Source organism: Mastigoproctus giganteus, chromosome 10 (assembly GCF_048544385.1).
Source record: "Mastigoproctus giganteus isolate SK-2022 chromosome 10, ASM4854438v1, whole genome shotgun sequence".
NCBI lineage: Eukaryota > Metazoa > Arthropoda > Arachnida > Uropygi > Thelyphonidae > Mastigoproctus > Mastigoproctus giganteus.
In genome coordinates, this window is record NC_143584.1 from 22012343 (window position 1) to 22300700 (window position 288358).

A 288358-nucleotide genomic window follows, 5' to 3' on the forward strand; every position below is an offset into this window, starting at 1 on the left:
AAGTGCCTATTTACAGAAGAGATTAACTGTAGCTGCTTCAGGTGTTTTTCTCTCTCATTTTCAATACTACTTTGCTGAAATAAGTTTAAAAAAAACAAACAAAAGATATATTTACAACTGTGATCAAATGTATATTTTTCCAGCTGTACCCACAGTAAGCATCTTCTCCCTTCAGCTGTTTTAAAGTAACAGTAAACGTGGTCACTGGTTTATGTAGTTCAATTTAAAGTTACAGTTTGGTGAATAAGTAACCACTAAAAGAGAGAAATGCCACCATTTTTCTTTCATGGATTTCAAGAATTAAACAGCAAATATTATCTCAAAATATGAATACTCTCTTTAGCAGGTATATACAATTATACATAATAAACAAAATAGTTTTCTTTTAATGCATGCAGAAAAAAAGCAAATCTTAGATCTTTATTATTACGTGCAAGGAACTGATTGAATTTCTCCACACCACAATTGTTGTCTTTTTCACAGTGGCTAAATTTATTACAATTCAGAAACATCTACAACAATGAAGGTAAAAGATTCAAAACATTTTAGATGAAAGAACTGCAAAATTTTTAAACAATATAATTAAGAGAACCTGATTAAAAATTTCACTGATTAATACTGAAATGTATTTAGCTTGTTTAAAATCAAAATGAGCATATTTTGGTCCCTTGAACTTCAATTTATGAGGATATACTGTAGTTGCTAAATTGCAGTTAAGTGGTACTCCTTAAACAACAAACGAGGCCAGGTCACTATTGAATTATTGTTACTATTTGGCTTGGAAACTTTCCTATAACACAGGAAAGATTTTAGACCAATTAGTAACAATTATACATAAAGCTTATGAATGCAGGAGTAAGTTCACAGAAATGAGGCAAATGTGTTAAGAATCGTGGCTGTAAGGATGCTTTCTGCAGCAATAGTCTTTTTTTGGAAGCCAAAACTTGAGTTAAACTCAAAAAAATATCTTATAATATCTACATACAGGAAAACTTCAAACATCACAATATTTAAAAAATATAAAATGCAAGTAAAACAAGTTTAATCCTGTTAAAAGTAAACAAGTACTTTAACGAACTTTTAAAAAATTTATCCAAGAAATCTGACATATCCTAAATGCAATATCAGTAAACAGCACTTATTCCTACAGACTGAAATGTGCTGTATCTGAAGGAAAATTAAGTTAAAAAAATAATAAAAAACATTAACATATCTGGCTTTAATTTGAATTAATCTATCCAAAACATGCATTCCAAAGCATATTGTAGAGGGTTTAATAGTAATGTAAGTTACAATGCTTACAATAAAAATTTAATTAAAATTAATTACAAAGAAAGAAAGAGAAAATTTAATAATCACTATTTATGCATATTCTTTATCATTTTATTGAACAGATGCAAAAACAATGAAGCTTCTTAAATGTAAAAAGCAAAGAAAAATATTAGAGGCATGGTGGCTCATTATGTTAATTATTATGGTGATTCTTTATTAGTGGGAGAAGTGGTAAAAATTTTTGAATCAAATAATAGAATGCAGAGTTTGCAATCACATTTAGAATATAAAAACAAGTTTTTTTAAGGACTGGTCTCAAATCAGTAAAGGTGCATTGGACTGTGTACACAACAAGTATGCATAATTAAAACCATGAACTAATTTAAATCATTTTTCAATGGGTTTTTAAAAGCAATCAGCATCATACTAATTACAGTACATTTTTTCAATGAATAAACACAGAAGTCATGAACAATTTAAAAACATTGTATATAAAATCAATCCTTGTAAAAATTATTCATACAGATAGTTAAGAACATGCTAGCCTATTTTTAAGATTTGTTTAACAAAACCAATGTGGTCACTTATTTTTTTGCATTTCAAATTCCACCACCTGAAATAAAAAGGAAAGTTTAATATTTGATGAATTATGAAAAATATATTCATGCATATACATATATTAAGGTGTAGCTAAAAAGTTTCAAGAATGACTTTACAATAAGTTAAAATTGAACTTACCAATTACTTGCTTTTGTTCCTTTCAAAGTAGTTCCTTTGGTAGCTCTACACACTTCTGCTATGTACAGAAGAATTTCTAGAACTCTTTTACTGATATTGATTTTAGTACCTCTCTGCATACACTACTGGACTTCCCTCAAAGATCTATATTGTGTTTGTTTCAGCAAAGTTTTGATATTTGGGAACAGAAAATAGTCAGATGGTGCTAAAATGGAGGACTATGGAAGATTTTCCATTAGGTGTAACTAGAAAGCATTGCTTCACTGATAATTCAGTGTGAGTCGAGTCAGTGCATCGTCATTACGGAACACCCAGTTGTCTGGCCACAAATGTGCCTTTTACATAAAAAATTTTCCCTTTCCCTCAAATGCTTCAGAACTTAAAGGCAAAATGTCTGACAATTTGTTCTTTCAGATGTTCTTGAATTTAGATTTTGTCATCCTTGTTTTTTTTTTTGCCTTCAGAAAACTCAGTCTTTCACTGGTCCCTCTACCTTTTCATCTTGGGGTCATACTCAAATATCCAAAAGAAAGAGACCTGATCTATTTGCAAGGAAAATTTGAAAATTACTCCAGGACTATGACAATGCTCCTGCTTATTGTGTGACAATAATTTTCTAAACACATCTCCAAAAAACACCATGCAATATCTTACTGCATGACTGCACAATGATTTTCATTTTTTCCCTCAAACTAAAGAACTCGTTAAACCTTTCAAAAGTGAATTTACAAAGGTGAGGGCTTGGGACAGTAAGTTTTCTGTGAGAGATTAGCCCTGTGGAGTGAGTTAATTTGTAGCATTTTGAAATTAAAAATGAAAACTTTGTACATAAATGTTTCCAAATATTAATTTGTTCTTATTTTAACTTGATTGCCTAATATTAGAGAAATTATTGTCAAAGATAAATCAGAATAAAAAATAATGTTACTTTTTTTTGGTATTATATACCCATACATCTATTTATCACTTGATTTAATTTCATCAACTTTTGGCACTCAATTTCAGAGAATTTCTGCTGTTTCTGACAAAAAAAAAAAAACAAAACAAAAAAAAAAAAAAAAACTCACTGGACTTGGGAAATCTTTGAATAGTTATATTATGTAGAGTTATATATGGAATTTTACTATATCTTTTACTTTTTTCTTTAAGTCAAGGGCAGCCACAAAGTTTACTTCATATGCATATTCAAGAACTATATCAATGTTTTAATCAAATTGTAAGGAGGAGATTTCATACTTCTTTATTCTGATCCAAACTTTGGGAGTCTCTCACTGAATTCTTCATTTAGAGAGCATAATTCACCAATATATGATTGTAGAATTACTTCAGTGATTTGTCAATATACAGGAAAGTAAAACCTAATTAAACTCGAGAAAAACATTTGGAGTATTACTAAACAAGATTTAAAATAAGACACTTTTTTACGTGACGTATTTTTTTAGTAAGTTTATTGGTTTGCAAATGACAATTGGTACAATCAGACTTCAAACAAACCCAACAACTAAATAAAATTGATTATATTTTGGATTTCAATATCAAAATCCAAAATGTAGCCACTTTTATTTACTTGTTTGGATTGTCTGGGGATCTAACTGTACCATCTTTGTATACCAATAAACTTTCCATATGAAGTGTTTTAATAAATACTTCATGTGGAAAAGTGTCTTATTTTAAATCTTGCTTAAAGTAACATCTGTTGTAGTTTTTAAGTTGTTATAAATTTTCTTTTGGAACGTATTAATGTAACTGTACAATTGATGAACCAACTTACTTTCCCTTACCTTTTAATTTTAAGCTTAGTTGATGGGTAGTTTACCACAGAAGTCATATACCCAAATTATCATTTGGCACTGGTATTAATTTGCCTTACTTTCTCTCAATTTCCATAAATGTGAAAATTTTTTTTCTTAAATCATATGCTCAGCTTGACCAACACACTTGAATAAAATCCAGATTCTCACTTTCAGTCCCTCAATATTTTCAAAAAATTCCATAAGATATTAGGGAAAATACCAAAAAACTCAATAAAATACAAAAAAAAAAAAAAATAAATAAAATAAATAACAAATAAAATAATAAATAAAATAAAAAATATTAGTTAAATTTAAAAGGTGTGGCAATAAAGTTCCCAGACTGGTGCCACTGTGGCTATGTTTGATGAGTTTGAAGTTAAATGGAAGTGGTATGTTGTAGTTAAAACTTCCTCCAACAGATGGTGGTAGAGAGATTGTACAGAAAGCTGACAGGTTGCAAATAACAACTGGTTGTTAGTAGTGTTAATGTTCTATGCCACAATTTTGCAATGGAGTAACAAATGAATATCAAATTTTGCTTCAAACTGGAAAAATCTGCAGAAACAGAAACATATGCAATGTTAAAAACTGTTTTTTGGCGATGAAATGTCAAGTTGTACAAAGGAAAATGCAAGGATATTCATAATGACCCAAAAATTGGGTGTCCATCATCAACCTTGTGAAATGAGGACACAGTTTAAAAAGTTCAGGAAATTGTGGAAAGAGATTGTCATTTGATCCTCAGAATGATGGCTGATGAGTTGGATATGAATAAGAAGACAATTCACCAGATTCTGCATGAAGGTTTAAGGAAAAGAAAGGTCTGTGCAAAATTTGTGCTGGACAGCCTCATGAATGAGCAGAAGAAACAAAGGGTGTCACATCATGCAAAGACTTCATCCAGACTCATCAAGGCAATCCTAATTTCCTTGACTGTATTGTCAATGGAGATGAGTGTTGGGTGTTTCAATATGACCCAGAGACAAAAAAACATCAGATTATGCAGTGAACTTCAAAATCGTCACCAAGGCCCAAAATATTTTGTTTACAGAAGCCCAGGATCGAGATGATATCAATCATGCTTTTCAACAAACAGGGTGTGATTCACAAGGAATTTGTACCACAAGGGAAGAGAGTCAATGCTACGCTCTATATACAGATGCTTCAAAGACTATTTGAAGTTTATTTTCTGGGTGAGGCTGCAATTTCGAGAGAAAGGGCAGCTGGTTCTTGTTGCAACAATGCCCTGCCCATTCTGCACATGTTGTGAAGACATTTTTGATGAAACATGGTAGTATTTTACAGATCAACCATCCATCTTACTCTTCTGAGCTAACACCAGTTGACTTTCTTTTCTCTTTCCCAAGGTGAAAACTGCCCTCAAAGGAAAGAGATTTCAAAGTGTTGAAGATATAAAGAAAAACATAACCTTTGAACTGAACATCATCTCTTTGGATGCCTTTGCTGACTCTTTTCAGAAACTTTTAGAATGGTGCAATAACTGCATTCAACCAAGTGGTGATTACTTGGAATAAAAATAGAACCATTTTTGAGCTCTTTCACTTTGTGTTCTTTTTATTGCACCAGTCTGGAAACTTTATTGCCATACTGCCTATATTTTCATATGAAGTAATTTCAAGTAAAAGTTATATAAGTTCATATTTCAGAATGAATTGCTCCCTCCTCTTACAGACCCAGCCACTGGCACTAATGACACTATTCACTTGCTGCTGCTGGATGGATCAGAACCAGCATCCAGAAGCAGCAGTAATGCACAACACCACTCTGCAATACAACACTCCTATCCCAACAACTTCAGGATCATATGGAACCATCTAATCAGTGTAAATCAAAATGGGTGATATGAGTAGACAGGATACATTAATCTGTCCATGCAATACAGTCCTTCATTCACAAGGGTAACTACAAGGGTTTGTAGTTATCCTTGTTAATGAAGGGTTTTTAAAGATCCCATCCTTTATACAATCACCCCTCTGTTTTATAAACTGGTAGTGAAACTGTAGTGAAGCTATCTTTTATTGTATAACCATATAAATTAATCTTTCAGTTTTTGATTAAAATTAATTATTTATTCTATTTAAATTCAATTGTTATATAAAGGAGCCTATCTAACCAAAATTTAATGTTCAAACAATATATTCCTTATTAAAATCAACTTTTCCAATGCACAGAAGTGTTCTTTTCATAGAAAATTCTTTCTTATTCTCATAGACAAGAAAGTAATATATACACTATTTGTATATTACCTTTGTGGGCCAGATAAAAAGTTCTCATAAAAGTTCCTGATCTGGACTATGGGTCCAGGGTTGTTTTTGCTTGCTATCAAAAGCAAAATGAATGCTGAAATTTACCTCATCACCTCTGCTAGCTAAGTGCATCCAGCAAGAGTTCATTACTAACTTGATGACACTGGGCATTGTTAAGATGACAGTGCAGCACCCATACATTGATGAAGATTGCTGAAAATTTCAAATGGCTAACCCAATTTCTGGATCTCGAGACAGATGGGCATTTGCAATTAAAATCAAATGTACCTTTTCCAGCAAAAGCTATTCATTGATAAAACCTTGGAAAATTTTCATGTTCTTCAAAATATCCATCACTGAATGAAGCTCAAGATCCACATTTTATGCTGTTTATTATTTATGCACAGGCTTATGGTGAATGAGGCATAAAATACATGTTTCTCTCTAGCAGCATGTTCAAACATGCATAACGCCATAAAACTGTGGTCCATTGTTACCATGTAGCCGTTGCAATAATGAAGTTAACACTCATAAGTCTATATGCTATCCAGAATACAAACCAACTTTTTCTTTTTTTAATAAGATTTTATTTCTCATATTGTGTTACTTTACCTGTCTGGCATGAGCTTCGGCAATTTTTTTCATTTGAGCTCTGGTACTTCCTTTACCAATGACATCCTAAAATTAAACCAAAAATATTTAGCAAAGCATAAAAAGAAGTGCTAAAAATATGATAAAAAATTATTTAATACATCAGATGTACAGATATAAACAGGTTTTATTAGCACTGATTTGTAAAGACTTATACAAAACTTCTTTGAGATGTGTTAAAAAGGTCAATCCTACCCCATCTCTTCCATCATGCAGTATGATTGATGTCCTTTGAGGTTATAATAAACACCATGGCGAGATCCAAACTTCCTTACATTTTGAGGGTACAGCTCTAAAATGGTGTTCGCAGGTTGGCCGCTAGTTAGTACACTGGACCAAACTGAACCTACTAGTAACTCTCTAGGAGGCTTTCAGATCAGCTAGCGTATAATCTTGCTGCCTTACTCTGCCAGATAGTGACTGGAAGGAGTCCAGGTAGTATGTATGCAGGGGGGGGGGGTTATTGAGGCCACATTATGTTAAGGATCTGAGTATATTCTTACCATGTGTTCACAATATCTCAAAATTTCATTACCTCATACAGCATGTCCCTTCCCCCATTTTTTCTTACTACTGAATACACCATGAACTGTCAAATTAATAGAGCAAACTTATCTGTGAAAAGATCTAAAATTCCTAAACACTCCTTAGTCCATTTCACAAACATATGTGGTCTCAGTTCTAACCTCAGTGATGTCCATTTCCACTTGCAGTCTGCCAAACCATATGTACGTTTTCTACCAGAATCTCAGTTATCAGTTGATTCAACCAGTGCTCATCTCAGTTGCCCAAATTATTCGCTGTATGATTCCTTTTGCCTCAAAGGTAGTACTTGTGCATATATCCATTCTGATATTCCCTGTCAGAGACTGGGTAACTTGGAATCTCCTCTTTTTGATCTTCTCTGGCTTAAAGTCTCTCTACTTCATTCTGTCAAATGCATCTATTGTCACTACTGTTCTCCCAACTTCACTAATCACTTGGAACTCTTTGACTTCCTCTCTTTGCAAATTGACTTTCTCCAGTCCAACTTTCCTAACAGTGAGGTAATTTTCCTTGGGTGATTTTAATTTTCACAACTCCAGCTGGCTTCTATTTTCTAGTCACACAGACCCAGCTGGTTGTGATCCTGAGGCTTTTGAAATTACTTAATGAACAACCTTGCACAGATTGTTCATTTACCTACCAGAATACTGGACAAACCTAACCACACAGCCAACACCCTTGATCTTTTTCTCACAAACAATCCTTTTAAGTACATGGTCAAAGTGAGTGTTCCTTTAGGCACCCCCAGATCACAACTTGGTGATTGTCTCTTCTCCAATGGAGCCTTTATCTCATGGCTATTTCCAACCTCATGTTGTTTGGCATTATAAGAATGCAGAATGGGATTACCTGAGAGATTTCCTTTCTTCTTTTCCTTGGTCGGATTACTGTTTCAAAACTCCTGATGTCAAAGTTTGCTCAGATCGTGTCAGTGAAATTATTCTTGCAAGAATGGAATCCTTAATTCCAACATTCCACCTAAAAATCTCGTCCTTTATCTAAACCTTGGTTTTCCAATAAATGTGCTAAGGCTGTTCAAGAGAAGAATGTTGCATATCGTAATTGGCTTGTTTCTAATTCTTCAGTTTCATTTTCTGCCTACACCAAAGCTCGCAACAATTGTAAAGCAGTTATTAACCAGTCCAAACTAGAGTTTGAACAGTCTAAGAGTAGAAAACTTGCTTCTTGCCCTAATGGTAGCCAAGCATTCTGTTCGCTTGCCAAAGCTATTGGCTGCAACTTTTGCCCCAACTTTTGCCCATCTCTGCTCCCACCTCTGTCCAAACCAGATGTTTCTGTTGTCACTTTAGCTAAGGATAAAGCTGACCTGCTAGCATCCCATTTTTCTTTCAACTCATGCATTAACAATCTTGGTAAAACACCTCCCACTATTCCCAACACGCTCCATTCAATGCCTCCTGTGGTCTTCCATCAAAAGGATGTCAGAAGGATTTTGACTAATCTTGATGCTAAGAAAGCTCCAGGTCCCGATGGTATTTCTCCACTTGTTCTCAAAACCTGTGCTCCTGAACTTACTCCTATTCTTTTCCGCCTTTTTTCACTTTCTTATTCCAAAGGTGTTTTTCCTTCTACTTGGAAATTTGCTCATATCCAGCCAGTTCCTAAAAAGGGTGACAGGTCCCTCCCATCCAATTAGCGTCCCATTGCAATTACTTCTATTCTTTCTAAAGTAAAGGAGAAATCAATTAACCGCCAAATTTTAAACTACCTAGAAACCTTCCGCCTGATCAACGATCGCCAGTATGAATTCTGTCAGTGTTGATCCACTGGTGATATTCTGGCTTTTGTCACCCATTTATGGACTAATTCAATGGAAAGGTTTGGTGAAACACAAGTAGTTGCTCTTGACATCTCAAAGGCTTTCGATCGTGTTTGGCATAAAGGTCTTCTAAACAAGCTTCCATCTTATGGTTTGGCAACTGTTTTTAGTAATTGGTTATCCAGTTTTCTCTCTGATCGCTCACTTAGGGTGATGATAGATGGCTCTCTGTCTTCTAACTTCTCCACTAATGCCGGTTTCCCCCAAGGTTCAGTTCTTTCCCCCACTCTTTTCCTCTTGTATATTAATGACCTTCTTCCATTGACTGGAAATCTTATCCATAGTTTTGCCGATGATAGCATATTGCATTCCACTTTCCATTTTGAGAAACCTTGTCCTGCTCAATCAGCTTCAATTTCTCGAAAATCTGTCAATGTTTGCTCAGATCGTGTCAGTGAAATTATTCTTGCAAGAATGGAATCCTTAATCCCAACATTCCACCTAAAAATCTCGTCCTTTATCTAAACCTTGGTTTTCCAATAAATGTACTAAAGCTGTTCAAGAAAAGAATGTTGCATATCGTAATTGGCTTGTTTCCAATTCTTCAGTTTCATTTTCTGCCTACACCAGAGCTCGCAACAATTGTAAAGCAGTTATTAACCAGTCCAAACTAGATTTTGAACAGGCTAAGAGTAGAAAACTTGCTTCTTGCCCTAATGGTAGCCGAGCATTCTGGTCTCTTGCCAAAGCTATTGGCCATCGCTGCACCCACCTCTATCAAAACCAGATGGTTCTGTTGTCACTTCAGCCAAGGATAAAGCTGACCTGCTAGCATCTCATTTTTCTTCCAACTCATGTATTAAGGATCTTGGTAAAACACCTCCCACCATGCTCCATTCAATGCCTCCTGTGGTCTTCTGTCAAAAGGTTGTCAGAAGGATTTTGACCAATCTTGATGCTAAGAAAGCTTCAAGTCCTGATGGTATTTCTCCACTTGTTATCAAAACCTGAGCTAATTCCTCTTCTTTGCCGCCTTTTTTCACTTTCTAATTCCAAATGTGTTTTTCCTTCTGCTTAGAAATTTGCTCATATCTAGCCAGTTCCCTAAAAGGGTGACAAATCCCTTCCATCCAGTTATTGTCCCATTGCAATTACTTCCACTTTTTCTAAAGTAATCAATTAACCGCCAACTCTTAAACTATCTAGAAACCTTCCGTCTGATCAATGATCGCCAGTATGGATTCCGTCAGTGTAGATCCACTGGTGATATTCTAGCTTATGTTACCCATTTGTGGACAAATTCAATGGAAAAGTTCGGTGAAACACAAGCAGTTGCTCTTGACATCTCAAAGGCTTTCGATCATGTTTGGTATAAAGGTCTTTTAAACAAGCTTCCATCTTATGGGTTGCCAACTGTTTTTTGTAATTGGATATCCAGTTTTCTCTCTGACTGCTCACTGCGGGCAATGGTAGATGGCTCTATCTTATAACTTCTCCATAATGCTTGTGTCTCCCAAGGTTCAGTTCTTTCCCCCACTCTTTTCCTCTTGTATATTAACAACCTTCTTCCATTGATCGGAAATCCTATCTATAGTTTTGCTGATGATAGCATATTGCATTCCACTTTCCATTTTGGGTGGGAAACCTTGCCCTGCTCAATCAGCTTCAACCTCTAGAATATCCGCTACCAATTCCTTAAATGCCGATCTCCAGTGGGGCAAAGACAACTTAGTTTATTTCAATCCTTCTAAAAAACTCAGTCTTGTCTTATATCTCGCAAAAAGGATTCTTCTGCTCCTATGCTTATCTTTGGTGACACTCCAATTTCTAGGCAAAATGATATATCTCTTTTGGGATTACCCTGACTTCTAATCTCTCTTGGCACAAGCATATTACAAATATTGCTTCCTCTGTGGCGCCTCCATAGCCATGTGGGCAGGAGCAGCAGTGCGTAGCACATGCTTCTTGATTAGACCGGGATTCGAGCCCGTGCCCACCAAATACAAGGATGCAGAAAGGTCAGGGAATGACCACCGCATATCCCCGGAGCAATATGGCCTTAGCTGCTAATGCTCCGAAAAATCAAATAACAAACAAACAAGCTTCCTCTGCATCTAAAAAACTTTGTTTTCTCTTTCGCTCTCGCCATTACTTTTCTTCCAAGCACCTGTACACTGTACAAATCGCAAATCCGCCCTACCATGGAATATTGTTTCCATATCTGGGTTAGTGCCCCCAAAACCTCTCTAAGGCTTCTAGATTCTATTCAGAAGAGGGCAATTAGGTTAATTAATGACTCCTCTTTAGCAGAGTCTCTTCACTTGCTGTCTCATAGACGTACTGTTTCTGCTGGATGCCTTTTCTACAGATACTTCCACAGGCACTGTTCTGAATTGGCTTCTATAATTCCCACCCTCTCTTTCAAAACAGTCCGAACATGTGCTGCCACCAGCCAACATCCATTTTCTGTCCAACTTCAAACTCACAGAACCAACTTTTCATCTTCCTCATTTATTCATTCAACTGCTGTTTTCTGGAACAACCTTCCTTCATACATATTTCCTGAAAATTGGTCTACAGAAGTTCAAGTCTAATGTCAACAAATATCTTCTTTCTTCTTCTCAACCTCCAACTCAAGCATGGTACTAAGTACTATAGGTTCTAATACTTCTTGTGTTTGGTGTTTTCATGAAGGAAAAAAAAAGTCCACTAAGTAAAGGATTTTTAAATTCTAGTTTAATTTTTTTTTTTTTTTGATAGTTGTTAGCGCATTGGCTTCTGTGGCTATAATACACCTCCCAAGGTTTTTTGCAGTACTTTGACCCAAGCTCGAGGCGGGATTCGAACCCGCGACCTTTGGGTTGACAGGCAGGCACTTTACCCACCCGGCTAGCCCGGTCGGCTCTAGTTTAGTATGGTATCAATCCTACCCAGGTTAAAAATGTCTGTGTTACTTTTATCATTAAACTATGGAAACCTTAAACAAAACCAAAACATTTAAAAATCAAGAAAAATCAGTAGTAACTGTATAAACATTATATGTGGAATAAACAGTAAACCCTTGCTTAATGGGCCTCAATTTAATGAACTTTGGAAATAACAGGCAGTGTCCACCAAACCAAGCTCTTTGCCCATACAAGACTTGGTAATGTAACTGCCTCAGTCTGATGGTATTTGCCATCAATTTAAATATTTTCACAATAAAGTAGATTGCCAAGGAGCTAGGATTTTCACACTATCACCTACCAGTATGGAATAATCTGAATCTCTGGTAAGGGTACTCAATCTCCAGTCAGAGTTTCCACTGTCAATATATAACAGAGGAAAACTTCAAGCTCTTCTACTCCATGTAACAAGTGCAATAAAGTACAGTATTATAAAATTTAAAGTTTTTTATTTTATAGTACAACAGTTTTTCATGGCATTTTGGTAACTACATTTATTTTTTTCTAATTTAACAGTCAAATTTAACCCATTGGTGGTTACCCTAGTGTATTTTTGTACACCAAAAATAGAAAAATTTAAATATCTATTAGAATTACATTAGTGTAAATTTTAATACTCCTCCAATATGATATTCACTTTCAATCTCCATCATTAATCATTTACTAACTAAAAAAGTTTAGCCGTAATAAAACTTTTTATGCAAAAAAATAGTGCATGTAGAAATGTATGCTACAGCATGTTCATTTTCATGTAACAGTCAGGACAGATTCCATAAAAGCTATAAATTATCAAATACTTACTCCATTTTCAAACTTATCTTTATCAATACATAATTAAACTACAATTAGTAAATAACCTTTTAAAATTCAAAGGCCGATCAGGCTAGCCAGGTGGGTAAAGTGCCTGCCTGGCAACCCAAATTTTGCGGGTTCGAATCCCGCCTCGGGCTTGGATCAGAGTAAAATGCAAAAAAAACTTTGGGAGGTGCATTATGGTCACAGAAGCCAATGTGCCAACAACTAAAAAAAAAAAAAAACTCAAAGATCATTAAATAAAAGTTTATTTAATAAGACATACATGAGCAATACTGTTTCATTTTTGATGACTAATTTTTCATTTGTAGGTGGGGCCTTCTTCCAGTACCGGATGGTATTTTAAAGAATAAATGTAGGTCAGTTGTCTGATGCTTGCTATTTTTATTTCCTCTTCTAAATAAATCTCTAACCACTCATCAGATTGTCCAGTTTTCTCCTGAACATGCAGTTTCTTCCAGTGTCAAAATCCATGTTGCAAACTATGTTTGCTAAAACAATAAAATATCCATTTTTATTTCAATATTTAATGCCTCCTGTTGTTTTTGAAACACTGTCATCTATTTTTTGCACTCAATGTTTACAGTACAGACAGTAAGAATATGTATACACCACCCTACCATTAATAGCTGATCATGTACTACCCAAGCACTATGTCTCAGACAACTATAAATATGCTTGTAGTTCTTCCAGGAGCCTGTTATACAATTGTGAATGAAAGATGCTACAATCAACACAAACAGGTTTCCAGGACGGAATGATAATAGGGTGCCACATAAGCATTTGGTATGTATGTGACATTTCAATGGCACTGAAAATCTCTAGATCTATGGTTGGTAATGTGAACTGCAAACGGAAGAGGATTGGTGCTGAAAACTTCATAAAAAGACTCTGAAAATCTCCTAAGCTCACAGAATGTGACAGAAGAACCCTGCAAAGAATCATTTGTTTGGAATATAGTTTGATATTGTTGCAGGCCCTCAGTGAGATAATTGAGGCATGTGTCAGTACAGTGTAAAGGGCACTGCATAATATGGGTTATGCAGTGCCCTTTGCCCATGGCTGCATGACCAGGTTACCATAATCATGCAGCCATGCACAAGCCACTAATCATCCCCGACTAATGTCAAATGTCATCTAGCTTGGTTTAGGCTAGCCGTTCTTGGGGAGTGATGAGTCATGGTACATGGTCTACCAGCCTGACAAATGTGCCTAGGCTTGGCAATGACTGGAGAAAATTACCTGCCAGATTGTATCCCCCCCAACAGTGAAGTTTGGCAGAGGCAGTGTGATGGTCTGGGATTGTTTTCTAAAAAATTGTTTCCTGAACAGTAATAAGTTACCCATGTTGGGGCAGTACATTGGGAAAGGCTTATATATGCAGGATCCATGTCATACTGCTTGAATTGCAATGGATTGGTTTGAGGATATGAGTGTGAAAAAGTTGGACTGATCAGCCCAGGGCCCTGACCTCAATCCTACAGAGAACCTCTAGGACAGTGCTTCTGAAACGCTCTGTGGTAAAGGACCAGTTTCTTTTATTTCCAATCCATTGCAGACTGGTACTTTTGTAAAATACAAATCTTGCGGACTGGTAACGGACAAATCTTCGGGGACCGGTAAGAAACAGTTTGCGGACCACACTTTTGAGTAGCACTGTTCTATGATGAATTAGATTGTAGGGTGTGCGTGAAGAGAGACTGTCCTAAAAACAGATATGAACTGGTTGCTGCTCTGAAGGCTAAATGGTGGAAAATATTGGAGGACATTAAAAAAAAAAAGAAAAAAAAGAAGAAGGGCGGAGAATGTCCACAGAGACTAGTGGTTGTAACAAAGGCTAAAGGTTTCAGCACAGGTTGTTAGTTTTCTTGTGAATAAATGTTATTTGTAGATATGCAAATGTCTGGATATTAATGGTAGGGCAGTGTCTATAGCAGTGGTCTCAAACTGGCAGCCCACGGGCAGCATCCGGCCCCCGAAGTAATTTTACATGGCCCGCGAATACATTTCAATTATGTATTTGTTGTAAATACGGTGCTTATAGTTTTAGAGACATAGAGATATAGACTGAGCTTATGTGTGCGACTGCCATTGAAGGAAAAGAGATAGAATGAATAGGTTGGGGCTTTGTCTTTGTCACTGTATGCTTGTGAACAGTTTTTTTCGTAGTTGAAAATTAATGTCTAAGAAAAGAACCTAACTGACCGATGAGCATCTACAATCCGTGATGAAGGTAGTTTCTAGTAATTTTTCTCCAAGGCTACAAACTTTATCAGAATCGAAACGCCATCAAGTGTCAAGTTTTAGTAAGAAATAAATAAGTATGTATTTTTTCTGTATGTGTTGAAGAAAAATTTAATAAATAAAAGAAAGAGAATAGGTGGTCATTATTTATTCAAGTTTTGTCCCACTTGGAAAGTTTTCATAATTTGTTTATTTTTAGTTTAAGTTAAAAGTAAGTTATTTAGTGGTTAATTCAACATATTAGAATTATTTGAAATAAATGTCAGTCTGAAAATCTAATATTTAGCTGTCAATACATTTGAATTACAAAGTGTAACCAACAGAAATTTCTTGCAGGTACCAACCTTTAGATTTCAGATAGAAAATAAATATAAATTTGAATTTTTTCCTTTGCGTTATTATTATTATTATTGTTTATGTATGTTTTGATAAATATTTAGTAAGTGATTGGGCATCTAAAGAAAATAGAAAAGAAAATTTAACCGAAAGGAAGAGTCTCATAATTTTAGCCAGGGAGAGAAGGAGAAAAATATAAGTTTGAGAAATAAAATGTAAGTATAGAGAAAAACATTGTAGAAAATACAATTGAACATTATTGAAATAAATTTTCAATTAAACTATGTTCGAAGCAAATTAAATTTTAAAAGTAAAATTTCCAAACTTATTATAAACTTACACGCAACACACCACACACACACGCGTAACACCAGGTTATAAAGGAGTGGTATCCATACATTATGGGTAAGTACGGTGCAATATATATATATATATATTCATTCTCATTTTGTTAAAAAAAAATTCCGGCCCGTCAGCTGCTTTCAGATCATGCATTCGGCCCGCATGCAATTTGAGTTTGAGACCACTGGTCTATAGGATTTGTATGTTATTTTTTATACACAAAATATATAGCAAATCAAAATATGCAACACACACTGAAGCACAGACACAAACTGAAATGAACTGATGTTAGCAAAAACGAGTAACATGTCAATGTAGGGGCTTTGTGAATGTATCTTCAAATTGACTTAACTGATTTTAATTTATTATTACTGTATTCATGTGAACTAAATCCTTTGTGATGTTTACTTCCTATATTTTATCAGTGGAAGGATGGATGAAAATCAGTTTATTCTTACTTTTCCCATCAAGCATTTATATTACACCTAAATCAAAACTGTTATAGAAAAAATTTCTTACTTTAACAAAGGTTTTACACACTGCAAAGAGCTTTCTTCCACATGCTTTAAATGATGGGTGGTCTAATGTGATGCCATATTGTTCTAGGGCTCCAGCAACTGCTTCCCTAAGTTTCTTAAATTAAATGAAATGAATCAGTCATATATTTATATAAATAAAAGAAACAAAAAAGATTTTTATAATAAAATTATATATAATATGAACAATTATTTATGATTTCTAATCAATCATATATTTATATAAATAAGAGAAACAAAAAAGATTTTTATAATAAAATTATATATAATATGAACAATTATTTATGATTTCTAAACAAAAATCACTTTTTGCTTTGAAAAAAAAAAAAAAAAAAAAAAAAAAGACTACTAAATTGGCACCCAGGGCCATGGAAAATGCATTTTGCCAATGTAGCTTTTCTTGTAGCCATTTATCACTGCTGATGTGTGGCACCACACTCAAGGTAGGGGAGAAAATAAGGACCTAGGAGTAATTGCAGTCTGACATGAAACTTTCTCTTAGCAGTGCAGACAGGCTGCTAGGACAGCTCATGGGGTTCTGTCAACAATATACAGGTAACCCTCATATAACACAATAGTTAGGTTCCTATAAAATCTTGTGTAGTGCGAAACTGTGTTATACGGGACTAAGAACCAATGCAAAATCGGGGATTACGTTCCAAAAGCTAACAAAAATACATCATTTTTTTTATAACTATTGGAAACTCACTATTTTTAATAAAAATTAATAACTGAACAAACATCTTACAAACTGTGATATGCAATATGTCAGTTAATATACATTCATTTCATTTTCTTCCTCTTCATTGCTGCTAAGCACAACTGAACGAGAATGTTTTCTCAGTTGCAGAATATCTTCACCTTCTGAACTTTCCTCTACAGCATCTAGATTTCATGTATCTTCTGCTCTCTTTAAAATATCAGTATTCCGGGATTATTTGCTTTTGCTTGATAGATCTTTGTAAATTGCATGGCATGGAGTAAGCATTTCTGAAGCTCCCTTTTGATTTGTGTGTTCCTTTCATTCGAAGGATCTGCATTTAAAAAAATAAGATTCTAATTGCTTAGCTAAGTTTATGCCTTGCCATATGCATTTTGGTGTAAAATTTGGAACTTCAAAATATTCATCTGCATTATCATCCTCTGAATTGATTTGGTTTACCTCCAATGACCAAATCCGCTTTGCCAGCCTCTTTTTCTACCAGTAATTCATGAACATCTTCAGTAGTCATATCATCAAAACTTTCCCCTCCTACTGACTTAGCAAGTTTTATAATTGCACTGATTCTGTTTTCTGCTGGTTGGACCATATTTCCTAAATGAACTGACTCTGGCCATACATTTTTCCAACACGCATGTGTTGACAGTTTTACTTCTTTGAGCGATAAAGCTATGATTCCCATACAGTCCACAACTGAAAAATGTTTCCATGCCTCTATCACTTCAATAGATTCGGAATCAATTTTTTCCAAAATGTATTGTAACGATTTTCTGATGTAATGAGTTTTAAAGGTAGAATAATGCCTTGATCTAATGGCAGAATTAAAGAAGTTGTATTAGGTGGTAGGAACATTACTTCAACATTTTGGATAACTTAAATGTTTTGGATGGCCTGGCATGTTAACCAATAGTAATAAAACTTTGAAATCTAAATTTTTTCGCTTTAAATAGTTTTCCACAGCTGGAACAACAATTTAGAATCCATTCTTTAAATAAATCGGTAGTTACCCAAATTATGCCTAATTTCCTTAGCTATAATTTAGGGCTGGAATTTAATTCACAACAAAGAAATTATTCCAATATGCTTCTTAAGAACAAAGTTTAGTAATACATACCCGGAAAAATTTATAAACGACCAAATAAAAACCAAAATAACCTTACAAAATCCTTAAAAGTTATGAACTGCACGCTTCGAAGTCACAAATTTTTATGGTCTCAAACAAGAAGCAGAAGTTCAATAGCACAGAATGTAACACAGGGATTTCTCAACAAAATAAAATGCAAGGATTTCCCAATAATTTTTTTTTTGCATAAAGACTAGCGAGTTAACAGTGAGAATTCACAAAAAAGAATGCAAATGTTGAAAAATTACATATTCAACAGAATAGCAGGTTTTTCCTCCACACAAAAGCTCAAAAATGCCGTGTTATATGCAGTTTGTAGCACCCCTACTCAATCTACTCAATTTTCTGTCTGTTTGATCCAATTCTTCCTCTGTATATATATTGGAGGACATAAAAAAAAAAAAAAAAAAGAAGGGCGGAGAATGTCCACAGAAACTAGTGGTTGTAACAAAGGCTAAAGGTTATATATATATATATATATATAATGTGTGGTAGAATAAATAAAGTGTCTGTGAAAATGGAAATGAAATGTACACAAGGTGCCTGAACTAAGAGAAGTTTAAGGGATAGCAGAAAGTGGAAGTGAAGTAGTGGTTAAACAGGTGAAAGAATTTGAAAAACCTAGTGCAAAAATGAACTGGGACTGAGGAGAAAAAAAAAAAAGAAAAAGGAATATATAAGTAAATAAATAAACAACACTATATTCAGATGATTGTTGTTGTTGTTGTTATTTGGTTTTTAGGTGCATTAGCAACTAAGGCCATATTGCTCCGAGGATATGCGGTGGTCAATCCCTGACCTTCCCGCATCCTCCATATTTGGTTTGAACCCCGGTCTAATCAAGAAGCGTGTGCTATGCACTTTTTCTCCTTCCCACCTGGCTATGGAGGCGCCCTTCAGATATGAGATATGTATCATATTTTCATTTTCATCTACTATATTCAGATTTTGCATATTTGCCATCCCCTGATTTGACCTCTTGCTAAAATTGCCCTCCCATATCTGAATATAGTGTTATTTATTTATTTACTTATATATTCCTTTTTGCAATAGGTTTTTCAAATTCTTTCACCTGTTTAACCACTACTTCACTTCCACTTTCTACTTTCCCTTAAACTTCTCTTGTACGTTTCATTTCCATTTTCACAGACACTTTATTTATTCTACAAACCACACATTATTTATATCCTTTTGCTTCCTCTACTGCTGCACTACACATTTTGGAGCATTAGACATACTATAACTTTTGTTATTTTCCTTTTTCTGCTTATTTTTCTTCTTAACTGTTATATATATATATATATATATATAATATTAAAACATATATACCGTATTTTCCCATGTATAAGACGCACCTTAATTTTGGGGCCCAAAATTTGAAAAAAAAAAAAAAAAAATGTATTACATAAAGTTATTGAACTCAAGTTTTATTCATCATAAAATTCATAGAACTCCTCATCACTGTCAAAACTCCCATCCATTAGCTTGTCCTCATCTGTGTCTGATGACAAATTAGTCTTCATATATTGCCTTGTCCTCAGTTACATCTATGGCATTTGAAATGCCACACTTCTTAAATGACTTGACAATGATCTCAATCTTGATATTATCCCAGGATCTTTTCACCCAGGTACAAACTTCTCCTATAGTTGGTTTCTTCACTCTTCCTGCTGGTGTCAAATTGTCCCCAGAAGACTTCATCCATTGGTTCCAATTGTCTCTCATGACAGCTTTGAAGGGTTTGTTAATGCTGACATCAAGTGGTTGGAGCTGAGATGTCAAGCCTCCAGGTATGACGGCAAGTTTTGTTTTTTGCTCTGCAGCAATTTTCTTTGTGTTTTTTGTTATGTGTGCCCTGAACTGATCAAGCACCAGTAGGGCAGGTTTGCGTAAGAGCCCACCTGGTCTCCTGCTCCAAACTTTCTCAAACCAGTTCTTCATCCCATCCTGATCCATCCAACCCTTGTCATGAATGTGGACAATCACTCCTTGAGGAATGTCTTCTTTTGGCATTGTTTTGCGTTTGAAAATCAGCATAGGAGGCAGCTTGGTTCCGTCGGCACAACAAGCTAGAACAACTGTATAACGGCTCTTTTCATGTCCACTTGTCTTCACAGTTACAGTTTTCACCCCCTTCTTATCAACAGTTCTGTTACTTGGGACATCAAATTGAAGGGAGGGGACTTCGTCCATATTTGCAATCTGTCCCAACTCAAACTGATATGTCTTCCGACATTGAATGACAAAATGATGAAATTCAAGGACCTTATGCTCATAGCTTTCAGGCATCTTTTGGGCAAGTCTGGTGCATGTACGCATGCTTAGTCCATTCCGTTTCATGAACCTGAAGCACAAATTGTGTCCTCCTTTGAAATCAGTAACTTCGTTTTCATCAGAAATTCTTCTTGCCTCATGCTGAACCATCTTTGTGGACTTAGGAATTCCAACTGCCCTTTGCTCTTCAATCCATATCTTCAATTCCCTCTCTAAATCAGGCCATTTTGCTCACTTGCCTCTCATGGCCTTCTTCTGCCATGGCATTTTCAGTAGGATTTCTTCTTTCCGTAGCCAGTCTCGGATCATTTTCTCAGTTGGAGGAGGACCAAACTTACGTTCAGCAGCACAATTTCCATTCACTTTTGCAAACTGGATCACTTTTAACTTGAATTCAGCACTGTACGAAAATCTTTTCTGAGCCATTTCTGGGCAGAACGTGGCAAAACGTACCCTAATATACCAGTAACAAGTGTGAAACAATGAGCGCAAAGACAACAAGTGCAAAAAAGCGGGAAATGCAAGTAAAAAAATCTACAACCACTGTATAAGACTCACCCAGTTTTTAGACCCCAAATTTTTCGAAAAAGGGTGCGTCTTATACATGGGGAAATACGGTATGTTATATGATAGTTATTACAATAATATAATTATAAAAATTACATTTCATAATACAAATTATATACATACAGTATATAATAATTTTATTCTTTATATAGAGGTACTAAGTAAACACCAATTATAGATCACCACAAAATTAAAAAGATACTGTACACCTTTTTATAATGAAATAAACATATAAATTAAAAAAAGAATAATAAGTTTAAGTAACTTAAACCGAAATTAAGTGGCACCCCTGGAATACTGTTGCGGCACCCTAAGGTGGCACGACACCCTGGCTGAAAACCACTGATTTAGTGTGTCGTGTTGATTGTTGTGTTTTGCACTGCAAAAGGACAAATTTTGTTTCGTTATTTATGTCAGGGATGTCAATTTTTTTTTTTTTTTTTTGTTTAGAAATCACGAAAATGATGGGCAAACGCAAGAGTTGTGCTTTCAAATTAAACAAAAACTTGAAATTATTCAAAAGTTCCATACATGACATTGTAAAAAATAAAGGAAAACATTGTATTGGACACGCGAGTAGTATGTGTTAAGTTTTTTTAGTTTTTTTTCCCATGGTCAACTGCGGGTAACTGAATAAGTGGATACTGAATCAGGGGATATGAGGGCACAACTGTATAATGTTTTTCTGTTGCACGAATGACTGTCCCACAAAAATAGAAAACAACACTATTTTGTGAAACCTCCCTGTAGATCGGTGAGTAATACAATTGGCTCAAGATCACCACAGACATTCCAAGCAGTCTTGGTACTTTACTGCATTCTGGATCTTGGATGTACCTCCATATATATATTTTTTTTTCAACCTACACAGCACAAAGCATGAGAACTGATGGGACTGCATTTCCGTTGTGCAGCAAAACTGCTTTAAACTTAATTCTGAGGCATCAATAAATATATGCCATTCATAGGATTGTGTTCAAGTCCTAGTTTGTTCACAAGACCATTAATATTGTTACAGAAACACATACTGTCTTTCATAATGAAATATTTTGACAATACTTTGTGAAGTTTTTCCTGATTCAAGTAACCTTCACTATTTTAACATAGAAGCAAAAGTTCTGCTTGTTCTTTAGATAAGTTAGAATCAATAATTAAGTCATTCAACTCTTTTTGCTTAATTGTGGTACATTATAATTTTCTGGTTAACAATCCAAATCTGTTGAAGTGGACAGCCTGGCAAAGTCTGTAATGCAAGAAATCCTTGCTATATTCACCACTGCTTCTTTTATCTTATGGTTTTGGGGGTCTAGTATCATTATGTGGAACAGGTGAGGATATTAGCATTAGTAGAGGCATATGATGTCTCTTCAAGACGCCTGGTCAGCGTGAAGAGGAAAAGACCAAACCCTCCAGCAATATGAAAGCACGACGAAACAAATGGCCCTCAGTCCCCAGCAGCTTTCACTCTCCCTCTTACGGCAGCGAGAGGATTAGAGTGGAAGCAGAGGGTGCTAAGAATCTCTGGGTACGACCAGGCTGCCATGCACGGAAACTGAACTTGGCCTGTTATAACGTAAGAACACTCATCGATGAAGACAGGATATTAGAACTGGAAAAGGAATTAGAAAATGTGAATTGGAATATCATCGGTTTGGCTGAAACAAGAAGAAGAAATGAATCACTTATAAGTTTATCAAGTGGAAATCTGCTGTACACCAATGGAAACATTGAAAGGAGTGAAGGTGGAGTTGGGTTTCTGGTCCATAAAGATCTTAAAAACAACATTTTGGAATTCAAAAGTACATCACCAAGGGTGTCAAGACTAATACTCAAGATTTCTAAGAGGTACAAGCTAAAGATTATAATGATTTATGCACCAACATCGAGCCATGATGATGAAGAGGTTGAAGAAATGTACACTGAAATTGAGAGTCTTCTAGATGAGCAGAAAACCCACTACACTATTATTATGGGGGACTTCAATGCTAAGGTTGGAAAAAGACAAAACAGCGCAGAAAGGGGAACTATAGGAAATTTTGGAATTGGTGAAAGAAATGAAAGAGGTGAAAGACTTGTGGAATTTGCAGAATCTCAAGGACTGTCAGTAATGAACACTTTTTTCAAGAAAAGGGTGAACAGAAAGTGGACATGGAAGAGTCCAAATGGATTAACTACTAATGAAATCGACTTCATCCTCACTAACAGAAGATATATTGTGAATGATGTTACCGTCCTGAATAAGGTAAATGTTGGAAGTGATCACAGAATGGTAAGATGTACACTTGATATAGATGTAGGAAAGGAAAGGAAAAAACTGACTCGAGTAAATAATACAAAGGTCTTTGAGATAACAGAAGAGGAGGAAAAAGCAGTATGTACTGGAACTTAAGAACAAGTATGAGCTTCTGCAGACTGCTGAGGACCAAGATATCGACGAGGAATATTACAACTTTTTGAAAGTGATAAAGCCCAAGAAACCTATAGGGAAAAAGAAATCCAAAGAAGAAAAAATTAGTCAAGAAACACTTGTCATGATGAACCAAAGACGACAAATGAAAAGCAAGAAAAACACTGACAGGGAGAAAATTGAGTATACTGAGTTATGCAAAGCCATTAGAAAGAGACTCAGAGAGGACATAAGAAGATTTAACACAAGAAAAGTAGAACAAGCATTAAGGGAAAACAAAGGATTTAAATTAGCAGCCATGAGCAGTAATACAGAAAGACAAATGATACTGAAACTGAAGAATAGCGATGGTGTACTTATAAACAGCAGAGAAGGCATAATTCAAATAGCAGAAGACTACTATAGAGAATTATACAAGGAGCAGGGGAATGATGCCAGCAGTGGGGAAGATGGATTGCAAAGTAGCAACACATACGACATACCCAATATTCTTCCTGATGAGGTAGAACATGCATTGAAGAAAATGAAGAATCAGAAAGCCCCGGGGGAAGATGAAGTTACTGTAGAGTTGTTAAAATTGGGAGGAAGAGACATAACACAAAAACTGGCAAGGCTCTTCACAAAGTGCATTAGAAAAGGTGTGATGCCTAAGCAGTGGAATAATGCAATCATAGTTTTGCTGCATAAGAAAGGAGATAAACCAGAAATCGGAAATTATAGACCAATTAGCTTGTTATCCCACATCTACAAGTTGTTCACAAGGGTCATTACTAACAGATTAGAAAGAATACTTGATGAGAATCAACCGAAAGAGCAAGCTGGCTTTAGGACAGGATTCTCAACTATGGATCACCTTCACGTAATATCACAGCTAATGGAGAAAGCAAATGAATATAAAACACCATTATGCCTGGCATTTGTGGATTATGAAAAGGCATTAAACTTGATATCCCATCATCAATATCATTCATAAACACCGCAAACAACAACGGACCCAACACTGAACCCTGAGGAACTCCACTAATAACATTAGTCCACGTTGAACAGTGTCCATTGATTACCAGTCTCTGTCTTCTGCCACTCAACCATCCTCTTATCCATAGCAGCAATTTGCCTCCAATGCCACACTGCTCCAATTTGTGCAGCAATCTTCCATGTGCAACAGTATCAAAAGCCTTTCTAAGATCCAAATATATAATATCAAAGTTATTCCCTGCATCCAGTTCTTTTGTGACTACATCATAGTATCCAATCAAATTGGTCAGGCAAGACCTGCCCTTAACAAAACCATGCTGCGTCTGAGCTATAACTGAATTCTTGTCTAGATGATCCTGCAGTGCTTCTTTAACCAGTGCATCCATTAATTTACCTGGAACAGAAGTTAAACTAACAGGTCTATAATTACTTGTGTCAGCCTTTGATCCTCCTTTGTGAATTGGGGTTACATTTGCACATCTCCAGTCTATGGGTACCTCCCCTGAGTCCAAAGAAGCTCTCATAATTATGGCTAGGGGTTTGCTTACTTCCTTTGCTGCCTCCTTTAATATAACTGGATAGATCCCATCCACCCCAGGTGCCTTTTTTATGTTTATCCTCAACAATCTCTCCTCCACTTTCCTCTCAGTTATTACAAAATCATCCAGCTCACTGCCAATGTTTACTTTACCTACATCATTCTCCTTCCTGAATAACTCCTCATGCGTGAATGTAGATGCAAAATACTCGTTTAGATTGTTAGCCACCTGAGCAGGATCCTCAACTGTTGAACCATCAATATCCAGTGGACCAATCTGATTCATCCCTTTCCTTCTTGAGTTTAAATAGGTAAAGAACTCTTTTCTGTTTTTCTTTGCATCCTTTGCCAAGGATTTTTCGTAGTCTGCCTTTGCCTGCCTAATCTCCTTTGTGACTTGGTTACAGACCAACTTATATCTATCATAGGCTTCCATGTCACCCATTAATTTGTATGTATTCCATGCATTTTTCTTCTCTGCCACATGTCTCATTAGTTCATCTGACAACCATTTAGGCCTAAACCTTGAAACAATATTTCTTAGTTGGTATGTAAAGCCTGGTAGCCTCCAAGATTAGTTCCTTGAATGCTTCCCATTTTGAGTTTGCTGTTGGTAACATCATCAGTTGGTTCCACTGTATAGAATTTAAATACTGTCTCAGACCATCATAGTCGCCTTTACGAAAACAAAAACCCTTCCCTTTACCTCTGATGGTAGTTACCTCCTTGAGTAAATCCCACTTCAACACACTGTGATCACTGCCACCTAGTGGTTCATTTATCTGCAGATTCTTAATGCATGAAGAATCACTACTGATAATCAGATCAAGAGTATTGCTCCCTCTTGTTGCCTCACGAACATGCTGAGGTAGAAAACAATCATCCAATAAATCCACAAAAGCCTTGCTAGTGTGCGAGTGACCAATCCACAAATTCCAGTCAATATCTGGGAAATTAAAATCCCCCATTATAAGACTCTCTGATATGCTAAGAGGAGATTTGATGCTATGCTTGCTTTTGCTGGATGTCCCTGATACTTTTGTCACAGAAATAGCAATTATCAATGTGGCTGCCTGGTTCTTGACACACTATAAGTAACTGCATAAGTCATACTTTTAATTTTTCCAGTTAGCCACATCCTCAGATTTGTGGTGTGTGTAATATGGAGCACAAGTTTTGTTCTGATCACCAATCTTATAATTAAAGCACAAAGAATATGTATGTTTAATAACACAGATTTTCTTCCTCTGAGTTTTCATTGTATACCACCCAAACACAAGTAGCAGAAATCGTTAGTGTGATTCAGACACATCCTTTGCTTCTGCTTAAATATTTTAACAATATTTAACAATACTTACAGAAAATATGAAATAGATAAGCATACTCTACACATCCTCAAACTATGACTGTTTTTCTGTTATTGAGAAAGGTGGGAAGCAGACAGACAAGGCTGAACATGCTAATCCTCACCAACATTACTGCCATGTATAAGCACATGCAAACATTATCTTTTGGAGGTAACACAACAAATTAGTATCACTAAATTGTAGTAAGGTACACATATTATGGATAAAAGAAAAATCTGTACATGTATAAACTGTGATGTGATATGAAATTTTAAGAATTATTTTCAAAATCTAAACACAAAATTTGAATGCTAACAGCTGATATATTTATGCTTTCCCATGCTGCAATTCATAAACTTGTTTTTATAACATTGACAAACAAAAACTAACAGAATCTGCCAAGTAGCATTAGCAATGCTTAAAATTAAACAATGGGCCCATATTTGCAACATGCACATGAAAAATTACATTACTGCTGTACTTTAAAGCACTCGTTATTGTGAAAAGTTTTATAATAATATAATATTTTACATTATCAGAGAGTTTCCCTACATACAATGTTATTAAACTAACAATAACTAAACATAACAGGTTAGTTAAGTGCATAAGCATGTATTTGGACATAGTGAATTACCAAAAATGGTAAATTGGCATCATTCTTATTATATCTCATTATATCTAACAATACAGTAAAAATGATTAGATTAGCAAAGGCACATGATGCAAGAAAGCAAGCTTATATAACATCAGCCAAAAATAAACCCCTTATTTCACCCATCCACTTGCTCCAAATGTTTGTCAAGTTCTGCCTTGAATCTATTTAAGCTATCAACTTCTACAAGGACAGATGGAAATTTGTTCCAGCAATCAACCACCCGCTGGCTAAAGGCAAATTTCCGCACATCTGTCCTACCAACCGTCTTTCCTCAATTTGAATTTATGCCCTCTCAGGCAATTATTTTGAGAAAGAGGAAGAATCCCATCAGCATTGAACATGCTCAAACCATTCAAGGCTTTGTACACCTCAATCAGATCACCTCGCAGGTGCCTAGTCTCCAGACACTAATTTGCAAAACTTAAGCCTTTGTTCCATTCACTAATCTTGTTGCCCTTCTCTGCACTCATTCCAACAGCTCTACATCCCTCTTAAAATGAGGCCTCCAGACCTGTATACAGTACTCAAGGTGTAGCCTGACCATTGCCTTATACAAGAGGATAATCACCTCCTCCTTATCCTTGCTAGAAAAATTCCTGTACATCATTGACAAGACACCATGAGCTACTCTTGCAGACCGTCTACACTGCTCAGAAAACTTCATATCTGCCTGCACAAAATTATTGTTATAGAGACATCTTATTGTTAATTATATTTATAATAATAGACCTTTGCTGTATTCAGATTTCTTCATGCAAGAATAGTAACCCTGCATAACAGTAGTATGGTTAAAATAAGAAACATGGTTTATGTCTATTTCACGTAAGGTTTCCAAGTAGAAAATTTCAATACTTATGAAAATGCAAGAATATTTAAACCAGAACTACTCGGACTTAAATTTAAACCATAACTACTTTGTCCAAAATGAGTGATTAAATCTGTGAGTATTTTAAACCAGCATTTCTTTTATGAAGAAAATTAGCTTAACCTCAGTGTCTGTACTGTGAAATATCTTTTAAGTTGAGGGACAGGAGTTATAAAATGAAAGTACCCATGATCTGAAATGGTAAAACACCAAGATGCAGAAGCAACTACGTATTTTAAAATTGCCATATAGTGTTTACTGTACCCACCTCTAGTTAAGTGTGTGGTTAGAGCCACATCAAGATCAAGTTTGGCCCACCACTGATTTTGAATTTTAGATTTGAAATAACTCATGAGAAGTGGAAAAAAAAATCTACTCAGGATTGAAATTCATCCCATTAATGTACTGTACTTTGCAAAGCAAGAGATTTTTGTATATAGTGTTTATGTAACAAACAGCATGTAAAAAAATTCCCTGGAATGTGCAAATTGAGTGGTATTCATTTCTGTCTTACTTTTTATGGTTTTTATTTTTTTTATAAAAAGAAAAATTCATTAACAGGACTAGGTATTGACAATTATTAACTACCAGTAATCATATATTTCATGGCAGAAAAATGTAGAGTAATTATTTTTTCTTTTTTTCTGTGTTACTTACCATTTTGTGGGTTTCCGATAATTCATCAAATTTTAAAACTGCTTTTGCCTTTTCAATTTCCTTCACACCACCACTTCTATTAAAAAGAAAGAATAAGAGGATACATTTAATGTGAATTTATATCAGCTGAATGATGGAAACCAGTGTGTACAAACACAATAAGCTAAAATGTTGAAATAATTAAATAAATTGAGATATATATTTCCTCTACAAATGGAGTGGTTTCCATTTAATATTCTTTCACTGAAGTCAAGAAGACAGTAATGTAATGTGTGTCCTCTTGACTTTAGTGAAAGAGTATTAGTAGACATCCTCAAAAAAGTGAATAATTTCATCAAAAAACTCAAGGCGTTCAAAGTTTGACTGTATTTTATTTAGTATTATCTTTTTGGCAACTTGAAAAGTGTTTTTTAATAGAATCTGTGACGTTTTAATAGCTTGTAAAAGTTCTCTCAGGACTACCTCTTTTCTTTTATTTTAGATCATGATTAACATGGACTTTCTTCTCTAAAATGGTGGTGACATATTTAACAAATTTACAAGCAATTTTTCCCAACTTTAATGAGGCAGTTGGAAAAGGTAATTTAACATAAGATGAAGTATATTTCTTTTCTACATTAGAACATTATGACCATTTAATTTTTCTACTTTTGAATACAGATACTTTCCCCCCCCTTTTTTGACAAGTCACTGTTAATTGGTACCACATAGTACTGTCTGTGAATGAAAGTACTATGTGGTACCACATAGTACTTTCATTCACAGACACTTATTTTGTTGTCAATTAAATTTCAGCTAAATCTACAACTTCATCATCCAAAACAAATATAAATTTTTTCAGAAACAGTACATTAAAAATATAAAAAAATTCAGCCCTTTTGTGAGTATGCATATATATGCTTATCATGTGTGGGCTACCTGCAATACAAACTTCTATGTACATTTTGAAGTTTGTTTCAAAGAATGTGTCCATTTATGCACGAGATTAGAAATATCCAAGTAGGCGCTGCTTTATCTTATTGGTGTTTCCAAATAACGTAGACATGGTTTCTAATAGATGGCGATCAAAAAATAGCTTTGAAAGCTGAAGAAATGCATTTATTAAGTTCTATTATCCAATTTCGACTTAAAAGCCAACACTGAATAAATTCTTTGGATATGCACCTGATTCAATTTCATCAACTTCCAGATCAGCATTTCACAAACTTTTTTTAGTCACAAAACACTTTTTCATCTCAAAATATATTTACGGAACACTTACGAAACAGAAGTTTAGCAGGAGCCAAAGAACTGTTTGCTAATATTTTATTGCATATGACACACTGTGCATCAGGAGCATCTTTATTTCCAACACATGTAAAGCCAAAATTCAAATAACTGCCACCATACTTTCATTTTGGTCTTTTATTAGTTGGTTCCTGTTTTTTCACTTCGGATTTTTGGGGAACAAAAGGCTGCGATTATTCATCCTAACTTTGAAGTGTGACAATACTGTGTTCGTTTTCATCGACCACAGTTGAAATACTAGAAGTACTTGCTTCTCATTTTAAAGTTCCCTTTTTCATTCACAAATCCATGGTCATTAATAATAATATTTCGAAATACTGATAATTATCAAAAAAGATTTATACAAGGAAGTTTTTTTTTTTTTAGGAGCATTAGCAACTAAGGCCATATTGCTCCGGGGATATGCGGTGGTCATTCCCTGACCTTTCTGCATCCTCCGTATTTGGTAGGCATGGGCTCGAACCCCGGTCTAATCAAGAAGCGTGTGCTACGCACTACTGCTCCTGCCCACCTGGCTACGGAGGCACCATACAAGGAAGTGAGTTTAGTTATGATATCGGTTCGCTTCCCCCCTCTCCTTCAACCTGTGTACTCCAGGCTAAATCGCATATGAATGGCATATTAGATCACTACATTGCTACTTTTTCGTAGATGTCATTACCTCTATGCATACTTCTCTATGAAAAGCTGGCCAAAATAAAGTGTTCCATGGTGTATTTGATTATTAGCCTTTTGATTATTATTAATAACTGAAAAAAAAAAAAAAAAAAAAAATTAAAAATTATGATACGAAAGTGGTGCACGCTACATATATGCAAAATTTATTTTATTATTATTTTTTTAAAATTATTAATTACGATTTTTCACAGAACACAGTTTGGGAAATGCTGTTCTCGATTTCTGATCTAGAAGTTGATGAAATTCAATCAGGTGCTATGTAAACAGAGATAAATGATATTATCACATGAAAAAAAGTAACAATGAGTTTTTTTTCATGACCATTTTGCAATTTTTAAAAAAAATTCTTTGATTTTTGAAATTTGTAGAAAGTAAGAGAAATTTACCTCAATATGCTACGTTGAACACCTCCATATTAGCATTAGCAAGGGCACATGCTGCAAGAAGGCAAGCTTATATAGCATCAGACAAAAAAAAAAAAAAAAAACCCACACACCCCCCTTCTCATTTCACTCATCCACCCGCTCCAAATGTTTGTCTAGTCCTACCTCGAATCTGTTTAAGCTATCAACTTCTACAACGACAGATGGAAGTTTGTTCCAGCAATCAACCACCCGCTGGCTAAAGGCAAACTTCTGCACATCTATCCTACAACTGTCTTTCCTCAATTTGAATTTATGCCCTCTCAGGTGATTATTCTGAGCAAGAGAAAGAATGCCATCAGCACCGAGCATGCTCAAACCATTCAAGGCATTATACACCTCAATCAGATCACCTCGCAAGTGCCTAGTCTCCAGACACTAATTTGCAAAACTTAAGCCTTTCTTCGTAAGAACAACCCTTTGTTCCATTCACTAATCTTGTTGCCCTTCTCTGTATTCATTTCCAACAGCTCTACATCCCTCTTAAAATGAGGCCTCCAAACTGTATACAGTACTCAAGGTGTGGCCTGACCTTTGCCTTATACAAGGGGATAATCACCGCCTTATCCCTGCTAGAAAAATTCGTGCATATCACTGACAAGACACCATGAGCTACTCTTGCAGACTGTCTGCACTGCTCAGAAAACTTCATATCTGCCTGCACAATTACCCTCAGGTCCTTTTCCCTCTCTACCACTGTCAGTGTAGTATCACACAGTTGATATGTTAAACTTCAATTGCCACCTCTCAGCCCTAGCTCTCACTTTTCTAGATCCTGTTGCAGCAGCGTACTGTCATTAGTCTCATTAACAACCCTGTCAACCTCTGTATTGTCTTCGACTGCTATTTTATGCTATGCTATACTATAAATTAAAACGAATATAAGATTAATGCAAAACTTTAAATGGCCCCACTAGATTTCTTCTTTTGGGGCCATTTAAAGTCATTGGTGTATTCGACTCCGGTAGCTGATGTGGAAACTCTCCGCAATCGAATTGTGGCAGGTTGTGAGACAATACAAAACATGCCAGGAATTTGGCTTTACGAGTCCATGAGACGTCGATGTGAGGTCTGTATTCAGGCAGAAGGTGTACATTTTGAACAATTACTATAAGGTGATGTGAACAGTTAAATGTCATAGACAGATTCAAAACTCGGAAACCAAGCATTTTCGGAACTATGTTGATACAAAATATTTTTATTGTCTACATATGAGGAACTCATTCCTGAAGTTATGCCGAGTATTTTTGTGAAACCCTGTATAAGTGATATAGGGAGGTAAGGTCTGCTACCCAAGTCAGAACAGAAAGCTCTAATATGTTTTAGCTATTAGAGACAAGTAATATGTATAAATTTAATGTGCTATTTAACTTACCGTCAAGGATTAATCCTAAAAATCTGATGTTATTGATGATTGGCATGGTATGATTAAAGATCCAAAGTTCAGGATCTGTGTGAAATTACATTGTCTGAAAAAGTGAATTGGAACTGTTTTCTGTTGTGAAAGACAATAACCATTGGGCACTGCCCAGTTTTGTATTTTATTTAGGTATATCTATAAGTAACATTGAATAGATCTCATATCCTGAGAAGGAAACAGTATTATTAGTTTTAGTAGTGGCAAATGATGTGAAAAAGCAAGCTTATACAGCATCCATCCATCTGCACTAATAACACCAATCTGCATGGTTTTTGACATTTGTAAGTTAATAGCTGTTTTTAACTCAGTTTTTTATGTTGATTTCAGAAATGTTATTCGTTTTTTTTCTAGTACATACCATTTTTTCACAAATCACTTAAGTTGATATCATAAGTTGTATTACTTAATGTATTAAGTTAGGGGTAAATGCTAAACCTTCATATGTTGGCAATACTTGCCTTCAGTTATTTGTTTCTTGACCTTGAGAGCTTCATGCAGCAATGTTTATCAGTGTGAGCTCAGTTTATTTTTGAGGTTATCATGTCAAACTTGTGCTGAAAAGTAAGTAAATGCCTTCATGTAAGTGTTTGAACAATCCAAACTTATTTTGTTATATTTGTGGAAATTATGTAGTCCTCAAGCAAAAACAGGATATTACAGAATTTGTAAAAAATGTGTATTGTGCTTATTTTGGAGGAAACTTGGTGAGCAAGATAAACAATGGGCTCTATATAAAGTTTGCCGAACCAATGTTGAAGCATCGAGATTGGTAATTGGGAAAAATGGTAAAAAGAAGGCTATGCCATTTGCAATTCCCATGATTTGGCGGATGCCTACAAACCACTGTGATGTTACTTTTGCTTACTTAACGTAGAGGGATACAATGCAAAGAATAAGAATATCAAGGTACATTTTTTACACTCCCACATTGACCACTCCCCAGAAAATCTAGAAAGTATTAGTGAATAACAGGGTGTAATGTCTCACCAAGACAATAATGAAATGGAGATAAGGGGAGGTGGAAGGTCAACATGATGGCTGACTATTGCTGGATGCTGAAGAGGGACTGTAATTTGATTTTCTTGCAAATTGCAAGAAAATCAAATAAACAAAAATTTTACCCATCATAGATCAGTTTTTAAAATGAGAGGTGAGTGTTTTGTGAACTTTTTATCACACTGCCCTTTTTAATAGTATTTTCAACATGTATTTAAACATAAAAGTCTGATAAAAGTAGCATTTTGTTATAATTTCAGTGCACAAATTCTGCAAAATTTAATAAAAATTTGTGAAAAATCAAATTTTCTTTCATGATTTTTGAAGAAATCTGATCTGATGGAAACAAATGGAAGTCATTTTTGAAATCAGCATTAGAATAAATGACTCTAATAGAAGAAATTCTAATGAATAATAGAAGAAACACCCTTTTCTGAGAAAACAGTGAATTTTTTTCAAAACAGAGTAGTGTAATCTGTCTATCCCTTAATTTATTCATACCACCCATTTCACATTTATTCATACAATCTATTTCACAATTTATTCACACTAGCCATTTCACAATTTATTCACACCATCCATTTCACAAAACTAGATGGAAGTTTTTTCAGAGAGTAACAATCAATTACTCTCTGGCTGAAAGCAAAATTTTCACTATCCTGCAACCATCTTCTTTCAATTTAATTTATGTCCCCTATGTGTGTCTTCTGAGCAAGAGTTATGATGCCACCGGCATTTAATTTACTCGATCCATTCAAGTCTCCTCACAGGTGCCTAGTTTCCAGATGCTGCAATTTTCAGAACCAAAGTCTTTTTTTTTTTTGGTAAGGTACCCTTTGTGTCCCTGACCAACCACGCTGCTCTTCTCTGCACCCATTCTAATAGATCTACATCCTTCCTAAAATGAGGGTTCCACGCCTGTATGCAGTACTAACAGTTCTAATCACTGCTTCATACAATGGGATAATTGCCTCCTTGATCCTGCCGGCAAAATTCCTGTATATCATTGACAGGAATTAAGCTGTCCTAGCAGCTTATCTGTACTGAAATAGAAAAATCATTAGCATATAGGTAAGAGTCAACAATATTTGGGAGTTCCTTTGTAATAGAATCTATTACAAGTACAAAAAGTTTGGTACTCCTTGTAGTACTACTTCTTCCCAAAAGAAAATCGTAGAGAGAGAGTTTTGATGTCAAACTTGAAAAGAATGATGCAGGAGAAAATTCTTAACGAATGTACATAGGTTACTGTAACATCTTATGCTAAAATCCTTCAAAAGTTGCAGTCTAGCGCTACCCAATTTCACTATGAGATGTGAAATTATTCACATGTTGCCAATCTTGAATTACCTAATTTCACTAAATGAGATGTTCTAGTAATGATGCCTTTGAGCCCTACCCAATATGTATTAGTAAATTCCCAGAGTCAGAGGCCTAAAAAGGCCATAAATGCATCATGCTAAATTTGAAAACCTTGTGGCATCTCTCATATTGTGAAAATCCTGAAACAGTGTTGTCTGTGTGGTGGCACCAAACTGAGAATATGTAACAACAGTCTTCTCTATCAGGGAAGTGTTACTTATTTGGTAGACTAGGCAACTCGTGAAGGATTTCACAATATGAGATATTACAGTAATGATGCAGTATTGCAAACTTGGTTTGCCCTCTTAATGAGATTACTGTGCATTAAAATGATGCCTTTAAGCATTCCCCAATATGTATGATTAAATTCCTGCAGTCAGAGGCCTAAAAAGGCCATAAGTGCATTACATTAAATTTGAAAACTAATGCAATTTAGTAATTTATACATTAATTTCTGTCCATCAGTGTACATCAGTGAAGAAGCTAAATTTTTGTGTGCCAAAAATTTTTTTACTGTATATGTAAAACATTTATAATGAAAGGTGTAAACTCTTCTGAACAAAACTAGTGGCAGTACTGAATATAAAGAGACATTTATTTATTAGTGATCATTAGCAAATGATGTCAAAATTTTTTTATTTATATTTTGAAATAAATGTAAAATAAAAAAAACCGTGTTATTTTTTCAACCCACCCAGGATTACTATCTGATTAAGATAATAGAAAAACACCAGAAGACAATCTAGTGTTTTTCTGTCATGTGATTTCTAAATTAAAAAAAATAATAAAAATTTTTTTAAAATTATTATTTAGAAATCAAAATCAATGCTACAAATTATGAAGTGCTGTACAGGTAACCCTCGTATAACATGATACAGTAGACTTTCAGAATAACGGCACCTTCGGGGGTTCAAGGTGCTGTTATTTTGATTTTTCTGTTATTTAGAAAGTTTTATTTTTAATATATTTAATGCAGAAATAATGAGGCTAAATAAGAAATAGAGAGATTAAGAACGCAATTTTATTAACTGCACATAAAAAACATACACATGTTGACAATCTAATGTTATATTCTACGATTAATATAATGTTATATTCTACTTATACCCCATTCTATTTTCTTTATTATATCAAGTTTAGTCTGCATGGGTAGCACAGTGGTATTGTTACCTCCTCCCCGCACCAAGTAGAAAAAAGGCCCGGGTTCCAATCCTGTTGATGATGCAAGGAAGTTTTATGGGCTTTTTTCACTCCGTGGCTGAGTTAGTCTGTCTCAAGTAGATAGTAAGGCTTTTCCCTCAGAAACTGGGGGTTTTCATCCAGCAAAACAGGCAAATCGAGCAGAGAACACAGGCAATTTACATGGGTCACAATATATATAGGTAGATGAATTAACTTTCCAGGTGAACCTAATGTAATAGTTTTGATTATATCAAGTTTGTCACTAAGCTTTAGTGTTGTTCTTCTTTTCTTCTCTGTATGAGGTTTATTAATTTTAGCAGCCATAGCGAGCGGTTTTTAATTTAAAATAAATGTAAAACAGTGGCATAATACGTAATATCAGTACAGAATTCACTCTCAAAATGGAGAACATAAATAAATACAATAATCACGTGACTTTACAACTGCACTGTATCTGATCTCAATGTGCCATTACATCTTACATACAATGCTTACATCTGTACATCTGATCTCAATGTGCCATTAACTAGAATGTTCCATTATTTTGACAGTGTACTGTAGTTAGGTTCTTATAAAATCTCATGTTGTGCGAAACCGTGTTATATGGGACTAAGAATCAATACAAAAAGAGGGGGATTTACGTTCCAAAAGCTAACAAAAATACACCAATTTTTTTATACCTATCGGAAACTTAATTTTTATTAAAAATAGTAATAACTAGAATTTAAATCACAACAAAGAAATTATTCCAATGTGGTTGTTAAGAACAAAGTTTAGTGATACATAACTGGAAAAATTTATAAACAATCAAATAAAAACTAAAATAATCTTAAAAGTCACAAACTGCATGCTTTTAAGTCAATTTTTATGGTCTCAAACAAGCACAAGTTCAATAGCACAGAACCTAACACGAGGATTTCCCAATAATTTTTTTTTTTTGCATAATGACTAGCGAGTTAACAGCAGGGATTCACAAAAAAGAATGGAAATGTTGAAAAATTACGTCCAACATAATAGCAGGGTTTCCCTGCACAAAAATACCATGCTATGCAAGGTTTGTCGCAGTTCTCTAACTGTGTTAGAGCGAAACCATTTTGAAGAAGTACTGTCTTATACGGGGTTTGCTTGTATTTGTATAATTTCCTGATCATATGGCTGTAACATGTTAATAGGGAAAACATAACTTACCGAATATGAGAGAAGGCATACTGTAAACTAGATTTATGTTTTCTGGGGCTTCTTCTTACAGGTTGAGAAGGAGGTAAACTTGATGGATGTTTTCTAGGACTTCTCCTTAATACCAAGAGAGGAATCCTTTTGTTGTCCGTGCGTTTTTCTTCACAAATATTATTATCAAATAGCCTCCTTGCAAGCTTTCGTGGACTCCTGCGTAGTATTTGTTGTGATAATTCATTATGTTTTCTCTTATTATTTGCTTGGTTTCTGCACAAATTTGGTTTGTTTAATTTAGATGAATCTTGAGGCACAGTTATCACAACATCTTGGGATACTTGCTGATGAATGTTGCATGTAGATGCAGTTGGACAAGTTAGACATCGCTCTTTTATTCTGTTGCATAGCATTTCCAAAGTTTCACTTTTGGTGCCCAAATTAACACTAAAAAAAAAAAAAAAATGCATCTAAAGAAAGGTGAATGCACATTAATAACATGCAATTTTTCTGTGTTTCTACAGAAGGCATTTAAAAAAAAAAAAAAACAACCTACTACTTAAATGTTTAATGGTAATTTTTTTAAAAATCTGCTTGCTTACTATTAATGTTGGCATAGCAGGAGACATGGGGAACTTGAATTGAATAGGTATGGCACTGAAAAACTATTAACATAAGATAGCATATAAATCCAACTTAATATGAAATGAGATAGTGGCATTAAGGAATTTAAAATAATAAAAATATTACTATAATGAAAGTAGACAAAGGATATTTGACAATCATATTAAATAATACAGATTATAGAATTTAATGTACAAAGAAATTCAGTTAGATCTGACTGCTACAATCAGATCTAAGTTCTTGCAGTATTGTTGCAGTCATATGACAAATGCTTGTATTGTTTGTTGCATTCATACTCTTCAACAAATGGCTACAATTAAATGGGTAATCAGGCTATTGGACTGGGGTGCCTCCATAGCCAGGTGGGCAGAAGCAGTAGTGCGTAGTACACGCTTCTTGATTAGACCGGGGTTCGAGCCCGTGACCCACCAAATACGGAGGATGTGGAAAGGTCAGGGAATGACCACTGCATATCCCCGGAGCAATATGGCCTTAGTTGCTAATGCTCCTAAAAACCAAATAACAACTATTGGACTGGATCTTGTGCCTCTGGCGGAAGGCGCGGATGACGTCACTTCAGTGATGCATTTTTCGTGACCGATCAGATTTACTCAGTTGTAGGTAACTCCCAAGGATGTTTCACATCAAAAATAATGAAAAAGCTAACAGGATTAATTAATACAGGTATAATTTCAACAGACTGATGAAAAGCAAAGCACCGTTTCAATTCAGCAGTATAAAATTTTACACGAAAGGCCAGATATATAACAATACTATATCTTAGTGCACTTTGAAACAAAATTAATAAATGTTAAAATTAATAAACTTCACTGGTTAACTCCTTGTAGTCCAGAATTATTTTTACTGTCTTCCCCAAACAGTCCAGCTCTAAAATCCCCCAAAAAATTATTTGTTTATTATTTATGGCAAAATATTTTATAAACTCTTTAGATACGTTAATTATTTATAATGATTTTACTGAACAAGCAACTTCTTTTGAAACTGCTTAACTGCTTTTGATTAAAGTTGTTTTGTGATGGATCTGCCACCTTCATCAAGATGAAACTATTTGCAATTCAGACTTCTGAAAGCCAGAAAAACAACTTCCACCACCTCCATTTGGTTGATATTCAACTGAATGAATAACTACAAGCGCTATGGTAAGCTCCATCTATAATACCTATATTTCTTGTGTATTCACAAATAGTGACTGACTTTCCAATTTGAAAGTTCCCCCCCCCCAACTTTCCCTATCATTACTTCAGTTTTGGTATTATACACAGCAGTAAACATAAGTAGTTCTTTTGTCTTTTCAGCTAACACCTTATCCTCTTTGAAAACTAAAAATCCTCTGCTGTTCAGCTTTCTTCATGATCTTTTGAGGGCAATCTCTTCATATACACCTAAAAGGCACTGTATATTTAATTTTTGAAGTTCTGCTGGTTGGATACTAGTATAAAATCAGTCAGTTAAATAAAATGAAATCCACTACCCTCCATACTGTGAAGCAATTCACAGTATTGTGAAGATGAAGGATCCTTGAGGGGGAAGTCATGTGTCAAGTCTAGTGTTATCAAGTTGTCATTGGTAGGCATTCCAAAATATGGCATAAGAGCTGACATTTAACTTGTTTCTAGTTGGCTAAAAAAATACAAAGGCCCACTTTGTTGGCTTTTGAGGGTTTGAATGAAATTCTACCTACCAAAAGCCAAGAGTAGTCTCATCTAATTCAATAATTCTTCCTAGAACAAAATATTTATGAAAATTTTCATTCAGATCACCAAAAATCTTTTTTATTTTAGATTCCCTATTTTGAATTACTTTTTTTTTTTTTTTGTGGGGAGGGCGGTTACAGAGATGCAAAATATCTACAGAAATCTCTTCCTGCTAATGACAATCTTGAAGCATGATGGAATTCTGTCTATCCATTCTTCAGACCAGTGTTCCTTTATATTACGGTTTTTTTTTTTTTTTTTATTTAGTCCCATGTTAATATCAAAAAATGCCATTAGTTCATTCAAATTATGAATCAGAAAGTTCTGATTATTTCACTTCTGACAAAGAGTATAAGATAATTGGTGACTTTCCAAAATGAAGAAAAACAATTGCTGCCTGCTATTAAAAATTGAATATACACTCAGTGATCACTGATTTATGATCACCTGCTTAATACAAAGGTTGTACTGAGAAGTTAACATTCATTAATCAAGTAACTGAAATCCAATAAAAACAGGTTAGTTAATGTTTGCAGTTACATTTCAGACGTTCAATCATATCCAAATTTTGTCCACCCCATCAATTATGGATGGGGTGGTCTCAATTCAGTGATCACTAAGTGTAAACATTGCTATAGTTTTTCATACTGTTTATATGAAATATAAATACACTCGTGTGCAAAACTTAAGGACCAACACTGTTTCTAAAGGTTACAACCACAAGATCTTTACCGATGAGAGTAGATTCAGTCTGGCGCCTCCGTAGCCAGGTGGGAAGGAGCAGCAGTGCATAGCACACGCTTCTTGGTTAGACCGGGGTTCGAGCCCATCACCACCAAATACGGAAAGGTCAGGGAATGACAACTGCATATCCCGGAGCAATATGGCCTTAGTTGCTAATGCTCCTAAAAAAAAAAAAACCCAAATAGATTCAGTCTCAGCAGCAATTCTGGACATCAGCTGATTTGGCGAGAGGTTGGCACACAGTATCACCCCGCAAACATCACAGAAAGGGATCGATATGGTGGTCGAGGTGTTCTCGTCTGGGGAAGCGTTATCTTGGATGGATGTACACAACTTCAGATACTGGAAGGTAGTAGTGTAACCGGTACATGCTACTATACTGAGGTAATCTTTCCCCATGTGCATCTGTTCCGAGGTGCCACTGGCCCCGAGTTTGTGTTTATGGTTGATAACACCACACCCCATCGCACTGCAGCTGTTGATATGCTTTTGGAAAGTTGTTCATTGGAGGACATTGTTTGTATGGATTGGCCTGCCCGTTCCCGTGATCTAAATCCCATCGAACACATATGGGATGCTCTGGGGATACGCCTAGTGGCACATCCACACCCACCAGAAAATGTTCACCAGCTGAAGATGGCGCTGACAGAGGAATGGATGATGTTACCACAAGAAGTTATCAACAACATTGTTCTAAGTATGGACAGGTGGTGCAAAGCCTGCATCGACATTAGGGGTGGCCATATCTCCTACTGAGGACCACCCTTCCTTTTGTTCCACCTTTGGCAGTGATGCATCTGTATCATGGCAGCCAGTGCTATGTTGCCATTTTTTAATAAAGTCTCTCTGTACTGTTTTGTTTCCATTGTTATGTCGGTGTTGTTTCCTTCATCATTTCTGTACTTCACAAGGTTCCTTTGGTATGCTTTTCCCATATTCAGGCCACTCCTATGAGAAGCTATAGGTGAAAACCTGACTGGTCCTTAAATTTTGCACACCAGTGTAAATGGCAGTACAGTAATTATGCAAGCACAGCTGGAAAACAAATTTTATAATTAAAAGAACAGACTACTGCAGCCACTGTGACATTGGACTGGAAAGGGTTAACTCTCAAAAGGGTGGAAAAATCTCTGTGTATATTAGTGGAATAATTAAATGGTCATAAAATTTGCAAGTAGAATGTGCTATCACCGAAAGTTCAATTGCACAGAACCTAACGGATATTTCCCAATATATATATATATATTTTGAATAATGACTAGTGAGTCAACAGCAGAGATTCACATGTGGATTCACAGTGGGGATAAAAGTGAAAATGTAGTTCCTATAAGCAAGCAATGTTGGTTATTATGCATTGAAAATAGATCTGAAAACAGTTTGAAAATTCAACATTTTCAATGATTATAAAAAATCACAAAAACTACTTTTCTCATTTGAGACTAGAGCGTATGAAGCAGAACAGAAGCAGCTACATACAGCAAAGCACAAAAATTTAGACTATAGCACTGCTCATTTGGTTTAAGCAAGAGGGTTCAGAATGCTCCAATTTCTGGTTGTTTTGATTCTTAAGGTAGATACATTATCAGCAGAGCTGATAGTGATGTTCACCCCAATCACTGCAGATAAACTTGGAATGCAGAAAATATGAATGAAATGGTGGAAGACTTGGAATAGTTTGTGGCAAGAAACTGTTTTTAACAATCTCACTGATATAGAAAGAAAATCTAATTTAAATTTTATGGTAAATAAATTTATGATCTTTATTTAATTGATGTAATCATTCATTTCTAAAATTATATCCCATTATTTACAGGTATTATGAATTTTGTTATATTTTGTTATTCCATAATGTGAAATTGGTTAACATGAACAATTGTTCTGCTTCCCAGCATTTCATGTTAACTGGGTTCTAATGTATATTGCTAAAATAAAAGCAATTATAAATGAAAGCAACATTTTAATGTTATTTACTATTTTAACAATTCCCAATAGTGGGAGATTTTTTATGGATACACATCTCCATTTCTAACACAATCAATGAGGCAGATTAAAAGTTGTAACTACACTGAAGGCATATTAAAATTCACATTGATGTCACTATTTTAATTTTTAAGCTTCATGGTGTTTTTTTTTTTTTTTTTTTGGCATACTATATACTACAGAATGCATACTCCAGGGGTGAATAATTAGGATTTTTCAAAGTTATAAATTATGAAGTTACTTACTAAAGGTCATGATATGTACAATTTAAGATATCTGGCCATGGAGTATTTAGAACTTCTTCAATTGTGGAGTGAGGTCTTTCTATATAATCTCTCTTGCCCTATTTATTAAAGAAATAAATTGCATAATAAAAATACATATATATTTATGAAAAATTAGACATTTTTTTTCACAAATAATTAAAATATAAAACAACAGAGCTACTGAAAATTATGTGAGCTGCTTTATTTTCAATAGCCCTTTTGATACTATAATCAGCTCAAATGGCAAGAATGAACAAATGAAGTGGTATAATTTTTTTTCTGCTGGTGCTCTACAAGCTTTGCTCCTTTGTATCACATTACCAATAAAAAATGCACCACACTGAAAGAAGAATGCAGAAATGCAGTGATGAATAAAGTTGTCATCCAGTGAGCTTTAAGTCTAAAAAGCAGAAATTCTCTAGAACTTAAATCCAGCAATTGATGAAATCTAAAATTTTATAGTTTTGGGAAATGACAGGAAATCCTGAAAGTGAAGTGACCAACCTGAACTTATATTTAACCTGCCAGCAGGTACATGGGAGAGATGTCCTCTCCATAAAAATAGCAGAGCCATCTGTATCGCTACATGTGACCATGTAGTCACATGTAGTAATACAGTACTTTCTCACTGAACATTAGCATTAGTAGAGGCATTTGATGCAAGAAAGCAAGCTTATGCAGCATCAGCAAAAAAAAAAAAAAAAAAAAAACCACTTCCACTTCACCCCTCTGTTCGTTCAAAATACCTGTCCAGCTGAGCATTAAACTTATTTAGGCTATCAACTTCCACGACAAGGGATGGAAGTCTATTCCACCAACCAACCACCCGCTGGCTAAAGGCAAATTTCCGCACGTCTATCCTACATCTGTCTTTCCTCAATTTGAATTTATGCCCTCTCAGGTGATTATTCTGAGCGAGAGGAAGAATCCCATCAGCATTGAGCATGCTCAAACCATTCAAGGCTTTATACACCTCTATCAGATCACCTCGCTGGTGCCTAGACTCCAGACACTGTAATTTGCAAAACTTAAGCCTTTCTTTGTAAGAGCACCCCCTTTGTTCCATTCACTAATCTTGTTGCCCTTCTCTCTACTCGTTCCAGCAGCTCTACATCCTTCTTGAAATGAGGCCTCCAGACCTGTATACAGTATTCTAGGTGTGGCCTGACCATTGCCTTATACAAGGGAATAATCACCTCCTTATCCCTGCTAGAAAAATTCCTTTAGTAAATTAATAAGAGGAGTTTACCTCAATATAGTACGTGGAACACTTCCGTATGATACCCTCCAGAAATTAAAACGGAAAAAACGAAAAAATCGACAACTTACCGGTACATTAAAGTAAAATATGAATCAGAGCTGTAATACTCAATATGTTCTACGTTGATAATAATATTAGTAAATTAATAAGAGGAGTTTACCTCAATATAGTACGTGGAACACTTCCGTATGATACGGAAGTGTTCCACGTACTATACTGAGGTAAACTCCTCTTATTAATTTACTAATATTATTATCAACGTAGAACATATTGAGTATTACAGCTCTGATTCATACTATCTAAGAAAAATTCCTATATATCATTGACAATACACCATGAGCTACCCTTGCAGCTCGTCTGTACTGCTCAGAGAACTTCATATCTGCCTGCACAACCACACCCAGGTCCCTTTCATTCAAAACAAAAGAACAGAATCTTCTATTCTTGTAGTAGTAGTAAATGATGCAAGGAAGCAAGCTTATATAGCATTTCCAAAAAAAAAAAAAAAAAGCACACTCCACCCACCCATACCCTCCAAGAATTTGTCTAGTTCTTCCATGAATTTATTCAACCCTTCCACTTCCACAACAACAGACAGAAGGCTGTTCCAACAATTAACCATCCACTGGCTGAAGGCAAACTTCCACACTTCTATCCTGCAACCATCCTTCCTCAACTTGAATTTATATCCCCTCATGCATATAGTCTCAGCAAGTGAAAGAATGCCATTAAAATTCAGCTTACTCAATCCATTCAAGGCTTTAAACACCTCCACATGGAAGACTGCTGCACAAATTGGAGCAGTGTGGCATTGGAGACAAATTGCTACTATGGATAAAGGGATGGTTGAGTGGGAGAAGACAGAGTGGTAATCAATGACACTGCTCTTCGTGGACTAATGTTATTAGTGGAATCCCTCAGGGTTCAGTGTTGGGTCCATTGTTGTTTTCTGTATTTATAAATGATATTCATGATGATATATCAGGCTTACTGTCCAAGTTTACAAACGATACGAAAGTTAGCCGGGTTGTTAATGACACTAATGACAGTACACTGCTGCAACAGGATCTAGAAAAGTTGAGCAGATGGGCTGAGAGGTGGCAAATTAAGTTTAACATTGACAAATGTAAAGTACTACATATGGGAAGCAGTAATCCCAGAGTAACGTATCAACTCTGTGGTACCACACTGACAGTGGTAGAGAATGAAAAGGATCTTGGGGTAATTGTGCAGGCAGATATGAAGTTTTCTGAATAGTGCATATGGTCTGCAAGTAGCTCATGGTGTCTTGTCAATGATATACAGGAATTTTTCTAGCAGGGATAAGGAGGTGATTATTCTCTTGTATAAGGCAATGGTCAGGCCACACCTTGAGCACTGTATACAGGTCTGGAGGCCTCATTTTAAGAAGGATGTAGAGCTGTTGGAACGAGTACAGAGAAGGGCAACAAGATTAGTGAAAAGAACAAAGGGTTGCTCTTACGAAGAAAGGCTTAAGTTTTGCAAATTACAGTGCCTGGAGACCAGGCACCTGCGAGGTGATCTGACTGAGGTGTATAAAGCCTTGAATGGTTTGAGCATGCTGAATGCTGATGGGATTCTTCCTCTTGCTCAGAATAATCACCTGAGAGGGCATAAATTCAAACTGAGGAAAGACGGTTGTAAAATACATGTGCGAAAGTTTGCCGTTAGCCAGCTGGTGGTTAATTGCTGGAACAAACTTCCATCTGTCGTAGAAGTTGATAGCTTAAATAGATTCAAGGTAGAACTTGAAAAACATTTGGAGCAAGTGGATGGATGAAATAAGTTTCTTTTATTTTTTTTTTTGGCTGATGCTATATAAGCTTGCTTTCTTGCATCGTGTTCCTTTGCTAATGCTAATAAGATCTCCCTGCAGGTGCCTAGTCTCCAGACACTGCAATTTGCAGAACTGAAGCCTTTCTAGATAAGAGTACCCTTTGTTCGCTTCACCAGTCTGGTTGCCCTTCTCTGCACCCATCCCAGCAGTTCTACATTCTTTCTAAAGTGATGCCTCCAGACCTGTATACAGTACTCAAGATGCGGCCTAACCATGGCCTTATACAAAGGGATAATCACTGCCTTATCCCTGCTAGCAAAGTTTCTGTATATCATTGACAAAACTCCATGAGTTGTCCTGGTAGCCTGTCTGCACTGCTCAGAGAATTTCATGTCTGACTGCACAAATACCCTCAGGTCTTTTTCATTCTCCACTACCCTGAGTATACTACCACACAATTGATAAGTTACTCTGGGGTTACTGCTCGTATGCAGTACCTTTCATTTGTAAGTGTTAAACTTCAGCTACCATTTCACAACCCGTTGCCCCAACTGACCCAAACAAAATCAATGCTGCTGAAAAGAAAATTAGATATCAGAAAACCACTGCAAATAAAGATTTCAGGAAAAACAATAGCCCTGGCAACTGAATGAAAATACCTAAGTGTCATGTTTGACACAAAACAACAACTAACAACTAATATACTGATTAGCTTAATAAACTATATTATTTATTTCACGTGATATATAAGTGGTATTAATTATAGTATTAATCTTATATGCAGAAACTTAAAAAAGGAAGTGCTTTGACCTGTTAAGGGGTGGAGAGGCCATTCCCATTACATTACAGTGAATATGGAATAAAACTAGTAAATGATGTAATTATCATAATGAAAATGAAATGCACTAAATAAGGCAATTTATATTCATTTTTGCTAAAAATTAATTATGTATTATATACTAAACGTTAATTAATTGAAATAATATTCAATAAAAATTCTGAATATGCAACCAATTAATATAGTGATTTTAATTTTTCCAAATGGACACTGGCTACAATGACCTCTGCAAAGCAGAAACCTTTACACAGTGGACACTTTCCTCTGTCCCAATGATGTCTGCTTTAGAATACAGCTGTAATACATTTTTTTCAAAAAAAAAAATTAAAATAAATAAATAAAATAAATCAGAGGTGTCACTATACTTTTGTTTCTTATATGACATTGTATATGAAGTAGCTATAAAATTTTCATGTTAAATCTTGACTTTATAAACCAAGCCTACCCATCTTTCACGACCACGTACTAATAAGGAACCCTAAGGATAATGAACGAACGGTAAAACATTATGCAGCAAAGAAAATTTTAAATGAAAAATAAATAGCACTTTATTCACATATTAAAAGTGAAGAATGTTTTTTATTCCTGAGTAAATGAGTGAAAAATCACATAGAACATCATGTGCTCCTGTGGAACAAGTGAATACACATAGCCATCTGATGTTGACTTTTAAGCACACATCATTAAATTTGGTAGGTCTGTAAATGAAAAAATAATATACTTGCATATTTGAAAAATAACAGAAACTTGATTCTTAACTGGGGTGTTGAGTGCTACACTGATATGGTAGCAATTACCAAAATGGCTGGCTAGGGGAAGGGCACTACAGCATAAGCAAATAAGTAGCACAGAGGCAACTTATGACATTGCATCATAATTTTAGAGGTCAAAACCACGTAAAAGGATACTTGTCTTTTTTTAGCAAACAAAGTTTGTTTTTGCTAATTTTCCCAAAGTATATGCAAGTATTACCAACTTTTTAAGTACAGGTCGACCATCACTAATCTGGCCACTGGTAATCCGGTTCCACTGCTAATTTGGACATAATTTCAAATTTCCCCAGTCAGTGCACCGACCTGCCACTACTGTTTTGGTGGCGTTGGTTGCAGCATCAGCTGTTGGCGTGAACTTGTAAATGCTGGCAAGCCATTCCCACTTGTTTTTCTGCATTTATTATTATAACCTGCTCAACATTTAGCCCCAGCCACGGTTCCAATGCATAAAGGAAGTGCCTCTCGTGGTGTAAAGCGTAAACACCATACATTGTCCATAACAGACAAAGTTGAACTTCTGAAAAAACTCAACAGCGGTGTGTCTGTGAGAAGTTTAACTCTGCTTAATTGTAAATTCCAGCAATTTCTCTCAGTTCCTCTTATTTTAGTAATTTTCTTTTAGCCATTCCTTTTTAGATTTTTTTTTTTTTTTTACAACACACTTGTACAAACCTGCAGAAAAACACAACACAATGTGATGGATAATACAGCACGCTGATAAACTTGTTTTCACAAAATCTCTAAAAATACTGTCAAACTTATTGCGACATTTGAGAGTTTATTTTATTGCAGTGCTCGCCGCTCGTGCAACAAACTAATCACAAATGACCTTCATATGTATGCCGTAATAGCGTCACACGTATATGGCTGACACGGCTTCTCAAGATTTAACCTACTGTCGCATATATGTGGCCACGCTGGCCAACATATATGCGACATAAAAAAAGACTTTTTTTTTTGATATTTTAAGCAAATAAACGACAACACTGACATTACAATATTTATTTTAGAATTACAAATCAAATTATTTGCTAAATATCTTTTGGCCCCTGGGGAATTTTTTTCTTATAAACTAGCTTGGCAGTCAACGTGTTAAAGGTAGGATGAGGTGGTTAACTGTTGGGTAAACTGTATGTGCTGAAATAACCACCGGTGATCCAGCAAACCCACTAATCCGGCACCCCACATGCCCCAACGCTGCTGGATTAGTGACGGTCGACCTGTAACACCAAATTATAAAATCTGAAACATTATAGAATTAAAATAATATTAAGCATTTTAAGAATTAAGAATTTTAAGCATTTGCTATTTTATTATTAATAAATCATACTTACAGGAATTCTTGACCGGACAGTACTCAGTTTGACTATATTAGACTTTCCTTCTCCATTCTGATCAAAATATTTTGAAAAATCCTTTGCTTTTAGAGTGACTGCTGTAAGCATAGAAAGAAGCATCAAACAATAATGTATAGTAAATTTTTATGAAAAATGAGGTTATTTACTAAAATATTAGTCACTGTTCATATTAACTTTTCTGCAATAGATGTCAATTTTCTTTCTACAATTACTATGACGAATTTTTCTAAAACGAAAAACCTAAAATGAAAAACATTACTTATATCTGTGTGACGTGGTGTCACACAGATATAAGTAATGCGGAACTGGAATTTGGGGAATACAATGTGTATAGAATGGATAGACAGGACAGGAGGGGAGGAGGGGTTATGCTATTAGTTAAGAAACACATAAAGTCCAAGGAAGTGAAGCCAGTCGACATCGATGGATAGGGCAGTGTCGAGTCAGTTTGGTGTGACATAAGCATAGGGAAATCAAAATTGAGAGTAGGAGTGTGCTATAGGCCTAATGACTCTGATGAGTATAATAAGATATTGTACAGGGAAATAGAGTGGGCCAGTAAATCAGAGAGTCTTATAATGGGGGATTTTAATTTCCCAGATATTGACTGGAATTTGTGGGTTGGTCACTCGCACACTAGCAAGGCTTTTGTGGATTTATTGGATGATTGTTTTCTACATCAGCATGTTCGTGAGGCAACAAGAGGGAGCAATACTCTTGATCTGATTATCAGTAGTGATTCTTCATGCATTAAGAATCTGCAGATAAATGAACCACTAGGTGGCAGTGATCACAGTGTGTTGAAGTGGGATTTACTCAAGGAGGTAACTACCATCAGAGGTAAAGGGAAGGGTTTTTGTTTTCGTAAAGGCGACTATGATGGTCTGAGACAGTATTTAAATTCTATACAGTGGGAACAACTGATGATGTTACCAACAGCAAACTCAAAATGGGAAGCATTCAAGGAACTAATCTTGGAGGCTACCAGGCTTTACATACCAACTAAGAAATATTGTTCAAGGTTTAGGCCTAAATGGTTGTCAGATAAACTAATGAGACATGTGGCAGAGAAGAAAAATGCATGGGATACATACAAATTAATGGGTGACATGGAAGCCTATGATAGATATAAGTTGGTCTGTAACCAAGTCACAAAGGAGATTAGGCAGGCAAAGGCAGACTACGAAAAATGCTTGGCAAAGGATGCAAAAAAAAACAGAAAAGAGTTCTTTACATATTTAAACTCAAGAAGGAAAGGGATGAATCAGATTGGTCCACTGGATATTGATGGTTCAACAGTTGAGGATCCTGCTCAGGTGGCTAACAATCTAAACGAGTACTTTGCATCTACATTCACGCACGAGGAGTTATTCAGGAAGGAGAATGATGTAGGTAAAGTAAACATTAGCAGTGAGCTGGATGATTTTGTAATAACTGAGAGGAAAGTGGAGGAGAGATTGTTGAGGATAAACATAAAAAAGGCACCTGGGGTGGATGGGATCTATCCAGTTATATTAAAGGAGGCAGCAAAGGAAGTAAGCAAACCCCTAGCCATAATTATGAGAGCTTCTTTGGACTCAGGAGAGGTACCCATAGACTGGAGATGTGCAAATGTAACCCCAATTCACAAAGGAGGATCAAAGGCTGACACAAGTAATTATAGACCTGTTAGTTTAACTTCTGTTCCAGGTAAATTAATGGAGGCACTGGTTAAAGAAGCACTGCAGGATCATCTAGACAAGAATTCAGTTATAGCTCAGACGCAGCATGGTTTTGTTAAGGGCAGGTCTTGCCTGACCAATTTGATTGGATACTATGATGTAGTCACAAAAGAACTGGATGCAGGGAATAACTTTGATATTATATATTTGGATCTTAGAAAGGCTTTTGATACTGTTGCACATGGAAGACCGCTGCACAAATTGGAGCAGTGTGGCATTGGAGGCAAATTGCTGCTATGGATAAGGGGATGGTTGAGTGGCAGAAGACAGAGAGTGGTAATCAATGGACACTGCTCAACGTGGACTAATGTTATTAGTGGAGTTCCTCAGGGTTCAGTGTTGGGTCCGTTGTTGTTTTCGATGTTTATGAATGATATTGATGATGGGATATCAAGTTTAATGTCCAAGTTTGCAGATGATACAAAGGTTGGCAGGGTTGTTAAGGACACTACTGACGCTATGCTGCTGCAACAGGATCTGGAAAGGTTGAACAGATGGGCTGAGAGGTGGCAAATGAAGTTTAACATTGACAAATGTAAAGTACTACATATGGGAAACAGTAACCCCAGAGCAACATATCAACTCTGCGGTACTACACTGACAGTGGTGGAGAATGAAAAGGACCTGGGGGTAATTGTGCAGGCAGATATGAAGTTCTCTGAGCAGTGCAGACGAGCTGCAAGAGTAGCTCATGGTGTCTTGTCAATGATATACAGGAATTTTTCTAGCAGGGATAAGGAGGTGATTATTCCCTTGTATAAGGCAATGGTTAGGCCACATCTTGAGTACTGTATACAGGTCTGGAGGCCTCATTTCAAGAAGGATGTAGAGTTGCTGGAACGGGTACAGAGAAGGGCAACAAGATTAGTGAATGGAACAAAGGGTTGCTCTTACGAAGAAAGGCTTAAGTTTTGCAAATTACAGAGTCTGGAGACTAGGCACCGGCGAGGTGATCTGATAGAGGTGTATAAGGCTTTGAATGGTTTGAGCATGCTCAATGCCAATGGGATTCTTCATCTTGCTCAGAATAATCACCTCAGAGAGCATAAATTCAAACTGAGAAAGGACGGATGTCGGATAGATGTGCGGAAATTTGCCTTTGGCCAGCGGGTGGTTGGTTGGTTGGTGGAACCGACTTCCATCACTTGTTGTTGAAGTTGATAGCCTAAACAAATTTAAAGCTCAATTGGACAGGTATTTCGAACGAACGGAGGGGTGAAATGGGAGTGGTGTGTGTTTTTTTTTTTTGGCTGATGCTGAATAAGCTTGCTTTCTTGCATCATATGCCTCTACTAATGCTAATGCAAAACATAACCAAAGAAATTTTGAATATGAGCAGTATTATTAACTGGATACTCGCATTTTTGAATGAATAGCATACTTATATACTTGAATATTATTTTTTTTTTTTTTCAAGTTTAGGGCTAACTCACCAAGGTACACTTAATACTATTAATACTAATAATAATATATGCAATTTTAATCTGGTTATACACATTTTTCATAGAAATGCATGAAATTTATCAAATAATCTGAATTAGCTGTATTAATAATTTTGTTTTCTACTTAGATTCCTTGGACCTAAGTTATGCAATAATTTACCCAGTTGCCTTAAAATATTTCCCCCTATCATACTCTTTCATGTCCCGGAGGATCGGATTGAAAAGATATGTTTCAGCTGAAGATATGTCCCATAATCATCATTATCAATAATATTAAAAAATATATATGCACCTGAAGTCTCCTCCTCACCTACTAGCATTAGTTTGTGCCTGTCTTAAAATATTTTTTCATCCTTATGAAATGTACGAGGGCTGCTCAATAAAGAATGAGCATAATTTTTTTTCACAATATACCTTTATTAATCATCTATATCTTGATGGTCCCTTTAACAGTAGTCCCATTGATGAAATGCACTTACTCCAATCCAATGTTTCTGCCATTCTTCAAGAACATAGTGGAAGACATTTTTTGACATGCATTTCAGAATTGCCTCTGATGTCTTTACAACTTCTTCTGATGAATGGAAATGTTTTCCTCGCAACTCCTACTTTAACTTTGGAAATTAAAAAAAAAAAAAAAACATATGCAGGGTGCAAGGCAAGGGCTGTAAGGTGAATGAGAAACACATCTGACATTAATGCTGGCTAAGTACTTGATGACAGTATGAGCAATGTGAGGTCTCGCATTGTCGCTATGCAGCATCCACCCACCTGTGTGCAGTTGTAGTTGTTTGTGAAAATGTGATCTTGCAAAGTGTGCAGTACAGTTCAAGATCCCGTAACAGATGTATGACATGGCACAGCACAACATGCTGTTAAACTATTCCTTGACTGTCAAAAAAAAAAAACACACACACCAGATAACTATAACATTTCCTGCAGAAGCCACAATTTTTTCTTTTTTCAGTGTTGGCAATGCCGTAAACTTCCCAACAGAGCTTTGTTGCTTACTCTCCGGGTTAAAATGATGAAGCCACATCTTATCCATCAACATCACCAAGTGCAGAACCACACCATCTTCAGTAACCATCCATCAAAGCTCCTAACAAACCTCCATGCGAACTTGCTGTTACTCAGGTGTGAGTAATCATGAAACCCAGTGTGTACAAACACATCATATGCAAATGATCATGAAGAATACCGTGTGCTTTCGACTAATATTCTTAACATCTCTCTCTCTCTCTCTGCTAATTGCCTTACTGTTATATGATGATCTCACACAATTACAGAAGCAGTGGTTATGGTTTCTGTGGTGACAGCAGTGGTTGGAGCTCCAGGACCACCAATTTTTGTGATTGAATCATGTCAACCTTTAAAACTCTAAACCACCTATGAGCTGAAACACTTCTTTTAACATTTCATGCACTTCAGGTGATCTTTTCTTTTTCTTGAGACAGAAACAAAATTTGAGAGCAGCATACTGTTCCTCGCATGTCACATCGATTGTTAAACAGGCAAAACTGAACTGACATAAATTTAGCAAACTGCCAAGGTCATACTGTGCACCAAGTCAACTGTGCAGTTGCTTTATGATGCTGCTTGGTTTGTACAGTTGTCCATGATAAACTATGACCATCCTTTATTGAACAGCCTTTGTACATTTCTCTTCATATATGTATTACAGTTCACCTAATCATTTTAGAGTTTACTAATTATCTGTATTTCCTAATCAACCTGTCCATGAGTAGTGGCTCATGGTTTGTTTTTTTGTTTGTTATTTGGTTTTTAGGAGCATTAGCAACTAAGGCCATATTGCTCTGGGATATGCGGTGGTCATTCCCTGACCTTTCCGCATCCTCGGTATTTGGTGGTGACGGGCTCGAACCCCGGTCTAATCAAGAAGCGTGTGCTACGCACTGCTGCTCCTTCCCACCTGGCTACGGCAGTGCCACGAGTGGCTCATGGACAGGTTGAAGGTTTACAGTTAGCAGCAATGAGCATTGATATTAGACAGTACTCAGTTTAACTAAAACTCAGTTTGACGTTTATGTTCAATGGTATTTTCTTGTGTACATGCAGGATTTCATGCATAGATGTCATCATCACTATAGGGCTTGGATGGGTTGGGTTGAGTTGAGTTGAGTTGCAGAACAGTTACATTTCTGAGTAGCTCAGTGGTTTAGACACTTGGTGTTTTGCTGTACCTTCACATGGTTCAGATATGTGTACTGAATATATTTATAGTTTAGCTATAAATTTAAAACCATTCTTGTAATAACAATAATAAGTAATGATTTTTGAAATTAGAAAGTTTCAAAAATTAAAATGCAAGTTTCAATCACCACTATTCTTTATACCACATGTTGCCACTGCTTAATATTAAGGATTAAAGTCTTCTCTAATGAATGCAATTTGTGAGATTAGTTAACTATATTCCAAAAATATCTTCCATAAACACTTCCAACAGATTGGCAAGCATCTTCAGAATGGTACAGTTAAATTTGTGCTGTTATTGTTATTGTAATTGTTTATATAACAAAGTTCAGTACAACATACAAATAGAACTCCACCTTATAAATAATTACAGCACAAATATTAACTTAGTTTGATCACTATATCTAGTGTAACCTGAATTTGAACAGTTCTAATATTATGTAAATGTCAATATTGATAAACACTAAGTAGTTCACTCTGAAAACATTATTTAGTCTCAGCTATGTTACAAGTGATCTTTCATATTTTAATGCCTAGCTACTTTGACATGGAATGGCAACAACACACAGCCAAACTAATAATATTTTAGAACAGTACTTCCCAACCTTATCTGGCAGATCCCCCCCCCCTCCATGTTTGTGCAGATTTTCAAGCACCTCACAGCATGGATTAGTTCATCAGATAACTGCAACACAAATATTTAGACATCATTACACCACACTGCTGGTGCAATATAGATGAAGCAGTTTTTGCACCAAAACTACAAACAACAACAACACATTACTGTATTGTTAATTTTTCAAAAAAAGTTAAAATATAAATTATATTAATATTAAATTAGTATAACTTTATAACCTATTTTAAAAAAATAGTTATACTATATATATTATACATTATCTACAGAATATATGAGAAAGATGTGGTCCTCTCTCAATTTGATAATGACTTTGCTGATATTTTGCAATTTGGGGACATTAACGAACTTATTAATTAAAGAAATATCAGTGGTGAGATCAGATCAAAAATGCACTAAGTACAAATCCCAAAATAATAATCACATCTATCTGCATATAAGTACTGAATGTTCGGAAGTCTCATTTTAGGAAGGATATTGATCTGTTGATATGGGTGCAGAAAATACCAAGATTAGCAAGGGGAACAAAAGAGTACTCTTAAAAAGACTTCAGTTCTGCAAATTGCAGTGTCTGAAACTATCAGATCTTCGCCTGCGTGAAGATCTGATTGTTTAAAGCTCTGAATGGATTGGGCAAGAAAGTTGATGCCATCCTTACCCTAGCTCAGATAACACATAAGAGGGCACAAATTTAAACTGAGTGCAGGATTTATGTGCAGAAATTTGCTTTCAACCAGAGGGTAGTTGACTGTTGGAAGAAACTTCAATTTGGTGTTGTGAAAGTGAGTAGTCTGAATAAATTTAGGGAACATTAGAGAAATTATTAGAGGGGATGGACAGGTTCTGGGGGAACGTTTTTATTGGCTGATGTTGTATAAGCTTGCTTGCTTACTTACTTGCATTATTTGCTAAACTAATTAAAATTCCAAATTCAAAAGCCTGGAGACAGCAAAGTGTCCTTTTTTTCTACAAGAGGGGTTACTGTAAAGAATTTTTATCTTGCGCAAATTTGCACTTTTTTTTTATTTATGAAAACCCCAAATCCCGGTCTAATCAAGAAGCGTGAGCTACACACTGCTGCTCCTGCCCACATGGCTATGGAGGCACCACAGAGGAAGCAATATTTGTAATATGCTTGTGCCAAGAGAGATTAGAAGTCAGGGTAATCCCCAAAAGAGATATATCATTTTGCCTAGAAATTGGAGTGTCACCAAAGATAAGCATAGGAGCAGAAGAATCCTTTTTGCGAGATATAAGACAAGACTGAGTTTTAGAAGGATTGAAATAAACTAAGTTGTCTTTGCCCCAAAGCGGGTAAAGACATCGGCATTTAAGGAATTGGTAGCGGATATTCTAGAGGTTGAAGCTGATTGAGCAGGGCAAGGTTTCCCACCCAAAATGGAAAGTGGAATGCAATATGCTATCATCAGCAAAACTATAGATAGGATTTCCGATCAATGGAAGAAGGTCGTTAATATACAAGAGGAAAAGAGTGGGGGAAAGAACTGAACCTTGGGAGACACAAGCATTATGGAGAAGTTATAAGATAGAGAGCCATCTACCATTGCCCTCAGTGAGCGGTCAGAGAGAAAACTGGATATCCAATTACAAAAAACAGTTGGCAACCCATAAGATGGAAGCTTGTTTAAAAGACCTTTATGAAAAACACGATCGAAAGCCTTTGAGGTGTCAAGAGCAACTGCTTGTGTTTCACCGAACTTTTCCATTGAATTTGTCCACAAATAGGTAACATAAGCTAGAATATCACCAGTGGATCTACACTGACGGAATCCATACTGGCGATCATTGATCAGACGGAAGGTTTCTAGATAGTTTAAGAGTTGGCAGTTAATTGATTACTTTAAAAAAAGTAGAAGTAATTGCACTGGGACAATAACTGGATGGAAGGGATTTGTCACCCTTTAGGGAACTGGCTGGATATGAGCAAATTTCTAAGCAGAAGGAAAAACACCTTTGGAATTAGAAAGTGAAAAAAGGCGGCAAAGAAGAGGAGTTAGCTCAGGTTTTGATAACAAGTGGAGAAATACCATCAGGACTTGGAGCTTTCTTAGCATCAAGATTGGTCAAAATCCTTCTGACAACCTTTTGACAGAAGACCACAGGAGGCATTGAATGGAGCATGCTGGGAATGGTGGGAGGTGTTTTACCAAGATCCTTAATACATGAGTTGGAAGAAAAATGAGATGCTATCAGGTCAGCTTTATCCTTGGCTGAAGTGACAACAGAACCATCTGGTTTTGATAGAGGTGGGTGCAGCGATGGCCAATAGCTTTGGCAAGAGACCAGAATGCTCGGCTACCATTAGGGCAAGAAGCAAGTTTTCTACTCTTAACTTGTTCAAAATCTAGTTTGGACTGGTTAATAACTGCTTTACAATTGTTGCGAGCTCTGGTGTAGGCAGAAAATGAAACTGAAGAATTGGAAACAAGCCAATTACGATATGCAACATTCTTTTCTTGAACAGCTTTAGTACATTTATTGGAAAACCAAGGTTTAGATAAAGGACGAGATTTTTAGGTGGAATGTTGGAATTAAGGATTCCATTCTTGCAAGAATAATTTCACTGACACGATCTGAGCAAACATTGACAGATTTTCGAGAAATTGAAGCTGATTGAGCAGGACAAGGTTTCTCAAAATGGAAAGTTGAATGCAATGTGCTATCATCGGCAAAACTATGGATAAGATTTCCAGTCAATTGAAGAAGGTCATTAATATACAAGAGGAAAAGAGTGGGGGAAAGAACTGAACCTTGGGGGATACCGGCATTAGTGGAGAAGTTAGAAGACAGAGAGCCATCTATCATCACCCTAAGTGAGCGATCAGAGAGAAAACTGGATAACCAATTACTAAAAACAGTTGCCAAACCATAAGATGGAAGCTTGTTTAGAAGACCTTTATGCCAAACACGATCGAAAGCCTTTGAGATGTCAAGAGCAACTACTTGTGTTTCACCAAACCTTTCCATTGAATTAGTCCATAAATGGGTGACATAAGCCAGAATATCACCAGTGGATCAACACTGACGGAATTCATACTGGTGATCGTTGATCAGGCGGAAGGTTTCTAGGTAGTTTAAAATTTGGCGGTTAATTGATTTCTCCATTACTTTAGAAAGAATAGAAGTAATTGCAATGGGACGCTAATTGGATGGGAGTGACCTGTCACCCTTTTTAGGAACTGGCTGGATATGAGCAAATTTCCAAGTAGAAGGAAAAACACCTTTGGAATAAGAAAGTGAAAAAAGGCGGCAAAGAATAGGAGTAAGTTCAGGAGCACAGGTTTTGAGAACAAGTGGAGAAATACCATCGGGACCTGGAGATTTCTTAGCATCAAGATTAGTCAAAATCCTTCTGACATCCTTTTGACGGAAGACCACAGGAGGCATTGAATGGAGCGTGTTGGGAATAGTGGGAGGTGTTTTACCAAGATTGTTAATGCATGAGTCGAAAGAAAAATGGGATGCTAGCAGGTCAGCTTTATCCTTGGCTAAAGTGACAACAGAAACATCTGGTTTGGACAGAGGTAGGAGCAGAGATGGGCAAAAGTTGCGGCCAATAGCTTTGGCAAGAGAACAGAATGCTTGGCTACCATTAGGGCAAGAAGCAAGTTTTCTACTCTTAGACTGTTCAAACTCTAGTTTGGACTGGTTAATAACTGCTTTACAATTGTTGCGAGCTTTGGTGTAGGCAGAAAATGAAACTGAAGAATTAGAAACAAGCCAATTACGATATGCAACATTCTTCTCTTGAACAGCCTTAGCACATTTATTGGAAAACCAAGGTTTAGATAAAGGACGAGATTTTAAAGTGGAGTGTGGGATAAAGGATTCCATTCCTGCAAGAATAATTTCACTGACACGATCTGAGCAAATGTTGACATCAGAACTTTTGAAACAGTAATTCGTCCAAGGAAAAGAAGAAAAGAAGTCTCGCAGGTCATCCCATTTTGCATTCTTGTAATGCCAAACAACACAAGGTTGGGGAATAGCCATGAGATAAAGGTTCCATTGGAGAAGAGACAATCACCAAGTTGTGATCTGAAGTGCCTAAAGGACCTCTCACTTCGACTGTGTACTTAGAAGGGTTGTTTGTGAGAAAAAGATCAAGCGTATTGGCTGTATGGTTAGGTTTGTCCAGTATTCTGGTAGGTAAATGAACAATCTGTGCAAGGTTGTTCATTAAGTAATTTCAAAAGCCTCAGGATCACAACCAGCTGGGTCTGTGTGACTAGAAAATAGAAGCCAGCTGGAGTTGTGAAAATTAAAATCACCCAAGGAAAATTACCTCACTGTTAGGAAAGTTGGACTGGAGAAAGTCAATTTGCAAAGAGAGGAAGTCAAAGAGTTCCAAGTGATTAGTGAAGTTGGGAGAACAGTAGTGACAATAGATGCATTTGACAGAATGAAGTTGTTGTTGTTTGGTTTTTAGGAGCATTAGACAGAATGAAGTAGAGAGACTTTAAGCCAGAGAAGATCAAAAAGAGGAGATTCCAAGTTACCCAGTCTCTGACAGGGAATATCAGAATGGATATATGCACAAGTACTATCTTTGAGGTGAAAAGATTCATACAGCGAATAATTTGGGCATCTGAGATGAGCAGTAGTTGAATCAACCAGTAACTGAGATTCAGTCAGAAAAAGCACATAGTGTTTGGCAGACTGCAAGTGGAAACGGACATCGTTGAGATTAGAATTGAGACCACGTATATTTGTGAAATGAATTAGGAAGTGCTTGGGAGGTTTAGATCTTTTCGCAGATAAGCTTTCTCTATTAGTTTGACAATTCATGGTGTATTCAATAGTAAGAAAAAGTGGGTGGGACATGCTGTATGAAGTAATGAAATTTTTGGATATGGCGTACACATGGTAAGAATATACCCAGATCCTTGATATAACGTGGCCTCGACAATGCTCCCCGCATACACACTACTCGGACTCACTCCAGTCACCATCTGGCAGAGTAGAGGTAGCAAGATCATACACTAGCTGATCCGGAAGCCTCCTAGAGAGTTATCAATAGGTTCGGTCCGGTGTACTAACTAGTGGCCGGCCTGCGAACACCGTTTTAGAGCTGTACCCTCGAAATGTAAGGAATATTGGATCTCACCACGATGTTCATCATAACCTCAAAAGTCATCAATCATACTGCATGATGGAAGAGATGGGGAAGGGTTGACCGGAACTTAGCTCTAGAGACTAAACATGGATTCCACCACTTCAAGCCTCCAATAAGCAGAGTGGTGGTATCTAGAGCAGCAGAAACAGAATGACTATGAGTCAGAGAGTGGAGAGACTCTGTTAGATATGAATTATTAATTAACCTAACTGCCCTCTTCTGAGTGGAATTTAGACATGTGAAAGAGGTTTTGGGGGCACCGCCCCCAGATGTGGGATTTGTGATTTGTACAGCTGTTTGGAAGAAAAGTAATTCTGAGAGCAAAAGAGGAAACCCAGTTTTTCAGATGCAGAGGAAGCAATATTTGTAATGTGATTATGCCAAGGGAGATTAGAAGTCAGGGTAATCCCAATAGAGATATATGATCTTACCTACAAATCGGAGTGTCATCGAAGATAAGATCAGATGGAATGTTTCTTAGATAGTTTAAGAGTTGGGGGTTAATCGATTTCTCCATTACTTTAGAAAGAGTAGAAGTCAGTGCAATGGGACGATAATTGGATGGGAGGGATTTGTCACCCTTTTTTAAATGTGGAAGGAGAAAATTTGATTCTGTGAGTATGTAGATGGACAGTAAAAGGAATTTCCAAAGGATTGGAGCAGAAGAATCCTTTTTTACAAGGATTGCAATCAACTAAGTTATCTTTGCCCCACTGTAGAATTACCTGGTGATCAGCATTCAAGGAATTTGTAGTGATTATTCGAGAAGTTAGAGTTGTTTGTGCAAGGCAAGGTTTCTCAAACTGGAAGGTGGAATGCAATGTGCTATCATCAGCAAAACTATGGATAGAATTTCCGGTCAATGTAAGAAGGTCATAACCAGTGGGAGAAAGAACTGAATCTTGGGGAACACCAGCATTAGTGGAGAAGTTAAAAGACAAAGAGCCATCTACCATCACTTGCAGTGAGTGGTCAGAGAAAAAACTAGATACCCAATTAAAAAAACAGTTCGCAAACCATAAGATGGAAGCTTATTTAGAAGACCTTTATGCCAAACATGATCAAAGCCTTTCAAATGTCAAGAGCATCTGCTTGAGTTTCACCAAAATTTTCCATTGATTTTGTCAATAGATGAGTAACATAAGAGAGAATATCACCAGTGGATCGACACTGACAGAATCCATACTGGCGATTGTTGATCAGATGGAACGTTTCTTAGATAGTTTAAGAGTTGGCGGTTAATCGATTTCTTCATTACTTTAGAAAGAGTAGAAGTCAGTGCAATGGGACGATAATTGGATGGGAGGGATTTGTCACCCTTTTTTAAATGAGGAAGGAGAAAAGTTGGTTCTGTGAGTATGTAGATGGACAGTAAAAGGATTTTCCAAGCAGAAGGAAAAACATTTTTTGCTTAAAAATTTGCTGGAGCTTTCTTAGCATCAATCTTGATGTTAAGAAAGCTTCAGCAAAATCTGCTGACATCCTTTTGATGGAAGATCACAAGAGACATTGAATGGAGTGTACTGGGAATGGTTTTCCATGATCATCAATACATGAGTTGGAAGAAAATTAGGATGATAGCAGGTCAGTTTATCATTGGCTGAAGTTGCAATAGATGAGTAGAAGTGGCAAATGATGAGTTGAAAGAAAAGTAAGATTGCTAACAGGTCAGCTTTATCTTTAGCTAAAGTGGCAATAGAATCATCTGGTTTTGACAGAGGCGGGAACAGAGATGGGCAAAAGTTTCAGCCAATAGCTTTGGCAAGAAATCAGAATGCTCGGCTACCATTTGGACAAGCACATTTTCTACTCTTAGCCTGTTCAAAATTTAGTTTAGACTGATTAATAAGTCTTTACAATTGTTGCAAGCTATGGTGTAGGCAGAAAATGAACCTGGAGATTTGGATACATGCTAATTGTGATATGTAACTTATCTTGAACAGCCTTAGCACATTTACTGGAAAAAACAAGGTTTAGATAGAGAATGAGATTTTAAGGTGGAGTGTGGAATAAAGGATTTCATCCTTACAAGAATAATTTCACTGACATGACCTCAGCAAATGCTGACATCAGAAGATCTGAAACAGTAATCTGACCAAGGAAAAGAAGAGAAGAAATCTTGCAGATCATCCCATTTTACCTTGTAATGCCAAACAACATGGGGTTGACAATGGCCACGAGAGAAAGGCTCCATTAAAGAAGAGACCATAATCAAGTTGTGCTCTGAGGTGCTTAGAGGATCATTCACCTCGACTGTGTACTTAGAAGGGTTGTTTGTGAGAAAAAGATCAAGCGTATTGGCTGCGTAGTTAGGATTACCTGGTTTTTTTGGTAAGTAAATGAACAATGTGTAAGGTCATTAGTAACTGCAAAAGCCTCGGCATCTCGACAAGCTGGGTCCATGTGACTAGAAAACGGAAGCCAGCTGGAGTTGTGAACATTAAAATCACCTCACTGTTAAGAAATTGGACTGGAAAAAATTAAGTTTCAAAGAGAGGACGTCAAAGAGTTCCAAGTGATTAATGGATTTAGAAGAACAATAGAGGCAACAGATGAATTTCACAGAGAGATTTTAAGTCAAAGAAGATTGAAAAGAGGAGATTGCAAATTACTAAGTACATTCTGACAGGGAATATCAGAATGGACATATGCACAAGTACCACCTTTGAAGCGAAAGGAGTCATACAGCAAATAATTCAGACAACTGAGATGAGCAGTGGTGAAACCGACTGATAATTGGGATTGTGTCAGAAAAAGTACATGAGGTTTGGCAGCCTGTAAGTGGAAATGGATATCATTGGGATTAGAACTGAGACCACATATATTTGTGAAATGAATGAATGAGGAAGTGTTTGGGAAGTTTAGATCTTTTTGCAGATAAGTTTGTTCTATTAGTTTGACAATTCATGGTGTATTTAGACGTAAGAAAAGGTGGCGATGACATGTACGAAGTAATGAAATTTCAGGGAATATATCCATCTCCTTGACATAACGTGGCCTCAACAATGCCCCCCCCCACATACACAGTACTCGGACTCCCTCCAGTCACTATCTGGAAGATTAGAGGTAGCGAGATTATACACTAGCTGATCCGGAAGCCTCCTAGAGAGTTACCAACAGCTTCGGTCTTGTGGACCATCTAGCAGCTGGCCTACGAACACCATTTTAGAGCTGTATGCTTGAAATGTAAGGAAGATTGGATCTCACCATGATGTCCATCATAACGTCAAAAGACATCAATCATACTGCATGATGGAAAAGATGGTGAGATTGTTGGGGAGAGTTTCTGATGATATTTCATTTTTGCTAGTCATTTATATTCAGGCATCAATCATATTACCTGATGGAAGAGATGGAGTTGTTGAGGGGGGGGGGAGTTCCCGATGATATTGTTTTTGCTAGTCATAATTTATATTAGAGTATGTTCAGTTCTTATTGACCTTTCGGGATTGTTCGCAAGGCTGAATTGAGAAGAAAATGTTCTAATTTAATATTTTTGCATACCATTCCAAAGGATCTCGTGTATTCCCAGGTTATGCATGCCAATAATTGAATATGATCAATCTAAACAGCTAGCATTAGGGTAATTGCATAAATATAAACGGAACATCATACAGTAATTAAATACAGTGTTGGCTATCATATCTTAGCTGCTATTATTACTTTTAAAGAACAACGAAGAGTCATTATTTCCCTCCATGGAATTTCTCTTCAAGTATTTGGGATTCGCTTATTCTGGATGGTAAGGAAGTTCAAATTATCAATTCATTTTTCTCTCCTAGCATGCAGTAGTTTAATTGAAATTGGAATTTGCTTACTGGGACAGTTAAAAAGATATGGATCCATTGGAAAGAGTGCAGAGAAGGGCAAGAAGATTAGTCAGGGGCATAAAAGGATACTCTTACCAAAACTTCGGTTCTGCAAATTGCAGTGTATATGGAAAACAGATACCTGTGAGGAGACCTGATTGAAGTGTCTAAACAGTTTTAATAAACTAAATGCTGATGGAATCCTTACTCTTTCTTGGGTGACACACACAGGGGACATAAATTTAAATTGGAAAAAGATAGTTACTGGATATGTGTGTAAAAATTTCCTTTTGGCCAAAGAGTACTGATTGTTGAAATAAACTTCCATATCCATGTTGTATAAGTGAGTAGTGAATAACTTTATAAGGATTAGATAAACTCTTAGAGGATATAAACAGATGAGGCAGAGTATCTATTTTTGGCTGTTGCTGTATCAGCTTGCTCCTTTGCTTCCTTTTGCCACTACTAATCTAGACGTAAATAATAATTAGATGAGTAATTCGTTAGAACAGTGGTTCCAACCTTTTCATTACCAAGGACCCTTTTATTATTGAAATTTCTCCGCAGACACCATTTTATTTAAGATTCTGTCCAACAGACTGTTTTTATTAACTAATTATTAACATTCTTTCCTATTTTTCACTATAAAAGTTCTGAATTTCATCAAGTAACAAAAATTAAAAGAAAACTAAATTTAAAAATCATGCATCAAAAAATCTGCAAACCATATAATTTACCAAAATGAAAATAGTTCCTGAGTACTAACTTCATTTCTCCCCACAAAATTCCAGACACAACAGGTTGTGAATTTCTGTTCTAGAATAATCTTTTGGAGATATTATCTACTCACTAATAGGTATACTTACTGCTATTAGAAGATGGAGTAAAGCTAGCAAAGATTTCTGATGAGGGTTTTTTCAATTTTTCTGCTTGCAATTCTCTGTGAATCATTGCAATTCTCTCAGGCCATTCAGATGGATTCATCTTGCTTTCTACAGAAAAATAATTATGTTATAAATCATTAGAAAAAAGAAATATAGATACAAACTAGAAATCAAGAAATTACAATACTTCAGTGGTATGGTGCATTAGGTAATATAAACTTGTCAGAATCAAGAAAAAAGCACTTCAGCCTACTTTAGAATATCTGTTTATTTCCAGTTGTAAATTATATACATACATAATCACTTGTGATTTATTTAATTTCCAAATGGAAATAAACAGATACTCTAACATGGATTTATGTGCTTTATTCATCTTTTGGTCAAGAAATTATTTTTAACACAATTCTAGTTTAATCTTCATTCTAAAAATCTTCATGAAAGATTTCTTCTAAGATGCCGAACATGATTACCCCATTTCATTCTGAACAAGTCTCTTACTGATTAATAATCAATTAATCAATAAAGAATTTATTGTATACTTATGAATAGCCAATTTGTTTAAAAAAAATTAAGTATGGTGATGAGTATGTTACCACTCTTAATAAGTATGCTCTCACATTGAGTGGTGACACTTTATTTTATTTTTCTTTTTTAAAATTTTTTGTGCAATGTGTAAAAATAAATATATAAAAAAAAAAAAAAAAAGAGGAATTAGTCTATAGTGTTTAGTATGTATATTTTTCAGCATTAACATACCTATGAATCACCCATATTATATTATACATACTCAGGGATCACTGAACTGTAAAGACCCCATCCATAACGAACTATGCCACATAGCTCGCAGTATAAAAAGCCGAGCAGCTACCTACACTAGAGCAGTAGTAATTTTCATTTGGTCATGCAAGTCAAAGTGATAAAGTAGCAGTTATGGGACATAATAAGATATCATGGAGTTCCAAAAGGGTATGATTGTGGGAACTCGTGTGTTGAGTGCTTCCATATCAGAAATGGTACATCTTGTTGGTTGCTAACAGCCCATTGTGGTTAAGGAGTGCAAAGAATAGTGTTGAACATGTCAAACCATCTCCCACTGACAGAACCGTAAAGGATTATGCAAAGTGGATTTTCGTGGGGGGCAAGGGGTGCAGCACGTTGTATGGGCTCAAAGGCAGGTCACTGTGTGATAGTTAATATCACAATACAATATGGGAAATAAAAGAACAATACCCAAAATGATGATGCACCGCACACTCAGACATATGGGTTCCACAGTAGATGATCCAAGAGATACCCCTCTCCTTCACTGCTGATCATCATTGACGACGAATGCTGTTATGTCAATAACATGGTGGTTGGACACTGGAAACAAGGGTGCTCCGTCAGATGAGTCTAAATACCTGGTGCAGCATGCTGATGGATGCCTTCGTGTCTGGTGCAAGTAGCTTGAGTCCAGGAAGGTGGCGGTAGTTGCTTAATATGGGTCATGTTTTGCTGACAAGAACTAGAACCCCTGGTGTGTGTGTGTGTGTGTGTGTGATTGTTTCACTGGAGAGATCTACCAGCAGCTTTTAGGAGACCATGTACACTCTGCCATGTTGCATTTCTTCCCAGACAGGACCGGGATTTTCTAAGACAATAATGCACCATGTGATCGGGCACATGCCATGCATGGGTGATTCGAAGAACACAGTGAAGATATTGCCCATCTTGATTGGCCTCCAAATTCAACTGATGTAAATCCAACTGAACACCTGTGGAATGTTTTGGAATGGAAAGTGAGGTGAATAGACATGCAACTGTGATCTATTCTGACTCTGCGGAAAGCCCTGCAGGCAGCATCATTGCAGATCCCCACAAATGTCTTCAGACATCTAGTGGAATCAATGACTAGACAAATAGCAGTCATACATGCCCAACATGGTCATAATTCAGCGATCACTGTGTGTGTGTGTGTGTGTGTGTGTGTGTGTGTGTGTGTGTGTGTGTGTGTGTGTGTGTGTGTGTGTGTGCATATACATATATATAGTGAAATGAAATATAGTAGACCCTTTAAAATACAGCACCCTATGGGATTGAAAAGTACTGGATTTTAAAATTTTCCCGATTTTTAAGAGGGGTATGCTTAGCGGTTGGGCAGTTTTGGAGAAGCATATTTCAATGAATATTAATCCCTAACAACTGAGCATATCTGTAAACATTTATAGTGGTTAAAAAGTAGTGCTAGTGGTTACAAATGTAAACTAATAGCAATAAACAGTCACAGCAAATGTTGTCATGTATATACTGTAATGCCAATTTTAAATGCATGCCTAGGACACTATAAGAGAGAATATCAATTTTTATAATGTATTTTTTTAGAAAGTTTTATTTTTAAAATTTTGAACTAAAATCAGATCCCTATTAATTTATTTCTTTTGCATAAAGGTGAAAGGAAAGGAAAAGGGGAAGCATTTTTTCTCTTTTTCTTTTTTAAATTTAAGATGTGAATGTTTATTCTTGCATCATTTTACCACTTATAAGCAAGTTTTAAAATTTTTTGTTGCATTATCTCAATCTCTTTAATATTCTATGTTGTTTGTCATGGAATAAGTAAAATACACAGGCTGAGTTAGGGTAACTAAGAGTAAGAATATGTGCATGTATACTTGCAAGTACACTAATGCTAGGAGCATTGTAAATAAATTTGATGAATTTGAAGTATCGATTAAGTCATCATAGGCAGACATTGTAGGGATAACGGAGACATGGTGTCACTCAGACATGAGCGATTCTGAATTGAATATGGGGAGTACAATGTATATAGGAAGGACGGAGATGACAGGAGGGGTGGAAGGTTATGCTCTTAGATGTGGGTGACCACTGAAATGTTGAGTCCGTCTGCTGTGAAAACAAAATTGAGAGTAGAAGTGTATCACAGGCCTAATGATTCTGATGAGTACACCAAACAGCTATACAGAGAAATAGAGTGGGCCAGTAAATCAGATGGCGCCTCCGTAGCCAGGTGGGAAGGAGCAGCAGTGCGTAGCACACGCTTCTTGATTAGACCGGGGTTCGAGCCCGTCACCACCAAATTCGGAGGATGCGGAAAGGTCAGGGGATGACCACTGCATATCCCGGAGCAATATGGCCTTAGTTGCTAATGCTCCTAAAAACCAAATAGCAAATAGCAAGTAAATCAGAATTTCTTATACTGGGGGGATTTTAAATTTCCAGATGTTAACTGGAATTTGTGGATTGGTCACTCACAATACTAGCAAGACTTTTGTAGATTTTTCGAAGACTGTTCTCTACAGCAGCATGTTAGACAAGTAATAATAGGAAGCAATACTCTTGAACTGGTTATCAGCAGTGATTCTTCATGCATAAGAATCTGCAAGTGAAAGACCCACTGGGTGACAGCAATCAGTCTACTGATGTGGGATTTACTCAAAGATGTAACTACCATCAGGGGTAAAGGGAAAGGTTTTTTGCTTTCATAAAGGTGACTATAGTGGTCTCAGACAGTTTTTAAATTCTATGCAGTAGAACCAACTGATGTGTTACCAACAGCAAATTCTAAATGGGAAGCATTCAGAGAAGTAATCATAGATGCTACTAGGTTTTTCATACCAACAAAAAATACCGTTCAGGGGTTAGATCTAAGAAATGGATGCCAGATGAACTACTGAGACTTGTGGCAGAGAAGAAAAATGCAAGGGACGCATATAAATTAGTCTGTAATCAAGTCACAAAGGAGGTTTGGCAAGCTAAGGCAGATTTCTGGAAAAGAAAACCAGGAAAGACTTCTACTATGCTTATATTAACAGTAGAAGGAAGGCACTGAATCACATTGGGCCACTCGATGTTAATAGGTTAACTATTGATGACCCTGCTCAGGTGGACAAACTGAATAGATATTTTGCATCTACATCCACATGAGGAATTCTTTAGGAGAGGGATGCCAGAAGTTTATCAAAGTGCTAAATGACTTTGTGATAACTGAAAGGAAAGTGGAAGAGAAATTGTTGAAGCTGAACATAAAAAAAGTTGCCTGGGATGGATGGAATCTATCCAATTGTATTATGGGAGGTCCCTATGTACTGGAGATGTGCGAATGTATCCTAAATTCATAAAGGGGGATCAAAAGGTGATGTAATTACAGACCTGTTAGCTTAATGTCTGTTCCAGGGAAAATAATGGAGTCACTGGTTAAAGAAGTAATGCAAGCCCATCTGGACAGGAATACAATTATACTGCAGTCGCAGCACGGATTTGTTAAGGAATGGTCTTGTCTAACCAATTTGACAGGTTATCATGATGCAGTGACCAAGGAACTGGATGCAAAGAAGAATTTTGATATCATACACTTGGATTTCAGGAAGGCTTTTGATACTGTCACACATAAAAGACTTCTGTACAAACTGGAGCAATGTTGTATCAATTGCAAGTTACTGCTAAGGATAAAGGGATGGTTAAGTGGAAGAAGAAAGAGAGTGGTTATCAGTGGGCACTGCCCTTCGTGGACTAGTGTTATTAGTGGAATCCCCCTGGGTTCAGTACTGGGCCCACTGTTGTTTTCAATATTTATTAATGATATTGATGAAGGTATATCAGGCTTAAAGTCTAAGTGTGCAGATGATACAAAGGTTGGTGGGGTAGTTAACGACAGTAATGACGGTATACTACTTCAACAAGACCTAAAAAAATTAGGTTGACTAGCTGAGAAATGGCAGTTGAAGTTTAACATTGACAAATGCAAGGCACTGCATAAGGGTAGCAGTAGAAAATGAAAAAGACCTGGAGGTAATTGTGCAGTCAGATATAAAATTCTCTGATCAGTGTAGACACACTGCCAGCATAGTTCAGGGGTTTTGTCAATAATATACAGAAACTTTGCTTGCAGGGATAAGGAGGTGATTTCTTTGTATGAGGCCATAGTTAGGCCGCATCTTGAGTACCGTATACAGGTCTGGAGGCCTCACTTTAGGGAGGATGTAGATCTACTAGAAATGGTTGTAGAGAGCGGCAGCCAGAATGGTGAAATGAACAAAAGGGTGTTCTTACCTAGATAGGCTTCAGTTCTCCAAATATTAGAACTTTAGGGACTTCAGGAATTTGCAGAACTTTACAGATGCACTTGCAAGGAGATCTGATCGAGGTGTTTAAGGCCTTGAATGGACTGAGTAAGCTGATTGTTAATGGCATTCTTTCTCTTGCTGAGACCTCACACACAAGGGGACATAAATTCTAGTTGAGGAAGGATGGTTGCAGGATAGATGTGCAGAAGTTTGCCTTCAGCCAGCGGGCGGTTGATTGTTGGAACAGGCTTCCATCTGTTGTGGAAGTGGATGGGTTGAATAAATTTAAGGAAGAACTAAACAAATTCTTGGAGGGTATGGATGGGTGACGTGTGTTTTTTTTGGCTGATGCTACATAACCTTGCTTTCTTGCAGCACTTGCCACCACCACCATTATTACTACTAGTAATTAATTTTGAAAGCTTATGTGTCCTGTTTTGTTTTAACAAAACACTTAAGGTGTCATATACAAATATAATTGGTGCTCCAACCCTGTCTTTATACAGGGTGTCTCAAAAATACACGGCATAACTTCAGGAATGAGTTCCTCATATGTAGACAATAAAAATATCAACCTAGGTCAGGAAGTGCTTGGTTTCCGAGTTTTGAAGGTCTGTCTATGACATTTAACTGTTCACATCACCTTGTAGTAATTGTTCAAATTGTCCACCTTATGCCTGAATACAGGCCTCACATCGATGTCTCATGGACTCGTCAAGACGATTCCAAATTCCTGGCATGTTTCGTATTGTCTCATAACCTGCCACAATTCGATTGTGGGGAGTTTCCACATCAGCTACTGGAGTCGAAACACTAATGACTTTAAATGGCCCCACAAGAAGAAATCTAGTGGGTTTAAATAAAGTGAGCGTGGAGGCCAGGCAGTTGGTCCACCTCTACCTATCCACCAACCAGGAAACCTTCGATTCAGGTAATTGCGGACTAGGTGGCTGAAATGTGCAGGAGCGCCATTGTGCATGAAGTGTGCTTGTTGACGAATGATCAGTGGCATGTCGTCCAAGAAATCAGGCATGTTGTTTTCCAGAAAGTTTCTGTGCGCCTGCCCCGTGAGTTTGTTTGGAAGTACATGGGGCCCAAATAACTTATCACCAAAAACACCCACCCTGATGTTGAGGCCGAACCGCTGTTGGTGATGTGATGGAAGAACTGCATGTGGGTTTTCCTTAGCCCATACATGCTGATTGTGAGAGTTTTGAATTCCGTCTCGTGTGAACTGTGCTTCATCTGTGAATATCACTAAGGCAGGAAAGTGAGGAGTTGTACCACTGCTACAAGAACCACTGGCAGAATATTACTCGCGCAGGGTAATCTGCTGGTGACAAGGCCTGTACCCATTGCAGATGGTAAGGATACAGTTGGTGTTCTCGCAACACTCTCCAAATAGTCGAACGTTGAACAGCCAGTTGCATTGCTATTCAGTGTGTGCTGATTCCAGGAGTGGCATGCACAATATCCAAAATCTCCCCCTCTACTTCACAGAAGTCATATATCTTGGTCATCCTCTGTCAGAAGCACAAGGTGTAAAGGTCCTATGTTCACAAAAGCGATGATGGATACCTTCAAACGTTTTCTTGTCTGAACATCTTCGTTCTGGGAACCTTTCATGGTACAAATGACGAGCCTCCAGAGCATTGCCATCCGCCAAACCATACATAAAGTGCATATCCGCTTGCTCCTGATTTGAGTACATGGTTGGAATGGAAAACCACCAGATTCTGTCAGTACCTTGTGATGAAGGAAATCAACTCCAGGATATTAAGATATTCCGGTTAATAACTCGGGAACCAAGCATTTCCGGAACTATGTTGATATAAAATATTTTTATTGTCTACATATGAGGAACTCATTCCTGAAGTTATGCCGTGTATTTTTTAAGACACCCTGTATATATATATATATATATATATATATAAACTTGTCATGGAGCTGAGCTGCATAACATAAAAGTTTATTTATACTCCATTATAATTATAATCGTAGAAAAAACCTTGGTTTTGTGGAAAATTAAATCTATCTTATGTCTACATCAGTAAGTGATTGTTTATGGAAGAGATTAACCATAGATTCCAAGAAGTATGCATTTCTACAGCTGTCCCGATACTAAGCATTTTCTATCTCTCTGTTCACTCTCATTTGTTCTAAAATGATGTCGATCAGGTCACCAAGTCACACAAGTAGTGTATGACCAGCCAACACACAGTTGTAATTTGCAAAAATTGGTTCACACACTAAGTTATGAATTTTGGATACAGCTAGCACTAGAAGAGAGAAATGTCACCCTCTTTTTTGGATGGATTCTTAAAGGAATGCACTTGTTGATATGAGTGCCAGATTTTATAGTTTTCTGTGTTTATAAAATATGATAACAGGAAGTAGGAAATAACATGAACAGGTGAGATAAAATGAAAACAGAAGAGTGAAGGGAACCACAGAGCACATAAAAAATTATGTAATAGGCTCAAAACAGCCCAAATTACTATAATGCCAAAAAAAAAAAAAAAAAAAAAAAAAAAAAAAAAAATCAATTTATATACAATAAAAAAGGCTAAATGTAAGTGGTATAGGGTAAAGTTATACATTAACTGTTTCTCCACTAACCAAGATATCGACAAGAAGTATCTTGCTGATGCCAAAAGACAGTTCCCATAATTTTCCTGACTGATATGGTTATCTTGAATTTCTTGGGCAGTGGTGGTGAAGTTGCATGTTTCCATGTTGTGGAATCACTCATTGATTCTGGAGTCATGCAGTGCATCTCCATATCTCATCTCTAGTGAAGATAATGTCCAGAAAGTTTGCTCCACTTCCTGATTGCAATGCTACAGAGACACTTTGGAACTTTGATGATTTGTGACTTTTGAAAAAATAACAGCATTTTTGAAACCTACATTTCTGTAGCTCAGTTTTTCCAGCACAGTTCTGTTAACTTAGGGATGTTTAAAATCACAGTAATGGTTTGAATTTTTATATCTGTCTCAGGGATGGGTTGATTTTTAGCCTCAATATCCTTGGGTATGTATGTGGTGATGAGTTGAGCAGAGCAGGGCATATCAGGTTTGTTGCCAACTCTTTGCACCAGAAACACATTTTCTTTTTGATTTTTGCATTAGAGCTGCACACCTCTCCAATCTGACAATGAATTTTAGGTTATATGGGTTTCAGAAAATATTTGCCTGTTTTCACAGATGAGTTGATTTTCAAGCTCAGGTCTACCACAATGGAACACATCAAATATGTTGCTTTGCCCATGTATGAACTCCTTTCACTAGAAATGCACTTGCTTACTTCTTGATTACTGCATTAGGTCCATACACTTTTGTAAGCTGACAATGAATTTCAGTTGTAAGTATTTTACATTCAAAAACAAATAACAGAATGGAGCTCCTGCTTTGCCCATGTCCAAGCAGTAGCCATGTTTCACTAAACAGTGCATCCTTATTCTTATCTACAGCCTATCATGATTTATGTGAACAGGCATCATTCATGCCTGCTCACATGCTTTTGACTTACTTTGTACTTAGGGATTTCAGTACTGTGAACTATTATAGTAATTCAAGTGCAGGAGTTTTCTATTTCTGTTCTAAATTCTTTCTGCTTTAATTTTAACAGAATGTTAGATACAAACCCATGAACCCACTGCAAATGAAAATTAATAGATGAAAGAAATATAATAATTATATTCAAATGTGATATTCTATCTTTGCCACACTGTGCAAGGATGGGCATTATGATACACAGTACATTTAGGGCTAGCCATGGACAGGTGCTAAGTATATGCAATCACAAGGAAGTTGTGGGTTTGTCTGTATTCTGACAAGAAAAATGCACAGCCCATTGCAAACTGTGGTGATGAAAATATGTCTGCTGCTGTTAATAATTAATTCGGTATGTCTGCAGTTACAATAAATACTAAGCTCTTCTGGCCTCAGCTGTACTGAGAATAAATGGAAATTTATTTATTTACAATACAATTCAAAAATAGTATGTACTATCTAGTTAATTTCAGATTATTAAATTAACATATTGTAATCAATATTAACAAACAGTGGTATTACAGATGTCTGTAAGTCCTTAATTTTATTTATATCCTTATTTTCATTTATTTACTTTTTTTTTGCAAGCATAGTTGAGTTACTTGCTCTGAGGTGGAACGTTATAGAGCTTTTTCACCCAAGAACTCATTTTAGTCATAGCATGAGAATTCAAGCTTGTAAAAATTGCATGCATCATGGACAGTCCATTTAGTGTCCTTTAATTTATTTATTAAAATTTAATACTGTGTTAGCAATTAGTGTTTACTACCAATATTTAGAGTCTTGAGAGACTATTGGATTTTTATCAGTCAGTACTATTAAATATTAAAATCATACAATGTCAGAGAGGTTGTAATACCCATAGCTGTCACTATTTTTGGAAAGTATTAAAGGACAACTGTGTAAATTTTATAGGTTGAACTATAACAAGGTAGGTTCCTCAAAAAGAGGATGGTTATGCTGGAGAGTCAAGTTGAGTGAGTGCAAGAGAAAATGTCCACTGTACCTTTATATGTTAGGGCAACCAACTCAAAAATCAGAAGCCCAAGTAAGTATGGCTGTCTCAATGTCACACAGAAAGCCATAAAATATAAACTGGAAGTGGGGGGGGGGGGCTTGTTTTTGTTTTAGTAGACTATCATGATGTATTGTAACCTGGTTTATATTTTGTAGTCATATAGAGAAGCATGATTTTATCATTTATTATTCTTATATTGTGAACAACAAAGGGTAAAATTTATTGTGACAATAATGCGGCAGTTATACAAATTTTTTTTGTATTATTTTTATTTCATCAGATTGGCTTTTTTAATTTAAAAAAAGATAGGCTGATAAGCTCTTACGGACATAACGTAGGAAATGGATTTGGTTTTTTTTTGGTTTTTTTTTTAGGAGCATTAGCAGCTAAGGCCATATTGCTCTGGGGATATGCGGTGGTCATTTCTTGACCTTTCCGCATCCTCCGTATTTGGTGGTGACGGGCTCGAACCCCGGTCTAATCAAGAAGCGTGTGCTATGCACTGCTGCTCCTTCCCACCTGGCTACGGTGGCGCCGTAGGAAATGGAGTGTTCGATATTACCATGACAGACAGTATAATTTATATAAATGATTGAATGCATTTACATTTCAAGAATCAGATATTAATCCCTATAAAGAAATATGTAAGATACCTGCTTTTCTAGAATAGTTTGCAATTTTTAAAGTGTTATCTTCAAATCACATGCCAGAAGAAATAACAATGACTACATGAAAACCTACTAAAATTGTACTACAATTCCTGTCAACTAACCTCTCGCTCTGTGTGTGGGGGAGAGAGAATTACAGTACAATATCGGAAGGACAAACTGCTCTTTGTATTTACCATCAATTGGCTATGAATACTTTCTGGATTAATTTTCACCTACGCTCACTCTCAACTGCACTGCAGTTGTGTTCTTTTCTCTCCATAATTGCATCTAGTTATCATTTAGCAATGTAAAATTTTTAGCTGTTTTCCAAAAAAAAATTAATCAGATTAATGATTAATAATCCACATTAATTAATAATTAAAATTAAGTTAATATCAAGTTAGACAATATTTTATAAATCTATAAGTAATAAGTTACAAAATACAATGACCATCTATTAGCTCAGGCATTTTCCATTCTTTGTGGATTACAGTTGGTTTATCTCCATTTTCTAGTTCAGATAAAATTGCATTTTCAACCATGACTGATATATCATATAAGTCTATTTCAGTGAAAGCTGGATTTTCTGTCTGTCCTGTTTTCTGTGAATAGCCTGGAAGAAAATAATTTACACAGTCAGTATATAATACATATAATTAACTAAAACCACTGTTAAAAAAATAAAAAATAAATAACTAATCAGTAGAGAAAAATTTGCTATAATATTTTGTATTTTAACATATATTTATAAGTATACAAATATTATCCTAAAATTAATATATTTATAAAACAGCAAGACAGTGTTATTCTACATAAGTAGTTCCCATTTAATCTTTAATTTTCCTGATGATGTTCTACTTTCAGAACTCAATCTCACACACACACACACACACACACACACACACACAGTTTCATAACATGTGGGTCACACAGTCAAGTTTGAATCAGGACCTGAAAATAATGAAAAAAGTTTACATAAACATTTCTTTTTCTAAAAAGTTATGAAGCTATGGCTGTTTGAATTAAAAAAAAAAAAAAAAAAAAAAAAATCCATAGATTTTGAATGGTAAAAAATAATAAAATAATAAATAAGAAAAAGCAGGAACATACCTGGTAAAATGTTTATTCACGCTGGGCATGTGTTTGTTTATTCCTATTTGTTTTTTGCCACGGAGAGCACCATGGCCATTGAAAATTCAAACAGCTATAGCTTGTAACCATTCAGAATCAGATACATGTTTATAAGCACTTCTTTCAATGTTTTCAGATCCTAAAAGTACCCATTGATTTTGACCTCCACAAGAATGGGCATTAGTCAATTACTTTCTGGCTAAAAATAAATTTTCAATTATTCTGTAGTTATCCCCTCTAAATTTAAAATTGATTCCTGTGTATGTCACAAAACTAAGTTTAAAAATGCCCTCAGCAATTAGCCTACTTAGAGTTTACTTTTAAAGCCTTAAAAACACCTCAATCATCTCAATGCCACAGATATCCTGGCTTACAAATATTAAGTTACAGAACTCAAATATTTCCTGATAAGAATTTTGCACATAACCAATCTTGTTACTCTTCCCTGTAATCCTCTCCAACAGGTCTAAATTTTTCCTAAAATAGGGTTTCCAAGCCTGTATGCAATATTTAAAATGAGGTCTGTCCACTATATGTCAAAAACAACTGGACACCTAACTGCTTGTTAAAATACCTTTATTTTTTATAATATTTAATAACTTGTTGTCACACTTCTGGCCTTAATTACACATTATATCCTCATTAGCAGACTCCAAACTAATTTTTGATACATAGGAAGGGATATTTTGGTCCATTTGAACTGGTTACTAGGCCAACATATTCACAATAGCTGAACTGACCACTGTGTGGTCAATTCAGCTACTAATTGTGGATATGTTGGTCTGGCCTGAAGCTGAAGTTCCAGTTCATCCCAAAGCCATTCAACAGGGTAAAAGTTGGGGCTCTGGATAGTCTAATGATGCTTTTGCATGCCCATGTCTTCAGAAAGTCAGTGTAGCCTGTAGAATCGTCCAGAATGCTAACGTACCACATAACATTTGCTACTACAATAAAAATCAATAGTTCAAGTCCAAACTATGAGTGTGTTACCTAAACTCTCCAACTCGTAAATGATGTTCTCCGGGCATCTGCCAGACCCAAACATGGCCACCAGATTGGGAAACTGTGTATCATTTGTTGCTCAATTACACAAATTTCCAATGTATGTTATTGACTGAGATGAATACAGAGATCAAATTTTATGCACTTTTAAAGTGTGGCAATAAAGTTACCGGACTAGTGTAATAAAAAGAACACAAAGTGGAGCCCAAAAATGATTTTATTTTTATTCAAAGTAGTCATGACCGGACTGAATACACTTATTACACCATTCTAAAAATTTCTGAAAAGAGTCAGTGAAGGCATACAAAGAGATAATGTTCAGTTCAGTGCTTATGTTTTTCTTTATGATTTAAATATCTTGAAATCTCTTTCCTTTGAGGGCAATTTCCACCTTGGGAAATAGGAAGAAAGTCAACTGGTGTTAAATTGGAAGAGTAAAGTGAATGGTTGATCTGTACGATACTACCATGTTTAATCAGAAATGTCTTCTTCACAAGTGCAGAATTGGCTGGGGCATTGTGCAACAAGAACTAGCTGCCTTTCTCTTGGAATTGCAGCCTCACCCGAAAAATGTGAAGCTTTTTTGGACTTTGGTGATGATTTTGAAGTACACTGCATGCTCTGACACTTAGTATCTGGGTCATACTGATATACCCAATGCTCATCTACAGTGACAATACAGTTGAGGAAATTAGGATTGTTTTAACAAGTTTGGATGGAGTCTTTACTTGTAACCTGTTAGCCTACTGGACAATCTCTGTACCACCATCTGTTGGAGGAAGTTTGAACTACGCATACCACTTTCATTTATTTTCAAACTCATCAAACATGACTGCAACAGCACCAGTCTGGGAACTTTACTGCCATACCTTGTATGTATAGTATTTCTATAGCACTTCTTTTAGAGTTAAAAATTGGTTCATGCTCATATCTTCATGTGGTTGTTTGCATGCCCACTTTAAGCACATGATTCAAGACAAGCTATGTGCTTCTGGCTGGAAGGGTTAGAGGAGAAACATACTGGAGAAGTGTATAAAACTATATAGAAAGCAGAAATTCCATCACAGAGAAAGGCATTATAGAGAAAGAACATTTTTCAGGGTTGACTGTATCGATATGAAAATCAAATGAATTTCAGTAGTTCCTTATTCAGTCTCAATGTGATATTTAAATGTTAATTTGGGATTGAACAGTACCCAAAAAAATTTTAATGATGTATATGGTGGGTCATTTATTCTGAAACACATGGATATACTGGAGCCTCCGTAGCCAGGTGGGCAGGAGCAGCAATGCGTAGCACATGCTTCTTGATTAGATCGGGGTTCAAGCCAGTGACCACCAAATACGGAGGATGCGGAAAGGTCAGGGAATGTCCACTGCATATCCCCGGAGCAATATGGCCTTAGTTGCTAATGCTCCTAAAAACCAAATAGCAACAACATGGATATACTCTGGTAAATGATGCTCTCTGGGTATCTTCCAGACCCAAATATGTACACCAAACTGAAAAACTATATACTATGATTTGTTACTCCATAACACAGCTTTCCAATACATACCATTAACAAAGCTGAATACAGAGATCAGGTGGGTAAAGCTGAAGTGAAAATGATATCTCAGAAAGTTGTTAAATTTAGAAATAAGGTTAAAAAATATGGAAGACAGGTTCATAGCAATTAAAATGCAAAAGGATCAAAGTTTTAATAGGACAAAATAGGAGAACATCACTGATATTGGACAGGATGTTTTTACGTTGATTGGAAAATGGAACAAAGACAGAGACAAAAAAAGGATGAATAGTTCATTTTAATTTATGGAGAGAGACATTATGGGTATTGCATACTTTGACATGTTAGAAAACATTTCTTCTTCTGCAGATCACCAAAGTTGACCCGGCTTATCAGCCCATCTACCGAGAAAATAGTGCTAACCCCCCCACACACACCGAATTTTCAATTCATGTTAGTGAATATCTGAAAGTGAGTAATCAAAGCCTGCAACTATTCCAGGATTCCTCCCCCCACACACCCACTCAGAGCATGCTTAATTCCATATTTCATTTCAGACCTAACATTTTGGGTTTTTACTTTATTATGGCATGTTTCCCCTGAGGGAACAACTGTATAAATTTTTTTCTTCTTCTTTTTACTTGTGGCCTGGGATAGCATATTCTGATCTGGTATTTTGTTGTAACTTGATTTTCCTTTGTGCACTTGCTCCAATTTTAACCCTGTTTTAGTATTTGATTAATCTAATGTATGTAAATGATCGTGACGCGAGTCCCTCTGGCCTGCAAGCCATCCAAGGCATGTAAGTTTAAATATTCTTAAGTGTTCATGGCATTTGCTTAAATAAAATGACATTTAATTATTTCTTTATAAATAAGGAAACTGATCAGATTTAAAAAATAAATTTTTGGAATAGTCCATATATATATATATATATATATATATATATATATATAATTATGAATAAAAATTAAAATTAAGTAAAGAAAGAAAATGAATTTGAATAGAGATAAAATGAAAAATCAATAATATGAATTATGGATCAGGGACACTGCAAGAGCAAAGGTACCCTACAACCATAATGTATATATAGAAAATTATTTTAATGTTATGTGCAAATCTTTAATTTAACTTATGCTAATAAAGAAAATACCGTGTACCCTGGGAGCGATGTATGTTGAATAAAGGGGGGGGGAAGAACGGAAAAAAGTAACGTTCTAAACAAAGTGCGAATTTTGAAAAATGCAAAATTTGAAAAGAACGAAAATAGAAATAGCCGATTTTTGAAAAGAACGACCAAAGTAGAAATAGCATTGCAGTATCTTTCACAATTTCTGTGTCTTCTTCAGAGGTCATCCACCTAAATTATGAAAAAGAACAGCAATACTCTTACTTCTGTTTCTGACATGTTCTGTATGTCAAAAAACACGTGTACGTGGACACGTTGTAAAAAATAATTTAGAATATAAATTTTGAAAAATATAATACAAGTTAAGCAAAAATATTATGCCAAAGTATAACATACAGAACATGGATGACCTTACAGAAGTAAGTAACCCGCCAAAAAGAGAAGACAATGGAAGAGAGTGTCCGAATGACAAGAATGTCAATAACTTACCGCTACGTGACCGGTCGACAAAAAAGAAGAAAGAGCCGGAGGCTAAACCGTGTATATATGTGAAGAAACGCTAGCGGCACCTAGCGTTAGACGAATTTTGGTGTTTGTATAATTTGTAATTTACGTAAGCGGTGGAGCTACGCTAGGTTCAAGTTAAGTACTTGATACTCAAACTTTCGGGATAGCAAAGAAATATAATTGCTTACAAAGTAGCAGTAGAGTAGCTAAACTTTGTTAAGGCGAAAAATTATGATTGGTTATAGTAAGAAAAATAGTACTCTGATATTGCTTTCGTTACACTAATCGCTCACAGAGCATAAAATGTAGAATTAAGTAAAGCAAAAAGATGATGAAATTAGAGATATGAAGTTGGGCTAGGGTAGTTCGGGGTTGCAAACCCGTTCCTATAGTTAGGACCCTGAACGACTGTCCGAGAGTAGGTGCATCATGTACTTAAGTCAGTTGTGTTAAAGTGTAAGATATATATATATAAGTTACAATTAACAAATAAATAGATAAATAAATCAAGATATAATCAAAATTAATTAAGATATAATTAAAATTAATTACAAGATAATTACAAGGTAATACACTATGTTAGACCAATCGGTGGGTACAAGTTTTCCAGACCGTAAGACACCAAAGAGGCCTAGTGTATTGTTTATACACTATTTACAAACTTGATGCGTATGGGAGTAATTATTAGTTATAAACTAATAATGCTGTTTATATTGATATCTATTAAGTTTTTGTGCCTTAATATGTTAAGGGCTTTATTGATATGATGACGCAGGTATTTAATCGGAAAAAGATTTCTGGTCAGTTTACTGTACAATGTTCTGATGTTATCAATAACTGTTGTTTTGTCGCTGCATATCGTTGCTATTCTGATGCATTGTGCTAAGATAACATTAGCATGTACATGTTTGGAAATATTGGAATTCCATTGTGTATAGTTTACTATGCTAAAGTTGAAAGCTTCACGTTTGTTGTACAAATTGATGGAGGCTATACCATTTTTTATATTGATGTCTAGATCCAAAAATTGGGCTGCTGTGTCAGAATTGTTAGTTCTTTCTAGTACAAGTTCGTTAGGGTATAGATGTACATAATCCTGGATGAAATTCGGGCAGTTAATTACTATGAGGTCATCTATATATCTAAATAGTATTAGTTCCTGTGGAAATGAGGTTTCTGACCAGTATAGATATAGGTTGGCTATTATGCATGAGGCTGGGCTGCCCATAGGTGTTCCATTGGTTTGTTGATATACTGTATCGCCATCATATATGAAATTATTGGAAATACATAAATTAAGTATGTTGTTCCAGTAATAGGTGTTGCAGGAAATAACATTCTTATGTTTATCATAGATATCTTTGAGTACCAATTTGAGATTGGTTTGATTGATACTGGTAAATAGGCTATGGAAATCAAAGGTTTGAATATTATTAACTGTATTACTTTGCAAAAATTTTAATACAGGTTGGTTGTTGCCTATGATTTTGCTGTTATGTATCGTATTCATCAGTGGTTGCAGTAGTCGTTCAAGTGTTTTTCCTGATTTGTGTACATAACTATTTTTGCATGAGGTTATGAATCTGAAGCCTATTGGTTTTTTATGAAATTTAGGAATGAAGTAGATGTAAGGTAAGCTGTAATTATTTAAGTTGAGCTTTAGTTTTTTGTTGAAGGCCATTAGTTTTTTTGTAATGATATTACATGTACTGGAAATAGGTTTGTAGGTATTGCTTGAGTTAAGTTCATTAGTTAAAGTATATGTATAAAAATATTTGCAAATGAATGCAAAATTATTGGCTGCTTTATCTACCGGTGTGATTACGAAGTTTTTGTGAAAATCTAGCAGTTTTTGTTTTAATGAATTGAGTACCAAAAACAAAAACAAAAACAAAAACAAAAACTGCTAGATTTTCACAAAAACTTCGTAATCACACCGGTAGATAAAGCAGCCAATAATTTTGCATTCATTTGCAAATATTTTTATACATATACTTTAACTAATGAACTTAACTCAAGCAATACCTACAAACCTATTTCCAGTACATGTAATATCATTACAAAAAAACTAATGGCCTTCAACAAAAAACTAAAGCTCAACTTAAATAATTACAGCTTACCTTACATCTACTTCATTCCTAAATTTCATAAAAAACCAATAGGCTTCAGATTCATAACCTCATGCAAAAATAGTTATGTACACAAATCAGGAAAAACACTTGAACGACTACTGCAACCACTGATGAATACGATACATAACAGCAAAATCATAGGCAACAACCAACCTGTATTAAAATTTTTGCAAAGTAATACAGTTAATAATATTCAAACCTTTGATTTCCATAGCCTATTTACCAGTATCAATCAAACCAATCTCAAATTGGTACTCAAAGATATCTATGATAAACATAAGAATGTTATTTCCTGCAACACCTATTACTGGAACAACATACTTAATTTATGTATTTCCAATAATTTCATATATGATGGCGATACAGTATATCAACAAACCAATGGAACACCTATGGGCAGCCCAGCCTCATGCATAATAGCCAACCTATATCTATACTGGTCAGAAACCTCATTTCCACAGGAACTAATACTATTTAGATATATAGATGACCTCATAGTAATTAACTGCCCGAATTTCATCCAGGATTATGTACATCTATACCCTAACGAACTTGTACTAGAAAGAACTAACAATTCTGACACAGCAGCCCAATTTTTGGATCTAGACATCAATATAAAAAATGGTATAGCCTCCATCAATTTGTACAACAAACGTGAAGCTTTCAACTTTAGCATAGTAAACTATACACAATGGAATTCCAATATTTCCAAACATGTACATGCTAATGTTATCTTAGCACAATGCATCAGAATAGCAACGATATGCAGCGACAAAACAACAGTTATTGATAACATCAGAACATTGTACAGTAAACTGACCAGAAATCTTTTTCCGATTAAATACCTGCGTCATCATATCAATAAAGCCCTTAACATATTAAGGCACAAAAACTTAATAGATATCAATATAAACAGCATTATTAGTTTATAACTAATAATTACTCCCATACGCATCAAGTTTGTAAATAGTGTATAAACAATACACTAGGCCTCTTTGGTGTCTTACGGTCTGGAAAACTTGTACCCACCGATTGGTCTAACATAGTGTATTACCTTGTAATTATCTTGTAATTAATTTTAATTATATCTTAATTAATTTTGATTATATCTTGATTTATTTATCTATTTATTTGTTAATTGTAACTTATATATATATATCTTACACTTTAACACAACTGACTTAAGTACATGATGCACCTACTCTCGGACAGTCGTTCAGGGTCCTAACTATAGGAACGGGTTTGCAACCCCGAACTACCCTAGCCCAACTTCATATCTCTAATTTCATCATCTTTTTGCTTTACTTAATTCTACATTTTATGCTCTGTGAGCGATTAGTGTAACGAAAGCAATATCAGAGTACTATTTTTCTTACTATAACCAATCATAATTTTTCGCCTTAACAAAGTTTAGCTACTCTACTGCTACTTTGTAAGCAATTATATTTCTTTGCTATCCCGAAAGTTTGAGTATCAAGTACTTAACTTGAACCTAGCGTAGCTCCACCGCTTACGTAAATTACAAATTATACAAACACCAAAATTCGTCTAACGCTAGGTGCCGCTAGCGTTTCTTCACATATATACACGGTTTAGCCTCCGGCTCTTTCTTCTTTTTTGTCGACCGGTCACGTAGCGGTAAGTTATTGACATTCTTGTCATTCGGACACTCTCTTCCATTGTCTTCTCTTTTTGGCGGGTTACTTACTTCTGTAAGGTCATCCATGTTCTGTATGTTATACTTTGGCATAATATTTTTGCTTAACTTGTATTATATTTTTCAAAATTTATATTCTAAATTATTTTTTACAACGTGTCCACGTACACGTGTTTTTTGACATACAGAACATGTCAGAAACAGAAGTAAGAGTATTGCTGTTCTTTTTCATAATTTAGGTGGATGACCTCTGAAGAAGACACAGAAATTGTGAAAGATACTGCAATGCTATTTCTACTTTGGTCGTTCTTTTCAAAAATCGGCTATTTCTATTTTCGTTCTTTTCAAATTTTGCATTTTTCAAAATTCGCACTTTGTTTAGAACGTTACTTTTTTCCGTTCTTCCCCCCCCCTTTATTCAACATACATCGCTCCCAGGGTACACGGTATTTTCTTTATTAGCATAAGTTAAATTAAAGATTTGCACATAACATTAAAATAATTTTCTATATATATATATATATATATATATATATATTTAAATAATGGCTTAAAAGTTTAACATAAAATAAGAAAATAAATAAATAAATATTAAGCTATCATTAGAGGCAGCAAAATGCACGTCCTCTACATGAAGCCCAGATATATCCGATAATTCAAAATAAAACATAAGCCAGTAGTATGGCAAAAACTGTAGAGCAAAAATTAACATAAAAATAATGTAAATTAAAATAAACCAACAGGGAGGGGGCAGTAAAGGTAATAAGACATAAACAGTAGCCGATAGACCCCTATATAATTTAGCAATTTAAATCCAATTAATAAAACCGATATAAAATTTAAAATAATGCCAATTATAATATAATTTAGCGATACCCCCCCCCCCCCTCGACGGTACCAGTTCCGAAAAACGTGAAATATCACCAAAAAAGGGGTTAAAAGAACTACTAAGAGAAAAACAAAATATCAAAATAATAGACTGACCATTATGCCCCATATCGACAGAGGACCACGAGGCCAATAATGGTCATGGAATCACTGCATTTCAATCACTATACAAATCGTCGCAAAAGCGAAAAGATCGAAGAACTAAACCACCCATTCCAACCATTCGATCCATAAATGCAGAGGATTTGCACAGCGGCGGTCCTTATGCAGCAAGAAATAATTTATAGAACAGACAGCACTCTAGAGCAGAGCCACACCACTGACATAATGTAAGCTTAGCCGGCTTATATAAAAGAAAAGAATAGATGGCGGCACAGGCACTGCTTATTTAGCATATCAACCCACTACTACCACTGATTTATATTTAAATAATGGCTTAAAAGTTTAACATAAAATAAGAAAATAAATAAATAAATATTAAGCTATCATTAGAGGCAGCAAAATGCACATCCTCCACATGAAGCCCAGATATATCCGATAATTCAAAATTAAAATTATCGGATATATATATATATATCTGATAGTAAATATTAAATCAAAACTAATGCCAGTAGCATGGCAAACCTGGTGAGTGAAAATAATAAATTAAACAACGAATATATATATATATATATATATATATATAAAATATTATTAGTATAAAATACACTACGTAGATGTTTATGCATAGAAATGAACTAATGAAAATACGGTGTACCCTGGGAGCGATATACGTTGTGAATGAAGGGGGGAAGAAAGGAACCGGAAAAAATAATAATTGTAACTATAGAAAAGTAAACCAAATGAATTTTTTGAAGAGACAACCTAGGTGGAGATTTAATCTTATTTAATCTAATTCTTAATTTTTCTTCCCCCCTATAGCATATAACTTCCCTATTGTATTATTCTTGATGATTATATATATATATATATATATATATATATATATATATATAGTATGTAGAAAGTGTGAAGAAGATTTTTGTTTAATCCTATTGAATCTACAGTATACACCAGAAGTGAATTCGACGAAATGGATAAGAAATGTAGCAATATATGGTAGGATGAGGTGACCAGGTAAGATATGAAAAAGTGAAAGACAAATAATAGTTGGCAAGAAATTAAAATAAGAAATGAAAAGGCGACCAAAATAAGACTACATTGCAGTGTTTTTCACAATTTCAGTTTCTTCATTAGAGACCATCCACTGAAATTATGAGAAAGACAGCAATGTTCTTGCTTCTGTTTGCGACATGTTCTGTAGACACGTGTTAAGAACGAATTTTGAAATGCTGCGGCAAGAATAAGGTCTAATAAATTGTGCCAATAAATGTAATTATATTATGTAGGGCATACAGATCATGGATGACCTTACAGAAGCAAGTAAAAAGAATTGAAAAACTGAAGTAATGATATCGGAATGTAGGAATAGGCAAGAAGAAAGGAACTTACCGTTACCTTGTAAGACTGAAAATGACCAAGATGGCGGTATGCCAGTATCTTTATGTATAGGTATGCTAGTGGTTCCTAGTGTTAGAAAATGGTGTGGGGGAAAAACATAAATAAAAATTTGCATGGTATGGTGTCTGTAGGTTAGTTGGATGTATAAATTGAAACAATATGTGGTGACAAATACTGTTAAATACACGGTGCCCAAACTACCCAGGATAGTTGAGAGATATAATAGCTTACAAAGTAGCAGTGAAAATCAGCTAAACTTTATTAAGGCGAAAAACAGATTGGGTAAAGTAAGAAGGTAATATCCCACATTTTGCATTCGATAAACTAATGGCTCACAGGACATAAGAAGTAGGAACAAGTAAAGCAAAAAGATGAATGAAGTAGAGGTAAGTAGTTGGGCTCGGGTAGTTCGGGGTTGCAAAACCTGTTCCTATAGTTAGGACCCTGAACGAAGGTCTGGGAGTGAGTACATCATGTATTTAAGGTCAGTTGTGTGAGTGAGAAAAATATGATAGATAGATAATGAAATGAAATTAAAAATTAAATTATATATATGGCTAATATACTGTGTTAAGCCAATTGGTGGGTACAGGTTTTCTAAGCTGTAAGACACCACAGAGGCCTAGTGTATTGTATATACACTATTTACAAACTTGGTGTATATGGGTTTTTGTCATCAATTATTGCTGATTGTGTTGTCTATATTGATGTCACATAGTTTTTTATGTTTGATGATGATGTTGAGGGCTTTACAGAAGTGGTAGCGAAGGTATGCTGTAAGAAAAAGGTTGTTTGTCAGTTTTTTTTATAGCGTCTTGATGTTATTGATGGTTATTATTTCCTTATTGCTGCAGACGGTTGCTATCCTGATGCTTTGCACTAGTATAACATTGGCATGCACTCCTCTAGATATATTGGAATGCCACTGTGTGAAGTTGACTATATTAAATTTAAAAGCATCACATTTGTTGTACAGGTTGATGGTAGCTTTGTTGTTTATTATTGTAATTTCAAAATCCAGGAAATAGGCTGTAGTATCATTATTGTTTGTTTTTTCCAGTTTGAGTTCATTGGGGTATAAGTGTCCATATTCCTTGATGAAGTTTGGGCAGTTAATAACTATGAGGTCATCTATATATCTGTAGAAGTTAAGCTCCTGTGGAAATGAGTTTTCAGACCAATATAGATATAGGTTTGCTATTATGCATGAAGCAGGACTTCCCATCGGTGTTCTGTTAGTTTGTTGATATACTATATCTCTGTCTCTCAACTATCCTGGGTGGTTCGGGAACCATGTATTTAAAAGCGTTCATCATCACATATTGAATTTCAATTTATACATCCAACTAGTCTACAGACACCATACCATGCAAATTTTTATTTATTTTTTTTCCCCGCACCATTTTCTAACACTAGGAACCACTAGCATACCTATACATAAAGATACTGGCATACTGCCATCTTGGTCATTTTCAGTCTTACAAGGTAATGGTAAGTTCCTTTCTTCTTGCCTATTCCTACATTCCAATATCATTACTTCAGTTTTTCAATTCTTTTTACTTGCTTCTGTAAGGTCATCCATGATCTGTATGCCCTACATAATATAATTACATTTATTGGCACAATTTATTAGATCTTATTCTTGCCGCAAAATTCATTCTTAACACGTGTCTACAGCACATATGCACCACAGCATACAGAATATGTCAGAAACAGAAGCAAGAACATTGCCATCTTTCTCATAATTTCGGTGGATGGCCTCTGATGAAGACACTGAAATTGTGAAAAACACTGCAATGTAGTCTTATTTTGGTCACCTTTTCATTTCTTATTTTAATTCCTTGCCAATTATTATCTGTCTTTCTCTTTTTCATATCTTACCTGGTCACCCCATCCCACCATATATCGCTACATTCCTTATCCATTTCGTCGAATTCACTTCTGGTGTACACCATAGATTCAATAGGATTAAACAAAAATCTTCTACACACACACTCTCTCTCTCTCTCTCTCTCTGGCTGTAGGGTACGTTTTGCTGATGCAAGGTCCCTGATCCATAATCAACGTTATCTTCCTTTTCGTACTGTTACTCTCCACCCTCTATGATTACTTAGCTTCTTAATACTATTATTCTTTTATTATATATATATATATATATATATATATAAACAAGATATGCCCATAGATAAGAGGTTATGCAGCTGAAACTGTTAAGAAATTCAAGTGAACTTTTGACCAAAGCAATCAAATGTGCATAGAGAATAAATAATAAAAAAGTAAGTTAATATACACAGTGATTCATTTTAGGCTCATTTAATTTTTTTTCTTAATTAAATGATTTGTTCATTTTCTGTGATTAACAGAAATGAAAAGTAAATATAGTTATCTTCTTATCAATTAATTACTAAGATAATAACTTTAATAACTTTTAATTACTAAGATAATATAATAGTTAATAAAACTGTATAGGTTTTTTTCTCTGAACTTGGTTATTTAGTTTAATTACAATTGTATAATATTTATTGTTCTCCTCTTGTATTTTTTTTTTAGTTTCTTTCCTCTCTGTATATATGCATCTCTCCACAAGCAACATCACGTTCATGAGTCTTGCATAATAATATATGTGAAGCATGCACGGACTGTCTAAAGCTAACAATACCACATTAAAACTACATTTAATCTATGAATTTCTTTTTTTGCAGACAATCCAGACATACTGTATGGCAAAAAAAAAAAAAAAAAAAAGAAATAATACCTGCCAGATTTGTCCAATTTTAATGAAATTTGGCTTGGCTTAACAAGCCCAAATACAAAATTTCATGAAAACCTGTTGACTGGGTGTCTCTCTATTACTTGACACATGAATGTACATGGTGAAAATAATAGCTGTTTAGATATATATGTGTGAAAATACCTAAAAATGTCAAAAGAATGTAATTGCATTTATACATAAAAATATACAAAATATTTATACATAAAATATGCTTACATAAAATTCTTAAAATTGTAAAACAAAGAAAAGTCAGACAATGAATGTATATTTTTGTTATCTACTGTAAGCAGCATTAGTTTTTTCTTAGTTAAATATAAATCCGAGTTAAATCAAGTATAATCACATGAAGTTAAATGATTAAATGTGATATTTCTGTTTACTGTGAAAGGCAAGGGATTAGTAGCAATCCAATAATGTAAAGCTGTAGTTTGTGTAATATCTTCACAAAATACTGCATTTTCTACACCATAAATCACGAGGTTTTAAATGGTGAATTTAGGAAGAAAATGTTTCACTGCACATATTTGGTACAAATTCAGAAGTAGATAAATAAATAATCTTTATTGCACAGGAGTAGCTAGTGCATTACTCTTCTTCTTCTTCTTCGCCTTTTCCCACATTATATGGGGTCGGCATTCAATGTTCCCAATTCACACTTTACATCTTCTGCTCTAGTTGGATTAACTTCTTAACCGGAACACATCTATTGGTTTTGGCATAATTTTTACGATCGGATGCCCTTCCTAACACCAACCCTCACCATTTATCCGGGCTTGGGATTAAGCTGCCGATCTACTTAACCTGCCGCAGCCATATAAATGGAGTAGCTCTTATTCAGTGATGAAGCTTCCTTGTGATGTCACAATTTAATAATTTTATGCAATTTATGCCGAGTTTCTAGTCACCACTGAACAAGCAGGTGGCACTGCTGTAGTTCTTTTATCTCCTGGAAACATCCAAATGGCTGACTCGGTAGAATTACTGTGACCTTGAAAATACCAATAATGTATAACTCAGCAACACGTGAGTATTTTTAAATACAATTTGGTATCCTGAAAATTTCTACATGAAAGCTATAAAAGGTAGCACAACTATTCTACTAAGAATTCCCAGTGACTGATTATAGTTCCTTAAAAATTTAATGACCTTGAAATTTCCTATGTTTTCCTATGTCCGAACATAATAATGATAGCCATTTTAAAAAAGTTCACAGTCCGAAAAATAAAACCACCTTTAGGTCCCAAATCTTAACCTATCACCACCCACATTTATTTTATCTAAAATATAACTTCTTTTTGAGCAACACTCCCGAAAACCTTCTTTATTAATTAATTTTAATAGCACACTAATTTAGCTAGCATACAGCTGGTGCCACCAGCGCATTACTACAATGTGTAATTCATAAAAAAAAAAAAACCTGCTTACTTACAAATCAAAATGTCAGTACAGAAGGAAGCTTTCTTTCGTTGTACAATCAAAAACACTCACTGCCACTGCCGTCACTTTTGTCATTACCGATTTCATGGTCAGCACTTTTACTGTCTTCAGAGCGCATCATCATCAGTGCCATAAAGGGCATTGTTGATTCTGCATTTCTTGGTATACTTGATAACTGCCTCAGCCTTCGCTAACTCCTATGAATTTTAAACCTGCTCACATACCTGTGAAATGGTTGGTTCTTTCATTCATCCTGCGGGGGTCAAATCACAGATTTGGTGCCTCCATCCATCTGGTCCAATCCTCTCATGTGAATGCTTTAAAGAGTTTGTTAATTGAAACAGCCAATGGTTGCAGTTGGCTAGTCAGACCTCTTGGAATCCCAGTTAATTTTGTATTTAATTTCAAACCATCCCTTGTCTGTTGCCTCTGCTATGCAAGATCTGAACTGGTCACATATGAAAAGAGCTGGCTATTTTTTTTTTCCAGGCTTTCTGGATGTTTTGACGATACTTTCTCTAACCATAGTTGTATTCATTTCTCATTCATCCCTTATCATGAATGTGGATGAAAATTCCTTGTAGAATTTCAATGTTTGGGCATCATCTTCCTTTTGAAAGCAAGAGAGGTTTTTACCATAGTTTTGTGCCATATGCCTATTGTGCTGAAACAGCAGTATAGCAGGTTTTCTCATGGCCAGAAATTTTAATCAAAATGGTTTTAGCACCTTTAATGTCTACAATCATAATTGGTGGAAAATCAAAAGTTGTGGGAATCATCCATTTTATACTAGTCATAAAAATTAAACTTTTTTGAACCATAAGAGTTCATATGGTCATATGAGTAAGATACATATAATATTCTTATAGTTAATAACCAAATGGAGTGGGGAGGAAACCTGAAAAATTTTAAGAAAATAAATAGTCCACTATATAAAGTGAATGAAGTGACCACGATTGTTATGCAATAACAATACACAGTATGATCTTTACACACACACACACCCTAATATACCTTCAAAATGCAAGCCAAAGTGACATTTCAGGCCATACTTTCCAGGAGGGAAAAAAAAAAAAAAAAAACTGCATTCCATGATCTAGAAAACAGATAAATTAATTACTTATTATATTAGATAGTAACACCATACCTATCCAATCTTTAAGTAACTTTTTCCGAACATCCTGAGCAATTTCTTCTGCTTTCTTTAACAAATCTGGAACACTGGTGTGTGGAAGACTTTGAACAATTCCTTTAACCTTTTGTTTAGCATGTTCTAAATCTGAGAGGGACACAGCTGGGGAATACATCAAAGAATTGTAGAAGTCAGCATTAATGTCTTCAGGATCTTTTAAGGGATATAAACGAGCAGAAGTTGATGATGACTGTCCATCGCTAAGGACTGCGAATACTACATGTTTGGCGACTGGCAAATCTATATATATAGGAGCTGTAAAAAGTCAAATTAAACTTATAGTATTTTAGTATTAGTTAAAAATCTGAGCATACATTCAAATGTAACTACAAGATTAACAACAAAACTTTTATTTCCTTTAAGAAAATGCTTAAGAGATGTTTGAAAATGAACATAGTGGTGTTAACAACCATGGAAAAACTTATTTATCATTTAATGATCTACACTGATTCCACAAAATTTGACATATACAAAAAAAAAAAAAAAAACCTGCCATTTTCCAGACCATAAGATGCAACCCCCCTCCCCATAAAATTGCCTAAAGTTCCCTTGCACCTTATGGTCTGAAGGTATACCAGATGTATACCAAATTCTGCGTCCTCAATATCAGAGTGATATCAAGTTTCTGTTATACCTATAATGTCAACATTTGATGACAACAAAAACTTCAAACTCATCAAATTTATTTACTATTCTCCTAGCATCAGTGTATAAGAAAGTAAATGTGTTACTGTTTGTGCTTTTACACATTCCATATAATTCAATATCATTATCATCAGCCATTTTCAATCCACTGCAGGATGAAGGCCTCTCCAGCAACTTTCCAGTTCCTTCTGTTTTGTGCAATGGCCAGCCATTTACTACCCACAAACTCATGAATTTCATCTATCCATCTCCACCGTTGTCTTCCAGGTTTTCTTCTAACTCTTCTTGGGTACCATTCTGTTATTTTCTTAGTCCATCTGTCATCATGTCTTCGAGCTATGTGTCCCGCCCAAGACCAGTTTAGTTCTTTAGTTTTGATATGAATGTCCTTCAGTTTGCTGCTTAATCCATGCATTTCTCTTCTTATCTAAGAGTCTGATTCCCAATATAATTCGTTCCATTCTTCGCTGTGTAGTTCTCAGCTTCTCTTCAATTCTTTTGGTGAGTGCCCAAGTTTCACTTCCATAAGTCATGGTGGGGGAGTATACATTGGTTCATTATTTTATGTTTCAGACAAACTGGTATATTGCTCCTCAGTATGTGACTATATTTCCTGAATGCTATCCATCCAAGACTTATTCTTCTCTTGACTTCTAGCCATTTATCATTATTACAGCTAATAACTTGTCCCAGATAAGTTTATGACTCCACCTTTTCAATTACTGCTCCTTCAATCATTATGTCCCTTTCTGTGGCATACTTGTTCATCAGTACTTTTGTTTTAGCCACATTCATCTTTAGTCCAAAATCCTTACTAACTGTGCATAACTGATTAAGATTTTCCTTTAATTTTTTGGGATCGTGGCTTATGACCACAATGTCATCTGCAAATTGTTAATGGTTTAGGTACTCTCCATTCACATTGAATCCTTTCTGTGACCAGTCTAATCTTCTGAAAGCTTCCTCAAGGGTAGCAGTAAACAACTTCGGAGATAGTGTCTCCTTGTCGAACTCCTTTCTCAATTTTAAATTTGCTACTGTCTTTGTCTAGTCTAATAAAGGAGGTAGCGTTCTCATATATTTTCTTCAAAATCATAATATATGGGGTATCTATGCCTTGTCTTTCCAGTGCACGAAACATTGCCTTATGCTGTATGGAGTCAAATGCCTTTTTGTAATCCACAAATGCCAGACATAATGGTGTTTTATATTCATTTTCTTTCTCCATTAGCTGTGATATTATGTGAAGGTGATCCATAGTTGAGAATCCTGTCCTAAAGCCAGCTTGCTCTTTCGGTTGATTCTCATTCAGTATTCTTTCTAATCTGTTAGTAATGACCCTTGTGAATAACTTGTAGATGTGGGATAACAAGCTGATTGGTCTATAATTTCCAATTTATCTCCTTTCTTATGCAGCAAAACTGTGATTACATGATTCCACTCCTTAGGCGTCACACCTTTTCTAATGCATTTTGTGAAGAGTCTTGCCAGTTTTTGTGTCATGTCTCTTACTCCCAATTTTAACAACTCTACAGTAACTTCATCTTCCCCATGGCTTTCTGATTCTTCATTTTCTTTAACACATGCTCTACCTCATTAGGAAGAAAATCGGGTATGTCATATGTGTTACTAATTTGCGATCCATCTTCCCCACTGCTGGTATCATTCCCTCGCTCCTTGTATAATTCTCTATAGTAGCCTTCTGCTATTTGAATTATGCCTTCTCTGCTATTTATAAGAAACCATTGCTATTCTTCAGTTTCAGTATCATTTGTCTTTCTGTATTACTGCTCATGGCTGCTGATTTAAGTCCTTTATTTTCCCTTAATGCTTGTTCTACTTTTCTTGTGTTAAATCTTCTTATGCCCTCTCTGGTTCTCTTTCTAATGGCTTTGCATAACTCAGTATACTCAATTTTGTCCTTATCAGTGTTTATCTTGCTCTTCATTTGTCGCCTTCAGTTCATCACGACAAGTGTTTCTTGACTAATTTTTTCTTCTTTGGATTTCTTTTTACCTATAGGTTTCTTGGGCTTTATCACTTTCAGAAAGTTGTAATATTCCTTGTTGATATCCTGGTCCTGAGCAGTCTGCAAAAGCTCAAACTCGTTCTTAAGTTTCAGTACATACTGCTTTTTCTCTTCTTCTGTTATCTCAAAGACCTTTGTATTATTTACTCGAGTCAGTTTTTTCCTTTCTTTTCTTACATCTATATAAAGTGTGCATCTTACCATTCTGTGATTACTTCCAACATTTACCTTGTTCAGAACGGTAACATCATTCACAATATATCTTCTGTTAGTGAGGATGAAGTCAATTTCATTAGCTGTTAATCCATTTGGACTCTTCCATGTCCACTTCCTGTTCACCCTTTTCTTGAAAAAAGTGTTCATTACTGACAATCCTCGAGATTCTGCAAATTCCACAAGTCTTTCACCTCTTTCATTTCTTTCACCAATTCCAAAATTTCCTATAGTTCCCCTTTCTGCACTGTTTTGTCTTTTTCCAACCTTAGTATTGAAGTCCCCCATAATGATAGTGTAGTGGGTTTTCTGCTCATCTAGAAGACTCAATTTCGGTGTACATTTCTTCAACCTCTTCATCATCATGGCTCGTTGTTGGTGCATAAATATAATTGCTAGTCCCATTGTGGACCATTCTCAGACTTTGTAATCTCTTTTCGCTCTCCTGCTTTTCAGATTGATGCATATCAAAACAGGAACAATGAAGGAATCAATTCCACCTCTGCTCATGGTTGTCATTAAATTATTAGTTTGTGTATCATCCTCCACCCCCAAACTAACATTTTCTAACTCACTTTGATAGCAGCAGCAAATATTCTTGTACCTCTTCTATTCAAGTGTATCTCATTTCTATTTAAATGTTGTCACTCATTAACAAGAATATGAAGTAATGGTTAAGTCAACAAATGCAGATGTGGCAGGCATATTGTAAACAAGGTGCCACTCAGACATAAGTGATGCAGAATTTCAGTATGGTTAGTAGAGTAAGGACAGGCAAGACAGAAAGGGGAAAGACGAGTAATGCTCTTGATTAGGAAGTAGATAGAAGCTAAGGCAGTACATTCAGATGATGTGGGTGTTCAGTGCAATATCCAGTTATTTGTTGTTGTTATTTGGTTTTTAGGAGCATTAGCAACTAAGGCCATATTGCTCCGGGGATATGCGGTGGTCATTCCCTGACCTTTCCGCATTCTCTGTATTTGGTAGTCACAGGCTCGAACCCCGGTCTAATCAAGAAGCGTGTGCTATGCACTGCCACTTCTGCGCACCTGGCTATGGAGATGCCGGCTGACACGGCTTCTCAAGATTTAACCTTGATTTACTTCCAGGCCTTCTCAAGATTGAACTTTAATTGGATTCTTTTGAGTGCTAGACCAACAAGAGTTTAAGTTGGCAGTCACTCATTACCACCTATTATGCATTATTACCCAGGAGGAGTGCCTGTTTGTTTGTTATTTGATTTTTAGGAGCATTAGCAACTAAAGCCATATTGCTCTGGGGATATGTGGTGGTCATTCCCTGACCTTTCAGCATCCTCCGTATTTGGTGGTCACGGGCTCGAACCCCGGTCTAATCAAGAACCATGTGCTACACACTGCTGCTCCTCCCTACCGAGGTGCCATCGAGTTAGTCTGGTGTAACATAAGCACTGAGAGAACTAAAATGAAAATAGGAGTCTCTATAAGCTAAATGACTGTGATGAATATAATGAACAGTTATACAGACAGGCAGAGTGGATCAGAGACTGAAATGTCATATAATGTAGGTTTTTTACTGATGCTATATATAACCTTGCTTTCTTGCATCATTTACCATTATTACTACTACTACTAATGGGGATCTTAAACTTTTCAGATATTGACTGGAAGTTGTCGGTTGATTACTCACACAGTAGCAGAAATGAATGGTTGTTTGATCTGATTATCAGCAGTGACTCTTCATTTATTAAGAACATCCAGATAAAGGAATCATTAGGTGGCAGTAATCATAATGTATTGATGTGGGATATACTTAAAGATATAACCACTGTTAAAGGGTTATATCTTTATTTATTTTTGAGATTTCATTTTTGTAAAGATGACTACAGTGGTCTTTGATAGTTCTTAAATTCCTTTAAGCGGGACAAACTGATGATGTTACCAACTGCAAATTCTAAATGGAAGGCATTCAGGGAGGTAACCAGAGAAGCTACTAAGCTTTTTATATGAACAAAGAGATACTGTTCAAAGTTTAGACCTAAATGGATATCAGATGAACTGCTGAGACTAGTGGCAGATAAGAAAAAATGCATGGAATGATTATAAATTAGCAGGGGATAATGGAATCCCTACAGTAAGTACAAAATAGTTCCCGATCAGGTTGCTAACAGCATTAGACAAATGAAGGCAGATTATGAGAAATCCTTGGCTAAGAATGCAAAGAATTCCTTGCTTATGTTAATACTAGAAGGACACCAGATATGAATGGTACAACTACTGATGATACTGTTCAAGTTGCTGACAATCTAAATAAATATTTGGCATCTACGTTCACATGGTGAAGTCTGTAAGGATGAAAATACTAGTACACATGTTATAACTGAGAAAAGAGTGGAAGAGAAATTGCCGAAGCTAAAAGTAAATAAGGCACGTGGGACTGATGGGATCTCTCCAGTTATTTCAAGGCACCTCCATAGCCAGGTGGGAAGGGGCAGCAGTGCGTAGCACACGCTTCTTGATTAGACCGGGGTTTGAGCCCGTCACCACCAAATATGGAGGATGCGGAAAGGTCAGGGAATGACCACCGCATATTCCCGGAGCAATATGGCCTTAGTTGCTAAAGCTCCTAAAAACCAAATAACTAACAACTAGTTATTTCAAAAGCAGCAAAGGGGGTAAACAAGCCTTTGGCCATAATTATGAGAGCATCCTATAAATAGGGGAGGTGCCTATAAATTGGAGGTGTGCAAATGTCACTCCTATTCATAAAGGGGGGGGAAACAAAGGGTGAGGTGAGCAATTATAAATCTGCACGTCTGACTTCTGTTCTAGGGAAGGGAGTTAGTGGCCAAAGAAGTACTACACGATCATCTTAAAAAGATTGGAATTATACGGAAATCACAACATTGGTTTATTGAAGTGGGGGGGGGAGGGTGACCTGTTTGACCAATCTGACCAGTACTATAAAGAAACTGGTTGCAAATAATAATTTTGATGTCACAGTAGACTTCAGTAAAGCTTTTGACACTCTTCAACATGAAAGAGTGGTATACAAATTGGAGCACGCTACTGCTATGGAAAAAGGGATAGTTCAGTGCCAGAAAACAGTTATAAATGGGCACTGCTCTTCTTGGACTAATGTTATTAGTAGAGTTCCTCAGAGTTCAGTGCAGGACCCATTACTGTTTACAATATGTATTAATATTGATGAAGGTATATCAAGCTGCCATCTAAGTTTGTAGATGATACAAAGGTTGGTAGGTCAGTTAATGACAGGAATCAAGGCGTACAGAAATCACAACATGGGTTTATTGAAGTGGGGAATTTACTGCAGAAGTGGCAAGCATTGAGGTTTAACATCTATAAATGATGGGTCCTGCATGAGGTGCACTCAAAGCAGAGGAGAATGAAAAAGATTTAAAGTTTGACATCTATTTCTCTGAGCAGTGCAGACACGCTGCTAGAACAGCTCATGGGAGTTCTGTTAATGATATACAGGAACTATTCCAGCAATCAAGGAGGTGATTATCCCATTGTATAAGGCAGCAGTTCCCAATCGGTGGTTCATGAACCCCTGGGGGTTCGCACTAAAAATTCTGTAATGGTGTCTGCTTTACAATAATATACCTATTTACATAGGTATACTATTGTAAACCACAAAATATAACTAATAATAAACAATAAAGTAAAATAAAATTAAATAAAAAGTAAAGAATTGCCAAAGAAAGAAACCACATCACTCACAATTCCTTATAATTAGTTTACTATCTTACAGTATATCATGTTAAATAAATGTTTTCCATACTAACTTTTTTTTTTATTCTCAAGGATCATTGTTATGTATAGATACTTTTTTTTAGAAACTATAGTACTTAGTACCGTGCATGGGTTGAAGGTTGAAAAGAGGAAAGAAAATACTTGTTGACATCAGACTTGAACTTATGTAGATTGTAATTTTCAGGAAATACATATGAAGGAAGGTAGTTCCAGAAAACAGAAGTTGAATGAATAAATGAGTTTGAAGTTGGACAGTAAAAGAATGTTGACTGGTTGTGGCATGGGTTCGGACTGCTTTAGAAGAGAGAGCGGGAATTATAGAGCCAATTCAGAAGAACAGTGCCCATGGAAGTATTTATAGAAAAGGCATGCAACAGAAACAGAACGTCTATGAGATAGACAAAACTATGGATAGGATTTCCAGTAGAGAGAGACTCTGTTAGAGATGGGACATTAAAATTAACCCAACTGCCCTCTTTTGAATGGAATCTAGAAGCCTGAGAGAGGTTTTGGGGGGCACTGCCCCAAATGTGGAAACAATATTCCATGGTTGGCCAGATTTGCGATTTCTACAGAGTCAACAACTGTTTGGAAGAAAAGTAACACAGAGAGCGAAAGAGAAAACTAAGTTTATTAGATGCAGAGGAAGCAATATTTGTAATTTGCTTTATGCCAAGAAAGATTAGAAGTCAGGGTAATCCCCAAGGTCTTTCCTAGAAATCAGAGCGTCATCGAAGATAAGCATAGGAGCAAAAGAATCCTTTTTGCAAGATATAAGACAGGACTCAGTTTTAGAAGGATTGAAATTAAGTTATCTTTGCCCCACTGGAGATAAGCATTTAAGGATTTGGCAGTGGATACTCGATAAGTTGAAGCTGTTTGAGCACGGCAAGATTTCTAAAACTGGAAGGTGGAATGCAATGTGCTATTGTCAGCAAAACTATGGATAGGATTTCCAGTCAATGGAAGAAGGTCATTAATATACAAGAGGAAAAGAGTGGGAGAAAGAACTGAACCTTGGGGAACACCAGCACCCACAGTGAGCAGTCAGAGAGAAAACGATACCCAGTTAAAAGTCAGCTGGAAAACCATAGGATGGAAGCTTATTTAGAAGACCTTTATACAAAACACCATCAAAAGCCTTTTAAATGGTGTTTCACAAGAGCACCAAACTTTTCCATTGAATTTGTCCATAGATGGGTAACATAAGCCAGAATATCACCAATGGAACGACACTGATGGAATCTATACTGGTGATCGTTGATCAGATAGTTTTAAGTGTTGGCGATTAATTGATTTCTCCATTACTTTGGAAAGAGTAGAAGAAATCGCAATGGGACAATAACTGGATGGAAGGGATTTGTCACCCTTTTTAGCAACTGGCTGGATATGAGTAAATTTCCACGCAAAAGGAAAAACACCTTTGTAATAAGAAAGTGGAAAAAGGCGACACAAAACAGGAGTAAGTTCAGGGGCACAGATTTTGAGAACAAGTGGAGAAATACCATCAGGACCTGGGGCTTTCTTAGCATCAGATTAATCAAAATCCTTCTGACATCCTTTTGGCGGACCACAGGAGGGCATTGAATGGAGTTTACTGGGAATGGTTTGATGTAATTTACCAAGACCAAGTTGGAAGAAAAATAGGATGCTAGCAGGTTAGCTTTATCTTTGGCTGATGTGACAACAGAACCATCTGGTTTTGTCAGAGGTGGGAACAGAGATGGGCAAAAACTGTGGCCAACAGCGTTGGCAAGAGACCAGAATGCTCGGCAACCATTTGGAAAAGAAGCTGTTGTTGTTTTTTGTTTTTAGGAACATTAGCAACTAAGGCCATATTGCTCCGGGGATATGCGGTGGTCATTCCCTGACCTTTCCGCATCCTCCATATTCGGTGGTCATGGGCTCGAACCCTGGTCTAATCAAGAAGCGTGTGCTATACACTGCTGCTCTTGCCCACCTGGCTACGGAGGCGCCTTGGCCAAGAAGCAAGTTTTCTACTCTTAGTCCATTCGAAATCTAGTTTGGACTAATTAATAACTGCTTTACAAAGAGTATAAATAATATTTAATAATAATTTTTATTATTACACAATGTCACTTATAAAAACATAGTACTGGAAATATTTTATAATAAAAATTGAGAAATATATACAATTTCAGAGTTAGTAATTTGCATTAAAAATATTATGTTGAAAGGGTTTCGTGATAAAAATATTATGTCGAAAGGGGTTCGCAAGTCAAAAAAAGGTTGGAAACCGCTGGTATAAGGCAATAGTTAGGCTGCATCTTAAGTGTTGCATTCAGGTCTGGAAGACTCATTTTAAGAAAGACAGTTCCCCTGGAAAAGATGCAGAGAGGAGCAACCAGATTATTCAAGAAGGCAAAGGGGTACTCTTTACACAACATACTTTGGTTCTGCAAATTGCAGGTTTTGGAAACTAGGCACTTGTAAGGAAACCTGATTGAGGTATTTAAGGCTTTAAATGGATTGAATAAACTTAATAATGGTATTCTAACTCTTTCTTGGACAACACACAAGGGAACATAAACTTAAATTGAAAAAGGATGGCTTCAGGATAGATGTGTAAAATTGCTTTTAGTAGCCAGAGAGTAGGTGATTGTCGGAACAAACTATTATTAGAAGGGATGGCCAAATGACGTGGGAAGCAATTTTTTTTTTTTTTGACTGAGCTTCCTTGCATCATTGCCACTACTATTATTAATAATATAACAATAATAATAAAAATTAGCAAAAAAGGCAAGTGATGCTTGCTCCTTGTGAGAATTCCACTAGAAACCACAAATTATATTACTGGTGATAAGAAAATCACAGAGACCATGGACTTTCAAAAATTGCTTACTTCCTGTTCATTAGATAGCCAAGTGGTCCAGTATGCATGCTTTGAGTGATCATAGTTCGAGCCCATGTGACTGCTTAAATACAGTGTTGTTTATTGTATTCTCTATCTTTTGAACTCCTCTGACCGTGTGGTCACTTGGGGTAAATAAAGAATTACAGTCCATTCCAGTTATTTGGGACACATCGGGACTAGTGCATTTTGGCCCGATTAAGCGGCTGCCCCATTTATCCGAAGTTTCACATAAATAGTTAAAAATACAATGTACAACCCCTTTACAATTGGTTCCCTGTACTGTACAATCAAATCACGTTACGAGACACTCACCATAGTAAAGTACCGTTCACTATACGATGTGCAGCTTGCTCCTTGTGAGCGCCGGTCATTGTGATCACGTTTGTGAACTGAATTTTAATTCTATTAAACAGCGATTTTAATTAGCGAAAATAGGAAGAATATTATCCACAGACTATAAAAGCAAAGATATATTAAGCACAAATTTACCCTTTATTACCTTACCAATTAAAAAATTAAATTATACGTGAAAATCGGAAGAATATACGTGATAATCGGAATAATTAATATGTACTGTAATGTGTACATATGAACTAGCTGACATTTCTGTTCACTGACATTTGTGGATGGGGGTTAAAATTTAAAACAGTATAAAGATAAGCAATCAATAACAAAGAACATGACACACACAAATTGCAAGTAACACAATATGCGCAAGTGAGAACGGAGTAATGAGTTACAAAGCTTTAAAAATAGGAATGAAGAGAAGATCTGAAAATTAATTTTTTTATATGATTGAAGACTTCATGGAAGTGTAAACACATTTCATCATAATAACCCACAGAATTCCAGCTGTCAGTATCATCGCAATTCAGCAAGATCGAGTTTACTGTCCGTTTATGATAGATTTCACTAATAGAAAAGCCCAATAAACAGGTGACTGCTAATTGTTTTTATTGTTTTATGGTTGTGACCTCCAGAATTTCGACTGAACCAGGTGGTACCGTCGGAGACAATCATAGGGTAATCTCCAGTGTTGCGGTCTCCTGCCCCGATTAAACAGCATGCTGTCCCAATTAAGCGAAGTAAACCCTGGCTATTTTCTCGATTTGTTTCTGTTTTTTAAGATTTGCCCCAAATAAATGGCTGCCCCGATTAATCGGTGGCCCGAATAACCGGAATCCACTGTATTTGATAATAGAGAGCTATTAAATGCTCAATAATTCCTATATTCTATTATATTATGAAACAACATTGATTACCTTTTTTTAGATATAGGAAGCTTCTTTTCCAACCAACTCTCCTGGTCCAAAGCGCTAATAATTCTTTGGGAAGGTGATATCAATTTTACAAAACATGTGGGACATCTTCCCCACTATCAGAACAGTAGTGTTCAGACCCCTCGGTCTCAACCTTGAGCACTCAAGACTTCTGTCTTCAAACGTCATACCTCTGGCAGCAAGGAAACCATTACGTAGATTGACATAAAATTAAATTTTGAAGGTCTAAACTGCTTAATAAATATGGACTGATTATTTTCTTCGGTCCAGTAGCTTGACATTAGAGTTAAATTTAGGGGTCTAAAAAAGTTTAATGGATTTGGGGGGGGGGGGATTATTCTCTACATTCCTTAAGTCGGACTAGAACTTTTCGGGGCATCATGTTCACAGGAATAGAGCAACTCACAATTAATCCAAAACTTTTGTCTTATGTTGTAGTGTTTGTTCTTCACGCGTGCGTATAAGTGACCAATCGTCGGACAATAGGAATGGTCTCCGGATATTGATTGAAGTTTTATGTAGTTTCATCTCTATGGTTTCCGCAATAAGTAGTTTGTGGTAATTATGTTGAATATTTATAATTTTTGTTTCATTAAAGCTGAATGAATGTCGTTCATTTATTGCTTGGAACGAAAGTTCCGACGCATTTGAACAACACGCCCGCACCGAAGCTTGGTGTTGTTTTGCTCGAAGCTCCCATGGTAGATCCTACATAAACAGCGTCGCAATTTTTGCATGGGATGCTGTATACTAGGTCATGCTGTGATTGGAATGTGGTGTTTGAAGGTCGATTTCTGAAGAATGTGTATAATTTGTTCATGGGTTTTGCTACGATTTTCATGTCGGTTCCCTTGCATATTTGGTTAAGTTTATTGTATCAGTACTTGACATATGGAATGGTGATGAAATGTATTTTGGTCTGGGTGGATTTTTGTGCAATGTTTGTTGCGAGGTTGTTGTTATTTATTTTTTCACGGGCTATTGTTTTAACTTTGTTTATATAGGTTAGCGGGTAACCCCTATTTGAGAATCTTCTAGTTAATTCATTTATTTCTGTCGTTAGAGAAATCTGGGTGGAAGAATATTTAAAAGCATTAAGAAATTGATTCTAAGGCATAAGATACATTTATGTTAGTGTATAGTGAAGTCACATCCAGTAAATATAACTTCATATCCTCCTTGATATGGAGATCTTTAAGGTTCACTGCATGTGACTTCACTATACACTAACATAAATGTACCTTACACCTTAGAATCAATTTCTTAACGCTTTTAAATATTCTTCCACCCAGATTTCTCTAACGACAGAAATAAATGAATTAATTGTGTGAATTAAATGAATGAATTAATTAAGTGAATATAACTTCATATCCTCCTTGATATGGAGATCTTTAAGGTTCACTGGATGTGACTTCACTATACACTAACGTAAATGTACCTTACGCCTTAGACATAGTCTGGGCCTACTTAAATGAGATAACATAAAAAATAACAACACCAGACTCCCCAAAGATAGAATTTTCGAACTAACAAAACTATTAGTAAATGCTAATTACATTCTCTTTCAAGGAAAAATATACAGACAGATTTTTGGTCTCCCAATGGGCCTAAACATCAGTGGACTCAATGCTGAACTTTACTTAGACAAATTAGAAAAGATCCATCTTGATCCATTTATACCACAGATCACATATTACGGAAGATATCTGGATGACATCCTAATTATCACAGATCATTTGACCACAAACAATATTCTACAGGTTTTTAATAACATCCATCAGAGATTAACATTTGAATTAGAAATTGAAGCAGAAACCCACTCCATAAATTTCCTTAATTTTACCATACACAGATTAGACCAAAAACTAAATTTCAGCATATACAGAAAACCCACTAACAAGAGGATGCTTTTGCATTTCCACAGTTATCATCCCCAACCATACAAAAAATCGGTCATGCTGAATCAATTTATTAACGCCTTTAAATATTCTTCCACCCAGATTTCTCTAACGACAGAAATAAATGAATTAACTAGAAGATTCTCAAATAGGGGTTACCCGCTAACCTATATAAACAAAGTTAAAACAAAAGCCCATGAAAAAATAAATAACAACAACCTCACAACAAACACTGCACAAAAATCCGCCCAGACCAAAATACATTTCATCACCATTCCATATGTCGAGTACTGGTACAATAAACTTAACCAAATATGCAAGGGAACTGACATGAAAAATCATAGAAAAACCCATGAACAAATTATACACATTCTTCAGAAATCGACCTTCAAACACCACATTCCAATCACAGCATGACCTAGTATACAACATCCCATGCAAAAATTGTGACACTGTTTATGTAGGATCTACCTTGGGAGTGGCACAGCTTCGAGCAAAACAACACCAAGCTTCGGTGCGGGCGGGTCGTTCAAATGCATCGGAACTTTCGTTCCACGCAATAAATGAACGACATTCATTCGGCTTTAATGAAACAAAAATTATAAATATTCAACACAACTACCACAAACTACTTATTGCGGAAACCTTAGAGATGAAACTACATGAAACTTCAATCAATATCCATAGACCATTCCTATTGTCCGACGATTGGTCACTTATACGCATGCGTGAAGAACAAACACTACAACATAAGACAAAAGTTTCGGATTAATTGTGAGTTGCTCTATTCCTGTGAACATGACGCCCCGAAAAGTTCTAGTCCGACTTAAGGAATGTAGAGAATAACCCCCCCCCCCATATCCATTAAACTTTTTTAGACCCCTAAATTTAACTCTAATGTCAAGCTACTGGACCGAAGAAAATAATCAGTCCATATTTATTAAGCGGTTTAGACCTTCAAAATTTAATTTTATATCAATCCACGCAATGGTTTCCTTGCTGCCAGAGGTATGGTGTTTGAAGACAGCAGTCTTGAGTGCTCAAGGTTGAGACCGAGGGGTCTGAACACTACTGTTCTGACAGTGGGGAAGATGTCCCACATGTTTTGTAAAATTGATATCGCCTTCCCAAAGAATTATTAGTACATTGCACCAGGAGAGTTGGCTGGAAACGAAGCTTCCTATATCTAAAATAAAGGTAATCCCTGTTGTTTCATAATAAAGAATTATATGCTAATTAGTTTCACCCTAAATTTGTTTCATCTGTAAATAGATGAAACAAATTTTCTGACATTTTACAGATGAAATCTGTAAAATGTCAGAAAAAGCTCTACTAATTCTTGATAATGCATCAGGTTATCCAGATGGAAATTGAACTGCAAAGTGATAATGGCAGCACTGTAACAATGTTTGTTCCTTATAACTACATATCTCTAATGTAGCCAATGGAAAATGTGATTCAGGTGATCAAATTATAGCATTTTGTTCATATAGCAGAACAAGATATCACAATTACATTAAAAAGGATAGCTTTAAAAGATGAAATGTTTTCTCTCACTGAAGCCTGAGATTCTGCATAAACTAAACTTATTGACACCTTGTGGAAAAAATTATGGCTGAAACAAATGATTTCCCAAAAAATTTAAAAACTAGGGGCAGTGAAGAAATCATACTAGTTTTTGATCTGATAAACAAAATAAGCCAAAAAGGTGGAATAAGTTGGGAAGGGTTGCTGATTGGATTAAGAATAAAAATGAAAATGATTTTGAATTTAAGGCCAATAAAGATATTGTCTTACAAGATGAAGAAAAGGAAAATGAAGATAATTAAGCCAATCAAACACATTTGCTGAAACATGAAGATGCTGTATGATTTAACACATACTGAATAAGCTATAGGAAATGACATATCTGTTCACCAAATCCTGCTTTTCCGTTAACTCTGCAAATATACTTTATAGAAGAAACTAAGCAGAGTAAAACATGAAAAATCAGCAATTTTATTTTTATTATTAAAAAGTGAATATTATATTGTGTAATGCATTCTGAATAATAAATATATATGTAAAGTGACAATTTATGTGTATAAAATGTGTTTTCACATAATAATCCGGCTAAATCCAAACATTTTGGTAATTAGAACACACCTTTGCATTAATTTGTCTAGATCACTGCAACTGTGCTGTAATACCTATGTGATTAATCATTCAGAAAAAAAATATATACACATTTTCTGTGCATGATTATAGTCTCAAGAAAGATGATGATAATTTTGGAATAAAAACTGTTCCAATTTCCTTTTGGTTGATTTAGAAGTTTACTAAGAAGTACTCTAAGATATCCACTGTATTTTAAGAATAGCGTTAGGATTGAAAGGTTAAAGAAAAAACTGACCTTTTCCAGAGAATCCTTTTCTCCATTCATCTGTTGTAAGAAGAGAATTTGAGATACCTGACTTTAAGGAGAAGCTATACTTCAGTCTTAAGACAGTTGATATCTATAAAGAAATTAAACAAACAAAATTAAAGCAGGAATTCTCATATATAAGTATAAAAAACAAGCTGATATATTAGTATTAGCAAATGCAATGAAGCAAGCTTATATAGTATCAGCCCAAAACCACTCCTTCATCCTGCATATCCCCCTCTAGATTTGTTGAATCTTTCTTTAAATTCATTCAAATTACCCACTTCCACAACACCAGTTGTTTCTCTGGCTGAAAGCAAATTTTTGTACATTATACTGCAGCCATCCTTTTCAGCTTATGTGTGTCATCTGAGAAAGAGTAAGAATGCCACCAAAATTCAGTTTCAAATTTAAAGCTGATTTAAATGTATATGTCCAAAGGCAATCATAATAGCCTGCAGTATATATATATATATATATATGCTGAATTCCTCAGGGATTAGCATAAAGATAATACCGTATAGAACAGGGTTTCTTAACCAGGGGTCCGTGGAAGGATTTCAGGGGGTCCTTGTGCTTGGATGGGAAAAAAACAAACTCATTAATTTCCTTCACTTATGAATGTATGTAATAAATTACAATTGTATTAGCTGTATCTGTAGTCACCAACAGAAATAACAGATATTTTCATATCATATTATAGTTATTGCATATCTCAAAAAATCGCTTACGCTCATCATTACTTTGAAATTACAGCAGTTATTAGACCTGCTGCTAGATCGCATTTGATTGCAGTCCTCCTGTGGACAGACTATCGTGCGATGTAGTTGGCAAACTATCCGGCAAATCAGTGCCTAGTAGGCCACTTTTAACACGAATAGACATGCTGGCTATGAGTGTAAACCAGGTATATTCAAACACGTCCTACGGTTTAGATAACAGTTGAGGTGTGTAATTTAACCTTTTCGCTGCTATGTGCGTATATACCAGTCCAACGGTGGAGGCCCCTGCAGTGCTACAGGCGTGTCAATGCATACAGTCTTCGTATATGTCTTTCTTAGTTGCTAATATTGCATTAATTATTTTTACATTAATTATTTAACATTTGTTACAGACCAAATTTAAGTTGAAATGTCAAAGAAAAGGAAGTATGATGAAAACTATGTATTATTTGGTTTCACTTGCATTAATGAACGTGACGGGACTCAAATACCGCAGTGTTTTTTTTTTTTTTTTTTTTTTTTTGTGTGGGAAAATTCTTGCAAACGGAAGTATGAAGCCAGCAAAATTGAAAGACCATCAAGTCTATCCATGCTGAAAATGCATCTGAAGATGCTGGTTTTTTTTTTTTTTTTTTTTGTGCGAAAAAATCTCAATTCGAAAAAGCAGGGACACTTCCAAAACTTGGATTTGCCATTTCATGAAAACCTTTTCTTGAAGCATCCTATAAAGTTGCTTACCGGATTGCCAAGCAAAAGAAGCCCCACACTATTGGAGAGACTTTAGTAAAGCCATGTGCACTGGAAATGGTCGAACTGGTCTGTGGACTGGAACAGAGAAAAAAACTGGAAGCTGTTCCCTTGTCAAATGATGTAATACGTTCTAGAATAGTTGATATGTCTTTTAATATTTTGAAGCAGGTCATCGAGGAAATGGCAGCCTCGCCATTCCCCTTCAGTATGCAATTGGATGAAACTACAGACATTTCTCAATGTAGCCAGCTCCTTGTTTTTGTTCGCTATGTGCATGCTGACGACATCAAAGAAGAATTCTTATTTTGTGAGTCTTTTTCGGAAACTACAAAGGCCATCGACGTTTTCGAAATGGTAAAAAAAAAGTTTTTTTTTTTTTTTTTTTTACAAACGAAACTTTGAATGGAAAGGAAAACTTCATTCTCTTTATACTGATGGAGCTCCTGAGATGCTTGATAATACATCTGGTTTTGCTACTTTAGTGAAAAAAGAAGCTCCTCAAGTCGTCGTCACTCACTGCTTTTTACACAGACATGCACTGGCAACAAAGACTCTTCCAACAACCCTGAAAGAAGTATTGTCAACAGCCATAAAGTTATCAACTTTATATTAGCCGACCGGGCTAGCCGGGTGGGTAAAGTGCCTGCCTGGCAACCCAAAGGTCGCGGGTTCGATTCCCGCCTCGGGCTTGGATCAAAGTACTGCAACAACCTTGGGAGGTGCATTATGGCCACAGAAGCCTATGCGCCAACAACTACCAAAAAAAAAAAAAAAAAAAAATCAACTTTATCAAAAGAAGTTCTCTGAATAATCGTATTTTTAAAAGATTTTGTCAAGAAATGGGAGCAGAATATGAAGTGCTTCCTCTACCACACAGAAGTGCGCTGGCTTTCAAGAGGACAAGTCTTGAAGCGCTTGTTCGAACAAAGGGTAGAAGTTTCACTTTTTCTGGAAGAAAGAGAAAACCCACTCTTGGAATATTTTGAAAGGAAGAATTTTATCCATGGGTTGGCTTACCTGGCAGATATTTTTCGCCATATGAATGAGATAAATCTTTCCATTCAAGGTCATGAAGTCACCATTATGGATGCAACTGAAATATTACAAGCTTTCTTGGCACTAAGTTACCAGTATGGAAGAAGAGAGTAGAGGCCGACATTCTTGCAAACTTTCCACTGTTGCAGGAAGTGCTTTACCAAGATGTAGTTGAAATGCAAACTTCTCTCTCAATTTTTTTGAAAAGAGATATCTGTGAACACTTGGAAACATTACAGAACTCTTTTAAAAGTTATTTCTATCTTGATGGCATGAAAATTGAACCATGGATCCGAAATCCTTTTCTTTCTGATATAAACTGTATCGAAGATATTGACTTAACCTAAGATGAACTCATTGATCTTAGGTCAAAAAACTTACTACGATTGGAGTTTACCTCAAAAAGCCTTGGAGGATTCTGGTGTTCCCTGAGAGAAGCCTATCCTCATCTTGTAAAGTGAGCTATGGAAGCTTTTGATACCATTTGCAACAATATATCTGTGTGAATCGGGATTTTCAGCACTTGTAACAATGAAAACAAAAAATCAAAATCGATTAGATGTCCAACATGACATGCGTGTTGCCTTGTCAAATACCACAGTTTAATGTTCTTATTCAAGATAAACAACAACAGTCTTCACACTGTTGTTGTTTATCTTTAAAAAAATAAAATTTAACTTCAACTTTCCTATATTTTAAATGTATTGTATTATTATTCAATGTGTTAAGAAAGAAACACATGTATTACTGTATAATGTTTTTTTTTTTTAAATTTTGGTAACTATTTCATTAAACTGGTTTTTTTGTAATTTTATTTTATGCATTTAAAAACATTATTCTGAGAAGGGGTCCGTAGCATTCACCTGACTGGCAAAGGGGTCCGTGGAACTAAGAAGGTTAAGAACCCCTGGTATAGAAGGACTAAAGCTGAACTGGTGCTTGTCTTAGGTTTAGAACCATCAGTGTAAACCAGCACAAACTCAGCAAACTGAGCCTGGTGAACAGCAAATAGCTACCAATAAATAGAAGGTAGAGTTATTGCCTTGTTCCAATAAGACTCCACATTTATATTCTAAGGTGGGGGTAGTTGTCAAGATGACAGTGTGACAGACTACTGACAGATTTAGTTCAGTAAATACCTCCCATGTTCAGATTCCTAAGAGTCTATTACTGTGTAGTGGACAAATATATGATATATCATAAATGTATGCAAATATATCATAAATATTTACCCAGCATGGAGAAAAAGCATCACTTATTAACTTTATGCCCATATTTTGTTAACTATATATATATAGTTCCTGACCAATAAATTATGATAGGTTCAACATGTTCAGACTTAGCAATTATTACATACTTGGAAAAAAAAATTATGAACATTTAAAGACTTACCCCTTTCTTCCTGTTGATAAAACTGAGAAATGTGCGAGTTTTTTCAAATGCAGAACCTTCTAAAGAAACAGAACTGTAATAAAGATAAGAAATTCTTCCAACTTCTTAGCAATCCATTTTTAATACCATCATTAATATTATTCAAGGGGGAGGAAAAAATCAAGTAACTAGTGAGTTTATTTATAGTAAATGAAGCAAGTAGTCACAGAAAGGTTCAATAAACTAGTATAAATAAAACAATGAGAAAATCAACTGGTTATCAAAATATTTTCTATAAAAAAAAGATAAAATGAAGCATTACCATAAATATGTGAAAAACAATCACAAAGTACAATTTTTACCTATCACTACTTTTAAATTTAACTACTCAAATAAAATACAAATTTCATGTAAAACATTGACAGATTGCTGAAATATCAAAATGAATGCCATTTTCTCTTCCTGAAGTCAAACAGGCCTCCACATTACTGCTAATATTAAGCTTCAAACCATAAGGCATACCATACTATTATTGGCAAAAGGTAGTGGAATGGCTTCTGTGCTTCATATTTGGTGATCAAAGTACCTTATTGTATGATATTATCTTCAAACTGCAATGCATACTTGACTGTTGTCCACATGTCAATAGCACAGCATGGTTCCTGGCAAGAGAGTTCTAAGAGTCTTTCTTTGCTTCATCTTTGGCAACTTACTTATCTTATTATGTGATATCATTATAGAAACATTTTATCTACAGATGAACAATATCTAGAGTCTCTTAAGGTGAGTAGAGATATTCAATAGTTCTTTTGTAGCTGATACCAAAGGTACCACACTTGATAATTTTAAGGAAAGTTAGCTTTTGCAGACAAGGTAAACCTTCCACCTGGAAATGAACATCACCACAAAATGATGGTCATTTCCAGGTAGCAGTCTGTCTTTCACACTGCAAGTTTAAACACATTTGTTCAGATGTGAATGAACTAGTATGCTTCTCCAATAACACATATTGTGCTATCCTTGGGGATTACACATCTGTGGCTTAGGGTAGTTAATGGTATTTAACTCTTTGACTGCTACAAGTGTGTTAAGACAATTACAACACGTGGAAGAGCTATTACAAAACTTTTTTTTTTATGAAAGTTTTGCAATGTTAATGGTAAGGTAAGACTCCAAGTGCAAAATCTTAGACATTATAATATAGGAATTTACCTAATAGTCAATAAAGAGCATGATGAACACAGCAAGCATATGAAGAAAAGATACTTCTCTGCTTTTGAAATTAGTTATTTCGAAAATGAACTGAACATTAATAAAATTAAAACAAAATTATTATCTACTTTCCAGGACAACTCTGTGTACTTTCCACGGGATTGAAAAACATAAAACTAACCATAACTGAATCAAACTTTTTATGCGTTACTTGTGTTTGATTTCAGTCACAGAAAGGCATTCTGATTTCACTGAAGAGAGAGCTGAGTATTCAACTTCATGACTTGGGCTTATGTTCAACTTAGCAGAGAAAAACACCAATAATCCATGGTAAAGATTAGTATAAGTAAGGCCAAATGATGCAAGGAAGCAGACTTTTTCAGCATCAGCTAAAAAAATAAAACGCAATATTCATACTATTCCTATTCCCATAGGTGACTATCCAATTCTGGTATGAATTTAGTAGACTCGCTGCCTCTTCCATATTGAGAGGCAATTTATTCCATTGTTTGACAACCTGTTGCCCATAAGCAAACTTTATCAGATCCAGTCTTCTATATCCCCTGAGATTTTATAATTGTGTCTCTTGTCTCATCTAAGAGGGAAAACAGACAACAATTATTCATTCAACTGCAATTTTCTGGAACAACCTTCCTTCATACGTATTTCCTGAAAATTATAGTCTACAGAAGTTCAAGTCTAATGTCAACAAATATCTTTTTTCGTCTTCTCAACCTCCACCCCACGAATGGTACTAAGTACTATAGGTTCTAATCCCTCTCATGTTTTGGGTTTTCATAAAAAAAAAAAAAAAAGACCCACCTCATTCATTTTTATCAACCTCTTCAGCACATTATACATCTCAATCAGATCTTCTTTAGATGTATAGTTGTCAAACTTTGCAGTCCACACTTCTAAGCCATTCTTAAATTATGCATAGATTTGCCTTCATCACTAATTTGGTCACCCTTCTTTGACCCCTCTCCAGAATTTTGCCTTCTTTTAGCTACAGCCTCCAGACCCGAATACAATATTCCAAAGGCAGTCTAACTGATGTTTTCTACAATATCTTGTATAATAATATCCTTCCCCCTATTAGCATAGGTCCTATATATCACACAGTACACCATTTGCCTTCCTAGCTGCCTGTTTACACTGCATGGAAAATTTCATATCAGATTGAATTGTAACATGTGTTTTTTCATCATGATTTACTTTTAGTTCTTCTCCCCCCTAGCTTAAACAAGACTCCAAGATTTCTTTACCGCAAATGTATAGAAGCATTAAACTTCAATTGCCATGTCTGACCAGATATACAACTGATCCAAGTCTTTTTTTGAAGTAATGTGGCCGGGCTCAGATTGTTAACCACCCTTCCCACTTTCAAATCATTAGCAAACTTTAACAGCTTTCCTTAGATATGCTCATCAATATCTCTTATTTCTAACTTTTCTCCTAACTTTTAGCTAACCAGTGATCCAGCACATAATTTTACCAATAACTCTAACTTCTTCCAGTTTATGCAGGAGCCTTCCACAATGGATAATAATAAACAACTTTACTAAAGGTGAGATAAATAATGTCAAAACTGTTACCTGCCTCCCACTGTTTAATGACTACATCATAGTAATTTATCAGATTTGTCATGCATGACCCTTAATGAATCTGTATGGGATCTATTCAAGATATCATTCTTGTTGAGTTGGTCCTAAATTGCATCCTTAACTACAGATCCCCTATCTTCCCTATCACAGATGTCAAACTAATTGGCCCATAGTTAATAGTTGGCTCCAAATCTCTTTGCATCATATTGTGGATTAGAAAGGCATTAACACTTCTCCAGTACAAGGGGGGGGGGGTCTTCCCAGAATCTAATGATTCTCTCATTAAAAGTTTGGGAATGCACTCGCATGCAGCCTTTTTAATTATAATCAAATATATAAAACATCCTCCCCTGGGCCTTGCCCACTTTTAACCTCAACAGTTCTTATAGCAAATGTTTCTCTGAAATCATTAATTCACTTATTTTACAATAATCTGACCTCCTTAACATTCCCCAAAAGATTTGAATTTGCTTTCGAATGTAAATATTGTTGAAAAGTATCTGTCCAACTCAATTGCCATTTCTGCTGGGTTTTCTAGGGACCTTAGTCCATAGAACTTAGTCCATAGAAAACCCAGTAGAAATTTCACACTGCAACCAATTAGTATGTTTCCTGCATGCTTGACTTAAGGTCATTAAGGTCACTTAATACAAATATTACAGGAGTGTGTCAATCTTGACTGGGAAGACAGATATTTTTGGGCTTTCTTCTCTATGGCTAAATCAGTCAACTGCCGACAAAGGTTAGTTGACAAAAATATCCATCTCTCCTTAAACTCAGAAGAAAATAGTTCTTAAAGACAGGGGTTTTTCACCCAAATAGATTAAAAAATCATTTTCACACATATATGCATTAACCAGCAGTGAACATTTTGAAAGAACTATTTGATTTACTCTCTTCTTTTTTTGTGCTCACATATGAGAAGAAGTCCCTATCACTGTTCTTAGGCAGGTAATTTCTCATAGTCTCATACCCATCTTATCCCATCAGTGGCTTTGTTGCATATTCTCTTAAAATACTCAATCAAATCAGAATCACATGATCATTTGTAGCTGTCCCATTCTTGTTTCATTGGCTAAATCAAACTCTTAAATTCACCTGCCACCCATTTTGGCATCTTGAACACTGATACATTTATGGCTTCCCATAGAATATTTATGTCTGACATAATGCAATAGTTTCCTCCATTTAATATCCTTTAGCTGCAACCCATCACACTTAAGAAAACCTTTAGATATAATCCACTTTATAGTACGGTGGTCACTGCTTGATAATAGTACCTCCTCCCCCCACTGTCAAGCTATTGATATAGTTGAGCTCCTTAGTGAGATCCAGATCTAGAATATTAGAGCCCTTTGTACTCTAGTTTCTAAAGTTACTAATATATTTTTATAGTGTCACCTTGAAAGATGAATCTGCTATACACTTAAAAATTTGAGACAACACAAGGACAGCTGTTTCAAACTCACTGGCTGTTAATCAGATGGCCAGTGAGCTTCGAATTATACTATTACCGAACGTATGCCCGAATTGTGAACAATATATTTTGTTCACAAAATATATCGTTCTAAGTAAATAGCTAAGAAGTGTATAGATATTTATAAACACAATATCAATGTACAGGCATACCTCGATTAACGAATAGGATGCGTTCCACGAAATTACTTCGTTAAGCGAAACTTCGTTTTCAGAGGTAAAAATACTATGGCCAGAATAGGGATACGTTCCTACGTAAAGAAAATGAAAAGCTTTTTTTCGAACAAAGAAAGGTTTTATTAAATAAACAGTCAACTTACATACAAAGTGAAATCACATTTTAAAATATGAGGTTAAATTTGATTGTTTATGCTTTTTTTCTCTTTCATTTAACAATGGCCTATACGGAGTTATTGCATTTAACACTGATCGCTTAACTATAACACTTCTTCCTAAATCAGGATCATTTTCACTAAAAAAATTTAAAACGTTTTCAATGTCATTTAAGCACCTTTTTAAATCTTTGGTTGTTAACACTTTTTCGGCAGGAACTTCTTTAACTTCGCCTTCATTATCTTTGTCTTCGTTGCTAACAAGGTTTTCTAAATCTTCCCCTGAAAAACCATCATCTTCTGCATTCAATAAATTTCTAACATCCTCTTCATCGACATTTTCGAAACCTATTGATTGAGCCATCTGGATAACTTCATTTCTAATTTCTTGGATGTTATTTTCTTCTTCTAGTACAACTTCTGGCCATATTTTGCGCCAAACTCCATTTAAGCATTTCTTAGTGACTTCTTTCCAAGAACTATCAATGTTTTCAATTGCGTTTTTAATGGTGTAGTTTTTCCAAAAAGTTTTAACTGTCATTTCCTCTTTATCCTCTAGTTCAGGTAAATTGCTTAAAATTCGACGCAGATAATAAGCTTTAAATGATGCTATTACTCCCTGATCCAATGGTTGAATCAGGAAAGTTGTGTTTGCTGGAAGAAACACAACTTTGACAGGAATGCATGTGTCCAACGTGTTAAGATCAGTAGGATGTCCCGGAGCATTGTCTAACAACAAAAGAGCTTTTTCTTCAAAGTTGTTTTTTTTGACAATACCGTTTTACTCCAGGACAAAAGTGGTTAACAAACCAATCAGTAAATAACTCCTTGGTAACCCACGCTTTTCTATTTGCTTTCCATATTACAGGTAAATTCATTTTTGTTACCTTTTAACGCCTTCGGATTTTCTGAATGGTAAACTAATAACAATTTTAATTTATAATCGCCAGAGGCATTTGATCCAAAGAGTAACGTTAAACTGTCTTTGGCTGCTTTGAACCCAGCAGCTGATTTTTCTTCAATAGAAATGAAGCTTTTTGTTGGTAGCCGTTTCCGGAACAAACCGCTTTCGTCAACATTGAACACCAAATTTGGTGGAAAATTTTCACGTTCAATTATTTCCTTTAGTTTTTCTGGAAACTTATTTGCAGCTTCTCCTGTTAATTTTACACTGGCCCGTTTTTTTAAATTTCTCGAACCAACCACGAGAAGCCCTAAAGGTTTCCGTAATTTCTTCAGTTTGTTTAGATTTCAGGTGATTAAACAAAAATAATGCTTTTTCTTGAATCACAATTTGACTTAAAGGCATATGACGTTGTGACATATCATCTATCCACAAACTTAACATTTTCTCCATTTTTCTAAAATTGGATTCCTTAAGCGAGTTAATTTTGCCGCTGTAACATCTGTACAATTCTGAGCAGACTGCTTTATTTTTTCTGATTGACTTAGTATGGTTGTTAAAGTTGATTGCGCTAATCCTAAAGAATGTGCCACATCGGATTTTCTTTTGCCGCTTTCAACACGTCGTACGATATTTAGTTTAGTTTCCAAAGAAATTGCTTTTCTTTTCTTTGATTCTGACATTTTAATTAACTAAAACAAAAATATTTCTATTAAAATTTACAAAATCGACGTTATGTAATGCTACAAAGAACCTACGTCGATTATTGCAATGCGGCACACCGAAACAACGTCAATCATGTAAACAACAACTAAATTATGCGATTGACGCGAAAAACTGTTATAACAGACACGCCCGCAGCTCGGGAGCACTCGGGAATACGTAACGAGTCGCCGTCAGTCACCAATCGAATGATTGTCGGGCGTTGGTCTTAAATTGGAATATTTTTTTATGTTAAATGGGGCTTGAAATTGCCGACTTCGTTATATCGAGGCTTCGTTATCAGAGGTAACGTTAACCGAGGTATGCCTGTATATAAATAGGAGCTCAAGACTGCAGGGATATTTCAATTCACTAGTTGATATCAAAACAAATTCATACATGTTACCTGTGTTTTTACAGCACTGAACTGTCTAGAGGTTATGGGTAGGTCATTTATACACACTGGGTGATCACTGAATTATAACCACCTACCTAATAGATAACAGCTTGCATGGATAACAGCTACTATTTGCCTAGACATTTATTCCATTAAATGTCAGAGGGATCTGCAGCCATGCTGCCTGCAAGGCTTTCACAGTGTTGGAATGGATGATGGTTCTGTGTCTGCACATCTCACTTCCAGTTCTAAAAAAATCCCACAGGTGTTCAACTGGATTGAGGTCAGGCAAATTTGGATGCCAATCAACATGGGTAATATCTTCACTGTGTTCCTCAAACCACTTGTGCACGGTGCGGGCCCGATGACATGGCACATTATCATTTTGGAAGATCCTGTTTCTGTCTGAAAAAAAAAAAAAAAAAAAATGCAACATGGCAGGGTGCACGTGTCTCCTAATAGCTACCAGTAGACCTCATCAGTGAAATGTTGGTCCATGCACAACAGGGGTCCTAGTTCTTGCCGACAAAAAGTGTCCCATATTAAGCAACCACTGCCACTTACCTGAATAGTGGACACCATGCATAATGGGTCCATGAAATCATGATGCTTACACCACATACGAAGGCATCCATCGGTATGTTGCATCAGGTATTTGGACTCATTTGACCAGGCACACTTGTTTCCAGTCCTCTAGTGTCCAACTAGTGTGCTGTTGTTCACACAACATCATGCCGACCGGGCTAGCTGGATGGGTAAAGTGCCTGCCTGGCAACTCAAAGGTCGTGGGTTCGAATCCCACCTCGGGCTTGGATCAAAGTACTGCAAAAACCTTGGGAGGTGCATTATGGTCACAGAAGCCGATGCGCCAACAACTACCAAAAAAAAAAAAAAAAAAAAAAAACATCATTCACAATCAATGATGATCAGTGGTGAAGAAAGGATGTCTCTTGAGGCATCTGCTGTAGAACCCATATGTCTGAGTGTGCAGTGCACTGTCATTTACAATATTGTTCTTTTATTTCCCATACTGCACTGTGATATCATCTGGCACACAGTGACCTGCTGCTGAGCCCATACAATGCACTGCCCTCTTTGCTCACCAGGAAAATCCACTTTGCATAAATAATTCTTTACAGTTCTATCAGTGGGAGGTGGTTTGATGTGTTCGACACCATTCTTTGTACTCCTTAAACAGAATGGGCTGTGAGTAACCAACGAGATGTGCTGTTTCCAATATGGACTCACCCGACACCCAAGATCTCATAATACAATCATGCCCTTCTGAAATTCTGTGACATCTTTACTAAGTCCCATAACTGCTATTTTATCAGTTTGACTCGCATAACCAGATGCAAATTACCACTGCTCTAGCATACAAAGTTGTTTGGCTTTTTACACTGCAAGCTATGTGACATAGTCCATTATGATGGGGTGGTCATAATTCAGTGATCACTGAGTGTATGTTATTCTTTTGAAGTATGCTGTCAAATCGAACATTGCAGTTACACATCAATTCTTTCTGTCTAATGCCAGTATATCTATCTTCAGTGAGGTGTGTGTGTGTGTGTGTGTGTGTGTGTGTGTGTGTGTGTGTGCGCGCGCGCATAATACTGAATAAAAAATAAAGAATATAGTATATAAGATATATATAGAATATAGGAATGATGCATTGCATTACTTATATGAATGTTTAGTTCTTATAGCCTGAAGATTTACATGGCCTTGAAATAGCACATCTTTTGGTATCTCTCATATTGAGTAAATAATTCACAACTGGGTTGTTACATCTTACACTTGTACTCCTCTGCCTCCCCAAAGAGAGAGACATCATCTCCAAAATGGTACTGTCTAGGTGGTGGCACAGAGCTATGAAAAAGCAACTTTATTCAAGTAGGATTACTTATTTGAAGTGCAAGAGTAGGCAACTGATGAATTTCACAATATGAGATGTACAGTACAAATGCAGTTTCTTACAAACTTAGTCAGCTTCACTGCAACTTGCTACCTACACTGCACTAATTTATATATATGTGTTAATTTCTAGTAGCCTGGGGCTTTACAATTCTAAATTTATACGGTTTTCAATACATTTAAATTTCATTTTGCACTTTTAACATATTTTATGTGGCACAGACCAACACACCTGGAAGGCAATTTAACCAGAAATGAACAATTTCTGGATCTAAGAATGAAATTTCATTCTTAGATCCAGAGATTTTTTAAAAATACTGAATTTAATGCAAAACTGTAGTTTCACAAGTGTTTTGTAAAAAAAAACAAAAAAACCCACTATATCAGGAGGTGAGCAAGAGAATAGATTGAGAAAAAAAAAAAAAAAAAAAATGGAATCTTCATTATAAATCTGGCAACTACACTTTACCAAAATTGTTGTTTTATTAATTTTTTTTTTTTTGGAAGTAGTTTTTGTGGGTTAAATTGTACTGACCTGCAAGAGACTTCCTTTTTTATTTTCCCTATCATTTTATGGCAAATTATATGCTAGTTATAATAATAATTACCAAACAGAAATCCAGTTCAATTTCAGAAGTAAAAAAAAAAACAAAGGATACAGTTCAACATGTCCTGAAGATATGAAAAAGTAGGGAATTGTAGTTGTGGTGCACTCTTTGAGAAATTCTATTTGTGATGACACAAGAACAGGTCCCTGCATTACACACAATCACAAATGCTTTATTACATTAAAGAACAAATATAATTTTTAACATAACAAAATATAAACTTTATTTTAAAATTAAATAATGAGACAATATTTATATGAATGGGCATTTTATAAGTTTCCTGTTGTAATGATTTACAATTATGCCTTCCTTTTCCCTCATTACAAATTGCAGATAATATAGGCTGTAGATTACTACAGATTTGTATAACAATGAACCTTGTAATCTTTGTTAGAGTTTTTGCTTAACTTGAGCATAAAGAATTATGCATAATGAACTTTATGAAATGAAGTAATGAGTTGCTGTTTTCGTTTCATATATCCTGAAGAATCCATTTTTTAAAAGCATTTAAGTATTTACATACATTGCACTTTGCCCAATCATATTGTTATAAAACATAAAAGTACACATTTCACATTAATAAAGACTTCATTCTTTTGCCAATGGATCTGTCAATAACACTACAATCATGAATGTGGAGCATGTGACAACTGGAAGGGTGGGAATTTAAAAAAAAAAGAAAAAGAAAATGCATATTGAGAGCTTGTGGGCAAGAATTTAGTCTTTAGTAATATACAGCTATATGAATTTTGAATGTTTGGCTGCTGTCTCCACATTTTTACAAAGATTCTTCTGCTTTTAAGCAAGGGTCATATTTTAAGTTAAACAGCATTCAAAAAGTAAGACCTAGAGAAAGCCTGTGTATATATCAGTACATTACTGTTTAACAAACTTCAAGGACTTCGTTTATTATTCCTCTGTCTTCTATAAAAGGAGAGATGGCAAACTTTTGAAGGATTAGTTAAATTTGCTAGTGATCTTGAATCATTTGGAGAATTCTAGTGATGCTTTGCTCTATCAATGATGGTTTTACTTTTATAAGACGAATAAAAACAGTCTTTGATTTTTATGCTGTTCCTACATGTAGTTGAAGAATCCCATTTGTTTAAAAGCAATGGAGAACCTTAGTAGCCTTTACAGAAAACAAAACTTGAAGATAAAAAAAAAAAAAAAAAAAAGGGGAAAAATTTAGTTTGGAGCCACTAATGAGATATTCATCTTTTCATACTGATAAAAAGAACTGAACAAAACTGTAATAACTTTATGTAGAGTATGAAACAATATGTTCTTCAAGAATTTTAATCTGTTAATTGGATTTAACTTTATTTATCAGTGGTTGCCACCGTTAGAGACAAATAATAGAGATTAAATTATACTTAGGTGATGAAAAATTTCTAAATGACTATCTCTGAACTTTTGCCTATTTTTTTGGTTATGTATCCTTATCAGATCGCCAATAAATGTTTATATTTAAAGAGAATGAATTTTGTAGTGCTCTTTAAATTACACACCTCAAAATGATCTTTAGAAACTTAGTGTTTTCAACCTGTGCTGACTAAGGGATCTCAAATAAACAGTTCTGTAATAACAGTAAATTTAACTTTTGCAGGTTCAAAAAAAAAAAAAAAAAAAAAAGAGAAATACTTATTACTCTTAATATATTAATAAGGATACAGTCTTCACAAAGAACTGGAATTTATTTAGCTGCTGTTTGCTGTGTATTTTTCTGTTACTCTGTACATTACAGCTTTGTTACATAGAACAATATAAGAGCCTTTTGTTATTATAACTGGTTGTTGTTGTTGTTGTTGTTGTTTTGGTTTAGGAGCATTAGCAACTAAGGCCATATTGCTCCGGGGATATGCGGTGGTCATTCCCTGACCTTTCCACATCCTCCGTATTTGGTGGTCACGGGCTCGAACCCCGGTCTAATCAAGAAGCGTGTGCTACGCACTGCTGCTCCTGCCCACCTGGCTACGGAGGCACCTATTATAACTGGATGTAAGTTACATAGTAGTTCTGGCAAGTGCTAGGTATTTAAAAATTATTCACATGCACTGATGAAACAACTTTATTGAAGCATTCAACAACAAACACTTGTTAGTGTATTTAAAAGTTCTTCACACACACTGCTGAAACAACTTATTAAAACTTTCAACAACAAACACCTGTTTGAAACATAACTTACATTAGAAAGGAAAGACACAAGTATATACACTGTGCAGCATTACCGGCATGTAATAGTTTGCAGGAGTGCTACATGCACAACCGTTCCCATTAGGCTTCGGGGACCACACGGATAGGGCGTGTGAGTGTAGTAGAAAAATCTGAGAGCACTGCATTAAGAGAGGGTTGACGTGCATATAGAATTCTTCCTAGCAACAATCTTGTATGTATGCTCACTTCAGACTGAAATGCAGTGCGAGATGCAGTAGCAGTCGTAAGTCGATCAGTCATAAAGCGCATAGGTTGTAAGTCAACGACTACCTGTACTCATTCCAACAGCTCTACATCCTTCTTAAAATGAGGCCTCCAGACATGGATTTAATTGTATCTCATATTTTGACTACCTTCACAAAGAGTTACCATATATTGCGCTACCTAGAAAAAGTAATGCTTCACTAATAGAGAAGACTATTGTTACTTATTCTCAGTGGGCACCACCACCCAGATGGCACTGTTTCAAGGCTTGTTGGCCTATCATCAGTGGGTGGGCAGGTACCCTGGTGTTGCAATCATACCAACCCAGTTGTGAAGTTAATTCCACAATATGAGAGAAGACAGAAGGTATTCATATTGTGGAATTAACTTCACAACTGGGTTGGCATGATTGCAACACTAGGGTACCTGCCCACCCATTGATGATAGGCCAACAAACCTTAATAAGGTGCCATCTAGGTGGTGGTGCCCACTGAGAATAAGTAACAATAGTCTTCTCTATTAGTGAGGCCTTACTTATTTGAGGTAGTGCAATACATGGTAACTCATAGTGAAGGTAGTCACAACATCAGATACAATTAAATCGATGCCTTTACACTACGATTGTATTTTTTTTTAAAGAGCTATCTATGGTGTATTTACACCGATATTTTATAGTATATTTTAAGCTCATATTATGTTATGCCTTGTGCATTTATATTTTAATATGAAATTAAGGTATATGGAAGGAAACCACTAAAATAATAATTGTAAAATCCATTGAATACAACATAAGTAGATTGACTCTTATTTCAAATTAAAATGAATTAATAATTAAAACTGGGAAGAAGGGCTACTGACTTAAATCCAGAACAAAATTGGGTGGACAGCCTCTGAGAGCTTTAATATTCCTTCAAGGAAGTCTACAGTAAGAACATGGATTGGGGGGGGGGATACAAAAATTGCATTAAGAGTAACAAAATTCAACATTCAAAAAATATTATATTATAGTCTACAGCTATAGACTCAAACTCTGCCTGTGAATAATCCATTACCTGAGGAATAAAATTTGATTTATTGGCATATTTTTTCAGTCCAAGTATTTTGTTCCAAGCAGACCAAGTATTCTGACTTTCTTCATCAACTGTTAACTGGAGTCCTGGCAAGCAGATGTATTCAGAAGACTGTAAGATTGGAATGATCAAGTGGTAAATATTACATCAAAATGTTCTTCATTTATGATAATTAGAATTATTATTTTTTTAAAAAAATGAAAGTGAAACATTGATGATTCTTAAAGCATTGTGAATACATGTGACTATGTGCACAAATTATACTCATATTAGTAACATGTTATACATGGGCAACCTTGGAAGAAAAAATGTTTAACTTAACTTTGTGCATTTACACAGGTTGCTGTTACTCATCCTGCTGCACAGGATCAAAGAGACAGCAATTTTTAAAAACTCAAAAAAAAAGTGCCCCACTTATGAAATTTTTTTATTGAATTTCTTCTGTGGCCATAAATTTTAGTGTCACAAACTAGTACTAACTAGTTTCTGACACTAAAATAAATGCCCAGTTGCATTTAGTCTTACTTAAATGTTATCACGTACACCTTTTGGCATCTCTCATATTGTGGAATTATCTTCACAACTGGGTTGTCATGTTTACAATACCAGGGTGCTTACCCACTCACCAATGAAAGGCCAACAAACCTTGAAATGGTGCTATCTGGGTGGGGTGCCCACTGAGAAAGTAACAATAGTCTTTTCTATTAGTGAATTGTTACTTATTCGAGGTTGTGCAATACATGGTAACTCGTTGTGAAGGATGAGCATAATATGAAATACAGTTGAAATGATGCCCTTTATACTACTAGTATATTTTTTCCCTTTAAGAGTTATCAATGGTGTTTTTAAACCGTTATTATATAGATAATTATAACTCAAAAATATTATGCCCAGTTGCATTTAGTCATATTTAAACATTGGTCTATAATGCAACTGCCAATCTTTTCTTGAAGTATTGTTACAAAATCGAGTAAATATTGCAGAATAAGCATATATATTAGTATGTTTTCAAAAAATAAGTTGTCGTGAGCAGCACTCAATATTTTCCTTCAATATTTTATAGATCTTTATTTGGCATCAATTTTTTATAATTTCATCTGCTAATTGATTATACTAGCCAACAAAAAAAAATTTTTTTCTGCACCTCTGCAGCAAAAGTGGCAGATTCTAGAGGAAATTGATCTGTTGATTCTTAAAATGCCAAAATTATGTCTCTATCACATCTCCATTTAAAGAGATACTGAAATTTCAGTAACTTAATGCCCAATTTCAAATTAGATACAATAATACAATTTCCATTTTAAAAATGAGTCTCATTCATTTTAAAATACTAGCTTTAATCAAACATATAATGTACTATATATCTTGTATTTAATTAGAAATTCTTGACATACAAAGTTTTTCTTATTGTAAAGTTTGCTTTTCCTTTTAAGAAATCTCTCAATGGCAGTATCCCAATGACCTTGATACTGCTGTTCCATTGTGGTCTCGATGAAAGTGTTCCCCTGCTCATCATGTACATCTCTCAAACTATGAGGGGAAAAACTGAGATGGAATGAACAAAATGAATTTTCAAAGACATTCAGCAGCTCATATCTTTATAGCATTGCAATACAGTTGACACCAAAGATACATAATTATCTTTTTCTCTTCTCCCAAGAAATCCATGCACAACTGTTTTAATAGATTACCAAGCTACAAGTTCAGTATCCTATAGCTTTATTTCAAATTCATCATCTTTAAGGAGGTTCTTTATTTGAGGCTTACCATAACACTGTAATGTAAAAACCGACAGAATTCCAGTTAGGGGTATTATCGCAAATGCAATAAGATCGAGTTTACTACCTGTTTATAATAGATTGTGCTAACAGAAAAGCCCAATAAACCAGAGAGTGCAAATTGTTTTTATTGTTTTATGGTAGTGACCTCCAGAAATGTGCTTTAGAAAAATATCACAAAGGCATTCAAAATTTATTCTTATAATGGAACATAATTATGATAATGATGAAAGTGTAGCACAAATTCCATTATCAAATTGACCTTTTAGAGAGATAAATGGCCTAGTTATAAAGCGAAAATTTAAATTTTTGAGGTCTTGGAACGAATAACCCCCCCCCCCACCAAAAAAAAAAAAAACGTGTTATTGGGTTCACATTATGATATTTTCATGATACCTCCATTTATTTCTACAGGATGCAAAATATGTTTTCACGATTTTTAAGTTTGCACCGGCCCGGCAAAAACTTATGTAAAGTCGAATTTCCATAAGTCGAGTATTACTTAAGCTGGGGGGGTGGCTGTAATTTGTTATTCCAGATTTTAATCCATTCAGTTTTGTCAGTTTGTCTAATTATGGGGATGCAGTCATTATATGGTACCTGCTAGTTTATTATAAAGGCATTTGATGGGTTTTTTGCAGCTTGGTCAACCTGCTCTTTACCTGTACTTTCATAATGTCCTTAAATACGGCAGAATCTAACAAGTTGCTGTTTATCGCTAAGATGAGATAAATATGAGAGAATTTTAAGTGTGGGTAGGAGGAACGGTCTTCTCACTGCAAAGTATATACGGCACTTAAAAACTCTGTGAAGACAATACTTTTTGCAAGGTGATATGCATCAATGTGCATTAAAGCATTAGCAATATTACAAACAGTTGAGCAGTATATATACTGCATTCTACTGGGAAAAACTAAGAAATTGTATCAATTGGTAGGACTACTGCAACTCCTACTGTTTGTCTGTCTGTTTTAGAGCCATTGGTGTATAGATGCATGTAGTGGGAGTATTACATACAGTATGCAGGTGTAGCTGTCTGATATGTTGTTTTTAGATATTTTCCTATTGTGTAAGATCCATGTCACAGCTGATTTCTCACAGTGGGTGGGATAGGGAATCATCTTGGAGGATTCTACCCATGTTTATATTCCATTCTGCAAGCAACTCCTTTAGTCAGATACCAGTTGGTTTGGAAATCTTCACAGGTTTACTGGTGGAATTTGAAAGGATCATGATGCAATGTGCTATGATGGATAGAACTATTCATTTTAATACACTTTTTCTAGCAGAATTATAGATGGGAGCTCCATGTCTAACCTAGATCTTATCATGGCCAGGTATATGTGCAGCAGTGAAAAGCAATCTCAGTCCCATTTCATGGAAGATATTGCCCTTAGAATATTTAATTTCTTTAAACAGATATTTTATGTGCTCAAGAAATTTTATGTGCTTTAGCAGGTATTTTATGTGTTCAAGGAAACTTAGTTTATCATCCATGTTTAGTTCGAGAAGTCAGACACTATGTTTAAGTGGAATTACTTGGTTATCTATTTGTAATTCAGGATCAGGGAGCAACCAGCATTTTCTGTAGAAGGGTATTGCAGCTCTCTGTACTGAAATCTGATATAGGTGGCCCATGTCTTTATTTTATTTATAGCACCTTGCAATTGTCTCTCTATGGTGTGCATATTGTGTGAGTCACATGAAGTAGTGAAGTGGTCCACATATAAATATGTTTCAACAGTTTCAGAAATAAATCATATTGACTAGGACTGAGAAGATTATGTCTCAAGAGACTACATTAGATGATTGTTTATCATTCTTTCTAAGATTTTTCCAAGACAACTACTGGGGGCAATTTGGATTTGTGTAATCTATCCCAGGTTTCAAGAAAGGCCAGTACAATCGAATGTTGCCAACTGTCAGAATATGTATCTTCAATGTAGATTCTGTTATACAGGAGAAAGACTATGTAAGAATTTTCACCAAGGTGCTTTATCACTGGATAATTAATTCCAACAGCACCTGCTGCACTGTTTTGTTTTAGCTAAGGCTTTCTGTACCTCTCTAAAGGTGAAAGGTTGATTGTATGATATATGTTGAGTTGTATGAAAATCAAGTTTATAACTTTTGATTTTAGGAAGACTGTATCACATGAAGATGTGGCTGAATGTTCTGCAAAAGAATCTCCTATTGCATTTGCAATTTCTTCTGGTTCAGTTATATCTTGTCCTTTCCAGTTCATTACGACTGGAGGTGTTGGATATCTACCAGATATTTGTCTAATTTTATCCCAGTCTACTCCAGTGTTGGTGCTTCTAGTATTTTTACTGGAAAAAAGCATCAAGGAGTCTTTCTGGCATTTCCATGTGATATAATGGGCTTTAGCTCTTGCCTTTTTTTATATTATGAGATTGGTAGTGGTGAGGAGATTTCAGAATTGCTCTTTTTCTCTTTTTTTGCTGATTTCTGACATACTTAACTGTGCTTTCAACAGTGAAGTACATTATGAATTCTTGACCTAGTGTTGCATGGGAATGACCCATGCCCAGTTTTCTTTGGGAAATTTCCATTTGTTGTGCATCGTTCATCAATATTCTGAAAATGATTGGGTAGTGGTCATTGTTACATGGATCATATGAAACTGACCGATCGAGAAGTTGAAACAAGGTTGGTGAGCAGATGGTGAGGTCTATTGCTGAACTTGTTCCTGTCAGTAACAGCACATGAGTATGAGAACTTATGTTTAAGAGTGTTAGGTTTTGCTCATCTAAGAGCTTTTAAATCATCTTTCCCTTTTGTCTAGGTGAAGAGATCTCCATAAAGGGTGATACTGATTGAAATCCCCAAGAAGGTAAAATTAGAAGGCAAATGATTCACTAGGTCTTCTAATTTTTGGTATACAAGGGAACAGTTTGGTGGAAGGTAAAGTGGGACTATGGTAATTGTAATTCCTGATACGACACGTACTACAACTGCTTCTAGGGATGTTTGGGGTTGGATATATTTGGAAGGAATTCTGGGCCCAATCTAAAATCAAGGAAATTAATCCCAAAGCATTGTTTATGACCTGTACAAACCACTCGTTAAATTTATGCAGAGTGCATCCATTTGCAAGCATTTTGTTATGCGTAACCTTCTTTGGAAAACCTAAAGCTACATTTCTGAGTGCAGTCATTGTGTTTATCCGATCTTATTGTATATATTACAGTGCTTCACTGAAATATTTATTTATGGGGTTAGGTTAGTTTCTTGTAAACATATGGCAGCAGGACTGTAGGCATGAAGATCTTTAATGTCATCAATATTGCTTTGGAGACCAAGATGATCCTATTGAAGTATTGTGTAATTACTTAGGCTTAGTTCTTGTTGTTTCCAATGACTTTGTGTTATCTTTTTATACCATTCTCTTTTTGATTGGAATGAAGAGAAGATGATGATGATATGGACACTCGACAGCGAGCGTCCATGTCATCAGCTGCATGAAGCTTAAGAACAGCTTCACCTTGATCTCTGTCATCTTTGTTCATGACATTTATATTATATTGTACTTTTTCTGTTACTTTGAGAATTTTGGAGGTTTTGGCCACTTGTATTGAGAATTCAGCATTAGGTGAGATTATAATTAGTGTGTTATTTATTTGATCTGATTTTTGTTAGTTTGGAAAGGAGTATTTGTGTCCAGTCTGCTATTGAGATGCTTGGAGAAACAGAGATCAATTTGCATTTCAAATGCTTTCAATTATTTTGGTTTTTGTGCTACTATACTTGCAGCTGCACAGATTTTTGTGGTGGATAGTAGCAGAATATGCTTTTTAGCTTCCTGCACAGATTTGTGTGGTGGATAGTAGCAGAATATGCTTTTTAGCTTCCTGGTATGTGACTTAGTATTCTGTCATATTTTTGAATTTGCTTTTCTCTTTTCTACAGGGTGCAATCTTGGGAGAAAGCAGAGTGATCTCCTTTACAGCTAGGGCAACATAGAGATTCTTTGTTGCATTTGTTATGGGAGTGTTTCTTCAGGCTGCAGGTGGTACTCATAGTTATTCCTCTACACACTGTTTGGGAGTGGCTAAATTTTAGCACTTGTAACATCTAATTCAATTGGGGACGTATGGTTGTACCTGACAGTTTAGGTATCCTGCTTTCGTGGATTTTTGTGGAGTCAGGGTATTAAAGGTGAGTATGAGAATGTTGGGACAAGTGTTCCCTCTTTTTCATTATGCATTCTTTTGACCTGTGTAACATTTTGAGTCTTCAGTTCATGTGCAATTTTTTCCTCTGGGCTGTGTAGCAGATCCCATTCTCTGATAATGCTTTTTTGAGGTACTGTCATTTTCACAAGTTACTTTGAATGTCGATGATACATGGTTTCTACTAGCAGCTCGCCAGATCTTAGATGGCAAACCATTTTTGAGAAACCAGCTGTGTGCTCCAGACATCTTTTTATGACAGAGGGAGACAGTTTTCTGACAGGCTGTCTGTTAGTGACACTATGATCAGGAGGAGGAGCAGAAAAGCATTCTTATTTGTCTCTTTCTTTTGCCAGTAAATGAGTAAGAATGATCCACAGGTCCAGATGATATCTGGTGTGTGAAGCCCATGGTTGCTCCCTTAGTTCTGGAGGATAACTTTCCCCTTCAAAAGCTTCTGGCCCTGCCACATGGAGACAGTAGTGCCAACCAGTGACCAAGTGATCAGAAGAAGTAAACAGTGTATATTGCTAGTGGGGGAAGCAGTAACATTATGAGCAGTAACACTGCAAGTGGTAGAGGGTCTACGAAAGCTAGTACTAGAACTAGAAAGATGCTAGTATGTCGCACTAGAGAGATTGTGTGGAAACTATTGCATGGCACTTGGGGCCTAGCTAAAAGGCACTAGCAAAGAAACAAAAAGAATCTATAAAAAGTAGTTTTCTGGTGATCTGTAATCTTATTAATAAAATGGACAGTTTGTTCAACGATCCAACACCATATTATAACAGAAGACATAATATACAAGAATAATTAACAACATTAAAATTAAGCAGGGTTTAATGGAGAGTGTGTGTGTGTGTGTGTGTTGGGGGAGGGTATTGCCAGAGAACAACAGGCTGTGAGAATCTCAGACTTTGGATTAGAAATGCCTCTTACAATACGATGCCAGCAGTATGAGAAGGGCAAATTTGCAATTCTTGTTCTTACTCATTGTGCATGTGAACAAGGATTTGTAAGGTAATGCAATGTTCAGTTATTAAAATATTTATTGTAGGGTATAAAATGTTAGAATAGAGTATTTCTTGTGAATAAAATATCTCATTTAAAGACATTAAAGCAGTACCATGTATTTATCAATTTTAAATCTCAAATACTATTTTCAGCCCCATTCACCTAGTTTACCTAGCTGTTGAAGTGGAATACCCTGTTCAATGGCCTTAACCATTCCGTGCTCCTCTGTATTATTACTAAACTTAGACACCAAACTTGAAATAGCTATATCAATATCATTAATAAATGTTAAAAATGGCAAGGTACCAAATAATCCAGTAACATGATTAATGACTCTTTGCACAACTCCTTTCAATCTTTAAGCTCTTCAAGCACAAGGCAAACAGAATCCATAAAAAGTTACAAAAATCTATTAGTTATTGTATTACATAACAGTTATAATTCAAAAAAAAAAAAAAAAAAAAAAATCAAGAAGCGGATTTTGTCTAACCATCGCCGATTTTATTAAAAAAAAAAATATGTGAGGTGTACTAATTTTTTTTTTTTCTTGTGCAATTTTTTTTATCATTTATGACCATTTAAAAAAAGGTTCCTTTTAACTTTTGAAGTCATGCCAATTTTCAAAGTCTACTTGACTTTAAAATGTAGAACCTTGATTACACTTTTTTCATTTGAAAGTGCCCAAAGAGTACTTTTGTATTACGTTATAAATATGAGAACAAGTGTGAAATAACAAGGGAAAACAAAAAACACAATTATTTTTTTCCCATTCGCACTCAAAAAAGGCAGTTTCTCAATAATGGTATTTTACAAAACTTGATTATGTTACATAATGAAGCAGAAAACAAAGTGGGCAATATTTTTGTAGTTAATTATTTTTTTAAAATTAATTTTCAAAGTTTTCTTTGTTCCAAGTTCTTGCATTACACTGCATAGGGACTGTATGGCTATTGTAAAGTGAATTATAGAATTCCTTTTAAAAATTATGAAAGTAGCTAGCTAAAAATGTGAAAATGCAGCAGCAGAGAATATTTATGTTTTTGCACTTTCTCTGGAGCTTCATAAGCAGATACTTTCCTCGGTTCAAATATATTTTACTCAAAAACTGTACCTTCTCAGTTTTTTTTTTTTGTTTATCTTTCCCTTTACAATTGTGTATTGGACTACTATTGAACATTAATAAAATGTTCAAAAATATAGAAAGAGGAATGCCATAAAAATTCCCAGTAAACTCCTGTTGATTTTGTAACTGATATTAAATTATTATTCTCTTATAATATTCATGATTTTATTTACTCTAGTAATACTTTCAAATATATTTTGAAATGTATTATAAATATTGTAAAGTTTTAAAATGTAGTTTCACTGTGCATGTGCCATTACTTTTATTAAGTTTTCATAAAATCATTTTAAAAGTAATGGTATTATTATTTTTAAATAGTTCAATAGAAATGTAATAATGCTTAAAATTTCTGCCTGCATCTAATTTTTTTTCGCTTTTGCACCCAAATATCAAAAAAAAATAAAATAAATAAAATAAAATAAAAACATTTTCCCTCATTAGAAACTAATGCTATTTATATTTGATTTGTTCTGTATAAAGCAGCAAAAAAAAAAAAAAAAATAATAATTATTTTTAACCTTCCAAATCTTTAATTAAAAAAAAAAAAAAAAAAAAAGAAAGAAAGAAAGAAAAAGTGCAGTGTTATGATGGGCCTGGCTCATCCAACAGGCAATCACCATTTATGCAACCAGCAAACTACATCCCCCCACCAACATAGATACTGGATAATATAATACAATAATAGCCTTTAATATATTAATTTTTATTTATTGTAACTTTTAAAGTAAAATTGCAATTAGTAGAAATCCAAAGAAATTCTAAAGAATGATAATTTCATTAAATATCTGAGTCAAAAAAACTGCATTTAACATACCCAGGCACCACCAATTTGAATATCACCTCTCCAAAACGTTGCAGCTGAGCTTTTGGAATCATCATTAATCTTAATATCAGCAGACAGCTGTTCTTTCCATTCTTTGAATTCTGCTTGTGATTCACCACTGCTAATCAGAATTGTCACTGTTGCTACATGCCACACAACGAGCCGATAAAGAGCATCAAAAAGTTCTGCATGATTACTAGATTAAAGATGAGCATTAAGAATATGTAAGAGATAATACCTCTAGACTGAAATAACATAAAATTAGCAACTTTCACTTGAATATATAGTTAAGTGTATGGTTATTTAGAAATATAATAAACCACAAAAATGGAAAATGTACCTGTGTGAGGGATGGGCTCACTTTATAGGCAGGGGATTATATCTTGATACTTTACTAATGTCTTAATTAGTTATTATTTTGTTTTTCTGGGTGGGTGGGGGTTCAATCTTATACAGGATGTTTCAAATGTGCAAAAAAATTCTGGGTGTATTCTAGCATCCAAACTAAGGGTGAAGAAAAGTCTTAAATAACAGTTCGGAACAGTTATTTGAATTTTAACTCTTTGCAGTATAGCACTTTTTCAGCATTCTTTTCATGTAATACAGCTCTTAAAAAAAAAAAAAAAAAAAAAAAAAAAAAAAAAAATTGTCTTTTTGCACTGCAACGGAACACAACAATTGATGCAACGCACTAAAACAAACTAAACATTTTACTTTTTTCTTTTTATTTTTTTTTGAGCGGCAGGTGCGAAGACAGTGGGAATTGCAAGATAATAGGTACACTAATCTCCCAATGAAGACTTATAATGCCACTTGTCGCTTATTTATGACTTGCAAAATATCTGTTTATACCAATTCTAGTTATTACTTGAATTTTATGATTTCTGGTTAATTTTTTTTTTTTTTTAAATTTGGAGTGAGTCTTGAAGCGTCCCGGTTAATCCGATCCCAGTTAATCGAGTCTGCTGTATATGAAATCAAAATTATTTTTTACATCCAGTTCCTTTGTGACCACATCTATGTCTGGAGTATAACTGTAGCTTTGTCTAGATTATCCTGCATTACTTCTTTTCCAAGTGACTCCATTATTTTCCCAGGAAGAGTAGTTAGACTAACAGGTCTGTGATTACTCCTGTCACTTTTTGATCCCCCTTTGTGAACTGGAGATACAATTGCACATCCCAGTCTGTAGGCACATACCCCGAATCCAAGGATGTGATCAAAATTATGGTTAAAGGTTTGTTACTTCCTTTGCTGCCTTCCTTAATATAATTGGATGTATCCCATCTACCTCAGGTGCCTTTCTTATGTTTAACTTCAACAAATTTCTCTTCCTCTTTCCTCTCAGTTATTACAAAATTATTTAGCTCTCTGTTCTGGCATTCCATTCCCTAAAGAATTTCTTATATGTGAATGTAGATGCAAAATACTCATTCAGTTTGTCAGCAACCTGAGCAGGATCATCAACAGTTGAACCATCGATATCAAGTGGACTAATTTGATTCATCTACTTCCTTCTAGTGATTACATAATTAATGAAGTCTTTGCTGTTTTTCTTTGCATCCTTTGCCAAAGATTTCTAGTAATCTGCCTTCTCTTCATTAACCCCCTTTCTGACTTAAATAGACTAGTTTATATCTACCATAAGCTTCTGAGTTGACTGATAATTTATATGCAGCCCGTGAAATTTTCTTCTCTACCACAAGTCTCTTCAGTTCATCCGACACTCATTTAAGCCTAAACTTTGACCAGTATTTCTTAGTTTGTATGAAGCCTAGTATCTTCTACGCTTAATTTCTTGAAGGCTTCCGATTTAGGAACTGCTGATGGTAACATTAGTTGGTCCCACTATATAGAATTTAAAATCTGCTTGAGAACACTGCAGTCACCTTTACAAAAGCAAAAATCCTTCTTTTCACCCTTGATGGTCATTAGCATTAGTACAGACATATGATGCAAGAAAGCAAATTTATACAATATTAACCAAAAAAACTTCCAATTCCACTCATCCATCTGCTCCAAACGTTTGTCCAATTCTCCCTTGAATTTATTTAAACTATCAACTTCCACAATGATAGATGTTCCAGCAATCAACCACCCACTGGCTAAAGGCAAATTTCTACACATCTATTCTACAGTTGTCTTTCCTCAATTTGAATTTATGCCCCCCCCCCCAGGTGCGTAATCTGAGCAAGAGGAAGAATCCCATCAGCAATGAGCTTGCTCAAACTATTCAAGGCCTTATACACCTCAATCAGATCACCTCGCAAGTGCCTAGTTTCCAGATGCTGCAATTTGCAGAACTAATCTCATTGCCATTCTCTGTACTCATTCCAGTAGCTCTACATCCTTCTTAAAATGAGGCCTTCAGACCTGTACACAGTATTCAAAGTATGGCATGACCATTGCTTTATAAAAAGGGATAATCACCTTGTTATCCTTGCTAGCAAAATTCCTGTATATCACTGATAAGACCCCATGACATGCTCTGGCAGCCTGTCTGCACTACTCAGAAAACTTCATATCTGACTGCACTCCACTACCCTGAATATAATACCACACAGTTGGTACATTTCTCTGGGGTTACTGCTACCTATATGCAGTACTTTGCATTTGTCAATGTTAAACTTCAGTTGCCACCTCTCAGCCCATCTGCCCAACTTTTCCAGATCCTGTTGCAGTAGCATACTGTCATTAACAACCCTCCCAACCTCCGTATCATCTGCAAACCTTGACATCAAGCCTGATATAACTTCTCAATATCACTGATAAATGCAGAACACAACAATGGGCCCAACAACAAATCCTGGGGAAATCCACTAATAACATTAGTCCACGAAGAGCAGTGTCCACTGATTACCACTCTCTGTCTTCTCCCACTCAACCAACCCTTTATCCATAGCAACAACTTGCCCGTAGCCGAGTGGTCAGGAGTGGTAGTGCAATAGCACACGCTCTTTGAGTAGACCGGGGTTCAAGCCCCTGACTGCTGAATACGGTCGATCTGCCAACCCGCACTGGACCAGCGTGGCAGATTATGGTCCATTTTTCCTCAGCATGAATTGTTGAGGAGGCTTCCATCCTGCAGTGGGTTGATAATGGCTGCACTTTACCTTTTTTACATCTTTAAGTAAATCACAATTCAATACTTGTTATTTGGTTTTTTTTAGGAGCATTAGCAACTAAGGCCATATTGCTCTGGGGATATGTGGTGGTCATTCCCTGACCTTTCCACATCCTTCGTATTTGGAGGTCATGGGCTCGAACCCCGGTCTAATCAAGAAGCGTGTGCTACGCACTGCCGCTCCTGCCCACCTGGCTATGGAGGCGCCACAATTCAATACATTGTGATCACTGCCATCTAGTGGTTCTTTTATCTGCAGACTCTTAATGCACGAATAATCACTGCTGATAATCAGATCAAGAGTATTACTTCCTCTTTTTGCCTTTCTAACATGCTGCTGTAGAAAAAAGTCATCCAATAAATCCACAAGTCTTGCTAGTCTGTGAGTGACCAACCCAAAAGTTACAGTCAATATCTGTAAAGTTAAAATCTCCCATTATAAGACATTCTGATTTACTAGCACATTCAATTTCTTCGTACTGTTGTTCGCTGTACTCAGTGTCATTAGTCCTATAACACACTCTTACCCTCATTTTTGCTTTCCCAGTGCTTATGTCACACCAAAGTTGACAATGGGCAGCCAGTGCACTCAACACTGCACTGGCTGCCCATGTCAACTGGATGCACTGCCTTAGATTTTATGTACTTCTTAACCAACAGCACAACCACCCCGCCTCCTATCCTATCTGGCTCCCACACCAAACTACCCATGCAGCCAGAGAGACTTCAGATCACATGTTTGATTACCTGCATTATACAGACCTGCGGTTCACACTTGAGATTGAAGTAGGCAACCTACAAAGGGGTCAAGAACAAAATAATAGAAACAAAACAAAATTTTGCAGCATACAGCAATTTTGCAAGTAAGGTGTTCAAGAGAAGCCTTTCATTACTAAGACTTTTCTGATGACAAACTCCACTGGACATGACCACAATCCGGATCAAAACATGCTGGCTGGGGCCTTTCCACCTGGCAGGATCATATGCTAACTTCCAGTTGCATGTAGAAATACAACCTGCTGACCCCTTCTGGGGTGGGAACATGACAACCAAAGAAGACCCCTGACGAAGACTTGATGGCCAGGGAACCCTTCCTCCCCGGTGGATACTAGACTAACTTCTGAACAGAGATGGAAACTAGATGCTGATCCCTTCTGTGGTGGGATTAAGCTGATCCCATCTGGTTTTCAGCTGTGGTGGTAATTATCAACTGCTGACCTTGGCCTAGTCTGGGTTGGGAGCCTGCCAGCAATCCTCAGATGACAGGGACGCCCGGCTCCTTTTGGGTGCTACCGGTGTGGGATCCTCCTACTGTTCCTAAAATACTTTTACCTCATCCTTCTCACTTCTGTTTTCAGAGAAGCCTTCTACTTACAACCCCAGCTTCCTATCTGGTCCCCCCCACCCAAACCCAAAACTTCTTCAGCTATCTCTCCACTCTGTTCTGCTATTTTTTTTTTTTTTTTTTTTTTTTTTTTTTTTTTAACTGGGGTAGAGTACATGGCACAACCTGGCATGCTTCCACATGGCAAAGGATGGGAGGCAGGAAGCATCCGGCCGGGTGTTGGATGCTCCCAGATGCCAGGAGCTGGTCACACTGCACCAAACTGACACATACCACACAACACACATACGACCAGCTTGGCTTACGCCAAACTCTCAGATGCTACAGCAGTCAATGGGGAGAACCCTGCATCTGCCACAAAGCACTTTAGACACATTTGACATTTGTCCTTTCTGTATACAATGTTCTCTCCATATTCAAATTCTGCATCTTTTATATTTGAGTGACACCACATTTCTGATATTCCAACAATGTCTGCATTTGATGTCTTGACCAGCACATCACATTTACTATGCTCCTAGCATTGGTGCACCAAGTATATATACAACTGTTCTTACTCTTAGTTACCTTAACACGGCCCATAAATTTACTTGTTTCATGATGACTCCCAGCAGTCCTCAAAACCTCCAAACTTTGCTTTCAAGGCTGTTGTTGCTTGTTCCAATAGAAACAGTGCAAGAATTATTTTCACCTCTGCCTGCGGCTATCATTAATCTGTTAGTCAATGTTTCTGTTTGTTCTATAATAATGTTATTGTCATTTTTCAGTTCTTGAATAAATTAGTTCTGATTTACTAACATTAAACTTGTTTATAATTTTGATGTTAATGATATTCATTTCACAGAAAATTTAAGATCTTTCTGTATAGTTCTTCAATTCTGCTTGTAATTCAATTCCTCTTTAATCAATTATTGCTTTGGCCTAATATTAGAGTTTAATTGCTTTTTCAATACAAGTAAATGATATGAATCAATACTTTTTGATGACAAATTGACAATATTTGGCTTTTCCCTAAATCCTCTCTTCTTTATGTCATGAGTTGACTCTTTTTCACCCCACATAAAGCATCATTTCCATTCATTTAATTTCTCTATTATGTCCTGTAATGCCGAAATTTGTTCTGCTAATCTATTAATATTAAAATGACACTCGCTGGTATCCATTCTATTCCTTAATTCTGTAATTTGAAGTTATGCAGATCATTATGTAATTTGGTTTTCTTAACACACAATTTTTCAACTCTTGCTTAAAAATAGCATATTTAATGATGCAGGAAAACTTCCAGAACTCTATTTTTATACTGATTTTTGCAAATTTGGAATAATATTTTTATTCAAACACTTTTTTAAAAAAAAGGCAATGTGTAATTTTGAATTAAAATATTTTAATACTACCTTATTAAATTGTCTCATGTCAGCAGAAAGATCAAGTACATGCACCATACATACTGGCATGAATAAAAACTATCAGGATCTATATTTAATTCTGTTCTACTACTACACTATATATACAGGTGCACATAATTAGCAACTTTTCATGGCAAGCTTACCTTAGTTTTAATCCTAATAATAATGCCCCATCAATAATTACATCAATCAGGAATGTTCCTATATCAAGACAAAGAGCAAATAAATACAAAAATAAAATACAGGATATGATTAGCTTCTGTGAATCTAATTTTTCATAATTTATTATTCATTATTATTCTCTATAGCTGTTGCAACCCTCCACACACACACACACACCCCAAACAAAGTGAAAAGCCCTTAAGTCTCAATTTTTTAATTAAAATCTGAATTCCAATAATAAAACAAGTGGAGATTATGGCATCTTAATTTTTTTCACAGTCTTTTAAGTTTACACTGGTCAACACATAAAATATTATGAAAACAAAAATACCCAATCTTGACTAATTTTATGTTGCTGAATACAAAAATCACCATTGATTGGCTCTTGTTTTCGAATTACAGTTGGGGTCTTATATTAGCAAGTTACTCTACATTATCCACTACACCTCTCTGCAAAACTCATGACAACACCGCAGTTTCGGTACCACCACACTCTCATCACATGATAAGTTGTGGTCACCTCAAATGAGTCTTCAACTCTGTTGCAGTAATCCTTGAATACGCCTAGGTACTGGGTGATTTATTCTTAGTTAATGGTTGTTCTCTGTGAGATTCCTACTTTTTGTGCAGTATTTGTGTCGTCTAAGATTAATATGCCCTGTAATTGTGTAAATAGTCCGGATGACTTCTGTTACACATATGGAGAAGTCACATTAACTTCAAGAAAGCGTCCCTTAAATCGAGCCATAAAAAATGCCTATTTCTTCTACTTTGGGTGTAAAGTAGGTGACCAGGACAGAACTGGGCTCCACATAAATGCTGCATTACTTGTTCATCAAAACTCAACACATGAGTGAATTGAAAGGGACGTTTTATGACCTTCGCAGTGCCCATGATATGGAGGAAGCCAACGAATCATGTCACAGACTGTTACTTCTGTATGGTGCCTCCTATTAGAAAAGGGATGATAATGAAGAAAAAGTGGACAGCGACATACCCAAATATATCATCTGCAATTCATCCCATGCCTCACGGTGAAGTACTATCTATACCTGAACCACCCAACTGTTTTTCTGCACACTCTGATGAAGACACTGATGAACATCAACTTGATATACATGAAGAAGTACAGCAGTAGTCTATGTCAAGGGATCCACCATTTTGTCTAAATCTTTATCCTTCTGAACCACATAAGATCACAGAAAGTGAGCTTAATGACCTTATCATGGAACTCGAACTGCCAAAGAATAAGGCAGAGCTTTTGGCCTTAAGGCTACAATAGTGGAATCTTCTAGATCATTCTGTGACAGTGACAACATTTTGTACTAGAAATAAAGATTATGATAAATTCTATCAAACAGAAGGTGAACTCACTGTTTGTACGGATGTTGATGGTCTAATGGCAGCAATAAACACGAAGCATGTTCCCGAAGAATGATGACTATTTATAGATGCTGCTAAGATTAGCTGCTGTGTTATTACACAATGGAAATATGCTGCTTCAATACCTCTCGCGTATGCCGTCCACAAAAAAGAGACATATGCAAACATGGAGAACATCCTCTTAGGTATACACTACCAGAAGTATGAGTGGCAGATATGTGGTGATTTAAAAGTAATCGTCATTTTATTAGGACTATAAAAGGGTTAGGCTAAGTATTGTTGCTTTCTCTGTGAGTGGAATAGTCGTGCCGAAGATATGGACTAGGAGAAGAGGAGTTGGCCTCAATGTTGTTGTTGTTGTTGTTGTTTGGTTTTTAGGAGCATTAGCAACTAAGGCCATATTACTCCAGGATATGCGGTGGTCATTCCTTAACCTTTCCGCATCCTCCGTATTTGGTGGTGACGGGCTCGAACCCCGGTCTAATCAAGAAGCGTGTGCTACGCACTGCTGCTCCTTCCCACCTGGCTACGGAGGCGCCTTGGCCTCAATGAAAACCATTAACACCTGGAATGAAGAACACAGCATTCGAACCTCTGGCAGATCCAAATAAAGTTTTGCTTCCACCACTCCACATCAAACTGGAGCTACTAAAAATTTCGTGAAGGCTTTGGAGGTGAACGGTCCTGTATTCACATAGTTGCAAGAGAAATTCCCAAGACTTAGTACAGAGAAGATTAAGGCAGGCATTTTCATTGGTCCACAAATAAGACAACTTCCCAAAGATGAACAGTTCGAATGTGTCCTTAGTGATAACAAGAAATCAGCGTGGAAAGCCTTTCAAAATGTTTCAACTGGTTTTCTAGGAAATGTTAAAGCCATCAACTACAGACAGCTTTTAGAAGATCTCATTACTTCTTATGAAAAAATTGGATGCAACATGTCATTGAAGATGCATTTCTGGTACTTACTCCTGGATTTCTTCCCACCAAACTATGGTGCTGTCAGCGACGAACATGGTGAGTGGTTCCATCAAGACATCACAGCGATGGAACAAAGATACAAAAGCAAATGGAGTGCCACCATGTTTACCTAGCCGATTATTGTTGGATGGTGAAAAGGGATGCTCTCAAAGCTGAATACAAGCGAAAGGCAAAAAATGTCCTAAGTTTGATACAGGTATGTTCGTAGCTACATCTTACTGCCATATAAATAAAAAATGCCTTGTGTAAATATAAAAACTACTTTTTCTTTTTTCGAAAACAAGAGCCAATCTTCCATTTTAAGCACTATTTCAGTGTTTAGCAGCACCCCAAAATCTATAAAGTAAACTTACTTTCATGTCTGTAACAAGATAGGACCCAAAACTGGTTGTTCAGTGTTATCTGTGATTGATACTATTTCTATCAAATTTAATTTACTTTATTTGAAATATTACAGTTTAGGAAAAACTGAAGTGTAGAACTACAAAGAAATTACAAAATATGCACTTACCTGGGGTAGGAAACTGATCAGAGAGATTATGGATAGATTGGGCTAAAAAACCAGACACTTCACTAGATGAAAAAATTGTGTATAATAAAAATTGTGTATTGTGCAGATAAACACAAAAAAAAGTTATGATTTAAAAAAATTTCATAGCTTTAGCTTAAGTGCTTACTCTTATTCTGTTAAAGCCAAATATGTTCATTAATTGTTTGGAAATATGAATTAAAGAGAGACAATACTAAGCGAATTTAGTAGTTAAAACATTTAATGCACTACACTAACTCTGGAAAGACTAATCTTACATAACATAATAACAGTTACTGATATATGATTTGAACTACAGAATGCAGAAATTATAACATTTGGCTAAAGAAACAATGAATACTGTAATGGATAATAAAACAATCTCTTGGATTTCACTTGAACTATATTAACAAGAAACCATTAACAAAGTTCAAGGTGTAATTACCAAAGCTCCAGAGTAGTGATTCTCAACTGTAACACAAAAAAAAATTAGTCTGATGTATTAACACCATCTGTTCAATTGCCTGAAAGGCATCTATTAACCTAAATGTAACAATTTTTTAAGCATACCGGATTACTGTATTTTCATCTATAATGTGCAATTTGTTTCATGGAAAATGCCTAAAATTCCCCTGAACCTCTGGTGTAAAATTATACCAGGTGCATATAGTGATATATTTTTTTTTAAATCAGAGTGTATATTGTTGTTGACAAGCAAATGTGAGTGAGGACTTACACATTTCTCACTAGAACTTGTCCTTCATTCCCAAGAAAATGATCCCCCCCCTTTAAAAACTTCAAGTCTTTTAAGGAATATTGAATCAGCAATTTTCAATTAACAGTAGACAGTTTTAATAGATGGTAACACAAAAATTCTTGGAAATAGGAGATTGCATCTATCATACATTATTGTCTGATAAATTTAAAAAAGCTGAAATTCTCTGGAGTTCAGATCCAGCAGTTGATAAATTGAATTATGTGTAAATAAATACACTAGTGATTCATCACTAATATTAACAGAAGAAACAAGAAACAAAGCTGATTGACTGGAAATGCTTTGCATTCTACCAATTTCACTAGCAACTTCCCAGATAGTTAGGCACTGATTACACTCGATCAGGTCACAAGTGATTGAATCATCAGTCTTTGAAGTTGAAGGGAGCCAGAATGAGGATCACTTTCAATGGACAAGTGACCTTTTTTTAAGCTTTTCAAACCACTTAAAAGTTTTCAAACGACACATAGCATCCTCACTGAAAGCTGTTTTTAATATTTTCGCCTAATTAGAAACAAAATTTGATGCTCGTTTGCTGCTCAGTAGAATCGCTCATTTTAAAATATCACAATGCACATAAAACAGTCTATTTGGTAAAAAGGTAAAGTGCAGCCATTATCAACCCACTGCAGGATGGAAGCCTCCTCAACAATTCATGCTGAGGGAAATGGACCATAATTTGTCATGCTGGTCTGGCGGGTTGGCAGATTGACTGTATTCAGCAGTCAGAGGTTTGAACCCTGGTCTACTCAAAGAGTGTGTGTGCTACTGCACTCCCGCCCCTGACCACTCGGCTAAAGAGGCTGAATAATTAAAAGACTAAATTCAGACAAATGGGTGATTCGTGCATTACTAAGTCAGTCCCAACTTTTGATCACACCTTGTATATCTAACACAGATTAAACTTATACACATTAACAAATAATATTTTGCTCTGCATGTTCCATATATTATATGTAATGAAATTTCATTCATAAATTTACAGAATTTGTTTAATTTTTTTTTTTTTTTTTTTGTGAAAAAGAGGAGAAACATTATGTTAGCATGGTGAACAGAAAAATTGGGGAGGACCCAAACTCCACCATAAATCAACAGAGTTGGCAACTAGGTAATAATAAAATTTTATGATATTTTATAAAGGTATCATGTGCTAATTCTAAATCTGGATTAAACAGAGACCTAATAAATGCTTATGGAGACTTCTGTGAGTATGCCAACAAAGACAAAATCATAAACACTTACGCTGAAACTGGTGTAATATCATCACAGCAGGAATATTGTTGCTCTTGAAACAATGAAGTCCATTGAGTATCAATGGGTGATGAACATCCTTCTATTTTATCAAATTCAGTTTCTTTCCATTCAATATTCTGAAAGTAAAATATTGAAGAAGTTTGTAAGAATATAATTAAGAAAATTAAGAATATAATAAAAAAAATAATAATTTCAAGATATACAATAAAGGTCCCTAAAATGACAGCAGGTAGACAGAACTTCAGTAGAAGTTTATCTGTTTACTTGTTTGTTTATTTATCAGCCAAATAATTGTTTACCTGATGGTATTTCTCCACTTGTTCTCAAAACACCTGTGCTCCTGAACTTACTCCTGTTCTTTGCCACCTTTTTTCACTTTCTTAGTAACGGCCGCATGGTGCAAGAAAGCCTATGGCTTATGCTGCACCAGCCAAAAAAAAAAAAAAAAAAATCCGAACAAAACAATGATAAAAAAATAAATAAAATAAAATAAAATAAATAACTAAATAATAATAATTAATAAAAAAAAAAGGAAATTAAACCTATCATCCTATGCGCTTCCCTTACCCGAGACTACTATCCAGATGACCTTTGAATTTCCCCAAAGTGTCGGCCTCTACCACCCATGAAGGCAACTTATTCCAGTAATTTATAACTCGCTGGCTAAAATAAAACTTCCTGCAGTCCAATCTAAACATTTCCCCCTGTAACTTGAATTTATGTCCCCTAGTTTTAGCATCATTTATAATCTTGAAAATTTTGTCCTCATTCATTTTACTGATGCCTCTCAGAGCCTTAAACACCTAAATCAAATCTCTTCTAAGGTGTCTAGTTTCCAAACTCTTATTCCAAAAGCACCTTATTCCAAAGGTGCTTTTCCTTCTTGGAAATTTGCTCATATCCAGTCAGTTCCTAAAAAGGGTGACAAATCCCTCCTATCCAATTATCGTCCCATCACAATTACTTCTACTCTTTCTAAAGTAATGGAGAAATCAATTAACTGCCAACTGTTAAACTACCTAGAAGCCTTCTGTCTGATCAACAATCACCAGTATGGATTCCATCAGTGTCGATCCACTGGTGATATTCTGGCTTATGTTACTTATTTATGGACAAATTCAATAGAAAAGTTTGGTGAAACACAAAGAGTTGCTCTTGACATCTCAAAGGCTTTCGATCGTGTTTGGCATAAATGTCTTCTAAACAAGATGGTAGATGGCTCTCTATCTTCTAACTTCACTAATGCTGGTGTCTCTCAAGGTTCAATTCTACCCCCCCCCACTCTTTTCCTCTTGTATATTAATGACCTTCTTCCGTTGACTGGAAATCCTATCAGCAGTTCTGCCGATGATAGCAAATTGCATTCCACTTTCCATTTTGAGAAAACCTGCCCTGCTCAATCAGCTTCAAGCCGACCAGGCTAGACAGGTGAGTAAAGTGCCTGCCTGGCAACCCAAAGGTCGTGGGTTTGAATCCCGCCTCGGGCTTGGATCAGAGTAGAAAAATACAAAACCTTTCAGAGGTGCAATATGGCCACAGAAGCCGATGAGCCAACAAAAAAAAAAAAAAAAAAATCAGCTTCAACTTTTCGAATATCCACTACCAGTTCCTTAAATGTCGATCTCCTGGTAATCCTACAGTGCGGCAAAGACAACTTAGTTGATTTCAATCCTTCTAAAACAGTCTTGTCTTATATCTCAAAAAAAGGATTCTTCTGCTCCTATGCTTATCTTTAGTGATACTCGATTTCTAGGCAAGACAATATATCTCTTTTGGGGATTACCCTGACTTCTAATCTCTCTTGGCAAAAGCACATTACAAATATTGCTTCCTCTGCATCTAAAAAACTTGGTTTTCTCTTTTGCTCTCGGCGTTACTTTTCTTCTTCCAAACAGCTGTTGACTCTGTACAAATCGCAAATCTGCCCTACCATGGAATATTGTTCCCACATTTGGGCTGGTGTCCACAAAACCTCTCTCAGGCTTCGAGATTCCATTCAGAAGAGGGCAGTTAGGTTAATTAATGACTCCTCTCTAACAGAGTCTCTCCACTCGCTGTCTCATAGATGTGCTGTTTCTGCTGCATGCCTTTTCTACAGATACTTCCATGGGCACTGTTCTTCTGAATTGGCTTCTATTATTCCCGCTCCCTCTTTCAAAACAGTTCAAACACGTGCTGCCACCAGCCAACATTAGGTTAATTAATGACTCCTCTCTAACAAAGTCTCTCCACTCGCTGTCTCATAGATGTGCTGTTTCTGCTGCATGCCTTTTCTACAGATACTTCCATGGGCACTGTTCTTCTGAATTGGCTTCTATTATTCCCGCTCCCTCTTTCAAAACAGTTCAAACACGTGCTGCCACCAGCCAACATCCATTTACTGTTCAATTTCAAACTCACAGAACCAACTTTTCATCTTCCTCATTTATTCATTCAACAGCCGTTTTCTGGAACAACTTTCCTTCGTACGTATTTCCTGAAAATTACAGACTACAGAAGTTCAAGTCTAATGTCAACAAATATCTTCTTTCATCTTCTCAACCTCCAACCCAAGCACAGTACTAAGTACTATATGTTCTAATACCTCTCTTGTTTGGGGTTTTCATAAAAAAAGCCGACCGGGCTAGCTGGGTGGGTAAAGTGCCTGCCTGGCAACCCAAAGGTCATGGGTTCCAATCCTGCCTCGGGCTTGGATCAAAGTACTGCAAAAGCCTTGGGAGGTTCATTATGGCCACAGAAGCTGATGCGCCAACAACTACCAAAAAAAAAAAAAAAAAAAGCAGATACTTTCCTCGGTTCAAATATATTTTACTCAAAAACTGTACCTTTTCAGTTTTTTTTTTTTTTGTTTATCTTTCCCTTTACAATTGTGTATTGGACTACCACTGAACATTAATAAAATGTACTAACTATAGGTTCCAATACCTCTCTTGTTTGGGGGTTTCATAAAAAAAAAAAAAAAAAATATATATTAGTAAAATGATAAGAGGAGTTTACCTCAATATAGTACGTAGAACACTTCCGTATGATACCCTCCAAAAACGGAAAAAACGAAAAAAAAAACCGACAACCTACCGGTACATTAGAGTAAAATATAAATAATTAAATAATCAATTTAATTTTTTAATTGATTTGAATTGTGTTAAATTGATTATTTAATTATTTATATTTTACTCTAATGTACCGGTAAGTTGTCAATTTTTTCGTTTTTTCCCTTTTAATTTCTGGAGGGTATCATACGGAAGTGTTCTACATACTATATTGAGGTAAACTCCTCTTATTATTTTACTAATATTATTATCAACGTAGAACATATTGAGTAGTACAGCTCTGATTCATACTACACACACACACACACACACACACACACACACACACACACACACACACACACACACACACACACACACACACACACACACACACACACACACACACAGGAATACCTCACATAGCGCGGTTTCGAACAGCGTGGTTTACAAATTGAAAAAAAATTAACTGCATTAGACACCAATACATTTCATATGTATGTATTATGCCAGCACGTAGGCCAATGCGTTATGGATTCAAGGCCACGCTGACTGTTGTCGCAACTCACATTATATACAGACTCTGCTAGCATTCATACATTAGTAAACACTAGATTCCAAGCGGTGAGGCATTGACTATGCGTAAGCCGTACAAATCTTTTTCAAATATTTTTATTAAAGATTATTTTTTAAAAACGTTACGCCTCTATATGCAAATATGAGTGGAAAGAAGAAATGTAATGGCGCTGAGTGTTCTTCTAGATCCAAACATCAAACGAGGTATGAAAGTAAGGCACGAGTTGCAAAATGACATTCGATGTTATAAAGAGATGTATGCAGATAAAAATAATAAAAAAACTGTGCAAACAAAGCTGATTAGTTATTTTTCAAAATAAAAATCATTTGTACTGTACTTACTAGTATTTTTCATTTTTATCACTTTAGTTTCTTTTTTTGCAAGAACTTTGTGTGCATCAATTTATAGTAAACAAACACCCATATATTTTTGCAACTCAACCCATATAATCAAATTGTTGGAACGCATTACATTAAAATACATACTAATAATACCTCGATCAGTGCGGTATATTTTTGGCACGAATTAACCGTGCTATGCGAGGTATTCCTGTATATATGTGATGATGTATAAAAATATAGACGTCCCGTCATAGTGAAGGAATACTAGTTTACAATTTGAAAGTGGTGCCATAAAATGAATAACAAATAATAATTGTTACTAGGTCAATAAAACATGTAAGGAAAAAAAAAAAAAAAAAATCAATGGTGCATGCCTGAAAAATTATAGAGGTGTTTTATTTTCAAGAACTAATGGTTTTTGGAGAAAGCTCATCAGAGCACATGGTGCATATCACAAGAGGCACTGAACGCATATAGCAGGTAGCAAAAAGTTTGACCATTCAAAGAAGAAAGCAACTCCCAAGATTTGTGATGTTAAACACTGTTAACCTGGCACTGTTCACACTGCACATCTCAAGTACAGTACAGAAATGTTTGGTCCAGGTTAATGACTAAACCATTCTCTATAGTTTTCAAACAAGAAAACAGTAGAGAATGGTTTAGTCATTAACCTGGACCAAACATTTCTGTACTGTACTGATTTCAATACTTATTTTATGTAAATTAAGTTCAAAAATATTTAAATTTTTAAAATATGCTGTGGTAACAATTTATTATAGGGAATGAAAATGTGGTTATATCATTTTAAATTAAATTAAATTTAAGAAACACTTGAACCACTAAATAAATACAGCAAAATAATTAATGTTGTAGGGTTACAGGTATGGCACGGTGCTTTTCTGCTCCTACGAACCTAACTATGTCTATACCAAACAAAAAATAAGGAATAAAATTCATAATAAGCCAAAACAATACTCACCTTTGTTTCTTTGTGGTTTTTCTGTCTGTGGTATTTTCGGTTTAGTGGCATATATTCTTCGGGTATGGGTATTTGTCTCTTTGGGCAGGGAGTCGTGTGCTCACTACCCCAAGGAATGAGTGTTGCTTTGGTTCTTTTTATTTAGTTTATTATGTATTTTATTCCTTATTTTCTGATTTAGGGGCGGATAGGTTCATAGGAACAGAATAGCACCTTGCTTTACGTATAACTCTAGAACAGCATTAATTATTTTTCTGTACTTATTTCATGATTTAAGTGTTTCTTAAATTTAAAATGAATTAAGGGCTTATGCCTCAGGCTGCAAGAGAATTAGACTACATACAAGTTAGCGCAAATGCATCATATTAGTACACAGCTAAACTCTGAATTAGCAAATTTTTGCAAAGGCAGCATCATTTAAGTTATATCTCATATAACTCATTGTGAAAGTATTCACAATATGAGATATAACTTAATTAAGATTATGCCGCCTCTGCAAAAATTTGCTAATTCAGAGTTTAGCTGTGTATTAATACAATGCATTTGCACTAACTTGTACATAGTGTTTCTTAAATTTAATTTAATTTAAAATGGTACATGTTTTACAACTTTTATTTCAAAATAAAAAAATATATATATATATTAATTCTGCTAAAAATTAAAAAAAAAAAAACAGTGGACACATATATACAGGGTGATTCACTACCAGTGCGACAAACTTGCAGGAGGTTGTTGTTGTTGTTGTTGTTATTACAGTGAAACTTCCCTTTAACGGACAGCCATGGGGAACGAAAATGTGTCCGTTAGAGAGAAGTGTCCGCTAACAAGAAGTCTGAGGGAGAAAAAAAAAAAAAGAAAGAAAGAAAAATCGTTAAACGTTTAATGTAAAATTAAATTAAAATATATACAGATTTTGAACAATATTTTTGTAAATAATATACATACAATTGTGCTATGCATATTATTACTTTATCTTAAGAAAAATGCATACAGAAATCACTTATTTTCTTCTGCACCTTCTTCCGGCTGATAATTTTGTTTTCAACATTTGTTTGGAGTGAAGAAACCATCGAAAGTCCTTCAGTATCTTCTTCAGTGGCGAAAAACATTTTTAAACGATTGATTTGTATGAACGCTTCTTCTATTTTCATCGGTGGTTCGTCGTTAATATATTCTTCGACAGAATGACCTCCTTCCATTTCTTCATCCTCATGAGGAACTTCTTGAAAAATATCGATGATAATGTCGTTGATATCTAGAGCACCATCTTCTGTAGTGAGGTTCAAGTCTATATCTTTGTAGCCAGGGTCACTTGTAGCGGAAGTATCGTACATTATCAATAGATGTTGAAGTTCTTGTTCTTCTTGGTGCTCCACATTGCTGTTCACAACTTCAATTTTTGCGTTTGAGAAGCCAGACTTTATGACAGTTTGTTTTCTAATTGCGTTTACTGAAGAGGAAATCCATTGAATCGCATCTAGGATGCTGATTTTCTTTGCAAGGTCACTCGCACATGTTACATCATTCATGTTTGCAATGAGATGTCTTAAAACACGTTTTCTGTAGTAAAGTTTAAATTTTTTTATTATCCTTTGATCCAAGGGCTGACACTCTGCAGATGTGTTTGGTGGCAGAAAAATGATTTGAATGTTGGACAATTCAATGTGCGGGTGAGATCCAGCATTATCCATGAAAAGAATAATTTTTCTGTTTTGACGAATCATGTTTTGGTTAAAGTGACTTATCCATTCGCTCATGATATCTCGTGTCATCCACGCTTTTTTATTAGACTTCCAGTCAACATCCAAAAGATTCAACTTTATGCCCTTGAAACGAGGATTTTGTGGGTTTCCTATAACAAGAGGGTGTTCAAAGTCTCCCAGCATATTTGTACACAATAGTACAGTCAAGCGTTTCTTAGAAATGTTTCCGCCCTGGCACTTTTCGTTTTTTAGACTCATTGTTTTTTCAGGAAGAGCTTTAAAAAAAAAACAACCCTGTTTCATCACAGTTGTAAATATCCTTAGCTTCAAAATCACGACATAAATCTTCCAATTTGACGGTCCACTCTGTTACAACCCCAGTATCAACAGATCCACCTTCACCACTTACGGTTTTCCAAGAAATTTTATGCCGAGTTTTGAACTTGTCTAGCCATCCCACAGAAGTTTGAACTCATTTACACCCATAGATTTCGCAACCTTCAAAGCCTTTTCCCTAATAATAGGCCCATTAATGGGAATTTTTTTAGCACATGCGCGACAAATTTGAAGTCCAACAGTTTTCGGGAATGATTTTTGAACCCAATCATTTCCGTGTTGCCAAAATTGTTTGAGCAGTTCATTTTTTTTTCTTTAAGATGTCGCTTACCTGCGTCTTCCCGATTTTGAATTTTGCAGCGAGATTGCGAACACTGTTTTTTTGCTGATCATACGCATTAATGAGTTCGACTTTATCTTTTAAAGTTAAATGTTTACGAGAAGACATTGTGCACTTCACACGACACTGAACAAAACTGAAAACTGAAAAGCCGACAATATCCCCCCCCCCTGCACACACCGAATTCATCACAAGTTTTACACGTGCCTTAAAATTCTTGAAAAAGGGTTTAGAACCGTGACGTAAACCTTGATAAAATTCAGAGAATCGGAAATAGAAAATAAACACACGATTGAGGCAATACATGGAAGAAACGTTCCTAGAGAAAGGGCCGTGAGCTCGCCCGCTGTCTGTTATGGGGAGATCAAATTAAGTGCTAATCTAAACGAAACAGTGCAGATTGCCTGTCCGCGTCCATTACAGAGAATGTCCGCTAGACAGAAGCTGCAAACACGTTAAAACCAATGGAGGTGAGTTGGGGAATTTGAAAATGTCCGTTGTAGAGAGATGTCCGTTAATGAGAGGTGTCGTTAGGAGAAGTTTCACTGTATTTGGTTTTTAGGAGCATTAGCAACTAAGGCCATATTGCTCCGGGAATATGCGGTGGTCATTCCCTGACCTTTCTGCATCCTCCATATTTGGTGGTGACGGGCTCGAACCCCGGTCTAATCAAGAAGCGTGTGCTAAGCACTGCTGCTCCTTCCCACCTGGCTACGGAGGTGCCTTGCAGGAGGTGTAGGGGGCACAAAGACAAATCGGAATCACATAGCATTGCGGGGTTCGAAATGCCTTCGTCATGTGGGAGGTTGCGTGAACAAAGCAAAGAAAAAGAACAGAAACAGCAACTCGTTAGTATAACAGAAATCATTTTAATGACAAGTTTTACATAGGCAAAAAGCCATGCTACAGAAGGTGCTCAAAAGTTGGACCAGAAGCAGTCACACAGGCTTCACAGCACCGCCGCATGGAATCCCTAACATTCTGGAAGATTACTGGCGTGTCTCGAATCTCCCCGGCAGCTACAGAGATGCGAGCGACGAGGTCTTCAACTGAATCAACGGAGGTCTCGTACACCAATGTCTTCATTTGACCCCAGCAGAAGAAGTCCAGGCATGATAGGTCCAGCAATCTAGCAAGCCAATGAACCGGACCACCACGACCTATCCAATGCTGTCCAAATGTAACGTTTAGGTGTTGGCGGACGTCATTGGTGTAATGTGGGGGAGCCCCATCATGCTGGAACCACATCGAGCGGCGCAACGACTGAGGAACATGTGCTTCTTCAATAAGTTCGGGCAGGACTTGCTGTAGAAAGATCAAGTATGCCCTACCGTCCAGACAAGGGGGCAGAAGGTACGGTCCAATGAGGTGGTCTCCAACAATGCTGGCCCAAACATTGACAGAGAAACGGCGTTGAGTTGTATGTGTTTGCGTACCATGGGGGTTCTCCAAAGCCCACAAATGGGCGTTATGTTGATTGAAGGTTCCCTCTCTTGTGAAACTTGCTCATCCATGAACAATACGGACGCAGCAAATGCGCTGTTTGCTGCACTCTGCTGAAGAAACCAAATAGCAAAAGTCCTCCGGAGTGGATAATCCGCAGGTTCCAATGATTCGACGCGTTCCAGATGGTATGAACTCATTTGGTTTGTTGGCAGTATCCTCCATAGAGCAGATTGGGAAATACCCAATCGTTGGCCTATCGCTCGAGTACTCGTACTCGGATTGCCGTCTGCAAGACATAGGACATTCTCCTCACTGTCTGGCGTCCTTGTCGTTTGCTCTCGATTCATGGTACCTCTCGTGAAACAACCAGTCTCACGTAACCTTCTGTTCACACGTGCGAAAATCGTATGATGAGTTGCACGCCTGTGCGGGAAACGTTCCTGGTACAAGCGCAGAGCGGTGCGCCCGTTACAGTCCGCAGCTCCATACGCGAGGTGCATGTTGGCCAGTTCAACGTTTGAATACTCATCCATCCTACTGCCTCGGGAACCGGTTTGCAAATGCTGACTTCCAGTGGGATCGCTGTTCACGCGACCTCCCGTTCAACATCCTCTATCGCATGACGAAGGCATTTCGGACCCTGCAATGCTATGTGATTCCGATTCGTCTTTGTGCCCCCTACACCTCCTGCATGTTTGTCGCACTGGTAGCGAATCACCCTGTATATATATATATATTGTGAAGGACACCAATATATATATATATATATATTGGTGTCCTTCACAACATGAAAAATTTGAAACTACATATGTCACGTTTTGCAAAGTAGGAGCTGTTTTGGGAGAATATTAGACTCTTTATGTTCTCTTCTGTTATGTTTGTTTGTTTGTTTGTTATTTGCTTTTTAGGAGCATTAGCAACTAAGGCCATATTGCTCCGGGATATGCGGTGGTCATTCCCTGACCTTTCCGCATCCTCCGTATTTGGTGGTGACGGGCTCGAACCCCGGTCTAATCAAGAAGCGTGTGCTACGCACTGCTGCTCCTTCCCACCTGGCTACGGAGGCGCCATGTTCTCTTCTTTAATATATGAAAACAATAAGTCTTTCAAATTCAAAACAGAGTAAGACTGTTGAAATTTAATGAAAATCGTGGGAGAAAAAAAAAACATGTAACCAGAAACTATAAAGAAACACAGCATTGGCACTTGTCCAGTACCATGACATTCCCAAAACCAAAAAGTCAAACAGTTGCAAAGAGAGCGGCATATCAACTAACAGGTTCTAGGAGCAATTTCTGTACAAAAACCATAAAAAAATAAATAAATAAAAAAAAATCATTTAAGAAACTATTGCAATAAAAAGTTTGATTATTTTAGAAAGGTATTATCTTAGCATTAGCATTAGTTGAAGCATATGATGCAAGAAAGCAAGCTTATGCAGCATCAGCCAAAAAAAAAAAAAAAAACACCCTCTCATTTCATCCATCATTCACTCCAAATCCTATCTAGCTCAGCCTTAAATTTATTTAAGCTATCAACTTCCACAACTAGAGATAGAAGTCTGTTCAAGTAATCAACTACCCACGGCTAAAGGCAAATTTCCACACATTGATTCTACAACTGTCTTTCCTCAATTTTAATCTATGCCCCCTCAGGTTCATAATCTGAGCAAGAGGAATAATCCCATCAGTGTTGAGCTTGCTCAACCCATTCAAGGCATTATACACCTCAATCAGATCACCTCGCAGGTGCCTAGTCTCCAGGCACTGCAATTTGCAGAATTTAAGCTCATCTTGGTAAGAGCATCCCCTTTTCCCCTTACCAATTTTGTTTCCCTTCTTTGTACTCATTCTGGCAATTCTACATCCTTCCTAAAATGAGGTCTCCAGACCTGTACACAATACACAATGGTCAGGTCATACCTTGTATGACCTGACCATTGTCTTGTAAAATGGGATAATCACCTCCTTGTCCCTGCTAGCAAAATTCCTATATATCATTGACAGGACTCCATGACCTGTTCTGGCAGTCCTTCTGCCTGCTCAGCGAACTTCATATCTGACTGCACAATTACCACCAAATCCTTTTCATACTCCACTTCCCTGAGCATAGTACTACGTAGTTGGTACGTTTCCCTTGGGTTACTGCTATCCATATGCAGTACTTTGCATTTGTCAATGTTAAACTTCAGTTGCCACTTCTCAGCCCATTTGCCCAACTTATCTAAATCCTGTTGAAGTACCATACTGTCTTTACTGTCATTAATAACCCTGCCAACCTTTGTATCATCTGCAAACTTGGATATTAATCCTGATATACCTTCATCAATATCACTGATGAATACACAAAACAATGTGCCCAGCACCGAACCCTGGGGAACTCCGCTAATAAGATTAGTCCATGAAGAGCAGTGTCCATTGATTACCACTCTGTCTTCTCCCACTCAACCATCCCTTTATCCATAGCAGCAATTTGCCCCCAATGCCACATTGCTCCAATTTGTACAGCAGTCTTCCATGTGCAACAGTATCAAAAGCTTTCCTGACAACCAAGTATATGATATCAAAATTATTTTTTGCATCCAGTTCCTTTGTGACCACATCATAGTATCCAATCAAATTGGTCAGATAAGACCTCCCTTTAACAAACCTGTGCTGTGTCTTAACTATTACTGCAGTCTTGTCTAGATGATTCTGCAATGCTTCTTTAACCAGTGACTCCATTATTTTCCCTGGAACACAAGTTAAACTAACAGATCTATGGTTACTTGTGTCATCTTTTGAACCCCATTTGTGAATTGTGGATACATTTGCACACCTCCAGTCCATGGGGACCTCCCCTCAGTCCAAGGAAGATCTCATAGTTATGGCTAAGGGTTTGCTTACTTCCTTTGCTGCCTTCTTTAATCTAACTGGATAGTCCCATCCACCCTAGGTGCCTTCCTTATGTTTAACTTCAATAATTTCTCCTCCACTTTGCTCTCAGTTATTACAAAATCACTTAGCTCCCTGTTAGAGTTTGATAAACTTCTGGCATTTTCCTCCTTGAATAACTCCTCATGTGTGAATGTAGATGCAAAATACTCATTCAGTTTATCAGCTACTTGAGCAGGATCATCAATAGTCAAACCATCTATGTTAATTGGACCAATCTGATTCATCCTTTTCCTTCTAGAGTTTACATAAGTAAAGAACTCTTTGCTATTTTTCTTTGCATCCTTTGCCAAAGATTTCTCATAATGTGCCTTCGCCTGCCAAAGCTCCTTTGTGATTTGATTACAGACTAGCTTATATCTGTCATAGGCTTCTGTGTCGCCTCATAATTTATATGCATCCCGTGCATTTTTCTTCTCTACCAAGAATCTCATTAGTTCATCTGACATCCATTTAGGCCTAAACCTTGAACAATATTTCTTAGTTGGTATGAAAAGACTAGTAGCCTCCAAGATTAAGCCCCCGAAGGCTTCACATTTAGAATTCACAGTTGGAACATCATCAGTTGATCCCACTGTAGTCAGCTTTATGAAAGCAAAAACCCTTCCCTTTACCCCTTTGAGTAAATCCCATATCAGCAAACTGTGTTCACTGCCACCTAGTGGTTCCTTTATCTGCAGATTCCTAATGCATGAAGAATCACTACTGATAAATCAGATCAAGAGTATTACTCATCTGATTGCCTCTGAACATACTGCTGTAGAAAACAATCATCCAATAAATCCCCAAAGCCTTGCTAGTGTGTGAGTGAGTGACCAACCCACAAGTTCCAGTCAATATCTAGAAAGTTAAAATCCCCCATTGTTAGACATTCGGATTTACCGTCCCAGTATTTCTCTGCACAATTGTTCATTACACTCATCAGAGTCATTAGGCCTATAACACATACTTACTCTCGTTTTCCCTTTCCCAGTGCTTGTCACACCACACTCACTCAACATTGCATTGTCCATCAATGTCAATTGGATGCACTTCCTTCGATTTTATGTTTCTTAACTAACAGCATAACCACTCCTCCCTCCCTTCCTGTCTATCTTTTCTGTACACATTGTACTCCCCAAATTCCAATTTTGCACTGCTTATATCTGTGTGACACCACATCTCTGATAACCCAACAATATCTGCCTTTGATGTCTTGAAAAGCACTTCAAACTCATAAAATTTATTAACTATACTTCTAGCATTGGTATACATACAAGTACACATGCACCTGTTCCTACTCTTAGTTACCGTAACACAGCCCACGTATTTACTTATTCCATGATGACTCCCAGTAGTCCTGGAAATCCCCAGAACCTTGCTTTCCAGGCTGCTACTCATTCTAATAGAAGCAGTGCAAGAATCACTTTTGCCTCTGTCTGCAGCCACTGTTAATCTTTTAGTCTGTGAATCCCCCCCCCCAAGCTAGCAGTTTTCCGACCCACCTAACACTGCCTTGATAGCATCGGCAAATATTCTTGAAAATATTGATTAACAGTTAATACCTCTTTAGGAAGGTATTAATTGTTAATCAATGATTAATAACTAAATTTAGTTATTAATCATTGATTAACAGTTAATAGAGGAACATTATTTTCAAGGTACACCTGCCAGGTACCCTTCCAATGCCAGTTTAAGCAACTGAGAAACAGAAAAATCACTGGTGTGCCTGGTTATATGTAACTTTGGAAGCAGATAAAACTAAATTACATTTCCAGTTTTAACATAAATTTAAAATCGATTCATTTTAAGTCATTAAATCTTAAAACAATTCCATTTTAATAGAAACTGTGAGACTTATGTCTGCAGTTCAGAGATACGGGATCAAAAAATATTAAACACTCCTAACATGAAAAAGACAAATTCCTCACAATGATAGTATGCTAATCCTAGTGTCTCCACAGCATGGATTAGATTCTTCAGAAGACAGAATGCAATGAAAGTGAAATCAGCAGAGGCTTGAGAACTTCAGCTGAAGGTTTCCTTACCCTGATAAAGCGACATCGAAACTGGAGACATTTACCCAAGATGAGCCAGGTAACCCCATTAGAGATCGAGCCCTTTCCAAAGAAAAAGCTGAACTTCCTGCCTCCAACTGAAGCAGAAATATTTGGTTAAGCAGGTGAAAGTGTCTCACTATTGAAGAAGAAACCAAGCCTTGGCAACACTCTTTACAGTAATTCTTTGTGGTCTGCTCTGCTACGATATCAATAGAGTTTTTAAGGAACTGTCACAAGTCCGCATTATATCTGAATGATGCCTTTTCATGGACTTTTCTAAGCACAGCTTGAAAGTGGAGATGGGGGGGAACCCCCAGTGCTGTCAGGCAAAAAAAAAAAAAAAAAAAAAGCACAGCTTGAAACTGTGCACTGACATCTTTGGGGATCCCTACTCTATCGTCTCCATCCTTCTACCTGTTCGCCCCCAATCTTCAGTCTCCCCCCGACTCTAACTAAACCGACGGAGTACATCCCATTAACAATGCTGCCAAATTCTAATCAACGTCTAAATTCAACCGCTGTCTCGAAAATCTCTTTTGGCCTTTCCAAATTCTAGTTTCAACCACTCCCCACTTTATAAATAGGCCTTGTCACTGAAATCCTTGGAAATTAGGTGGCAGGGCCTGCCAGAGTATGCCTGACCTACCTCCTTGTGGCAAAGTATGGGCAATGGTGAGTCCCAATAGGGGCCCAACAGCTAAATGGTCAGAGAAACAACGGAACTTAACACTACACGACATTCCACTCCCCCACACACTTTTTAAATCTCTGGCCTCCACAGAGTTCTGTGTCACAAAAACAGAGTACACAATGCAGAGATGGGGAAATGCCTGGTGCTGTTAGACAATTAACACACTTTACACTTTACTTAGCACAGCTTGAAAGCTATTCTCTTGCATAACAGGAACCTAAAGCCATCCATCCCCACTGCCCACTCTATTCATCTAAAGGAGACATACTGAAATCCTTGGAAATTAGGTGGCAGGGCCTGCCAAAGTATGCCTGACCTACCTCCTTGTGGCAAAGTATGGGCAACGGTGAGTCCTAATAGGGGCCCAACAGCTAAATACAAAGACACTTGAATGGGCATGTATGGTTTGCAATGTTGTTTCCTATGCTTATAGGACAGTCATTCTACTGCAAACCATTATAATAGTCATGAATGGCCTCAAAGAAGCATATATGCGCCAGAAACAAGTAGTCCAAGGTATGTTCCATTTGTGGATTCAATGAAAGTTTTCCTTCCACCTCTCCACATTAAATTCACCCAATAAAGTTTTATGAGAGAAATGGATAAAACGAATTTGAGATGATTTCATTATTTACTGAGAGAAAGAGAGAGAACCATTACTTACTGAGTGAGAAATTTCCAAAAATTAGTGCCACAAAATGAAAGAGGATATCTTTGTGGGATCTCAAATCAGAGCGTTTCTGCAGGATGAAAACTTTGAAAAATGCCACACTTATTGTGTGGCATTTCCACAGCCATTTGAAAGCCTGCCAGGCTTTCAAATGGCTTTGTAGAAACGTTTTGGAAACCAGAGGTTTCATGCACAGAAAGATGGAGTTCAAAAACTGCTTGATACATAAAAATGCTCGAAACTTCATTTCCTGCATTCCCATTTAGACTTCTTTCCAGGAATTCATAGTGAGTAGCCAGCAGGGAAGAATGATTCCATTAAGACGTTAAGTCAATGCAAATTGTTACCAAGTTTTCTGGAATGAACATATATTGGCAGGCTACTAGTGGATGTTGTAAAAGAACATTCCAGACAAAGTGCACCAAAGGAAATCACCCACAAGTTTTAAATTGTATATAAATTTTTTACAATAGCGTACTTTTTTTTTTTTTTTTTAATTTATTAGAGAAGGTGGTTCCAACCAGCTATCGCAATACCGAACAGATAATTTCTAGCATAACATATAATACTACTACTACTAGTTGGTTATCATTCCTGGCACATGGAGACAGCCATCATCTGTCAGTGTACGGATAATAAAGAGTTTATTATCCATACACTGACAGCATCAATCCAAAACATCATCAATCATCTGCCAACATGCTGATAACATAATAAACAGCATCAATATAATACCCCCAATTTGGAGGATATGTCAGTTCATTAGCTCATATATGAATGAAACAGCTAGGCTAATAATGAATCTGCTGGTCTTGATTAGAGAATAAGTCTTTCTCACAAGGAAGTATTTAACTGCTTCACCTCACCACAAAAAGTTGACTTTGCATTCACTACATAAAATCACAATCAGGATAAGTCAAGACCTTTGTTCCCAAAACAACGTATGCAGCTGATAGAAACTGCAGGCAGGCTCACTGGGATGATCTAATCCACTGCAGGAGCACCCAGTTTCTCTGACATGAATCCAACTGCCTGGAGACAACAGGTGTGCTTCAAGGGTGATGGATCACAAATTCAAACAAGTCTAGCCCTAAATACTGCTCCTACCTCAACACTGAGATCAATTTCATAGTTGGCTCTTCAGTTCATATAGCTGTGCAAGATATTCCCCAGTCACAGACTTCTGATCTATCTAAAGTGCCACAAGACAGCATTCACTCACTTGTACATCTGTTGTACACTAGCCAAAGCAGGATCACAGCCAATCATTCATCAGGTAATCCATAGGTCTGTAACCAGGAACCAAAACTTTTCACCATCAGACTAAACATTGAAACGCCCATGTCCATTTCCAATGAGCAATGTTTTTCATCAGGTCAGCCCACAAACATCCGCACAAAGTCATGTCATTCATCTCACTAACCACCCACTGTGGTTTCAACAGGGTAAATTCCCACCATTATTGAAAAGGGTTACCTCACATCCTGTGCTTATCCTGTCTCCAGTAATTTCCATTTTGAAGACTGCTAACCAGCTAATAGAATTGATCCAACATCAATGGAGCTGTGATGCTTATGATATCTATTTATGTGTGCAAAACACACCTTAATTACTGCACCTGAGGGACATATTCAAATGCATCAAAAGAGGCATGGAACAAAGAATTCTGTGCAATACAATGAAAGCCAATAAAGTACACATGTATTGTAAAAGATCCAATTATTGTTGCACCACAATGAGATGCAACTTATGTGCAGGAAGAAGAGTAGCTTCCAGTGCATTACAAGAGAATGCAGGGAACCCAGAAGAATGGCATATTAGGGCAAACACTGCACAGCACCACAAGGAGATGTGGGTGCATAATACCACAAGACCAATTTGCAGGTACCATTCAATGCTCCTTGTTATCAGCCTAGTGCAGTCAGAGAAGAAACTCCAGTTTACTACAAGAAAACAAACCCAAGAAAGCCTACACTGAGTAATGCTCAATGAGAAAGACTTGATGTAAGGCAGCTGATCCATGTGATTGTTATATACTGTTGCCCAGACCCTTTTTCCATACTATTGCTGCTCTAGCTCCAACAAGTGCTTCCTTCTAAAAACATGGATTGCAAATACCTGGAAAGGAGCAAAGTTCTCTTTGTATCAACAAGCTGTTTCTTGCATCCAGGCTCCAAGGATTGCAAGTGCAAGGCCTGCTCAACAAAGTCCTTCCTGAGGTCTTCATATTCCTGACACACATATAAGACGTGGTCCAAATCCTCCCTAAGTCCACAAAAGCAGTGTGTATGCTCGCTTATCCCTAATTCATGTAACTTAGCATAGAATGACCCATGGCCTGTGAGAAAGAAAGTTGTCTGTAGAGTTGGACTGAACCAACGTTGTATTCCCCCACCTTCCTTGTTGTTGAGAGTAGGAAAGAATTTTTTAGTGATGCTTCCTTTTGTACTATCATTTCATCAGTCCTGCCAAATATATACCAGTAAGGTCCAGATATGGTTTTTCCTCCTGCTTATAACTCACCTCACAGTCTAGCTTGATGCTCATTCTTTCATAGAGGATTTTTCAATACAGGTAATAACACAAACCTCTAAAAAGAAGAACCAAATCTATAGGCATGCGTCCAGTTACAATCTGTGGTGCATCATTTGATACAGTTCGGCAGGACACAGAGACAGCTTCAATAACATTGTTCGGTGTGCAGAGTACATTTTGCTGACATTAATTTTTTGCAAAACACAGTCGAACCAAACATGTGCTACATAGGTGACAACTGTTAGAAAGACGCAGTCATATAGGATTTCCAATGACTTTCCTCTGATTTCCCACTCCTTTCTCATAACTGTAGCAATCATTTGCACAAAACGCCAAACCTTTTCTGCAATGTATGTAACATGCGATACAAATCATAATTGCCAATCTATTTTAATCCCTAGGTATTTGATACTCTTGAGGCATTACAGGTTAATGTCCTTAATGATGGTTACCGAGTTTCTATTTATAGATAAGTGTCCTTTCAGGATTGTTGTACGTTTTCTCTGCAAAACCATCAACCTATGCAATGTACTCCAATGATGCAGCTCTACCAACACAGAATTGGAATTTTTATCGAACTGTACCAGCAAAACCAAATCATCAGCATATACTACCACGTGTCTGGATATGTTTGCAGCAACCACTCATTCAACACCAGATTCCACATTAATAGGCCAAAAACAGCCCTGTGGACAACCTCTAACCACTTTTTGGACTTAAACTGTAAAACTGATAAAAATGTATTGTAACTAGTCTAATGGTATCATCTTAATTAACTTGAACTGATATTATCAGCAACCACATTACTAAAAGCGTGTTCTAGAAACAAAATTTAAAAAAAAAAAAAAAAAAATCAGCATGCAAAACAAGTTTAGAAAAGTATGTTTTCATTTGTGATGGAAAAAAAAAAAAATAAATAAAAATAATCGGCATGCAAAACTAGTTTAGAAAAGTATGTTTTCATTTGTGATGGAAAAAAAAAAAAAAAAAAAAAAAAAGTTTCATTTTGTCAAATAATATTGTTATTAAGCCAGAAGCTTATCAAACTCTAACAAGGAGCTAAATAATTTTGTGATTACTGAGAAGAAAGTGAAAGAGAAATTTTTGAAGCTAAACATTAAAAAGGTGTCTGGAGTAGATGTTATCTTTCCAATTATATTAAGGGAAGCAGCAAAAGAAGTAAGCAAACCCTTAGTCATAATTATGAGAGCATCTCTGGATTTGAGAGAGGTGCCTCTGCATTGGAGATGTGTGAATTTATTGCGAATTCACAAATGGGGGTATCAAAAGTGGCATCAGTAATTATAGAACTATTAGCTTAACCTCTGTTCCAGTAAAAACAATAGAGTCAGTGGTTAAAGATGTAATGCAGGATCATCTACAGGGGAATGCAATTATACTGCAGTAACGGCACATGGACTTGTTAACAGGAAATCTTGTCTGACCAATCTGATTGGATACCATAAATGTAGTAACAAAGGAACTGGATGCAAAAAATAATTTTAATATCACATACTTGAATTTCAGGACGGCTTCTGATACTGTTGCGCATAAAATACTGCAATATAAATTGGAGCAGTGTGGCATTAAGAGCAAGTTACTGTTATGGATAACAGGATGGTTGAGCAGAAGACAGAGAGTAGTAATTAACAGACATTGCTCTTCATGGGCTAATGTTATTAGTGGAATCCCACAGGGTTCAGTGCTGGGCCCATGTTGTTTTCTATATTTATAAATTTAGGCTTAATGTCTAAGTTTGCAAATGGTACAAAAGTTGGCAGTGTAATTAATGACAATAATCAAGGTAAGCTACTACACTGCAATAAGATTAGAAAAATTAGGCAGATAGGCTGAAAAATAATAGTTGAAGTTTAACATTGACAAATGCAAGGTTTTGGTTTTTATGGTGCATGGGCAACTAAGGCCATGATGCACCAAGTCCAACACAAATGCAAGGTACTGCAGTCCCAGATTAACGTACCAACTGTGTGGTACTACAATCAGGGTAATGGAAAATGAAAATGACCTGGAGATAATTGTGCAGTCAGATATGAAGTTTGCTGAGCAGTAGACAGAACAGCTCATGGGGTTTTGTCAATAATATACAGGAACTTGCTACTAAGGATATGGAGGTGATTATCACACTATACAAGGCAATGATAAGGCTGTATCTTGGGTGCTGCATACTGGTCTGGGCCTCATTTTAGGAAAGGATGTTAATCTGTTGGAATGGGTGCAGAGAAAGGCAATGAAATTGGTGAGTTATACCAAGAAGGGCTTCGGTTCTGCAAACTGAGCTATACTAAGAAGGGCTTCAGTTCTGCAAGGTGATCTGATTGAAGTGGTTAAGGCTTTGAACGGATTGAGAAAGCTCAATGCTGATGGCATTCTTCCTCTTGTTCAGATTACACACACAAGGGGCATAAATTCAAACTGAGGAAGGATGGTTGCATGATAGATGTTTAGAAGTTTTCCTTTAATCAGCAGCAGATGGTTGACTGTTGAAATAAACTTCCATCTGTTGTGAAAGTGAGTAGTTTGAATAAATTTAAGAAAGAACAAGAAAAATTATTGGAGAGGATGGACAGGTGATGTAGTAAGTTTTTTTTTTTTTTTTTTTTGCTGATGCTTTATGAGCTTGCTTTCTTGCATCATTTTCCACTACTAACACTCATTATTATTATAATCATCATTATCTATAGCAGTGGTGTCCAACCTATGGTCCGCAAATAATTTTTGTACAGCCCACACAGAAAGTGAACTAAAACAACATTTTAGAGAGTCATGACACTGCATGTACAGGCATGCAAGCGTAATGTGTACATGTAGTCCAGTGCAGTCATATGCACGCTAAATACAGTTATGTACTTATCATCTTTACATATTGTGAAATTCTACTATTTTGATATAACTTATTCATTGTATTGAATTATTATTAATTTGTATTGAATTAAAAAATCATCCTTAAAAATGTTCCAAAAGAGGAAAGTCTATTTGGAGTGTCGTGTTTTTAATCAAAGGTGGATTGAAGACTATATCTTCATTAGTACAATAAAAAAGAAGTGTGTTTGATATGTAAGGAGACAGTATCAGTTTTTAAAGAATATAATTTAAAAGCCACTATGATTCAAATCACAAATCTTATGATCAATATAAAGGAGCATTGTGAAAAGAAGTGTTCAAAGTTACAAAATGAACAATACAAAACATTATAAGTGTATCATTATATTTATTTATTCATCTTAATATTGAAAAGCAGTGATCCTTTTCAGGTTGTAAATTTTCTAAAGTAAGCATTTAAAAGCAAAAGTAAGGTATTTTTTTTAAAAAAACAAAAGAAAAGTATATTTTTAAAAAACAAAAGTAAATCATATTTTTATAAATTTTAATAAAATCTGAAAAATAAATCACTGACATAGATTTGTTGCACATAAAAGTGTTGGGAATTTGCATTTTTTATATATAGTCTGAAAATAAAAAATGGTAACATGAAAACAGCTTCCTTGTATATGTAACAAGATATGGGAAATGTAACACATTCATTTTTCTTGAATCACTCAGTGCAGCTTGCACAACAAATCTATCTTTGAATATGGCCCCCATACAGGAAAATGTTGGACACCACTGATCTATAGCAATACTCCCATTAAATAACACTGACCACTTAAGCTTCAAGAAGCTTTGACAGCCCACATGTAGAAAAACACTGATCTATAGTACACTATACCTGTAGCTCAACAAAGAATGATGACATAAAATTACATAACAAATATATGTAATAGTATATTTATCAAATGAAAATAAAGTTAAAACCAATTTCATCACTAGTTTTGATTAATAAATAAATTAAAATTAGTAAAAAAAAAAGAGATAAAGTAAAATATTAAAAACTAATATTTACTTCAGAATCGTCATTGGATGGTGAAAGGATTGCATAATGAAGAACATTGCTTTGCTGCAGTAGGACAGCCAAGTGAGGGGCAACACGATTCCAGTGGGAAACAGTACTGGGAGTGGGCATCATAGAATTTAAGTGATTTAATATCCATTTCTTCTGTTCTCCTTGTAATGATCCTAAAGCAGGTATCCATATTATTTAGCAGCACAGCAAAATTATCTATTCAACACATAAAATAGTGTTAAATTTATTCATCATTACAAAGATATCTATTAATCCAATGGCAGGTACTTGTGAGGTAACCTTTTGATGACCATTTCATTTAGCTCTTTTGTGTTCTGAAATCACTTTGTTCACCTAGTCTAATTCACAATAACTTTCAAGGAGAGCCATTCCTAGTTTCTCTATTAAAAATTGGAGAATGAGTTGAAGAGGCGCTAATGACATTAAGAGTAAGAGATCTGTGGACTTACTTACCAAGTACAGATCGATTTTGAAAAATAGTCGCAATTAAGGGTTAAATTTGAAAGTGTCTGCAATTCTGCCCAGACACAACAGGAGAAGTATATGATGAGAGCCTTATCAATTCGGCTCTATAGAGACTGTGCAAGGCTCCTGGGGTAGAATTTTTCTCAGCATGATCTGTGCTTGTTAACAGGAGAGATTGTTTCTACAGGGATGAATATTTGCTGAAGCTATCAAGGCAGCGTTAGGTGGGTTGGAAAATTGCAAGCTTAGGAGGGGGATTCACAGACTAATAGATTAACAATAGCCACAGGCAGAGGTAAAAGTGATTCTTGCACTGCTTCTATTAGATTGAGCAACAGCTTCAAAGACAAGGTTCTGGGGATTTCAAGGACTGCTAGGAGTCATCATGGAACAAGATAATACATGGGCTGTGTTAGGGTAACTAAGAGTATAAATAGTTGCATGTATATTTGCATTTACACCAATGCTAGGAGTAAAGTAAATACATTTGATGAATTTGAGGCACTGGTCAAGACATCAACAGCAGATATTGTTGGGATAATAGAGATGTGGTGTCACACAGATATAAGAATTGGAATTTGGGAAGTATAATGTGTACAGAAAGGAGAGACAGGATAGAAAGGGAGGAGAGGTCATGCTGTTAGTTAAGAAACACACAAAATGTAAGGAATTGGATCCGGCTGACATGAATGAGCAGTGCAGTGTTGAGTCAGTTTGGTGTTACGTAAGTATTTTGGAAAAGCAAAATTGAGAGTAGGAGTCTGTTATAGAATCAATGACTCTGATGAGAACAATGAATAACTATACAGAGATATAGAGTGGGCCAGTAAATCAGATTGTCTTATAATGGGGGATTTTAACTTCCCAGATATAGACTGGAAATTGTGGATTGGTCACTCGCACACTATCGTGGATTTATTGGATGATTGTTTTCTGCAGCAGAATGTTGAAGAGGTAACCAGAGGAAGTAATACTCTTGATCTGATTATCAGCAGTGATTATTAATGCATTAAGAATCTGCAGATAAAGGAACCACTAGGTGGCAGTGACCACAGTGTACTGATGTGGGATTTACTCAAAGATGTAACTACCATCAGGGGTAAAGGGAAGGGTTTTTTGCTATCATAAAGGTGACTACAGTGGTCTCAGACAGTTTTTAAATTCTATACAGTGGGACCAACTGATGATGGTGCCAACAGCAAATTCTAAATGGGATGCATTCAAGGAATTAACCTTGGAAGCTATTAGGCTTTTCATACCAACTAAGAAATACCGTTCAAGTTTTAGGCCTAAATGGATATCAGATGGACAAAAGGGACTCGTGGCAGAGAAGAAAAATACATGGGATGCATATCAGGAGACACAGATGCCTATGGTAGATATAAGATAGTCTGTAATCAAGTCATAAAGGAGGTTAGGCAAGCAAAGGCAAATTATAAGAAATTCTTGGCAAAGGATGTGAATAAAAACAGTAAAGACTTCTTTACTTATGTAAACACTAGAAGGAAGGGGATGAATCAATTTGGTCCACTTGATATTAATTGTTCGATTGTTGATGATTCTGCTCAGTAGCTGACAAACTGAATGAGTATTTTGCATTTCCATTCAGACATGAGGAATTCTGTAGGGAAGCGGAGGCCAGAAGCTTATTAAACTCTAACAGGGAGTTAAATGATTTTGTAATAAATGATAGCAAAGTGGAGAAGAAATTGTTGAAGTTAAACATAAGAAAGGCACCCAGGGTGGATGGGATCTATCCAGTTATATTAAAGGAGGTAGCAAAGGAAGTAAGCAGGCCCTTAGACATGATTATAAGGACATCTTTGAACTCAGGGGAGGTCCCCATGGTCTGGAGATGTGCAAATGTAGCCCCAATTCACAAAGGGGAATTGAAAGGTAACAAGTAATTACAGACCTGTTAGTTTAACTTCTGTTCCAGGGAAAATAATGGAGTCATTGGTTAAAGAAGCACTGCAGGATCATCTAGACAAGACTGCAGTTATACATTGGTGTTCAAAAAAAGTGCATCACCCCCTAAAATTGTAATTGTCATCCAAATAACGTAAGTATATGGCAATATTTCTTAGAGATTACATCAGATAAGATTCATATGCATAGGTGAAGATGTTATATTGCATCAGCTGTGCTTTCAGCTATATAAACATGCTCTGCAAGAGTTGCAGTCATTCCTTGCTTGTGTCAGGATGGCGAGTTATGTGCAGTTGACGCCACAAAGAAAGAGTGCTATTGTTGCTTTACTTGAGGAAGGATGTTCTTCCCATCATATTGCTTATAGAATGTCTTGTAAGCAGTCAACAGTGAGTAGATTTCTTTTCAAACTCAAGAATACTGGGTCTGCTAATAGGAAAAAAGGAACCAGATGCAAAAGAGTCTCTACGCCAAAACAGGGCAGTGTTTTGAAGCGCTTATGCCTTAAATGTAAAGCTTCTTCATCTGAGCTGAAAAGACAATGGGAAGAACATACAGGAGTGGTAGCAAGTGCAGTAACAGTCAGAAGATGCCTCTTCAAAAATGGACTTGTAGCCCGTTGTGCTAAGAAGAAGCCCCTCCTCACACAAAAAAATGAAAAGGGCCCAATTAATTTGGTGTAAGGAGCATGTCAAATGGACCCCTGAGCAGTGAAAGTCAGTTATTTTCTCGGATGAGAAGGAATTCAACCTGCATAGCTCTGATGGGAGACAAACGATTTGCCGTAGACGTGGCAAAGAGTACTATCCAGATTGTATGGCGTCTACAGTGAAATTCCCTACCTGCCAAATGATATGGGGGTGCATTTCATATCACACAGTAGGTCACCTGCAGTTTATAAAAGGTTCTGTAAATGCCAATGGATACCTGGCTATATTGGAAAGCAAACTGCTGCCAACCATTAGAGACCATTTCAACCTGCCAAGTAACTGCATCTTTCAGGACGACTCTGCTCTTTGTCATCAGGACATTGTTATTTGTTATTTTGGTTTTTAGGAGCATTAGCAACTAAGGCCATATTGCTCCGGGATATGCGGTGGTCATTCCCTGACCTTTCCACATCCTCCACATTTAGTGGTGACAGGCTTGAACCCCGGCCTAATCAAGAAGCGTGTGCTACGCACTGCTGCTCCTTCCCACCTGGCTATGGAGGCACCTTTATCAGGACATGTGGAATCCCTTTGGCTCTTAATTCGTGCTTAGCAGCAGTGCTAATTGACAGAATTGCCTGAAGTATGAAAAATGCGTTCCCAGTAGTCTCTCATAATCCGTTCGTTATATGGAAATTTTCTTCTTTCTACTGAAACTATTATAAAATGTAATTACCCAGGGGAAATTTTAAAAAAATTGCTAAATATAAAATTTTTCTATAAAGAAGTTCATTAAACAGAGGTCCGACTTGTATATGTCAAAAATTTTTTTGCCGCCCTCCTGAACTGCCACCTGTAAGCAAAGCTTACCTCGCCTACCCACTTGGGGCTGCCCTGATTGGATACTGAGATGTGGTCATGAAGGGGAAAAAAAAAAAAAAAAAAAAAGTGTGGTACTACAGTCAGGGTAGTGAAAAATGAAAAAGATCTGGGAGTAATTGCAGATAGGTTGCCAGGACAGCTCATGGGATTTTGTCAATGATATACAGGAATTTTGCTAGCAGGGATAAGAAGGTGATTAACCCCTTGTATAACCCAATGGTCTGGCCACACCTTGAGTACTGCATATAGGTCTGAGGCCTCATTTCAGGAAATGATGTAGAGCTGCTGGGACAAGTACAGAAAAGGGCAAAATGAGAGTAGTGAGTGGAACAAAGGGTTGCTTTTAACAAGTTTGATTTTTATTGGCGCATTAGCTACTAAGGCTATAATGCATGCTTTTAACAAGAAAGGCTTAAGTTCTGCAAATTGCAGTTTGGAGACTAGGTACCTGCGAGGTGATGTGACTGAGGTGTATAAGGCGTTGAATAGTTTGAGCAAGCTCAATGTCGATGAGATTCTTCCTCTTGCTCAGATTTTGCACCTGAGGGAGCATAAATTCAAACTGTGGAAAGACAGTTGTAGAATAGATGTGTGGAAATTTGTCTTTAACCAGCGGGTGTTTGATTGCTGGAACAAACTTCCATCTGTCACGGAAATTGACAGCTTAAATAAATTCAAGGCCGAACTAGACAAACTTTTGGAGTGAATGGACGGGTTAAACGGGAAGTTTTTTTTTTTTTTTTTTGGCTGATGCTAATAAGCTTGCTTTCTTGAATTATATGCCTCTACTAAGGCTAATGCTATGAGGTCAAAATTATCTCTATGGATTTTTATGTATACCAGTATTAAAACAATATCATAGAACTTATGAATATGATCATGAATAGGTATTAATTCACAGTCTGCAAGCTAAGAGAAAGCTTCGTAATTAGCATTAGCATTAGTAGAGGCATTTGATGCAAGAAAGCAAGCTTATGCAGCATCAGCCAAAAAAAAAAAAAAAAAAACCCACTTCCACTTCACCCCTCTGTTCGTTCAAAATACCTGTCCAGCTGAGCCTTAAACTTATTTAGGCTATCAACCTCCACCACAAGGGATGGAAGTCTGTTCCACCAACCAACCACCCGCTGGCTAAAGGCAAATTTCCGCACGTCTATCCTACATCTGTCTTTCTTCAATTTGAATTTATGCCCTCTCAGGTGAGTTTTCTGAGCTAGAGGAAGAATCCCGTCAGCATTGAGCATGCTTAAACCATTCAAGGCTTTATACACCTCTATCAGATCACCTCGCTGGTGCCTAGTCTCCAGACACTGTAATTTGCAAAACTTAAGCCTTTCTTCGTAAGAGCACCCCTTTGTTCCATTCACTAATCTTGTTGCCCTTCTCTGTACTCGTTCCAGCAGCTCTATATCCTTCTTGAAATGAGGCCTCCAGACCTGTATACAGTACTCTAGGTGTGGCCTGACCATCGCCTTATACAATGGAATAATCACCTCCTTATCCCTGCTGGAAAAATTCCTGTATATCATTGACAATACTCCATGAGCTACTCTTGGAGTCGTAATCAACAATAACAGCAAAAAATAATAATATGCAAAGCTACTAAAATCTTTTTTTCATTAGTTCCAATTACTACAAAAGTTTGTCTTTATAGGCATAAATATCAGAAATAAAATAATCCATACATAAAATATTGAATTAATCAGACAAGTCCAGAAAGATTGACAAGTGACATTAATGCAAAAATACACGACAATAAGAAGTGAATATTATCACTACTATGCATGCACATTCTTGTTGAATATTTGTTTTGGTCATTTTAACCCATGTTTACTGTTGTAAGGTTAATACAATTGGGAGGGAAGGCAAGGGGAAACCACCCTGTTACCTTTCTTTTCCCAAGAAAACCAATGATGAGCAGGCAAAGAAGAATTAGAGTAACTGGCAATTGTAGGATCAACAATGCATATAGGCAATGTGATGTCAGGCCCAGCAGGTTAAGTGGCAGGGTTTTACAGGCCATCAGAAAGCAAAATCCCTGTTTTAGAATTGGAACATGGAATGTATGCACTATGCTACAGACTGGAAAATTAGAGAATGTTAAAGGAGAATTGAAAAGGAATAAACTACAGGTCCTTGAACTGGCTAAGGCCCGTTGGAAAGATGCAGGAGAATTCCTCAGTGGAGAATACAAAATAATACATTCAGAAAGTGATAAAGGTCAGGGAGGTGTTGCAATTATTATGTCCAAACATTTTTCATCATGCTTGACAGATGTGGAAACAATCAGTAACAGGATTATAATGATCCATCTTGCAGCAGCTCCACTTGATATTGTAATAATACAAGTTTACATGCCCACATCAAATAGTGATGAAGACACAGTAGAAGATATCTACGAACAATTGGAAGAACTTCTAAGAAAAACAAAATCAAATGATAATATAATTACAATGGGAGACTGGAATACAGTTGGAGACAAAAGAGAAGGAAATATCGTTAGAGATTTCAGGCTAGGAGTAAGAAATTTGAGGGGACAACGACTATTTGATTTCTGTAGTCAAGAAAGATTTGTAGTTGCTAACACTTGGTTTCAGGCACCAGTATGACATATGTGGAAAAAATCCTGGAGATTCTCGTAGATATCAGTTAGACTACATTCTGGTGAAACAAAGATACCGCAATCAGATAAAAAAAGCCATGTATTGCAGATGTGGGCAGTGACCATTCAATGGTGAAAATGATAACAGAACTAAAGCTAAAGTATATTAATGGAAAGAAAATAAATAATAAATGGAACCTAGAAAAACTAAAGCATGAAAAAATAAGAATACTGTTCCAGAATAATACAAATAGCTATAATGAGGTAAATAAGGAAAGTATGATAAACAATATTAACCAGATGTGGAATAACATTAAAGAAACTATAAACAAAGCAGCTCATAAATTTCTGGGAAAATGGAAACAAGGCATTAGTATAGGCGTATGATGCAAGAAAGCAAGCTTATATAGCATCAGCCAAAAAAAAAAAAAAAATCCTTCCCATTTCACCCATCCATTCACTCCAAATGTCTGTCTAGTTCTGCCTTGAACTTATTTAAGTTGCTGACCTCCACTACAACAGATGGAAGTTTGTTCCAACTATCAACCACCCGCTGGCTAAAGGCAAATTTCAGCATATTTTTCTATAATTGTCTTTCCTCAATTTGAATTTATGTCCCCCAGGTGAGTAATCTGAGCAAGAGGAAGAATCCCATTAGCACCGAGCTTGCTTAATCCATTCAAGGCCTTATATATTTCAATTAGACCACCTCACACGTGCCTAGTCTCCAGAAGCTGCAATTTGCAGAACTTAAGCCTTTCTTGGTAACACCAGCCCTTTGTTCCACCCATCAATCTCGCAACCCTTCTCTGTACTCATTCCAGCAGCTCTATATCTTTTCTAAAATGAGGCCTCCAGCCCTGTATACAGTACTCAAGGTGTGGCCTGACCACTGCCTTATACAATGGGACAATCACCTCCCTTATCCCTGCTAGCAAAATTCCTGTATATCATTGACAAGACCCCACGACCTACTCTTGCAGCCTTTTTGCACTGCTCAGAAAACTTCATGTCTGACTGCCAATTTGCACAATTGCCCCCGGGTCCTTTTCATTCTCCACTACCTGAGTGTAGTACCATCCAGTTGATACGTTACTCTGGGGTTGCTGCTACCCATATGCAGTACTTAACATTTGTCAATGTTAAACTTCAGTTGCAACCTCCCAGCTCAACTTTTCAAGATCCTATTGCAGTAGCATACTATCATTACTGTCATTAACAACACTGCTACCTTCGTATCATCTGCAAACTTAGATATTAACCCTGATATACCTTCATCAATATCATTGATAAATACCGAAAACAACAATGGGTCCAACACCAAACCTTGGGGAATTCCACTAATAACGTTAGTCCATGAAGAGCAATGTCCAGGAACTCACATCTGGTGAGTATGGGTTATTTGGTTTTTAGGAGCATTAGCAACTAAGGCCATATTGCTCCGGGATATGCGGTGGTCATTCCCTGACCTTTCCGCATCCTCCGTATTTGGTGGTGACTGGCTCGAACCTCAGTCTAATCAAGAAGTGTGTGCTACGCACTGCTGCTCCTTCCCACCTGGCTACGGAGGCACCTAGGTGAGTATGGGATTTGCACACCCAGGGTCCTGAGCTGGATATCATCATTCTTCTCTTTCTTGGTGATTCCCTTCTACTTTGGTCTCTCTCTCTCTCTCTCTCTCTCTCTCTCTCTCTCTCTCTCTCTCAGGGTAACTCAGAAATTTTTTTGGCTGGTGCAGCATAAGCTTCAAGTTTCCTTGCACCATATGGCTAATAATAATAACTAGAGGACTTTATCCCCTGCTCGATTTGCTTGCCAATGTTGCTGCCCCACCCACACTTTTCTACATAAAATATAGAGGTATGACGGAGTAAGTTAAATCTTTTCTACGTAAAAGACACACCTGTAGAAATGCACTAATTGATATCTAATCAGTAAATGACCAATGTAATTTGTGCATTTGTAGTGATGTAAATGCCCCGCCCACTTGTACCACATGACCCGCATTCCTCTTCTCCAGTTGACTACCCCATCCCTATCAGGCAGCATTCTCAAGGTCAAATAAATATCACTATGTAATTATTTACCTGCATTTACATAGGTCACTTAGGCAAAGGCCTTTTGCTCTGGGTTCCATAATGCATGAGGAATATTGTTGCATCTGAAAGAGCAGGACTAAAATGTTTACAAATATATAAACTATATTGGGACGGTGGGTCCCGTCATCAGCTGACATTAATATCCAAAAAATGTTACAACGAAACATCAAATGACGCCGAGCATGGTCATGTATTAGACAGTGAAGCAAGTGCACAAGGTTGGTGAACATTGTGGAGGCAGTTGTCTTCGAGTGCATCCCACGTATGTGCTCTACATTGCCAACAGCAAGTGTCTGATTCTGCCCAGTAATCCATTTGTGTTCCTTCCATTTAATGTTTTTTATATATTAGTGTCAGCTGATGAAGAGACCTGTCGTCCCGACATAATTTGTATATTTGTAAAGTTTAGTATTTTGTTTGTTTGTTTGTTATTTGGTTTTTTAGGAGCATTAGCAACTAAGGCCATATTGCTCTGGGGATATGGGAATATGCGGTGGTCATTCCCTGACCTTTCTGCATCCTCCGTATTTGGTGGTCATGGGCTCGAACCCCAGTCTAATCAAGAAGTGTGTGCTATGCACTGCTGCTCCTACCCACCTGGCTACGGAGGTGCCTTAGTATTTTGTAAATATTTTAGTTTTTTGTAAATATTTATAGTTTTGTTATTATTTGTATAATAATAACATTATACTAATATAACCACTGATCGAAATCAAATCAGGAAATGACCTATGTAATTATTTACCTACGCATTTGTATTGAGGTAATGGCCCCGCCCTCTTCTCCCATTGGCTCGAATAAATATCACTAGGAGAAAAACGTTTTTAATGTATAGAGAGATAACCACTCTCTGTCTTCTCCCACTCAACCATCCTTTTAACCATTGTAGCTACTTGCATTTAATGCCATACTGCTCAAAAGCTTTCCTAAAATCTAAGTATATGATATCAAAATTATTCTTTGCATCCAGTTCCTTTGTGACCACATCACAGTATCCAATCAAATTTGTCAGACAAGACTTCCCCTTAACAAACCTGCTGTGTCTGAACTATAACTGCAGTCTTGTCTAGATGATCCTGCATCACTTCCTTAACCAGTGACTCCATTAGTTTCCCTGGAACAGAAGTAAGACTAACAGTTGTGTAATTACCCGTGTCACCCTTTGATCCCTTTTGTAAATTGGGGTCACATTTGCACATCTCCAGTCCAAGGAAACTTTCATAATTATGACTAAGGGTTTGCTTACTTCCTTTGCTGCTTTCTTTAATATAACTGGATAGATCCCATCCACCCCAGGTGCCTTTCTTATGTTCAATTTCAACAATTTATTCTCCTCCCAAGGCAAAAAGAAAATCATGGATAACAGAAGACATCCTTCAAATGATGGATCAAAGAATCTTCAAAAATATGAAAACAAAAGATGGAAAAAATAATTACCATGCTCTCAAGAATGAAATTAATAGAGAATGCAGAAAAGCAAAAGATAAATGGTGGACAGACAATGCCAAGAAATTGAAACCTTAATGCAGTATGGACAAACAGGTAGTGCCTACAAGAAAATTAAAGAAATAACAAAAAAAATGTAATGCAATTTGCTCCAGTGCAATCAGAAATGAAAAAGATAATGCCATTCTAGATGCAAAAGACATGGAGAAAGTACATAAAGACATGGAGAAAGTACATAAAAGATCTATACATGGAACCATGTAGTTACACTTGGAAATATGAGAAAGGAGAACAACAAAACTTAAAAGAAGATCAGATATTAAAAGAAGAATTTGATCTAGCTTTTAAAGTTACTTCCTAACAACAAAGTTCCTGGTATAGATAATATTACAGCAGAATTAATAAAGAACAGTGGAGACCAAGCCAAGCAATCACTATTGGATTGATTTTGAAAGCATATAGTGAAGGAAAATGGCCAGAAGAACATTGTACAACCGTCATAGTACCAATACCAAAAAAAAATCTGCACCAACCAAATGCAAAGACTACAGAACCATCAGCCTCATATCACATGCATCAAAAATTCTGTTAAAAATCATAAAAATATGAATAGAATCTTACATTGAACACTTATTGGAGGGTACACAAATGTGGGTTCAGAAAGAACTTATCTACAAGAGAAGCAATAGGGACTTTAAGATTCTTAGATGAAAGAATGTTAAACAATGGCAGGAATCTGTATGTGTGCTTTATTGACTATGCAAAAGCATTTTACATGGTAATTGGAATGAACTTTTTCCTCTACTAGAAAACATGGGATGTCCACAAAGATTAATTAGGCTAATATTTGACTTGTATCAAAGACAAAAGGCCATCGTCAGGTTAAACGGAGAATTGACAGAAACAGCAAAAATAGGGAGAGGAGTGAGGCAAGGATGCCTGCTTTCCTCAGGTTTATTTAATATATTTGCAGAATTAATAGTGAAAGCAGCATTTGATGGTAAAAAGTTAGATATAAAGATAGGTGGAAGAATGCTTAGCACAATCAAATTTGCAGATGCCAGGTAATTCTTGCAGATAGCCCAAGGATGTTATCCAATATGCTAAAACAGTTAACCAAGAAAGTGAAGAAATATAGAATGAAGATTAACACTAATAAAACAAAGATTATGATGATACGTAAAAAGTCAAAACAATTTCACATTGAAACTGATGGTAAAAAAATAGAACAGGTAACAAAATTCAAATATCTAGGACAAATTATAACACAATATGTATCTTGCCACAGTGAAATTGGTTCAAGAATTGCAAAGGCAAAATAAGAATTTAGAGATAAAATCTCTTTACTAAACCAAAGAAATATGTCACAGATCTAAGAAAGAGAATTATGAAAACATACATTTGGTCAATTGCATTGTATTCAGCAGAGACATGGACATCAAACAAAACCAACTTGAAAAAACTAGAGGCATTTGAAATGTGGTGCTGGCGGAGAATGGAAAAGATTAACTGGACAGAAAAAATGAGTAATAATGTGGTTTTACAACATGTAGGAGAAGAAAGAGAACTGCTAAGAAGTATCAGAAGACAGTGGCTACAATGAATCAGACACACCATGAGGCATAGAGAGATGTTACTGGACGTGCTGGAAGGCAAAATACTGGGAAAAAGAAAACAAGGTAAGACCAAGAAACACCATCATAAATACAATTCTGACGGAAACCGGGCTTTGGAGCTACGCAGAAGTGAAGCACCTAGCACAAGACCGTGAGAAATGGAGACTGCTCATCAAAGGGGCAAACCAGTCGAAAGACTGATACACTGAAGAAGAAAGAAGAAGAGAATAAAAATTTGTTTGTCTGTCTGCTGTCTGACTATGCATATATTAATGAATAAAAATATTAATATAGGTCAGATTAGTATTTAATATTACCGTATTCCTGTTACTCTAAATAATGCTAATTATGTAATCCCACCAGGTTCTGATCCTGTTTACTTTGGATTATCAAGACTTCAAGCAGTTTTAACTTTTATGTTTAAAAGAAAGATGAAATATGGCCACCTTCTAGTGCAAAATTTATTGTTTGGAATTATGCAAATAATCCACACTGAATGTAAAGCTGTGTTGAGTTTTTAAATATATAAATATTAGAGTAGGGATCCTGTTTACACCTCATATAATGAGAGTATAAACTGTTCCCTTCTCTCTCACTTTTTTTTTGTTTATTTATTTGTTTCCATCTAAGTTTAGAAAACATTAACAACTTGAACTTGGATTCTGAGCTTCTACTAAATTAAATGGGTTGTTAAAACTCATCACTTCATTACATCCTTTTAATTTTTCAATTTAAAAAATATATATTTTTTAATTTTAAATCTTAATATTCTATTAGAAAAATAAAAACACAAGTTATTTGGACTCTATAGATGGGAACAAATACTACTACATTCACATTAAACGATTAGATAGTAAACCAGCATGATACTATACATCTAGGGCCTTTTGTTTTCATCTGTGCCAATATATAGCAACTTCTGTTCACACTGCTGGCAGTGCAGTGGCTCAGGGATAACTTGAGACCAATCATGTCACACCAGTCTACCCTTGCCTTCTTCTTCACATATATTTTAGTCATACTTTTTTGCATAATTAATTTTCAAAATGTAATCAATCAATATTATTGATTATCAGTATCAATATATTATTAATTATCAATATATTATTGATTATCAGTAGCATAAATATTATTTGTAGAAATAATTAGATACTAGTAGAAAGGCAATTTTAGTTGAAAATACTATACTCCACAAATATAATTACAAAGTATAGTCAGAGCCATGCAAATGGGACGTCCCCTTAATGCAATGAACACAGAAGGTGATTCCAAAATGTTTCTCAAATGGTTATAACAAAAGAAAAGAAGCAATCACGCACCTGAGCTCAGATGGCACTGTGGAGTGCACTGTGCATGGTCCAAAAGTACTCATGTTTACTAAATGTATAGGATGCATACTTGATGTTGTTTCATCAAGTTACCATATTAAATACTACTACTATACATGACATCATGAATTAAAATTGAATTTAACACTTATCAACAATAATAATAATAATAATAATAATAATAATTATTATTATTATTATCATCATTTATGAGGGAAATGTAGATGCTGGAATGTTTCTTAATGAGATTTTTATTTGTGTATTTCATAAATAGTGTTCACTTTGGAATTCTGATTTAGATTCATAATGAAAATGCAAAATGTTTATTCTTAATCAGAATATTATTTGCAATTGTGAGTCAAAGAATAAAAATAATCTACTCTACCATAGCACACTACAGAGTATTCAAGCTGCTTTCTGGATGCGTATGCATGTTATTGGCAAGGCAACTAAGGCAATGAGGCATTATGCATGTTTTGCCTGTAATTGCATGCATTATGTGGTAGGTTGTTGGATAAAAAATCCAAGCTTATAGGAGGAAAAACCATGGAGCTCTTGCAGAGGTGGACTGGCCATAAGATTTACTGGGGAAACCCCAGTAGGCCAGACGGCAGAGACTGATGGAAGCTGGTGATTTTCAATAAATTTTCTGTTTATACTCCATCACGACAACCAAGTCAGTAGAGTTTGCAATAAATCGTCAATACAAATATTTATCATATTTAGTAGTCATGGGCTTAAACCTCAGTCCACTCAAGGAACGTGTGCTAAGCACTCTCGCTCATAACCACTCGGCGACGTCAGACCTGGAATATACTACAATCTGACCTCCAATTCATTCTGTTTATTTTCCCCGGTAAGAATTTTTGACCCAGTCCACCTCTGGGCCCTTGCCTGAGACTGACTAACTCCTCCATGCTGTGAAAAAAAGCCTATAAAAATTCCTCACACCACTGAGAAGTTTTGAACTTGGGCCTTTTTCACCTCCGTAGCCGAGTGGTCAGGAGCAGGAGTGCAGTAACACACGCTCTTTGAGTAGACCGGGGTTCAAGCCCCTGACTGCTGAATACGATCAATCTGCCAACCCGCACTGGGCCAGCGTGGCAGATTATGGTCCATTTCCCTCAACATGAATTGTTGAGGAGGCTTCCATCCTGCAGTGGGTTGATAATGGCTGCACTTTACCTTTTTTTTTTACCTTTTTCACCCAGAAGGAAAATGATAAATCATTACAACCATTCTGCAACCTAATTAATGAATGAACTACTTAATGACATAACTAAGTTAGTGTTGGAAGATAAACATATAACTTAAAATGATTTATTCCAATTCAAAGACATTTTCTGTCATAAATTTTAAGCAAAAAGTAAAAATGTCTAAAGTAATAAAAATGTAAATATCACTAAAATTACAAAAACTAAACAAAGAAATAAAATTAAAATAAATAAATAAAATAAAAAATAAATAAAATAAAATAAAAATAAATAAAAAAAATAAACGATGTAAATAAATAAAACATAAAATATACAATAAAACTAAACAAATAAAAAGAACACGATAATAAAATAAAAACTTATATACTGTATTTTATATATTTTATAATAATTAAATTAAAACGACCATCATACATACATAATTCATTTATAAACTGTTTATATATATAAGCTTAACAAATTATATAAGTTCTGTAAGGCTGGGTATAAAAAAAAACTTTATTGTCATAATCCATTCACAGGTGAAAGTCACCAATGAATGGATTACAACGAAATATCACCTATTCCAAAAAAAGTCTACAGATGATAGAAGAATACATATATAAACTACCAACCTGTATGTAGTAAAAGTAAATATCTTTCCATTAATTTAATTAAATGCGAATTTTTAAAGGATATCAAGGGTTTTCTTATATTTTTATTCTAACATTATTCAAAAGACAAACAACATTTTCTAAAGACCGGAAGAACGACTTACACTACCATTGCTGGGATAAATTTCCCGCCGCTTGACACATATTCATTTTTCTTTTTTCATGTGGCGCCATCCAGTATCATTTAAATTAACTATTTTAACTCTAGTACTAAATTCCTTCATACATTCTTTCTAGTCCGGCATATTACAATTTATTAGGAGTAAAAAATAGAATAAAATGCATTCAGTTTCAGTTGAACGAGAATTTAAAACGGCGGTTTATTTGTTTTATTGTAACAAGCAAACAATCATGACAGCTAAAAATGGGCTGCACATTGATTTTATTCCAAAATATGAATTCAATTTGGCAATGTACAAGTCCGAGTTCGCATATACGCTAGAACGTATTTTAAATATTTGAAATTTTTAAAATATAATTTTTAAATTTTTTAAAAAGTGTTTAAAAACTTTTAAATACTAGAGGAATGCATATTGTCCTAGAACGGTTATTATTTATTCATTATTATCAGTTATTAGAATAACATTATAGTTTTTTTTTTTATTCTTCTTCTATTTTTTAATGCACAAATATACGTTCGGGGTCATTTGAAATTACACAATTCGATTTCCTTTTTTTGGAATAAAAAGAAGATGGCAAAAACAGGAGTAAATTCTGCCCTGCAGGTTTCAAGAACAATTGGAAAAATGCCATATATATGCTAATAAGTCACTATCTTTTGGTGAGAATGCAATAGAAACATTGCGATATAACAGAGGTGGGAGTAAAGACCACAGACATTCCTATTAGTCAGAAGTTATGGCCAATAACTTTAGCTAAAGACCAGACGGTTCGACTTACGTTCGTTTTTCCAATGCAAAGAAAGTCGAAAGGACACATACAAAATTGGAGAAGAAGAAACTTTCCTCTTCTTAGCCTTTTCGGAAACTACTTTTGATTTATTTATAAAGTGTTTGCAACTGTTGCGTGCTTTCGTGTAGGTAGGAAATAAAACTGAGATTTGTATACAGCGGTATATCATCTTATGGTACAAGTGGAGCAGTTATAACACCACCCTGAGCTCAGGGGGAGGGCATAAAAGAAAAGAGAAAAAATGAGAAAGTTACTTAATTCGTAGAACAACTGAAATTGAAATAATTTGGAAGAACAGTTGAAACAACAGATAAATCTGATAAAATGTGGTACAGAATACTTAAACCAGAAAGGATCAAAATGGGAACTCAAATTATGCAGTCTCACAACCAAATCAGATATATGCACAAATACCACCTTTAAAACGCATGTTTATAAAGAGATGTGTTCTATTTCCATGTGCTTTAAAGGGCAAAGTGTTCATGTATTCTAAAAAAAAAAAAAAAAACCAAACTATTATATTTAGGCCACCTGAATAATTAAATTCATCTGCGGTGTTGTGTCTTATGTCTGTTAATTGTGTGTGTTCTATGGTCGATTTGTCTGTTTGCTGGACGAAAAACCCCAGTTTCTGGGAGGCAAAACCTTGCTATCTACGCCTGTGACTGACTAACTCAGCCACGGAGTGAAAAAGCCCATTAAAGTTCCTCGCGTCATCGACGGGATTCGAACCCGGCCTTTTCCACCCGGTGTGGGGAGGACGGTGACGATACCACTGTCCCACCCGCGCAAACTGCTCATGTATTCTCTTTGTTTTCCGCACAGACAGAAAAGAATACATGAAAAAGCCCGAATTTTGAGAAAAAAACGACTTTCTGCCGTTAAAGGGAGAACGCATAATTCAGCCATATAGGCCAAAACAAACAAACAACAAAATTCCTCGTGTCATTTACGGGATTAGAATCCAGGCGATTAAACATCGGTTGATGGATGGACAAGGATGCTGTGTACATGCAATAAAGACATATCCTGCTGTTCACAATAACATGACCTTGGCAGTGCCAGACCAAGGTATTTCGGCACCTAGGGCAGAATGATTTTTCGGCGCCCTTTGCTAAGGATATAGATATTTTTGACTCATTGTTCTTCTGCTTTTGGCGGCTCTTAAAGAATTGAGCCCCGGGCAAGGGCCCTGCTAGCTCGTACCTTAATCCGGCACTGGATCTTGGTAGTGTCACCTGCATAACACTACTTGGATCTTCTCCGTTCCGAGCTGCCTAAGTAGAAGCAGCAAGATTATACACTAACTTATCCGGATGCCTTCTAAAGCATATTAGTCCGGTGGACTATCTAGCCGCAACACTCTCGAAATGGAAGGGACATTGGATATCTTTAGGTGAGAATGCAATAGAAACATTACGATATAACAGAGGTGGGAGTAAAGACCACAGACATTCCTATTTAGTCAGAAGTTATGGCCAATAACTTTAGCTATAATTAGAGAAGACATGACCCAATTGCACGACAGAAGAGATGCTCGATCTTTGTCTTTTATAAACTTTAAAGAAATTTTAAAGAGAACTTTAAGTCCCATCAAGCGAAAGAATTTCATCACAAACAAAGCAGTAAAAGATTTTCATCAGCTGATCAGGGTCTTCCCCCATCTAGTATTGCTTAGTCACAGAAAACTGACGTTATCTGAACGTGAGGATCATCCCATTCAGAAAAACTGACAATCTCCAACTCTGTTTATGCTAGTTCACACTTGGGTCAGAATATTAGGCATAATGTTCTGACCCAAGTGTGCAAAAGTTAAAATATTTTGCAGTCACAGAAAGAACATACTTTGCCAAAATTTTGACGCACTGAACTCAGAAGGAGCTACAATTTAGACTCCCAAGTCTTAACTCTCACTGGAAGAATATCCAAAAACAAGTTCACTTCGTTAATTAAAATGCACACTTATTTCATGGAAAGACTACTAGTGCTGAAGAAAAACTTCTGGGCATATTAAAGCACGAGGCTAATTGCCGTTATGTTGATCCTCGACCTCTACATTGTATTAATCCTCTGTGCACTTCATGTCGCACCATGAACACGTCTCTAAAACTATGTTTAAGACCGATGTGCCATTAAACATTATTCCAAAAGTAAAAGATGTGTTCAATATATCAAGGTTTAAATCAAGAACTGTGTTACGTTGATAAATTTACATCTTCGGGATACCCTTCTAGGTCACGTCCACTGAATTCTGCACATGATTTAACTTTAGATTAAAATCTATAGCGAAACTTTCTGCACCCAAACTTTGCTTCTAATGTATGGTGGATCCATCGCAGTTACTTACAGTTTTTAAATTAAAACAAAAACTATTTTAGACCATATAAGAGATCCTCTGAACTTGAATATAAAATAATTTCTCAATCTCGAAAATTTAATAAACTTAACACTTCGATTGTCTCGATGATTTCGTAACATCGTCAGTCACGTGGAAGACTATCATTCTCCAAGTAAAAAATTCATTTTTGTGCTTGCTAATTGCTTCTCTTCGTTATAGTTCCATAATAGATGTTCTTGGTAATCTATTCTGATTATCAAGAACACCTAATAGCGCTTTTATCTCACTTTTAGTTGAAGTGATATACAGTCTGTAAGTTTCAAATTAAATCTTATAAATACTTGAGTCATCTGATGTTCAACACAAAATACAATACAAAATATGTTAGTATTTCACTACATCGAACAAGAGATCTTTATTTTTATTTATTTTAAATAAAGATAGTTATGCATTTTTGAAGAACCGTTTCTCTTGAAAAACAATAAATAAGTTGTTCTTTTAGCGCCATGGTGCGCAGGTAAATCGAAATGGAAATTATGGCAAACACTTCAACCTGAGTAGAGAGACAGAGGAAAGTCTTTAATTTCTTGAAATTATATACAGATAATTTTCAGACGTTTCGTGGTACTTCCTGTACTAGTTATTCAGTGAATGAATTGTGTCTTTATTACACTCACTTTTACATACTGTAATAAGAACAGCAATTAGCCATCGAAGAAGTCATATAATAGTGGTACAAGAAGTCATACAAGAAGTGGCGTAATTCTCAATCATCTGCATTCCTTCTAGAAATTGCATGCGGATTTCAGTCGAAGCATGCTGAAGCGCTAAGATGTTTACTATTTCCGAAAATAATACTTGCATTGCATTTTATTGGAGTAAAAATATAGAAACAGTATTTGAAAATCAAACAGGAAATTTAGGAAGACGCTAATTTTTGTTCAAGTGCTTCATTACGATATACTATTGTTATTAGCAGATCATGTTCAGAACAATAAAGATTTACAAAAAATTTCATCACTGAGCATCTAATGATTTTGATTCAGTTAAGACTGTTGACAATTGACATACCCATCATTAACATGATTTTGGAAAATTCACTACAAAAACGTTTCCGGTGTCGTTTGGTAGCAGCAGAATCATGATCACTACATCCGACACTGTCAGCTTCTAACTCGTTCTCTCCATCTCGAATTATTTAGTTTCAGGAATGCCAATAGCCAGCATAAGCCCTAGGATAAATAGCCTCACTAAGCTGAGCCTGTCTTTGGTCTTCCAGTTCATCTTTCCTGTAACTCAAAGCGGTAGTCCGGACTATATATTCAATGTTCTGAACCAGATTAGCTAACTGAGATATCCCCCAGCTCAGTGCCACTATTTAGTTTATAATTTTGCTCAGAAAAATCACCTGAGAGGGCATAAATTCAAATTGAGGAAGGACGGATGTCGGATAGATGTGCGGAAATTTGCCTTTGGCCAGCGGGTGGTTGGTTGGTGGAACCGACTTCCATCACTTGTTGTTGAAGTTGATAGCCTAAACAAATTTAAAGCTCAACTGGACAGGTATTTCGAACGAACGGAGGGGTGAAATGGGAGTGGGTTTTTTTTTTTTTTTTTTTGGCTGATGCTGAATAAGCTTGCTTTCTTGCATCATATGCCTCTGCTAATGCTAATGCTAAAAACTCGTTTTTCTGGAGGAAAAAAAAACTGCTATTTACGCCTGGACCGACTAACTGAGTCACGGAGTGAAAAAAGCTCTGACGTCATCGACGAGATTTGAAAGGCTCGGGTTCGAATCATCAGCGTCCTCTCCACCCGGTGTGGAGAAGATGGTGACGATACCACTGTGCTACCAGTGCAGACCTGGTGATTACACATATATTACATTTACATTTATTAATTAAAGTGGTCCAAGCAAACCTATGACAACCCCTCTGTCAGTTACACATAATTTAGCAGTACACTAATATACTCCCTCTCCTGTTTGCCCAACTACAGGGAGGAAAAAACTGCCATGACCAAAACAGATACATATGAAAAACTGAGAATAATCAAATTACATAAAAAATAAATATACATATAATTAAATTTCAGACAGAGTCCAAACTTCATCGCAAAGAGCTACATCTGTTCAGAGTCTGTTGAAAAGCTAGCAGCACAAGGAGCTGCTGAGAACAGAAATGCCAGCATAAGGAGCTGGAATTGCAATGGATATAACAGGCGCATGTCTCCGCCAACGCAAAGCCTTTCAGAACGATTCCACAGAACTTTAAGTAATCCGGCACTACATCATACCATAACCAATCCAAGTCTTACAGATGCAGGAGAGTCTTCTGCCTAAGAAATATAGCATTTGCAAAGGCTTGGAAAGCCAAGAAGTTCTCCTGTTTATCAACTAGAACATAAATAAAATAACTGCGTGATTATACAACGAATTACTGGATAATAATGCGTGATACGATCTCGCATGATTACCCAGTAAACAAGAACGCCGCTCTTATAAACTAAAAATGGAATAGAAACGAGGAGGACTATTGTCCCCCAGATCAATTTCAATTCTAAGTTATTTAGACTACTGATCCATAGCAGATCTCAAATCACATGGAAAATACGAATTAGGGTAAGCCAGGAAGGTAATGAGAGCTACAGACTTGCAGCTGAGTTACCAATCATGGGCAACAGTTTTGAATGTGCTGATTTCTTTTTAAGAGCATCAGCAACTAAGGCTGATGCTGCTCCGTGTATATTGTCTGTAAACTGCGTGTGTTCTGAGGTCGATTTTCTGTTTTGTTGGACAAATAACCCGAGTTTCCGGGAGAAAAGACCATCTTACCCTCGCCTGAAAGATTACTGATTATTAACTTAAGAATAATCGCTTTCTAATTAGTAATCAAAACCAAGTAAATCTCTCCAGATGCAGTAAAAATCATAATAGCTCTCCACTGAAGAGCATTGTTGGTAGAGATGCTGTTCCTTCCTTGGTCATAAAAATGCCCAATGAAGGTGAAGGATTTGGTCACAAAAAATGTCCAAATTCTTCACCTTCAAACTCACTTTTTCAGTCAGCTCTGTGGTCTGGCTTCTTTTTTGCTGATTGGCCCTCATATAAACTGTTTGTTTCAAAAAAAGTATAAATCCACATGATTATAATTTAAAGAATATTCGTCCCATGTATTTACAGAATATTCTTCCAAGCGACTGGTCAGAATATTAGATACTCCAACCAAATAGCTGGTAGCACCCACTGCAGCCTTCAGAACAGCCTCAAGTAATCAGAAGATGGAATCCACTAGGTGTCGAAACCGTTATACGCGGATGCTAGCCGATGCGGAATAGATCGTATCCGGCAATTGCCTCAGTTTGGAAGGCGACGGATCCCTGAAAGAGACAACAGCTTCCACCTTAATAATAATTTAATTATCCCTATTTTATGTTACGCTTTTTTGGGAGATAACAGCAAAAAGGGAGGGAAAACACATAAGCCAATGTCTTTTTAGGGGGTGTTCCCTTAAAAAATGATGAAGATACAAATATACAATTTAAAAATGTACAGTTCTGAAGTTGTACAAGTAATGTTCAACAGGAAAGACAAATAAATTGGAGTGTTTCGTACATTTCTTGACAGAAGACTTCGAAAAGCATCACTACTTATAATATCATTGTGAACATTTTTACAATTAAATGAGGAGAGAAAAGAAAAATGATGAGATACATGCACAGAAATTTACAAACTATTTGCCAACTGCTTCCTTTAACACTTGTACATTATTTCTATGTTGGTGTTTTTAAAATCTAGGAGTTGAGTGGAAGGTAATTTGAATCGGACATCCATGGTGATGTGTTCAATTAGTAGTTTCTTGAATTGATTTAGTGAAGTGACATTTTTGATTTTTGCAGGAAATTTGTTCTAGGTTTTAGCACCTCTGTATTTTATCCTTTTTTGACCTATGGCTTTTCTGAAAAGCGGAATCTTCAGGTTGGCTTCATTTCTTAGATTGTATGATATTTCTTCTTCGTCTGGGGTTATGAAAAAGGATCTGAAGAGAGGGGGAAAGTCTGCTGTGTTCATAGCATTGTAAACAAGGGCCTCAGCTTTCTGCAATAACTGGTAGATGCTTAAGAGTCTCATTTCCTTGTATCTCGAACTAACCGATGGGTTCCAGGGAAGGCCCCCTAAATTGAACAACGCATCGATTGAGAATGGAATTGATTCTCGCAAGGTTTTCTTGGCTGGTGGTACCCCATGAGATGATTCCATAGGTGAGGTTCTGCTGAATTTAAGAAAGGAACACTTGTCTGAGAAGAGAAGGAGACACCCAGGCAGAGGCCCTGGCGAGTATTCCCGCTAGTGACGAAGTTTTCTTTCGTAGGCTTATCATTTTTTTTTTTTTTTTTGCCCAACTTAGCTTATCATCTAGCCAGATTTCGAGAAACTTGGTTTCATTCACCCTTTCAAGTTGGTTTTCTTTGTATATTACATCTAAATCAATATTTAGTGGTTTGTTTTTCGTTCTAAACACCATATATTTTGATTTTTCTGGATTCAGTATAAGCTGATTCTTTTGAAGCCAATTATGCATCACAGAAAGCAAGGCAGAGATTTTGAGTTGAAGCTAATTAGGGTCTTTATCTGTGATTAGGATGGAAATATCATCGGCATACGCTACTAGGTGAGAAGATGGAAGAAGAGAGAGAAATTCATCGATGTAAAGAACAAATAGGATAGGTCCAAGAAGTGAGCCTTGAGGTACTCCCTTGGAGAAATAACAGATGTCGGAGTATGATTGATTTGTTTTTACGACAAACGGCGGATCGGTAAGGTAGTCTTCAAGGAGAAGGTTAATTTTCCCTCTCAAGCCAAGGTTATTGAGTTTGTTAAGTAGAATAGTATGGTTTATGCAATCAAAAGCGTTAGATAAGTCAAGAAGCAGTGCTATAGCATAGTGACCCTTTTCAAGACTATCAATGATCCTTGAGCAGAAGTTAACAATTGCAAGATCAGTGGATCTTTTAGAGCAATAAACATACTGTTGTTGATGGATGAGCTGATTTTCTTCAAGAAAACCCATGACGTTGGATAAGGTTGGACGTTATTTCCTGTAGAGATTCCTGAATATCTGAAAAACGCACGGATTGTCATTCATGCTCACTTGTTTCGATAGCTAAGTCACTAGCTGGTAACCTAGGGCCGGAATTCTCTCTCATTTCACAAGCAAATCCCTAAGCCTTCTACTGATTGGTGACTTTAATATTAACATTCTTCAAAGCTCTTCCTCTTAGGTTCAAGACCTCCTAGATGTCATTACTTCAAATGGTTTCTCTGTTCTTACTGATGGAGATATCCCGACTAGAATGGGAGAGTCCCACAATTCCTTATCCATATGACCTTATCCAACAAATACTTAATCGGTTCCAAATGCGTGACTGAGCAGGCGAACGAAGTACATTACAGTCGTCCTCACGCTTCTGGAACTAGTCCGAACAATCCGTGCCTTGTGATATAGTACATTATCATGCTGGAAGTAATCAATACTAGACAGTTCAACTGTGAACATGAAGGGACTCACGTGGTCGGCAACAACGTTAAGTAGATGCTTAAGTACATTGTGTAATCCAGACCTTGATCCATCGACATCAGGGAAACTAAAACATGACAAATCGTGAAAAAGCTCCTCATATCGTTCCATTTTTGTTACCAGCCAGTAGCATTCCATTTTTGTTACCTGGCATGACAGACCCACTGATTCATTCTCCTTTCACCATACCATGAAATAATTCGAATCAGGATTCATCAGATCAGGCGACATTTTTCTACTCCTCAAATGATTAATGTCGGTTTTCCAGTGTGGCAATTTTTTTTTTTTTTTTTTTTTGAGCTAAAAATTGTTAGTCTACACTTTTAACCTAAATTTTATTCACACAGTACAGGAGAAAGTGATAACTTTGTAACGATATTTGAGCAGAACAGATATGTGTACAGTAATGTGAAAGATATATGAACAGTAATGTGAGTAATGTTCAGTAAGGAAGGTCAAGAAACAACGGCCAGTGATCAATCACCGTTGCAATGATCGGCAACAGTAATCATTAAACAGTGGAAACACTTAAAGTTTATTTCGGTTCTATTTTATACCATTTAGTACCAGTAAGAATATATGGGGTGAAGCAAGGCCGAATCCAGATCAAACGATTAAGAGCGCTTGTTTTTGTTGTAGGATTTTAGACACATCAGTGAATGGGACGATATTGAACCGTATATATATTGTCTGTAAATTGCGTATGTTCTGTGGTCGATCGCCTGTTTACTGGACGAAAAACTCGAGTTTCTTAAAGGAAAAAATATGCATCCCCTGCATAAGACCCACGATGTGAAAAAAAAAAAAAAAAAAAAAAAAACGATAAAAATTCTCGCGTCATTGAAGGGATTTGATCCCGTCTTTTCACCCAGTGTGGGGAGAATGATGTATATATATCATGAGAGTTAAGAGTGCTTACTTATGGATTTTATGATACCACAGCAGCATCATCCCCACATCAAGTGAAAAAGACCTGAGTTCGAATCCCCTCAAAGCCACGAAGAATTTTAATGGGTATGTTTCATAACGTGGCTGAGTTAGTCGGTCTCAGACAAGGGTAACATTTTTTTCTCTCCCAGAAATTGGGGGTTTTCGTCCAGCAAACAGCAACTCGACTACAGAAGACACGATTTATTTACAGACATAAATAAGGAGCAATATGGCCAGAGTTGCTGATGCGCCTCAAACCCTACAACAACCAACACCATGAGTATTATGAATAAAAAGCATTTCCTGAGCCACAGGCTCAACAGCGCTAACTTATAAAATTATATTATTCACCATTCGGATTTCAATAGAGATCAGTCCTACTTGCTGAAGAGATGCTACTACAGGTGGCCAGTGCTCAGTGGATTTATTCAGAAAAAGTTCTAGTAGACTAGTTCATACACGATGGATAACAACTGCCGACTTTGTATGTACGTCGCAAATGAAAAAAACCTTTGTTTGACTGCCAGACTGTTCAATACAGCATTAAATTATTCTGCAATACACTGTTTGAAATTGAAGCTAATCCAGTGTGTATAGATGTTGGTAAACATCTGTAAAAACCAGTGCCCTTGTATCGTTAATTCAGTGAAGAACTGAGCTGTACAATTGTAGATTTGGTTATACAATGGAACATCTGTTTTAATAGGTGAAAAACTCGTTTCCGGAAGCAAAAGGAAATTCATTTAGAAATGTATGCCTGTGATCCATTATCTTCTAATATTATTATTATTAGCCATATGGTGCAAGGAAGCCTAAGGCTTATGCTGCACCAGCCAAAAAAAAAAAAAAAAAAAAAATTCCCAAGTTACCCAGAGAGAGAGAGTCAAAAGTAGAAGGGAATCGCTAAGAAAGAGAAGAATAATGATATCCAGCTCAGGACCCTGGGTGTGCAAGCCCATACTCACCACATATGAGCCCCTGGGTTTAACCACTCTCTGTCTCCTACTACTCGGTCATCCCTTTTTCCATAGTAGTAACTTGTCCCAAACCCCATACTGTTTCAATTTGTACAGCAACTTTTGCCCTCGTGGGTAGCACAGTTGGTAGAATCGCCGTCCTCCCCACACCGGGTGGAAAAGACATAAGTTCGAGTCCTGTCGATGACGTAAAGAAATTTTAGGGGCCTTTTTCAGCAAACAGAAAATCTACCGCATAACACACGCAATTTACAAACAGTATATACAAAGCAATATCTTCTTAGGCGCTAATGCTCCTAAAACCCTGTAACAACAACAGCAACTTGCACATGTAAAGGTGATATCTTCAATTCTGCAGTTTCATTTATGCAATTTTAATGTATTAATTTTGTTGTATGTATATGCGCGTGTGGAATGGGATTTTATCATTTTGCCAAGAAAGATATTTACTTCCATCAAACTACATGCAGTTGTTCCGATAAATTATCGGAACAACTACATTAGTTGGTGTTAAAATGTTTAGCCACTGGTAAATCATATTTAGCACAGAGTTTTTTGAAATCCAAGGAGATATTTTAATTGTTTCGTCAATCACCCCAAAATATATGTACTAAGAAAAACAAGTAAAACCGTAAAAGCAAATGGTAGTAGTAATGATGCAAGAAAGAAAGCTTATGCAGCATCAGCCAAAAAAAAAAAACACACCATTCCCTCCAAATGCCTGTCGAGTTCCTCCTTAAATTTATTTAACCTATCAACTTCCACAACGACAGATGGAAGTTGGTTCCAGCAATTAACCACCAGTTGGCTAAAGGCAAATTTCCACACATCTATTCTACATCTGTCTTTTCTTAATTTGAATTTATGCCCCCCTTAGGTTCGTATTATGAACAAGTGGAAGGATCCCATCACAATTCAGCGTGCTCAACCCATTCAAGGCCTTATACACCTCAATCAGATCACCGCGCAGGTGCCTAGTCTCCAGCCGTGGTCATTAAAATTAAGTAAATAATAAGCAAGGTGTTGACAGAATCATGATGTAAAATTTTTAAGGACGATGTGCAAGAACTTCTAGAATTAAATATAAAATAAACACACCACTACACGTGCGTAGTAAACTAAATGTTCTTTAAAGATAAAATGGAACGGATTTATCAGAGATAAAATATATAATATTAATTATATAATTAAATAATAAATAAAATATACAGGGTAAGTCAAAAGTAGCTTCCCACATTTGGTGTCATAACTTTTTTTGTTGTATTTATACAAAAGAAACCTTTACTGGGAGTAGGGCTTGGAATGGATTGGAGCTCAGCAGAACCCAACTCTGGTTCATCACAGGCATCAGTAGTAATATCTTGTAAATACAGTACATACTTGGTTATTGAAAAGAAGATAGTTCATTAACAAGCTGTCGTTGTTGTTGTACTGGAGCATCAGTGGCTAAGGCTGTATTGTGAAAAAAATTTTTATTTTGTTGCACGAAAAAATAAAAATTTTTTCGCATTATGAATCCGGAGCACGTAGGCCTCTTTTATTATATAAGGCTGTATTGTTCTGCGTATGCTCTCTATAAATTGCGTGTGTTCTGTGGTCGATTTTCTGTTAGCTGGACGAAAAACCCGAGTTTCCGGAAGAAAAAACCAGGATACTTTCGCCTGAGACCGACTAACTCAGCCACATTGTGAAAAATTCCTCACGTCATCGAAGGGACTCAAACTCAGATTTTTCCACCTGGGGTGGGGAGGGTGGTTATTAACGAGCATACAGTTCGTAAAATATTCCTTGTCTTATAAGAAAAAATCAGTGTAAATCCAAAGTCGCAGTGGAAATTACAGCTGTAGCATTTCGATGCGGCTTACAGCAGTAACGCTGTACACATTCCAACGGTAATCTCTTGCAGACGAACAGTAATGGCTCGTGTACAAAACTAAACTATTATATTAGGGTCACCTGAAAAATGTACTTTCACTTGCGTGTGTTCTCTGCTTAATTTGCCTGCTTACTGGACAAAAAACTCCGGTTCGGGGGGGGGGGTGAACCTTGCTGTCTATGCCTGAGGCCAACTAAGTCAGCCACAGAGTAAAAAAAAAAAAAAAGACCATAAAAGATCCTCACTCCATCGACAGAATTCGAACCACGGCCCTTTCCACCCGGCATGGGGAGCACGGCGACTCTAAGAACTATGCTATACTACCCACGAGGGTGAAGAAATTGCATTTTCTTGTTGAGTTGTGCATAAGCAGTTGTGCAGAGGTACTGAAATTAATATCTAAAATGCTGTTCGCATACACCATGAACTATCGAATGCAAAAACAATAATTGTTGGGTGATTTTCATAAAGTAATCCTCCATAAGTGCGACAAATTGTCACAATAAGAAAAAGATGTTATGAGCACTAATTAACTAACTTTGCGCTATATAATTTTTATCAATATGTTATCATACGATCAAAGTTATTTTACGTACCTAATTGTGTCTGCTTACATATGAAAGAAAAAAGTATCTGATCACATAAATATTATATTTAGAATAAATAAATGATTAATTTCGAAAGTTGGCGATATGCAAAGATATTGAAAGCTGTAGAATTTTAGATCGATAGCACAGGGAGGGACGGAGGAATTGCCAGTAGCGAATTGATGCTAATTCAGGATATAAATAGCCGGATACAAATTCAAATACAAATTGCAGTTTAAAGTAATCCAACCCCATAATTCGCATTACGATGGATAGAACAAGTTTTTCCCTTTTTTTTTTTCTTTTACCTGAAAATATAACAAATGATTTGTCCTAACAGAAATGTAGCGAGTTAGAAAGTTCATATAAAAAAAAAAAGTTTGTAAGTTAAAATTGTAATGAAGTTAGCTTAAAATACAATTAAATTTTTCTTTTACAAAATTAACATAATCAAATTTAGTTTCAAAATCGGGTTTAAATTATTACAGACGATTTTATTTTACCAGACGACAGACAAATAGGATACGGGCGTGTTATTCCCTTGCAGATGCATTCCGTAGATAAAAAATGTTTACGAGAATAAAAGTAAACGTTGATACAAAACGAAAATATAGCTTTCGACTTTATTAGCAGCAGTTCTAGCTACCCTTCATGTGATCAACAAAAATGGATAAAGTGCACCGGAGGCTTGTAAGGGTAAACAGAACTAAGGATCTTACGTAATTAGACAGAGTTAGTGCTGCAATATCTTATTATATGAGAAATTGTCTGGGTAATAAGGACGATTAGACGAACCGTTTGCGTTTTATAGAACTGCAAGTTGAACCACCGGTTGCACTTCCTTCCATGCGCTTTCGACTTCCTGACGTTGATAAGGAGTGCCTGCGAGCAGAGGTTATGCCTGTATGTCGCTGTCATGTTTAAAGTGCTTTTGAGGTAAGAAAGCTCTCTTTTTTTTTCTTATTAGTACTGGCTATAACAAAAGAATAGTTATGGGGTTTTATTTAATTATGGAAAGTGGTGACAAATTATTCGAAGTTTCAACTTCAGGCTCTTTTAATTGCTAGACGTGTCTCATAAATTAATCCGTAATAAATCTGCATCTCATTTCGAATCCAGGCGGATTGCCTGCGTGCTATGACAATCGAAACCTTTCAATTTGCAACACAGGATGAGGCGTTGCAAATAAGTACCAACTAAGCAGGGCTTTAATTAAAGTCATCTTTTGCATGACAGAAGAAAATATAATACTAAATATGACAGTTATGAAGAGAAACTCAAAGGGCTTCTTACCTTTACTATATATTAGCTAGATTAATGTTTTCTTTTTCCGTACGAATGCTTGAAGTCTTCAATTGCAACACATTCTGTTACCTTGAAATGTGGGTCGTACTGTACTTATTGCGAGAAAACATACACTAAAACCGGAATTGGTGTGTGCTTAATAATGGAATCAGCTGAACTGTGACGAAGTGACTTTTTTTTTTTTTTTTCATTTTAGTAGCTATCATGACGTTTACTTAATGCTTGTAGTGTCATCAGTTATTCACCTAAACATTCATTTCAGACGGAAACTCGTCTTCTTTATTTACAAGTCGCTTAAGAATTAGCATAATATGTCAGCCATTTGTAAACGCTGCTAATTTATTAGCAATTTGTTATTCGTCAGATTGTCTGTCAATCAAGCCTTAATAGATATTGATTTCATTGGTTACTGGGTAAATTATGCAAGTCCGTCTACAAAAAGAAACTTATTTTGACTGGAAATAATTCATTGCAATTTAGTTTTAGGGTACAATGAACTCTTATTAATTAATTAATTTATTTATTTATTCTTTTTTTTGCAGTATTTATGAACCAATGATTTATATGTAAGTTGAAAACCTGATTATGCTTGTGGTTTTTTAATATATTTTTTTAATGCATGAATATCTTAAACCTTTTTCTTTATGCTATTAAAAAGAAATTTTAAAGACTTAAATTAAACTCAACATGATAAATTTAGTATTAACATAATAATACCGTCATTTATTGATATAATAAAATTTAATCAATTTAATAAAATCGATATATTTAATAAAACAAAATTTATTGATACCATGTTGGACATGGTACAAAAAGACTCCTTACTATGCTAGAAAGGAAAGCGGATGAATAATCTTGATTTTAAAAAAAGCAAAAAAAAAAAAAAAAAACACCAGAGAACATGCGATGCACCGATAAATGGGAAGACAGTGAGTTGTGATGAGCGGCCTTTCCATTTTCGAGTTAAATATGAAATAAACAAAACTCCCAGATGTATTGGAAAGGGTGTAGAGAAGAGCATCAAGATTGATCCCAGGGCATAAAGGGAAACACTTATCGAGAAAAAATTGAATTCTATGAATTGCAGCATCTGGAAAGAAAGTGGGCATCGGCGAGGAGATCTTATTGACGTGTTTAAAGCTTGAGTAAATGAAATACGAAGGGTCAGAGCTTTGAATGTATCGGAAAATCTCCCCTTTTCATCACATGAATCGACAATGACATGTGCATATCTGATTATGAAAAATAAGATTTTATTAATGACGGTTCCACTTCGTAATGTTTTCTCCATTTCTTTTTTCTAAATTTCGAACTCTGCTAATGGCATCCTTTTTCTTGGACATCGCACATATAAGGGAACATATATTAGAAAAAGAGGTTGCAGGATAGATATGAGGAAATTTGCCTTCGGTCAGAGGTTTCTAAGTGATTGTGGAAGTGGGTAGTTTGAATAAATTTAAAGGATTATTGTACAAACTACACTGAGAAACAATGAGAAACTTTTTTTATATATAAATAGTGTAGTTTTTAACACTGATTTCGAATGTGCAGCCCTTTTTATCTTAGCACCTTTAGTTGGAAAGATTTTTTTTAAATTTAGTTTTCACGAACTTAGACCAAAATCTGTGTTCATATTAGTTGGACTGCTGATTGAGGAGTGGAGTCAAGAGCTGTTCTAGATTTTGCTGAGGGCACTTTCCATCGGTTTTATGATTATTCTATCCTCACCTGCCTTCTGCATATCAGACGGTATATATACGGTAAATCTTCCAGAAAAATCAGCCAGTCGCAGTTTAAGTGTTTGAGTTAACGTTTTTACATATTAGTAAATTCGTTTTTTTTTTTTTAGTGTTTGGTGTCTACTGCAGTTGAACGTGCTTTTAAAATTTTACGTCAGTGTGTTTTTTAACCAGATAGCTTTTGTTATGAGTGTGGTGATTGTACAATTAAATCTTATTAAAGAAATCGTGTGAACTTTATTTTGGCTACAAATTAGGTGATTAAGACAGAAAAGCAGGCTTCTCATATGCCGCACAATTAATGTGCCATATAAGGAGACATATGCCATATTAATTACTACGTTACTACCATTAGCTGTTCCCGTGGTATGAAAGAAGCCAACCAATCATGTGAACGACTTGCTATTTTTGCATTTCTTGAATTGAAGGACGGAAAGGGAAAGACAAAAAAAAAATTGACTATACGAATGTCTGGAGGAACTGATTGTCACAGTGACAATCAGTTCCTCCAGAAACCGTCATTAAAAGAGGAAAACGCAAATGATTCAGTGGAAACAGTACATACGAGCTCTGAATCAGAATACAAATGCCCAAAATAGGTGGCCCTCTCATGTACGTAGCACAGTGTATCTAAGCACCGAACTCCCCACACCGGGTAGAAAAGATCCGGGTTCTAATCCCATCAATGGCGCGAGAAATTTTTATGGGCTTTTTTTCACGACATAGCTGAGTCGCTCGGTCTTAGGCGAGGGTTTCATGGTTTTTTTTTTTTTTTTTTTTCTTCCAGACACACTGGTTTTTCGTCTAGCAAATAGGCAAATCTACCACAGAAAACACAATTTACAGACAGTATACGGCGCAGTATGGTTCAAGTCACTGATACACCCAAATCAAGAACCAAATAGAAAATGATTTACAACATTGTAGAAGTGCGGTGATACTTCATAACAAGGTTATTTCATTGCTTATACCTCGAAATTAGCATGAATTATTCCAGGTGTACTGTTGTGATGCACATAAAGAGCTTCGGTATTTCTTTTCAGTGGTCATCTTCTGCTGGTCAATTCAAGGTCGCAGAGTGCCAAAATTAAGGCACTCTTGCGACTTGACAGTGCTTGGGTAGGTATGAAATGATTACAGTTTGAAACAATTGGTGTCAGAATAAATGTAGGACAGGACCTCAAGGATCATGAGGTGGGGTTGCGCAATGACAGATGTCCTAGATGTTTGGGAAGTTTTGAACATTTTAGAGTGCTAATGTCGCTTCTGATGACGATTAACTTTAGGAGCTTATTTAGCTGTTCAGCCATGTCAAGATGTTCTGAGCTGAGGAGGTTAGTTATGCTTATGAGGCTCATTTGAGATTCCAGTATTCTCAGGTATACATCGGTTTCTAAATGAGGGAGGCCCAGATTTCCACGGCATACAAGCTACATCATCAGAAATAGTACAAACTGTACTATTTCTGATGATGTTGATGGACTGCTTGATGCCCTCTGAATGGATCGAGAATTTCATGGACCCTTCGAAATTAAGCCTAAAGCTGTACTACTCCACAATGGAAATACCTTCCATTTATACCAATCGGTCATGCCGTTCACATGAAAGAATCCTATGCGAGCATAGAACTTCTCTTAAGAAAACTGCAGTGCGATAAATAGAAATGGCATATCTGCAGAGATTTCAAACTTCAGGATCCTTTTAGGTCTACAATCTGTCTATATAAAATAGTGTGGCTTTTTGTGCGAGTGGGATGGTCGAGTTAAACCATTCATTACGAAACTAAGATTTGGCCCCTCTTGGCTGAATCTTGTATTTGTAAAGAAAAATGTCATATATAAGTTACTAGTTGATTGGACACATTTTTACTGCTGCTTCACATAAAGTTAGATCTAATGAATTTTTGAAAAGTTTGGGTAAGAATAGAGATACTTTTCAGCTACCACGCATTAGTGATGCCAAAATCAAAAGCTATATTCGTCGCACAGCAAATCAAGAGAGTGGCTGAAAGATAAATATTTTGAAGGTTAAATCCTTTGGAGCTGGGAGCTCGAAATTCTTTCAAGGAAGTTTGTGAATATATTTTGGGCACCAAACGAGCAGATAACTATAAAACCTTGCTTGAGAAATCATTACGAACCTGTCAAAATCTTTGTCTGCAATATGTCTCTAAAAATACACTTTTTCCATTTTTCCCCCAGACAATATTGGACACATTAGTGAATAACACGGCGAATGTTTTCATCAATATATCGTTACCAAGGAAAGTGGAAGCAAACCTATCAAAATCAGGGTTACAATATGTCTCTAAAAATACACTTCCCCATTTAGACTTTTTCCCCCAAGCTCTCGTTGGTAGGATTACTGTTCTCTCTACACTGGGTGGAAAAGTCGTGAATCTGAATCCCTCCTTGACGTGAGGAATTTTTATGGGCCTTTTTCACAACGTGGCTGAATTAGTCTGTCTCAGACGAGTGTAGCGTGGTTTTTTCTCCCGGAAGCTTGGGTTTTTCGTCGAGAAAGCAGCAAATCGACCACACACAATTTACAAACATATTATATACCGAGAAATACTGTATAGCCTAAATTGTTGATGCGCCTTAACTACAACAAACAAACTTTTCCCCAGATAATCTTGGACACATTATTGATGAACACGGTGAACATTTTCATCAATATATTGCTGAACGTTTATAAAACAAGCACCTGATAATTACAAAAAAAAAAAAGTAAACGAAAACATCGACTGCAACCGGTTTACAATGATGTTTAAATGCGTTGTAATATCAGACGTAAGTCCAATGATCGAGAACATTATTCCTCCTATCAGCCTGTAGTGGTCATACATGATGGGGCCCATGGCCTAACGTTGTTGCTATAACTCTGCCATCATCACGATTCAGTTAGAAGTGAGAGATTCTTGGAATACAGGTGTCCTTTCTAGTTTAGTTGTGTGATAGGTGGAATTTATTAACTACGATATATTATTCGGCAACGAAGAGCGGGATCATTTAGTACTTTCTAATTTACTATGATCTTGAAAGTAATTCTAAGAACAGCTTGATTGTTTACTATGATCTTGAAAGTAATTCTAAGAACAGCTTGATTGTTTATGCAAATATCAAAGATTTGAACACATTCATTTTTGCTAGCCATAGAACAAAACTTTAATAATTAGGATAGTACTGTCGTCTGCTCTTTAGTACAAACGTTAAGCAATCGATCAGAGTTCTGAGCGTGCCACCAATCAGAGACAGACCCATAACCGGCAACACTTAATGGCTTCGGACACTTGTTCCTGGATCTTTGCCAAAGTTTAAACGTGTCGCTGCCAGCAGCTTGTATCCCTTTAAATATCTGTCTGTCTATCCCGCAACCCGATGAAATCAGTGCGTTTTCAGCGTTCGGAAAGGTACTGATTTCAGGTATTGGTAAAGTAACCAATAAGCGAATAACGAGGAAATAAGCTGCCGAAGTACAGAAAATTTGTTCATTAGTAGTCTGTTCTTAATGTATACTGAAATTCCGAATGTGGAAAAGATTCATAAATAAGCAACTAGTATCTCCCATTTTGAAGGCACTTTTCAAACCAGGGATATGTTAGACGTGTCAGCTACTATCGAATTCATTAAATAAATAAATTTTCTGTTTATACGGACGACCACACGATCAGCGGAGTTGTAAGTCAACTTCCCAAGAAAACAGTTTTAATCCATGCACGAATTTCACTCGTACACTGGACTGACACTTTTGGACCTGCACCATACATACATTGCAGTATAAGAGCAGAAACTGCAAACGCGACTTGCAGTAAAGTATTCCAGAAAGAGACGTATCACTGTTCAAGAGTAAAAGTATAAAAATTTCGCACTTTGGTTCACTGTATTGTTAAGCGAAAACAAGCGTAGTATTCTCTTCAGCCCCAATTTAAATTTTATTTATTATGAAAAATATTTTAGGTGATGCAAAGGGAATTGTATATACACAGCGCATGTAGCAGACTCAATCTTCCCAGTTTTTGTTAGATTCAGATAATCGACGCGCCACTGTAGCAGCAGAGGGCACTCCCCCGCAATGCATTTATGACTGTCCATTTACAAATTAGATCCACACATTAGCGTGTTCTACTCAGCTGACAACAGGTGTTTGGTGTGCCTGTCTTTTTTTTTTTTTTTTTTTTTTTCTATCACACGCCTTGTAATCCACCTAATAGTTTTGTTTGTTATTTGGATATTTATTTTTTTTCAAAAAAAAAAAAAAAAAAAAGAGAAGCTTGAGAGTTGCTGTAGGGGACTGCTTTTATCCTTGATAAAGGCGAGTGCAATTGAAAAAAACATAATTACATTAATCACATTAAATGATGTTCATAATCTTGAAAGGATATGAATCAACATATAGACCAAAAGTTTTATTTACTGTGCATGGTTTTTCCATTTAGAGGATCGCACAAATTTATAGGAAAAAAAAAATATTGGCATTCTTGCCTGCTGGTCTCTTCTAATTATGACACTACACTATTGTGTAACTTTCGTTTTTAAGAAGAGAAAGGAAATCTTCCTTTCTAGAGTTTTTTTTTTTTTTTTTTCTTAGGGCTATTCAATATCGTGAAAAACTCACCTTCATTCATTTTACTGTGTCCTCTCCGAGTCTTATAAACTTCAATCAGATCACTTCGAAACTACTTTAAATTACTAAAGTTCGAAATCTCTTCTCATGTATGAGCGCCCCTAACCAATATCATAGGGCGTGTTGCTCGTTTTTTGGACCATTTCAAAACGTGTTTTTTTTTTTTTTTTTTTTTGGATGTTTCTCAAGGGTGCCAAACCTCATCAAAATGAGGCACGCAGTGTTAATAATTAAATGTTACTATGCATGATAACGTCTTGAATATATAGGTCTATTGTGTACCTTAATTTTAATTCCTTTCTTAAGTCCTGCCTCCTGGCCTGCTGCCTTGATGAGCAAAAAATAGTCATGTACAATAATGCAAACAACATCTTGTACATTATTAGTAAATAAAGAGTATTAATTTTATTTATTTATTTATTTATTTATAAGGTGTGATCAAGAAGTTCGGGGCCCGACTTTGTATCTTAATTGCAGCGTCGTAGCGAGTTGCGACTTGCCGCAAAATGTTCAATGAGTCCTCTAGACACGGTAACGCATGAATCACCCATTTATCTGCAGTCAGTATGAATTAGGTGTTGTGTTTCGTCGCGTTTTAAAATGAGTGATTTTACTGAGAAACAAACAAAAAAAAAAAAAAAAAAAAAATCTGTTTTTAACATTTGAAATCTGATTTTAACATTTCGGAGAAATGTTAAAATCAGATTTCAGAGACGTTTCTAAAACTGAAGTCTTTTAACATTTTATCCGAAATTTTAGTACTTCACAAGAACTTTTTCTTAGTTCACAAATTTTAAGGTGGGCGTTTGTTTGTCTGTCGAAAATGAACCTCTTCTGGTCGCCTTTCGACTTCAATAACCAATGAGGCGCTTGATTCTGTTTGTGATGTTATCCGGGATCCGCGAAGTTGATATCGAAGTTGATATTTTTTATGGAACGTGGCAATCAGTTTAAACACAGAGTTTAGGAACGCGACGCGTTTCAGCCAAATTTTTGCCTTGCTTCACTGATGATCACAGGATGCAGCGAGTTCTCACATGTCAGGCTTTTTGTCAGTGTGTTGCTACTGGCCCACACCTTCTTTCTGGGCCATAGTCATATATACAAGAATCGCTACCAGTAATGATGGAAGAAATAAATGGAAAACTCCGTCTTCTCTAAGAAGACGGAGTTTTCCATTTATTTCTTCCATCGTTTTTGTTTTTTTTTTTTTGGATCTCTTTTTTAGAGATCCAAAAAAGCAAAACGATCTGATTACATCTATCAGGAATGCTTCCAGAAGTTGCAGAAGCGTTGGAATCGATGTATGCAGTGTGAAAGAGAGCCATCCGAATAGTAGTGTTAAGGAAACCCCTCGTCATTTCCTAAATATTAGTTAGAGCGCCTCCGTAGCCAGGTGGGAAGGAGCAGCAGTGCATAGCACACGCTTCTTGATTAGACCGGGGTTCGAGCCCGTCACCATCAAATACGGAGAATGCGGAAAGGTCAGGGAATGACCACCGCATATCCCGGAGCAATATGGCCTTAGTTGCTAATGCTCCTAAAAAAAAAAACCAAACCTAAATATTAGTTCAATTCCGAACTTTGATCACACTTCGCCGTATACCTGGACGCATTATTCAAAGTGTGGATTCACAACTGCTTTATGCAGTGGAATTATAACTTCCTGGACTATACAAGCAAATTGTTCAAAAAACTTCTGACAGAACATTACGAACCAGCCCTCCCTGCGTCCTCTCTGCTCTGCGCAAAGAAGTTGGTATCTGCTTGTATCGTAACCCCAAAATTTTATTTCTTTACTGTTTTTTATTAACTCTTCAAAGAGAATAAAAAAAAACTGTTGATTAGCATCACTTCGTGTAATATGTCTATAAATTGCGTGTTCTCTAGATTTGCCTGTTTTGCTATACGAAAAACTGGAATTCCGTAGACAACATCTGGGGGCCTTGTTGTCCACACCTGAAACCGACCAACTCAGCCATGGTGTCCAAAAAGCCTATAACAGTTCCTCGGGTCGTTGGCGGGATTCGAACCGGGTGTGCTGAGGACAGCGATTATAATTACTGTGCTTTCCGCGCCGACCTTTCAAGAGTATAAGTTATTTTGGAGTTATTTCAAAATATAGTTTTCCACTCATTTGACCATCGTTGAAGCTCATCAAACTCATCCTGAAGAAGCGCTGCTTGTCACTGATCATTATGAGAACTCTCTCTCGATCTTCACATAAGCTGCAAATTTTTGACATTGTGCCGTGTATCCTTTCATTGATGTCATTTATGAAAATCAGAAACAAGGGTGCTATAGGCACTATATCCTTGAAAGATTATCAATAAATAACGCATTCTGTGCAATGGAATTGGCTGCTAAAGTATGATCTCTTGTTTCGTTATGTGCTTCGGCTTAATTTGTAGCTAAAAGTTTTTGTTTTGTGCGTTTCAACTTAATGCAGCATTACCTGTCTATGAGTTTGGACGCGTTTCATTCTTTACAATTATTTAGGGGTGACTGATAGATTAAGTGGTAAGAAAATTAAATTTTAATCTGCACAGTTAAGACAAATATGCTGAACTACAAACTGTTGAATAGTGACATTCACGGTAGAGAAGCCATTTCTAATCCTCGGCTGTTCTGAAGAGCAACGATTGATTTACAATTTTTTTGCTTCTAATAAAAACCATTAAGATACATAACACGAGAACGTGCTATATATATCTTAATGGTTTAGATGCCTTAGCCTCTACATCCTAGATGCATTGCTCTCAATCTACAACTCAGTTCCTTCCACACGAGTTTTCCCTGCTCAATGGAATGAATACTCTGTGAGTCCATTGCCTGAGGTTCAAGCGTCAACAAGCCCAAACAATTTCAGACCAATCTAAACTTCTTCTATTCTCCTCAAACTCCTTGAAAATGTACGCTTCCAGCATTAAATAAACAGCTGATGCCACAGAAACTGAAACAGTTCCATTTCGCAGTCGCAAATAGATCCACCGTAACAAACCGCATGGCGACACAGACATTAATTCTTCAGGCCTTCGAAACTAAATCCGAATTAGCTATTGTGTACGCCGATATTGAAGCTGCTTTTGACAGCCTAGACATCACAGCCTATATCAGTCTTCTGCAATTCTTCAGGATTAATGGCGACTTACTAGCTTTCTTCGCCGCTTTATTAAGGAATAGAATTGTCCACCTCACAATGAAGAAGATCCACTTTACAAGGAAAATCAATGCAGGAATCCCACAAAGTAGTGTCCTTTCTGGCCTCCTTTTTTCAGCCATTCTAATTCCTTTCATGCCTCCCCGTGATGATGCTGTAATACACTGAGTGATCACTGAATTATGGCCACCTACCTAATACTTCGTAGGTCCTCCTTTTGCCCTCAGTACAGCAGCTATCCGAAGTGGCATTGATTCAAGAAGAGGTCGGAAGCGTTCGGGAGGTACGGCCAACCAAGCTGTGTGTGTAATGCGGTCAGCAATGCAGGTATGGAGGTGATTGATGTGTATCCAGACGCCTGATATGCCTTTCCACAGTGTCCCACAAGTGCTCTATGGGATTGATATCGGTGAAGTTCGGAAGCCAATTGATATGCTGGAAGTCAGAACTGTGTTCCTCAAACCATTCCTGCACAACAAGTGCCCGATGGCTCGGCGCATTGTCATCTTGGAAGACACCATCGCCATTCGGGAAAAAATGTGTAACATAGCGGGGTGTACACAGTCAGCAAGCAGTTGACGTTAGCGGAGACCAGTGATACGTTGTTCCACATGCCCAGGGGTCAAAGTTTCTGCCAGTGAAACATGCCCCCATACAACCGCCTGCACTTCTGATACCATGCATGATGGATCAAGAGCCTCATGTTGTTGACGCCAAATCCGTACACGACCATCCACGGCGTGGAGTAAATAACGTGACTCATCCGACCAGCACACCTTCTTCCAGCCTTCTAACGTCCAACTTGCATGCTGTTTGCACCAGGCGAGTCTTTTTACATCGATGAACCTTGGTTAGGAGAGGATGCCGTAGGGGTCGTATAGCCCATGCGTGCGACGCATGGTCATGCCAGATATTGTTCCAGGTTGGCCCATGTTGTATGGGGTAGTCAACTCTTCAACAGTGCTGCGCCTGTTCGCCTGTACGAGTCGTCGGACCCGGCGCTCGCCTCTAACATTAACCTTTCGCTGACCTTTGCAGTTTTGCCGTTGGGTCGTCGTTTGACCATTTTGACGCCAGTCCTGGTACACTTTAACTACGGCTGCTCTCGAACACCCCATCAGTTCAGCCGTTTGGGAAATCGAGGCATCAGCTCGTCGAGCACCCACAATCTGTCACCCACGACCATATCAAAGTCGGATAAATCCCTGCGCGTGTGTAGCACAGTGGTATCGTCACCGTCCTCCCCACACCGGGTGGAAAAGACCTTGGTTCAAATCCTGTCGATGACTGATTTAGTCGGTCTTAGGTGTAGATTGCAAGTTTTCCCCCCAGAAACTGGGGATTTTTCGTCCAACAAACAGGAAAATAGACCAGAGAACACACGCAATTTACCGACAAAATAAATATATGGGTAGATGTACAGGGGACCCTAATATCATAATTTGATTTTTTAAAGAGTCCGATTAATCCATTCTTTTACCCATCACGCTCGGAATTTTACTACCTACTGAACCACTGACACCTTATCTATGCTACGTAGTTCGACTTAACTCCGCACTCTCGTACCTCACATGGTCAACGGGTCGCATTCAGTTTTCATGGGTTGGTCATAATTTAGTGATCGCTCAGCGTGTATGCTGATGATATAAAGTTTCTTACCTTAATCCCACCGTCTGCAAACCCAAAGGCAATTACGCCCTGAATTACAGAGAACTTGGCCGCTCTTTCAACTTGCAGATTTTTGGGTTTAACCCAAAAATCTGCAAGTTTCAATGAGTAAATAATGATTTGCTCATTGAAACAGCAACCAATAGTAATTCAACCATCAGTTTCTGGCACTCTCATCCTAGTGGTTACCTGCCACAGAATACCTCCGGAAGCGATTTATCACCTTACTCTGGAGAGCGAAGCAACACTTACTTCATTCCAACGATGCTGCAACTACTACTAGATGTCTTCAAACCACTGTTTATCCGTTATTTTATACGCTGCTGAAATTTGGGCATCTGCGTCGCCCTCACTTCAAAAACCGGTGTTCGCGTGTGAATACTGGACCCTAAAATGGGCCAAAAATAAGCATCGCAGACCCGCCAATTGAGAACAACTAACATGATTGAACAGCTAACTGTATTCAGGCTCCCAAAGTTAATTGGCAGCAGGCGTTTAATGACTACAGTAAAAATGTTCACAGGAGTGATAAATGCCCCAAATATCTGGAATATCTGTCAGTGGCACAACCCTCTGCCATCTTTGAGGTCTGACCCCACACTAATCATCGAATACAACTTCCTGAAACTTTGTAATGTTTCCTGCCTGCCCATACACTCTCCAAAATTCAGGCACTTCTCCGCCTTGGAATTAAATTGCATAAAATGTCTGCTGACTACAAATACCGTCGCATTCTCCTCGAGTAGATCGCATCTGTTGAACTGGAATAAATTCTTCCAAATTGCGTTAAGATGTTTATTTCTGTTTCTTTTTAATTTTTGTGTAACTTATAATTTCCCATGTAACTATTCATTTTCCCAATTTAATCACATGTATCATTTTCTTCCTCAATGTAAAATTCCTGGCCATGAATTCGTGACTTTCGTAATGGCGTGGTCGGCTTTAAAGTTGTTCCACAATTCATATGTATTCGTCCTCGAAGTAATAACCGATGGTAAGCTCATTCATTGAATTAAATCTTTTGAAACTATGGGGAAAAGTCATTTTGATTTCGGTTAATGTGTCTGTAGCGATACACAGACTTCAGATGTGCTTTTCCTTGTAAATATTTAATTAAGTTCTCAAGCATACTTTGCATTGATAAGATACAGGACCATCGAAAAAGGTATTCGTGATTTCCCTTTTAATTGTCTTTGGAAATATTTGATCGATTGCTGTGATCTTAGCAGCAAACAGTATGGTAACTCACTAAGTTTTATTTGACACCTCAAGAAATGACCTTGGCTGCGACGTGAGTGTGCGTAGAATGATTCCTACGCACACCGCCTCAGTCATTGTCAGTAAGATGGCAACTGCGAGTTTCCTTAAACTGATTAAACCAACGTATTATAGTCTTGTCTGTAGTACGTCGGTATTCATGTTGCACCGTTATGACAGACTTAAATTCAGCGCACCACAACACACATTGCGCTTTCCGTTGCACGGTCGCCATCTTACTGACACTGACTGAGGCGGTGTGCGTAGGAGTCATTCTGCGCACACTCACTCATTATTGAGGTGTCAAATAAAACTTGGTGAGTTACCACACTGTGTGCTGCTACGATCACAGCAATCGATCAAATATTTCCGAAGATAATTAAAAGGAAAATCACGGACACCTTTTTAGATTACCCTGTTTAAGCGTCTAAGCTTGCGTTCTGGATATTTTCAAATTGGATTGAGTGTTTCATCCCATAACAACATATCACCCATATAACAGGCTAAAATAGTATTAGTAGTGGCAAATGATGCAAGAAAGCAAGCTTAAACAGCATCAGCAAAAAAAAAAAAACAAAAAAAAACCACATTTTACCAAATCCCAATTTACAAGCATACACAATATTGAAAACATTAGAGAAATCCAGCACTAATGAAATTTGTAGATGGCGCCTCAATTGCTTTATACGTGGATTTTGTTTTCTTTTGGCACGTCCCTAATTCTTGTGGAAAGTAATTCGTAATGTGCGAAAGCAGCCAGAAATTTTTTGGAGTTTGGGGGCAGGGCAGACTCTTCAAAAATTAATTGAAATGTCCATAACAAGAAACGCATTTGCGTTTATGGCTGTACTCAATTAATATTGACATTGATTCGCAATAATTAAAACCCCTTGTTTAAAAACCGTATTATTGTTAACAGCTACAAAACAGCAATCAAACGTGCCTGAGGGCAGCTACAAAGCATTATTACACAGCTTCAAAGCAGAGGCTTGGAGTATAAATTTCCAAAGTAAAGCGAAAAGTAAATAAAGAGAACACAAAACAGTAAATTGAAATTACAGATAAGACTAAATAAAAAAAAAAAGGATGGGTCAGTCAGATTTAAGTGAACAGGTAGGAGTAAGGTAGAGCTCTGGTATTTCTTCACACGCATTACACAATCAATCAGAATCTTAGAACTTGCAAGAAGTGTCAATTTTAAGGTTCAAGTAACGGACGAGGTTAGCAATTTCAGTTACCTCTTTAAGTGTCCAGGGGTATCAAATATTTCCAGATTTGCTTTGTTCATTGATCTTGCAGTCCTGTTGTAGAAGTTGTAGTATCCATAATTTGTTCTCGCATAGAATGGTTTCTTAAAGCTCTTGTCGGTGCGTTGAAATTTATTTGTGAGACGAGATGAGGGCAATTCAGGGGTACCATTTAACAGCTGGTTAAAAAGGAGTAAGTTGGCTTTTATCTCTTCCTTCCAGCGTTTCAAGTCCAAAGAATACACACCACTCTTGGTAGGATTTCTCATTGTATTCAAGGCCACTTTTAAAGCAAACGTACTGATTGCTTTTTTTTGAATATTTTCAATTTTTAATTTTTGGTAAGCTGCATGTGGGGATCAGACCTGTGAGGCAAATTCTAGGGCTGGCCTAACATAGATTTTGTAGAGAAAGATGAAAAGTGCCAATTGATTGAAGTCTGAGTTAATTCTTTTTAGGACTAGTTTGTTTTTTTTTTTTTTTTTTTTTTTTTTTTGCTAGCTGCCTTCACAATGTTAGAGACATGGACATCAAAGGAAAATGATTCTTTAATAAAGATACCTAAATTTTTGTCTGTACTAACTTTTTTGATTGCCTTGTTGTTGATACAATAAGAAAAATTAAGTTTGTTTTTCTTGTGTGCATTAGCAAAGCTCATCAGCTCATACTTATTTTCATTGACTACCATTTTGTTCTCCTTCAGCCACTGAATAACTCGTTGAAGAGCTTCGTTTAGGATGATGCAGTCATTGGTACTGCGAATTTTTTTTATAAATTTTTATGTCTTCTGCAAATATATTGATTTTGATTTGGTTGTTTCCAAGGGTACTTCGCAGGTCTTTGATGTAGATAAGAAATAAAAGCGGGCCTAAGGATGAACCCTGTGGGACACCAATTTCAGGCTTGAAAGGATATGAGATTTTACCTTTTAAATGTTACCGACATTTCTCTACCTTCCAAGTAGTTTGCAATCCAGTTTAGTTTTTTTTTTTTTTTTTTTTTGATTTGGTAGTTGTTGGCGCATCGGCTTCTGTGGCCATATTGCACCTCCCAAGGTTTTTGCAGTACTTTGATCCAAGCCCGAGGCGGGAATCGAACCCGCGACCTTTGGGTTGCCGGGCAGGTACTTTACCCACTCGGCCAGCCCGGTCGGCTATCCAGTTTAGTGCCTGTCCTCTGAGACCATAGTGATGCAGTTTGTTGATTAGTCTCTGATGGACTACCTTGTCGAAGGCTTTGCTTAAATCAAGGAAGATGGAGTCGACTTGTTTTACTTCGTCAAGCGTCTGGATATATTGGAGACAAAAGAAATCATATGTGCAGGTGGAACGACACTTGATAAATGAGAGTAATGAGACTGATGCCCGTTAGAAATTGCCGGAATAATGTTGTTTTGTTATTCTCTTTTAGTAATTCCGAAGCATTTGAAAGGAGCCGATAATCGGTGGATTGTTAGCATCATTAGAAATTTGGCCGTCGTCCGCGAGTGACATTTCTTGACCTTTTAAGCCAGATTCTCTGCTAGTTAACGGCACCTAGCGTTGTTCGGCAGGATTTGCGTTTTTTAAACAATTCACCTCAGGCGAGCAACGAATTGTATCATCGATGTCAGTGTGATCACTCGATGCAGTTTTCGGGGAACTCTCCCGAGTTGTAGTTTGTTGGTAGTTCGGTGCGTTGCCTTGTAGTGTTGGTTATAGGACGAGGGAAGCTGCAGTTACAACAAACCACTTTCAAATTCATTTGGATCAGAAGAAGATGCAGACGATTTGACACCATGAACGGACAGCTCGTCACAAGACGAATTATTTAGTATATCATTTACGAAAATCAAATCAGTAAAACTGCACTAACCATTAACTTTAATCGGAGCCCGATTGCAGGCAGCCTCGCCCTATCCGCGCAAGCGCACAAGCAATGAATAATGTGGCTTAAAATTAAAATGTTAAGTTTAGCAATAAATTTTTAAAATAAAATTTATAACTGACACATTTTATATAGATAACGTTGAATTTTTATATAATTGGTGAAATAAGTATTTGTAAATAGCGGCTACTCCATTATCGTTTATGTTAATGGAAATAATTGCCCGACTCACTTTTAAAAATGGAAACAGCTCCTCAAATGAGTGTCAAAATACGTAAACATTTGTGATAACAATTCAGATGCTGTACCATTAAAAGTAAGCAGTTATCAATATTGATATCTGTATTCTGAAATATCTTGATAGCAAATATGAGTAACAATAATACCGATTTCGGAGAAAAAATTAGAAACAAATATAGGAGAGGAACTCATCGTGACACTATCACATCAGTATTTCCAGGCCTGTTGTCGAAGAAACATATGCTATCAGGTTTTGCCTTCGATGTGCCGTTTTTTAAATTGGGTTTATACGTGGCAGGTTAGTAATTTCATATTTTTTTGGTGAATAAAATATTTAACATAACTATGACCAACATAAAGTTAATTTTCGAAGACTTATAGGTCATACTATGTATGGCTTATTAAAGCCTCTGTTCTGATACTCCAATAAAACAAATCTATATTATATATATTTTTGTGATATCCAACTAAATACAGTAATAACCAATTTTGCTCTCGAACGCGTTCTACAGAATTTTAATGGCAGGGAATTTCCTGTAGCTTGTTTTCCATTATTACGGTGTATACGTCAGCAAATTTGTTTTATAAAACAAAAATTTTATTTTCTTAGTAAGCTATGTGAACCATGAATTTGACCATCTTATTCAGGGTGCGGACAACGTCAGATATTTGAAGACCCAGAGACTTGCTTGATTGGGACATGTTATGAGAATGGATGATAGCAGAGCAACTGAGAGCATAATGAAATGGAACTACAGGGAGGAGGGCGAGAGGAAGAGCACGAAAAAAAAAAAAAAAAAAAAAAATGGATGGATAACGTAGAAAAGGACTTGAAGACCATGAGAATAAGAAGTTGGAAAGGTTTGACTTCTGTTAGGGCTTATTGTTGGAACATCGTGGAGAAGGCTAAGACCCACACTGGGTTATACCTACAAAAGAAGTAGTAAGCTATGTGAAACCGGATTGTTAAGGAAAATCTCGCTAATGGTGATTTTGCGAAATTGGATTAGGCTGAGTCAGCGCGTCCACTTTAGCCTTATTAACTTTCAAAACGAAATATAAAAATTATAATGTGACCTTTTTATATTTAGGTTATCAGTATTTCACGTTGATAAATTTAAAAAAATAAAAAAGCAGCTATAAATTTAAAGAGATTCTCGTTTTTAATTTTATAAATAGAATGAGATAAATAAATTTGAATTAAAAACATTTTTTAAAATAATGCTTCTGTTAGTGTGATTATTATTATTATTTTTTTTTTTTTATCAATAGTCAAACCACCAAAGAGGCTACCGTAGATACTCGAGTACAAGTATCTATGATTTCGAGTATCTATAAATCGATATTAAAAGGTGCTTTGAGGGCTTGCCGATGCTACCCGATTTTGTATATTTGAGTATAACGAAATGGGTGACGTATGCAAGGCTACTTTCAGTGCCCTCAACGCACCTTTTAGTTTCAGTGCCCTCAAAACACTTTTCATAGCGCCTACACTTGCTTTTGCAAGTGTAGGCGCTATGAAAGTTGAGAATTGCAAGACCTGGATTTTTTTTTTTTTTTAAACATTGCGCAAAATAGGACTGAACATGCAATAATCAGTGTACTGCACTCTCTATAAAGAACCGAGAACATGAATTTTTCCCAATAACATTAAAAATTATTTTGAGTTATGAACATAAATTTTTCTCAATATTTAGAAGCCTTACACGACTCCGTATTTTTGATTTTGAAAACAGCCAAATTTGTTATCTTATAATCGAGTATCTACGGTAGTTTCGCCTGAAGGGTACGAGTGTATGATATTAGTTATCCATTGAATGCTGACACATTCAGCTACACGCGCGTTTCGTAAACAACATTTCTTGCTATTTTAATTGCTTATTCTTTGTTGAAATTTTAAATCTTCCCCCCCCCCCCCCCTTGGAACTTTGAAGAGAAATGCAAGGTCGTTTCTATCGTGCGAGTATTGTGTGCTAAACATTCGGGCAGCCAAGAAAAGAGGAAAGCTGTGATAATGGTATTTTATTTAATAACAAAATTTCTGAACTCATTTTTAAATTCCAACATTATTTTATTTCCATATTTGAAAACTGCTGGAAAGTAAAATTGGATGTATGCGCACACATTATACGTTATGTGCGCATACATCCTCCCTCTATTGGAAATCCCCCCCCACCCCAGGAAATAACGGTTAATGCCATAGGTTACATGACAACTATACTTTTAACCAGCAATACCAGTTAAATGAATATAAAAAGGTATTCACACACAACGACAGATGGAAAATCAGATTCCTGTCCTTCTATCTATCTGTCGTTAAGTGTGAATACCTTTTTTATATCCATTATTGTCATACGGATATGACAGCAGATTGTCACAAAACAGGCACATCATTCGCCAGGAGTGGGACACCCAAAATAAAACCGTTGGAAACATCGTACTGCAATGGAAGCCAAGAAGGTAACGTGACAATCCATCCGAAGCAAGATAGCCCACCATGAATGACTCCCAGAGTATGTCGTGTCGAGATTTGAAACGAGTAGTGAGAGAAAATTCCAAAGTACCCTTAATAAGCAGACTCCGAGACGGTTGATAGAACTGGGATGTTGGACCATAAGAAAAGCGGCTCTTAGTATTGGTTACCGTGGTCATCAAGTTACCCATAAGCTGGAGCTCTTTTCCAGCATAGCATGCCACAGCCCTATTTTAGTGCAGAAAATGGAAGTGTTCGGTATCGTAGCAACAGAAAAATGTGATGAGAATGATGAATGCATTTGAGTGTGGCATAGAATTGTCCAAAGAACGGTTTCACCCAGACTGTATTGCACCAACAACGAAGTTCGATGGTGATAATGTTGTGCTGTGGATCTGTTTTGTGTGGTTTGAAATTGGTCCACTAGTTGTTATCGGAATACCATGAACGCATCTATCTATTTGGTCGTCCTGAATTATTCGGTTACCTGCGTTGAGGAAGTTCTTTGGATATGGACCGTATTTGGATCAGCATGATAGTGCTCTGAGTCACAAAGCACAGCCATCACAGTAAAGGGATTTTTGGTGAAAAAGCTACTTTGGCTATAATACTTGTTATTCTGTTAGTACGTTCAAGTTTATATTAAATGTGGTGAACCTGCTATTTTCAACCCGAATATGAATCTCTTTGAACACCTTTTGAGATGATTTTTGAACGTAGAGAGAGAGAGAGAGAGAGAGAGAGAGAGAGAGAGAGAGAGAGAGAGAGAGAGAGAGACTGCTAGTTGAAGAAAACTAGCTGCAATCTTATCGGAGTGGAGCAAAATTCTATTCTCTACATAAACGTGTAGAAATTGTCTGTCTCCCCTACAGGGATTAGTGGTATCATTAAAGCCCATGGGAATTATACTCAGTACAGTACTAAAAATGTTATTTAAAAAAAAAATTGTCTTCAGTACACGTTGGAGGATGGTGTATACATACAGGGACGTCGAGAGCCAACATGGGCCTTGAGGAAAAGACCGCCTCTTTCCTTCTAAAACTGTTCTTTTCTTAACTTTGGCAATGGTGCAGGTGCGGAGCAGTAAACTTACCCTCCCACTTGTTGCTACAGTAGAAACTCTCTTATCCGGATAGCACAAGACAAATACATAATAATATATTACGTTATACAGTAAAATATGTAGATGATATTGTGTTGCTCATTGTTGCATCATGAATAGTGAAGCGTACACGCGCCAGTATGGAATGTAGCAATTTGGTATTCGAAATACACTCGTCTCCTGAGCTCCGCTAGCCTTCAATACACTTGTTCGTTTCGTCAGCGGATATTTTTTCGATCACAATTTATAAAAACAAAAAAATTTAATACCGATATGTCACCAAAAAAGAAAACGTGTTGTGCTAACGTTAAAAGACAAAACAGCAATAATTGAAGCTTGAAAAGGGTGAATCGGAACGGTTTTTTTGGCTGAGAAACATGGTGTTGTCACGTCAACCATCTCGGACATTATAATTCTCTAATCATCTTATGAACGAGGATGGCAGGTTAGCTTGTAAAGTTATGTGAAAGGCTCGAAATGAAGAAGTTGAAGAGGCTGTCTACATGTGGTTTACTCAAAAGTGACCTTCTGGACAGCCGATATCTGGTCCTTTATTATGTGAGAAAGCGATATTTTTAAAACAAGATTAAATGGAGACCCGAACTTCAAAGCAAGTTCTAGTTGGTTCGGAAAGTTTTTAAACCAGATTGACAAAAACGTTTACTGTTAAATTTCTTCCGCCAAATGTTCCATCTGTAACACAACCGATGGATCAATGTGCAATAGGAAACACCAAAACGTCTGTATCGAAAACAACTCCTTCGATGGCTCTTATTAGCTGACTATAATGATGAGGAATCTGTTATAAATTTCTTATAAAAAATCAACTTAATGGACTACATGTTAGCGGAACGTTGGAATTCTATAGATGTGTCAACATTGTAAAAATCGTGGAACAAAATCTTCAAAAGGCCATTGGAAAGTTCTGATGATGGTAACACAAACGAAAACATTTTAAAAGAAGTCACGGAAACATTAAAACAAATTTCAATATCCGGAGAATACAATGAATACGTCAGTGCGTGGTTAAATTTGATTTTGACGGTCCTGGATTCCAAATTTTAAACGATGATAAAATAATTGAGTCCTTGTCGAACATGGAAGTGGAGGAATAGGACCAAGAAGATGACGAGGAAAACACTGGTTCTTCGCAATCTGAAGCTTTTCCGTGTTTAGAAGTTGCTATGAAGTGGTTTGAGAGACAAGAAGAATGTGATACAGGACAACTTTTATGTTTAAAAAGTGTACGTGATTTTGCAGTCACGAAAAGGAGAGTAACTTTTAAACAATTGTCAATAAGTGACTTTTCAAGAAACGATAATTTTATTTATGTATACTAGGTGGCTTCGCTCGCTGCGCTTGCTGCTTTTGATAAAATGAAATAAAATACAGAAGCTTTCGACACTGTGTGTGTCTCTTCCTTAGCTATGAATACATAAATACGTTACTATATCTACAAAGGGTACTAGGAAAGTTTTGCAATACAGCTTTGTTTATTTAATTTTTTCAAAGTAATTTCCTCTACATTCAATACACCTCTCCATCCTCCGAAACCAATCTTTAAACCAGTTCTGCCAAGTTTCACTAGGGAGTAAAGCACACTCGTTGTCCCAAGCCCGTAGAAGGTCCTCATCACTGGAAAACCGCCTTCCTTTTAGCTTCATTTTCACATGCGGGAACAGTGCAAAGTCGCAGGGAGCAAGGTCTGGACTGTAGGGAGGGTGCTCGAGAAGTTTCAGTCCTGTCGTGGTCAAATATTCGGTGCAGGCTTTGGCGCGGTAAGCTGGAGCATTATCGTGATGGAGGTACCAGGTGTCCATTCTTGACTTTGGCCGCAGGTTCTTCATAGATCCAATGACTTTAGGCAGGCATTGTTCAGTATACCACTTAGCTGTGACTGTCTTCTGCGTGTCCAAAACGACACGTTCCACAATTCCACTCGATTTGAAAAATACAGCTATCATTTTCTTCTTTACAGATCGGGATTTTCTGACAATTACGGGTGTGTCGTCATCATCAAAGACCCAAACTTTGTTTTGAGCCTTGGTCGGCAGATCGTAATAGTACAGCCAAGTCTCGTCACCTGTCACGATGTTGTTCACATACCGAGATTGTCCCTTATCAAACTTTTTTAACATCTCCCGGCACCAAGTCACACGTCGTGTCATCTGCTCTTCAGTCAGTTGATGCGGCACCCAGAGAGAACAAAGTTTCTTCACGTGCAAATGATCTTGCAGAATCGAACGAATTGCTGGTGCATTTAGGCCCAAAGTATCCTCTATCTGTTGGTAGGTCACTCGCCTGTTTTCGTCAAGCATTTTCCTCACAGCAGTAACGTTTTCCTCCGTAACTGACGTTCGTGGCCTTCCCGGCCTCTCAGAATCCTCCAGAGTGAAATTTCCCCTTTGGAATTCTCTATACCACCTGAATATCGTTGTACGATGTGGACAATCATCATCTAGTGCAAGAGTCATTTCTTCTAAGCACTGGTCTATGGTTAAACCACGCACGAAATTATACCGGAAAACTGTCCTTATCTCATTTCGTGACCACGATGCCATCGCAAGCACTTTACACTCTCACTACTAATGAATAACTGAGCCCATCGACTTGGCGCGGTGGCTACTACACACGTATGAACATGTCTCAACATGCAGCAACAAGCAGCTTCCTGTGATTCATTGTTGCGTCGTATTGCAAAACACTCCTAGTACCCTTTGTATATAATATTGGTGTAGATACACCATAGACAACTCTTAAAGAAAAACTACGATCTTAGATTTAAATAAATATGTTACATATGGAAATCAAGAATGGTACCGCTTGGTTGCGTTATATAAACATAGCGCGTGACCACGCTTAAACAGAAGTTTTTGTTTTACCACAGTAAAACAAGCTGCTGTTAAGTATTTTTGTATTTGTTACGTATTACCACGTAACCCGCATCTCTCTTCTCCCATTGGCCGAATAAATATCATTAGGAGGAAAATTATTTTAATGTATGTTACTATTACATATATTTATTTATTTTGATATTCGAATAACAAAATAATGGTTTGAATAGTTTAAAAAAAACATGAATTAAAATCACATGTAAAACGATTTTTCCTCTGTCCGGACTTCTTCCATCCTCGTGTAATTCGGATCATCGAGCTTTTACTGTTTCTTGTCTTGATATACTTAACACCTGCTTAGTTATTTGCTTACGCTTGTCTGTTTACATTCACTTACAATTACTTTAATGTATTTTCAAGATAGCTGGTCTCTCTGTTCACTTAACCGATTCCAGCAGCTTTGTAATTTGCATTAATTACATCTTATTTTCTTTCACTTTTCTTTCTTCTAGCTTGATTACTTACCTCCTTCTTATACACTTGGCTGGTTGCTTACTTATGCATGCTAGCGTAATTATTTTCTTGGCCATTTATTTATATACGAGTGCCTCCGTAGCCAGGTGGGCAGGAGTAGCAGTGCGTAGCACACGCTTCTTGATTAGACCGGGGTTCGAGCCCGTGACCATGCGGAAAGGTCAGGGAATGACCACCGCATATCCCTGGAGCAATATGGCCTTAGTTGCTAATGCTCCTAAAAACCAAATAACAAACAAACGAGTATACGCTTTTTTGCTGCTCACACTAAGTAGATTATTTATTTGGTTAAATTTGGTTGCTTGGCCACTTGTAATTGTTTTTCTCACTTTCACTAGATTGTTGTTGCTTGAGTATGCTTGCCTACTTACCTCCTTATAGTTACTTACTACCTCCTTGAACTTGTTTTGTAACTTATTTTCTCGTTTATAATTTGATTACCTGAACCTGATTAAACTTGTTTATGTTATTGCTTATATATTTATGTTTCCTTAGTTATTTGTTCACACTTGGTTACTGGTTGTACTTGAGCCATTACCAGCTTGCACGTGCATTTGTAACTTGAGTGCTTTATAAATTACTTCCAATTACGCTTTGTATACTTGTGTTCTTAATTATATTTGCTTGCTTACTCAAGGAAACACCACAGAGCAGAAGGTGTTTTATTATTATTATTTTATTCTAACCTGTTCCTTTCGCTTGTAAGCTGCTCCTCCAGTAACTTCACACGAAATGATTCCAGCTACGTTTAAAGCAACTCTCTTTGATGTCGTCTATCTTTCTCCAGTTCCTGATTGCTCTGGAATCGATGATATCACAAATTGGATTCGAAATCAAGTCCATGCATCTGTAACAAGGAGAGTATGTGGAGACTTCATCTTGGAACTGCATTTCAGGGAAGCTATCAGGCGTTAGGCGCTCTCCCATTAATACACAGTACACACGTGGCACTCATCTGCTAGATATCTGCTTCTCTTCTGATGGTTCTGTACTGTAGCCTATCGCCAGAAACTAGATGTGAACTAGGCCGCTAGCCAATTTTATTTTCTGTCCAACTCCAAACACTCACTGTAAACTGCCCAAGACAAGTCTAATCAGCACCACTGTGCCAAAATAACTAAACACTGATCTCTGCCGCTTTGCTTCCACTGCCATCCCGTGATACATACTACAAGACTGCTACATACATACTACAATACTATCAGTAATTGGCCTGATCAGCTGGTGGCTCAACATCATTGTAACGGCAACATCTACAAAAACTATCCACCTATCAACATGGCCAAAGACCCTGGTGGACGCCCTCCTTAATTGCTACGTTGAACAACAAACAAAAAGCGCACATGCGCTGGAAACTTTCAGCTTTCATGACCTCTAGTGTTTGTGCTGGGAAAATATGCAGCAAAGTATAAGAAACTTCCACCACGAATTGATCCCACAAAGTTTCAGAGGCAGCCAAGTAAGCATGATAGCCTGATCTTCCCAACTTCATGCAGTTAAATAAAAAGCAACTGATTGTAGCTATTAATACTCTTTAGCAAACATTGTGGCAAGCACAGATAATATAATACAGTTCTTCATTATTAAATGTGTCAGCCCCTTTTTTCTTGATCCTCTACTGCATATTTAAAATTCAATAATAACTCAGCAATGTTTTTTCATATACGTAGAACAAATATGTAGTTTAACCAGTTCCAAAAAACAGCAACAAACTGAAGCCAACGAATTCGGACCAATTACTGAGGCATCTTGCTTGCTGAAAATCCTTGAAATAATGCTGTCATCAGCAAACACCAGTCAACTCATGCCTAACAAGTCAGAGCAAATCCACTGTGGGATTAAGAAGACACCGACCACCACAAATCTACGTGCAGTTACCGACAGCATCATAGTTGCCTTCGATAAAAATGCCGAATTACGAGTGACATATCTGGATATTCACCTATGACGCGGGTGAAATCATTTTGCTCCATCTTTGCGAAGAACATTTCCAGAGGAGATGTCCTCTGTTTCCTGACATCTCTCCTTCAAGAAAGAATGCTTCTCAAATCTCCTGGTTGTGATATACTTGTAAAGTGGGACGTGGGATGTCTCTCAAAGAGGTTCTCTCGAGAATCCTCTTCACGCCTGTACTATAGATATAGGTATGTTGAGGGTCTAACGGCTCCTGAGATTTCTCCCATCTCCACGTATGTTCTATGTATCGAGTGACAGTACCCTGTCAAGGCCAGAGATTTTAAAAGTGTATGGATCATGTGATATGTAGTGTGTTGTGCCCATTGTTCATCCGGTCTGTTAGCCACCGGGCCCCTGGTGGGACCCGACGTTACCATACCCAGCCACGGGGAGGCCGACCGGGTGTACCATTAGGAGAAATCTACTCTGGCGGTCCTGCCACCTACTTTCCTGAGATTTCAGTGGCTAGGACCTAAGAAGTAAAAGATGAACGCGGTCTATTCTGCCGAGAACTTTAGAAATTTCTCTAGATGAGGTTATGCGCTGGAAATATCAAAATTTGAGGCCTAATAGGTCGGGCAAGAATTTTGGTGTTAATTAAATTTGGACGTGTGGGGCAGACGTGGTGTGAAGTGAAAGAAGGGTAGGGAGACTGAAGGCTGGGGGGGAGGAAAAAGGAAGTAAGGGGTCGATAGAGTAGATGGTCCCTGCTAGCAGTGGAGCATGCCCGTGCCCCGCCAGAAGGAAAATGGGAGAGGCAGGGGGATGGGGAACAAGTTCCTCTCCCCCTGCCGGGGGAAGGGGTTAAAAGATACCTCGCTTGTACGGGGGTAGAGAGCGCCATATGGCCTTCTCTACGTCGCAAGATGTTAGCTTCATAGTGTCATGTCCAGCATTTGGGTCCAAAAGATGGGCCCTACTCCTATTATGTTGTCTCATTTTCTTTAGGGAGGTAAAAGGGTTTTTCGTCTTGTAAACAGCAGCTGGGCAAAGTGAGTGAAGGCCCTGTAGTTGTCCTGCTCCTGTAAAATGACGTACTCTTCAATCCTGAGTAGTGAGTGGATAGTCGTGTATAGTTGTTCACGCAGGTCCTCGAAGAGGTCGCACTCGTGAAGGAGGTGCTCCCAGGATTCTTCTTGTCCACAGGCACAGAATGGGGTGTCTGTGAGACCAAATTCGTGTAGCTTTTTTCTAAAGGAGCCGTGCCCAGTCAGTAAAAATGTGGTGTAAAGGAATCATTACCAAGAAGAAACTTCTTGGTAATGATTCCTTTGGTAGATAAATTCCATCGATTCTGCTAAGTGTCTTTTAGGTGTTCCGTAAGCCTTTTGTGTTGTAAGGTTTTGCTGATTGCTGGATCAACAGTGAAATCCATGTGGGTAACCCATGTTCCTTTCGAGTGTTGGTACAGCAGCCCACAGCGCAAAACCTCCAGGAATCCAGCCAGGACCTGGAATGCATGGGTGCTGACAGTGCAGCAAGCTGTGGTAGTTGTAAGTAATATGGAGCGTTGAATGGATTCAAGCTTTCTTTTGTTCACTGCTGTATTTGCCTAGGTGTACCACACCCCCGCAGCATATGTCACGGCTGGGATGAAGACTGACTTATATAAGAGGGTGAGGGACCTCTTTTTTAGGCCCCAGTCTCTGTGGGTTATTCTGGCTATAAGTGCTGATAGTTTTCTAATTTTTGTTCTAATGTGCTCCAGGTGTGGGGTGTGTAGCATAGGTTTTTATCTAGTACAATCCCCAAGTACCTCAGTTGTGTCTGCAATTTGATAGTCACTCCATTGATTTTGATTGGAGGAGGCCATCGTGTATCAAGGGTTCCTTTTAGTAGGATTGAACTTGTCTTGGCTGTCGAGATAGTTAGATGGTGCAGTTTGGTCCATTCCTGGAGTATATTAATTGTGCCATTTGCATTTAGTTCCAACTGAGCCCTGCTGTCAGCCTCAATCAGCAGCACAAAATCATCGGCGTAAGACTGGGAGGCAACAAGGGGAAGATTCAGATTGAGGAATCCATTCAGAACTATGTTCCACAGGAGCGGCCCTAGGACAGAACCCTGGGGGCATCCCCTGTGAACTGGTCTGGTAACATGGCAGTAAGGAGTGGTAATGGATACTCTTCTATTTTGGAGGTAAGATTGTAAGCATCGATACAGGTTGTTCGGGATTTTTGCCTGTCGGAGTCTTTCCAGCACGCTGGGCTACCATAAAGAATCGAAGGCACCAGCAAAATCTACTGAGATAAGGAGAAAGTATTTTCTATCACAGTGTTTGGCAACCTCCGCAATTCTTTCTAGTGTGTCTATGGTGAATCGGTCTTTTCTGAACCCGAATTGGTTCTGTGACATGAGTACTGCTTGCTGGTAATGTGCTTCTATCCTGTCGTGTAGTAATCTTTCGAAGCGCTTGCTTAGCACTGACAGCAGGGCAATTGGCCTATATGAGCCGGGTTGGTCTTGTGGTTTGGTAGGACTCTTAAGAACGAGCTGAACCCTGGCAGACTTCCAAGCGTCGGGGAAGACCCCCCTCAGACAGGCAGTGATTGTACAGGTGCAGTATTATGTGAGGTATGTATTCCGCTGTTTTCTTGGTTATTTCAGGTTCAATATAGTCTTCTCCTGGAGTTTTCCTGTTTTTCATTCTTGCAGCAGCTAAATTGAGATCTGTTAAAGTAAACGGAGGTTCTTCCTTTGCTGTCCAGTATCTGTCGTTGTTTAAACATAGTATTTCTTGTTCCGTTGTCTGCGGCTCCTTGTATGGCAGGTGTATGTGGTCCAGGATGTTCTCAATCGAGGATTCCCAAGTCCTGGTGTAGGTGCCTTGTGGTGTGCTAGTCGCTGATACCACCTCTCCCCTGGGGAGTTTGTTTGTAGTTACTCTGTATATCACGCCCCAGGGGTTGGTGTTCCCCACAGTGAAGACCAATGCCTCCCAGGAGCGTTTCTTTCTGAGCTTAATTTTGGCATTGTACTTGTTTCTGACCTCGCGGTAGCGTTGTCGGAGGTCGTTCACCTCCTCTTGGGGCCAGGATCGTCGGCCGCGTTGGAATCTCTTCCTACAGCTGTTTACCCTTTGTCCTTTGTCTTGCAGTTCGTTTGACCACCAAGACACAGCTCTGGGTGCTGATTGTTTTCTTTGTATAGCTATATTAGCTGCATCTGTAATGAGTTGTGCTAGCTTCTGTTGATGTTGATCTGGATTGAGCCCATGTGGATTGAAGTTGCTTGTGGAGTCCGACAGCATCCTTTGGAATAGGTTCCAGTCTGCTTTAGATATATTGTATCTTTGTTGCCTGGTTACCGTGGACCAGTGAGCAATACAGGTTGAAGGTTAGTATTCGGTGGTCTGAGGTGGTCCAGTTTTCCTGTACTACCCAGGGTGTGAGATGGCCAGCTATGGAGCGACTGGCAAGGCTAATGTCTGTGGTGGATTCCTCTAGCGTGCTGGAAAACGTGGAGGGCTGATTTGGTCAATTTAAGATAGTTAAGTTGCTGGTGGAAATAAAGTCCTCTCGGTGCTGTCCATTCCTGGTACCCCGGCGATCAGCTGTCTCTCTGTGCCAGGCAGGTGATCTGCAGTTGGCATCCATGCCAATGATCAACTTAGCATTCGGGAGGTGTAGTTGCAGGTTCTGCATGTATCTGATTGCGGTCATGATGTCTTCCCCCGGCCGTGCATAGATGGAAATTATGTAAAAGGCTCCAAGGGAGATCAGGATTCCGGACGATGATTGCGGCCCAGGGAGTATCATCCTTGGTCTGGACTATCTTGAACTGGAGGGGATATCCTCTTACCTTTTTGCTGTGGGTGTAGGGCTCTTGAATTATCAGTATGTCCAGGTTTTCTTCTTGTGCTTTCTTTACCACTTGCGCGGCTACTGCTATTGATTTTTGCGCATTATGCTGCGCAATTTTGACTCTAGTTAAATTGTATCTGTTTTGTCTTTTCTCCATAGTCGGTCTTCATTTGTTGTGTGCTAGCTTTTACATATATTGGACAATTGTTGTTCCGGACAGAGTGGTCAGATGGCATCTTCATCGCTTTGCAGTTTGCGCAGGTTGGAGGCTTTTCCTTGTTTGGGCAGGAGATAAATTCGTGCCTGGTGCTGGTACAGTGGCCACAGACAGGTTCTCTAGGTGTGTGTCGTATGGCCGAAGCGACAGCACCTGAAGCACTTGGGAACAGCCACATGCTCATTGAAACGGTGGCTGCCCCAATTAATATATATTCTGGTGTGATGGTTGAGGATTTTCCATGCAGCTGTAGACAGCGCCTGTTCTGGGTTTGGTTTTGAACTTGGGAAGGATATGGCTTCCTGGTTTTTCATTCCTGTACTAGTGCCATTTGCCTTTGGCATAAGGCGAATGCCACCTGGCTATATGGATGGCAGAGAATATTAAACTGATGATACCTATCAATAGCCATGACAACACTCAATTGATGAAATAACCCACACACACATCCAGATGCCGACCGGGCTAGCCGGGTGGGTAAAGTGCCTGCCTAGCAACCCAAAGGTCGCGAGTTCGATTCCCGCCACGGGCTTGGATCAAAGTACTGCAAAAACCTTGGGACGTGCATTATGGCCACAGAAGCCTATGCGCCAACAACTATCAAAAAAAAAAAAAAAACACACATCCAGATAGCAGAGTATCTTGCCCAATTTGAACTAAACAATTCATCCACATCAGCTTTGGTAGTATACTTTCTCAAGAACAACCCTGCTTAGATAACGTCCATACTATATAGCACTCGGATCCCAGTCTCCCAAAAACATACGGATTTGGGTGTAACGTATTACTCAAAGCTCCATTTTTACAACCATGTGGAAAGCCTGCACATCAAGCTATATCGTTTAAGGTGGCTGATGAAGCAACATTCACGAGCTTAGAGATACCAGGATTTATATTCAACGATTATCGAATCCAGCAGTTTTGTATGACGTCGAAATCTGGGGATTGGTAAACTCCGCTTTCTTGAAGCACTGTATGCTAGGGAATATTGACTTCTCAGGTGGGTAGTATACGAACAACTACATCACACTCCCGTTTGCACTTTGGAGCTTGCATTGACACTTGAGATAGTTTATAGTGTTACATGTCTTGCGGCACCTGGTACCCCCAACTCCGCTTAGTTTACTCTCTGTTGCAGTACAACCTCTGTTAAGGCCAGAGATAGTGTAAGTTATTATGTAGTCTGTATAGTGTAGAGTGGGATTATGTTGTTTTTCTGGCAACTTAGCCGTGGGACTTGGAAACCGGGACCTCCGTTGCCTGTCCATAACAATGAGGAGGCGGACCATCAGTACAGCGTGTACGGTCTTCTACCTGGGGTGAACCCTGGCACTGTCAAAGCTTGCCAGGAAGGGCCTCTGAAAAAAAAAAAAAAAGTTTTTTATGGCAACCCCTCTGCATGTATATGAAGATACTGTACCCAGCAAACCAATCAATGTGGTGGTGAATATGTAGGTGTGGTGTGGTGTGGTGCTTTGGGTGATTGGTCTCTTAACCTAGTAAGTGGAAGAGCATACGGTATACTCTTCCACCTACTACCCATAAACACGATGAGGAGTTTTTATGGACTTTCTCAGTGTGGCCGAATTAGTTGTGCTCCAGCAAGGATTCATCTTTTTATCGCTCTGAAATTTGGGTCTTTCGTCTAGCAAACCACCTGAAAAATACACGCAGTTACAAACAAAATATATCAACACCCATGACCTTAGTTTCTTTGACTCTTAACACGCATCTGACATAATATAACCTAACCTAACTGCTAAAACTGCGCCATTCTATCTATTATAGAAATTGAAAAGTAGCCATTCAATGATATCATTGGTTTTTTTAAAAGTATATACCCAATTCATTCTATAGGAATTTGTTCTATTGTGACACTGAAACTGAACTGCTGCGCTGTTTATTACAATTTAAAATCTGCCAGCCGAAAAAAAAAAAAAAAAAAAAAATATAGAAAACCAGAGGACTTTTGCTTTATTTCTTCCGACTCTTTTTGCCAAGGAACTTTTGATGCTTAAAATCATTATTGGTTCTTCTGCGTATTCTCTTGTGTTTGTACACGTGAATATTGTTTAAACTTCAATACCTACCGATTAAGTGTTTTATTTACTGTTAGCTCTTCTTGTAATCCACCCACTTCCTAGTAGTGTTTTTGCCAATAGCTCATGTGCGTGTACTCCACACGCCAATCCATTTGAAAGGTCTTGCAACAAACAATTTCGTTGTTTGGTGTGACTGCCACAGACAGCGTCAGTTATTAATGGGCTGCGCATTTTCTTGTAGCGACGTGAGGATTCGAACAAGCAACAGGAATGTGGAGGCAACCATATGGTTACAGATTATTAACAGTAGAGGTGTTCATTAATGCTAAATTTTATACCACAATGAACATAAAGGAATTGTTTAACGTTGGTGATCTTTAACTATTCAAGTGCCACAGTTGTATGTATAAAACTTTCATCGGTCACATGACACTGTCGGCTGCTGTGTAAAAGTCATACGATCGATAAGTTTATGCGTACCAAACTACTAGTACACGTTGTCAGCAATGAACCTGCAAATTAGCTGGTAAGTTTTATGCATGTGCAGCTCGAAGCGTTAGTTTATTAGGGTTAATTAGGTTTCTAAAATAGTATTTGTTTATTTAATTACTAGTTGTACGTAAAATTGTACACTGGCTGTAGCAATTCTGAAATTGTTTTTATAAAAATATTCTCCTGCCCTGTCACACTTTTAGGTGAATAATACGAAGGCTCCACAATTATATCCCATGGGTACGGCAGATAAGGATGCAGAGAGTAGGTGCTCCACTCCAGCTATTGATCGTTTGGAAAAGGGAAGTTTAACATCAGATGAAAGCGAAGAGTCGACCAAAACTTCAGGCAGGACCTATATATGCTCAACACTTGGCTTTCTGCGGCTAGTGGAAATAGTAAGGTTTTCAGTATTTTGTAGTAAATCATATTTGTTTGAATATAAATCTAACATGGCTGCATATCATTTGTTTTATATAGTTCTATTGTTAGTTATTAATTTTTAAAATTTTAGTTATTTACAAAAATTACAAGTATTATCTGTAAAATCAATAACGAATCAGTAGGTCCATCAAAGAGAGCTCTGATTTGAATTGTTTATAGAAAATTATGTAGGAAAACAATTCTCGTGTATTTGTTGCAAATAACTTATATAAAAATAAACAATAACAACCGTGCGTTCTGATTTCTACCTTAGAACCATTCTCGGCAGTTAAAACGCATAAAAATTAAATTGTAGCCTGCATAATGCAGCAAAATATATATATAGTGAAACGAATAAAGAATTACAGCGAAGAATGGTGTAAAACTAGCACATCCTAAGAAGGTCACCAATGGACAGTGGTTGGGTATGTGCTCTGTATTTTCCTTGCTAATATTGGTTGGCCTCGGTGGTGTTATGCTTGTATTTACAATCGGCTGTTGCGACAGATCCTGCCACTGATATTTGAAGCAGTTAGAGGTAGTGTAGGAAAAAGCAGAGGAAAGGCACGGATGGTGGAAGAAAGGATGGAACCCCTTTGGTAGAATTAGAAAACAGAGCTAGCCAGAGAGCAGCATTGGTAGATTTCGCAGCTCTCGTTGCCAACCTAAAAAACTTGACATTCTAAATAACTTTGGCATCTACAGAAATATTACTGTAAATTTGGAAGAGGAGCTTTGATCCATTTCAAAATTCAGTGCTTACTTAGGATATTTTAGGAATCCTTGTAACAAATTTTTATGTTGAGGGTTGACTTATTTTGTTATAAATCATGAATTACGAGGGGTGATTATTTAATTTGCGGACTAGTGCAGGATTTTATGTTTACCGCGCGAACGTTCCATAACTGCCGCTAGAGGCGCTCTTCGTGACCGCTACTGAGCAGTCTTTGTGTGCGCATGCCAGTACTTGTCGAGCTAGTTTATCCTTAAATTTTGTTTTTTTTTTTTAATTAACAGCATAACCCTTCCTCACTTCCTGTCATGTCTATCCTTTCTGTACACATTGTACTCCCCAAATTCCAGTTCTGACTGTGTATAATCAGTTTCCCATGTACACAGAGGGGTTGGGCAAAATAATGGAAACACCTGATATGAAAGTAGTGGTTTTTGTAATGGATTGTATGACGTATTTATGAACATGCAGTGATGATTTTTTTTTCGGAGCTCAAATTGTTGGTGCACATTTAGCAAAGACATCAGTGACTAAAACTACTGATTTTTTTTAATGTATCCAGAACAACTGCATCGAAAACGATGTCTGCATTCAACATGAATGGAAAAACAAAACCTGATAGGACTAGAATTGTGGCAGAAAATCGTAACTGACCAAAAGAAACCGCAGGACACTAAAAAGGATTGTAGTCCGAAAATATAAACTTACTGCCTCAAAACTAACTGCAGAACTTAATGCGAGTCTCGGCAATCTAGTTTATAGCGAAATACAGTAGCTTGAAGAGAACTTCATAAAGCTGAAACTTATGGCAGAGCCGCTATTACCAGTCCACTCGTTACTGATGCTAATGCTAGAAAGAGGACGCAGTGGTGTAAGGAGCACAAAAATTGGACACTTGGTGTTTGGAGACCCCATATTTTCAGAGAGGAATTATCGTTCACATTTTCAAGCATCGGAATGGCAAAGGAAATGCATCGCCCTGACTGTCTTGTGTCAAACGTGGAGGAGGATCAAGGGCGATCTGGGCAGTACTATCTTGGTATCTTTTAGGTCCTATCACTCTGAACGGGCGAATTTCTGCCACTGGATTGAGTTAACCCCACACATCTGGTGAGTATGGGTTTGGTACTCACCAGGGTCCTGAGCTGGATATCATCATTCTTCTCTTTCTTGGTGACTCCTTTCTACTTTCTCTCTCGGCGCCTCCGTAGCCAGGTGGGCAGGAGCAGCAGTGCGTAGCACACGCTTCTTGATTAGACTGGGGTTCGAGCCCGTGACCACCAAATACGGAGGATGCGGAAAGGTCAGGAAATTACCACCGCATATCCCCGGAGCAATATGGCCTTAGTTGCTAATGTTCCTAATAATAATAACAACAACATCATCATCTCTCTCTCTCTCTCTCTCTCTCTCTCTCTCTCTCTCACACACACATACAGTGTATAACTCAGAAATTTGTTTTTGGATGGTGCAGCAAAAGCCTCAAATTCAAATTATTATATTGGGTCACCTGTAATTTCTTACACCTACCCATATATTTATTTGTCTGTAAATTGCGTGTGTTCTCTGGTCGATTTGCCTGTTTGTTGGACGAAAAAACCCCAATTTCTGGGGTAAAAAACCTTGCTATCTACGCCTGAGACCGACTAACTCAGCTATGGAGGGAAAAATAGCCCATTAAAACAAAAGCCTCAGGCTTCCTTGCACCATATGGCTAATAATAATATCCTGAGCGACCAGGTTCATTCCACTTTGCAAATATTGTTTCCTACAAACGACGCCATGTTTCAAGATAATTCTCCAGTACACACAAACACAGCTAGAAGTGCCCAGTCTTGGTTTGAGGAAGATGAAACTGAAGCTTAGCAATTCCAATGGCCTGCACCAGTGCCTGATTAAGCAAAATAAGCACGTGCTTAGGACAATCAGTTTTTTACCCCTTTCTATCATACCAACTTTAACTCTTTCACTACTACACGCTATTTTAGTTGTTTTTTTTTTTTTTTTTGTAATTGTTCTTAACTGCCATGTTCGACTTTTCTCCGCATTGTTATTATTTTTTTCCAAAAAACACCACTCGTCGTGATACTGAAGGTTAAACAAAATCCCACTCTCAATTAGTGTATTTATTACAAATTTAAATATATAGTATCGGGGTAAATACACCATAGTTAACCCATAAAGTTGAGCTACGTATGTAGCGTTCAAACTTGAGTTACGTATGTAGTACGTATGAAGTGAATAAAGCAAAAGATCCAGGGTTGTGGTGAGATTTTTCTGTTGATGATGTGACTTATTGGATTGCTTGCGGACCCAGTAACTGTCAACATCGCAATGGGCCACATGAAAAATCTTGCCGAACTCTCAAAAGTGGATACTTGTCACAAAAAATATTTCTTTGCGATAAAAGCCGAAAGCCTAGTTTGCAAACAAAATTTTTCAAAATGTAGGCGTTATGCAGGGGAATTCCCCTTTATATAGGGGAATGCAGCAATAGACTTCGCCGACCGGGCTAGCCGGGTGGGTAAAGTACCTGCCTGGCAGGCCAAAGGTCGCGGGTTCGAATCCCGCCTCGGGCTTGGATCAGGGTAGTGCAAAAAACTTTGGGAGGTGCATTATGGCCACAGAAGCCGATGTACCAACAACTAACAAAAAAAAAAAAAGCAGTAGAATTTAGAAGAAAATAAGTAGGCCTAAGTGCTGCTGACTACTGTATAGTGGCAGTTAATTTTTTCTCTAAAGTGCATTTGCTCTATCCGGCCCGCCAGTGAAAAATTCTTAAAAGTTTGTCATGGAAAGAACCTATGTTGAAATCCCTCTCTAATACCAGATGAGAGACATATGCAATGACAACAGCGGAAATTTTGGAGTACTGTGTTTCTTTTAGATAATTTGGGCAGATGGGCTGAGAAGTGACAACTGAAGTTTAACATTGACAAATGCAAAGTACCGCATATGGGGTTACTTCTACCCCCAGAGGAACGTATCAACTGTGTGGTACTACCCTTAGAGTGGTAGAAAATGAAAAAGACCTGGGAGTGATTGTGCAGTCAGATATGAAGTTTTCTGAACTATAATAAATAATACAGGGATAACCTTGGTCTCAATAGGAATGCTTTTTTTTTTCCCGACTCTCCTAGTCGGTCACGTAAGAATTCAATTACAATAATAAAAATTCATTTCTTTTTAATGTGTTCCATACCGACAGTTCGTCTGCGATTCAATAAATCGGAATCACCTTTGCGGCCCCAACAATAGTATTTTAGGGGCCCCGACCCCTAGGGAAACATTATTCAACATTAACAAATAAGTTAAAACAAATATGAGTAAAGTGTAAAGTATTTAGGGTCTAACAGCACCAGAGGTTTCACCAATCTCCGCATTGTATGCATTGTTTGTGAAACATACCCTGTGGAGGCCAGAGATTGGTATTGTTCTGTAGTGTAATGTCATGGTACGTTGTATCTTCTGACCATTTAGCCGTTGGGCGCCAAATGGAATCCACCGTTGCCCACACTTTGCCACGAGGAGGCAGGTCAGGTACCCAGTAGAATATATTTTGTGCTCTGGCAGACCTGTCACCTAGTTTCCGAAGATTTCAGTGGCAAGGACCTATTGTAAAAAAAAAAAAAAGGGAGGGGGATAAGCACTAGAGTTTAAGCCGAAATGGTTTAATAAGAGTGAGGTTTGAATTTTTATGCTAGTAATTTGGCTGTTAATTTAGAGGACGTACGCTGTCGTTTTAGTTAGTGGGAGAGGAGACTGAAGACGGGGGGGGGGGGAGACAGACAGAAATATGGGGACTATAGAGAAGGCGACCCCAGACAGATCAGTGGGGACAGGCCCATTAGAGGAAGAATGGGAGCAGCCGGGAGGCGAGGAGACAGAGGCCCATCTCCTCCCCTCCAGACAAGGGGAAGGAGCAAATGTACTGAGCAAGTGAGTCGGTATAGATCGCCAGAAAGGCGCTGGCAGCAAAATTGCAGATGTCATAGTCAAATCAAGTAGGTCAAGTCCGGTTGCAGTTCCTGAGACAGTGCAGTCCCATCCAAGGGTTGTCAGGTTGGTTTTTGGTCATACATGGGAACGTTGTCCCGTCCATGAAATCCATTCGTGTGGCACTGCTGAGTCGTCTAGGCCGTTGTGCTACCCCTGCATTGGGCAGTGTAACGTTTGGAGTAGTCCATTGTTGAGCCCTCTTTGGTCCATCAAGTAAACCGGGCAGCCGTTTTCGGAAGTTAGGAGTTTGTCGCTATGAGGGCTTTTCTTCGCGCAAATAGTGCTTACGCAAACATCGTAAAGGCTTTATATTCATCTGCCGTGTCCAGTAGGTGCGTTCCATGTTTCGTGGCAGGTATGTTATTTTTGTGATGAGAATGCATCTGATGTCTTCGTATAGAGTTCGCAGTCAAACATCAGATGATGCCAACTCTCCACTTCTCCACAGATACATAGAGGGCCCTGGGTGATCCCAAAGTAGGTGAGTTTGGCATTAAATGTATCATGGCCCGTGAGGAGGAACATCGCGTGGAGTCCTGGATGGAACCAGGTCGGGGAGCTGGGGTAAAACCTATCAGCTGTTGGGATGAACTTTTTAGTGATCTCCCCTTTCGTCGAGGCCGTCCATCTGGTCTGCCATGCCTGCCGCAGGTGTCTGGAGTCTTGCTTTTTCCAGTTTTCGGTTGTTGTCCGGATCAAGTATGACGTCCACAAGGGTACGCATGGATCCTTTAGATAGGTAGTGCAACATACCAGTTCTGATTAGGTCGAGTGCAAGAGCCCCAGCCAGGACCTGTAGAGCATGGCTGCTTACCGTGCGGGTGACAGTAAGTAGAATGATTCTTTATATTGCGTCCAGAAGGCGTTTGTTGACTACAGTGTTGGCTTTGTGGAACCAAACTGCAAAGGCGTAAGTTATAATTGGAGTGTAGTAAAGTGACAGGGTTTAATAGGTATGGTATGGTCAGACGGCTCTGGGGATTTCTCCCATCTCTGCGTATGTTTTATGTATCGAGTGACAGTACCCTGTCTATGCCAGAGGTTTAAAAATAATGGGGGTCGTGTGGTATGTAGTTTGTTGTGCCCATTGTTCATCCGGCTTGTTGGCCGCCGAACCCCTAGTGGGACCTGGCGTTACCATACCTAGCGACGGGGACGCCGCCCGGGTGTACCAAGAGATTAATTATACTCTGGCAGGTCCTGCCACTTACTTTCCTGGGATTTCGGTGACTAGGTGAAAATAAGGTTGGAGCGATCGCGGTTGATTTAGGTAGAATTGCATTTAGAAAGCGCTACGTGGGGTTTTACGCTAAAAGAATTATTTCTAGAGAGCCTAAAAAGGTCGGGAAAAATTTGTGATTTAAATTTGGACATGTGGGGTAGTCGCTGTACAAGAGAAAGTGATGGAAGCGAGGGTGAAGACGGGGGAATGAAATAGGAAGAAGAGGGATCGGATAGGAAGGTGACACCCTATTTTTAGTGGGGCATGCCCATGCCCCACCAGAGTGAAAATATGGGGAGGGGAGAAGAGAAAATTTTCACCTTCCCTGGAAATAGGAAAAAACAAGGCCGCACAAGGGAGTGCGATTTTGGGTTGCCAGTAGGCCATCCAAATCACCCTAAAGTCTTATCTTTCTGTGGTATGGTGATGTTTTTTTTTTTTTTTTTTTTTTTGTATATCACGTACATGTTTTGAATTCTGCAGTCCTTCTAGTTGGGTTGCCTTTGGTGTATTGCTATAATTGATTTCCTTCTTGAAAATAGATCCTGGGCATATTGACTGAGTGCCTTGTAGTCCTCTTGAATGTCTAACAGTCTGGGTTCTTGGTTGTCTGGGATATATTGGATTACCGTTATTAGGCGTAGTCGTAGGTCGTCATAGGGACAGTCCGCGTTATCTATGATGTAGACATGTATAGTATCTTCTGTATAGCGGCTCCAGGAACATAAGTTCATCTCTGCTCTGTTACTCTGTAGAGCGGCCAGAAACGTGTAGTGTTATGTTTGTGTATATTATGTGTTGTTTAGTTGTTTCTGGCCTCTTTGCCACCGGGCAGGCGATCTCCTGTAAAGCGTGCCCGATGCCAGTCTACACCACGAGGAGGTGGGCACAACTAGATATGTCCTTAGCCAAGTGGAGATAGACCATTACAATCTTTGTCTGCCCTGAAGAGGGCGAAGTCCTCCCACTGGAGATAGTGCTATACCAGTGGGTGCCAGCAAATCCCGTACCCACATCTACCCAAACTTAGGGTACCAGTATAGAGAAAAAAATTAATAAATCATAATTAAAAAAAAAGGAAAAAAGTTAGTTAAATAAAACAAAAAAGTAAAATAAACTAACATAAAAATTTATAGAGAAGAGTAGGAAAAAAAAATAAATAAAAATAAAAAATTAAATTAATGAAAATAAAATAAAACAGCATTAAAAAAGTAAAATAAAACAAACAAAAATATATATATAGATACAAAGTAAAAAAAAAAGGAAATCGCTAATAAAATAAATAAATAAAATATAAGATAAATTATATAAGATAAAAAAAAACAAAAAAAAAAACAGTTGCGCGCTTTTAGGACCAATCATCTGATATCAAAAAAGGTATACGAATGTGATGAGAACTAAATTTCTTTTAAATTCAAACACAGCGGCGCATTTTTATTTTTATTCCGTCCTTTGAACACAAGGTATCGAAAAGTATTTGTCCAACTTAAGGAGGAAAATATCTGTCTTCACGTATGATTGCTGTCTATGCTGAAAGCAGTTACGTGCTCCTGAATTTTATCTCGAAAATGTGGTATTAAGAAGAGTTATTTGATTTTCTTGGTGATCATTTGTTAACGAAGTTATATTGTAGTATGATTGAGTATTTTTTTCACGATATCAGGTAATATTTAACTACTTAAAGACATTAGGTTATTTTTGACAGTTGGAACGTTCTTCGTTCTAACCGTCAGTTGATTGTTTACCTATGCTACAGCATAGCGTAAATAGTAGTAGTAGTAGTGGCATGTGATGCAAGAAAGCAAATGTATGAGCTTATGCAGCATCAGCCAAAAAAAAAAAAAAAAAAAAAAATCACACCATTCCCTCCAAATGCCTGTCCAGTTCCTCCTTAAATTTATATAACTTATCAACTTCCACAACGACAGATGGAAGTTTGTTCCAGCAATTAACCACCCGCTGACTAAAGGCAAATTTCCGCACATCTATTCTACATCTGTCTTTTCTTAATTTGAATTTATGCCCCCTTAGGTTAGTAATCTGAACAAGTGGAAGGATCCCATCAGAATTCAGCGTGCTCAATCCATTCAAGGCCTTATATACCTCAATCAGATCACCGCGCAGGTGCCTAGTCTCCAGCCACTGCAATTTGCAGAACTTAAGCCTCTCTTGGTAAGAGGATCCCTTCATTCCCCTCACCAATCTTGTTGCCCTTCTCTGTACACGCTCAAGTAAATCTACATCCTTCCTTAAATGAGGCCTCCAGACCTGTACGCAGTACTCAAGGGATAATCACCTCCTTTTCCCTGCTAGCAAAATTCCTATATATCATAGGAAAATTCCTATATATATTCCTATATACAAATATTCCTATATATCATAGCCAGTTAAAATTTAAATACTTAAATTTTAATTGGCTATAATTTAAAATCCTGATGTTTAGAGACTGGATGATCTTAATTAATGAGAACGGTCTTACTGTTCTGTGTGCCAAGGTTTAAATCTAAGGAAATAATCTAAACTGTAAAGGAGGATTCAGTAAGCTTTAGGTAGCATAAGCTGTACTACCGTTTATTTTGCTCAAAGTTTACATTTGCGGATTCTCACCAAAGGATAATGGCTAAGGGTTCAGAAGGGACAAAGATAAGATTACAGAAAGACATTTGGATGATAAGTTAGGGGACAGATGTATGGGTTTAGGTGGAGATATGGAAACACGGGAAAATACAGTAGTTATGGAAACAAAGGACAATAAAATATTGTTGGGTGGAAAAGAGTGTGATTTTGATGTCAATGGGACATTGGTGAATGAGTTTTGCTCTCTCACAGCAGGGAGTAATCAAGACATAGTGAAGGGAAGTAACGATTGCTTAGGATCTTCAAATGACAAGGTTGTTCTAGATGCAATCTGTTCAGGCAAATTGAATAATCTTGGAGAAATTAGTGGAGTTATAAACAGCGAAAGAGATATGACTGGATTTGGGGATGAGGAAGTTGATAATGGAGAGGATGAATATAGTGAAATCTACATATCTATGGCGAGTCATGAGAAAATAACAGATGCAATATCCGCTGGAACAATGCAAAGAAGTTCTGGAAAGGGTAGGCCAAAGAACGTTAAGAATAAAACTGGTGGAACATTAACTAAACTAGATACTGAAGAGGAAAGCAGAAGTGAAGGTTTACTTGGTGACTTAGGGATGGTTACTCCATTATCTTCCAGAAGTCGGTCTCCCGGCTGTTTTAGAGCAGTTAGGCTTCGAAATAGATCTAATAGAATGGATGACATTTCAAGGGGGCACCCCTACCTCGCGGGGAACGGCTATGTCGTCATGCCGTAGATCCCCTCAGCCTAGGAAAAGTGGCAAAGGTAAACGTGTGCAACTTTCCAAAGTATGTAACAGTTTGAAAAATACTAATACTATGCACAATGTTCAGAAGGATCTTGACTTAGCCAAGGCAAAAAGGAATTTGGAGAAGTTGATGAAATGCACACCAACTGTTTCCCTTGGTTTGTATCCATGCGATGGAACAAAGAATATTCTAGATCAAGGGGATTTTTACCTGGATCGTGCGAGGGAACCTATAGATTTGGCTGAGAAAATATCTCTTAAAACATTTAGTGAGCTTTCTCTCTGCCTGCGCAAGGACCTGGAGGAATTTCTTTTTCAGGAGAAAAAAGGTGTTGGTATGAGAATTGTAAATGGGGTACTTTCAAGATGGCGCACACTTGAAAGTGCTCTACGTGATGTTGGCATTGAAAATGAACGTCTAAAGAAGGTCACTGGCTTAGAGAGGGTATTAGATGTGAATGAGAAACAACTGAGAGAGATCCAGATCAAGGAAGACTGATTTACTAAGGAACTGCTTAATGCTTCCTTGTTGGGAGCAGAAAATAAATGCTTAAAGGATAACATTACATCCTTGAAGGTGAAATTGGAGGAATACAAACAAAAAAATTGAAGGACTGAAAAATATAGTGATATGGTAAGAGAACTATATAGTAAGGTAATCCAGCATAGAACACCTCAGAATCAGGTGAAATCGAGGGACGAGGGCAAACTAAGGGCAGAAATGAAAGTCAGGTGTGCTTGTCTTTCGCGTCATTGGATGGGACAGGAGGACATGTTCTGATAGTGAAAGCAGCTGAGGGATCAAGATTGAAAAATAGATGAGGTGCGTTTAGCAGTAACTAAAGAGCTTAAAAGCAGCTTAAGGAAAATTAGGATAAGGAGGCTTCGGAAGATTAGGGATAATGGTGTGGTATTGGAAATGCAAACAGAAAAGGAGCTACAAGAGGTAAAGGAATGCGAAAGCATTAAACGATTGGGCGTGATTCTCTCGACTCCAAAAGAGCCAGGGCAAAAAATAATATTGTATGATGTGGAAAAAACGATCAACAAGGAAGACCTGTTACAAGACTTATACAATAAAAATTTACTAAATATGAACATCTCTAGAGAGGAAGTGAAGATGGAGATATTTGTCCGTTTTTGTAGTATTAATAAAGCAAAAACAGGAAATAATTGGACGCCTCCAGGTGTCAAGGCGTATTAGAAGTCATTTGTTACTGCATGGTAGGATTTTCATTGGCTTCATGTCGTATAAGTTCAATGACTTTCATTTAGTTACTTTGTGCTACAATTGTCAGGGATTTGGTCATACAGCCAGAACATGTTATCGCACAGACCCTGTCTGCAGTCACTGTGCAGGTATAGGACACTCCTACACATTCTGTACTCATCAGCGAAAACAACCGATCTGTTCCAATTGTAAGGCAAAAAATCGAGTTGCAAATCATTCTGTAAGGAGTAAACAGTGTCCAGAATACTTGAATGCACTTAAGTTGGTCAAAGAAAGAGCACGGAAATTTGATAACGTTAATGGCAGATATCGATAATCACTTAATTCTTAATCAGTACAATGCAAAATCGAATGGTAACCTACGTATACTACAGATTAATGCTCAGAGATCAAAATCGGTGGCTGATGAAGTTAGACTAGCATGCAGCAGAGAGAATATTGATATAGCCTGCATACAAGAACCATACTTAGTGAAAGGTCGGCCTACAGGATATCCACTTTCAGCACGTGTACTCTGTGCAGATGAACCAGACTTAAGAGCTGCAATTGTAGTGTTTAATAAGGACATAGTTATTACTGTTATAAATTCGCTGTGCTCTTCACAGATGGTGTGCATAGGGGTAGAGTCAGATCTTGCATCATTCTATCTATGTTGTATATATTGTCATCACTCAACAGACATTAATTTCTACATCAGGTTCACGGAACTGGTTCAAAATCGCTCGGGTAGTAATTCAGTAATATTTGCGATGGATTCTAATGCAAGATCAGCATCGTGGTTTGATAGAATTACAAATGATCGTGGTCGTCAACTAGATGAATTCCTGGCTTGTTGTGGATTGTTTATACAAAATCTACTAAGTTCAGATAGTATTTTCTTCATGTTAATGGAGAATCAAATATTAACTTGACAATCTGTAACGTAAGGGTAGCTGGTATCATGGACAATTGGCGATTAAGAGCAGACTGGGTCTGCTCTGATCGTCAGGCCATTGTATTTTCTGTCAGGGATATAACAAAACTAGCTCCGTCTCAGGAACAGTTACGACGATTTGCTATCGAAAATGCAAAGTGGAATAGGTTTGACGAATATATTCATGTCCGATTTGGGAATCTGCGTATTTGGGCATTCAGTCAGATGTCTGGAGAGAATGCAGTGGAGTTACTTCAGCGCTCTCCCTTTGAGGCTTCCAGCACATCTATGAAGCAAAAGAACTGTAACAGGATTCCAGTTAAATGGTGGTTTGGTGAGTTAAGCCAACTTCGGAAGCAGGTTCATAAAGCGCGGAAAAGGTACCAAAGAAGTAAGCGTAACAATGGGAGGAGGAAGTTAATGTACTTAAAGTAGAGTATCAGAGGATACAGAGTGCATACATGCGTATGATATCTAAATCAAAATTAACTGCCTGGAGAACGTTGGTTAGACCAGTGGGCAATGATAACCCATGGGGAATTGTATATAAGCTAATGTACTGGCAAGACAAAAATATATAATGGAGATACAGCATACTCTATTGAAGGTGTTGACCAGGAAAGTACGAGTTGGAGAGAAAGTATGTCTTCGATTTTGGATTATCTGATTGGAGATACTATCTCTGAGAAAGACGATGAAGAACAGATGAATGAAAAGGCTTAATCATGCTTACTCTGGGGTACATGACAAGGATCCTGATTGAACTCTGTGATGCAGTACAATGCATAAGGAACAATAAATGCCCAGGGATGGACCTCATTGAAGGAGAGGTCATTAAACGGGCTCATCGACTGATACCAGGGACCCTTTTTGAAGCTTTTAATAGCTGCCTGCGTGACAAAGCCTTTCCATCACCATGGAAGGATGGCCTATTAAAGCTGATACTGAAGGGACCATCTAGGCCAAAGAATGATCCACGATTTTATCGACCTATTGCCCTCCTCGCTGGATTAGGAAAGGTGTTTGAAAGGATGCTGGCGAGACGGATTACTGACTATACTGAAAAAAACTTAGGCTGGTCTGGCAGACAATATGGTTTTACTCCATGTCGTGGAACAGAAGATGCGCTTCGGGGATTGCGAAACTATATATTAGGCTCGAACAGTAAGTATGTCCTTGGAATCTTTATTGACTTTGGGGGAGCTTTTAACTCCATTCCATGGAGTAGCGTTCTTATGATGTTGAGACTTGCAGGCTGTTCAACTAAGATCTTTAGGGTGGTAAAGGACTACTTCACGCACCGTACAGTGACTGTTAAGTCGTCGGTTGATTCTATTGTACGAGATGTGACCAGGGGATGCCTACAAGGATCGGTTTTTGGACCACTAATGTGGAACCTAGTTTTGGAGGACTGGTTGCGTAGGGACTTTGAGCATACAGAGATGGTGGCATATGCCGATGATCTTGTGTTGCTTATTGAAGGAAATACACGGATGCAACTAGAAACCAGGTCACAGCAGGTTTTGTTTGAACTTAATAACTGTTTGTTTGTTTGTTATTTGGTTTTTAGGAGCATTAGCAACTAAGGCCATATTGCTCCGGGATATGCGGTGGTCATTCCCTGACCTTTCCGCATCCTCTGTATTTGGTGGTGACGGGTTCGAACCCCGGTCTAATCAAGAAGCGTGTGCTACGCACTGCTGCTCCTTCCCACCTGGCTACAGAGGCGCCAGCTTAATAACTGGTGTAGGTTACATAAACTGACTGTATCAGAAACCAAAACAAGGACAATGGTCTTTAAGGATCAATTTTCGAGTAGAAGACCCCCGGTTGCTAGAATGAATGGGTTGAGCCTAAATCGGCAAGGCAATTAAAATATCTAGGCATTATGTTTGACGGATCTTTGACTTTCAACTCACATGTTACTTGTCTATCAGAAAAGGTGAGGAAATTTATTGGGATGATTACTCGAATCACTAGAGTTGGCGCGGGAATAAAAGGTAAGGCATTGTATATGAATGTGTATTTATCCCCATGGTAACGTATGGGGCACCAATTTGGTTTGAACGTGTAAGTGGAAAAGTATTTACTAGAAAGCTCAGTTCCATTCAAAGAATAATGCTCCTTAGGATGTGCATGGCATGCTGAACTGTGTAGACCCCAGCTTTGCAGATTGTGACTGGAAAATTGCCTGTTGAACTGCATTTATTGTATTGTGCATTGGCTTACTTCATCCGCCGTGGCATTCCCTGTTCTTTTCTGATTATACAGGTGGACATTTTGGCAGATCCCAGGAAGGCAAGGACAAGAATCTGGGATGCTTTGGTAAAAGTCTGGCAAGAGCGTTGGAGTGTTTGTGATAAAGTGCAGATTACACAAAAATTTTTCCCAGATTTAAGAAATGCAGCCTCTATAAAATTCAAATGGTTTGCCCCAAACTTACAAGCTATGTTCTTATTAACTGGTCATGGTTCGATTAATGCAAAGTTGCATGATTTAAGAATTAATGAAAGATCTAGTTGCCATTGTGCCGAAATAGAAACATGGGAACATATGTACAACTGTGAGGAGTACGATCTACGAATTGAATTGGTATCTCGGGTTAGTAATCTCAATCTTATGGCAGAAGGCTGCGAGACAATTCCAGTTGATAAACAGGAGAACTTCTTGGCTTTCCAAGCCTTTGCAACTGCAATATTTCTTAGGCGTAAGACTCTTCTGCATCTGGAAGCCTTGGATTTGTAATGCGGTATGGTGTATGCTGAATTACCTAGAATTTTGTGAAATCGTGGAGGGTTCAGTCTGCTATATCCACTGCAACTCCAGCTCCTTGTGCTCAATTACCTAAAGTTCTGTGAAATCGTGGAGGCTTGAGTCTGCTATATCCATTGCAACTCCAACTCCTTGTGCTGGTATTTCTGCTCTCGGCAGCTCCTGGCGCTGGTATTTCTCTTCTCGGCAGCTCCTAGCGCTGCTGGCTTTCCAACAGACTGTGAACAGATGCAGATCTTTCCAATGAAGTTTGGACTTTGTCTGAAATTTAATTATGGTATATGTATATTTTATTTTTTATGTAATTGGATTATTTTTCAATTTGTTCATATCAATCTTTTTTGGTCATGGCAGGTTTTTCCCCTCCCTGTACTTGGGCAAACAGGAGAGGGAGTATATAAGAGTACTGCTAAATTATGTGTAACTGACAGCGGTGTTCCCATTGGTTGGCTGGGACCGCTTTAAGTAATAAATATCAATATTCATATTTGTTTTAACTTATTTGTTAATGTTGACATAATGTTTCCTTATGTTGATAGTTGCGTCGCGGTTAGTATTTTGGGGTCAGGCTGGGACTTCAACGGTGATTCCGATTTATTGAATCGCGGACGAACTGTCGGTATGGAACACATTTTAAAAAAATGGATTTTTATTAATTTTATTATTGTAATTGAATTCTTACTTACGTGATCGACTAGGAGAGTTGAAAAAGAAGCATTCCTATAAAGAGACCGAGGTAATCCCTGCATTATTTATTATAGTTTGTAAAAAAAATATAGGAAATATTGAGCATATAATAGCTCTTATTAAAATTGAAGTTTTCTGAGCACTGCAGAGCCAGAGCAGGTCATGGATATTGTCAATGATATATAGGAATTTTGCTAGCAGGTAAAAGGTGATTATCCCTTTGTATAAGGCAATGGGCAGGCCACGCCTAGAGTACTGCATACGGGTCTGGAGACCTCATTTTAAGAAGGATGTAAGGTTACTTGAGCGTGTACAGAAATTTATGTACCAAGAAAGGCTTAGATGCTAATGTGATTCTTTCGCGCTTGCTCAGAGTACGAACCTGAGGGGACATAAATTCAAATTGAGGATAGACAGTTGTAGAATAGATATGAGGAAATTTGCCTTTAGCCAGCTGGTGGTTAATTGTGGGAACAAACTTTCAGCTATTAATTTCTATTCGTGGAAATTGATAGCTGAAATAAATTCGAGGAGGAACTCGACAAACCTTTAGTTGCATTGGTTGTGTGAAATTGTTTTTTTTTTTGGCGGATACTACATAAGCTCATACGCTTGCTTTCTTGCATCACATGCCTCTATTACTATTACCATATTGGAAGCTTTAGAGCAGTGGTTTTCAACCGGGGTGCCGCAACAACATTCCAGGGGTGACACGTAATTTGGGTTTAAGTTACTTATAAATTTAAAAAAAAAAAAAATAAAAAAAAAAAAATAAATAAATAATATGTTTATTTCATTATAAAAAGGTGTACAGTATCTTTTTAATTTTGTGGTGATCTATAATTGGTGTTTACTTAGTACCTCTGTATAAAGAATAAAATTATATAGTGTATATATATAATTTGTATTATGAAATGTAATTTTTATAATTATATTATTGTAATAAATATCATATAACATACATATTTTTTAATATTATATATGTGTATATGTGAGGTAAAAGTTAGGCAAAAGTAATAAAAATAAATAAATATGGCTATGTAGCTATCATTAGAGGCAGCAAATGCACATCCTCCACATGATGCCTAATTATATCTGATAATTAAAATAAATATGATATTTAAAATAAAAACATCAGCCAGTAGTACGGCAATAATGCAGAGCGAAACGAAACGCAAAATAATATAAAATAAACAAACAGGGAAGGGAAAGTAGAGATAATAGGACAAAAAGGTAGTCGATAATCCCCTGTAAAATTTAGTCAATTAAGTCATTAAACCCAATTAATAAAAAATGTAAATTTAAAATAATGCCAATTATAAATAATTTAGCGGTACCCCCCCTCGAAGGTACCAGTTCCAAAAAACGTGAAATATCACCAAAAAAAGGGTTAAAGAAACTACCAAAAAACTAAAATATCAAAATGATAGACTGACAATCATGCCCCATATCGACAGAGGACCACGAGGCGATATGAAGGCGATATTATCTCTACTTTCCCTTCCCTGTTTGTTTATTTTATATTATTTTGCGTTTCGTTTCGCTCTGCATTATTGCCGTGCTACTGGCTGATGTTTTTATTTTAAATATCATATTTATTTTAATTATCAGAGATATATATATATATATATATATATACACACACACACACAGACTGAGAGAGAGAGAGAGAGAGAGAGAGAGAGAAAGAGAGAGAGAGAGAGAGAGAGAGAGAGAGAGAATCGGATCTAACAGGCAGAAAATTGAGTAGGGGTGCCGCAAAATAAAATAAATTACATAGGGGTGCCGTTATTAAAAAAAGGTTGAAACCACTGCTTTAGTGTTTAGCTGAAGACCAGTCACAAAAGGGAGACACTAGAAGAGAAGCAGACAATGTTGCAAATACGATGCAAAAGGTAGAATTTGTTTTCATGTCATGTTGATCATGTGGGATGAAATTTTGCAAAACTTTCATAGAGCAAATCAAGTTCTGCAAAGTGAAGAAGTGAACTTGAAAACATGTGCGGATCTCTGTGGGTCATTAGCTGACCAACTATGCTCTTTAAGAGATGACTTCGAAAGATTTGAAGCACTTATTATTATTATTATTATTATTATTATTATTAACTATATGGTGCAAGGAAGGGATTCACCAAGAAAGAAAAGAATGATGATATCCAGCTCAGAACCCTGGGTGTGCCAAGCCCATTCTCACGATATGTGAGCCCCTTATAAAGGAAATACTACCAGATGTAGATTCAAACTCTTAAACCTATGAGAAAGAAGGTACCCAATGACGGAGATGCATCAGAAGTAGCTCTGAATGCCAGAGATTAATTTCGTATCAGAGAGAGAGAGAGATAATCTTTAATGCCCTTCACGGCCAAAAAGACTACCTTTTACCCAATTATTGACAAACTAGAAACTGAGATGAGAAGAAGAGAGGTGTACAAAGAAATAGCAGAGAGATTTTTCCTTTCTATGTGATGTGCCAAATTACGTCACTTCATCTGCTGAAACTGAAAGGTACTCTCACTGTTCTCAAAATCTAATTGATGCTTACCCAAAAGACTTCGACAATAATCTCTCTGCTGAGCTTCAGCAGTTTCACGCATATTAACTCCATAAGTTCGGTGCAACAAAAAGTGTAAAAACCAGATTCAGTCATGCTAAACTCTATAAAATAATTGTAGAAGACTTGGTACAAATTTCACAGCCGAGCGTTCATTTTCTCAACTAAAGCACATTAAAAATACCAAGAGAACAGCTATGCAATAAGATAGATTGGATGCCTTGTTTCTGCTAAGTATACTCTGGTCTGGTGTTCAAAGAAAGGGCATCACCCCTTAAAATTGTAATTGTCGTCCGAATAACGTAAGTGTATGGAAATATTTCTTACAAATTGCATCATGTAAGGTTGACATGCGTGGGTGATGACGTAATATTGCATCAGTTGTTACTTTCAGCTATATAAGCACGCTCTGCAAGAGTTGCGGTCATTCCTTGCTTGTGTCAAGATGGCGAGTTACGTGTAGTTGACGCCACGAAGAAAGAGTGCTATTGTTGCGTGAGGAAGGATGTTCTTCCCGTCATATTGCTTATAGAGTGTCTCTTGTAATCAGTAGACAGTGAGTTTATTTCTTTCCAAACTCAAGAATACTGGTTCTGCTGATAGGAAAAAAAGGAACCGGCCGCAGACGAGTCACTACGCCAAAGCAGGATCCCGTTTTGAAGCGCTTATGCCTTAAAATCCATAAAGCTTCTTCGTCTGAGCTGAAAAGAGAATGGGAAGAACATACAGGAGTGGTAGCAAGTGCAGTAACAGTCAGAAGACGCCTCTTCAAAAATGGACTTGTAGCACGTCGTCCTAAGAAGAAACCCCTCCTCACACAAAAAATTAAAAAGGCCCGATTAATTTGGTGTAAGGAGTGTCAAATGGACTCCCGAGCAGTGGAAGTCAGTTATTTTATCTGATGAAAAGAAATTCAACCTGCATGGCTCTGATTGGAGACAAACGATTCGCCGTAGACGTGGTGAAAAATACCATCCAGACTGTATTGTGTCTACAGTGATATTCCCTACCAGACAAATGATATGGGGGTACATTTCGTATCGCGGAGTAGGTTACCTGCAGCTTATGAAAGGTTCCGTAAATGCCAATGGATACCTGGCTATATAGGAAGGCAAATTGCTGCCAACCATTAGAGACCATTTCAACCTGCCAAGTAACTGCATCTTTCAGGACGACTCTGCTCCTTGTTATCAGGCGAAACGTGTAAGTAGGCACTTCTGTAGTTACTTTAGCTTCATTTCTGCATTAAAGGGTATACAGTAATGTGTTTACATTTGTTACAGGTGAAAAAATGGTAGGAAGAACGGTCCATTACAACTCTTAGCTGGCCAGGAAACAGTCCGGACCTGAATCCTATAGAGAACTGTTGACGTCGTGTGGAATCTATAGTTGCCAAAAATAAACCAAAGATCCTTTGTGAACTTTAGGAAGCCATAATTCGTGTATGGAACCAGAAACTATCAATTGATTATCTTCAGAAATTAATCTTGTCAATGCCTCGACAGTGTGTTGCTGTCATCAGGGCCAGGGGTGGTTCAACTAAATTTTATTTTGCCCCTGGTGAAATTTTCATTTTGTTTTCCATTTGAAACGGTAAATTGAAGCAAACTGAGGGAGTCTGATAACATTTCAGCCATTATCGTCCTGTTTACCAAAACTGTTATATAAAGGTTCCAAATGCTCATTTTGGAATATTTTGAGAGCACCTGTCAAATATTATTTAGCTTTGCCTTAACTATTAATAAATATCTTTTGTTTATATTTCTGCGTTTTATATATTTATATGTTTTATATTTCTGTGTTTTCAGGCGCCCCTTGAAGGTTGATGGATTGCACCCGGGTGCAATGCATCCCTGATACCCTCGGGGTGGCCTGCCGCTGAGTAGTAGTAGAAGAGGCATGTGATACAAGAAAGGAAGTGTATGAGCTTATGTAGCATCAGCCAGAAAAAAAAACAAAACAAAACAATTTCACACATCCATTCCGTCTAAACGTTTGTCCAGTTCCTCGAATTTATTTAATATATCAACTACAAAGACATATGTAACACGGTTCCGGAAATCAAGTATCCGCTGGGTAAAAGCAAATTTCCGCAAATCTATTCAACTATCTTTTCCTCAATTTGAATTTAGCATTTTGCTAATGCTAAATTGAATTTTAATTTTGAATTTAAAATTAAAATTGAATTTTAATTTAGCATTAGCAAAATGCTAAATTCAAATTGAGGCAATCAATGCAAGAAAGCAAGCTTATGCAGCCTCGGAAAAAAAAAAAAACCCTCACATTTCACCCCTCCATTCGTTCCAAATGCCTGTCCAGCTCGACCTTAAATTTATTTACGCTATCAACTTCCACAACGAAAGATGGAAGTCCGTTCCACCAATCAACCACCCTCTGGTTAAAGCCAAATTTCCGCACATCTATTCTACAACTGTCTTTCCTCAATTTGAATCTATGCCCCCTCAGGTTCTAATCTGAGCAAGAGGAAGAATCCCACCAGCATTCAGCTTGCTCAACCCTTTATACATCTCAATCAAATCACCTCGCAGGTGCCTACTCTCCAGCCATTGCAATTTGCAGAACTCAATCCTTTCTCGGTTAGAGCACCCCTTTGTTTCCACTTACCAATCTTGTTTCGTTTCTTTGTACTCGTTCTAGCAACTCTACATCCTTTCTAAAATGACCTGTCCTGGCAGCTCGTCTGCACTGCTCAGCTAACTTCATATTTGACTGCACAATTACCCCCAGGTCTATTTCATTTTCCACTTCCCTGGGTGTAGTACCACACAATTGGTACATTTCTCTTGGGTTATTGTTACCCATATGCAGTACTTTGCATTTGTCAATGTTAAACTTCAGTTGCCACTTCTCAGCCCATTTGCCTAACTAGATCCAGTTGGAGTAGCATACTGCCTTTACTGTCGGTAACAACCCTGCCAACCTTTGTATCAGATGCAAACTTGGACATTATTCCTGACATACCTTCATCAATATCATTGATGAATACACAAAACAACAATGGGCCCAGCAGCGAACTCTGAGGAACTCCACTAATAGCATTTGTTCACGAAGAGCAGTGTCCATTGATTACCACTCTCTGTTATGTCCACTCAATCGTCCTTTTATCCATTGTAGCAACTAACCCTTAATGCCATACCTCTCCAATTTGTACAGCAGTCTTCCATGCGCAACAGTATCAAAAGCTTTCCTGAAATCCAAGTATATGATATCAAAATTATTTTTGACATTCAGTTCATTTGTGACCACATGATAGTATCCAATCAAATTGGTCAGACAAGACCTCCCTTTAATAAACCTTAACTATACTGCAGTCTTGTGTAGATGATCCTACATCGCTTCCTTAACCAGTGACGCCATTATTTTCCCCGGAACACAAGTGAAACTAACAAGTTTGTAGTTACTTGTGTCACCTTTTGAACCTCTTTTGCGAATTGGTGATACATTTGCACACCTCCAGTCCAAGAGGATCTCCCCTGAGTCCAAGGTTTTTGTTAAATGAAAAAAAAAAAAAAAATATATATTTTAAAAACCAAAAGTTTTTGTTTAATATAGTTGAGGTCTTTTCTGGAAGAAAACTGAAAAAGGGTTATAAATTTTCAAACTCTTATTTCATGTTCAGCACTTATTGAGTCGTAATGTCTTGTAAGTTAAGCAATGGATAACCCAATGGGGCACCACTGTTGGGCTGTGCTTAGGGCATCACTTGGCCTTAATCCCGCACTGGCCTGCATAATCACTAAACTTAAAGGTCAGGGGGTCACTGTGGGCATATTTGGAGTGGAGAGAGAAGTAATTTCCTCCACCTTCATGAATTGAATTGAATGGCAAGATTTGTTTTAAATCATTCCACGTAGAATACAAGCTGTGTTTTATTTTATTATTATTATTATTATTATTAGCCATATGGTGCAAGGAAGCCTGAGGCTTATGCTGCACCAGCCAAAAAAACAAAAAAAATTTCCGAACTACCCAGAGAGAGAGAAAGAGAAATAAAAGGGAATCACCAAGGAAGAGAAGAATGATGATATCCAGCTCAGGACCCTGGGTGTGCCAAGCCCACACTCACCAGATGTGAGCCCCTGGGGTGAAAGTGTGGCCGAGCGCATTAGTGTATATCTGTAACTCATAGGTGTGTCCGTTATTTTGTCCCTTTTGTATGTAGAATTAATAAGAGTTCGATGGAGACTCTTGCTGCTCTCTTTACAGTTTCTTGTGCAGTGTAATGAAACGTCATTTAAAATAATGGGCAAAAATAATTTGATTAAAATGTAGACAGCGGTTCCAATTGCTGATTGAACACTACCCAACGTACGAAAGATGACGCTAAAAAATGGAGTAGTTTTATTCGGGGAATATGTGATTAAGCACGAATTTAATTCAAACTAAAGGTCGAGTTATATGCCGAAATATATAGATGATATTTTCGTGTTGCTACCCATTCAACTGTTTATTATTAGTTGCAAACAGAGATGGCAGCACGTTCTGGTCGAGTCGAAAACATACAGTACCGTATACATGTACAGTAGACTCTCGATTTCCTGGTTAATCCAAAAATACAACCCTAATACAACCCTATTACCCGACATACGTAAGAATACGTTACTGGACTTCATACGTAAGTCGAGTTTTAAGAACTCGGGAATGACTAATATAATATTGCTACTATATCCCTGATATGGGATATAGTAGCAATATTATAGTAGCCAAAATTACAAAAACCACATATGATGACATATCCTCAGAAGAATGAATAAAAATAGTTATATATTTTTAATTAGTTCAATTAAATTATCTGGGGACAGCGGTGAAGTAGACGGAGTGGCAGATAAGAAAAGAAAACACAAAAGGAAGAAAAAAATGCATGTTATTGTAATGTGAAAACTATGTGTTTCGTAGCCTTGGTTATTATAATTGCTTCATTGGTGCCGATCCCCTCACCGCTTCTCGTATTCTGTCTAACGTAACGTAAGTCCGAAGCTACGTAAGCCTTGGTCTTACTGTATCGAAAAATGTTCAACAACCTACGTAAAAAGTATGGCGATAAATAAAAAACGAAACAAATTTACCACACGCACTACTCGCGTGTCCAATGCGATGCTTCCCTCTATTTTTTACGATGTCCATTTTAAATCGAATAGCTTCCCTTTATTTTTTACAATGTCGCGTATGGTTTGGTCACCAACATTATTATGGTTCATTAGAGATTTAACGGATACACCGTTTTCAAACTTTTGAATAATTTCAAGTTTTTATTTTATTGAAAGCCCATCTTGCGTTTGCCCATCATTTTCGCGATTTTTAAAGGAGAAAAAAAAAAAAAAAAAAATTCCGACATCCCTGACATAAATAACGAAACAAAATTTGTCCTTTTGCGGTGCGACGAAACACAACAATCGACGCGACGCACTAAAACAAATTAAACATTTGCATTAAACATTTAAACGCGACTTACTAAACAAACTAAACCAAAGATAATAGGTACACTAATCTCCCAGTGACGACTTATAACGGCGTTTCTTGTCGCTTATTTGCGACTTGCCAAACATCTGTTTATATCTATTCTAGTTATTACTTGAATTTTATGATTTCTGGTTGACTTTTTTTTTTTTTTTTTTTTTAATTTGGAGTCTTGAAGTGTCCCAATTAATCCGATCCTGGTAAATCGAGAGTCTGCTGTATATTAGGAACGCATGATTGGGTAAACAACTCCCTAGAAAAAATATACACTTTTTTTTAATTTATTTTTTTATTTATAAAAATAATATTCACATACAAAATATAAATTAAATACATGTACTTCTTTGAACAAAACAAAAAAAAAAAAAAACAAATGCAGCCTATATTTTATTTTATTATTATTTTTTTTTTTTTACGGAAAGGCCGAAATAATGAAAATTAAAATGAAAATTCAGTAAGAGTACCTCTGAAGGTTGCAAACTCGGAAAAATAGTTGTAATTAAAAAAAAAAAAAAACCCTCTCTTATTAGAGGGGTCGACTTTAATTTTTATTTAGTGAAAAAAGGTTAGGTTTTTCTATGAAATAATACTATTAATAAAAATACATACTTCTTTTAACAATAAAAACAAGAGAAGTTAAATATTTTCTGCCCAGTTAATTTTTCTTAATAATTCTTGGTTATTTGCTATTCCTTCCTAAATTTCTTAACCAGAATTAGCAAAATTGCACTTAACTTGTAGTATTGCTTTCAGCGTTTCTACGGTTAGTTGTGTTTTTGTTGATGCCACAACTTATTTACTACGGAAAAAACTCTTTCCGTTGTACCACTTGTCCAAGCAAACATAATGCAAATTATTTGCATTATGTTTGCCATTAAGTTGGTTGTTTTAGGATTTTATAGCCCATTAGCATCTAAGGCTATAATGTGCAAGTCAATCCATTAAGTATGGAGACTACATGTCCACGATGAATAAGGGAGATGTGGCAGAACCTCAGCACCTATGTCAGTGATCAGTGTCTGCACAATATTAGCTGTATGAAGCCTGGCATTGTCTTGATGGAGAAACCACTTCACACTGGAAAGTTCAGTCACACTGGAATATGGCCGTCCTACCAAGACACTAATTACCATACACTTCATTCATCTCTTTAACTGTTTACGATGCATTTAAGCTCCATCTGACACAATAGCGAATCGTGTATCGCTATTCAGCTTGTATGTCTGACAAGATAATTGCTTCAAAACGATTGTCAGTGACACATGGCTAAAAAAACTCTTTATGTAACACTAGCTTGACTCGGAGCAATATGGCCTTAGTTGCTAATGCTCCTAAAAACCAAATAACAAACACAACTAGTTCGACAAGTACTGGCATGCACATGCAGAGTCTGCTCAGTAGCGATCAGATGACGCCTGTAGCAGTAGTTATGAAAAGTTCAAGCAGTAAACATAAAATCTTGCACCACTCCGTGAATTAAATGATCACCCCTCATACATAAATAAATATATTTAGAATTGAATTTGAAAATAAGATTTGCGAATGTTTTTAATTTATTTATGAATTTCATTCTACATAATCTACATTATGATCCATGAAAAAAAATTTGAAAAGCAAGATATGAGCTGCCATATAAAAGTTGTTGACCACTGTTCTCTTATCTTTGTTATATCATAATTTAATGATTTGATTATAAAATTTTCAAGTAAGATCTGGTGAATTACCGAAACACATTTGTCATGCTTCAAGTGTAAAAATCTCCCCAACAAATTCTGCTACATATGCAGCTCTTTCCTAACTAAATCAAAACATCATATGATCACAACAGATATTCAGAAACCTTACCAGTTAGCTGCCCTCTAGGTGACCAGAAAAGGTCTAGGTATCTCATATTGTTTGTACTGCTTGTTTAAATGGATTATGTAACTAGTTGAACTAAAGGGGGGAAAAAAAAAGAATTTATTCTGTTTGCCATATCCATATGGTGAGGGTGATAAGATCATTATGGTTATTTTTACTCTTGTAATGTGTATTAACCTTGATTCAGCAATGAGACAAATCCTGCACGATGACAGTATGCCAATTCTGGTGTCTCTACAGCATGGGCTAAATGGAATGTGATGGTGTAATTGGTGGAGACCTGAGAACTTCAGCTGATTGAGAACACACCTGATGAAGACAGTTTGTCCAAGACGAGTTGAGTAACCTCATTTGAGATCTAGCCCTCAGCAATTATAAAAAAAACCACATCTGATACTGCAGCTAAAGCAGAGACACTTATTAAGGTCAAATTGTCTTACTATTGAAAAAGAAACAAAGTTTTGGTGATGTTCTTTACATAACATTAATGTAATGTTAAAAATTTAATCAGGCAGAGATGGCTCCTCACCAAATTGTATAGTCTTTCTTGAAGAAATCTGAAATTTTCTGTTGAGTAAAGGTTTTATGGTATTTATTTCTGTTTCAAAACATGATTTTTTTTTTTTTTTTTTTTTTTCTTCTCCCAGAGTGCAAAAATATTTTTTGAATTCCTCATCAGAATTTTATGCACTATACATTTGCAGAATCTAACCAAGCTTCTGAGAAAACTATTTTAGATTTATAGGCCTATGAGTAATTGCTTTCCATCCACTTCTTTCAACCAACCAATCTTGTATTATCATAATACACAGCACCAGTTGTTCAGCCTTTCAACCAGCCTAATAATTGTGATTGTAATTGTGAATAACAAGGGTTCAAAATAGAAAATTTTACAAATCAACACTTGTTAATAAAAGTTGGGTTAAAAAAATCACATATTTGTATTCTATTTAATTTTTTTAATGCATATAAACATGTACACAAAAATTTGTCATAATTGCGATATTGTCTGAATGTTTCTTAGCAATGAAATTTGTTTTTTTATGCACTAAGACTTAAATTTTTATAATTATATTCTAATTTGGACAACCCTTCTTATTAGTCCGAATTACTGAAGTGTTATTGTACTTATAACAACAGTGTTCTACAAATGCCTAATCCTAACCCATTTTACATCAGCATTGTCTTCTGTTGTAATAATGGGCTGAAATACTTTTATCATCCCTCACAGGTGTTAATTGCTTCTGAACTTTCCGCATATGAAATGGAGGGATATATTGTGAATTAAGACTACAAATTGGTCACCAATGCTTTCGGAAATAATAATATTTATAGAAAATAAATCTGCCTTCAGGTAAGATGAACATTCTTAAAATCATTTGAGGGCATGTAGTGGATTGGAAGTGGACCTAGTAGTTAACATCTTAATTTCCCTGTCTACAAATGGGAAATTAAGATGTCCTTGTAGATTTAGGACATCTTAATTTTAGTAATAATTTAGTAATAGGAAAGGAACTGTATTGATATCTTAATTTTTCCTGAACATTCAGCATAAATTGTTATGAAATAAAGTGGCAACCTTTTGATAATATGCTGATCAAAAGAATTTAGTGCAGAATTTTATGTAAACATCTAACATGATAGCATTAACTTCTTTATTTGATTTTAATTTATTTAAAAATGAAATTTTCTTCATTCTTTCATATACAGGTTTGTTCCTTGCTGGCATTTATTTGTGAGGAAACAACATGGTGTAAAGATAAGGAATGCCAGAAAACATCTTCAACACACATCTTCTTTGCCACAGTCACTTTTACAGCATTCTTGACATCCTTGGCTTTGTATATTTTCTATTTTATTGGATTCGTTAACAAGATCAACACTGCTCTTCGAACAAAATACTTGTTGGTATGTCTTAATCTTTCATAAAAGCAATATACAACAGTAATAAACTTTAAAATAAATTAGTAGAAATAATATTTGCAAAAACTCTTTGTACAAGCAGGGTATAGCCCCATTTTCTATGTAGCAATGAGCAAACTAGGCCTATTACTTATTGCATTGATCTCATATTGTGGGACTCTTCACCAAGGGTCGCCTTAAAATAGCACTATTCTGTGGAGAGTAGCGCATTTCCAAACACTCCCCCAAGCCGACCGGGCTAGCCGGGTGGGTAAAGTGCCTGCCTGGCAACCCAAAGGTTGCGGGTTCGAATCCCGCCTCGGGCTTGGATCAGAGTACTGCAAAAACCTTAGGAGGTGCATTATGGCCACAGAAGCCGATGCGTCAACAACTAACTAAAAAAAAAAAAAAAAAAACACTCCCCCAATGGAGAAGTATACCACTATTTATTTGTATATGCTATTACTTGTACCAGGATTTTTATCCTTTTTGGGGTCTCATTGAGGGCAGTAAACACTGTGATGAGATATATCCACAATATGTGATGGTGTATTCCAGATAAACACTTAGTAAATTTAGATCATAAAGCCTCATGATACTAGAGCTATAAAACATTGTACAAATGTTAGGGTACAATCTGATTTTGCATATAGCAGTGAGTAAATCCGATTTGTTACTTCAACCTCATATGAAGGCACGCACCCCTTCCCAAAAAAAGATCTGTCCACCACTTGTATAATATTTTACAGTTCTAGTATCATGAGGTTCAGGATCGTGCAAATGGGGGGGTGCATTGTATGCGTGCACCAGGGATCCCAATCTAGGGGCCCATCAAAGTCTCAACATAAATAAACGAGGCCCCTTAACCCCTTTTGCATCTGGGCCCCCAAGTACCTTTGCACAGCCCTGATGAGGTTTATGCTACAGTTTACCAGAATAAAAATTTTTACACACTTAGTGTGTAAAACATAATTTACGCATGTTTAAATTTAAATTAAATTTTCTGTTTATACTCCGGGACGACCAAACAGTCAGAGGAGTTCACAAGATAGACAGAATTGTTACACAAAAATATTCCAGTAATTTATTTTTAATTGGTATAAAATTTTTATATCAGTGAGATGCTGATAATATATATGATAAAATTAATGAAGTTTTTGTCCTTAGTGGTGGTAGTGTATAATTATAGTTAAAAATAAATTTAAAATAAATAAATTTAATTCTTGGCACATTTAAAAATAAATGTGCCAAGTAATCTATAGAGTTGAGGTTGCATATGGCAGAAACACATTCAAAAACTCAATAAAATATAGAGTTTTGAATGAGAAAAGGATGCACACACCAAGAGTTTGTAATGCAGAGATAAGAAACTTATTTATATGTAACATTCTAGCAGTCACTGATTGAATGGAGAGGGAATGAGCTGAACGGAAATCTCAAAAAATTTTTGAAATTTCTTTGTACAAAGAAAAGTAACAATAAAATGTCAGTGAGATGGTAAGTCTCCTTTCAGACATGATTTATCCTAAATAAATTAGAAAACTGACTGAAAGAGAATATCCAGAAGTGAAAAACTCTGGGAAGGAAACTATTAAGATAATGTCTCCTTTACTGGATTAAAGTTCTCATAAACTGAAAATAATTTTGAAATGGAAATATGGAGGTTGTGTGAACTTTATAAAGACAGGATGACAAAATATATATACCTTAGAAAATGTAGAAGGAAATTTGGTTACTGATGACTCATCTCTATATATTTTGCTACAAGGCATGCTGATGGATGAAGGAAGAATGTAGTGTGTCAATATCCCCTCAACCCAGAAACATCTGAGGTGAGTGGCTGTAGCCCCACACTAAGACAACCTATAAGAAAATAACCTTCCTGAGGCAAATTTGTGAAAATGAACTAAAAATGTGCAAATATGCACTTGCAAACAGTGCCTCTGGTGGGGACAGACCATCCAATAATTTTATTTCAAACCACAAATATAAAACGTTTCATCTAAGATAACTAAAATATAAATTAACCAAAATAATATAATTTTAAAAGAAAGAACCAAGTGAGAATTTTGAATATGATGAATATGTGTTTTTACTTTCACTTCTTCAAACTTTGTTCAATTACCTCTGCTTTCAATATTGCTTCTCTATTTATCTTCAGTGTGTCTATATCACTTCAATTTCATTAAGTCTAACATAAGGGTTTTTTTCTGGTCTATTCCTTATGTTGGCATGCAGTCTTTCAAACTTGGCTGTTTCCCATATTTTTTTGCCTTGTTGCTTGGCACACCCTTTTTATGTGTTATTTACATCATATTCAAAATTTTTGCTTGGTTCATCCTTTTCAAATTTTATATCATTTTGGTTAATTTATATTTTACTTATCTTAGCCAAACTGTTATATTTGTAGTCTGAAACAAAATTATTAGGTGCTCTATTCTCACCAAGGCACAAATTGGAGCAGAATGGTATTAAGGGTAAGTTGCTACAATGGATAAAAGGATGGTTAAGTGAGAGAAGACAGAGGGTGGTAATCAATGGGTGCTGCTCTTCATGGACTAATGTTATTAGTGGAGTCCCACAGGGTTCAGTGTTGGATCCACTGTTGTTTTGTGTATTTATCAATGATATTGATGAAGGTATATCAGGCTTAGTATCGAAGTTTGCAGATGATACAAAGTTACAACTGTTATATTTGTAGTCTGAAACAAAATTATTAGGTGCTCTATTCTCACCAAGGCACAAATTGGAGCAGAATGGTATTAAGGGTAAGTTGCTACAATGGATAAAAGGATGGTTAAGTGAGAGAAGACAGAGGGTGGTAATCAATGGGTGCTGCTCTTCATGGACTAATGTTATTAGTGGAGTCCCACAGGGTTCAGTGTTGGATCCACTGTTGTTTTGTGTATTTATCAATGATATTGATGAAGGTATATCAGGCTTAGTATCGAAGTTTGCAGATGATACAAAGGTTGGTAGGGTTGTTAATGACAGTAATGGCAGTGTGCTACTGCAACAGGATCTAGATAATTTGGGCAGATGGGCTAAGAAGTGGCAACTGAAGTTTAACCTTGACAAATGCAAAGTACTGCATATGGGTAGAAGTAACCCCAGAGAAACGTACAAACTGTGTGGTACTACACTTAAGGTGGTAGAAAATGAAAAAGACCTGGGAGTAATTGTGCAGTCAGATATGAAGTTTTCTGAGCAATGCAGACAGGCTGCCAGGGCAGGTCATGGGGTTTTGTCAATGATATATAGGAATTTTGCTAGCAGGGAAAAGGAGGTGATTATCCCTCTGTATAAGGCAATGGTCAGGCCACGCCTTGAGTACTGCGTACAGGTCTGGAGGCCTCATTTTAGGAAGGATGTAGAGTACAAACAGTGGAAAATGACAGGACTAGCTCCGGACCGAATTGCGTACTCCAAAGGACGAGCAAGCTTCAACCGCCTCAAGTCTCAAGGCATAAAACATCACATTGAAACCACACTTCATAAGGGCTGTCCATCATACCGACAGAAATACTGTGAACTCCCTCCACAGTTTGATCCTGAAAGGTGGATGGACTTTATTGCACGAGTTCAGCAAAACCAACATGAGCCCAGTGATATTCCCATGTCTGATGATGATGTGCCCAGAGATGGGCACATCATCATCAGACATGGGAATATCACTGGGCTATCACTGGAATATCATCAGACTTGAAACCATTGAATTAACAAGACAAGACCTTTTATCTGCGATTAATAAGTTGCCTGCAACTGGTACAGCGGGAATCGACAAAGTACCACAATTTATCATTAAATGTTTGAGCCCATTTCTAAGTGATCCCCTCCTAATAATTTTCAATAGCATATTAAAAGGAGAATTTTTCCCTCCAATATGGAATTTATATTCTGTTAGGCCACTCCCAAAAGTTTCCCAGCCAACTGAAGCCAGGCACTTTAGACCCATCTCTCGTTCCTCGTGTCTATTGAAATTACTTGAAAAAACAGTACTGAAAACACTTACCATGCACATTCTCCCGCACAGGCCCCAGCAAATTCATTATTCGTTGCAAAACAGATCAACAGTTAGTAACCTGATTATGACTACTAATGCAATCCTTGGATCATTTGAGAAGAAAGAAGAAATGGCAATCACATATCTTGATCTACAAGCTGCGTTCGATAGTGTTCACATCCCAGCCTTGCTCAAACTCCTTCGAAATTACTATCACATCACAGGCCCAGTATTGAAGTTTCTGACATCCCTTCTTCAGAATAGAATCATCCAAATGTACATAGGAAAACAAAGGTATACTAGACAAATACAAGCAGGCGTTCCACAAGGAGTCCTGTCCAGAATTCTTTTCACTGCTATCATCTACCCACTAATACATAATAGAACAGATATGATATTATATGCAGATGATTTAAAGATCTTCACAAAAATAAATTTGACCGATGAAGCCAAAAACGCCACAGTAACCATCAACAAGACCTTATCAGAAGTACAGCAGTACCTCACGAATTTTGACCTGCAAGTGAACCCTGAGAAATCTGCCATCATGGTATTCTCACTTAAACCCATACCAACCATAATTCAGCCTGCGATTGACGGAGTCCTGATCCCCTGCGTTGAAAAGCAAAGAGATCTGGGTGTAATCTTCGACAGAAAATTACGATTCCATCACCATATAGAAGAACTCTGTGCTAAATTCAACAAGAAACGGTGGGTTGCCAAGCAGCACTTGCTACACATTTACAACACAAATCTGATAGAAATGTATATCAGGATGATGATTTTTGGAAGTGTACTGTATGGAGTAGAGTTGTGGGGCTCAGCTGCAGACACCACAATTAAACCATTAAAAGCCGCTGAATACTGGCTCCTGAAGTGGGCAACCTGGAAGTGTCATCTCCCACAACAGCAGCGCACAACACCGATGGCCAACGCGCTGAATTTAACCAGGTTTTCAGCATTAATGCACGAGAGAAGACTCATCTTCACCGTAAAAATGATTGCCGGGAGAGTCTCAGCACCCAACGTTTGGGACACCGTGTGCTGGCGGATTCCCCAACCAGGTCTTCTCCCAAGCTTCTTGCTCTTCCTTCGAGACTACATTTGAAAGATCGGTTCCTCCCTTATCAGAAGCTCCATCTGGTTCAATCCCTGGATGCTGACTTATTTAAAATCATAGATGATAAAAAGTATAGACGGATCATCCTAGATCTGCACGTGGTCTCCAGAACTACCAACTGATCTCAGATCGTTATGGCGGGGCAAGAGACTCTCAGAAAACTGGACTCGAGAAAATATTTTGTTATCACAATTTGTTATTTTGTATTAGTTTTCCTTTCAAGTCAATGTTAGCTGCTATGAGTACTTTTTTTTTTTTTTTATATAATTTGCCTATAATTAATCTTTACAATTCCTTTATCTCTGCCGTTTGTTAACCCCTGGCATGGTACCGTGGTACCTGCGTGTACCGGTGAACTGTACAATAAAGATCTTATTTATTTACTTGAGTGTGTACAGAGAAGGGCAACAAGATTGGTGAGGGGAATGAAGGGATCCTCTTACGAAGAGAGTCTAAAGTTCTGCAAATTGTAGTGGCTGGAGACTAGGCATCTGCGCAGTGATCTGATTGAGGTGTGTAAGGCCTTGAATGGGTTGTACACGCTTAATTCTGATAGGATCCTTCCACTTGTTCATATTATGAACTTAAGGGGGGGCATAGATTCAAATTAAGAAAAGACAGATGTAGAATAGATGTGTGGAAATTTGCCTTTAGCCAGCAGGTGGTTAATTGCTGGAACAAACTTCCATCTGTTGTTGTGGAAGTTGATAGGTTGAATAAATTTAAGGAGGAACTGGACAGGCATTTGGAGGGAATGGTGTGGGGTTTTTTTTTTTGGCTGATGCTGCATAAGCTCGTACACTTGCTTTCTTGCATCACATGCCACTACTACTATTTGTGCAAATATTTTAAAGTATGGTAAAGGCATCATATGCAATATTACTTTTTTTTTTTCCTTTTAAACAGGAAATCATATATCTTGGAGTAATTATAATCTTCCTGGTATTTGCTGATGCTTTCATGATTGCAAAATTAGGTGAGGAATCTGGACATCATGCTGCTGCGGTAAGCCAAATCATATTTTTTGAACAAATTTAACTTGTAAAGATAAAAACAAGTATAGCTCAAAATCAAAACAGTAATTGAAATCATTAATTAGTTTTATTTTGTGGGGGTTAGAGAGAAGATAGGTTAAGAGATTTAGAACAGGGTGCCTGCACCCAGCAGCATTGTGAATGTTACAAAGCTAGGAGCAAAGTATGGTCCATGAAACTGGAAATTAAGTTACTCAAATGAAATACTTCCTTGCATTCAAACCTATATGCATTTTTATTGTACTAATGTGAATATAACTATTTTACATCTAGAGCTTTGTAGCCATGGGGTGCTGTGTTGATTAATGAAATGGTGATTTCAATATAAATATTTGGAAGAATTTGAATAATTATAGTTCTGTATTGATATATTATATTTGCAAATCTTAAAGCTGTATTAACAAAATGTTTTTAAAGTCATGTCAATTTTGAAATTTTTGTTAATATGTTTTTAAAGCTGTTTGCACTTTAGCCCCTCCAGTGACAGAAACCAAATTTAAGTCTTCAAAGCTTGGGCTTATGCTTACATGAGAGACGGCACAAGCCAACCTAAAATGTTAATATTGTTTTAATATAAATAGCACAACTTGCTAAAAACTAACTGTGGATCTGTTAGTTATTTAAAACTTAAGGCACCATTGTGATAGTTTTTTGAGACTTGGTCTTTCATCAGACAGTGGATAGCCTCTATTAGTATACCTATGCTGACTAATAAGTAATGTGTGAAGTCCAAGAAAGCAGCCAAATTATGTGTGTTGAAGAAAATCATCACCCATCAAGCTAAAATGTGCAATTTGGTTTGAGGCAGGATATTGGTAATATCATCAAATATTACCAATACTAAAGAACACACACTACTGGTAGAATTCATGTTAACTAAGTTAAGGCAAATTGATACAAGAAATCTAAGATTATTCAGCATCACCCTTAAAAAGAAAAGTCAGCTCTTCCATCATGTGTCTGTCCAACTTTTCCTAAAATTTAACAAAACTCTAGAGTTCTGTAATTGATGACAATTTATATCAACAAAAACAAACAAATAATTATATTTTAGGGTCACCTAGAATTTCTCCCATATACGTATTGTGTCTAAATTGCATGTGCTCTCTGGTCGATTTGCCTGTTTTGCTGAACAAAAAAACCCGTTTCTGGGGGGAACCTTGCTATCCACATCTGAGACCGACCAACCCAGTCATGGAGTGAAAAAAAGCCCATTAAAGTTCCCCACATCATTGATGGTATTCGAACCCGGGCATTTATCATCCGGTGTGGGGAGGATGGTGATGTACCACTGTGCTACCCATGCAGACAATTGATATCAACAGTAAATAATTCTCAGGCAAAAAGTGCATTTTCTTATATCTGGTCAATAACTATTCCTTAATTTAAATATATAGTCGAGTCCCTATATTCGTGGGGGTTACATATCAACACTTCCTGCGAAAATCTGTACTCTTGCCCAAGTAGTCCCAGATGTTTTCTACTTGTGCCTAAACACTTACGGAACCATTTACAATTAACAGAAAAATCTTTAAATGTGTTTAAAAGGTTTTAATTGTGTTTTACAATAATGAGCAACATTTTAGACCCATGTTTCAAAAATACCGTATCAAAATATTATCACATAGTTAAGAACAAGGCATACAGCAGTGTATTCACCACAGGATTCAGTACTCCTCAGTAGTAGGGGTCGTAGAGGCAGGATTGTCTGACATTGAGACTCCCAGTTCAGGGGTACGAGGAGTTTTAGGTTGTTGTTGTTTTGGTTTTTAGGAGCATTAGCAACTAAGGCCATATTGCTCCGGGAATATGCGGTGGTCATTCCCTGACCTTTCCGCATCCTCCGTATTTGGTGAGTTTTAGGTGTCGATGTAGTTGTCCTTTTCAGGAACATTGTGATAGGAAGCTGTGTCTTTTGTTTGAACTCGTTGAATATGGGTAGTATGGTGCTAAAATATCGAGACTTTCCTTGAACTTCATTGCATGAATCACGTTGTTGTATTCGTAGAAGTATGCTAGGCATTTGGCATCATGCATTGCCTGCGCTAAGTTTTCCAAGCCTAACTTCTCTTGGCGTGGTTCATCCTCAGTTGAAACAGCAAGCTCCTTGAGTTCATCATCCATTAGTGTTGTTGCTTGTATGTCAATTAAATCGTTGATGTCCTCCTCCTCTAAGTTGTCAAAGAGCTCTTGGGCTCTGCATGCAGAAAATTAGGCCAGGCTTTGACATGGTCTGCTGCATTGCTGCAAACTAGTAGCGTAACCCAATCTCGTGCCACATTGAATCCTGAGGCCTTCTCTTCGACAGTTGTATAGGTGTGTTGAGACATCTTCCAGAATAATGTCGTCTCATTGGCATTGAAACCTGTTCAGGTTAATATCCCTTCTCCTTGGTGAGCTTCTTGAGTTGCACAGGGTAGGCCTTAGCAGACTCACCCGTAATCTTTACATTCAAGAGTGAATAACGCCTCTTGAATTTCTGGAACCAGCTTTTGTTGGCAATGAAAGTGGGTTCCACAGTGTTGCTGGTACAGGGGGGTTGTTGCTTAAATCTATTGTATAGAATGAGGGCCTCAGCAGAAATCATACCAATGTTCACAGGCAATTTTTCCCTGTGTTGGTCTTTGATCAAAATGAACAGTGCATTCTCCATTTTTAACTTCACTTTATCACGTACATAAGCCATGTATTTAGCAGTAAGAATTCCACCAGTTTGCACTGCCTCTCTGAGCTCAGTTTGTTTCCCTATGTATCGTACAGTATTTTCTTTTGTACCAAACATGCAGCCTACAACAGTGAATGCGAGACCTTCTTGACATTTATCTAGAATCTGCAATTTCTCTTTCAGTCATCACTTTCTTGGCCCTTTTAGGCTTTTGTCCGTCACTAGATGCACTTCGTTTAGAACCCATGGGTATTCACATAAGCGCAGTAATATCTCAAGCACAAGTAGCCTAACGCAGACACAAAGGTCACAAGCTGTCCTACTCGGGTGGTGCTCAATGCGAGACTGAAGGTGTGTGTACCCCACCATCACTCAGGGGTGAATGCAGTGAGCAGCCAAATTTTTAGTATGATAAATTTTGCAACTGCCAACACAAAAACATGAATCCGCAAATATGGAGACCTGACTGTATATATTGTCTAGTTTGTGCCCCTTGGGAATAAAATAATTTACTGAATCCTTTCAAAACAATACCTCAATCAAATCCCCATGAACATATCCGGTCATGAGACTTTAAAACAACAATACAGTGGACCCCCACTTTACGATATTAATCTGTTCCAGAGACACCATTGTATTGTGAAAATATCATAATGTGAACCTAATAACACTACTTTTTGGTAATTAGTTCCAAGACCCTGGAAGTTAAATTTTGCTAAACAACTAAGCTATTTATCTCTTTTTCTTGTACACAGTGTTCTATAGACAAATTAATACAGTAAATTTATGTCAGATAAGCACAACACAAAATCCTTGAACTAAAAGATGCAAAAACAAAACATGTGGCCAACATGTTTACAAATGCTGCTATCGGCCAAGAGGAAGGACCACCTGATTGGCTGAGAGGAAGGATTGTCTGGTTGGAGACAATTGTTAGTCCATCATAAAGTGAAATAAGTAGGCGCTAGTTGATATGATCACTGGTTAGTAGAATCAAATTTCAAAAAACCAATTCAAATGATTAAAATGTACCATACTTTCATCATTATCATATGTTTGATTATAAGAATCAATTTTGGATGTCTTTGTGATATTTTTCTAAAGCATATTTCTGGAGGTCACTATTATAAAATAATAAAGACAACTTGCAGTTTCCAGTTTATTAGACATTTCTGTTAGTGCAATCTATTAACTAATATCTAATCTATTAAATCATATAAACGGGAAGTAAACTATCTTGTTGCATTTGTGATAATACCAATAACCAGAATTCTGTGGGTTTTTATGTTATGGTGAAATGTGTTTCCCCTTCCAGGAAATCTTCGATCACATAAAAAACATAAATAAATTTTCAGAATCTTTTCTTCATTCCTATTTTTTTAAACTTTGTAAACTTGTTGCTCCATATCTCACTTGCACATATCGTGTTGGTTGCAATTTGTGCTTGCCATGTTCTTTATTATTAATTTCTTAACTTTTTTACTGTTTTAAGTTTTACAACAACAACAACAAAAAAAAAAAAAAGTCAGTGAACAGAAATATCAATTAGTTATGTATATATTACATTATTAATTAAGTTACGTACCTTAGGGTAAATTTATTTTTATTCTGCTAACCCGTGGAAAATATTCTTCCGATTTTTACATATCATTTAATTGTGTTAATTGGTAAGGTAATAAAATGTAAATTTGTGATTTATATCTTTTATAGCCTGTGGATAATATTCTGCCTATTTTCACTTATTAGAATTGCATTTAATAGATTTAAAATTGAATTCGTAAATGTGATCAGAACAACTAGTGTTTGCTACATATCATATAGTGAATGGTATTTATTATGGGGGCTCCATTGTTAGTGATTTGGTTGTACTGTGAACAAATTGTAAAGCGGGGATACTTCTTTACACTTATGAATAACTGACCTGAATGTGGAAATGAATACACAAACTGAAATTACTTTAATGAAATCTGAAGTTTACATCAAGTAAACTTCAGATTTCATTAAAGTAATTTCACCCCCCCATCCCAACTAAATTAATTCAAGCACACAATAGTTTCAGAACCTGTTCTCAATAATTCTAAATAATCATAAGTTTTTATACCAGTTTCTCATTCCTCATAATAATCTTTTAACTACCAAAAAAAAATTTTTTTTCACCCTCCTTAATGCTTTAATGTTAACCCTAAATTTATGATGCTAGAATTTCAATTAAATTTTTTTTTGTTTCTTTTTCTGTCTATGAAAATAAAGCCCAAACAAATTCCAAAACTAACTACTATGTGCTAGAATAAATTTAGTTTGAAGAATCTCTTGATATTATCCTTAAATTTCATTAAACTAATTAGTTAAGCATAATTTGTGAGCTTGTGTTCATTACCAAGTTAAGAATTTAATTTGCTCTTGTACTGACTTTCACATATCATGTCAATAACACATCTTGTTGTAATTAGGCAATAAATGTTTCTCTGATTTTGGGGACATATGACCCACCTCCACAACTTGAGGTGGAAGGGAAGTTCAATTGATTACCCTTTGGCTGAATGCAAGTTTTCACAGGTTTATTCTGCAACTATCGTCTTCTAATTTAAATTATTGTCCCCTTTTTCATCTGTGAAAAGGTAAATTGCCATCATTAGACTTATAAACTTCAATTAGGTCACCACATAAATGCCCAGTTTCCAGAGAGTGCATAATACAGATCTCTTCTTTCTTGGTAAGAATATCCGTTTGCACCCACAACTAATATTGCTACTCTTTCTTCACCTTTTCCAACAACAGATCCAATTCCTTCCTAAAATAATGTTTTCAAACCAGTGTAGTATTCCATCCGTATACAATGGGATAATCTGAATATAGTTTATGGAAGCCCCACAGGCTGTTTTAACAGCTTGTTTGCATTGCTCAGAGAATTTAGACTGTACAATTATCCCTAGATCTCCTTCATATTCCATTACTGTGAGGTTGGTACCATCCAAATAGTATGTTATTCAAGGATTACTGCCACCACCTGGCACACCCATTTATTTTACTTAGATTGTATTGAAATAGCATATCCTGATTGCTGTCATTACCCATTGTTCTCATCTTTCCAACCTGAAAATATCTAGATCAGTGACCTCATGGAACTCTGCTCTTCACATTAACCCAAGAAAAGCAGTGATCATTTAAGCCAAAATTATTCTTTGCAGCTAGTTTCTTTGTAACAACCATGTAGCAACTAATCAGACTGGAGAGGCCTGATCTGCCTTTAACAAATCCATGCTGTGATTGTCTTATGTGTCTACTGCTATCAAGATGATCTTGCATTACTTCTTTAACTGTTAATTCCATTATCTTCCCTGGTACAGAGGTTAAACTTACAGGTTATTAATTACTCACTTTGCCCACTGAACCAACTTTGAACAGGAGATATATTTGCACATCTCCAATCTGCAGGTACTTCTTATGAATGTAAGGACACTCCCATTATGATGGCTAGAGGTTTAACTACCTCCTTTACAGTTTCTTTTAATATAACTGGACAGATTTCAGCAAACCAAGGGGCTATGTTCACTTTTAACTGTGGCAGTTTTCTCTTTCATCTTACTTTCTGTTATTATAAAATCATTTAACTTTTAGTCAGTATTAGCAATTCTTACAGTCTACATAATTACTAGTCCGATGTGGATACCCAGCAGGCTTTGTAACGATACCCCCTCCTGCTTTTCAGGTTATTGCATGTCAAAATAGAAGCAGTGTATAAATCAGTTTCACCTCTGCTTGCAGTTGATGTTAAATTGTTATTCTCTGTACCTCCTCCCAGCCAACACTGACTCAACAGCATCAGCAAAATGTTCTTGCATCTACTTCTATTAGCATCCATTTACATTAAGTGTATCCCATCCCTGTAAAAATATTCTATCTGTTAACAAGCAAATAATGTTTTAAATTGAATAAGATTACCAAAGGGGTGAATCAGTTATTCATTTTAAATGTAATGTTTGAAATCAAACAGATGTCATGGTAGTGCCTCTAGTTTAAATTAAATTAACCAAAGGCACTTCCATGACAGCTGTTTCATTGCTTCTGCCTTCCTGATCAGACAGCTTTGGATCAACTGAAAACCTTGTGCTGAATGGGGAATAACTAACCTATATAATCTTCCTCAGTGGTGTGTGTGCAAGAAAGTAAAAATCTCCACTTGGGGCAATTTGTGGATAACTGTCATTTCTAAATTGAGTATAAGCCCAAGCCTGTCACTGGGGGGGGGGGGTGTAGTAGTAGAGCATTCTTAAGACAACATTACAGAATAATATAATCCAAAGTGTTGATTATCTAATTATTTCAGTGTCTGCATTGAAATAAAAGCTCTACTCCTTTATTTACTTACTTTGCTAGGCAAACACATCCCAGTACTAGGATATACATATGTGACTTTGTCTTCAATCACTATTTCTTCTACATACTTCTTAATTGCTTGTTGCAACTCGGTACAAATTGATTTATTTTAGTGGTGTTATTAAATTTAATTAATTAATATTACTTGTAAAAATAAAATGAAATTAAAGATAAACCAAGCATAAACAATATTTATGTATATCTCAAAATATGGACTAGAAAAAATGAAGTCAAAAGACCTACTTTATAACATCCAAATCAGTTTCTATCTCTGAAGAAAAACAAATTTTTTTAATATTATTTTTGGCATTTCATGTTGCAAACATCACATCTGCATGCTGAAATATTTTTTGCACCATACGTTATATTAATATCATTTAAACACAAAGTACAAAACTGAAAAATGCACTCCCTTTTTATGACTTAAATATAGTAAACACAGTATGTCTCTACATCTAACAGACATGGGCGAAATTTAAAAAAGTATGCTTTCTGTACTTTTTTTTTTATTTGTAAATTTTATGGAGTAACTTGTAAAAGCTGGTGTGGTGGATATATACATCTGTAACAATTTTGGACCCATTAGTACTTTCAAATCAGACTAGATTATTCTGTTTATTTCAACTGAAAAATTAAGTTTTTATCACTTTTTTTTTTTTTGGATTCAATTATAATAGGCCTTTAATATTGAATGTTTTTCTTTTTAGGTATTTGGTTGTATAGCACTCGGTGCATATATACTACACGTTGGACTTCTTATATTTATAATAAGTACACATAATCAAGCAACAAAAGACAAAAGGAAGACAGTGAGTGTAGATGATGATGGTGAGCCAATAAATGAGGGTAAAACTCAGACATGGACACCACAGCCCCTGGAAGACAATCACTCAAATGTTCCACAATTACAGCTTGTTCGTCAACGTGCCAACTCACTGGAATCTGACAGTTGGTCACTTCGTAAGCTAAAGATGGTTGAAGTTGATCTTAAAACTCCCACTGATGAACAAACAGAGCTACCTCTAACATCAGATTGTACAGATGCTAATGATGAAGCTGCTGCTTCATCATCATCATCATCTTCAGCCTCATCTACCTCTTCTTTGAGAAAAGACATGGAAACCACATGGACAGTAACACAGCTTGCGTGAGTTTCATGTCAGATAAGCAGTGGACTATTTACATTACTGGATTGTTAGTTGGATAAATGTTTTATTAATTGTTCTGTATTGATATATGAATTATCAAATTATAACAGTGCTTGTGTTGGAAAAACATGACATTCTTTCTCAATGTAAAAGTACATAAATCTCCATTCTGTTAAAAATGTTAAAAATAATTAAACAGACTTAATTATTTTTAACAACTGATGATTTTAAACTTTTAAGTAGCAGAAAATGTAAGCTTAATATTTTAAGATAAACAATTTAATGATTCCATATTTTGAATGATATAAAGACTTGGATTTAACTTTGCAACAACGTTTTTGCTTTCTCATAGCTTACAAGAATTGAAAATATACTTTAATATCATTAAACTATTAAATTTATGGTAAGTACTTTACTCTCAAGATGAATAGCCAAATTAAAATAAAAGCTTATTTATATTGAAATTCATTATATGTAGAGCTGGTCATGTAACAAAGTGAATAATATACTTATAATCAATCCTTACTTATTTTATAATTGCCAACACAGACTACATCTATAAAGATTTGTACACCTTGGACAGTATTTTATCTTATAAAATTTTAAAGAGCTGATTAAGAACTCATTTGAAAGTAGATGCTGCAACATGAAGAACTTGTAATGTTATAGTATATGGCATATGTTAAGTCCATGCCAAACAATTTTAATTCCTGCAGGTCTGATGTAATATGAAGACAGTTGCAGCTTTAGGTGGGATTGCTGATCCTTTAAATTAGTTCTTTATTGCTCATGTAATAACATGCACTAGAGGAGAAAAGTGCAAACTTCTCCTCTCCAGTGCAAGTGTCTTCAATTTTGTATATCTTTTGTTTTGTTCATATACATTTATTTTCTATGTAATCAGTATATTCAATTTTACCACAGTTACAATAAATGGCGTAGAAATATAAATCTTAGGATATTCACATATTAAAAAAAATTGTTTTGATAAATGCAGAAGCAAATCTATCTTTTTTGTTCACAATAATGAATACTTTTTCTTTTTCCCCAGCAGCTATTCTCCATAAATGCGAATGAATTAGTAGTAAAATTCAAGTTAAGACAATATGGTTTTTACTAACCATGGTTTCAAGATTTTTTGCTTGTAACCTTAAATTATATAGCAATGATAGCTTAGTAAATATCTCCCTCCCCATTATATTTGGAAATAAGCTGACTGATATCACTGTTTAATTGTAGCAGTGTATTTTTAGGCCAACAGAAGAACACTACTGGGTTCCTGTTTTGGTTTTGTAGCTTAAATTCAATTTAAACTAAAGGCATTTCTGTGACAGCTGTTTCAGGGCTTCCACTTCACCATTGGACAGCAGTTGGCCATAACTGGAAACCTTGAAACATGAAAGAGATGTTAAAGTGTTAATTCAAAATTAACTCACTGATTTTATGGTTTCACAAATTTTATTGGAATTAAACAACACATGGTACAAAAAAAAAAAAAAATTAAAAAAAAAAAAAAGTACTGATGGCATCTAATGTGCAGTAATTTTCTTTTACAGTAGAAGAAAATACTGTTTTCCATTCTATGATCAAAAAGCATCTCTATTATAATTTAAGTTTTCACTTTAAAATAAATCCTTTATTATTTTATAAATGTATTTATGATGATGGAAGAGAGTTTTGGGGTGTTGAAGTATTCTGTTTCTTATAGCGAGGTTTATAACCGAACAGAGCGCTTTCCTCTTCCAGTTCATCAATATACCTACCCCACTCGCATTTGCGACCTGTAATTGGATCAATAATATTTCCTGTCTGGAAAATCACTTTCTCCACTTTATGTTTTACCTTCAGACTAAGTGGTTCTGGTAATTCCTATAAAATAAAATGAATACTAAAGATGTGGATAAATTAAAGGATTTCTACAGTACATCAGACAATGATAAATCAATGCCTTCTTCTGCATACTTTAAAGGTAAATTAATGTTACAGTGGAATAAATTAATTTTTAACTACATATAAATAAATTTCAAAGTTTTGCACACCAAAATAGTTACAGCAGATGCTTGATTATTTGGGTTGCAGCTTAACCAGAGATTTTACAGTCAATGGAAGTGTCATTCTCAGCTGGATAATAAAAAGAAACGTGGAATCTATTACAGGCAATTTTTTTATATATTTAATAATGTTCCTGTAGAACGATTCTTAAATTTCTTAGAAACAGCAACCACACATTTACTTTCTGCCTAATAAGCCCACCCTAGTCACAATTCGGAAATTCCTTTAGTTTTACTATTGTATGATTATTTTTAACATTTTCCTCTTGAGTTTTTAATTTGAATCTGTGTGTATCCAACATGCTAAAATGGAAAAGGACTGTTCTATTGAACAAAAACCTGAGCTCCTCAATAAGCATGAAAGAGATGCTAAAATGTCAACTTTAATGAGTCTCTGGCTGACTACACTAAACAAGAAGAGTATTCTCAATGGTAAGGTGATGCTTTATATATGTTCACAGAGAGTATGTAGGGTTCTTTCAGTTTAAAATGGTGTATCTGCATCCAGGAATTGTTGACTATTTTGGAACTTTGATAGTGCAGTCAGTGCTCTTATATTTTTTTCCTTCCTCCCAACCCCACCTTTTCAATTTTTCTAAACATCAGTCCAAAGTATACCAATCTACTGGGCCTCCGACCAGGTGGAGATGAAAAGCTGTTTTGAGTTCTTCAGTCCTATGAACTAAATGTTAATGTTACATTTCTTGGCAGCTCTGGCTAAGAAAACTGCTGATATCTAGTAAAAAGAAAGGTAAACTGCAGCCATCATAACCCACTGCAGGATGGAAGCCTCCTCAACGACTCATGTTGAGGGAAATGGACCATAATCTGCCATGCTGGTCCAGTGTGGGTTGGCTGATCAACCGTATTTAGCAGTCAGGAGCTTGAACCTTGGTGCACTCCCACTCTGGACCACTTGGCTACGGAGGTCATGATATCTAGTGCATTGATATAATTTATTTAGTTTTACAGCCCTATGGTAGGCAGCATGGTAAATCTCTTGAATTAGTCATGATGTAGTCAATGCCTGGGATAATCCTTCTGTAGAAAGATGTTCTTCATCATAGCCAATTCCTTTTCTACATCTGGTCTTCTGGTCTTTGGCAGGTCCTCAGAACCATTCAGGAATTGCCAAGAACCAGATTAGAATAAGAATTGTCTATGATTAAGAACTTTGCAAAACATTAAAGTTTGGAAAGCAATGCTTCATATTATAATACTTTTTGTACTACATAAAAAGTTGCAGTAGAGAAATACAGTATTTTATTTTATCATTATTTTTCAACTTTTTTTTTTTTTTTTTTTTTTGGAGTATGTAGGTAAGTTTTTCAAGGTTGTTTTGTATATGATTCAAATAATGCAAATCTGATGTCTGTAGATTTTTGGTGCAAAAGCTACTTTGGCTATAATGTTATTTTGCTATCACCATGTTTATATTGATTGCAAAATAACATTATAGCCAAAGGGTTTGTTAAGGGGAAGTCTTGTCTGGCCAATTTGATTGGATACTATGTGGTAACAAAGAAACAGGATGCAAAAAATTAACTTTGATATCTTATACTTGATTTTAGAAAAGCTTTCGACACTCTTGTGCACGGAAGACTACTGCAAATTGTAGCAGCATGGCATTAAGGGCAAATTGCTACTATGGATAAAGGGATGGTTGAGTGGGAGAAGACAGAGTGGTAATCAACAGCTGTTATATGTGGACTAATATTATTAGTGGAGTACCCCAGGGTTCAGTATTGGGTCCACTGTTGTTTTCTGTATTTATTGATGAAGGTATATCAGGTATATGATGCACCAAAAAAATTCCCAACCAACAATTGGCTGATACAAAGGTTGTGCAGATGGGTGGCAACTGAAGTTTAACACTGACAAATGTAAAATACTGCATATGGGTAGCAGTAACCCAAGAGTAATATATCAACTGTGGTACTACACTCAGGGTGGTAGAGGATGAAAAAGACCTGGGGGTAATTGTGCAATCAGATATGAAGTTTTCTGTGCCATGCAGTGCAGACAGTCTGCAAAAGTAGCTCATGGTGTCTTGTAAATGATGTACAGGAATTTCTCTTGCAGGGATAAGGAGGTGATTATTCCCTTGTATAAGGCAATGGTTGGTTGGGAATTTTTTTGGTGCATCAGCATCTATGGCCATAGTGTGCCATACATATGGTAATTATGGATGTTATTTCTTGCAGGTAGGGATAATTTCCTAACTATAGCTACAAAATTATTATTTTTTTTTTAAATAGCTAAAGGAGGTGATATGTATTAATCCTTTTGAAAAAAGTAATGATGTTTGAGACATTTATTTTATTACCCAAGAATGAAACAAGTGTAAGAGGATCTTTCGTTATGTCAGTAGTCAGAAGGTTCTGGCGTTCTCTCGCATAGTTTGTGCATTCGACAAAGATATGTTTCACGGAAATTGTAGTGTTACAGTGATGACACTGAGGGGGAGTTTCCCCCCTCTTAAGAGATAATCATGAGTAATGTTAGTGTGGCTAATTTTCAAGCGAGCTAATATTACCTCTTGCTGTCGAATTGAATTGAAGCTTGAAGGTAAGGCAATGGTCAGGCCACACCTTGAGTACTGTGTACAGGTCTGGAGGCCTCATTTTAGGAAGGATGTAGAGTTTCTAGTACAGATATGGGCAATAAGATTGGTGAGGGGGAACGAAGGGGTCCTCTTACCAAGAAAGGCTTAAGTTCAGCAAATTGAAGCATCTGGAGAATAGGCACCTGTGAGGTGATTGAAGTGTATAAGGCCTTGGATGGTTTGAGCATGCTCAATGCTGATGGGATTCTTTCTCTTGCTCAGATTACAAACCTGAGGGGGCATAAATTCAAATTGAGGAAAGACAGTTGTAGAACAGATGTGCAGAAATTTGCCTTTAGCTAGCAGGTGGTTGATTGCTGGAACAAACTGCCATCTGTTTTTGGTTTGGTTTTTATGGTGCACGACTGCCATCATAGAAGTTGACTGCTTAAATAAATTCAAGGTAGAAATAATTCAAACACACATGAAATGAAAACACACATGATTGAAAAACTGTTTATTGAGCATTATGATAAAGTGGACATTTATGAAAATATGCTTTACTGCCAAGTTGAGATTATTATGTGTGACAATAGGGAGGATTGTATTACACCAGGAGAAAAGTGTGTATGAAAAGTATCAGGTATGTAATTTGAGTGAAGGCTTGATATCCATTGTTTGGGTTCTTGTTTTAGTCTGATGCCGGCTGGTTTAAAAATTTTTGGTTTGTTTCTATGTAACATTTCACAATTTAGATTATGTAGGTACTGCCATGTTGAATGGTTAAGTATGCTTTAAATTTCTGCAGCATAATTCGGAAGAACTTGTCTGCAAAGACTAAGAGGAGGTGTGGGTTTCAGTGTATAAACTTTGTACTGGTGGTATTCAAATATGCTCCTGTGACAATGCACTATGATGGATAGGATCAAGCCATTTTAATACACTTTTTCTAGCAAAATAAGTTATAGATGGGAACTTCGTAATCATACCTAGATCTTATCGTACTCCAGTATATGTGCAGCAGTGAAAAGCAAGCTGTGTCCCATTTCATGGAAGATATTGCCCTCAGAATATTTAATTTCTTTAAACAGACATTACACACATATTTTATGAGCCCAAAGAAATTTAGTTTATCAGCCATGATCAATCCAAGAAATCAGACAGTGTTTAAGTGGGATTGCTTGGTTACCTATTTGCAATGCATCTATTTTATTTAGAACACCTTGCAATTATCTATCTATGGTGCACATATTGTGTGAGTGGCATGAGACAGAGTGAGGTTGTCTGCAGGTAAATGTGTGTAAACAGTTTCAGGAATGTTTTGTGTGATGAGGTTAATTTTTATTGTGAACAGAGTTGGACTCAGCCTTGGGTAACTCCTTAGTCTTGAACTTATTTTCAAAACAGAATATGGTTAAATCAGGCTTAGATAGTTCTGATGTACAAATTGTTTTGAAATCTCTTATTTGCGTTTCCAACTAATAGTAGACAATTTTAATAGAAATATGAAACTTAACTTCAAAGATCAATTGAGTTCAACTGCCAGATATTGTTTTCTGGCTTGAGTTAAAAAAAAACAAAAACAAAAAAAAAAAAAAAAAAAAAGTTTGCTGGTATTCATATCTAGAAATTTGAATTAAATCATGCATAAATACATAGAGAATATTACTGTATTAAAATTATTGAGTATTATATTTATAGTTATATATAGTAATATAATAAATTAAAAAAATAATTTTAATTTTTTTTAAATCTATTTTGATTTTTGGAAATAATTTCGCTCTAACAGGATGAAACAGCAATCAGGATGAAATAAGGTCAATTTAATATTCAAAAGCATTTATGTATGTTTTTATTATTTTTTAATTTCAATTTTAAAAAAGTTTCACAGAAAAAATTCACAAATTACAGTTGGCCAATAGTGGAAACCTCACTCTTGTTAGTGAGGTTTCCACTATTGTATTTCCTATACAATTTCTGCAAAACAGCTAATGACATAGTTAATGATTATGATATGACCACTCAAAATCTGTCAAATTCCAAGATGTGGCAAGGATGAGGTCTCAAAACTGCCAGATTTGGAAGGTTCACCATACATTATATAATAGGTCAATTTACAGAGTAAATGCAACTGCATGCAGTTGCATTCTCTGACAAGAACGTTAGACATTTTTTCAGAAGACAGCAGTTGGAAGAAGTCTCATTCAAACCAAAATATTTTATCTGTTCAAGAAGAGAATCTGCCAAAATAATTGTAGAAACTCAAGACAATCTCTAATAATTAATATAAAATTAAATATTAAACTGGTCACAGTATGTTATTATTATCACTACTGACATATCATTACCAAAATGTTTTAAAAGTTTTGGCATTATAACAATTAGATATCCTGCCCATTAGATGGATTGGTTTAGAGATCATCAGGGTGGAGAAAAGGTGGATGAAGAATTTCCATACATCTGTTTTGCAATCATCCTTCTGCAATTTAAATTTACGCTCCCTTACATGTGTAGTCTGAGCACGAGGAAGGATTCCGTCAGCACTGAGCTTATTCAATCCATTCAAACCCTTAAGCACTTCAATCAAGACTCCACATACTGTAATTTACAGAACTGAAGTCTTTCCAGGTAAGAGCACCCTTTTGTTCCTTCCACTAATCTTTTGTTGCTCTTCTCTGCATCCATTTCAACAATTCCACATTCTTCCTAAAATGAAGCTTCCAGATGTATGCAATACTCAACCTGTGGTCTAACCATTACCTTATACAAGGAGGATATTCACATTCTTATCTTTGCTGGCAAAATTCCTATGTAAGATTGACAAAACGTCATGCATTGTCCTGATAGCTTGCCTGCACTGCTTGGAGAACTTCTACCTGACTGCACAATTACTCTCCCCCCATCTTTTTCATTCCCATTAACTTGAGTGTGGTACCACATGATTGGTATGTTAATCAACATATTCAATACTATACTCCTAAATTCTATAATCTCCATATAGAATTTATATACAGCTTCCACACAAGAAGCTTTATATAAATTCTAGTTATTTTCTTTTTTTATGAAAGTGGGAGCTATAATTTCTCTAGATAAGGCACTCATGTGCCATAACATTAATTTCTCCATTTTTCTTGATTTTGAGAAAAAGAAAAGCCTAGCGGTGCAGTCAATTTCTTTAGTTTAAGATTTCAGTAGAACAGTTTGATCACACTGATATAACAGATACACAGTTAACATCTAGATATACCCCACTCATCATGACATATCTGTCGTAAAATAAAGTTTCTAGCCAGCCCTGGTCACACTGACACACATCCATTTATAAAAGGGTTATATAAACAGATGAAAAATTACTAATTAGCAATAAACTGCATATAATAAATATTTTCAGTTTACCTGAAGGGGAGCAATATGCAAATTACAATTTTTTAGGGTTCCAAAGAGAAATATATCCTTCTTATAGTGATGGGCAATAATCTAATATGGTATTTTCATAATTGATCATTGTGTGTGTGTGTGTGTGTGTGTGTGTGGGAGCTGTTGTTGTAGTAGGGTTTTAGGAACATCATTGACTAAGGCCATATTACTCAGTGTATATTGTCTGTAAATTGCATGTATTTTTAGGCTGAGTTTCTGTCTGCTGGATGAAAAACCATACTACCCTCACCTGAGACCGACTAATTCCGCCAGGTTGTGAAAAAGGCCCATAAAAATTTCCGACTCAAGTTCATCAATTGATGGGACTCGAACTTAGGTCTTTTCCACCTGGTGTGGGGAGAATGGCGATTCTACCAACTGTGCTACCCAGGAAGGCAAGAGAGAGAGAGAGAGAGAGAGATTAACCGAGTACTGGATCAGAACCTTCCACTATCCCTTTAGTTTAACTATGTTGATTTTGTAATCAACTAATTTGCATGTAATTTGTTATGAAAATGTCATAATCATAACAATCAATTATCATACAAAGTATGGCAATAAGTTCTGGGACTGGTGCAATAAAAGAACAATGTGAAGGAGCTCAAAAATGGTTTTATTTTTATTGAAGATTGAATGCACTTTTTCAAGTTTTGTGAAAAGAGTCAGCAAAAGCTTTCAAAGATATGTTCACTTTGGTGAACATCATCTCTTTTTTGTCACCAACAGGGCAATCCCTAATCTCTATTAGGGATTAGTGGAAGTCACAAAAGAATTGTATATTATCTTTAGAAGTCAGGTGACTTCTAAAGATAATATACAATTAAAAACATAATATACACTTATAATTTTTAAAAGATTATAAGTTGCCTGACTCAATCTTCCTCTCTTGGCATAAGGACATCACAAATATTCCTTCCTTTGCATCTAAAAAACTGGGTTTTCTTTTGCTCTCAGCATTACTTTTCTTCGAAACAACTACTCACTCTGTAAAAATCTCAAATTTGCCTTACCATGGCTGTGGGAACAATATGCTACGGTAAGGCAAACCCTCTTTCAGGCTTCTGGTTTCCATTCAAGAGTGCAGTCAGATTAATTAATGATCCATGCTTTTTCTATATTTACTTCCATGGGTACTGTTCTAAAGTGGCAACTATAATTCTCCCTCTCTATTCCAAACCTGTCCAAACACATGCTGCAACTAGTCAGTATCTATTTACTGTCCAACTTCAAACTCACAGAACCAACTTTTCTCTCTTCGCCTTTCATTTTAGCGGAACAACCTTCCTTCAGATGTATGAAAAGTGCAATACACATAAAATCAAGCCTAACGTCAACAAATATCTTCCGTCTTCTTAACTTTCAGCCCACACGAATTACTAAGTACTATAGATTCTAATAACTTTTGTGTTTGGGGGTTTCATTAAAAACACACATATTTGCCAACACTGTATCCAACCATCAACTTGGTTCCATGTTTTCCTGAGTCAAATTGCTTTAAAATGTCATAATTCTCAGAGAGAGAGAGAGATATGTTTTTTGTTACCTTTTACTACTGCTGAAAGACAAAGAATTAAAACATAACTACATACAAATACAACTAAAAAAAAAACTGACAGCAATATATAATTTGCAAACTCACAGCAACACTTCTGAATATGGTTGGGACTATGGGAAAAACTTTCCGTTGTAAAGTATGTGTGTGCAAGCAGCACAATTGACAGCTCTATCTATCTATCTTCACACTTCTGTAATAATTCAATGTTTTTTCAATGTATCTGGCAGAATTACTACCAATAAAAAAATGAATATATTCCTTAAACTAATGCTGATGGAATCATGATTTTTTAACCACAGATGCAAAGTTCCAAAATGTCAGTAGATCTCCACGTCTATGCCTTTGGTGGCCCGACAGATATAAAAGAAATTATTCTATCTCGCTCCAGGTGTTTCACAGCATCTGCAAGATAACAGATCCACAAGCAATGATTATTCACTGCCATAGCCAAGACACATCCTGCACCCAATGTTTGGTACACGAGGTCTTTTACACACCCCACCCCAAACAGAAATCCAAAGGGGTCAAATCTGGTGACCTAGAAGGCCATGCAATGGGACTTGCTCTTCAAGTCCAACTCTCTGGAAACTGTTCATTTGGGTGGCTTTCACTGGATTGGCATAATGTGATGGGATTATATTAGGACTTACAATACCGGTCAAAATCTTAATATCGGTATTTTTAACTCATAAAACCAGGATAATGGTATTCCAAAAAAAAAAAAAAACCACATTGTTACTGCAAAGTTTAGTTATGTTTAAGCATCCACACTACCTGACTGAATAAAGTAAGCTCTTAAGAAACATAAGCAATCAATAGTATGATTGTTAAAAATGGATCTAATTTTGGTACATATTTGATTATCGGCAGAAAACGCCCTTTCGGATTCTATGCTGGGTGGTGCTATTGTACTGAGATAATTGTAGATGATCTCAGTCCATATTTTCTAGGCTTTGAACTTTTTTTTTAGCAAAAATAGTTAAAAGTATTTCATTAATTTCCGACTCAAGTTCATCTTTTAAAATCTCATTGGAGTCAGGCAATTTTTTATTCTGGAAAGAATTTGTGGAACGCTGCTGTTCTGTTCCATGTTGGTCTTCTATGGTTGAATTTTGTTCATCATTTTCTGAAGGAGAAAGACGTTTTATTAAGCGAAGTATAATTTCACTATAGTATCTTTACTGAGTCTGAGGGCACCTCCGTAACCAGGTGGGCAGGAGCAGCAGTGTGTAGCACACACTTTTTGATTATACTGGAGTTCAAGCCAGTGCCCACCAAATACGGAGGATGCGGAAAGGTCAGGGAATGACCACCGCATACCCCCGGAGCAATATGGCCTTAGTTGCTAATGCTCCTAAAAACCAAACAACAACTGAATCTGAGAGAGAGCAAAGAGTGGGGATAAGGAAGAAAGAGAACAAAGAGTGCAGTTAAGGAATTCTTCACATATATAAATGCAAAGAACAGAAGGACAAATTGGATTAGACCCTTATGTAATGGATGTGGGATAGTATTAGATACCATAGCTGAAGTTGCAGATGAACTCAACAGTTACTTTGCATCAATATTTACATAAAAAAACCTTTGTGTCAATGAGATATCATGGAAATGAAGTTGAAAAAAAGTATAATTAATCATGTTGAAATTTCAAATGATTATTTAATGAGAAAATTTTTGCACCTATAGGTGAGTAAGGCTCCTGTGGTTGATGGCATATACCCTATAATCTTAAAGGAGGTGGCAAGTGAGTGCATTGAGCCACTAAGGCTAGTTATGAGAGCATCACTGGACTCTGGAGAGATTCTGTTGGAATGGTGTAAATTGGAACATAAAGACAGTTCTAGGAGTGTAACGGGAAATTACCGACCAGCCAGTCTAACTTTAGTAGGGAAAATTATGGAGGCAATGATCAAGGGTGGAATTCAGGATCATTTAGATGGAAATGGAATTCTGTAGAATACACAGCATGGTTTTGTAAAGGGAAAATCATGTTTAATTAATCTGGTTAGCTATTTTGACAGGGTCACTCAAGAGCTGGACTTTGGAAATAATTTCAACATTGTTTATTTGGATTTCAGCAAAGCATTTGACTCAGTCCCACATGAGTGGTTACTTTATAAGTTGGAGCAGGCTGGAATCATAGGGAAAGTCCTTAGATGGATAGCACGATGGCTTGAGGGCACCAGGCAGAGGGTTGTGATAAATGGTTATGCCTCAGATTGGGTTATGTAAGAAGTGGGGTTCCCCAAGCATCAGTACTGGAACCACTGTTGTTTTTGATTATCTTAAATGACATCTATGAAGGGATAGAGGGCATGAGGTCTAAACTTGCAGATGATGTAAAGATCAGTAGAGTACTTAATGATCGCCGCCAAGCAGAGCTTTTTCAGAGTGACCTAGATAGACTTCTGGGATGGTCAGAAAAGTGGCAGCTATGCTTTAATTCAGCAAAATGCAAGGTCTTAGACCTGGGGAACAGCAACCCCAAAATAACTTATACACTTGGTGGAGTTAAACTAAAGTCAGTAGTGGAGGAACGGGACTTGGGAGTTACGATACGGTCAGACATGAAGTCGTCCGAGAATTGTGGACAGGTTGCAATGTTGCACGGTGTCCTATCGATGATTTATCGAACATTTGCTAGTAGAGATAAGGATGCCAGTCAAGGTGATTTTATAAACGTTTATGTGGTTAAATTATAAACAATTATTATATTTTTTAAATTAGTACCAAAAAAACGGTATTTTTTGTATCAATACCAGTATTTCAATACCGGAAAAAAATGACTGGGATCCTGATATTCGAAATCCTGGTATTGTAAGCCCTAGGTTATATCTCACTGAAAAAGGTATCCTTGTGATATTTAAGGGATTCCATAATTTTGCAGCATGTTCAGGTATGGTGCCTTGTTACTATGGCTTCTGCAAAGAAGAATGGCCCAATTACAGAATCCAAAGTCATGGTAAATGACTTTAGATGGAGAAATGCATTGTCATCATCTATTTATGATAACATTTCCTGAGCAACTGCACTCTGTTTAGGTTTGTCACTTGCTTGTAGCAGAAGTTCTTTGCACAATATTGTGCATGGTAGATCATGAAATACACAGTTTGTGAAGCCTGTTGAATGGATTTGCAAGTGCTATGTTGAAAAGCTCCCTGGACTGCTTCAACTTTATTCGGGTCTACTGCCTGATTGCTGCTTCCTTTCTTTCACAACACAGAACCTGTTTCTAACAATTTTTTATGTTATTTCGCTATGGTATGATGCTGAGGTGGATTCTATTTGTATTCCTGTCTGAATTTCGTCTGCACAGTAACAGGAAACTTTAATTCGGCAAACCAAAGGCAACACTGAACTTTCTGTTGCATGGTGAATGGCACCATTTTGATAAGTGTCGTGCATGTACAACAGTACTCAGTAATCAATTGCTCTTCTGGCTACACAAGTTTAGCGGTTTCTGTACCTGCAAAAAAAAAACTGTTATTCTATCATTATTAATTTATAAAATATATACATTTTTTATTGTAGCAATTCTGCTAGACACCCTTTATTATAAATTAACTGGATTTCTGATTTGTGGTATTCCAAGCACTATTTAGCATGAAAACATTTTTTAAAATAATTATTGAAAAACGTTATTTCAGCTGTTACCTGGTTTGGATTATTATGATTGAACTATATATTTACATTCGTATTTCTCTTTATTATAATCTTCACTGGAAATTTCTCAGAGTTGTGAGTTTTCAGAGAGTTTGTCTGAGAATCAAGCCACTTGAATTGTTCATTTCCTACCTTGAATTCAAGCCACTTGAATCAACTGAAATGGCAAGAATAATGCTGCCCTTGTTCCAGGAGTGATCTTATCAGAAATCATGAAAAATGCTTACAAACTGATGGCACAAAACTCCTTTGAAACAGCCTTCCACTGTATCAATGAAATATTGCCACCAGCACTAGAGGATGCATATAATTTTATGGAACACTGTTTATACATTCTGTCACAGCTGTTTGTGTCTTCATAGTGATGGCTTTTCATTATTACTTGAGCTAAGATCAGAAAGAAGTCTGGTAGTGATGAATATGATGGAATGAAGTAAGATCGGGATTTGGCTTTTATCCAAAAACTGTTGGATAAGACTTGTGTGAGGGTTTGCACTATCATAATGAAAGAGGAACTGATTTTTCCATTCTCACACCTCAGGGGGGCAGTGACAAATGTTTGCGAGTTAGCATATTCTTCTACGTTTTAATTAATACTTTTACGTGCACGGACAAACTCCTTATGCACAATATTTTTTTTGTCGTAAAAAAAAAAAAAGAAAAAATTCAACAGGCATTTCACTTTCAACTTCTGAGTAAATTTTTTTTTTTTTTTTTTTTTTAAGGGAAATGATAGTTCCCCTCTGCTCTTGACTTGCTTCACTGACAGAAAGCACTAACTTCATATTGGGGGCAGAAACTTTCAACTTTTCCAGCAATCTTTTCACCTTTTATGTTTTCTGTTATTCTCTCATTTCTATAATATACATTATATTTGAGCTTCAATTATAATTAGACCTGGAATAGTAATACTTACAATTTTGAACTTTATTATTAATGTCATCATAAATATAAATTTGCTTTTAGATATGTAAAACTGAAGAAATTACTCATACATACTTTTATTATGACAAAATCTCCAGGCCTGCATATTTCATGTGGATCATAAGCCAGATATTCATATTTTTGCTTGAAGTACTGAAAATAATAATAAAAAAATTAAATATATATTACCTATAATAAACAGACAAGTGAGTTTAAAATATATCATAGTTATTCTACTTTTACATGGTTGATAACATTTATTAATTACTGATGTAGCTGAGTAATCAGTGCGAGAGTGAAGCAATGCTGTGATGAGAAAATTGTCATTTTGAAATAAGTCCTTCAATGTAGGAGAAATGGTTATGAGTGAGGAATTTAACTGAATCACTGATTAAGAGTCATCAAGGGTCCAAAAGATTCAATTCCAAAAATTCCCAAGGGAAATGATAAAGTAACTTTATGGACTGTTCTTGGAGCCTTGCACTCAAAGCGGGCCTACTACTGTTTGTTATTCCCTTGCGAAATCAGTTTTGATCCCCAAAGGCAGATACTGCCTTTGTTCTTTTTTTTTTGTTGGGGGGGGATGGGGGGTTAAGAGAATAGGAAACTAAAACATCTGAATATATCTTCAAAAATACTTTTAATATTATTAAAATTACAACTGTGAAGTTTTAGAGATCTGCAAGTACTGTGTTAATAGACTAGTAAAGGATAGCGAAAGCTTAAAAAACGGTACTCACCTTGAATTAATCTGCGATGGTTTACTTAGGCAGCGTGGTTAATATTTAGGTTGAATTGTTAAATTAAAAGGGAGGAAGTAGGTAAGTGTTGACTGAGTTAAAATAGGCGCAAGGAGACAGAAGCATACACATCCGATCCTTGGTTGTCATTGAAGTAAAGAAGCAAAAGAATAATTGAAAACTAAATAGGTGAATATGGTGAAGCCAATAGTCGTCACGGGGACTTTCGTCAGTTAAAATGTCTTCAGTTGGAAATGTATGGAGAGAGAAAGAGCATGGTATTTAAAAATTAAATTTTACTCTCGTGATGCCTTTTTTGACATGTGGGAACTTTAATCGCGAGAGGTTCCAAATTGGGGAAAGATTGAAGGGGAGTTTGGAATTTAGAATTTTGAGGTTTGGGTGGTGCTGGTATCATTCAGTAGCTAGGGCTTCATATTGAAGTATTCTGTAGCTGGACTTTAGTTTTATGATGGAAATGGCAGAGTCAATGAGAGGGTTATGGGTCTGGGCATGAATTGTAAGTTCTGTAAAAGATTGGTTAGACGTGAGACTATGGAAATGATAATATGCACGGGTGTTGGATGTTTTTGATGAGCCAAATTTTGTAGACAATTTATGAGGTATATTATATTATTAAGGTCACTTGTAGGATATTTGTGTGTGTCTTTATAGGCACTGAAGAAGGATCCTAATTTGCTGTAGGTTGAAAAAACAAATGAGATATCAGTGTCATTAAATAGATGGCAGAACAGTCCTACGAGTTCATTGTGGTAGGGGAGGACTATGCGGATGTTTGTTTTATTATTGTCTTTGGTTGGATTGTTAAGTTTAATTTTATTTTTAGTGATGGAGATTGTGTTTAAAATAAGTTGGTGGGGGTAACCTCTGGATATAAATTTCTCAGTGAGATACTGGATTTCGTTGTAAAGGTCGATTGGTAAGGAGCTGTACTTTAGTGCATTGTGAATTTGATTATATAAAACTGCTTTTTTGGTGTTTAGGGGGTGATGAGAGGCAAAATGTAGGTATTTACCGCTGTTTGTATTTTTCCTGAAAATTTTCGTATTTAATTTTGTGCCTGTTATATAGAGAGTGAGATCGAGGAAATTTATCTGTTTGTTTTGTCCAATTTCAAGGGTGAATTTAAGTCTGTTGTGCAGAGTTGAGTTTTACGAAGAGGTTATCAATGATGGATCTGTTGCCTATTGCAAGAATGTTGCTGGCGTAACGCATGTATAGTTTTAATTCAGGGGGAAAGGGGTGTAGAATTTGGCTCTCAATGGCAGCTAGGTATATTTCGGACAATGGGGCCGAAATGCCTAGGCCCGTTGGTAAGCCAAATATTTGTTTGAAATTTTTTTTTGTTAAATCTAAAAAAAAATCTTGCTTCAAATAGAAGTGTGGTGAGCTCAAGAATATGCTCTATAGAAAGGGAGGTATGTTTTGTTAAGATATTGTCTGTTTCTAAAAACTTGTGTAAAGGCTTGTAAAGTAAATGAATATGGACATTAGTGTAGAGAAAAGTGACGTCATAGGAAGCTAAGATGTCTGTATCGGATATTGTAACATTATTGATTTTTTGAAAAGCCTTGATTGGTGTTATTGATCTTGAATGTGGAAAATTTAGTAAGAGGGGTTATAATTTTGACCAGAAAGGAGGATAAATTAACGAAAGCTGATTTGCTGTATGAAACAATTGGCATTAAAGGGTGGTCGGTTTTGTGTAATTTAATGATTCCAAACATGTGGGGGAGGATGTTATTGCGGATTCCAATTTGCTGTAGTGTGGAAAAGTTGATTTCCTTATTTTGCCTGAGTTTCCTGAGAATTATGTCGAGTTTGTTTTTAAGTTTTATGATGTTATAAATTTTCATTTATGTATGTATTTGGATCTGCTAAGATGGATTCTAATTTTTGGTGTAGGTATCTTTATCTATTATAACAATCGTGTCTCCTTTATCAGCTTTTTGAATAATAACGTTAGAAGTTTTACTGAGTTTATGAGTTGACAATAATAAAACAAACATCCGCATAGTCCTCCCTTACCACAATGAACTCTTAGGACAGTTCCACCATCTATTTAACGACACTGATATCACCCTTGTTTTTCAACCTACAACAAATTAGGATCCTTCTTCAGCGCCTATAAAGACACATATATCCTACAAGCGACCTCAATAATATAATATACCTCATTAATTGTCAACCAAACTGTAACACATGTTACATCGGAAGTACTACTACCAAATTTGGCTAGCAAAAACATCCAACACCCATGCATATTATCATTTCCATAGTCTCATGTCTAACCAATCTGTTACAGAACTTACAATTCATGCCCACAACCACAACCCCCCTCATTGACTCTGCCATTTCCATCATAAAACTGAAATCCAGCTACAGAATACTTCAATATGAAGCCCTAGCTATTGAATGGTACCAGCACCACTCAAACCTCAAAATTCTAAACTCCCCTTCAATCTTTCCCCAATTTGTAACCTCTTGTGATTAAAGTTCCCACATGTCAAAAAAGGCATCACGAGAGTATAATTTAATTTTTTAAATACCATGGCGTTCTCTCTCCATACATTGCCAACTGAAGACGTTTTAACTAACAAAAGTCCCCGTAACGACTATTGGCTTCACCATATTCACCTATTTAGTTTTCAATTATTCTTTTGCTTCTTTACTTCAATGACAACCAAGGATCGGATGTGTATGCTTCTGTCTCCTTGCACCTATTTTAACTCAGTCAACACTTACCTACTTCCTCCCTTTTAATTTTATTTAATTTAGCAATTCAACTTAAATATTAACCACGCTGCCTAAGTAAGCCATCGCAGATTAATTCAAGGTGAGTACAGTTTTTTAAGCTTTCGCTATCCTTTACTAAAATTACAACTGTAATTATTATTGTAATGTTATAAATGGGAATAGTGCATAATTTTCTATTCTCTCTCTCTCTCTCTCCCCCTGCCTCTCCTTTATGGATTTAAGTGCACGTTTATTTTATGTTTTTTATTATTATTATTAACATTCATATGATACAGAAAAACCCAATTTTCAGGCATTTCAACTGCATGAAGAAATAAATAAAATAAAACAATTTTTTTTAAATTTCATTTATGGCATAATAAGACACTAAAGAACATAAACAAGTAATATAAAAATTTTAAAATAATGATTTAAATATGTTATATCTGGATTAAGAATAGTGGTGTATTTACATACAGATGCACTAAAATAAAGAAATTTTCTACTTATACTCCAGGACAGGCATATAAGGTCATAGAAGTTTGAGAGAGAAAATACAAGAACTGCACATATCCAGCAATTACATGAACTAGAACCACGGTCCACTCACATATATGCACCATTGTACCTTTCACATTTGAACAGTCAACTTTGAGGGTGGGCACCTAAGGGCTACTAATATCGGGGCCCCAAAAAGTTCAAATACACATAAATAAATATATAAAATCTTATAGCAGTAGGAGCTCTAACTAATCTAAATACTTTACTGATTAGAATCTGCAGATAAATGAACCACTAGGTGGCAGTGATCACAGTGTGTTGAAGTGGGATTTACTCAAGGAGGTAACTACCATCAGAGGTAAAGGGAAGGGTTTTGTTTTCGTAAAGGCGACTATGATGGTCTGAGACAGTATTTAAATTCTATACAGTGGGACCAACTGATGATGTTACCAACAGCAAACTCAAAATGGGAAGCATTCAAGGAACTAATCTTGGAGGCTACCAGGCTTTACATACCAACTAAGAAATATTGTTCAAGGTTTAGGCCTAAATGGTTGTCAGATGAACTAATGAGACATGTGGCAGAGAAGAAAAATGCATGGGATACATACAAATTAATGGGTGACATGGAAGCCTATGATAGATATAAGTTGGTCTGTAACCAAGTCACAAAGGAGATTAGGCAGGCAAAGGCAGACTACGAAAAATCCTTGGCAAAGGATGCAAAGAAAAACAGAAAAGAGTTCTTTACATATTTAAACTCAAGAAGGAAAGGGATGAATCAGATTGGTCCACTGGATATTGATGGTTCAACAGTTGAGGATCCTGCACAGGTGGCTAACAATCTAAACGAGTATTTTGCATCTACATTCACGCATGAGGAGTTATTCAGGAAGGAGAATGATGTAGGTAAAGTAAACATTGGCAGTGAGCTGGATGATTTTGTAATAACTGAGAGGAAAGTGGAGGAGAGATTGTTGAGGATAAACATAAAAAAGGCACCTGGGGTGGATGGAATCTATCCAGTTATATTAAAGGAGGCAGCAAAGGAAGTAAGCAAACCCCTAGCCATAATTATGAGAGCTTCTTTGGACTCAGGGGAGGTACCCATAGACTGGAGATGTGCAAATGTAACCCCAATTCACAAAGGAGGATCAAAGGCTGACACAAGTAATTATAGACCTGTTAGTTTAAGTTCTGTTCCAGGTGGAGGCACTGGTGGAGGCACTAGACAAGAATTCAGTTATAGCTCAGATGCAGCATGGTTTTGTTAAGGGCAGGTCTTGCCTGACCAATTTGATTGGATACTATGATGTAGTCACAAAAGAACTGGATGCAGGGAATAATTTTGATATTATATATTTGGATCTTAGAAAGGCTTCTGATACTGTTGCACATGGAAGACTGCTGCACAAATTGGAGCAGAATGGCATTGGAGGCAAATTGCTGCTATGGATAAGGGGATGGTTGAGTGGCAAAAGACAGAGTGGTAATCAATGGACACTGCTCAACGTGGACTAATGTTATTAGTGGAGTTCCTCAGGGTTCAGTGTTGGGTCCATTGTTGTTTTTGGTGTTTATGAATGATACTGATGATGGGATATCAAGTTTAATGTCCAAGTTTGCAGATGATACAAAGGTTGGCAGGGTTGTTAAGGACACTACTGACGCTATGCTGCTGCAACAGGATCTGGAAAGGTTGAACAGATGGGATGAGAGGTGGCAAATGAAGTTTAACATTGACAAATGTAAAGTACTACATTTGGGAAACAGTAATCCCAGAGCAACATCAACTCTGCGGTACTACACTGACAGTGATGGAGAATGAAAAGGACCTGGGGGTAATTGTGCAGGCAGATATGAAGTTCTCTGAGCAGTGCAGACGAGCTGCAAGAGTAGCTCATGGTGTCTTGTCAATGATATACAGGAATTTTTCTAGCAGGGATAAGGAGGTGATTATTCCCTTGTATAAGGCAATGGTTAGGCCACATCTTGAGTACTGTATACAGGTCTGGAGGCCTCATTTCAAGAAGGATGTAGTGCTGCTGGAACGGGTACAGAGAAGGGCAACAAGATTAGTGAATGGAACAAAGGGTTGCTCTTACGAAGAAAGGCTTAAGTTTTGCAAATTACAGAGTCTGGAGACTAGGCACCGGCGAGGTGATCCGATAGAGGTGTATAACGCTTTGAATGGTTTGAGCATGCTCAATGCCAATGGGATTCTTCATCTTGCTCAGAATAATCACCTCAGAGGGCATAAATTCAAATTGAGGAAGGACGGATGTCGGATAGATGTGCGGAAATTTGCCTTTGGCCAGCGGGTGGTTGGTTGGTGGAACCGAGTTCCATCACTTGTTGTTGAAGCTGATAGCCTAAACAAATTTAAAGCTCAACTGGACAGGTATTTCGAACGAACGGAGGGGTGAAATGGGAGTGGTGTGTGTTTTTTTTTTTTTTTTTTTTGGCTGATGCTGAATAAGCTTGCTTTCTTGCATCATATGCCTCTACTAATGCTAATGCTAATTAAGAAATATAATTTTAGACACTTGTCAACTACATCCATTCATCAACTGTACCTTTTTCAAGAAAATTCTCTCGCTTAGAACTGATGTTGCAACTATACAAAAATGTGCTTTGGACCATTTTGAAAATCCTGGGATTTTCTGTTTGCTTTATTTTAGTGGAATCAATCGAGGTACCACTAAAATGCACAGGAGATTCTCTAATAATGGTAGAGAAAATTAAAGTTAAATAAACAAACAGACAAATTAATGACTAATACATAAATTACAAGTTAAAACAGATGCATATATACAATCACTAGATAGAATAAAGGAGTACTATTTTTGAAGGTGGCGATAAAATAGCCATTGTTATACTGGCTGGTACAAGTTTCTCATTTTTAAAAACTTCAGACACACTGGCATCAATTAATATTTGCTTGAGAGTAGAAGACTCAGAAGTTGTTTAAAAGCAGTGAACAAGACATATCGTGCATTCCTAAAATGCGGGCATTCGAGCAGTATATGCCAGATAGATAAAATGTTCCTCACACTGCTCGCATGGGGGAGGAGGATCAGCAGCGCTCAGCAAGAAAAGAAAAAAAAAAAAAAAAAAATGCATGGGCCAGCCATGTCTGATGTGAAGTCGGATTAGAATAACTTTCTCTCTGGGTATCTTGTGAAAATTGGAGTTCTAAGACATGATAACTGGTTTTGTCCGATGCAGTTTCTACAGAGCTTGTCAAACTGTAGTGATATATTATAGGATTACAGTCTGTATATGGACCAAATCACTGTAACCACTTAGGGCCACTACAGATTTGCTCGCCTCATCTGCTAACTCTCATTGCCTCTAATTCTACTGTGACCTGGAATCCAGAAAAACTGTACTCCCAAACCATGAGAGAGAGAGAGAGAGAGATAGTAGCATATTATGGATTCTACATAAAACTGGACAGTGGAGTGTATTGGGTATCATGCAGAGTGTAGTGCACTCATTGAATTGGTATACAAAATACACTTTTTATACTGCATGGTTTAATCCGGGGGGGGGGGGGGGGGGTTCACATCTGGTGAGTATGGGCTTGGCACACCCAGGGTCCTGAGCTGGATATCATCATTCTTCTCTTTCTTGGTGATTTCCCCCCCCCCTCTCTCTCTCTCAGGGTAACTAGGGAATTTTTTTTTTTAGCTCTTGCAGTATAAGCCTCAGGCTTCCTTGCACCATATAGCTAATAACAATAATATGTGCTCCAGATCAAATCTTATAGCATGTTATTGATAAAGGTATATCAGGTTT

At 36.6% G+C, this 288358-nt stretch overlaps 4 protein-coding genes across 5 annotated transcripts in view; 2 read left to right on the forward strand and 2 right to left on the reverse strand.

Annotated features, from left to right (window-relative positions):
• Window positions 1–1809: 1809 nt before the first annotated feature.
• LOC150078848 (mdm2-binding protein-like) lies at window positions 1810–164391 on the reverse strand. The gene is made up of 20 exons (XM_090382857.1): window positions 164272–164391; window positions 142740–142867; window positions 140705–140766; window positions 137811–137868; window positions 131784–131988; window positions 122844–122972; window positions 119422–119516; window positions 110243–110315; window positions 106332–106434; window positions 91200–91499; window positions 85834–85908; window positions 74840–75001; window positions 64089–64214; window positions 48242–48339; window positions 42217–42314; window positions 36927–37355; window positions 28392–28467; window positions 16247–16360; window positions 6683–6748; window positions 1810–1885 (listed from the first exon to the last, which is right to left on the reverse strand). Exons 1-20 carry the CDS (start codon window positions 164389–164391, stop codon window positions 1853–1855), a joined length of 2550 nt encoding a protein of 849 aa, XP_090238983.1. The 3' UTR covers window positions 1810–1852.
• Window positions 164392–170131: 5740 nt separating this feature from the next.
• On the forward strand, window positions 170132–170827 carry LOC150078849 (protein CFDP2-like). Its single transcript, XM_090382858.1, has one exon. The coding sequence runs from the start codon at window positions 170132–170134 to the stop codon at window positions 170825–170827; it is 696 nt and encodes a 231-aa protein (XP_090238984.1).
• A 22198-nt stretch (window positions 170828–193025) lies between these two features.
• Window positions 193026–266520, forward strand: LOC150078850 (uncharacterized). Of its 2 annotated transcripts, none has more exons than XM_090382631.1 (5): window positions 193026–193308; window positions 225137–225331; window positions 251866–252063; window positions 258087–258185; window positions 265964–266520. In XM_090382631.1, exons 2-5 carry the CDS (start codon window positions 225170–225172, stop codon window positions 266405–266407), a joined length of 903 nt encoding a protein of 300 aa, XP_090238757.1. In that variant the 5' UTR covers window positions 193026–193308; window positions 225137–225169; the 3' UTR covers window positions 266408–266520. The 2 variants fall into 2 exon arrangements, with proteins under 2 accessions (XP_090238757.1, XP_090238758.1); XM_090382632.1 differs by lacking the exon at window positions 193026–193308 and adding an exon at window positions 224777–224967.
• Window positions 266521–268022: 1502 nt separating this feature from the next.
• mRpS17 (mitochondrial ribosomal protein S17) overlaps window positions 268023–288358 on the reverse strand; it is a 31616-nt gene continuing 11280 nt past the window's right edge. The window contains exons 2-3 of the mRNA XM_090383349.1: window positions 280635–280712; window positions 268023–268273 (exon numbers count right to left, since the gene is read on the reverse strand). Of these exons, the coding sequence (XP_090239475.1) occupies window positions 268061–268273; window positions 280635–280712 (291 nt within the window). The 3' untranslated portion in view covers window positions 268023–268060. The remainder of the gene's footprint in view (window positions 268274–280634; window positions 280713–288358) is intronic.

What these genes read in the sequence shown, in the direction of transcription:
- LOC150078850 (XM_090382631.1), top strand. Translation starts at nt 225,170, where the DNA reads ATGGGTACGGCAGATAAGGATGCAGAGAGTAGGTGCTCCACTCCAGCT. An exon ending in TTCGAACAAAATACTTGTTG is followed by an intron (nt 252,064 to 258,086) that starts GTATGTCTTAAT and finishes CCTTTTAAACAG; the next exon opens with GAAATCATATATCTTGGAGT. An exon ending in CTGGACATCATGCTGCTGCG is followed by an intron (nt 258,186 to 265,963) that starts GTAAGCCAAATC and finishes TTTTCTTTTTAG; the next exon opens with GTATTTGGTTGTATAGCACT.
- LOC150078849 (XM_090382858.1), top strand. Translation starts at nt 170,132, where the DNA reads ATGAGCAGGCAAAGAAGAATTAGAGTAACTGGCAATTGTAGGATCAAC.
- LOC150078848 (XM_090382857.1), bottom strand. Translation starts at nt 164,391, where the DNA reads ATGCCCACTCCCAGTACTGTTTCCCACTGGAATCGTGTTGCCCCTCAC. An exon ending in AATGCCTGAGCTAATAGATG is followed by an intron (nt 64,215 to 74,839) that starts GTCATTGTATTT and finishes ATTTTTCTGTAG; the next exon opens with AAAGCAAGATGAATCCATCT. An exon ending in CCGAAGCTCATGCCAGACAG is followed by an intron (nt 1,886 to 6,682) that starts GTAAAGTAACAC and finishes TTTTTATTTCAG; the next exon opens with GTGGTGGAATTTGAAATGCA.